The following is a 250,374-nucleotide window of genomic DNA, read 5'->3' on the forward strand; positions in this document are numbered from 1 at the left end:
TAAAAAAAACAAAACAAAACATTTTTATACTGTGCAATTGTGGTAAGAAAAATGTAATGCAAAATATTGAATTTGTGGAAATCCTCCAAATTTTTTTTCAAATATTTTAAGAAGAAACTTGAAATTGCTTTTATGAACTTTTTTTTTTTTTTTTACATTTCTGTTTGAAATGGCTACATACAGTTCCTGAACAAGACATTCTAATAATGCTTGCTCCAAAGCCTTGAGAACCACTATTAATGAGAAAACTGGGTCAGACACATATGTGATGCAAAATTTAAAACAAATTTTAATGTGATTGAAAAGCTGACAGTAGCTGAAATTACATTTAAAGACTGTAACAGCTTTCTTTCCTCTTACTGACAAATGCAATTAACTTTCCAAGTTTTTCAAATAATGGTGAAACCTTAATTTGTAGAATTCACATGAAGTTTTTTTTATTGAGATGAAATTCACATAACACACGATTAACCATTTTAAAGTGTACAATTTGGTGGCATTAGTATATTCACAATTTTGTGCAACAATCTCCCTCTAGTTTCAAAACTTTTCTTCACCCGAGAATAACACCTTGTGCCCATTAAGTACTCACTCTCCACGCCCCTTTCCCTCCATCTCCTGTCATCTGCCGATCCGCTTTCTGTCTCTATGGATTTGCCTATCCGGGATATTTCATAAAAGAAATTGAACAATATGTGACTTTGTATTTGGCTTCTTTCACTGAACATAATGTTTTTGAAGTTCATCCAAGTTGTAACATGTATCAATATTTCCTTTCATTTTATGGCCAAATAATGCTGCATTATCCAGATGTACCACAAGTTGTTTATGCAGTTGTCCATTGTTAGACATGTGGGTTCTTTTCACCTTTGGGCTACTGTGAATGTTATGAACATGCATGAACAAGTTGAGTTTGAGTACCTGCTTTTAGTTCCTTTGCGAATATTCCCAAGAATGGAATTTCCGGGTCATATGGTAATTCTACATTTAACTTTTTTGAGGAACTGCCAAACTGTTTTCCATAGAAACTGCACCATTTTACATTCCCACCAACAGTGTATGAGGGTTCTTATTTTATTTTATTTTTTAAAGATTTTATTTATTTATTTGACAGAGAGAGACACAGCAAGAGAGGGAACGCAAGCAGGAGGAGTGGGAGAGGGAGAAGCAGGCTTTCTGCTGAGCGGAGAGCCCGATGTGGGGCTGGATCCCAGGACTCTGGGACCATGACCTGAGCCGAAGGCAGACGCTTAACGACTGAGCCACCCAGGCGCCCCAGGGTTCTTATTTCTCCATATTCTTGACAACACTTATTTTCTGTTTTCTTTCTTTTTATTGTTAGAGCCATCTTAATGAGTGTTAAATGGTGTGGTTTAAAATATTTTATCTATGTATTTATTCATGTATTTTATTTATTTATTTATTTATTTATTTATTTATTTATTTAGTGGTTAAAAACAGATAGCATGATATCTACCATCCTAACACAATTTTAAGTGTGAAGTGTTGTTAACTATAAGCACAATTTTATAAAGATCTCTAGGACCTACACAGCTTACATAACTGGAACGTTATACCTGTTGAACAGTGATTGTCCCTTTTCCCCTCCCTCATTCTACTTTCTGCCTCAATGAATTTGACTATTTTAGATACTTCATATAAGTGGAATTATGCAGTATTTATCTTTCTGTGACTGGCTTATTTCAGTTAGCATAATGTCTTCAAGGTCATTTATGTTGTCACATACAGCAGGATTTCCCTTTTTTTTTTTATTAAGGCTGAATGATATGCCACTATGTGTATGTATCACATTTTTAAAATCTTTTCATCTCTTGATGGACACTTAGGTCATTTCCACATGTTGGCTATTGTGAATAATACAGCAATAAACATGGGGGTGCAGATATCACATTAAGATCCTGGTTTTGGTTCTCTGGAAAAAGACTCAAAAGTGGGATTTCTGGATCATATGGTAATTATATTTTTAATTTTTTGAGAAACCTCTATACTGGTTTTCATAGTGGCGCACTAGTTTGCATTCCCACCAATAGCATAGAAGGGTTCCAGTTTTTCCACATCCTTGCCTACACTTATCTTTTGGTTTTTTGATAATGGCCAACCTAAAAGGTGTGAGATGGTATCTTGTGATTTCAATTTGTGTTTCCTTGATAATTAGGAATGTTGAGAATCTTTTCATATACCTGTTGGCCATTTGAATGGCTTCTCTGGAGAAAAGTCTATTCAAGTCCTTTCTCCATTTTTTAACCAGGTTATTTGTTTTTTGCTATTGAGTTATAAGGGTTCCTTATATATTTTGGATATTAACCCCTTATCAGATATATGGTTTGTAATTGTTTTTTAAAAAGATTTATTTATTTATTTCAGAGAGAGAAAGGGGGAGAGGAGCAGAAGGAGAGGGAGAGAACGTCTTAAGCAGACTCTGTGCTGAGTGCGGAGCCTGATGTGGGGCTCGATCTCACGACCCTGAGATCATGACCTAAGCTGAAACCAAGAGTCGGATGTTTAGCTGACTGTGCCGCTGGTTTGTAGTTATTTTCTCCCATTCCATAGGTTGTCTTTCACTCCATTAATTGTTTCCTTTGCTGTAGAAGCTTTTTAATTTAATATAATCCCACTTGTTTATTTTTGCTTTTGTTACCCATGCTTTTGGTATCATTTTCAAGAAATCATTGCTAAGACCAATATCATGACACTTTCCCCCTGTTTTCTTCTAGGTTTACAGTTTCTGGCCTTACATTTAAGTCTTTTTTTTTTTTTTTGAGTTAATTTTTGTGTATGGTATAAGATTGAGGGTCCAAATTTCACTCTTTTATGTGAATATTGTATTCCCAGAATCATTTGTTGAAGAGACTATTCTTTCTCCATTGAGTGTTCCTGGCACCCTGTTGAAGATCAGTTGTCCATAAATGCATGGATTTATTTCTGGACTCTTTATTCTCTTCCATTGGTCTATGTGTCTGTCCTTATGCCAATACCATGCTGTTTTGATTACTCTAGCTTTGTAGTAAGTTTTGAAATCAGGAAATATGCATGTTCCAACTTTGTTTTCCTTTTTCAATATTGTGTTGGCTATTCTGGGTCCCTTGCAATTCCATAAGAATTTGAGGGTTACATTTATTTGCCTTTCTATAAAAAAGAACTTTGGAATTTTGATAGGGATTGCATTGAATCTATAGATTGTTTTGAAAAGTATTGCCATCTTAACAATATTTTCTTCTAAAGCATGAAGGTGGGATGTCTTTCCATTTATTTAGGTCTTCTTTAATTTCTTTCAGCAATGTTTTATAGTTTTTAAGTGTACAAGTTTTTCATCTCCTCAATTAATTTTATTTCTAGGTAGTTTATTCTTTTGGATGCTATTGCAAATGGAATTGGTTTTCTTTTTTCTTTTTTTTTACTTTCCTTTTCAGATTATTCATTGCTGTTGTATAGAATTAAACTGTTTTTTATGTGTTGAGCTTGTACCCTGCAATTTTGCTGAGTTTCTTACATCTAGTAGGGTTTTTTTTTTTTTTTTTGGTAGATCTTTAAGATTTTCTCTCTATAATCATGTCATTTACAATAGAGATAATTTTACTTCTTTCTTTCTAATTTGGATTCTTTTATTTCTTTTTTCTTGCCTAATTGTTCTGGCTAGGATCCCAATACAATGTTGAATAACAGTGGTGAAAGCAAGCATCCTTTTCTTGTTCCTGATCTTTGAAGGAAAGCTTTCAGTCTTCCGTTATTAAGTATGGTATTAGTTGTTGATTTTTCATAAATGTTGAAGTTTACATCATGTTGAGGAAGTTCTCTCCTATTCCTAGTTTATTGAGTGTATTTTACTATAAAAGGATGTTGAATTTTGTCATATGCTTTTTTCTGCATCTAATGAGATGATCATGTGTTTTTTACATTTATTAATGTAGTGTATTACATTTAATGTTTTTTTTTTTTTTATGTTGAACTGCCCTTTGCATTCCTAGGTTAAATCTTGTTCAATGATGCCATTCCTCTTAATGCGCCATTGGATCTTTTTTTTTTTTTGCTAGTGTTCTGTAGAGGATTTTCACATTTATGTTCATAAGGGATATTGGTTTGCAGTTTTCTTTTCTTGTGGTATCTTTGTTTGGCTTTGGTAGCAGAGTGAGGCAGGTTTCATCAAATGTGTTAGGAAGTATCCCCTCCTTTTCTATTTTTGTGGAAGAGTTGAGCACAATTGGTATTGATTCTTCTTTAAATATTTGGTAGAATTCATCATTGAAGCTATTTTGTCCTAGAATTTACTTTGTTGGGAGGTTTTTGATTACTGATTCAATGTTTTTACTTATTATAGGTCTGTTGAGATTTTCTGTTTCTTCCTGAGTCAGTTTTGGTAATTTCTGTGTTTGTAGGAATTTGTCCACTTCATTTAGATTATCTAATTTGTTGGTGTACAATTGTTCATAGTGGTCTCTTATAGTTCCTGGCATTTCTATAAGGTTGTAGTAATATCTCTACTTTCATTTCTGATTTTAGTTATTTGCATTTTTTCTCTAGTTAGTCTAGCTTAAAATTTGTCAATTTTGTTGATCTTATCAAAGAACCAACTTTTGATTCTGTTGATTACCTCTGTTGTTTTTCTATTCTCTGTTTTGTTTATCTCTGTTATATAATCTTTACTATTTACTTCCTTCTGCTAGCTTTGGGTTGAATTTGCTCTTATTTTCTAGTTTTTTAAGATGTAAAGTTAGAGTGTTGATTTGTGATCTTTCATACTTTATAATATGGGCATTTACAGCTATACATTTCCTTTTAATCACTGCATTAGCTACATCAATAAGTTTTAGTATTTTTAAAAATTCATCTCAAAGTATTTTGCAATTTGTGTAGTGATTTATTCTTTGATCCACTGGATGTGTAAGAGTGTATTGTTTAATTTTCATGTATTTGTGAATTTTCCAGTTTCCTTTGGTTGTTGACTTCTAGCTTCATTCTGTTGTGGCTGGAGAGCATACTTTGTATGATTTCAATCTTTTAAAAATGTGTTGGAAAAAAATGTGTTGAGAGTTGATTTATGGCCTAACATGTAGTCTGTCTTGGAGAATGTTCCATGTGCACTTGAGAAGACTATGTATTTTGCTATTGTTGGATGGAGTGCTCTATATATCTTTCAGGTCTAGATGGTTTATAGTGTCATTCAAATCCTCTATTTCCTTATTTACCTTATATCTAGATGCTTCAATCATTATTGAAAGTGGGGCATTGAAGTCTCCAACTATTAGTAAAACTGCCTATTTTTCCCTTCAATCTGTCAGTGTTCTTTTCATATATTTTGGGGCTCTTTTGTTTGGTACATATATATTTATAGTTGTTATATCTTCTTGATGAGCTGACCATTTTGCCAATATATAATACCATGTTTTGGTCTCTTATAGCAATTTTTAAAAAAACATTTTATTTATTTATTTATCCAAGGAGGGGAGGGACAGAGGGAGAGAGAGGGAGAGAAGCAGACTCCACACTGAGCGCTGAGCCTGTTGTGGGGCTTGATCCCATGACTCTGAGACCACAACCTGAGTTGAAATTAAGAGTCAGACTCCCAACTGACTGAGCCACCCAGGCACCCCTCTTATAGCAATTTTTGACTTAAGATCTATTTTGTTTGGTATTAGTATAGCTACTACACTTTCTGTTGGTTACTATTTGCATGGAATATCTTTTTCCATTTTTCACTCGCAAGTTATTTGTATCTTTGGATCTAAACTGAGCATATACTTGGATTATTTAAAGAAAATCTATTCTTCCAATGTCTGTCTTTTGATTGATAAATTTAATCCAATTACATTTAATGTGATTACTGATAATAAAGATCTTACATCTGTCATTTGCTATTGTTCTATATATGTCATATTTTTTTTGTTTCTCAGTTCCTCCAATATTGCCTTATGTGTTTGCATTTTTTCTAGTGTGCCATTTTGATACTCTCTTCATTCTCTTCTATATATCTTTGAAAAAGTTATTTACTTAGTGGTTACTGTAGGGATTATGGTTAATATTCTAAATTTATAACAATATAGTTTGAATTGGTGCCAACTTCACTTCAATAGCATACACTAATAACTCTGCTCCTATCTTGTTCTGGTTCCCCCTCTTATGTTGTTATTGTCACAAATTACATCTTTATATATTGTGTATACATTAACATGAATTTATAGTTATTTTAAATGCACTTAGTTTTAAAATACATAGGAACAAAAAAGGAGGTATAAACAAAAATATAAAAAACTAGCTTTTATATTTACCTATATAGTCATCTTTATCACTGATATTAATTTCTATCTATGGTTTTAAGTTACTGTCTAGTATCCTTTTGTTTCAGCCTGAAGGATTTCCTCTAGCATTTCTTATAAGGCAGGTCTCTAAGCTAGCAATAAACTGCCTTAGCTTATGTTTATCTGGAACTGTCTTAATTTTTGCCTTCATTTTTGAAGGATATTTTTGCCAGATAGAGAATTGGTTGACAGACTAGGTTGATAGGGTTTTGTTTTTGTTTTTGTTTTTTTCTGTCAGCACTTTAAATATTTCCTCCCACTGTCTTGTGGTCTCTATGGTTTCTGATGAGAAATCAGTTGTAAATCATATTGAAGATCTCTTATACATGACAAAGCTCTTCTCTCTTGCTGCTTTTAAGATTCTCTCTTTGTCTTTTGAAAGTTTGATTGTAATATGTGTCAGTGTAGATCTCTTTGAGTTCAACCTGTTTAGAGTTTTTTTGAACTTCTTAGAACTTTAGATTCATGTTTTCCATCAAATTTGGGAAGTTTTCAGACATAATCTGTCTGCCCTTTTCTTCCTCTCTCTTCTCCATTTGAGATGTTTATAATATAAACATTAGTCTGCTTTATGGTGTCCTAGAGTTCCCTTATTGTCTGTTTACTTTTCATCATTATTTTTTTCTTTTTGCTCCTCAGATTGGGTAATTTCAATTGCCCTATCTTTAGATTCTTCAATACTTTCTTCTGCTTGCTAAAACCTTCTGTTGAATCCCTCTAGTGAATTTTTTATTTCAGCCATTATAGTTTTTGGCTCTGTTTGGTTTCTATTTGGTTCCTTTTATAATTTCTCTTTATTGATAGTCTTTTCTTACTCATATTGCATTCTTCAGATTTCCTATAGTTCTTAGTCCCTGGTTTACTTCAGTTCTTTGATCATATTTAAGATGATTAATTTAAAATCTTTAAATTTAAAATTAAAACCTAGTAAGTTCATTATCCAGGCTTCCTCAGGGATGGTTTCTGTCGATTCCTTTTTTTCCCCAATGAATGGGCCATATTTTTCTGTTCCTTTATATTTTGTAATTTTTTATTGAACTTTAGACACTTTGGATATTGTAATGTGGTAACTGTGGAAATCAGATTCTTTTTCCCCTCAAGGATTACTGTTATTACTTGTTGAGGGCTGCAGTTATCATTTGTTTAGACACTTCCCCAAACCATTTTTTTCCCAGAAATAATATTCCTTGTTATGTGCGGTCGCTAGATTCTCTATTCCATTATCTCTATGGCCAGTGATCCGGCAGAGATTTCCTTAAATGCCTTGATTCAGTAAGAAAAGAAGAGAAAAAAAAAAAGCTGTCTCTCTCTTTAAATCCTTTGACAAATTCCATCAGGGAAGCTGGCTTCAGCCCAAAAAGATTGTAAAGTAATGGCCACCCTCTGTGATTGTCCCTCAGTGATCCACCAGAGAGATCAAAATGCATAACTCACTGATGTTTGGATGATAAAATCTTTATATCCCACCCTGGTACCCACAAGCCACATTTGGAAAATAGGCCATTGTCCTCATAGCTGCCTGTTGCAAAGCTGCAGTAAGAGATAGTGTTTGCTATGCCAAATGCTAATATTCACTGAAATTTACTAGCTCTTTTTAAAAATTTTTATTTTTTAATTTATTTTTTAATTTTTCCCAATTTTTAATTTAAATTCCAGTTAGTTAACATACAGTGTAATTAGCCTCTTTCTTAACTGGGCCCTCCCTTGGATGCTGTAAATGCTTAACTAGACCTCAGAGTTCCAAAATAGTTGATTTTGATGGTTCTTGCCCATGACTGTTTTGGAGGAGGTACTGATTCCTGAAACTCCCTACTCTGACATTTTCTGTAATGTCACTCTTTACGTGATGTCTTTTAAATAAATCCTCTGCAACTGGGTTGTATAATATTAAAAAGTTAAGATCAGCCTTAAGTGGACAAAGTATCCAAAGTAGGTGAAGACATTTAGGTCTGCTGCTTAGAGATAAGCCTTCCAGGAGCTCCTGTATCTACTAATTTCCCATCCCTGACTCCACCACTGGCCCTACCTTGGACTACCCTTTGCAACTTTGGACTCCAGGTCTCTCAACCATGATGGGTGGTGGCTACTCCAAAGCTGGCTGCTGACACAGATGGCCTGACAGTAGAGGACCCTCCTCACTGTGCTCTGCGTGCAGGAATGCTAGAAACAACTCATCACACTGTCTTTTATGAGAACCAAGGAGCTTGCAGCTGCCCAGGGCCAGAAGCGGCAAGCCTGGAAGACTCTGGTCACCCCAATTACCTCAAGCTCCCCCTGGCTGCCCCAAATGGCAAAGAGACTGATTATGACCAATGCAATCTATTCTTAAGCCATAATGTGCTTGGTATACCGTTTGGGAAGCTCTGGGTAGACAATGATGCTAAAAAGATTTGATTTTGTTTTTAACCTAAATGTGATATGAACAGAACATATAATCTTACCTCATAATACTCATAAACCTGTATACCTGTAAAGAGCAGATTTTGGATGCAGACCTGTATTGTCTGACTAAGACCCTCATTTGTCTCCTCCTGGCTGGCTGCTTCTGTTTTGGTGAGTGGAGAAGTGTTGAAGACCAGAGTGATCAAAGAGGGCTTCCTGGAGTATTGCCCTTACTACCTGCTATTGTGCTTACTCCGAGTAGGCCAAGTAGAATTTGGGGAAGCAGAGAGCAAGCAAGACAGGGTGCATTTTATGTGAAGAGAGCTACAGACAGGTATTAGAATGGCATTTACAAATAAATTTGGGGAAGAGCAGTGATGAAATTGCCTCATCGTGTATAATTCTCCTTGATCTAAGTGGGATATTTTCAGCTAACAATGGTATCTCATAACATTTTTTTCCTCACCAAATTGATGTATCTGTTCTTTAAAGCATGTAGTTCAAAGGTGGAGGAGAAAGGGCCCTGAGTAGTCAGAGGACCACATTCTTGACCTGGCTATGCAATCATGGGCAATTCATTCTTCTCTATGGTGATATCCTTTCGACACTCTCAAATTTGGTTCGTCTCCTTCTCAGAGTTGATTCCCTGCCGGGGGAATCCATTTATTGATCATAGTAATTTAAAGCTTGGATGTGTGAAATAAATTAAGCCAATCAAGGCTATGAATTAGAGCAATAGGCCTTTCCAAAATTTATCCCATTGTTTCAAAGTCCCTACAAATAATCCTCCTCTTTTGATAACCCACTGATTATCAAAAATAATCTTGGCATGGTTGCCAAGTGTCTACAAGTAAAACCATTATTATTTATTTAAAAAGAATCATTCTTAATCATTCAGGATATGGAATTTTCTCTCAAAGTTCTCCTGGTGTCTGACCTTTAAGTAGTCTCTTGGTGGGCTGCCCCTTGCCAAGAGTAGAGGGTTTTCTGTATGGGGCAGTTAGCAAAATGACTGCTCTGAGAGTCCATCCTCTTTGTTGTTTTTGCCCTCCGTCTCCAAGGGCTGTGGCTCCAGGGACCAAGAGGCCTTATTAGCAGTTGTTAAGGCACTAGAGTGAAAGGCATGTCATTGTTGGCAGGCCTAGGCTTTGGGAAAGTTCCTGGCCACAGAAGGAAGCTCTGTTCCTTTTATTGCTTGTTTTAGGCGAATTATTATGTTCAGTGCAATGAATAGTTATGGTTGGAGGAGGAAGCTGGGAAGTGTGTTTAAATTAGAATCAGATGACTAAGGGCAAGTGAGTACACATATTTCACACACTTTTTCCAGTGAGATGGAGCATATCATACATATGGGTTTAGAGACATGAAAATAATTTCTAGAAATTGATCAAAGCTCAATGTTTGAATACAATCCCATGAAGGAATTCATGCTTTGGGAGCAAGAATGTAGTTTGATCCCTGGTTCCTTCAGAAGTGAGTCACTGCCTTCCTGTTTCCTGTGGATTCTCCCTGCCATCCCCTTTGTGCTGGCTTTTGGGTCTTTTACCTGCTTATTACCTCCTCTACTGAAGAGGCCAGTGCTGGGAAGAGGGCAGGAAGAGCAACCCCCCAACTGGAAATTTTGTCTCTCATTTTAAGTCCTGAGACAGGCTTTGCAGTGGAGGAAATTGATGCTCGTAACATAAAGTGTGGTTTGGGGGCAATGGGTAGATTTAATTTACCCATGCTGCCCTTCTCTCTCTCCCGCCATACCCCAGGTGACCAGCACCTGACTGCATAGCAGTTCTTTTATGCTCTGGAAAATGCCCTTTGAGGGTGTGTGTGTAGGGGGGAAAGATGATGCTTTCCTCAGTCTTTCTTGATATGGATCCTGCTCAAGGGATAACTAAGCAGGGCTTAGTTATTATCAGAAGACCAGCAGCTTTCCTCTTTTATAATTACAATGGAAACAGCTGCAGAGAAAACAAATTGCAATTTGGAGAGTTGTTACCGAGTTTCTTTGCGAAGTGGTGGCTACTTTAGGAGCTGAAAATGCTAGCTTCCAGCACTGGCTTGCTGCTGATCTTTGGCTCCCAAGGTATGAGTTATGACTTTGTACCGGTCTGGAGTTACCTATTCTCATTTCTCTCCCTGGGAACTACTTTTAAAAAGTTTTAATTGAAATACATCTTCCTCTCTATTGTTTTCAACAGGTACGTTCTGGTGAGTTGGGGGTCTGTGGGCAGGTTGGTCATTGAGCCACAACTTTGTAGATTCTGTCTTTAAATATCATGAAAATGGTGATGACAAGAATGAAGATGAGATGAAGATAACTGAAATCTACAGCCCAAACTAACTTGTTCTTGCAGTCCGGAAGTTCACTGGAAGTTATTGAGACCGAGGGGAGCAGAGCATTACTGGGGTTAGACAGACTGACTTGGCCACTTGCCATCTCTATGACCTTGGTCCAGTTATTTAACCTTGCTAAGCCTAATGTTCCTGATCCGAAAAATAGGGATTATGATAGGGGAGATATTTAGAGTGGCCATTTGTCATTCTTTCTGGTTGCCCGGCATGCGGACGCTCCTTCCTATGTTTAAGGAATGCTTTCACAACCCAATGCCAGCTACTTGCTCTCTCAGCCTCCCTTGCATCTAGGCTGCAGGCTCCTGCCCCACAATTGCAGGTCAGAAGGAACTTCTCACAGGGATGATGGCAGAAGGATTGAGTTCCCTTGGCGGCAGTAGCGGCAGGGATGGAAGAGCCCGACCCCATAAACATCTATGTCTGGTGGCATTCAGTGTCCAGGGTTAGGAGTGTCGACAGGACAGGCTGCACTAGCCACTTTCCAGAGCAGCAGGGCTGCCTCATCAAATGAGTGCAGCGGGATGATTTTCAGTGGTGTTCCTGCCCATAGAACCTCAAAGGTGGTTCTCTAGCCCTCCTGGAAATCCTGTGAGCTGCCTGATAGCCTTAAATGAGCCCAAATTGGTTTTTATAGCTTGCACGACAAGTTTTGATTGGCATACTACCTACAAGAGGTGAGTATGAAATGAGATAATACAAGAGAAGCACTTGGCACAGGGCATGACGCATAGTAGGTACTCAGTGAATACTATGTTAATAATAGAGGCACTACTAGTAGTGGTGGTAGTGGTAGTAGTAGTAATGGTAGTAAGTAGTGAGTAGTGACTAACTGGAAATTAGATCTGAAGAGAGACCTAAGGTGTTGTGTACTTTTTAGGGAGAGATTTTGAAGGTAATTGCTGGAAGGAATATATAAAGGCAACCTTGATTTTCATAGAATTAACTGGAAGGGACTGACTGGACTTAGTCCAACTTTGGTCATTTTTTAAAAAAGATTTTATTTATTTATTTGACAGAGAGAGAGAACAAGCAGGGAGAGCGGCAGGCAGAGGGAGAGGGAGAAACTGACTTCTCGCTGAGCAGGGAGTCCGACGTGGGGCTCGATCCCAGGACCCTGGGATCATGACCTGAGCCAAAGGCAGATGCTAAACTGACTGAGCCACCCAGGCACCCCCTAACTTTTGTCATTTACAAGTATGGAAGGCTCAAGGATGTTAAATGAATTACTCAGTGTCACCAGCTAGTAAGTGGCAGAGCTGAGCTAGAACCTGAGTTTTGTGACTTCTGAGTCTTTTGTTCTTTACCCCACACACTGTCTGAAGCTATTTCAATTTAAGAATTTAATAAACATCTATGTCTGGTATAGTTTCGGTCCTATGAGAAACTTTAAAAGAGCTATGGGTGGTACTTTGGATTGTTCAGTGCTGTTTCTCATTATCATAGCTGAACCTGGCGAGGCAAAACATACACATAAGGAGAAGAAAAAGAGACCAGAGTAAAAGAGCACAGCACAGGCTGATCCCCGTGGCTATGGAGCTAAAGCCAGGGAAGTTCTCATGGACAGGGTAAGAAGTGAAGTGGGTGTGTGGGGGTGACTTTTACCATTGGATACAGTGTGGGTTATTTTTTAAAAGAAGTGTTAAGGTAAAGCCAAAGTAAGACATTTACTTGAGGGCTTATTTGTTTGTTTTTGAGAGAGCATCAGGGTAGAACTTTTAAAAATACCATGGAAATTATAGGATATGAATTATGATGCCTAAATAAAGCAAAGTTTTAAAATCTCTGTTGTAAACTCTTAGAGGGATGTTCTGTTGATTGTCTTAGCCAGTTTTGGAAATTTAAGTCACATTCATAATAAATTGAAAACATTAATGCAAATATCTTTATGCATTTTTTATGACATTTGGTGTTTTTAAGGAATATTTATGTGCATGGCCTTGGGTCACTATGACAATAGTGAAACATAGGTAGGGTAGACATTTTTTAAATTGAAAGATGAGGAAACGAAGCTCGGCACAGTGAAATGGCTCACCCACATCATGAAGCAAGTCGGCTTATTTAACAAAACTAAGTTCAGGTGTCTTGACTTCTAGTCTCAAAGCCTATCTGCTAAGAATCTCCAAAAAAAATCACATGTCAAAAAGCAACTTTGGAAAAATTGTATATTGTGGTAAAAGCCTCTGTTTTCATTTGCTTGGATACGCTCCTCTTCCTATTTCAAAGCTAACTTACCCCCGAGAGTAGAGGAATTTCTACACACGTCACCAATTCTTGGTTGTCTAAATGATGGTTATGAAATCAAGGCATTGGGTTATTGACTGCTAACTGGCTTAGGAGCTTCAGGCTATAGAGATGTCATGAACTGGATCTTATGGGGAGTGAAGACGCTCACTGAGCCTGACATTTCCTTTTGGACTATATTGGTGTAAGTGGTGAAAGGTTGTATTTTTTTTCTTTTTAAGCTAGGCAATCTCACATCTAGAATTCTTCTCAAGAGACAGCACTGACATAATTCTAATCTGTCAAAAGGTGAAGAAAGTTATTTTCTGCTTGTTAGCCAAAGAAGATAATGAGAAGAGGAATCTGAAACTTGGAATCTCTAATCCATAGATAGCGAGTGCCAAGAATCAATCATGCCTCTATTTTTTTTTCTGTCTTAAGAAATCATCTCCTTTTCTCTCTCTTTTTCTCCCTCCCCTTCCTTCTCTCTTTCCTTCATTCTTTCCTTCTTCCCTCCCCTGCTTCCTCCCTCCCTCTCTCTCTTTCACTAATAAGATTTTCCTTAGCTGGAAACTATATCTTAGTATCAAATAGTTTGCCAATCCAGTTCTTATTTTACTTGACTTTTCAGTGGCATTAAACACTATAGATCACTCTCCCGCCCTCTGCCACCCATCTTCTAGAAACACTCTCCTGGCTTCCATTCTCTACTGGTTTTCCAACTAACTTTCTCTCAATTCTTCCTTAATTCCCTTTGAGGCTCTTGTTCTTCTGCATGGCCATTAAGTGTTAGAATTCCTAAAGACTCAGTTCTGGGCCTTGCTTGTTCTTTTCTTGCTCTTTTTTTTTTTCCTTCAGCAAGCTCTCATGACCAAGCCTGAATTCTCATCTACATGGCTGTGGCTTGAAAGTTTAAATCGCTAGTTTAGGTCTCTCCTTTGACTTCTAGGACACATGTGCCCTTGTATCTCCACTTGATGGTCTCAAAAACACTTTAAATTCAACATGAATAAGACCAATTTATCATGTCACAGTTGCAGTGACCTGGACATCATTCTCTCTCAAACCTCACATCTAAACCATCAGCCACTGTGATATTCCCCACATCCATTCACTGCTCTCCATTTCTGCTGCCACCACCAGTCCTGACTTAAGTTTGCCTGGAAGACGGCAGGAACCTCCTAGCAGCTCTGCCTGCATCTTTTCAGCCTTCTTAAATTCTTACAGGTAAACCATGCAGTTAAGTTGTGACAACATGGACACAAAGAGCCTCCGATATATTCAAGTCCAGGCACCCAATATGCTCATGGTAGATACTTGTTGCCCGTTGTGTTTCCCCTGTAATGTGGGATGCCCTTACCCTTGGCCTGTGATAGGGTGAGATCCTCAGGCTAGCATTACCTCTAACTTCAGTTTCCATCTCCTCTTTCTTCAAACTTCAGGGCAAAGGCCAGATAAATTATGTTTTTGCAACAATATCAGGGACAAAATAAACTGAGAACTGGTTGAAATAATCAGTGATACATAGTTTCTGTCTTAGCTCAAAAAATAACAGGGAGAAGGACAAGAGCAATTATAGTAGTTTTCATTTAAGTTTACATACAGATGCAGATAGACAAATTCATAATTGTAGGTATATTATGCACACCAAGAATACACACACACACACACACACACCCCTCATACCCAGTGCCTAATTCAGGCCTGGTACATAGTAAATATTTATTGAATAATGAATGAAACAAAGCCAGCTCCTTATCAAGTTTGTACAAATTATTAGCTGCTTGCATAACCCATTTGTAGGTCAACAGAAAATGAAATCAAAACAAAACAAATCTACTAGCTAAGATGCATTCTTAAAGAATTCTTTTCCAAAATTATTTTAGGGATACATTTATCCCACACAAATTCTTAGAGTCAAATAGGACTTTACTTCTTGAATTCTTCTCTCCCACACTATCCCTTCAGTTGCAGTCCTCAGAGGTAAGTATCCTTCTTTTCCACTATATAGATTAGGAAACTGAGGCATACCCAAGTTGTGGAGTTTAGACTTGAATCTAAAATTCATAAAACTAAATTGAGAAAATGGCAGATAATTACACAACAGGAAATCTCCTTTAACTTTGATGTTCCATACTAGTAATATCCCCCAAACTCGATGATCTTATAAAGAATATACAACCAAGATGCAAAATTGTTAAGTGTTCAGTTCTCCCTAGACTGATCTATAGATTCAATGCATTTCCAATCAAAATCTCAGGAGCTTATTTTGGTAGAAATTGAGAAGCTGATTCTAAAATGCATATGAAAATGCAAATAACCCGAAATGACCAAAATTATATACTTGAAGGGGGGAAGTTGTATATTTGTAAGGAAAAAATAAACTTGATCCTTACCTCACACCCTATACAAAATGGTTCTTAAGCCTAAGAACAGAAATGATAAAAATTCTAGAAGAAAACATAGGAAAGAAAATCTTTGTGGCCTTGAGGTAGGTCCTTAGATAGACACAAAAATCTTGACTATTATAAAAACCCGATAAATTGGACTATTCAATGAAAAGCCTTTGCTCTTCAAATGACACCCTTAGGAAAATGAAAAGACAAGCCATAGAATGGGAGAACATTTTTTACAATGCATATATGTTGGTTATCTATTGCCACATAACAAATCAACCCCAAACTTAGCAACTTTAAACAACAAACATTTATTATGTCACATTTTCCTAGGGCCAAGAATCTGGTAAGCTGGTGGTTGGGGGTATCGTCATCTCAAGGCTTGTCTGGGGGAAGAATCACTTCCAAGCCCACTTATGTGGCTGTTGGCAGAAGATCCACTAGCATATCTCAGTTCCTAGTCACATGAGCTTCTCCATAGGTTGCCTGCCTGTCTTCATGGTATGGCAGCTAGGTTTTTCTCAAGTGAGTAGCTCAGAAGAAATAGTGAGAGAGTGCACTGGAAACAGCAGTCTTTTTATGACCTATTCTCTGAAGGGATATCTCCTAACTGTCATATTCTATTCACTAGAAGTGAGACCCCAAATACAGCCCACATTCAAGGGGAGTTGAACTAAGTTTCATCTCTTGAGGGAAGGAATATCCAAGAATCTGTGGACATAGCTCGAAAGCTACCATAACATCTATCTTAAAAGAATTCATGTACAGAACATAGAGAGAACATTTAAATGCTATGATAGGCACACAACTCTATTAAAATGAGTAAAAGAATTGGTCAGGTACTTCATAAAAGAAGATATTATGGTATTTAATAAGCACATGAGAGGATGTTCAACATCATTGGTCATCTGGGAAATGCAAATGAAAATCAAGATACACCTACCAAAATGGCTGAAATTAAAAAGACTGGGCATTTTGACTAAGTGTGGGTGAGGATGTGGAGAAACTAGAATAGGACATTGCTCGTGGGAATGTGAAATAGTGTAACTACTTTGGAAGACTGTCAGTTTCTTAGAAAGTTAAACGTACACCTAATATATGGGCTTGCCGCCCTGCTGTGAGGTATGTACTCAGGAAAAATGAAAACAGATGATAGCATGAAGGTTTGTACACATATGTTCACAGCAACTTTACTCATGATAGCTGAAAGAGCTTTATTCATGATAGCTAAAAGAGACATCACCCAAATGTCCATCAACAGGTAATGGAAAAACAAAATGTGGCACATCCATATGATGGAGTACTTACTTACTATCCAGCAATACAAAGGAACAAATTACTAATACCCAAAACAACAAGGATGAATCTCAAAATTGTTATGCTAAGGGAGAGAATTCAGACACAAAAGAGAACATACTGTGTGAATCCAAAGATATAAAAATCCAGGAAGTGGAAACTGATCAAAAGCAACCAAAGCAGATCAGTTTTTGCTTTGGGCTGTGGGTAGAGGAAAGAGTAGAAGAACACAAGGAATCTTTTGGGGCGGGTGGAAACATTTTATATCTTGATTGTCAAGGTGGTTTCAGGAGCGTATACATCTGTCAAAACTCATTGATTTGTATACTTTAAATAGATGAAGTTTTCTGAATATGAATTTTATCTCAGTGAAGTTGCCTTTAAAAAGAGATGGGGAATGTAAAAAGAAATAATTTTACATCTTTAAAATTATTAAATATCGCTTTGCATAAGCACATTCACCATTTGCATAACTTGTGGCTTGGCAGAGCATTTACATGATCTGACTTTCAGTGTTCTGGTCTCTGAAATGTGTGTATTTGGCAGAGTTGTGAGCAAATGCCGGGGGGGCGGCGGCGGCGAGGAGTTGCTGTGCTAGATTAGGCAGTCTCTGAAGCTCCTTCCAGTTGATGCATAGTCCTGTCTCCTGTCCCCACCTGGACAAGAGCCCAGGCCTTGGAATTTGACAGACCTGGATTTGATTCTGGCTCTGCTAATTCTAGCACTGTGACCATGGGCCAGTTACTAAGTCTCAGTTTCCTTGGAGGTAAAATAAGGATATTATACCTACACTGAAATGAGTTGACATATAAAACATCCAACACACAAAAAGACACAGAGAAGCTAGCTGTTCAATAAATACTCATTTTCTCCCTTCTCCTTCCAGAAAAGTCTTAACACTATCAAGTTAGAAATTATGGGCCCAGGACAATGAGTATTTTTCAATATTTGTCCACAAAACCTATACCTGTTGATTGTATAGGCAAAGTGTAATGGCAAACTGATTAATAAAAATATATCGAAGGACAAAAGTAAAAGAAGGGTGAAATCTTTTCTTTATTTTAAATCCTTTCTTTGAAATCAGTACTTCACATTCCAGAGACACAAGTCACTTTTTCAAAATAGGAAGAGGCACTGTAGGTTCTGTACAACATGCCACCACTTTATTGACAAGCCTGACTTTAAAAATGGAAGCTATGGGCCCGTTGATGCTTAGTGCCCTCACCTGTGAAATGATACAGGGAAACCCGGAGTGTAGATTCACAATAAAACAGAAGCTCAGTGACAGTGCTACACTGTCCTTTTTACCTCTACAGATGTTTTCGGGTTTTTTTCCCAAATTGGTGAATACTACCTATGCCTTTCCTGGTCTAAAATCAGTATGAGCTGTGTAATATTTGCATTGGAAAAGCCAATGCTAGATATCAGATATGGAGTGAAAAATGCAAGAAAACTAATTTAAAAAAATAGAAAGTTATTATCTCCCTGCCTGGTTTAAAAGAGGGGGTCGAAAAAAAAAAAAAAGGAGGTCGTATGCTTGTAGGGATTTGAATTATTTTCATTGTGTTTATTACAGTTTGTTGAATATTTCACGGAAGAATTTCAAATGTTAATTAGGGTTGTTTTTTCATCTCATCAATCAAAGCACACATCCAGGAGTATGTTTTTGCTAGTTGGTGCAATAGCTTATTGTCAGTTATGTTAAGACCCATTTCAACCAATTAAGTGGGAGTAAATGTTCCTGAAAAACAAGTTCAGCTTACAGCAGATAATTTAATTTGGCTAGTAGCTATTGAATGCGTACTTTGTGCAGCTTGCGGTTGACTCGAAGCCTCCCTGTTTCTGCTCCATCCTCTACTTCTTTCTCATGTCATTTTGTTTGGTTCACCTTATTATATCGCATGCTCCCTGTTGGGAAGCAGGTAAGGACTTACATTGCCAATGGACATCCGTACCTGTGAATGCCCTGTATACACAAGTGCAGTGTGGAGTGTGGAGTGGAAGCAAGCGACAATCCAATTCCCCTCCATAGAGAAAACTCAATGTTTATCATGTCCCATGTCTTCTTGTACCTTTTCTTCTCATCTGGATGGGTGAGAGGTGTTGGAAATGGATGCAGGTGGAGTTTGGGAGCCTGCCTAGAGCATACCAACAGGTAATGAATACAAGGTCACCCAAGGCTTCAAGTGTTTAACAATTTCTCTGTTGGTAAGCACAACCATAGTGGTAAGTGCCAACGAGCCAGGGGCCCCATGTAGGTTTCAGGAACTTTAGAATGGGAAAAAATTCGTGTTCACACGAAACCACCCTTTCCTTTCCAGTTTTTCCATTAGAGTGAATGGAAGTTATAACCAGGCCCAATCTTCTGAAACATTGAGAGGGAATTCAGTGGCTCAGCTTTGCAAAGACATAAATATCCCCCACTGAGGTTGAAAATGGAACAACCAGGCAGTAAATCTGAGCTCTGTGATGTTTGCTCCAGCCTCTAAGGAATATGCAATGAACCTTGTGTAAATAGAAAGCTGAATAGCTCATTTTGTCTGGGATGACTTATGGGTAGGGCTGCCTAGAAATGACAGAAGTGGACCAGATGACCCCTCAAATTCTCCCAGAAGCCTTTTATTTATGAGTCCTTGGCAGGACATTCCAGGTTCTCCCCAATTGTCTCCAAACCATCTGCCCAAATTCATGAACTTGATTCTTTCATGTAAAATTTCTTTTTGTCAATTTGATATTTTAACAATAGCCCATTCATCAACTACTTTCTCCTCCGTATGACTTATTTATTTATTCAACAAGTATTTACTTAGTACTTACTCTGTGCCAGGCACTGTTCTAGGTGCTGGGAATCAAATTGTAAACAAAGCAGACAAAATTCCCTGCTTTGTAGAGTTTACATTCTAGTGGAAGGAACATCAAATAAGATAAATAATTAAAATAAAGATTGGATAGTGAGAAGTACTAAAGAGAACATCTAAGCAGGAAAAGGCAATATGAAACTTTAGGGGGTGGCAAGGGTTGAAATTTTAGATAAGGTAGGCAGGGAAGCCCCCACTGAGAGGGCGGTTTTTAAGTAAAGACCTGAAGGAAGTGAGGGGGGGGAGCCACTTGCATATCTAAGGGGAAGCATTCCAGGCAGAGGGAACAGCACATGCAAAGTCCCTGAGGTGGGAGCATATGGGGTTGTCCCTGCCATATCTTTGCCCTCCACAGATTTTCCTGTCATGTCCCTCTCTTTTCCACACTGTACTTCTTTTATACTTCTTCCACAGAATCTTCTGCATCAGTATTTGATCTCTTCCTACTCCGGATTCTTGAAGGATTTTTTGGTTTGTACCAATTCTATTATATGTAGGATAAGCTGCCTTCTAAATCTAAGTGTGTGTGTGTGTGTGTGTGTGTGTACGTATATCTCACCAAACAAAGTGCAAGCCCATGAAGGACTGGGGCCATGTGTCCTGAAAAGGACCATGGAGAGCTGGAGTGCAATGTGTTTTTCGATACCATTGCTGCTTTCAAACTGTAAGGATATGGAGTTTTACCTTATATTTAGAATTATGGTTGTGCTACACTTCAATACTTAGCTTCTTTTAGACTTTCCAGCAATGTGCCCAAAGGTCCTAGATCATTCCTTTGGGAATGCTTTTCTCCATTATCATCTGGCACTCTTTAAACAATGATTGAAAACTAAAATCTGGGGAATTTTACCCCAGAAACAGCTTTGAACTGGCTGTTACTTTTCAAAGAGGCCTTTTCAAAGACTGGGGAGCTTTTTCATATTGGAAGGTTTTTATTAAAGGAGTATGCCATGAGGGTTTGTTTTTCCAGTGTAAGTGCCATTTTACTCATTCCTGATATATGTATATATACATACACACATACGTGTTTATATATTTACATATATTGTATATGTGTATATATTTTATATGTGTTATGACATCATATAGATTATGACAAATTCTTTTAGAATATATCAATACTAGTGGCATATTAATATATAAAAATCAGTGATAAGCCGATTGAACAAAGCACTGTTAGATGCACCATTAAACTATGCAAACCACTATAATGAAACTTCAGATATATTTTGGGTAATTTCATTTTATTGTTCACAAAAGGAAAGTTTAGGTTAAAGAGAAAGTCTTCTTTTGGTTTGTTAAGACATGATGTTTGATGGTTAAAGTCTTAACTCCAGATTTTCATGTCTTCAGACAGTTTCAGATCTTTTCTTTGACACCATCCATTGCCCTCATGTGGTCTTTCTGGGTGGCCATCCTCAGCGGGGGTTCTTCTCAGCCATGCAGCTGCGAGCTAAGTCTCCACTAAGAGAACCTGTTTCAAGAGCCACGAGGAGAGAATCCTCTTGGGACTTTCAGAAATCTGTGTCATGGAGAGTACCAAGAAATCTTTGGATAGGTAAAGACATTTTTCAGTAAATGACTCCAGGACTGGATGCCCAGTTGAAGATATCTCAGTGATGTCATGTCAGGAAATGATGCATATCAAGTTCAGCTGTGTGTTTAGGGTGCTGCATTGTTTATATGTTGGATTCCTGGAGCATTATCTCATGCCAAGTATTGTGACTTTGTTGTTACTTCAGTTCTATCTGTAGTAATTTTTGAACCTTGTCTCTTGCCTTCCCTGGAGTGAAGGGCTCACCTGTCCCCCATTTATTCCATCCACTTATTTAACCAATATTTATTTGCATCTATGATATGCACTGGGGCTATGGCAGAGATGAAATGACAGTTTCTGCTCCCCCAAATTCACAGGCTCCAGGAGAGACAGGCAGGCAATTCCAAAGGCCAGGCTAATGGAGATTTTGCCAATGGAAGCAGAAAGAAAAGGATGCCTTAGGCTTGTACAGGGGTTACCCAGGGAAGACTTGCCCAAAGAAAGCAGTGGTTATCCAAACCTGAAAGGAAGTAGGAATTTTCCAAGTGAGGGAAGGGTTGGATGGTAGGAAATTCCAGTCAAGGAAATACAGGCTGGCTTAATCAGGGAGCAGCAGTAAGCTGTTTGGCATGGCCATGGCTCAGTGCACGAGGGAAGAACTGTAGAAGATGTAGCAGGATGAGCACATGGAAACTTCTTTGTGAGTGACATAGTATGCTTAGATTTTATCTTATAGGAAGAGAAAAAAATGGAAGAATTTTAAAGAGGATAGTGATGGAAATATATTTGCATATGAAAGATAATTATTTTAGAATGGATTTCTAGGAGAGGGTGAGACTAGAAGCCAGGAGACCAGTTAATAGGCAATTGCTACTAGTAAGTGGCAGCACCAGATGCAAATCCAGGTGACCTGTCTCCAGATGAGTGCTCTTGGCCACCACCTAAGCTGCCTGTCTTGCACAGAGTTAAGGAGGGAGGTTCAGGAGGCCACATACTTAGGTTTAAAACCTTGCTCTGACCCTTACGAGCAGTGGGATTATTGGCAGGTCACTTCATCTCTCTTTGCCTCAGTTTTCTGGTCTATAAAATGGGAGAATATAAATATAGTACCAACTGTACGATTTGTGTTTGTGAAGATTAAGTAGATAACTATTTACAAAGTTCTAGTAATAGTGCCACGTATATAGTGAACATTATGTAAGTGTTGGCCATAATGATGATGGTGGTGGCTGTGGGGATGATGATGGTGGTGGCTGTGGGGATGATGGAGATGGTGGTGGCTGTGGGGATGATGGTGATGGTGGTGGCTGTGGGGATGATGGTGATGGTGGTGGCTGTGGGGATGATGTGATGGTGGTGGCTGTGGGGATGATGTGATGGTGGTGGCTGTGGGGATGATGGTGATGGTGGTGGCTGTGGGGATGATGTGATGGTGGTGGCTGTGGGGATGATGGTGACGGTGGTGGCTGTGGGGATGATGGTGACGGTGGTGGCTGTGGGGATGATGTGATGGTGGTGGCTGTGGGGATGATGATGATGGTGGTGGCTGTGGGGATGATGTGATGGTGGTGGCTGTGGGGATGATGGTGACGGTGGTGGCTGTGGGGATGATGGTGACGGTGGTGGCTGTGGGGATGATGTGATGGTGGTGGCTGTGGGGATGATGATGATGGTGGTGGCTGTGGGGATGATGATGATGGCAGTTGTGTTTCAGAGCAGTTCCCATCGGTGGCAGCTCAGCTGGAGTTGACACACTTTATCATCAAGTCCCAGTAGGTAATGGATTTCTGGACATTGTTGAAACTGATCAGTTACTCTGGATAGAAATGACTCCACTTTTCTCAAATTCTCCTGGGTATGATCTTGACAGTATATTGGCAGGGCGGTTGCCAGTGAGTTTCCAGAACACTAGGTATACCAATATCCAGAAGCAAGTTGAACTTTTCCAAGAGGCAATACAAATGGTTACCTGATTATCCCCTGTTGCAAGGTTCTCAAACACTGATTGTGCATGAGAATCACCTGGAGGATCTGTTAAGCCAGACTGCAGGATCCCACTTTTAGAACTTGTGATTCAGTAGATCCGGGGTGGGGTCTAAGGCTTTGCTTTTTTAACAAGTTCTAGGGTGTTCTGATGCTGCCTGTCTGGGGTCCAGACTTGGAGAACCTTTGCCCTGTTGGGTGCTCTGCTGTCTTGCATCAGAGAGAGTGAATGAGACACAGCATTCCTGGCTTCCTGCTGCCTCCTAGAGCCTCCTGCTGAGCAAACCCCCTGGATTCCCTCACTATGTCAGATGCACTGGCTTTGCCAACTCCTAGTGTGTGTGCGCATTGCTTGGATCTTTTCTTCACCTATATATCCAAGAGATCAGACCACATCCCTAGGCCTACAGAATCAGAATTCAGAAATTCTGTGAGGGGGGCCCAGGAACTGGCATTTTAGTAGAACTAGATATTGCCAGCACCCCTTTCAGTTCTGACATGCAGGACTCTGGACTCCCTCCACAGGCAGCTCTCCTGCTACCTCTGAACCAGGTACTACCTCCTAAAGATGAGAGGGGGAGCTCCCTGGCAGAGTGCTTCCAATTTTGACCCTGCTTATATCTGTGGCCTAGGCCTTTCCCACCCATGGGGTGGAAAACAATCAGCCAGCTCAGCTGGAGTCTCACTGTTAGGCATCCCCTTTCGGCCCCATGTTCTGACATCACCTTCCTGCTCATGCCCCATCTCTTTGGTGTCTCATAGTATGTTTGACCTGCTCCATCTGCCTCTGCCTTTGGCTATGTACTCTTTCCCAACAGGCAACCCTGGGCTGACCACCTACATGCTGTCAGTAGGCTAGCAAAGCCCCATCACCTGGGGATTCCTGCTCAGCTGCTCAGACTGCAGTTTGGGGCTGGACCAGTACCGATGAGTACGGCTGAGAAGCTAGCTAGCTAGCCAACTAGCAAGCATGTACTGTGCTCATACTATACACCAAATCTGGTCTAGGCCCTGGTGACACAGCACTAAAAAGACACAGACCCCGTCTTCAAGGATAATATTTGCCAGTGGTGTTGAAGACAGAAAATAAATACATAAACAACAAATAAGGATGTGGATTTCAGGTAGTGCTCACCAGGACAGAATCCGTGAGTCCCTGCTCTGTGTATGGCTTCTTTCTTACACACTCTGTAAGCCTGTGAAAGTGGAGTCGTATGATATCCTCATCTTACAAAGAAGAGCCCTGAACTGAAGCCCAGAGGTTAAATAACTTACTGAGGGAATACATAAATACTGGAAATACATACAGTTCCCACAAACAGGGAACTCTAAAGCATGTTGTTGGGGAATTACAGGAAACCACTGAGGAGTATTTACAAAATGATTTGATAGATAGATGATAGGTTTTGCTTATATATATAATGGTTATATAAATGTGTATATGTACACACACAGGAAAAGATCTGGATGGACATGCACCAAAAGTTCCACTGGGAGGGGTGCCTGGGTGGCTCATTCAGTCAAGCACCCGACTCTTGATTTTGGCTCAGGTCATGATCTCAGGGTTGTGAGATCAAGGCCCGCATCAGGCTCCCTGCTGGGTGTGGAGCCTGCTTAAGATTCTCTCTCCTTCGCCCTCTGCCCCTCCCCCCTCCCTCTCTAAAGAAAAATAATGTTCCAGTGGGAATATGTCTCTGGAGAGGAGCATGAGATCGATGGGAATAAAGGTGGACTCACTCTTTTCCTAATATTGTTCTGTGTTGTTTGGGTTGCTTAAAATGAGCATGTATTCATATATTACTCAACTAAAAAAAATAAGTACCAATATCCTTATAGAGTCAGTGTGCTGGAGAGGGATTTGAATGCAGATCTGGTATGCTTTTAACCACACCACATGTCATCTCTGGGCAGACATGGAGGCACCATCACACTCCGTCTTGGGCCGAGGAAGTGTGGATGGAATACCCTGATGGGAGAGGCGAAGACATCGGAAGCTGATGACAGAAGAAGCACGATTCTGCCACTCATTTCTCTGTCACCCTCACTGGAATCACTTGCTGAAGTGCCTACAGCTCTTTGTTTTTGAAGAAACCAGGTAACTCTCTCTGACATTTATCATTTGCTATTTTGGCTTTGCATCTTCTAGCGAACTAACGGATCGCAAACCAAGGTTCGTCAACATCACTAGTTAATCTGGATAATGAATGCAAAATGAACTATTTTGGCAACTCAGTGATTCTGATAACTGCAGTCAGCCTGGGGATGATGGGTTTGTGTGTCATTCTCTAACTCGAATTTCCAGGATCTGGCTCCTGCCGTTTGGCGAGCTTGCTGGCTGCACCTGTCTGCAGAGCTGGGCCAGATGAGTCCCTGGAACAAAAGCCTGATGAAAATGACAGGGCAGTTCTTAGGATGAGAAAGACGGAGAAATTTAAGATACTGATGAGCAGCCTCCATATCATAAAACACTGAATTTTTGAGGTGGGGCAGTTGGATTTCAATGGCATGGTACATAATCACCCTCTAGAAGGACAGCATGTACATTTCAGTGGCAGGGAAAGAAAATCACTCTGTTCTCCCACGGCTAATTGTTACTAATAATTTAAATATTGCCTTATCATATTACGTATTTCTGCCTACATCTAGTGGCCTATGTAAGGAAGTCCTTAAGTGCTAGGTTTTTGGTCTAAATAATCCTTCCTTTAGGAAAAAAAAATGCATAAAAGCTGAAATTGAATCCTAACTCATAATTTTTACACTGGGTTCTATTAGAATATCCCTTTTTGAGGCTTTCAAATATTTTATTTATTTATTTATTTTTAGAGATTTTATTTATTCATTTGGCAGGTAGATAGAGAGAGCACAAGTAGGCAGAGTGGCAGGCAGAGGGAGAGGGAGAAGCAGGCTCTCCGCTGAGCAGGGAGCTGGATGCGGGGCTCGATCCCAGGACCCCAGGATCATGACCTGAGCCAAAGGCAGCCGCTCAACCGACTGAGCCACCCAGGCAGCCCTCAAATATTTTAGAGTGATAGACAGAAACATTAATCTTAGCAACATACCCATGATGGTGGAAGGCCAAGTGTATTGTCTCTGTTCGGTATAACAAATACTTGTTGTGTTCCTATCAGATCAGGGCATAGCACTAGGTGCTGTGGAGGTAAAAAAAAAAAAAAAGGAAAAGAAAAGAAAAAAAACTTCTTTCTTTTTTGCCATTTAATAGGGACATTAAATGATCACACATTTATATAATGTGAATTAAATATTTAAAATATCATGAGCAGTAGGAAATGCAATGGAGGCCAAGCAGAGGGAGCGTTTCATCTGGTTGTGGAGGTCTGGAGGGATGTTAAGGGAAGGAGAGGGAGGATGGAGTTTCGAGTGTGGCTGAGAGCGGGGCCATCTGTTCGGAGTCAGGGAAGGCGATGCTTTGGCTCCGTGCGAAGTCACTGCAGGACAACCACACTGAGGTTGGTCTCGAAACACTTCTCATTCCCACACTGGCTGGCTACCAACTCCCACAGACATGGTGTCTCGGGGGGAGCGCCACACCTCGGAACGTCCCGTATGTGAGAGGACGGAGAGGCCGTCACAATGGCCAGGCTTTAAGATGGCTTTATTTCCTCCATTCTCTTGTACCCTCCTCAAACCATTCCAAAGTTGGAGTTTGGGGATGAACGGATGTGCCAGTTGGTAGTTTAGAGAAGGCACCTTTGGTCCTTTTGACCTACCAGTGCTGCACATTGTTGGGGTTAAAGGGAACCAAGAAAAGCTGGTCTTCTGCCATCTTTGGGAGGGAGTCGGGTGAGGTGGCGGGGGGCCGTGACTGGGAAAGCTTGTAGGGAGGACAGGAGAGGCACTAGTCACTCACTGCGTGGATAATATTAGTCAAGAGACATGGGGTACAGGGTTGTCGGCTAAAGCTGAAATGTTATTGATCTTGCTCTCCAGAAATGAGGTTGGTAAGCATGCTTAAGTGACAAACAGCTTTGGTGTGCAAATTAAAGTTTAGGAGAAGGCTTGCCTCCCCCTTTTGTGAGTGGGAACACTCAGGAAATTCTGTTTCCCATAAAAGTGAGCACCAAGATGGTTGCTGGCCATTGCCCTGATAGGTGTGAGGTGGTTTACATAAGAAATGGTTCCCAGGATAATGTCAGTTCCCTAAAATCTCACTCTTTTCATCCACATCACCAAGAAGACAGTGAGCAGCACATTTCTCCCTTTAAGCCAATTCCCAGTGGAGCCAGGAGGCCGAAAAGCACCTAGTTGTTGGACACGGTGTCGAGAAAGGGGGTTAAAATTTTACTCTTGGGTTGAGATGGCAGAGAAGTTTGCATCGTGCAGAAATGAATCCAGGGAGCATCTGGAGGGAGAAAAGTGATGAGTCATGCCTTACCACCTCAGGTCATGGACGTTTCTCGTGTTTGTGTGATAAAGTCTCTATGTCTGTGTTGGCCTATTTGTTTGCTTTTTAAAACAAACAAGTATAAAATGTATTATAATTTTCTAACCTTGGCTATTAGGAGGTGCTTTAGGTGTCCTTCATGGGAGGGAGTAAGAAAAGAGGGAGGTACCAGAGACCAGGATCTCCCCATTAGTTCCTCCTATACTTTACCTTAAAGCTTAAATGTGTTCTCTGAGCTTTATTTAATTTTCTGCATAAACATCCAGTGTTGACGCTTCTTTTTTTTAAACTACCTTTATTGATTTTAATATTTTTAATAATACTGACAGTGCCTTTAGAAATTATTTTGTATCATTTTGGGGCACCTGGGTGGCTCAGTAGGTTAAGCACCCGACTCTCGATTTTGGCTCAGGTCATGATCTCAGGGTTGTGAGATTGAGCTCCATGTCGGGCTCTGTGCTCAGCAGGGAGTCTGAAGATTCTCTCTCCCTCTACCCCTCCCCCAACTCATGTGCGAGCCCTCCCTCTCTCTCTCTCAAATAAATAAGTAAATCTTAAAAGAGTTTTTTTTTTTAAATTATTTTGTATCATTTTAAGGCGCTAGGTTTTTAGAATAAATTTTTATTTTTTTATTTCAAAAATAGGCTTTTAATTTCAGAAGATAGGTAATTATGTGTAAATATTCTTGAGGAAAATAGGTAACTTTCTCTGACATTTTTTCATTGTGATTTTGATTTCCACTCCATTGTTAGCTAATTTAAAGGACTGCAAACCAAAGTTTACCAACACCACTAGTTAATCTGGATAATGGATGCAAGATTAACTATTTTGGCAATTGAGTGACTCTGATAACTGTGTAACTCCAAAAAGCACTTTAGTCAGGGCGCAAGAGAAACCCAATGTGGAGAGTTTGGTGAAGTGAAAATGTTAAATTAGTTTCTAGCACTGATGTTGTTATTTGATTACCTAGCACTTTCCCTTAGATCAATTCTTTCTTTGTATCTTCAAAATAATAACTTCTGGGTTCTGCAGTTTGTCCTGGGAAAATAACTTAATCTCCCTTCTTTAAAGCCAAATCAGAATGCCATCAGTTACCTTTATTTACCTGAACTTATCAGGTATGTGAAATTTAACCCCAGGGGCTACAAGCGCAGCCTCTGACATTTATTGTCTTGCTGAAAGGTGAGCAGAGAAACAGCTTTGCTGTTGCCTCCATGATTTTAGAGATTATCTCCGGTCGACAACTGACCTGGACCCTAATGCTTTTTTAGGTGGTTGTGTTTGTCTAGACAGAACCAGGCAGAGATAGCATCATTCCCATCGCGCCTGGTTTAACTTGGCCTTGGATGATATCACAGACAGGGTTGGAACCTTTCACAGCAGATTACATCCATTTAACCATTATTTCAAGATTTTATCTTTTTGTTTGAACAGCTTAGCTCCAGAGATAACATTTTATAGACCCATGCTCCTTCTACACAAATGTTACTGCCATTTGGACCTATTCTGATGTCTCTCCGTAGACAATGGGTTTTACTGAGTCATCCTTGGTCTGGTTTTCCCTGATCCTCACTGGGTTATTTGTGATAGAGTCGGGGCCACCAGTGAAATCTCTGATTCCTGGCCACTGATTTTATGTGTGCAAAACACACCAGAATAGATAAGGATGTGGCTGTTTGCAGGAACACTTTACCACCATGCTGGGGGGCACAGGCTTAGACTATTAGGGTGATAAATGTATGAGGGGTGTATGGGGGGGCATTGTTGGTATTTAATTTGATTCTGATTACATGGTTACCTTCAGTGTTATTTGGATAGGATAAAATCTCTAAAGTAATGTCCACAGAAGTAAATAGCTGATTGATAAAACAGCTTTGGCTGGTTCTTTCACCTAGATCTCTGCACAAAATCTAGTGGCAAGGGTTAGGCCATAACACTTGGGTTCATGGTGAGAGGGTGCCAACTTTTCATTCTCGAGATTGTGTTTATTCCCCACCTCTTATTTGGCAGCAGAGAACAACTCCCCTGGGTCAACAGAGCCAGAGCAATTTGGAAAGTCAAAATTTAATATATTTAGAGCTGGAAGAGCCAATTTTGACAATTTAAGCAAAAGATTACTTTTTTTGAGTATAGACTGTCTGTCCAAGAAGACTCAAATTCTGTGCATGGCTGTGCTATTTTGCTTTGGCTGCTAACTTATAGGTTCTGGTTTCAACAGCTCTCCCCCGCCCACAGTAAAAATATTGACACATATGAATTCAATGACATGGTTAAGGAAAGAGGGTGGATGGGATGGTAGGGAGCAGATTCTACGATTCTGTAAACATCCCACTGCTCAGAGAGGTCTTGGGCACGAGCAGTGTCTTCCAGTGGGAAAGAGAAGCATCCTGGGTAGCCAGTGCGACTCTCCACTCTTGGTCTGCTCTGTTGCTTCTCTGCTTCTCTGAAAGCTCTGGGCCGTGTCGCTGCCACCTCACCACAGAGTGTCACCTGCGTGCTTACCTCCCGGCCGGCAGTGTTCTGGTTCTCATGGGGCTCCCGTTCTCAGTGATGGCTTCAGGCTTGCTGGGACTTCTGTGTGTACCCCACCCCTAGGACCCAGAAGATGTGACAGGATGTCCTGGCCTCCATCCAGCCCAATGCAACCCTCAGTAAAAACCTGAGCTTAAAAAGGGGGCATCCCTCTGTGAACAGGTGGACTATACACTTGATACAGGAATTAAGAAACCTGAGTTCTCTCCCTAAATCTGCTCTGGATTTGGACTCTCTGCTTTCCGAGTGCTGATTACTTACATGTCATATTGCGCAGCTTATTATGAAGCTGTTCTTTATCCACAGTACAACCCTCCTGTCTAACCAATTCGAGAACATTGAGTTCCAGGTACTGAGGTTAGGGGAGGCAGTTGGAACCTCCTCAGTCTGGGCTTCCTATTTTTCTGTGGAAAGACTGCCATTAGTCACTCTAGGTGTTCTCCACTTGATAATATCGAGATAAGGGCTATCAGCCAGGTGTGGATAGGCCATTTTCTCTCTCCATATACATTACGGTCTGCTCCTCCAAGTGCTAAATTTAGAGGGAAGCCCATGGTTTTCCCGGGTCTGTCCATGACTGGGGGGATCAGTATGGCTAATTCTGGGGTTTGGCGCTCAGGAAGCCCATGGGTCCTCCTCCAGCCTGGTCTTTCTCAGTAACAAAGCTGATATTTTTATCTATGTCGGCCTTACTCCTTTGTCTTATACCTCATTTAGTTTGGAACTCAAGTGGGAAAAACAGAGGTATACTTTATTGGGACCCTATTACTGTGCCTGATGGGCAAAGATGAATAAAATTTAGTTCCTACTCTCAGGAAGCTCAGAGAGCAGGGGGAGAGGTAGAGGTAGATGGAAATAGAAGCAAAACATTGTGAATTGATGTAATGAGGCAGGGGGCAGTGTAGAGTGGAATTCAAGAGCTCCTGTTGGAGCTCATTCAGTCCTTGAATGAAAGACTCATTCAACCTTGGCTGCATTCCTGGATGTGCCAAAGACTAGTTGAATGGCCCTGGACAAGTTACATTACTTCAATGCCTCATTTTCTCACGGGTAAAATGGGGGTAATAACAATAACCACCTCATGGGTTGTTGTAAAGTTTCAACGAGATGATACATGTAAATTGATAAGCATAGTGTCAAGCATGCAGAAAACGTCTTACTTTTTAGCCACTGTTAGAAGGACGATGCATATGCTGTGGAATCACGCTTTGTGTGAGTACTATTATCCACAAAGAGGTAGAAAAGAAATTTGTCCATATGGTGGAATGATGATAAGCAAAGCAACCCCAGACTGTACTAATATACTTTTTTTTTTTTTTTTTTTGGAGGATTACTCTGTAGGTTCTAGTTTGCTTTTTGTTAATAATAGTTTGTGTTGAGTGGTAGTTATTGTCCTGATTGGCGTCAGGTGACAGAAGGAAGGACCGTCCTTGAGTAAGTATGCCGCCAATCTGTATTGGTTTACTAAAGCAACTATTTCCCAAGTGCAAGAGAAGGAGAGAATATGGAAAAGAAGAGAAAAAGCAAAAGAGAAGAAAAAGGAAGAGAAGGGAAAGAAGGAGAAGAGACAAAAAAAGTATGATTCAGTTCCTTCCCATAAATATGGCTGGTCATAATTTACATTAATATCACCAAAGTAGTGAGATAATAGTAGTATAATAATTCAGAATTGATAAGAGGAAGTCACATCCCAGATTAGCATGGACAGAATACAGGTGGAAGGAAGGTATGCATTAAAGAAGAGGGAAAAAACCTTCATGAAAAAATATGGAATCGAGAACCCTACTCTCCTTTATTTGCTCATTTTTACTAGGATATCTGTAATCTTGCACTTTCATCATATCATTATAAAGTTCATATATATATTTTCTCATCCATACCATTTCAACAACAGACTCAGTCTTACCAGATGACTTTGTCCCTATTCAGGTCTTGCTCCTTATTTCAATGTTCTGGTACTTCCATGACTTTGAAATGGGAACAAGGAGGCCCTGTTATAGTCCTCTTTAATAATGCCAACATCCAACCAACTGCTTATGGCCACACTCCTCCCACCTTCCCCCTGGCTGCTTTATTCCTGCCTCCTTCTAGCTCTTCAACTGTGACAAGCACACTTGCTCCTCACCGTGTGGTTCCCTCTGCCTGGAACGTTCATGCCCAGACTTTCACACTTCTCACATCTCCACTTCCTGTAGGTCTCTGCCAATGTCATCTTATTGGAGAAGGCTTTCACTAACCGTTTTATCTGAAATGGGACTCATCTCTCCCAGTTTACCCCTCCATCTTTCCCTTGCTGCATTATTTTCCAAACCAGTGATCACCATTTGACATGGTGTACACTTACATGTGTACTTGCTTATTACCGTCTTCCCTTCTTGCGTTAGGTTGGGTTTCCTAGAAGCAGAAGCTGAGGGTAGGATTCAAATGCATCCTGAGGGTATGCTGTTCAGGAAAGACCTGCTAGGGAGGGAGGGAAGCAGGAGAGCATGAGGTAGAGCAGTCAGGCAAGGGGGTGGTGTCAGGCAAAGTCTAGTCTCGGGAAAGAATTTTTGGTGCATGAGTGGTACTGGGAGACAAAGAGCTGGCCTTTTGTGCCCTATGAAGTAGTCACTGGCTGTGGACTAGGGAGAGGGCATTGTGACTTCCTGGCTGAGGCAGTGCCCCTCAGCTGAGGACAGTTCTCCTGGGAATGGGAGCAACTGGGAGCTGGGAGCCCGTACATGGAAACAGGGAGAGGATGTGCTGACTGGGTGAAGGGAATCTGAGACAGGCAACTGAATGACATTTGACACACCTCTGCTACAATGTCATCTGCACGAGACCTGAGAACTTGATCTTTTTTGTTTTCGTACTGTATCTCTAACACACAGAACAGAGAGAGCCTGGTATAAAGTAGGTCTCGCAGAGCTGGTTGGAGGGTTGTTAGCCCTGTGCAGGCTGGGCAGTTAACCTGAGCACAGGGGTGGGTCTCTGGCTCTGAATATCCACCTCTGCCTCATTTGTTGAATGAATTCATGTACGTGTTGAACTGTCACGGTGATAGTTCTAAAGATACAATGGCGAATGAGACAACATGTTTCCTGCCCTCACGGGGCTTATGGTCTAATGGGAATTTCAGACATAGGCAATTAAAACACAGTTGGATAAGTTCTGTCATAGGAAGAGCAGAGGGAATTAAGAACACACAGTAGGGGCACTTAGAATCCAGAGTGTGGGAGGAGCAGGTATTAGAAACCTTGTGGTATGGTTAAGGGCTGTGTTTTCCAGGGTAATTGAGGGATTCCCGTGAACATCTGGTAGTTGGCTTTTTTTTTTTTCTCTAAAGGAACCACCAGTGTGGTATTTAGGTTTAATGCTCAGTAGGTAGGTCGGTTTTTAAAAAAGAGAACTCAAGTGCCCTGAGGAATACAGCTATAACAGTGATACCTTGGCCCCGGTTGATGTTCTGTAAACCCTGGTGATGAATTCACAGTCTGATCTACCTGAGTGATTCTACATTCGATGGACACAAACTACTTTCCCCAGTTTTTTTGCAATTGTTTTTTTTTTTTTTCTTTTCAGTTGTTTAAAAAGCTCCCCATATTTTAGGGAATGGTGTATGTGTGTGTCCATGGGTGCAAAAGGCAGTGGGAGTTGGCTTGGCTACGTAGTGTCTTCAATTATAATACGACTTTCAATGTTTGAGTCATGTGCCTTAAGATGCTTTCATAATTCACCTTGGAAAACGGGAAAAATAGGTTTTGGTGAAATATAAAAGGGCTATTGAAATGTCACAGGGTGGTTATGTAAGTGTGAATTATATAATGGCTGAAGATAGGGGCTGGAGCGGGGACATTGTTCAGAAATTTCTAGTAATTTGAATACAGTCAAAACAAAAATGTTCTTGGGCATTATTGTGTTTGTTGCTAGCTTTTGGCAGAGCTGTTTTGAGGGTTGCTAGCCCTGTGCAGGCTGGGCAGTTAACCTGAGCACAGGGGTGGGTCTCTGGCTCTGAATATCCACCTCTGCCCCATTCTTGCACTGCTTCTTTGCCCCTCAATGGGCGCTCTTGATTGGCTGCTCTCTTACCCACCCCTTGGAACAGCTGCCTTGAGGCCTGCCATATTTAGTGGGGCCCACATTGCTAATTTATTTTTCCGGCTTTGTGCTTGAATTTCTTCTAGATTTAGAGCTTTGATTGAAGGGATATAATATATCAGAAAACTAGGTGGTTTGATTTACCAAATACTAATTTTTTTGTAAGATGATAGTTCCCTAAATGCTAGTTAGTTACTAAATATGTTTTATATAAGTTTGTTGAATGTTAGAATACTTGTGAAAATAAAGAGGGGGTACATATTGCCATGGTTCATCAATTGAATACTGACCTAAATAGTGGTGATATGGAGTCATGGGAAGAGTTCTGGACGAGGAGGCAGGAGAGATTGGTTCTTGGTATCGCTTAGTCATGCCCTTTGGCAAGATGTTTGACCTCTCTGGCCTCAGTTTCTCCATAAGATGAGATAAACTTTAAGAATCCTTTTAACTCTATGAGACTAGTTTCTAGGTCTACACAGCTGGAAAGCTTGCAAAATCAGCAAGGATGTGTTTTCATTCAGGTATCTTAATCTCCTAGAACTTTGGGTCAAATATGGACTTGTGAAGAATGAAACCAAGCAGTAGAGGCTCCAGACTATGAGATACCTTAACTTAATTTTGATCAAATGTTGGTTTCTTTTTCTTTTTTATGAAATGGATTACTACAATAATAATATGCTTGGGTGAAGGGCACTGGCTCCAGACAAAGAGATTGTGTTTTGGCTCTCCCAGTTCTTATAAGGGAAAGCTAATATTTTCACCAGAACTGGGATATGATCTCCCTCGGGAAAGCCTTTGCCATGTAAGCCAACACATATATTGTCTTGGGGCTTAAAGGGAAATTCTATACTGGAGACAATCAGAAATGTTCACATATTTCTTTTTTTCTTAAGCAAAAACAGAGCTTCACCCACAAATTTGGGAAGTTGTCATATTTGAATTGTTTTCCTTTTCAGAGGCAGGCTGTGCTGTATTGGATACAGGGAGAAAGATTTTTCCAGAAAGTTTGAATTTCTTTTTGGTGATGGGGAGGAAGAACCCACTTTTGAGGCATAACAGTCAGAAAATGTCATTTATAAAATGCTATCCCTTAGCAGATAGGCATGGCTGTTAAGTGATGGCCAGTTATACTCACTATCTCTTTACAGCCAGAGACACCATTAGGGCCATTAACAGTTAGTTACACTAAGCAGAGTAGAATAAACAGAAAACTGGCTATAGACAGAAAAATGCGATCAAGTAGGATTGTCATTAAAGGGAAGTTCTATAGGGGCTGAGGGCCTTCGTTGGGGTTATTCCATCAGTCCTAGATCAGAATTACCTTCATAGCCTCTTTGTCCTTCCAACGCGCTCAGAGACTCCAGTCAGAGTGGGCGGCCCTCAGCTGACCTACAGGTAAGGACACAACCCAGTCGTATGGACATTTCCATAGGAGGGCTTAAATTTGACAGAAGGACATTTCATACAATTTCAGGTTTGTTTTTTCAACATGACAAGTATGATTTAAAAATTAAAACAAATTAAATTAATTTTAAATATCACAGTTTAATAGCCTAAAGTGAGCCTAGCTATGCTTTCAGCTATTCTTTTTTTTTTTTTTTGCTCAGTTAGCCAACATATAGTACATCGTTAGTTTTTGATGTAGTGTTCAGTGATTCATTAGTTGCATATAACATCCAGTGCTCATCACCACAGGTGCCCTCCTTAATACCCATCACCTTGTTACCCCATCCCCTCCAACCCCCTCCCTTCTGGAACCCTCAGTTTTTTTCCTGGAGTCCAGAGTCCTTCATGGTTTGTCTCCCTCTCTGATTTCTTCCCAGTTTTCCCTCCCTTCCCTGTGGTCCTCCGCGCGATTCCTTATGTTCCACATGTGAATGAAACTATATGATAATTGTCTTTCTCTGCTTGACTTACTTCACTTAGCATAATCTCCTCCAGTTCCATCCATGTCAGTGCAAATGGTGGGTGTTCATCCTTTCTGATGTCAGCCATTCTTTTGGACATGAGTACTGCAAGGTGAGATGACATTGGTGAGTCAAGGGTTAACTACACTACAAGAAAGGGAGCAATTTTCCCCTCACCTCATAAGGAGGCAAAGACTCAGTCCTGGATTTTACTTCCCTCCTTGATTTATTAGATTTTACGGGAAATTTAACATGGTATGTCCTTTGTATCAAATCACTGAATGAGGGTATTTCACTTTGAGGAAATCCTATACACTCCAAAAGGAATTTCGCAATTAGTGGGGTAAAATTTACACGACTAACAAAAGTTTCATTGCTTCACAAAAGGCTCTTTTAGTGAACCACTCCTACCCTTTAAAAAGAACATGCTAAGTGAGGAACATAAGCTTGTTTCCTCAGTAATGACTCCAGGTAAATTGACACAAAATGGCCAAATGTTCTTCGTGCCTGGCAGGACCCAGGAGAAATCAGCTAATTTATAATTATAATGCCTATGTGCACTGACATCAAACCTTCCACCCTGCTTGGATGCAAAATTGTATTTCAGTGCTCAGAGGGCTCTATTTTATTTTATTTTTTCTTGACCACCTCTGTGCCTCTAAACAAGACGCTTTTTTGGGTAACACCTTTTTATTTATGAGAAAAAACATTTGCAAATCTTTTATTTTTTGTTTAACTTTGTTTTTACCAGAAAATAAGGGAACCCGTGTATGGTGTATTCATGGAGACCAAGTTAACTAATAGGGGTTTAACTGTGGGTGGAGTGTTCTGGGGAAGTGTTTGGGAACTGAACTTGTAAACAGAAGTCCAGTGTTCAGGGTCCCTAGAGAAATAATGACGGGTCCTGCTCACTGAACATTTTGTGCTTCAGGGCAGGCCAAGAGGGGTAGAGGAGGGAAAGAGAGACCCAGTGTGTGTATAAGTCACAGTGATGTTCCGACCAAACTGATTGTTAGTTGTTTTTTTTTTTTTTTTTTTAAAGCAATGATATGCAGAAGCTGTTATTGGAATAACTGATGAAATCATGTAATAAATACATTTGTGGGTGATTGGGGTTGGCTGTTAAGGGAAATCTAGAGCTGTTTTTAAAAATGCCTTGCAGACTGTCGGACTCCTCTTGGAATGCTGGTTGTAAACTTCTCACAACCCAGCTACCACCTCATTGAAGCTCTTTTTGTCTCCAAGCTAGTAGCCCTGGAGGAAATTTTTTTTGTTAAGTTGTTGCCCTGTTAGAACCTTCTATTTTGAACAAATGGGTGAGAACAAAAGTAGAAATGCCTCTTGTTCAAAAAAGAAAAGACATAGCCAAGAAAACTTTAAAACACTCTATTTTTTTCGGTCCAGAAAGGTTTTATTTTTAATTTTTTACTTTCCTGTTACACGTCTAGATCACCTCCCACTTGAAGTAATCAGGGAGGAGTTTGAAGAATCAAGACGATTTGTTTGATAACAAACATTCTAATTTTTTAGAATCGTGGGCCCACGAGGCAGAGAGAACAATGAAGTGTGGTGCTTGTCATTGGTCTTCTCTTTGTCCATTACTTCCTTTCTATTTCCTCATTTAGCGTGAATGTTATTGTGTAATGTTCAAGCGCGGCCATAATGCCCATTTCCTTTCAGCGGGACTTTCCAGCAAATATACCCACTCTATTGTTCGTAGGAAATCAGCCGAGTGGAGGTGTGCCCTCCTGTGACTTGACATATATCAACAACCCAGGGCATCTGCTTCTTGTCTCCAGCAGCCAGACCTACTGAGTCAACATGCTATCTCTGTCTCTATTTCTGCATTCCTATTAAAGAAGCAAAATTTTACTTTTTAGGGGGCCATTAATTGAATAATTGATAGGTCGTTTTCATTCTTGTGAAAATGGATTACAGGTGTTGTTTAGAATAGGAAACTTTTTTTTTTTTGAAATGACAGTAACATAGAGGCATTTTAAAGCAATTACAGAGAGAAGGCACGTGTAGTTGTGTAGAGCCTGCCTGGGAGGTCAGAGGAGGAAGTCTAGAAGAATGTAGTCACCAGAGAGGCTCTGCTTGAAGAAATGGCTCACAGGGCTAATAGACAAGGGAGGGAGAGAGAGACACACACACTCCACCCATGTCTAAGGAGGCAGATACCAACTTGTCCTGGGAACCAAGCCAGTCCTGTTTGTATAGAAAAGCACAAATAATTTTTAAGTAAAATAATTTTCTTTTTTTTAAAATGATTTTTATTTATTTATTTGACAGAGAGACACCGCAAGAGAGGGAACACAAGCAGGGGGAGTGGGAGAGGGAGAAGCAGGGAGCCCGATGCGGGGCTCGGTCCCAGGACCCTGGGATCATGACCTGAGCCGAAGACAGGCGCCTAACGACTGAGCCACCCAGGCACCCCTAAGTAAAGAAATTTTCTAAGGAGAGATTTTTTTTAAGGTAAAATGTTAAGATAGTGAATATTTTAGTGGGATGGTTTCTAAGCACAATTAAGCACAAAGTGATCACAGACTCATCAGTTTATGTCTGTTGTTTATCATAATTATTAACACCCCTTCTCACTCTCAAAAATGCCTGTTTGTGTCATAAATTATATGGTCATGCTAATGCCCATCGAGACCAGCCTTTGGAAATGGGACCTTTATTGAATTAAGTGTTAGATCGTTGAATTCCATCTTTGCTGTTAAAGATTTTTCAATCTAAAACAGAAAATTCTAAAAATAGTATTCAGTATGGACAGTAAATACTTCTGTCTTGTGTTAAGGACATACACAGGGGATGGACCTCAAGTTCTCATTTCTGACTTCCTTTCCTGGTAATGCCTGCCCGGATATCTCCAAGAGATTTCACCTTCCTTTAGACAAGTGTCAGGAAAGGAACAGGGGACAAGCCTGTATATGACATATGCGCATAAATATCTTTGGGGTGCCTGGGTGGCACATTCGGTTGAGTGTCCCACTGTTGCTTTCGGCTCAGTTTATGTTCTCTCAGGGTCTCAGAGTCTGCTTGGGATTCTCTCTCCCTTGCTCTCTGCCCCTTCCCCCCTCCCCACTCTCTCTCTCTTTCTCTCTCAAATAAATAAATCTTAAAAAATAAATAAAAATAAATATCCTTTCCATGAGCAAGGCAAATAAAACTTACTCTCCTGCTAAACTTACACAGTGAGGCTGCCGGAAGTTTCCATCTCAGTGGATTAATAAAAACACCGAGAGAGATCTCTGATCGTTGTGATTCAAGCCTAGAACCCAGTGTTGTTGGGAACTCCAGGGGGAGATTGTTGTCTCTCTGTGGCTGGTGCAAGGCTGATGAGATACCCTTGTAAATACTCATGCTGCCGGCCACCTAATCACAGCATTGAGATAGAATTCTTTCCTTGCAGCCTCGGTCCGCTTCGAGATCCCCAGAGGACGGCTGGTCCCTGGGAGGCTGTCGCACAGACCCGCGTGATGATCACACATGCAGTTCAACAAGTCCGCCAGTAGGGGGAGGCCACCGGCTCGGGCTCCGGCCCGGGCTCGGGCTCCGGCAGGCGGCCGGGTTGCGGGCCGTTTCCTGCTAGCTCGGTGGCCTCTAGCGCTAACACGCCTCCTGAGTGAGCCCGGCCGGCACAGCAGATGGGCCGTGAGATCACAGACATCAGGCCTCTTCGTTAGCGTTTTATAATGAATGCAAAACCTGCGGGCCTACTAAGCGCCAGGTAGTATGTCGTGCCCCGGCCCCGGCTCTCAGGAACCCTCCGGGGAAGAGACCGATCACACCATTGTGTAGATAAGAAAACTGACCTTCCGGGAGCCTAAGTGCTGGGTGGTTAAGAGTCAGAGGCAGGATTTGAAACTCGAATTCCGGAGCACTCAGGCTGATGTGCTTTGTCTTGTTTGTTTGTTTGTTTGTTTTTTTAAAACTGTGCTCTCCCATTTCTTGAGTCCAGGCAGATAAACATTTTCTGCCTCCAAATGAGCCCTAGGGGCAATCGATGAAGGAGCCTTCAGACGCCTGGGGCCCTCCTGCCTCACGTGAACTGTCTCTGACCTTCCTGACCAAGTGCGTACTGGGAGGCCACAGGGCAGAGTGAAAAAAAAAAAAAAAGAACCGGCTTTAACCCAGGATCGCACGGCTTTCAACCCTCGCTCTACCACTGCGCAGTAAATACTTTATGTGCTGCTGTGTTCTAGGCCCTGGAATTACAGTTTTGTACACGAGAGAGAGAATTTTCGTGGTCAGATTTTTTATTCTGGCTGCTCCTAGGTTTGTCATCTCTGAGATAGGGGTGGGTGTACCCCTAACCATTTGTGGAAGGCCAATGTTTAAAGTTATTCAACATACTAGGGAAATAAGGGTATGTTGTAATTGAGGGCACATGGTGACAACGGTGACCCAGGGTAAGGAAGGTTTCGCAAGCCGAGGACAATCTGACTGGTCCGACGTTTTGAGAACCCTCTTTTGGCTGGCTGGCTGCAGAAATAAGGTTGTGCATTATCCCATATTTCAAGTAACCAAGTCCTGAATTCTTTTTGTGACATTAAAGGAATGAGCTGCCTCTTGCTCTATTTTGTTGAAACTGAATGTCTGTGTCCCCTCACAATTCATATGTTGAAATCCCTCCCCCTTCCCTCATGTTGTGGCATTAGGAGGCGGGGTCTTGGGAGGTGAGTAGGTCATGAGAGCAGAGCCCTCATGAGTGGGATTAATGCCCTTGTAAGAGAGGTCCTGGAGAGCTCCCTCACCCTCTCTGCCATGTGAGTTACAGCAGAAATATGTCATCTCTGAACTGGGAAGGGGACCTCACTGGACATGGAATCTGCTGGTGCCTTGATCTCGGACTTCCCAGCTTCCAGAACTCTGAGAAGTAAATTTCTGTTGTTTATAAGCCACCCAGTCTTTGCTAAGAACTTTTTCTTTCCTTTTCCTAAAAAATGATTGAGAACACTGGCTTAGGAAACTGAAGAATCATAGGATATTACAGCGTGAGGAGAAGTTAAAGATATTCTAGAAAATTTACAGATTGGAACACAGGTGGGATTATGTGTCTTGTCCAGGGTTATTCTTTAATTAATTCATTCAATGAATATTGATTGTGTGTCCATCATGTGCTAGGTACTGCAAAGAGAAGCAAGTGCAAAGGCCCTGAGGTGGACTCACACTCAAAGGAAATGGATAGAGGGAGGAAAGAGTGGCAGGGAATGTGATCTGACAATAGCAAGGGAAGAGTCACATCACACAGGCCCTGGTGGACATGGTAACAATTCTGGGCTTTTAGGCTCGGCAGGATTTTGAGTAGAAGAGTGACATGATTTATTTATGTTTGAAAAGGGGATGACTCCCAAATCAAGGTCAGCCAGAACCTAGGTGTCTTTAAGGTAGAGCCTACAGGTCCTCCCATTATACCATGCAGCTCTGTATACTTGCAGTTGAACTTAAAGAACTGATCTTGGAAAATTTTAGGAAATCTCTATATTTACATATTGTATTACCAAGATGGCTACTTTCAACCAGAGTTTGGTAAACACAAATAATAAAAATTATGCTCACACCTTCTCTTTTTCTTATTTCCCTGAAAGAAATATAGCAACATTTAGAATTTTTAATTAAAAAGAATTTTTATTCAAGCGTAATTAACATAGTTTTATATTAGTTTTAGGTGTACAACATAAAAATTCAATTCTATACATTAGTGCTCATCATAAGTGTACTCTTAATCCCCTTCCCCTATTTCCTCAGTCCCCCTATCCCCCCACCTCTGGTAGCCGTCGGTTTGTTCTCTGTATTTATGGGTATGTCTTTTTGTTTGTCTCTTTTTTTCTTTGTTTTGTTTCTTAAATTCCACATATGGGTGAAATCATGACATTTGTCTTTCTCTGATTTATTTCACTTAGTATTATACTCTCTAGATCCATCCATGTTGTTGCAAATGGCAAGATTTCATTCTTTTTTATGGCTGAGTAATATTCCTCTGTATATATAGACTACATCTTCTTTATCCATTCATCTATTGATGGACACTTGGGTTGCTTCCATACCTTGACTATTGCAGATAATGCTGCAATAAATATAGGGGTGCATGGATCTTTTAAAATTAGTGTTTTCATTTCCTTTGGGTAAATACCCAGTAGTGGAATTAGTGAAATAGTGGATCATATGGTAATTCTAGATATGTCTCCTTTGGCAAGGGAAACAAAAGCAAAATTAAACTTCTGGGACATTTCGATTTTCTTAAACATTTCTTCACCAGGAACTTCATGATAAAAGGAAAAAAAACTTACAGAAAGTAAAACAATGTACCTCCTGCTGAGAAATCAGTCCTCCCCTTAGTTGAGACTGAAATGAGTGGAAAAAGAAGCTGCCCTCTGAGACCATTTTGTCATTTCTCAGCCCACCCACCCCTTGTGGTTCTGCACACCACTGGTCAAGCTGTGTTAATTTCCAGCTGGAAGATATCAATTTACACTCTCCTCTGTAGGATTTAAACAAACAGGTGTTTAAGCAATTTTGAAAGATGCAAAAGTTAGAAGGAGTCCACACTTGTGAAGAAAGAAGTTTGGTACAGTTCCTTAAAGATGAGGTTATTATTTTAATCCTTTTCATCCCTTACTTGATTTGGTCAGTGGTTTTTTTAATTGAAGGCAGTACATTTTATCAAGTTGTGCTAAATCCGTATTGCATTATTGTAACTGGAGTATCATTTTCAGACTTTCTCTATGGTAATACTGACAATATCTGCTATGGATTGAGAATCTCTTTGGAGCTAGACCCCTTGTGTACACTACCCACAAGGTGCATGTTTTATACCCATTTTACAGGAAACTGAGGCTCCCAGAGAATTAATCCACATCTACTGAGTCAGCAAGTAGTAGAGCCAATATTTGAACCCTGTCTGGCTTCATTGCTGGCTAGCTTTCTGTCTATGCCATGTTATGCCACAATTAATGAAGAATTTACATTAATCAGGGTGATTGAATGGAGTTAAGATATCAGATGTACCTTCAGGTTCTGCTGCTTTTTTTTTTTTTTTTAAGTGGGCTCCAGGCCCAGTGTGGAGCCCAATGTGGGGCTTGAACTCAAGACCCTGAGATCCAGACCTGAGCTAAGATCAAGAGTCAGATGCTTAACCAACTGAGCCATCCAGGCGCCCCTCTGCTGCTTTTAAATACTTGTTTTAGAGTAAAGGAATCACAGAATCTGGGTTGGGAGAGATGATAGAGGTCATTTAGTCCAAATTCCCCATTGATTCCTGTAAAAGGCCTGTGAAGTGATATCTTCCCCCAGCTGTGTTTATGCTTCTCTAGTGATATGAAACTCCTAAGGCCACGTTTCCATCGTTGGGCTATTTTGAAAATGATGAAGTATTTCCTTACACTGAGTCGCCATCAGTCTCCCTGTCAGCCTTTGCAGCATGCAGAACAGAGCCACCATGTGTGGGAGGGCAATGTTCATGTTCCCATTTGGACTTCTCTACTAGATCACTTGTTTACTGGATTTTTCTCAGATGATACAGTTTGAGGTCGGGTTTCCATCCTGCTTCAATTCTTCTGCACACATTTGAGTTGACCTCTATCCCTTATAATGCGGGAGATCCAGGGCCCAAGACCATTTCCTTGCTGGGATCAGACCACGTGTCTGCCCTCTTACAAGGTCATATTGCTGTTGACACATGCTGAGATTACCACTGACTCAAACCCAGCCATCTATTTTCCCCACGTTACCGCTCATAAAACACATCTTCCTTGTCCTACGCTAGTTCAGTTTTTATCCTACTGGCCAGAATTTGTCTTGATTCGGTTTCTTTCATTACTTGGTCCGTGGCCCAACATTGTCAGGGTATTTTGAATTCCAGTTCCAACACAAACAAACCCTACTTAAAAGAAAACCATCTTGTTTCACAAATTTTATACCTTTTGCATGATGTCACTTATTTTCATTATACAAATCATGTTTTGTAGCACAGATGGAAAATTGTGTATGGATTGTTTTTTAAAGTTGAAATGCCTGAGCATCTCCACGTACTTCAGTGAGTGGACTGCACGTAGGGGTCTGGTAGATGCTCTCTATTTCCTGGCAGATCCACCTGAGCAGTTTGGCACCTAGCCTGCAGCGAAACGTTGAGTGGAGAACTGGGATCTCAAAAGAGATGTGAATTTCTTAAAAGCCTTGCCAATGTCCCACCCCATTGTGAGGTTTCTCTTATCTTTTCAACTATTTGGAACAAGGATGGAAATGGAGCTTTGTCAATCTGTGACGCAAAATGGTAAAGTTCTTCTAGTAGCTGAATTTTGACTTTATATCAAGAGAGAAATCCTTAAAAGGTAGAATGAGAATAGATAACAAACATTACCTATAACTGAGGTTTAACCATTGACAAATGTAGCCGTTACCAAGGCCGTAGGGCAGGCAAGTGGTCATGACCTTAGGTCCAATTGATTTTTCCAAAATCTGGAATAGACATTCATAATACCTTTATTTTTTACTCTTGAAGGGAATGTATCACAAAAAAAAATCTCATATAAGGAGATATTTTCTTTTCTGCATGATTTATTATTGTCAGCAACATTTTAGATAGACAAGTCTAGAATAAAAGTGCAAAAAAGGACACAACATTACCATTTTGTTATCTAGACATTGGTTCCAATACTTTCTGAAAATATCATAAAATTGAAAATTTCTCAGGAGAAAAAATAAAAAGGAAATTGGGTGGTGACTATAATTTGAGTTAAGATAAAGATAAAAATTATAGGTTGAAAGGACTGACAACCTGTAGTAACTTAGGTCTAGAAAGGGAAATATTCTTGGCAAAAGTCACAGAATTAAAACAATCCTCAAGCTTATCCATTACATTTGTGGTGGATTTTTGAGCATTCCAAAAGTGACTCTATTGTGAGCTACAAAGAAATATATATTTCTATCATTTTATTTCTACATTATTATTGTTGTTTTTTATTATAGCTTTGTAGTAAATATTCTTGTGAACTAATATTATTTGTTGATGGAAGTCCCTCCACTATTCCTTTTTTTTTGAAATCTAGTTATTTATTCTTGTTTAATTTCCAAATGAAATTTGTAATTATTTTTATGAAATTCCAAAAAATTCCTTAGTAGGAAATTGAGAATATCATTGAACATATACATTTTAATAATTTTAATCTGAAAGACTTGACAACTCTACCATACAATATCTTCCCATCAAATTAAATTGGATTTGTTTACAATTATTTTTAGTTTATTTAATGTGCTTTGGTAAAGTCTTGAAGTTTGCTTCAAAAAAATAACTATACTCTTCTGTTGGGCTCATTGCTTTGTAAGGTCTTGTTTCTATTACAAAAACTATCTTTTGCTTTATGTTTTCTGAGTTTTGTTGGCATATACAAAAGCACTTGATGTCTTTACTAGGTGATCACCTTTATAAGTTCCTATTATAATTTTCTTGTTAATTCTCTGGGGTTTTGTAGGCAGGCAATATACTGGTAATCAAAATTTGATTTCTTTTTTAATCATGGTTCATAATCTCTTATCTGCAATTCACTTTGAAAATGGCAAGCTTGTAAGTTTGGAACTAAAGTCTGACTGACAGGGATGTGAGACAGCTTGTAGTCTCTATGTTTACATTTTCTGTTAATATTCATACATTTTATTATGGAAATATTGTTGATTATAGAAATCTGCATCCGCTTCTGTTATTACATGATAGGTAGTAAATTAACTTTTCTAAAATATGAAAACTTCTAAATTCTGGAACACAACCAACCCCAGAGTCAAAAAAAATGTGGACTATATTTAGATCTCTTTTTCTTTTACTTTTCTTATTGATGTGGCTGGTGTTTTCAGTGTTGAGTAAGGGATAACTTGTATTTTTTATTGTTTTTGACTTTAATGAAAATATAATGATCTAGTATCTTAGAACTGAGTGTGATAATGGCTAAAATCAAGATAGGCTTTCTTTATTGTAATGGGAAAAATATCTTAGTTTGCTAAAAGAGATGGACTTTTTCCTTCAAATGTATATTTTGTATTTATTGAGATGATTATATTAAGACTAGCATATGCCTTTGCTAGTCCACTGGTCCAAAGAAGATAAGGGACATGGGAGCAGAGCTTCTATCGCTGAGGCTAGCCTAGATGAGCCAACTTCCAGCTCTCCCACTGACACACAAACAAAGCTTATTACTGCATGCTGCTGAGATTTTATAATGGTCTGTTATTTAGCATTATTGTAGCAGTGGTTGGCTGATGCAAACATATTATTGGCTAATTATATTGATTGAATTTCTGGGATGAAACTATCTTCCATTCTTGAAATAAACCTGAAATTCCTGAAATAATAAATGTTTATTATTATTTTAACCTAAGTCTGAATTCTATCTGCTTAATTGTTCATTTAGAACTTGTGTCTGCTTTCATTTGTTATATTGGTCTATTTTATTTTTCTCAGATTAGGATATTAAGGTTATCATAAAATGTGTTGGGATATCCCCCCATCCCCAAACCCCAATAAACAATAGTGTATTCCAAATGCTGATCCATAGAAAAGTTCTCAAAGTCCCTGGTATAAGAAAAATAAGAAAAATATAATGGGTTTAAAAATCTAATTTGATTTAATTTAAAGGATAGTCCTTAATCCTGAGATTATGTATTTCTTATGTTCTCAGTGTTAGAGTTTTTTTAATTGAAGTATAGTTGACATACAATGTTATATTATCAATTCTAGAATTTTTATTCTCTTACAAAATGATCGTGATGATAAGTGGTAATAAAAAAGAATGTTTCTGCTACAAAAAATGGAAACCTGGTAATTCCATGTTGGCCTCTCCAACTTTTCCTTTAGCTTTCATGTTTTGTAAAATCCAAAAGTTTGAAAACTATTGTCTAGAACAATTTACACAGCGTGTGGTAACTATGAACTTGTTTGTGTCCTGGGAATTGGATTATTCTGAAGCAGTGTAAAACAGTGTTTGAGGACATGGGTTTTGAGCCGTGTGATGTCTAGCAGTTACTTGTCTATTCCAAGAATCATTTGCCTCACTTGTAGAATAGGGCTAATAAGTGGGTTTCTCATAGGTCTGCTGTGTGGTAAATATGTTGTTACAAGGTGCTTAGCATAATGTTATGCATATAGTAAGTACATTAGCTATTTACATTACTAATATTTTGACATTTTCCTCTTTATTCAATATATTTTGTCCTTAAAAGGTTTTCTGTTCTTGATTACCTTAAAACATGTTTTAATTGAAATATAACACATATATTGAGAAGTATATAAATCAAAGCATATCACTTGATGAATTAAAGCAAACTGAACATACCTATGTAACCACCTAGGCCAAGACATAGAATATCACCAGCATTTCAAGAACCTCCCTATAGAGATACACACAGCAATGAAAGTTCACCGTTCTCCCCAAATGTAACCAGTATTCTGATTACTAACACCACAGATTATTTTGCCTGTTTTTGAGGTTCTTGTATATGGAACCATTTAATATACATTCTTTTTTTTTTTTTTTTTGTCTGGAGTCCTTTGCCTAGCATTGTATTTTTGAGATTCAAGTGTGTTGCTGTATGCAGCTGTAGACTTTTCAGGTTTATTGCTGTCTAGTATCCAATTGTATGCAGAAAACATGATTTATTTATTCATTCTGATGTTGATGGACACTTAGTTTGTTTCCAATTTCATGATCAGTACCATCAAGTTATAATTATTTTATCAGTCTTTCAGAGAACCAACTCTTGGATTTATTAATATACAGTTTAGTTAGTCTGCTGGCTTTAGGCTAACTAATCCAAATCTGCTCTTATCTTTGTTAATTTATTTCTCCCTGCAATTCTTCCCACTGAACTTGAGCTGAATACCTTGTTCACGGACTTTGATTTAGTAGGGATGTTTTTGCTCAAGTGGACTCTTCCATGAAGTGAAGTCTAATCCTGTTAGGAAGAAAACTTGGGTATATATTTCTGAACACAATTAGACTGCTTCTAAATATTAGTTTATGGTGTTGTGAGTTTCCATCTTTTTCTTTCTTTACTCTCGTTTTAGCGGGGAGTTGGGAGAGGCTCCACAACAGCTGTGGCCAAATCCCGTGTGGAGCTGGAGGTCTGCTGGTTGAAACTACCCTCTCTTTCACCTCCCCATCTATCCTCCTGTCCATCCATCCATTCTTCCATCCATCTTCCCATCCCGGCATCCCTCCAACATTATGTGTGAGAAACACCGCAAGGTATTAAAAATTTAGGTGAACAAGGTGGGTATGGACAAGAGGTAGCCACTGAAGGAATTCGACAGGGACTGACAGGACCAAGTTGCATTTTGGAGAGGCAGTTCTGACTGTAATGTGGAGAATGGATTTCCGTGAATTGAATTAGTTTAGGAGCAGGTCTTCAGAGGAATGGGTGACCTTTAGGTGCTTACTGCTCAGAGGGGCTGCTGAGAGATGGCAGTGATGCCCACAAAGGAATACTTTTTATTACATAAAGCCTTTACCATGGACCAGACATGGATTTTCACCATGAGAATAAGAAACTATATCCTCAAAAAAAAAAAAAAAAAAAATGAGGTCTCCATTTTTTTTAAGTTTCTTATTCTAGCCTCTAATAGAAATCATCAGAAATTAATGTCTTTCTAACTAGGTGCAAGTAATAGTTACAAAGTCTTGACATTTTCAGAGTTGCTTTAAGCTGCATCTTAGCATTAAACTGTTTGTTGCCTTTTTCTGGGACATTTTAAATATGAATGTAGCATGCATAGCCCTTTTCTAGAATCCCGATTGTCTTTTATAAGGAACGCTTTAAAGTCTTTGAGCCATCCTGCTCATCCAAAGCATTAAGGGTTTAAACTAGGTAATTTGAGATCAGTCAAAAAAATATATGACTATTAAGTAACAGAGCTAATTCCACTAAAGCCACCTGGGTAGGTTAATCTCATTAATTTAATTCTATATCATATAACCTAATCTTTAAAAAAAAATTTTAGTAATGAAGACACTGTACATACAATGATTAGTCAAAGCCAGAGTACTTGGCAGTGATCTGGAGGTGGGGGGGGGGGGGAATTAGAAGAGGCGTATTTTGTTTTTGTTTTTTTAAATATTTTATTTATTTATTTGATAGAGAGACAGAGAGAGCATGAGCAGGGGGAGCGGCAGGCACAAGGAGAGGGAGAAGCAGACTCCCCACTGAGCAGGGAGCCTGACATGGGGCTCGATCCCAGGACTCTGAGATCTTGACCTGAGCCAAAGGCGGACGTGTTGAGTCACCCAGGCGCCCTGGGGCGTACTTTTGAGTAGACATCCCGCTCGATATGCTGGATAAAGGAGCAACTCATTGTGTAGGCTTCTGAGTCTGCACTGCTGTGGCCTCATGCTCACCCCCCAACTGGTCTGAAGCAGGGAGGCTGGCTGTGTGCGGCACAAGGTCAAGAAGATGCCAAAAGTGCCATAAGAGAGGAGTTGGTGATTGAGCAAAGCTCTACGTTCGTCCTTACTCATAGGTCTGGTATGGCAGTTGTAGGCCATGGACTGTCACAAGGGGCTTGTTTGAAATGAAGTGATAAAAATGGAGGTCTTAGTCCTGGATCACCTTTTCTTTATATAACATCTTCATAGAATTACCCGAAATGCCCTAAGAAGGTTACAATCTGTAAACCCAACTAACCCGTTTACGGTTTGGTGCTGGGGTTTTTTTCTCTACTCTCTGACGCATTTAGTAAAGATGTTAACCTGTGCTTTCCACTTGATTTAGAAGTGATTTAGAGTGGTGGTCCCTGCCTGGAAAGGTGCATAGAAACTGACTTTGGGGGTGGCAGAGGTAGGAGGGTGGGGTGAGGGCAGAATGGGGAAGTGGGAGGCAGAGGGGCCAGAAGGCAGAAGAGAAATGGCGCGCTTAGTTAGATAAATCAACAAAGCTTTTGGAGTTCCTTAGGTGAAGTCTATTAAAACGAATGAATCATAACATGGTATCTTGTTGAGCTACTATAGTAACCAAAGAAAGTAAGTAAATTCTTAGTGTACTCATCTAATCAGAGTTAAAAATTTTTATCTTTTCTTCAGTATGTAGTTTTAATAAGAATTGTAAGCCAGAGATGAATTGTTCAATGCTTTCCCAGAGTTTATGAAGAAATTATTGAATCAAGATAACAAGCATCAGCAAATTACAGTTGGAAGCAAGAGGAGAATATTGGAATTCTCAAAATAATTTATCATGCCTCAGCAACGGGATTTTTTTATCCGTATTTCAGGCCACTGTTGATCTAAAAGTACCAATCGCTTCCAGTAGAGGGGGGCAGAGGGTCAACTCATTTGACTGGGGCTTAAGAAATCCAATTTAAAAACAAAATAAAAAACTCCAGTCGCTTAGGGCCAAATTTCAGAACAGCCCTCCTTTGTATACTTACCATATCTAATTACTGCTTAATTTCTTGGCTAATGGTGTTGGTAGGTTTATTGTAAAATCTGCTATAATACTTTAACCCGCTGAAACACATGGCGATTGACTATCGTTCTAGAACAGTAAACGATATTAAACATAAGGATGGTGCAGGCGGCTTTATGTACACAACTCTGTGAATACTGCTTCAATCTGCCTTCTTCAGCTTTTCATGGTTTCAACACAGTCTACATTCATCTAAGTCATTATGTGCCTCAATTCAAAAACCGTATTTAACTCACGATGTGAATATAAGTATGAGCAACTTCAAAGCCACAGAAATAATAGTGTTTATCCATTGCAAGTCTCTATCATGGAATATTGCCAACAGCAGATATTAATTTCTTTCCCTGAAAAATACGCTTTGCCCAAAATGAGGCAGAAAGCTATATTGTCATAGAATAATCCCCAGATTATCAGAGAAACTGTCCTACTTATAATACTTACTTCTCTGACATTTGTGATACCTTTGACTTCTTAATGCATTTCTAACACGGAATGATGTCTTTGAAGTGCATTTTTGAATATAATAGTCGATAGGAAATCAGCTAGTTGAAATAACCACCTACTGGAAATGCCCTTCTATATGGTGTCTTGACTCACCGAGGGGAGGGATCATAGCTTTGGTATAAACCGTGTCCACTCCTGACTTCTGTCATGCCTGGGCGTGCCTGCCAAACTATGTGATGGCTTACTGAGCGAAGTCTCTTTCTACGGGGGCTGAGGAGCCTTCTGGAGAGGTCAGGCAAAGAAGATAGATCCAGTAAGGAATGGGGTATAACTCTGAATAAGCGCTGACTTTTTTGGTAGAAGAAAAGAAACTACATGCAGGTCCAAACGAGTGGGCTTTTACACAGAAAGCATAAACTTAGAAGGCACGAGCAAAACCCAAGCAAAAGGCTCCCAGTTGCCTTAGCAGGAGCAGCCTAGCCCTGCTGCTCCCCACTGTGCAGCGAAATGGCCTTCCGGTTCTCCATCAGGGGCCAGTTCTGACTCAGCTTGAGTCGACGGACTTTCACAGGCTGGGCCACACCCTGGCACAGGTAACCTGCCAGGCCTCCAAACACATAGAAACACACGTCATTTTTGTACTTCAAGTGAAACACTCAAATTGAAATTGCTAACTTAAAGTGAAGTTGCCCCATCCAGTTGTATATTTAAGGATTACTGCTTCAACTGATTTGTGGGATGACCCGATGGGGTGGAGGCCAGCGTTGGGGGTGGTGAAAGAACTCACCCAAGGCAGAACAAAGGAGATAGAAGTTTACTGAAAATGCTGCAAGGGAGTATTGGGCAAGGCAGCAGAGGAGAGACTGTCTGCCAGGAGGTGGGGGGGGGGGGGGGCGGGGGCAGGGTGCTGTAGTAAGAGGGGAAAGTGAGGAGGTATGGGAATGTATGGAATTTTCCTTTCTTGGTACCTGCGCCCGGTTGTAAGCAGCCCAGTGGTCAGCTAGGGCTTATGGCTCTTTTGAGGTGGGTAGGCTAACGGACCTGTTTGCTCTCAGCCCCGTGGTCACCGTGGGCCCCTTTACCTTACTCAGTTTTCCATGGCTCAAGCCTGTTGCCTAAATGTGGCCTGTACATGACTTAGGTGACGGTTCGGTGATACTAAAGAAAATCTTTGTTAAAAAGTTCCGAAGAGAATTTTTTCCAGGGACCCTATCATGTCCAAAGGGAGAGGCAATTTTCATGACATCTCTGAGTGCATTTTTGGGCTTCGTCTCTAAGGCCAGGACTTGTGAAGGATACCCAGATACTATTGTGAGGGGGGTGGGCAGAGTAAGATTGAAAGGGCTGTTTCTCTAAATTCTGAGACTTTAGTGCCCTGGCCCTTGGCCTGCATAGTTCTTTAACAGAATATGACCGAGATGATCTGCCTTCTTTCCAAGAGAACACTCTGAAACATAGGTTCCCTTCTGTGAGAGGGGACGGAGCACCCAGTGCACATAGTGTTGGCTGGAAGATGCCCCAGGGTAGAAAAAAGGAGAGGCAGTAGTAGTCAGGGAGACTGGATTTGTTACTGAGTGTAGGTGAGTCACCTACTGCAAGTGCCCAGAAACACTGGTGTGGAGGTAGGGGCTTGGTAAGAGACTGGGAGTCCTGTCCTACTACGTGAGCACTTGAGGCCAACAGTCCCTGAACTATGCATTAAAGCTGCGCCTTCGTCCCGGCCATACCTATACGATAAACTGGGAAGGTAAATTTCAGCTAGGTGTTACAGGAATATAATTATGGTGCTTAGGGGGGCGCCTGGGTGGCTCAGTTGTTAAGCGTCTGCCTTCAGCTCAGGTCATGATCCCAGAATCCTGGGATCGAGCCCCGCATCGGGCTCCCTGCTCGGCGGGAAGCCTGCTTCTCCCTCTCCCACTCCCCCTGCTTGTGTTCCCTCTCTCGCTGTGTCTCTCTCTGTCAAATAAATAAATAAAATCTTTAAAAAATAAAAAAAAAATAAAAAAAATAAAAAAAAATAATTATGGTGCTTAGGATCAATGAAGGTGAATTAAAAATAGGAGCTCTTTAGCTTCCTCTTGATATCTTTGGCAAAAACCATTTGGATCGTACTCATTTGAATTTAGAGGTTTTAAGGCAGAAATGTTTCCTTGGGGGTATTTCCTGACTGCCTGTGATATTTTCAGCACTCGCTGGGTGCCATCGAAGATGCAAGAGAAATATGACCATCCCTGTTCACGGTCAGGTAGGGGAGAGAATACAGGTGCACAAATAACTTAGAATCAAAGTACTAGTGGGAGTTAGGAATATACAGATACTTGGTTGATACTTATAACTAGTACTTGCAAGGAGCCCAAATTGGTAGACTTGAGGTGAACAACTCCCCCAGGCCAAACTGGAATGAGAAACTAACAGCAGGTATGCGGCTCTTATTCAGTGCGTCTTCTAAACTCTTATTCTCTCTGCTTGGACTTCATGCTTAACTGTCATTTTCCTTAATCACCGTATAAGTGAAGACGTGCTGGGATTACATTATTTACAGCTAACGTTGACTCAGCTTCACAAGTACGTGGCCTGTGAACTGCTTACACATTTCTTTATGCTTGTGCCAACTCCCTAATTTCACTGTATTCAAATCCTTGTGATTGGACGAATTCAATTTCTAGACAATCACCTTTATAATATATTTTACCCTATCCTAGTAGCCATTGATTGTAAAATGCACCGTTATTTTATGTACCACTAAGGGATAAAAACTGTCAGTTAAACTGTGCCACTCTGCTTTCTTATTACTTAGAATTTTAAATTGATGTTTATTAAAAGAGCTCTTTAAACATTATTTACATAGAGAATTTAATCATATATCCCTCTTGTGCTTATATAAAGAGGAGCATATAAGCCAAATAAATTGCTTGAGATACTCTGAAAACTTCACTTTCAGAGTCCAACTCTTCTGAATCTCTTTCTGACTCAATTGTTGGTATTTTTCACATAATGCCTCCTTTGCACATCAAAAGTACGGGGGATGTATCATTACTTCTTTTAAAACGTTTTATTGAAGAAGCATTGCCTATTACATAAATGAAGAGCTGAATGAATGATCCCAGAGCAAATATCCCTTAAACCACTAGCCAGTCAAGAAAGAGAACATTGTTAAGCACCCAAGAAGCACCAGGTACTTCTTCCCAGACACTGTCCCTGCTCCACCATTGCCCATTTCATTAGTTTATCATGATGGATTCACGGTATTTATGTAAATGGAAACATTCAGTATGTATTCCTTCGTTTCTAACTTCCTTTGCTCAGCATTACGCTGTGATACACGTCCTTGTTTTATGTAACATGGCTTTTTCACTTTTATTGCTAAGATTCATTATATGACTATACCTCATTTTATTAATGCATTCTCCAGTCGATGGATGATTGAATGGTTTCCATTTTATTCCATTACAAATAATGCTGCAGTAAACAGTATGGCACACATCTCTTGGTACCCATGTGTTTGTATATGTTGGCATAGATCTAGGAGTGGAAATGCTGTATATTTTAACACGTAATGCCAACAGTTTACAAAGTGGATGTATCCATTTACGCTCCCACCAGCAGTTTATGAGAATTCAGCATTTCTTAATGTAATAGTCCTTTACAGGCTCCAGAATTTTCTTCCTAGCTGTCGACACCCATTCTGCACGTTTTGCTGCTGGCACCTTCTTGATTTTACCAGGAAGTGTCCAACAGTCAGAATTCCCTTCTTATGTGTGTTTCACCAACTAACAATGTGCTGTGGGAATGTACTTGCTGTTACTACTGTTTGACTCTTGGGATTTCAGTAGACCTGTAAATGCTCATTAAAAGAATCATAAAGTTGTGAAATATGAGCATACTGGTCTAAGTAGTTAGTAGGCGTGCACCAGGCGCGCACACACACACACACACACACACACACACACACACTGGGATGGGGTAAAAAGAATATATTGAAGTTAAAGAGTATAAAAGAGTTAAAAGTGGGACAATCTCAGGCTTTTAGCCATGGGAAGTAAAATCCAAATAGAGGAAAAGCTCTGATGTTTTTTTACTTCTCTGAATTTGTTCATGTTCCTCTTTATATATATATTTTTATACACATAGTATTTTGCCAACTGAATCAGAATCCTGGGTGATTTCATTTTTATTTTAGCTGAAATGATAGCATAACGTGGAGAGACCTCTCTAGCATAGTAAGTCCTCCCGAAGCTGTGTGTTGGCGTACACGTGCTGAGGAGTGGGGGCTGTGGGGGTGCCAAAGGGTGAAGAGATTAAAATAACTGAAGTGGCCCTCTAAGGGACCTCTAAGGTTCTCTAAGGTCACCCTTCTGCATAATGAAAAGTAATTTAAATAAAGACGGCTCAACAGATGGCAACAGCGCCTATCAAAATGTCTTTATTTGGCACTGATGGAATGAATTTGCTTTTGCCAACCGATCGCTAGTGGCCAATGTTTTTATTCCAAACATATCTGCAGGCACTCTCTCCCCCTCTTCCCTTTCTCATAATTTGAAGTGCTTTTGGTCCTATGGGGCAGATGGTTGGGAAAGGTTCACAAGAGATCTGGGACTTTGAAGGAGGAGATGGCTGAACCTGCAGGATGATCCATTAACAGCTGGAAAAATCGCCAGCATCCAGGGCAGCCATCCAGAGAAGATGTTATGGGAAGAATGGGCATCAGAGGTTCGAAGTCATCTGTGGTTAAAGGTATCTGAAGGAAAACTGGGGAAGCCTAGGGGGTTTGGAAGGATCCTCCCTAAAGGGGTGCAATTCTTTTGCTTGCAAATTAGAAGTAGGATGGAGAGAGCAGTTTCTTTAAGATATGGGTCTACTTCCCCTTTCAATTACTCTGTGCCTTGTTTTCCTGAAGCGATCAATCTACATGAGCAGAAAGAGAATGTCTTTAGTTAACCATGAGGATGTAAGGTGGTATGCCGTCGCATGGGCTCCCCGACGGTAAGGACCATATCCAAAGTTTCTTTTTGTCCCCAGTGTTTTCTACAAATCCTGGCTCATGTGAGGTATTCAATAAATGGGTTCAGAATATACTGTTTTCTTTTCTTTTTTTTAAAAAAGATTTTATTTATTTGAGAGAGAGAGCACAAGCAAGGGGAGCTGCAGAGGGAGAGGGAGAAGCAGGCTCCCCACTGAGCAAGGAGCCCGATGTGGGATTTGATCCCAGGACCCTGGGATCACAACCCGAGCCTAAGGCAGATGCTTAACTGACTGAGCCACCCAGGCGCCCCAGAATATACTGTTTTCAATTGACATTTACAGGCCAGACAACAGGTATGTTATAGAAGCCCTCTTGTTTGAAGTTATTGAGATAGTTGGTTAGCTAATTAAAAATTTTTATTAATTCAAGGAATTGTAACATTTGGTGTATGTAGTCCTTGAATCTTTTATTTAGTTTAGAACAGACTAGTGATTGATCTTTCAATGCAGTTCCAGGGCCTTTTCCTAGGTATGGGCCAGTTGGTCTGTTTGTCCCCCTGTGTTGATACTACATTCTCTTGACTACCATAGCTTTATATGAAGTTTAATATCTGGTATGAAAAACCCCTCCCACTTTGTTCTTCAAAATTGACTTGGCTATTTTTGGCTCTTCGACCCTCTACCTAAATTTTAGAATCAGCTTTTCAAGTCCTCTACCACCCCCAACAAGTTTGGAATTTTGATTAGAATTATGCATTAACTATATATAACATTGGAAAAAAGCAACATTCTTATAACATTAACTTTTTGTATGGCACTTTTTTCTCTCCATTTTTCCTGTCATTTTTGAGGTTTTTCAATAAAAATTTATTATTTTCTCCACAAAGGTCTTAACATTTTGGATGATGCACTCCTAGGAAACTTGTAAATGGTACCTTTTAAAATATTACCTTTTCTAACTTTTTGTTGCTGGTGTTTATTAAGGCAATTTAAAAAAATTACATTTTTATTGAAGTATAATGAAGAAAAGTGCACAACTTATAAGTATATGCCCCAGTGAATTTTCACAAACTGTTTAACTAGCACCTGGATAAATAATATGAACATTACCAAAATCCCCAAAGCCCACTTTGTGCTCCTTTATACCTCCTACCATCCTTTTATCCAAAGCATAATGACAAACATAACTTCTAAAAGTATAGAGTAACTTTTGCCTCCTTATGAACTTTATATTAATGGAATTATCCAGCAGGTAGGTATTTGTGCCCAACTTTTCAGTCAACATTATGTTTGTGAGCCTTGTCCCCTTTGTTCTGATTGTTGGATAGCGTTCCACGATATGGATATGCCATAATTTATTTATGCATTCTATTGTTTATGGACTCTTGGACTATTTCCAGTTTGGTCTGATTATGGTGATTGACTCTATGAACCTTCTTGCACGTATCGTTTGGTAACATATGGACACATTTCTGTTGAATATATACCCAGGAGTGGAATTGCTGGATCACAGGATTTGAGTATGTATAACTATAGTAGATATTACCAAGTGGTTTCCCAAAGTGGTTTGGAAATTGGTGGTACTGATTTATACTTCCACAAGCAGTGGATGAAAGCTCTGTGTTCCGCATCCTCACTAATGCTTATCACTTAACTTTCTGGTGGTATTATATTTCGGCTTTAATTTGCATTTTACTGGTGAATAATAAAGTGCCACACCTTTTCATAAATTTGCTGGTCATTTGGCTCTCTTCTTAATGTGAAGCATCTGCTTATATCTTTTCTATTAAGCCCATTTGTCTATGGGTTGCATCATTTTTCTTATTGTGTTGATGGGGATCCTTTACATTATGTTGAATATGACATGGATCATAGAACAGTTTAGTTTTTATTACCTACACCTAGTTATGCTTGTTTTTGTCATCTAGTGTTTTTCTTTAAAGATTTATTTATTTGAGAGAGAGAGAGAGCGAGAGCGAGAGTGAGTGGGTGGAGGGGCAGAGGGAGAGAATCTCCAGCAGATTCCCTGCTGAGCAAGGAGCCAATGCCAGGCTCCATCCCATGACCTTGAGATCCCCACCTGAGCCGAAATCAAGAGTCAGTGGCTTAACTGACTGAGCCACCCAGGCGCCCCTGTCATCTAGTGTTTTAGCTCTCTCTTGTTTATATCCATAAAGTAGTGATCCTGATGTTATAATCATGATTTATATGGCCAGGGTTTTTATATTTTCCCACATGTTTACCAGTTTCTTTGCTCATCTTCCTTTCTTATACTTCATTCCTCCCTTTTGTGTTCAGTCTCTCTTTTCCTGAATTATCTCCTTTAGAAATGAGGGTCTGTTGGTGGAAAGCTCAGATTCATTTATCAAAAAAGGTCTTGTTCTTGATCAATAATTTAGTGGAGTATAAAGATCCATGTTGACAACTTCTTTCAGTTTATGGATAAAATTACTGCCCCCATTCTACTTTCTAATATTTCTTTGAGAAGTCTGTTGTCAGTCTAATTGTTGTTTTATAAATACTCCTTTATTCCCCTCAAATTGGCTTTTTGGTCCTTTGTGAATTTTATGCAATTGCCTAGGTTTGGATTTATTTTGTATTCATGATCCTTCTGAATCTGATGACTTTTGTCTTTATCACTTTCTGAAAACATTTCACAATATTTCCTCTTCTCAGACCTCCCTGCCCTTTCTTCCTGGAACTTTTCCTAGACCTACCTTGTATTTTCTCATGATCACTTTTATATCTCTTAAGTTGTCTTTTCTATTTTCCAACTTTTTTATTTCTCTCCGGTGGCTTCTTTTTTAATGTCCTTAGATTTATATTCTAGGTCATGAATCCTCTTGTCAGCCATGGCTAGTCTATTGTTTAATCCAGCCTCTGAATATTTTATCCATTCCTACATTGCTTATTTCTGTAAGTTCTATTTTAAACGTCTAATATTATTATGGTATCTTGGACCATGCTTTGATTTTGATTCATCTCCTATTTCTTTTAAACATAGATATTTTGTAGTCTTTACCTAACAATTATCTGAACTTTCCTGAGGTCTCCCTCTTCATGATGACTTGTTATGCTTGAGGTTTTTAAATATTGGCTTATGAGTTCATTTTTGACAAGGCTGTATCTGTGGGGCTTTTATGGCCAGGATTGCGAATCGTTCCCTTCAGAGAAGTTTTGCATTTGTCTCTGCTCTCAGTCTCTTGGGTTTTCTAATCCCAGAGCCAGTTTTACCTCCTTATTATTCAGGTTTTCAGATTTCATTTGTTTTCAGTTCCTGTGTCTTTCTCGAATTTTCTTGTGAATTTATTTATGCATTTAAAAGAATGTTGTTAATATTTTATCTAATATTTCAAGGATTTCATTGTTTTTTTTAAAATTTGTTGTCTCCCAAATAGAAGTTCTAGCATAGCTCTTTTCCCTCTAATCTTATGTTTTATAAATAAATACATTTAAAACCTGGGGGTAGTTTCAGTAAAACTTTCAAATAGAGTGTACTAGTTATTCCTGATCCTAATTACCAACTCTACAAATTCTGCCATTTCATTTTACTCAGGTACTATCTTAGTTTAGGTTCCACCAAAAGTAGAGCCTGAGGCAAGCGTTTGGGCACAAGCAGTTTGAGAGGTGATGCCAGGAAGCATAGTGATGCCAGGAGCACCGACCGCATCTTCTAGATCTGCTTGTGTTCCCCATTAAACTCATTTGATTCTATAAGCGGCAGTTTGCCCCCAGGACTGTAATGGTAATCATTATCACCCTCTTCTACCGCCATTTTAGATTTGTTCACCTTCGGCCAGAACTTTTGTTGGCCTAGGGAGCTTGCTCAATGGAGTGATTCAGATCTTCATCCCTGAGGGGTCTGAGTCCTTTGTTACTGGGTCCTTGTCATTCCATCGCTGCTATAGAGATCATCATGCAGGGAAGCACTAAGTGCCTGAGCGAATCCTACCTGCCCTCTCTTTTTTGTAGCAGCAACCTTAGTCTCTCATGATGATTGGAGTCAATTACTCTTTTTAGTCTATTACTCCTTTTTTCCCCACTACTGGTCTACTGGTAGGAGGAACCCAAGTTAACCAAATGGTAAATGTAATTTTAGGTTTGATGGAAACTTTACTGTGTGCTTTGGTTGAGGCTTCTCATTCCAACCTTCTCTAGGAACCAGGACCTCTAATTGGTCAGAGTGTAGTGTTTCAGGGACCAGAAACATATATTTCCCAAGTAGGTCCCTGGAATTGATGGTTAAGGGAAAAAAAAAATTCCCTTTGGTTTCCACACCTATCTTCTAGCTATTGAGGGCAGTACAACATAATGGCCTTTGGCTCAACATACATATTACATTTTCAAATATGAATACCACCCAATCCAGAAAGGTGTTATCTTTAAGCCAGAGGCCATGGCAATGTTCCATTAGGCCAGCAGCTTCTAGGTGAAGGTGCTCTATTACAGAATCAGTGGACACATGCCCATTGTTGAACCTTGCCTTCTTCACCATACAATGGGTTCTTTGACATGAGGAGATATTATATTGGCTCTGCTGTTGGTACCTCAGACATTCTTTTAGCCTTCAGATAATGACACTGGCAGAGGCACTGTGTTCTGGGAAGGCAAACCGATTCCTAGAATAAATGATCAATCTCAAAAAGGAAGAATTGCTGCCCCTTTCAGGTTGGAAGGATTTGACATAATCAGCTTGCAGCCTTGTAGCTTGTTGGTCTCCTTCATGGGGGTCCCTGGCCGGTTTCTGCTGCTGACAGGACGAAGATCAGTTTTGGTGCGAGGAAGTCTGTGCTGTTGGTACTAAATGTAGTCACCATCCCTGCCACCAGAGCTACTCTGTTCATGGGCTTATTCGTTGTGCAAGCACTGGGGTGACCAGGGAAGAAGCTGGCCGATACCCACTGTGTGAGTCATCCTGTCCACCCAATTGTTCTGTACCTCCTCTGAGGCGGACGGGCACTTAGTAGACGCTGACATGAGAAAGAGAAATCTGCACACTTTGTGACTGCTCCTAGTGGTCTATCCACAGGCTTCTTCCCCAGACTTTCTGGTCTCCAGTGTTCTAATCTTGCTTTTTCCAGATCCCTGACCAATCAACCAAGCCATTTGCAAATGCAAATGCATGAGTTTATCCTTTCCTCAGGCCATATCTCCCTTCATCCAAGGTGATGACCCAATGTACCATTAGAAGCTCTGCATGCTGGGAAGATTTCCTCTCACTCCTGTCAAGGCTACCCTGGCATGAGACTTTAAAGCAGCATCAACGTTTTCTGCTCATACCATCATGCATATTGAGCTGACCCGCCTTTGAACCACGCCTGAGTATTTTCCTCTTCCTCTGATCTGGTAATAAGGAATCTCTAACGATGCTGTAGGTGTGAGCTGAGAGAGAAGCATTGATGCAACTGGGTAGGAAACACGTAGGTCAAGGCCACTGATAACTGTTTATGTTTCACACTTCTGCCCTGTGGACTTGATCCCAAATATACCTCTCTCATCTAACAACTGATTTCTTCTGTGCATATCTAAATTTATGACTTTATGAATCTGATAATGCCCAGGTCAATTGATTGGAAAGCTCTGGTTTCGAGTCATCTGATGTCCCATGGCCAGGTACTCATTCTACCCAGCAGCATGCCTAAAGCTGGTTTTTGAATGGAGAGCATTTATCTGCTGCAGACCGCATGGACTTGCTCGAGAACTCTGAGAGGGTCTGTGCTGAGATGTTTCCACTGGGGTTTGGTGGGGGCTCCATATGGCATCCTTATCTTACTTCTGTCTCATGGGGTCTGCTGGGTCATGTGGCCTGAGTGGCAAGAGAGTTTATATTCCAGCCTGAATGTTTTGCAGAGCCCCTTATTGCTCTGGGCACCACTCAAAACTGGCATCCTCTCAAAAGGGTTGGAGCTGTATTTCCAGATATGACTGATGCTGTCTCCAAAATCCAAAGAGGCCTATGAAGGACCATGCCTCTTTCATAGTGGTAGGAAGTACAAGGTGCAATAACTTATCTTTCACCTTAGAAGAGGTTTCCCAAACATGCCCTCAGATTATGGGACCCCTTTCACTGATACAAAAGTCTCCTCGGTGTTTGGGGAGGATTAATAACCCTCTCCCAACCTCTGATATGAATATATCTTTCACAGGCATAAAAAAGAAAATTTGTCATTTCTTGCTCACCATGTCTATTAACCTCATATCATCAGTATAGGGCACCAGCATGATATCATATCCATTTTGATTGTGTTCAGGGACCAGGTAGTCAGAGACCAAGAACAAGATGAGTGTGTGGGTTCATCGGATCCACTGTCAGGTACTTGGGCCTTTGTCACCTGGCCTCCATATGCCTCACTCTAACAGGGTGACATAATGGCATTTTGCCCCTTATTAGTGTCAGTTCAGGTTTTATAGATAATAGCCGTTGAAAAATCTGGGTGTTACCTTCCAAATGTCTCTTTGGGAAATATTGGGGTATAATTATTGTACATACTTAAATGGTGGTGTTGCAGAGTCATTCCTCAAAGAGACAAAGGGCTCTGGACCTGAGCACTGACTCAGGTCTACAAACTAGGTGAGGGTTCATGATTTTCCACTACTACAGGTTGCATAAGCTTTCTGCTCACCCACTTTTGATTACATAAGTCAAGCAATACTCTCAGTGGCTGCCCATCTGTCTCACTTCATGCTTTTTTAGCCATCACCATAGATCTCTGCACATCAAGGCCTCAGTTGACATTCTGATGTTGCTTTCCACTATGGAAATTATGTCTACCTTGCCCCTGATGGTTATATTCTTCCACTAGATCTCTGATATTCCAGAATCTTCTCATCCTGTTGCCACCAGAGAGCCCAGGACATTAACAGCAGCCCTGGCCTACAGATGTTCTGGGTCTCTCAACAATGGTGATGTTTTCTTCCCTGGTACAGTCTACCTTGTTTTGATGAAGGAAGTGCCCTTTAGGTGCTCTCAGGAAATATTTTAAGCTAGTGAGTTCTCTGGTCTTCTAACATCAATCCATTCTTACATGCCCACTCTCTGATTCTTCTGGCAGCTTTCTCAAGCTCTGCCAAGGAAGTTCTGGCATCTCTACCTCATTTTACTTATAAGAAATTCAAGCAGTGTAATTGAGCCTGGCACTAGGTGTCCTTGCCAAAATTTAGATCCTGAGTCATGGGAGAATGCCCCTATACCAGTCAGTTCTCCCCTATTCCACATATACTTCAACCCCTCAGTCCAACACCCTCAAAGTCTATTCCCATGTATGTTATCCTGGTTCATTTGATACATGTCAGCCAGGTCCCTTTTCTCCCATGGCAGGGACTGTACATTCTCATTCAGGTCATGATGAGGCTTGCCACTAGCTATTGTTCTAGAATAATTGAGGAAAGGTGGGGTTTGAATTTTAAAGACAAGTATTATCTTGCAAGGAATCTACCTTATTGCTTTCTCCTGAATTCTGAGAGTCATCTTTGTAGTGAGTTTCCTCTCTCTCCTAGTGTCCTTGATAGGGAGGTAAATCTTATACCCCAAGATAGTACGCTTAAGTCAAATCAGTTTATATTTGACCTCCTAGATCAAGACCATAAGAAACTAATCAGTCGGTACTCCCCTTTCTCCTGCTGGTACATGCTAACTAATTCTTGGAGCTTTGGGGTGGGTAAACTGTTTCCTTCTTTATCAAGCCCATCATGTCCCCAGATGGGTTATGTTGGAATTTAACCCTGTTTATTGGCCTGGAAGCCAGAAAAGGAAGTAGAGGTAGCTTCTGACGGGGGCATCTGTTCCCTTGGATGGGAGAGAGTCCTTCAGTATCTTCTTGCTTGGAAATGCTTCCAACTTTTAATGGGGAAGGGCAGGCTGCCTCTGCAGACTCTGAGGGTTAAGGAGACTTTAAAGAGCCAGTGTTGCTCTTTTCTTTATCCTAGGGATATTCAGTCAAATATCCTATTGTATGTTTAGGGTCCCAGCTTTTCTCAACCAGAGCCCTAACCTTAGTATAACAAACCTGTCTTGGCTGAACAATCTTCTTTGAAGCTCCGCAACATTAACTCTCAGTTCCAGAGTTTGAGCCTAGGCTGTGTTTGCTTTCCTACTGATTACCCTTATTCTTCTATAGGGGATCAAGGCATCCTGATGTAACCAGCCCATCCAATTGTCTTATACGCATTGCTTTCTACATACTTTTCAAATGATGAAAATGTGTAATCACTGAACTAGTGAAGGCTTTCTCCCCAAGTCACCCTCAGTGAAATTTTTAGCAACTGAGCCATCACCTTTTGCCAGCGTCTATATGAGCCTCACATACCATTTGTGATGGTTCATTCCATGGGTCAACCTGACTTGGCTAAGACATATCTAGATAGTTGGTAAAAACACTGTTTTGGGGAGTGTCTGAGAGACTGGTATTTGAATGAGTAGACTGAATAAAGATCTGCCCTCATCAATGTGGAGGTTGGTGAGCATCATCTAATCCACTGAGCTGGAATAAAACAAAGAGGGGGAGGAAGGGTGAATTCTCTCTCTCTTCTTGAGCTAGGACATTTATCTTCTCCTGCCTTTGGACATGTAAAACTCCTGGTTTTCTAGCCTATAGATCCTGGGACTAATGCCGGGTCCCCTGTCCCCCTTCTAGGCCTTCAGTCTCAGACAGAGAGTTATACCATCTGCTCTCCCAGTTCTCAGGCCCTCTGACTGGGACAAATTATAACACTGACTTTCCTGGCTCTTCTGTTTGCAGAGGGCAGATCATGGGAATTCTTGCCTCCATAACTGTGTGAGCCAATTTCTGTAGTAAATCTCCTTATATATATATATATATATATCCTATTTGTTCTATTTCTCTGGGGAACACTAACACATATGTGAATGGGATAGTCTTTATCAGCTGGATAGTCATGTTTTGTTTTGTTTTTTTAATTTTTTAACATATAATGTGTTATTTGTTTCAGGGGTACAGGTCTGTGATTCATCAGTCTTACACAATTCAAAGTGCTCACCATAGTACATACCCTCCCCAATGTCCATCACCCAACCACCCCGTCCCTCCCACCCCCCTCCACTCCAGCAGCCCTCAGTTTGTTTCCTGAGATTAAGAGTCTCTTATGGTTTGTCTCCTTCCCTGGTTTCATGTGTTCTTAAACCCCATCTTACCCCCTGCTGCCACAGACCACTTTTGGCACTGAGACAAGGATTTTGTTGCAGTGGTTTATTTGAAGAATGATCCCAAACTTGACAAGTGAGAGACGGACAGGAGGAAAATGGTGTGTTAATGAGCAGGTTATCACTGGGTGACTGAGGCTGATCCCGCTGATGACTCTGAGAGACTCTGTAGAAGGCACCTTTTCATTGTCCTACGGAAAACAAGGGAGCTAGCATATTTATCCACCAACTCCCATCCCCCATTGGCTGGGGCTTGCCCCTGGGGGTGTTGACTTCCCTGTTTTTCTGGCCTGCCCTGCATGCAGGCACAGAAAGCTCTTACCCAGTGAGACACAGGGTCTTGAGGAGGAAGTCACCAGTGTGTATGGAAATTGTCCCCCAAAGCTGCATGTGACCTCCAGGACAAGGACACTGACAGTGTCTGCCGCAGGTACAAGATTTCTGTTTGTCTTATTTAAAAGTACTTAGCCTTGTTGCTCTCTCTGAGTAGTTTTCATTATTCTTTCATCCATCCAATAAATATTTATATTGAGCTCGTACTGTTAGACTGAGAAGCTAGCTCAATGTTTTGATCTTCTTTTGGCTTCTTTAAAGTATTTTATAGGGCAGGATGATTCTTTTTCTTGTTCTTCTTAGTCCTACGAATTTTCTTTCCGGTCAGTATGTAGTAACAGATGACCTTGAAATCTGGATACTTTGAGTTCATGTAATATTTTCAGTTTCATCTTTCTTCTGCATTAATTATAAAACAATGAAAATTGGATCAATATGTTTAGTCTCCAGGCAACAAAGAAAACACCAATCAGTGTAGCCTTACGCAGAACTTTTTGTAAACCTGATTCTTAAAACCACTGGACTTTAAAAAAATTGATAAATGTAACCAGTTTTTAAACATTTCTTTTGCTTGGTATTGGATTCTACTGTAGATGTGAGGTCTTAGGGATATAAAGCACTTAATAAAGAAGTTGAATCAATCAATGTTAAAAGGTTATTGAGGAGAACTAAACATTTTCGTCTTCCTTGCCCCTTCAAAAAAAAAAAATCTAAAATGTGAACGTCATGAAAGTCAAAGATAGGCTAAGGATTCATTCCACTTTAAAAGAGGCTAAGGAGTTATGAAAACTAAGTGCAGAGTGGATCCTAAAGTAGATCCTGGACCAAGAGAAAAGTGCTAAAGAGGAAATTATTGGGACAATTGGAGAAATATGAATAAAGACTAAAAATTAGAAAAGAGTATTGTGTTATGTTAAATTTCCTCATGTTTTTAGAAAATATACTCTGAAGTATTTAGGGGTAGAGAGAGAGAGAATGATAAAACAAGTGAAATAAATAGTCACACCTAAATAGCAAAATTTGGTAGGGTACCAAGGAGTTCTTTGTCATAGTTCTGTAAGATTATCTGTCAGTTCCACGTTATTTCAAAATTAAAAAGTAAAAACAAAAACATAACAAAGCTATAAGGATGGTACCAGAAAGGAGTCCCTTGGCAAAACACAAAACTCAGCTGTTAAGTAAAACTTGTGTTTCATTTATCTACTCTTCTTATTGTGGATAAATATGTTGCATTATCCTGGACTTAATGTAGCATAAAAACTAATTTAGCTCTTTTATGGTTAATGGTGATTGTAAGTTATAGAAGTTTGAATTTAAATAGGGTAACATGTGGAAGAGGCTGTCACATATCAGGCTTGCACTAAATCCTAGCGGCCTTTCCTTTCTTTTGCAGCAATTCTCAACTGGATGTTGGACACATAAATATGATATTATCACTAGTGATGTCTGCAAGTGATGGAGGAGAATTATGCATAATGTTCAGACTCAACTCAGAAGCAATTACACCAGTGTCTATGCTCATGAAAGTGTCTCATATATGAACCTGAGTTGAGGACAGAAAAATCTTGAGGATAACTTTTCGACAATATTGATAAGCCTACCGTCATATTTCTTTTTCGGGAATAATTTCCTATCTATCATCTTAGAGGTAGGAGTGGAGGAAACAAAATTGTTTCTAGTGACTCTAAATGGCTTTCTTTTGTATTCCGTTATCATTTCCTTTATTTTATTTACATATTTTTAAGCCTTTTCTGAAATATAGGTTAAAAATGAAAGAAAGCAGAATCAATGTTTTCTCTCAAGGTGGAAAATAGGTTGAATAAAGTGATCACTGTTTTCTAAATAGAGGAGCAGAAGAGATGCCCTGACAACCCATTGATTAAGACATGGTCTAGGAGATACAATCAAACTTTAAAATGTTGGGAGCTTGAGGGCATTTCAAAGGTATGGGGAGACAATGGGAAGAATATTTGAAATTGGAATTTGCCTAGAGAATTTGGGCTCTATTTACTTCATTTAACAAGTATGTCCCAAACAGAATTTTCTTTCCTTCTGTGTATTCCCATCATTATTTCTCTGTTTACTAACACAGTAAAGGCAGTGGTGACACACTTACTTTTCAGTTGTGAAAGAAAGAATTTTATGTATTTGTTTAAAACTTTCTTAAGGTCTACATAAATATTTCTTTAATGTTATGATGGTAAGCTTCAGCCCAGAATATTCTACCTTCAGTCTGTGTCAGTGACAAATTTGAATCACATTCTATAGGTTTTACACATTTAACAAATCATTTGGTACAATTTAGAAATAAAAATAACTCCAGATCTTTTAAGGGCAATATTTATGAAAAGGAAAATGTGGTGTTCTTATTGGAAATGGGTAGTTGCTTGATTTGTTGGTGGCATGTGTAGAGGTGAGCTCTAATTCCACAGGTCTGAGGGTGGAGTCACACGAAGTAGACTCCATTAGTATGGTCACAAGTTCAAAAATACTCCCCAGAAGATTCTGATTGTGAGTTAAGTTTGGGTAACATGGGTATATAGTATAGATCTTCATATCTTTCAAAAATATTTTTTGGTTGCCATATTTATATAAGATACTATGTTAGACCTGATATCCTGGGACAAGTTTTTAGTAATTTAGTTCAACAAACATTAAATATCTATGCTGCTAGGAAGTTTAATGTAAGACAACATGATATTCAATATAATGGTGTTCACTAAAGGGAAATAAGTCTGAATAAATTAAATAAATTAAAATCATACAAAGTATGTTCTCTGACCACAGTGCAATGAAATTAGAAATTAATAACAAAATAAATTTAGGAAATTCACAAATAATGTGTAAGTTAGATAATGCACTACTAAACAGCTAATGAGTTAGAGAAGATATTACAAAAAATTTAGAACATAATTTGAGATGAATGAAAATGCAAACAAAGTACTAAAATTTATGGGGGATAGCTAAAGCAGTGAGAAGAGGGAAAAGTATAATTGTAGATGCCATATTATAGAAGAAGAAGAAAAAAAAAAACAATACCTTAACCTGTGACTATAAAAAACTAAAAAGAGAAAACTAAACTAAACCCACAACTAGTTAGAAGGAAAAAATAAAGTTCAGAGCAGAAATAAATGAAAGAGAAAAACAATAGAGAAAAACAACAAAATCAACAAAACTAAAAGTTGCTTCTTTGAAAAGATGAACCAAATGGACAAACCTTTGGCTAGACTTACCAAGATTAAAAACGATAAGACTCTTTATAAACCAGTATCAAAACAGGGACATACCAACCTTTGGAAATAAAAATGATTATAAGGGAATAATTATATGCTTATAAATTAGTTAACAGATGAAATTGACAAATTCCTAGAACACAGACTGATTCAAGAGAAATAGAAAATTTGAATAGACCTTTATTAATTAAAGAAATTGAATTAGTAAGCAAAAACATTCCCACGAAGAAGCACTTAGGCCCAGTGAATTTTACCAAATGTTTAAAGAAAATTAACAGCAAACTTCCACAAATTCTTCCAAAAACTAGACATGGAGGGAAAACTCAACTCATTCTATGAGGCCAATATTATCCTCATGCCAAAACCTGATGAAGATATCCTAAGAAAAGAAAACAATAGACCAATATTTCTTTTGAATATAGGCACAACAATTCTCAACAGAATACTAGCAAATCAAATGTATAAAATGGATTATACACCGTGGCCAAGTGAAATTGATCCCAGGAATGGAGGAATGATTCAACATATGAAAATTGATCAATGTAATACACCATATTAATAGAAAACAGGACAGACAACACATGATCATCTTAATAAGTGCAGAAAAAGCATTCAACAAAATCCAATACTCAGTCATGATAAAAACAGTCAACAAACTAGAAATAGAAAGGAACTTCTTGGGATGCCTGGGTGGCTCAGTCAAGTAAGTGTCTGCCTTCAGCTCAGGTCATGATCCCAAGGTCCTGGGATCAAGTCCTGCATTGGGCTCCTTTCTTAGTGGGGAGCCTGCTTCTCCCTCTGCCTGTGTCTCCCTATGCCTGCTTCCCCCTGCTTGTGTTCTCTCTCTCTGACAAATAAATAAATAAATAAATAAATAAATAAATAAATAAATAAAATCTTAAAAAAAATATAAAGGAACTTCTTTTTTTGTTTGTTTCTTTTTTTAAAGTTTGTATTTAAAATCCAATTATTGAACACACAATGTAATATTAATTTCAGGTGTACAATATAGTGATTCAACAATTCCATACAACACCTGGTGCTCATCATAAGTGCACTCCTTAATACCTATCACCCATCTAATCTATTCCCCCCCTGCCCACCTCCATTTTGGCAACCATCAGTTTGTTCTCTATAATTGAGTCTGTTTCTTGGTTTGCCTCCTTGTCTCTTTTTTTTCCCCTTTGCTCATTTTTTTTGTTTCTTAAATTCCACATATGAGTGAAATCATATGGTATTTGTCTTTCTCTGACTCACTTATTTTGCTTAGTATAATACTCTGTAGTTCCATCCACATGGTTGCAAATGGCAAGATTTCATTCTTTTTTTATGGCTGATTAATATTCCATTGTGTGTGTATACACACACACACACACACACACACATATATACCACATCTTCTTTATCCATTCATCAGTTGATGGACACTTGGTCCATTTCCATAATTTGTCTATTGTTGATAATGCTGCTATAAACATCGGGGTGTATGTTTCCCTTTGAATTAGTATTTTGTATTCTTTGAACAAATACTTAGTAGTGCAATTGCTGGGTCATAGGGTAGCTCTATTTTTAACTTTTTGAGCAACCTCCATACTATTTTCCACAGTGGCTGCCACTATTTACATTCCTACCAACAGTGGAAGAGTGTTCCCCCTTTTCCACATCCTCACCAGCACCTGTTGTTTTTTGCGTTGTTGATTTTAGCCATTCTGACTGGTGTGAGGTGATGTCTCATTGTGGTTTTGATTTGCATTTCCCTGATGATGAGTGATGTTGAGCATCTTTTCACGTGTCTGTTGGCCATCTGTATGTTATCAGAAAGGAACTTTCTTAACATGTAAAAACATGTACAAAAACCCCACAGCTAACATACTTAAGGGGGAAAGACTAAAATCAGGAACAAGGCAAGATATCTGCTCTCATCCTTCTATTCAACATTGTACTGAATGTTCTAGTGAGGGCAATTGTTCAAGAAAAAGAAATAAAGGCATCCAGATTAGAAAGGAAGAAATAAAACTATTTCTATTCACAGATGAAATTTTCTTGTACATATAAAGAGCTAGTAAATCCACAAGATAACTATTGAAGCTAATAAACAATTTCAGTAAGGTTATAGAATACAAGATCAGTGTAAAAAATCAATTGCATTTCTGTACAGTGACAATAGCAATCAAAAAATAAAATTAAGAAGACAATTCTATTTACAATAGTATCAAAAAGAATAAAATATCTAAAATTTAACAAAAGAAGTACAAGACTTATATACTGAAAACTACAAAACAGTGTTGAAAGAAATTAAAGAAGACCTAAATAAATGGAAAGACATTACATCTTCATGGATCAGAATACTTAATATTGTTAAGATAACAATACTCCCCAAACTGATCCACAGATTCAATGTAATTTCTATCTAATCCCAGCCATCCTTTTGTTTTGTTTTGTAGAAAGTGACAAGTTGTTTGCAAAATTCATATGGGAATGCAAAGGACCAAGAATAGTCAAAACAATTTTGAAAAGGAAAAAAGTTTTGAAAGCTCTCAATTTTAAAATTACTGCAAACCCACAATAATAAAGACAGTGTGGTATTTGTATAACGATAGACGTATAGATCAATGGAATAGACTTGAGATTCCACAAATAAACTCCTAAATTTATGGTCAATTAATTTTTGACAGGATATTAAGACAATTCAGTGGCGAAAGGGTGGTAATTTAAACAAATGGTGCTGGGACAATTGAATATGCACATGCAAAAGATTAAAGTTGAACCCCTACCTCATACCATATATAAAAAATAACTCAAAATGCATCATATACTTAAATTTAAGGCATAAAATTATAACACTTTGAAAAGAAAATGTAAGAGTGAATTTTCATGGCTTGGATTAGGCAATGGTTTCTTACATATTTTATATCCAAAATAGGAAGAATGGGAGAAAAATTGATAAACTGGACTTCATTAAAAATAAAAACATTTGTGTTTCAACCAGTCCCTGGAATTGAGCTGGATATCTATCAGACCACTCTGAACACCCACGAAATCAGCCTGAGATGTAAGAAGATAGATCTGGATATCTACAAACAGAATATCGCAGGCAGTTGGTTTCGAGGTACGAAGTAGGGAGCCATGATACTGCGGGCAGATATCGGAGAATAAACGGCAGCGGGAGGGAGCCTGGCCATGGGGATCCTACACCGCCAGTGAGTGATAGCCTCCCGGGCTGGGGATGGGCATAGACTTGCAGACCGGTAGTGGCAGGGAAAGGACTTTAGGGCAGCCCCCCGGGACTGAAACCCTGAGCTGCAGGGCCACATGTGTGAACTGGGGGGCTGGCAGTTTAGAATCACAAAGGGCAGAGATCAACCCTGACCTGGAGGCAGGACTAGGAGGGCTGCTGAGGGGCGCACAGCCCAGGACGCTGCAGTTTATAGCAGCACAGACAGAAACGGAGATAGTGTGGCCTGGAGAGCTCACTGAAGAACAGACTGCGATCTCTCTGCTCTGGGGCAGAGGGTTGGAAACGGTCTCTTCCGCTCTGATTCTTGGAAGAGATGCGGAAAGCCACCAGGGAAAGCTGCCAGAGAAAAAAAGCCCCAAAAAACCGGTTTTCATTGAGCCCATCCCCCACCACAGGGGGCAGGGCAACTCTGCCCAAACAGGGTTGACTGAGTGACAGCGTGGCAGGCCCCTCTCCCAGAAGACAGGCTGGGAGAACAAGAGGCCAGCAACCCTAAGATCCCTAGAAAACAGGTGCATCTGGCTTGGGTTGTGGTCAATAATTTGGACTCTATACATTCCCTCAACCACCCCTCAACAGAATGACTAGGAGGAGGAACCCCCAAAATAGGAAAGACTCAGAGATTATGACTTATGCCACAGATTTACAAATGGATTCAGATATAACCAAGATGTTGGAGATGGAATTCAGGCTAGCAATTGTGAAGACAATGGCTAGAATGGAGAAATCAATTAATGGCAACATAGCATCTCTAAGGGCAGAAATGAAAACTGAATTGGCAGAACTTACAAATGCTATCAGTGAGATCCAATCTAGTCTAGATAATCTAACAGCTAGGATAAGTGAGGCAGAAGAACGAATTAGTGACCTGGCAGACCATTCAATAGCTAAAAAGGGAAAAGAGAAGGCCAGGGAAAACAACTCAGAATCCATGAAAATAGAATCAGAGAAATAAGTGACACCATGAAACGTTCCAATGTCAGAATTATTGGAATCCCAGAGTGGGTGGAGAGAGAGAGAGGACTAGAAGATATATTTGAGCAAATCGTAGCTGAGAACTTCCCTAATCTGGGGAATGAAACAAACATTTGCGTCCTAGAGGGAGAGAGGACCACCCTCCCCCCCCAAGATCAAGGAAAACAGGCCAACACCCTGGCATGTAATAGTAAAATTCACAAATCTTAGAACCGAGGAAACCATCTTAAGGGCAGTTAGGGGGAGGAGATTCCTTATGTACAGAGGGAGGAACATCAGAATAACGTCAGACCTATCCATAGAGACCTGGCAAGCCAGAAAGGCCTGGCAAGACAGATTCAGGGTACTAAACGAGAAGAACATGCAGCCAAGAATACTTTATCCAGCAAGGCTGTCATTTAGAATGGATGGAGAGATGCAGAGCTTCCAAGACCAGCAGAAACTGAAAGAATATGTGACCACTAAGCTGGCCCTGCAAGAACAATTAAGGGAGGGGGGTTCTATAAAAGGAGAAAGACCCCAAGAGTGATATACAACAGAAATTTACAGAGATAATCTATAGAAACAAGGTCCTCATAGGCAACATGATGACAATTAATTCATATCTTTCAATAATCACTCTCAACGTGAACGGCCTAAACGCTCCCATAAAATGGCACAGGGTTGCAGATTGGATAAAAAGACAGGACCCATCCATATGCTGCCTACAAGAGACTCATTTTGAACCTGAAAATACATCCAGACTGAAAGTGAAGGGATGGAGATCCATCTTCCATGCCAGCGGACCTCAAAAGAAAGCTGGGGGAGCAATTCTTACATCAGACAAATTAGATTTTAAACTAAAGACTGTAGTTAGAGACACAGAAGGACACTATATCATTCTTAAAGGGTCTATCCAACAAGAAGATCTAACAGTTCTAAATATCTATGCCCCCAACATGGGAGCAGCCATCTACATAAGCCAACTGTTAACCAAAATAAAGAGTCATATTGATAATAATTCGTTAATTGTAGGATACCTCAATACTCCACTCTCAGCAATAGACAGATCATCTAAGCAGAAAATCAACAAAGAAACAAGAGCTTTGAATGACACACTGGACCAGATGGACCTCATAGATATATACAGAACATTCTACCCTAAAACAACAGAATACTCATTCTTCTCGAGCACACATGGAACTCTCTCCAGAATAGACCACATACTGGATCACAAATCAGGCCTCAACCGATACCAAAAGATGGAGATTATTCCCTGCATATTCTCAGACCATAATGCTTTAAAACTGGAACTCAATCACAAGAAAAAATTTGGCAGAAATTCAAACACTTAGAAGCTAATGTCCACTCTGCTCAAGAATGTTTGGGTCAGGGGCGCCTGGGTGGCTCAGTCGTTAAGTGTCTGCCTTTGGCTCAGGTCATGATCCCAGGGTCCTGGGATCGAGCCCCTCATCGGGCTCCCTGCTAGGCGGGGGGCCTGCTTCTCCCTCTCCCACTCCCCCTGCTTGTGTTCCCTCTCTCGCTGTGTCTCTCTCTGTCAAATAAATAAATGAAATCTTTAAAAAAAAAAAAAAAAAGAATGTTTGGGTCAACCAGGAAATCAAAGAAGAACTTAAACAATTCATGGAAACCAATGAGAATGAAAACACATCGGTCCAAAACCTATGGGATACTGCAAAGGCGGTCCTGAGGGGGAAATACATAGCCATCCAAGCCTCACTCAGAAAAACAGAAAAATCCCGAATTCACCAACTAACTCTACACCTTAAAGAGCTAGAGAAAAAGCAACAAATGATGCCTAAGCCACGCATTAGAGGAGAAATTATTAAAATTAGAGCAGAGATCAGTGAATTAGGAACCAGAAACACAGTAGATCAGATCAACAAAACTAGAAGCTGGTTCTTTGAAAGAATTAATAAGATTGATAAACCACTGGCCAGACTTATCCAAAAGAAAAGAGAAAGGACCCAAATTAATAAAATTATGAATGAAAGGGGAGAGATCACGACCAACACCAAGGAAATAGAAACAATTATTAGAAATTATTATCAACAACTATATGCCAATAAACTGAGCAATCTGGATGAAATGGAGGCCTTCCTGGAAACCTATAAGCTGCCAAGACTGAAACAGGAAGAAATTGACAACCTGAATAGGCCAATAACCAGTAACGAGATTGAAGCAGTGATCAAAAACCTCCCAAAAAACAAGAGTCCAGGGCCTGATGGATTCCCTGGGGAATTCTACCAACCATTCAAAGAAGAAATAATACCTATTCTACTGAAGCTGTTTCAAAAAATAGAAAGAGAAGGAAAGCTTCCAGACTCATTCTATGAGGCCATCCTTACCTTAATCCCCAAACTAGGCAAAGACCCCATCAAAAAGGAGAATTTCAGACCGATATTCCTGATGAATATGGATTCCAAAATTCTAGCTAATAGGATCCAACAATACATTAAAAGGATCATCCACCACGACCAAGTGGGATTTATCCCCAGGATGCAAGGGTGGTTCAACATTCGCAAATCAATCAATATGATAGAACACATTAGTGAGAGGAGAGAGAAGAACCATATGGTCCTCTCAATTGATGCAGAAAAAGCATTTGACAAAATACAGCATCCTTTCCTGATTAAAACTCTTCAGAGTATCGGGATAGAGGGAACATTCCTCAAGTTCATAAAATCCATCTATGAAAAACCCACAGCGAATATCATCCTCAATGGGGAAAAGCTGAGAGCCTTTCCCTTAAGATCAGGAACACATCAAGGATGCCCACTCTCGCCACTATTGTTCAACATAGTACTAGAAGTCCTAGCAACAGCAATCAGACAACAAAAAGAAATAAAATGTATTCAAATTGGCAAAGAAGAAGTCAAACTCTCTCTTTTCACAGATGACATGATACTTTATGTGGAAAACCCAAAAGACTCCACCCCCAAATTGCTAGAACTCATACAGCAATTCAGTAATGTGGCAGGATACAAAATCAATGCACAGAAATCAGTTGCTTTCTTATACACTAACAATGCAACTGTAGAAAGAGAAATTGGAGAAACGATTCCATTTACAATAGCACCAAAAACCATAAGATACCTCGGAATAAACCTAACCAAAGAGGTAAAGGATCTATACTCTAGGAACTACAGAACACTCATGAAAGAAATTGAAGAAGACACAAAAAGATGGAAAAATATTCCATGCTCATGGATTGGAAGAATAAACATTGTTAAAATGTCTATGCTACCCAGAGCAATCTATACCTTCAATGCCATCCCGATCAAAATTCCAGTGACATTTTTCAAAGTGATGGAACAAACAATCCTAAAATTTGTATGGAATCAGAAAAGACCCCAAATCGCCAAGGAAATGTTGAAAAAGAAAAATAAAGCTGGGGGTACCACGTTGCCCAATTGCAAGCTATATTACAAAGCAGTGATCACCAAGACAGCATGGTACTGGCACAAAAACAGACATATAGACCAATGGAACAGAATAGAGAGCCCAGATAGGGACCCTCAACTCTGTGGTCAAATAATCTTCGACAAAGCAGGAAAAAATATGCAATGGAAAAAAGACAGTCTCTTCAATAAATGGTGCTGGGAAAATTGGACAGCCACATGCAGAAGAATGAAACTCGACCATTCTCTAACACCACACACAAAGATAAACTCAAAATGGATGAAAGACCTCAATGTGAGACAAATCAAAATCCTAGAGTCCATCAAATCCATCAAAATCCTAGAGGAGAATATAGGCAATAACCTCTTTGACATCAGCCACAGCAACTTCTTTCAAGATACATCTCCAAAGGCTAGTAAAACAAAAGCAAAATTGACCTTTTGGGACTTCATCAAGATAAGAAGCTTCTGCACAGCAAAGGAAACAATCAACAAAACAAGGAGGCAACCCACAGAATGGGAGAAGATATTTGCAAATGACACTACAGATAAAGGGCTGGTATCCAAGATCTATAAAGAACTTCTCAAACTCAACACCCAAAAAACAAATAATCAAGTCAAAAAATAGGCAGAAGACATGAACAGACACTTCTCTGAAGAAGACATACAAATGACTCCTAGAGTATAGATCCTCCCTTTCCCACTCCCCCTGCAGAAGACATGAACAGACACTTCTCTGAAGAAGACATACAAATGACTAACAGACACATGAAAAAATGTTCATCATCATTAGCCATCAGGGAAATTCAAATTAAAACCACATTGAGATATCACCTTACACCAGTTAGATTGGCAAAAATTGACAAGGCAAGAAACAACAAATGTTGGAGAGGTTGTGGAGAAAGGGGAACCCTCTTACACTGTTGGTGGGAATGCAAGTTGGTACAGCCACTTTGGAAAACAGTGTGGAGATGCCTCAAAAAATTAAAAATAGAGCTACCCTATGACCCAGCATTGCACTCCTGGGTATTTACCCCAAAGACACAAATGTAGTGAAAAGAAGGGCCATATGCACCCCAATGTTCAAAGCAGCAATGTCCACAATAGCCAAACTGTGGAAAGAGCCGAGATGCCCTTCAACAGAAGAATGGATAAAGAAGATGTGGTCCATATATACAATGGAATATTACTCAGCCATCAGAAAGGATGAATACCCAACTTTTACATCAACATGGATGGGACTGGAGGAGATTATGCTAAGTGAAATAAGTCAAGCAGAGAAAGTCAATTATCATATGGTTTCACTTATTTGTGGAACATAAGGAATAGCATGGAGGACATTAGGAGAAGGAAGGGAAAAATGAAGGGGGGGAAATCGGAGGGAGAGATGAACCATGAGAGACTATGGACTCTGAGAAGCAAACTAAGGGTTTTAGAGGTGAGGGGGTTGGGGGGATGGGTTAGCCCAGTGATGGGTATTAAGTAGGGCATGTACTGCATGGAGCACTGGGTGTTATATGAAAGCAATGAATCGTGGATCACCACATCAAAATACAATGATGTATTTTATGGTGACTAACATAACATAGTAAAATTAAATTTTGAAAAAAAGAAAGTAAAAAGACTAGTCATAGAATTGCAAATTACATATCTGATAGGGGACTTGTATCTAGAATATATAAAGAACTTTTACAACTTAATAAAAAGACAACCCAATTTGTAAAAATAGGTAAAGGATTTGAACAGACATTTCCCCAAAGCAGATATACAGTTTGCCAATAAGGACATGAAAAGATGTTCAACATCATTACTCATTAGAGAAATGCATGTCTAAATCCTTTGAGATCCTACTTTATACCCACTGGCATGGCTATAATATTTTTTGAAAAAACAGACTAGAATGGGAAGAAACAAATGTTGATGAGGATTTGGAGAAATTTGAACTCTCATACATTGCTGATGGGATCATAAAATGATGCAGCTGCTTTGTTAAATAGTTGGACAGTTCCTCAAAATGTTAAACATTGTGTTACCATATATCCATGCAATTCCAATCCTATTTACCTTCCCAAGAAAATTGAAAACATATGTCCACACAAAATTTGTACATGAATGTTCATATCAGTACTACTCATAATAGCCAAAAAGTGGAGACAAACTCAATGCCCATTAACTGATGAATGGATAAACAAAATGTGGTATATCCATATGATGAATTATTTCCCATAAATGGAATGAATTATTGATACATGCTAAAATGTGGATGGGCCTTAAAAATATACTAAGAAGTCAGACACAAAAGGCTATATATTATATGATTCCATCTATATGGAATTTCCAAAATAGGCAAAATCTTAGGGTAGAAAGTGGTTGCCAGGATTTGAGGGGGAAGAGGAAATGAGGAATAATTGGCAATGAGAATGAGATTTGGGAGGAGGTAATAAATATGTTCTGAAATTAGATAGTGGTGGTGGTTCCACAACTTGGTGAAGATGCTCAAAACTATTAAATTGTACACTTTAAAAGGGTGAATTTATGGCATTTGAATCACATATCAATTTTTTTAAAAGGTATCTAGATTTTGTTTTATTTGCTAGGTGCCTTGCCTAGCCATATACCTTCTGGGAAGATCATTTCACTTTTGCCCAGAGAAGAGAGTTAGAAACCAAAGTAAACATTACAAGAAGGAATAGTTCATGTCAGTCCCATTCAGTAATTAAAAAAAAAAAACAAAACTTAGTGATGAATTCTCTTGTGCTAGATACTAGGGATGTAGTTTAAACAAGACAGAAATGGGGGCACCTGGGTGGCTCAGTCGTTAAGCGTCTGCCTTCAGCTCAGGTCATGATCCCAGGGTCCTGGGATCAAGCCCCATATTGGGCTCCCTGCTCGGCAGGAAGCCTGCTTCTCCCTTTCCCACTCCCCCTGCTTGTGTTCCCTCTCTCACCATGTCTCTCTCTGTCAAATTAATAAATAAAATCTTAAAAAAACAATAAACAAGACAGAAATGCACCCTGCTCTTAAGGGGCATACAGTCAGAGAACTTCCTACAGTTGGAGTTGCCAAATACAATGGCCTCCCTCTAGAGGAGGTGAGATGTCCTCCAATCACTGAGATGTTCAAGCAGAGGCTGTTGGGATGTTGTAGATGGAATTCAAGTCCTGACTAAGTGTCTAAGACCTTTAAGGCCCCATTAGATCTGAAATTCTAATCCTCTGACAAGTCTCACTAATGTGCCAATGGTTGCTTCTGGATTTTGGCCTCAACATTTAAAAATACTTATTGCAGGATTGGAGGCATTAAAAAGAGAATGCATAGTGTCTACCACAATTACAACAACTTAGTTTTCTCTTTCTCAGACACTGCTTGTTCTCAGCATGCTTCCTCTATGTTTAGGTTTTATTGTTTTGCTTCTGCCTGTATAATTTGCCTACTCTTTAACATTCATTGCAGTAGTATTACATGAGAAGGAGCATGGTCAGCCTTCAAGGATCTCTTCTAAAAGAATGGGACCCTCAGGATGATATTTTTGAAGAAGTTGGAAGTCCAACAAACTGGACTTTAAATCATGGCTCCAACTTTTAATAAATGGATAATCTTCCTCAAGTTATTTTATTTCCAAGTCTCAGTGTCTTAATCTGTAAAAATATTTAACTTGCAAATCTGTTAAAAGTTTTAAAAATTATTCATAATCTGGGCACACAAGAATGACAGCTAATATCATTAACAAGATTATTTTGATAGCACAAAGTTGAATTAAGAACCAAGGATGGTCTCTCTTTTTTTTTCAAGATTTTTATTCAAAATTTGTATCTAATTTTGAATATAAATACCATTCAAATTATTTTTCCTAGAATAGAGAAGTAAACATTCAAGTATAGAAAAGTTATGTGAGACATTAGGAAGAACATTGAACCTGGATTTGGAGATTTAAGTTCCTTCCGTAACTCTCACATAAGTAATCATATGATCTTAAATAAGTATTTACATTTTTGAATATCAACTCTCTCATCTCTGTAATGCGGGGTCACCCTAATCAACATTTTCCAATAGGGTTCCTTGATTAAATCAATTTGGGAAACTCTGAGTTGGACAAAATTAACCTTAAAAAATACTGCAATCCTTCTTAGAGTCTTTTTATGCCAACATATATTGTGATTCCCAAGCAGGGAATATAATAGGCAGTGTTTCTTAAATTTATGGAGCACTGAACCACTTTTTATGGAGCATCTCCCAAGATCAGCGTGGCACAGAACACATACTGGGAAGTACTACCCTACATTGTATCTAAGAAAGACCCTTCAAGCTCTAATGTTCTGAGGTGAGCTGCTTCCTGCGCCTACGAGTTTTCTAACTCAAGGGACTCTTAACCTCCCTGAATTTCAGTTTTATGTCTGTAAAATGGGGACAATTGCCATCTGCTTACCCCACAGCTTAGTGGGAAGATGAAATAATGCACTTGAAAGAGCTTTACAAACTATAAGACACTATACAAATGCAAAGGGTATCTTCATTTCCTGATAAGATTCTTTAAAACATGAAATTTTACTAAGAATATTCAAGAAGATATAAACAACAGATGTGTGCACATGTTTATACCGAATTTGAGACAGAGAAGTGTGCAAAATTTCTTTCTCTCACACCAAGGGAATTTCCTGATTATTGTTTGGGCTTGTGTTTAATTAATATGATGCATTTTGTAAGTATCTATGACTTCCCATACCCTCAAAATGCCTACTTGTATAATTAATTAATGAGTAATTATATTGTGAAGACCCACTGGGCTCTGTAATTGCTGAGGGACAGAAAGCACTCACAGAGATTGTGTTTCTCATGTGCTGTTTTCATAGAATTTGTAGATGGGAAATAGAATGCTTACGGAAGGTTGAAGGGTAAAGATATAATACAGATATGTGACAAAATGGAAAGGGTAAGTTTGGAGCCAGAAGACTGGAGTGTGTTTCTAATGATTCCAGTCACTGGCTGGATGACCATGGGCAAGCAATAACCCTCTGAGAATCAGATCTTTCCTCTATGAAATGGGCTTTTTTGATAAAACATTATGTAGCTATTGTGAAGGAAAAAAATGAGAAAATCCTTTGTAATTCTATCTTGCTATGGTAATATTAGCTTTATGGCTTTGATAAGGTATTTGAAGGTTTTTTTTTTTTTAATTTTTTTATTGTTATGTTAATCCCCATACATTACATCATTAGTTTTAGATATAGTGTTCCATGATTCATTGTTTGTGCATAACACCCAGTGCTCCATGCAGAACGTGCCCTCCTCAATACCCATCACCAGGCTAACCCATCCTCCCACCCCCCTCCCCTCTAGAACCCTCAGTTTGTTTTTCAGAGTCCATCGTCTCTCATGGTTCTTCTCCCCCTCCGATTTCCCCCCCCTTCATTCTTCCCCTCCTGCTACATTCTTCTTTTTTTCTTTCTTAACATGTATTGCATTATTTGTTTCAGAGGTACAGATCTGAGATTCAACAGTCTTGCACAATTCACAGCGCTTACCAGAACACATACCCTCCCCAGTATCCATCACCCAGTCACCCCATCCCTCCCACCCCACCCCCCACTCCAGCAACACTCAGTTTGTTTCCTGAGATTAAGAATTCCTCATATCAGTGAGGTCATATGATATATGTCTTTCTCTGTTTGACTTATTTCGCTCAGCATAATACCCTCCAGTTCCATCCATGTCGTTGCAAATGGCAAGATCTCATTCCTTTTGATGGCTGCATAATATTCCATTGTATATATATACCACATCTTCTTTATCCATTCATCTGTTGATGGACATCTTGGCTCTTTCCACAGTTTGGCTATTGTGGACATTGCTGCTATAAACATTGGGGTGCACGTACCCTTTCGGGTCCCTACTTTTGTATCTTTGGGGTAAATACCCAGTAGTGCAATTGCTGGATCATATGGTAGCTCTATTTTCAACTTTTTGAGGAACCTCCATACTGTTTTCCAGAGTGGCTGCACCAGCTTGCATTCCCACCAACAGTGTAGGAGGGTTCCCCTTTCTCCGCATCCCCGCCAACATCTGTCATTTCCTGACTTGTTAATTTTAGCCATTCTGACTGGTGTGAGGTGGTATCTCATTGAGGTTTTGATTTGGATTTCCCTGATGCCGAGCGATATTGAACACTTTTTCATGTGTCTGTTGGCCGTTTGGATGTCTTCTTTGGAAAAATGTCTGTTCATGTCTTCTGCCCATTTCTTGATTGGATTCTTTGTTCTTTTGGTGTTGAGTTTGATGAGTTCTTTATAGATTTTGGATACTAGCCCTTTATCTGATATGTCATTTGCAAATATCTTCTCCCATTCTGTCGGTTGCCTTTTGGTTTTGTTGACTGTTTCCTTTGCTTTGCAAAAGCTTTTTATCTTGATGAAGTCCCAATAGTTCATTTTTGCCCTTGCTTCCCTTGCCTTTGGCGATGTTTCTAGGAAGAAGTTGCTGCGGCTGAGGTCGAAGAGGTTGCTGCCTGTGTTCTCCTTTAGGATTTTGATGGACTCCTGTCTCACATTGAGGTCTTTCAACCATTTGGAGTCTATTTTTGTGTGTGGTGTAAGGAAATGGTCCAGTTTCATTCTTCTGCATGTGGCTGCCCAATTTTCCCAACACCATTTGTTGAAGAGACTGTCTTTTTTCCATTGGACATTCTTTCCTGCTTTGTCAAAGATTAGGTGACCATAGAGTTGAGGGTCCATTTCTGGGCTCTCTATTCTGTTCCATTGATCTATGTGCCTGTTTTTATGCCAGTACCATACTGTCTTGATGATGACAGCTTTGTAGTAGAGCTGGAAGTCCGGAATTGTGATGCCGCCAGCTTTGCTTTTCTTTTTCAACATTCCTCTGGCTATGCAGGGTCTTTTCTGGTTCCATACAAATTTTAGGATTATTTGTTCCATTTCTTTGAAAAAAGTGGGTGGTATTTTGATGGGGATTGCATTGAATGTGTAGATTGCTCCAGGTAGCATTGACATCTTCCCAATATTTGTTCTTCCAATCCATGAGCATGGAAGGTTTTTCCATTTCTTTGTGTCTTCCTCAATTTCTTTCATGAGTATTTTATAGTTTTCTGAGTACAGATCCTTTGCCTCTTTGGTTAGATTTATTCCTAGGTATCTTATGGTTTTGGGTGCAATTGTAAATGGGATCGACTCCTTAATTTCTCTTTCTTCTGATTTGTTGTTGGTGTATAGGAATGCCACTGACTTCTGTGCATTGATTTTATATCCTGCCACTTGACTGAATTCCTGTATGAGTTCTAGCAGTTTTGGGGTGGAGTCTTTGGGATTTTCCACATAAAGTATCATATCATCTGCAAAGAGTGAGAGTTTGACTTCTTCTTTGCCGATTTGGATGCCTTTTATTTCTTTTTGTTGTCTGATTGCTGTGGCTAGGACTTCCAATACTATGTTGAATGGCAGTGGTGATAGTGGACATCCCTGCTGCGTTCCTGACCTTAGGGGGAAAGCTCTCAGTTTTTCCCCATTGAGAATGATATTCGCTGTAGGTTTTTCATAGATGGCTTTTATGATATTGAGGTATGTACCCTCTATGCCTATACTCTGAAGAGTTTTGATCAAGAAAGGATGCTGTACTTTGTCAAATGCTTTTTCTGCATCTATTGAGAGGATCATATGATTCTTGTTCTTTCTTTTGTTAATGTATTGTATCACGTTGATTGATTTGCGGATGTTGAACCAACCTTGCAGCCCAGGGATAAATCCCACTTGGTCGTGGTGAATAATCCTTTTAATGTACTGTTGGATCCTATTGGCTAGTATTTTGGTGAGAATTTTTGCATCCATGTTCATCAGGGATATTGGTCTGTAATTCTCCTTTTTGATGGGGTCTTTGTCTGGTTTTGGGATCAAGGTAATGCTGGCCTCATAAAATGAGTTTGGAAGTTTTCCTTCCATTTCTATTTTTTGGAACAGTTTCAGAAGGATAGGTATTAATTCTTCTTGAAATGTTTGGTAGAATTCCCCTGGGAAGCCATCTGGCCCTGGGCTTTTGTGTTTTGGGAGATTTTTGATGACTGCTTCTATTTCCTTAGTGGTTATAGGTCTGTTCAGGTTTTCTATTTCTTCCTGGTTCAGTTTTGGTAGTTGATACATCTCTAGGAATGCATCCATTACTTCCAGGTTATCTAATTTGCTGGCATAGAGTTGCTCATAATATGTTCTTATAATTGTTTGTATTTCTTTGGTGTTGGTTGTGATTTCTCCTCTTTCATTCATGATTTTGTTGATTTGGGTCATTTCTCTTTTCTTTTTGATAAGTCTGGCCAGGGGCTTATCAATCTTGTTAATTCTTTCAAAGAACCAGCTCCTAGTTTCGTTGATCTGTTCTACTGTTCTTTTGGTTTCTATTTCATTGATTTCTGCTCTGATCTTTATTATTTCTCTTCTCCTGCTGGCTTTAGGCTTTATTTGCTGTTCTTTCTCCAGCTCCTTTAGGTGTAGGGTTAGGTTGTGTACTTGAGACCTTTCTTGTTTCTTGAGAAAGGCTTGTATTGCTATATACTTTCCTCTTAGGACTGCCTTTGCTGTATCCCAAAGATTTTGAACAGTTGTGTTTTCATTTTCATTGGTTTCCATGAATTTTTTTAATTCTTCTTTAATTTCCTGGTTGACCCATTCATTCTTCAGTAGGATGCTCTTTAGCCTCCATGTATTTGAGTTCTTTCCGACTTTCCTCTTGTGATTGAGTTCTAGTTTCAAAGCATTGTGGTCTGAAAATATGCAGGGGATGATCCCAATCTTCTGGTACCGGTTGAGACCTGATTTATGACCTAGGATGTGATCTATTCTGGAGAATGTTCCATGGACACTAGAGAAGAATGTGTATTCCGTTGCTTTGGGATGGAATGTTCTGAATATGTCTGTGAAGTCCATTTGGTCCAGTGTGTCATTTAAAGTCTTTATTTCCTTGTTGATCTTTTGTTTAGACGATCTGTCCATTTCAGTGAGGGGGGTGTTAAAGTCCCCCACTATTATTGTATTGTTCTCAATGTGTTTCTTTGCTTTTGTTATTAATTGCCTTATATAATTGGCTGCTCCCATGTTAGGGGCATAGATATTTACAATTGTTAGATCTTCTTGTTGGATAGACTCTTTAAGTATGATGTAGTGTCCTTCCTCATCTCTTATTACAGTCTTTGGTTTAAAATCTAATTTGTCTGATATAAGGATTGCCACCCCAGCTTTCTTTTGGTGTCCATTAGCATGGTAAATGGTTTTCCACCCCCTCACTTTAAATCTGGGGGTGTCTTTGGTTCTAAAATGAGTCTCTTGCAGACAGCATATCGATGGGTCTTGTTTTTTAATCCAATCTGATAGCCTGTGTCTTTTGATTGGGGCATTTAGCCCACTTACATTCAGGGTAACTATTGAAAGATAGGAATTTAGTGCCATTGTATTGCCTGTAAAGTGACTGTTACTGTATATTGTTTGTGTTCCTTTCTGGTCTATGTTGCTTTTAGGCTCTCTCTTTGCTTAGAGGACCCCTTTCAAGATTTCTTGTAGGGCTGGTTTCGTGTTTGCAAATTCCTTTAGTTTTTGTTTGTCCTGGAAGCTTTTTATCTCTCCTTCAATTTTCAATGACAGCCTAGCTGGATATAGTATTCTTGGCTGCATATTTTTCTCATTTAGTGCTCTGAATATGTCCTGCCAGTCCTTTCTGGCCTGCCAGGTCTCTGTGGATAAGTCTGTTGCCAATCTAATGTTTCTACCATTGTAGGTTACATATCTCTTCTCCCGAGCTGCTTTCAGGATTTTCTCTTTGTCTCTGAGACTCGTAAGTTTTACTATTAGATGTCGGGGTGTTGACCTATTTTTATTGATTTTGAGAGGGGTTCTCTGTGCTTCCTGGATTTTGATGCCTGTTTCCTTCCCCAAATTAGGGAAGTTCTCTGCTATAATTTGCTCCATTATACCTTCTGCCCCTCTCTCTCTTTCTTCTTCTTCTGGGATCCCAATTATTCTAATGTTGTTTCATCTTATGGTATCGTTTATCTCTCGAATTCTGCCCTCGTGATCCAGTAGTTGTTTATCTCTCTTTTTCTCAGCTTCTTTATTTTCCATCATTTGGTCTTCTATCTCACTGATTCTTTCTTCTGCCTCATTTATCCTAGCAGTTAGCGCCCCCATATTTGATTGCACCTCATTAATAGCCTTTTTGATTTCTACTTGGTTAGATTTTAGTTCTTTTACTTCTCCAGAAAGGGTTTCTCTAATAACTTCCATGCTTTTTTCAAGCCCAGCTATGATCTTTAAAGTGATGATTCTGAACTCTAGATCTGACATCGTACTAATGTCCGTATTGAGTAGGTCCCTGGCAGTCGGTACTACCTCTTGTTCTTTTTGTTGAGGTGATTTTTTCCCGTCTTGTCATTTTGTGCAGAGGAGAATAGATTAATGAGAGAACAAAATGCTAGCAGGGTAACAACGTCCCCAGAAAATATACTCTAAACAAATCAGAAAAGACCTGAAGCAGTGGGAAAAGAAAGGGAAAGAGAGAAAAAAGAAAAAGAAAGAAAAAAAGAAAAAAGAAAAAGATAAAGATAAAAACAAACAAAAGCAGAACAAAACAAAACAAAACAAAAACAGAATGTGATCAAATATGATCAGGCTGGTTTATAGATCAGTGCCACACACTAGATTTTGGGTGTATTTTGGTCTGTTAAAAGAAAGTCCCTCCCAAAATTTTAAAGAAAGAAAAACTTATATATGTACAAAAATAAGGGTTGATATGATGAAGGGATGGAATATGATTATAAAAAATTTTATAAAAGGGTTTGATAAGTTGTTTGAAAAAAGAAAGAAGAGGATTAAAAAAAAAAAGAAAGAAAGAAAAAAGGGAGAGAATGTGATCAGGCAGGGGAGTAGAAAAAAACCATACACTAGAGATTTAGAGTATATTTTGATCTGTTAGAAGAAACTATCTCAAGATTTTAAAGAGAGAACAACTTATATATATATGCCAAAAATACGGGTAACTACTATGAAGGGATAGAATATGACTTTAAAAATGAAAAATAAAAATGTTTTTTTTTTTTTTTTTTTTTAAAAAGGGATTGATAAGATGTTGGTTGAAAAAGGGAAAAAGAAAAATTCAAAAAAAAAGAAAAAAAGAAAAAAGAAAAAAAGACAGTTAAAAAAAATAATTTACTTTGAAAGACTAAAGAATCATGGTAAAAAAGCCATGAATTCTATGTGCAGTATTCCCCTAGCGCTGGAGTTTTGCCGTTCTCATTGATCGGTAAACTTGGTCTTGGCTGGCTGTTCTCGCTGATCTTCTGGGGGAGGGGCCTGTTGCCGTGGTTCCCAAATGTCTTTGCCGGAGGCAAAATTGCCCCGCCCTTGCCGGTCCGGGCTAAGTAATCTGCTCAGGTTTGCTCTCCGGAGCTTTTGTTCCCTGCAAGCTTTCCGTACAGCTTTGGAGGCGGAGAGTGAAAATGGCGGCCTCCCAGTCTCTGCCCCGGAGGAGCCGAGAACTCGGGGTCCCGCTCCTCAGCGAGCCCCCAGAGAAAAGCAGTCAGTCACTCCCGTCTCCCCGGTCTCCGGCCGCACTCCGCGCTCACCCGGCCTGTGACCGCGCGTTTCTATCTGGCACCCGACCCCGGGTGGAGTCTCCAAACCCAGCAGATCCCCGCGGTGCGCTCCCGCACCTCTTCTCCCCGGGGGAAGAAGGTGAGTCTCCCCGGATCTGCCGCTTGTTGGGTCCCTGCTGGAGGAGCAGTGGCCCGACTGTGCTGCGGATCACGGTTTATGACAACCCCGAGCTGAGAGCCTGCACCTGGGCTCCGTCTCTGCAGCCGGCTTCCCTGCTCCGATACCTGGGAGCTCTGCCGCACTCAGGCACCCCCGGACTTTCTGTGACCCCGAGGGTCCTGAGACCACACTGTCCCGCGAGGGTTCCACCCCCCACTTCGCCACCAGAGTGACATCCCTCAGCGGAGCAGACTTCTAAAAGTTCCGATTTTGTGCTCCGCGGCTCTATCACTTGCCAGAAGCGGCCGACGGAGGCCCCTCCCCCGCCGTCTATCCTCCCGAATAACGCCTCGGATTCACTTCTCCGCACGTCCTACCTTCCAGAAAGTGGTCGCTTTTCTGTTCAGAGAGTTGTTGCTATTCTTTTCTTCGATCTCCTGTTGAGTTCGTAGGTGTTCAGAATGGTTTGATCCCTATCCAGCTGAATTCCTGAGAGGAGACGAAATCCAGGTCTCCTACTCCTCCACCATCTTGCTCTGCCCCGGTATTTGAAGGTTTTGATAAAGCACTTCAAATATGCTGAACTGATCAACAAGAAACCACCAGAAAATTCTGATTACATAAGCCTCTACCAGCTTCTTTGGCCCTTGTTAGCATTAAAAAGCACATGAAAATATAATACACCGTAAGTACATAAAATATATAATATCCCATGTAGAAAATATAACTATTATTATGTGAAATTCAACTCCATTTAGTCTATGGTGGACTTTATATAAATCTGCTTTTTTATATTCTTGATCTTATAATATGGGTTATCCTTTAAGAATGATTCCACTATAACACAGATATAAAAAGAACATTTAAAAACCCCTAAAATTCCTAAGTAATAGTCACTGCACCTCTTCCTTCTCTACTTTTAAGACACTCTCTATAACCACAGACAAAATAAATACTAACTTAAAAGTTATAAAGTATCACTATTCATACCTCAATATGCTATATTCTGGAAAAGATTTTCTCAGAAGCAGTTTAATCTGATTGTTGTCCCATAGAACTAGGATTGGACTTAGTTTTCTGAAAAGGAATTGGTCATCCAGCTTTTTACAGAATAAACCACAAACTCCATTTTTACTTATCAGTTACATTTCTTTATGCTATGAAATGATCAATGGATATTTCTTTAGAAAATATTATGACGGAGGCATTATAATAACCAGTTATATAAAACTGCATTCAATAATTCAGCCTCATAGTAAACCATATAACATTTTTAATTTTGAACAACTTTTTAGTACAATAAACATGAAGGTAGAGAACTGCTTTTATGAGGTAGGGGCAGTGGATCCAATATTATATATTTTGTTCTTTTTTCTTATAGTGAATTTCAGGATCAGTTGTTGGACTTTGAAGGGGTTGGAATCCATTTTCTCTGCAATGATGAGTACAATACATGTGAAAAAGCCATTGTGTTAGAGTAGAAGCTGATGTGGTCAAATGGATATGGTTGACATGGTTTGTTAAGAACTGGTATGAGCTGCTGATTGGACACAAACCTAGAAAACAAAAACAGATAAGCCTCTAAAACATGTGACAGCCTCAGTGGCAACTTGAGAAAATAGATATGACTCAGATTATAATTTACAATGGGCGTGTGCACCTGGATCCCTGGGCAGTGTTCTTTGTGCGATTACAGTGTCACTGAAATTATGTGATCAACTAGGGGGAAAACCTAAAGACACCAATAGATTAGATAAATATCCTAAAGGGTCATATACTGGAATCCTTTCTACATCTTACTTCTGTAATAACCGGGACAAATCCCTTTGGAAGATGGGTTTCTTGATGTTCAGGTGAGATTTACCTTTGTGATTTCAGGATCATGTTTGTATATGCTTTCTTATTTTTGTGAACAGTATATGTTTAGACACTTATAGGAACTCTATTTAGTTTCTTATCCAAATGACATATTTTTGCTCATCTAATCTTCATTTTTAGAACAGCCCTATAATTCTTTAACTTTCTCTTCTGTGAACTCTTTCCAGTTTATTTATAAATACTTAACAATGCTTGGGCTGTTCACTGCTTTTCTTCTTTGGGAAGTAGAAGAAAAAAGAGGAAATGCCATTTTATCATTATTTTTGTCATGTTTTTAATTAAAATAGCCACAAATTCTTCCCTTCACTGCAGCCACATCCTTGTAATGTGACATTACAGATCCTCCCTTTAAAGGGCTAGTCTCTATCCTCACTCTTTGAATATGGGTTAGTCATAATGCATATGAGGCTTGCCTCCTTGCTGGGTTTAGAACCCTGAGACAGAACCCCTTTGAATAATCAGAGCTAACCTGCTAGAAGATGGAAGAGAGCTAGAGAGTCCTACACAGTAGCCTGCCAACCATCAGATGTGAGTAAGGCCCTCCAAGATGATCCAGTCACGGTCAAATGTACCAGCTTACCCCAGTTACATTAGAAAGCCCAGTAAAGATCAGAAACTTGCCCAGTTCTAAAGAACTATCCTGCTGACTCGCAGATCATAAACAAAATAGTGAGGATTAAAAAAAGTTCCCACAGCGTATGACTTTTCTATTGCTATGTAATAAACAATCCCCCAATTTAGCAGCTTAAAACAACAAACATCTATTATCTCACAGTTTCTGTAGGTCAGGAGTCCAGGCACAGCTTATCTGGGTGCCTCTGACTTGAGACTGAGGTCAAGGTGTTGCCTGAGACTATAGTCATCCCAAAACTCTGCTTGGGAAGAATCTACTTCCAAGCTCACTCACGTGTCTTTTGGCAAACCGCAGGTCCTCACTGGCTGTTAATAGGAGATATCAGTTTCTTGTCACATTGGGCCTCTCAACAAAGCTGCTCACAAGATGGCAACTTATTTCTCCCAGAGTGAGAGATCTAAGTGAAAGCAAGTGAAAGAAGACTCCTAAGGCAGAAGATACAGTCTTTTTATAACCTAATCTCAGAAGTGACATTGTATTACTTCTACCACATTCTATTTGTTTGAAGTGAGTTATTAAATTCAGCCCCCATTCCAGGAGAGGGAATTACACAAGGGTATGATAGCAGGAGGCAGGGATCATTTGAGGTTTCCTACTTCATATGCTCTTATAAAAAGATGAATTTTTCTGTAACCATGGAAACAAATAGCCACCATAACAATTTTAAATCCATTTAATAGATCAACTACAACTTGCTTCATTAAACATGCATTTGTAAGCCCAGCCAATCAGTATGAGCCTCTCACTTGTGTAGATCAATCAGTCAGGAATGAATTCACTCAAATAAGCACACCTCTGAGTGTGCCAACCAATCAACTGGAGTCTTGCCCAAGTGGCCATGATTCAACAAATGATGTCAACTCACTTATGACCCTGAAAATCCACCCATCTTTGTTCTCCATGTATCCTCCAAGCCCTGTATAAGATCAGCAGTCTGCTTGGAGTGACTGTGCCTAATCAGCATAGCTCTCCCAGATCATGCTAGCAGAAAGTTCAGCTTTATCTTTTTATTGTTTGAGATATTGAGTGATGGTTTATCATCCTCTGACAACCTAGTAGATGTTTTTAGTCACTAAATTTGGGTAGTGAGTCGTTAAGCAGCAAAAAGCTAATTTACATGCTTTGGCAAATAACAGATCCATCGCAAGTCATTCTGTTTTTCATCCTCAAAGGAGTAGGACCCTGGCTCATTTGACATGGAAGTTGGAGAGGGTATAGATTGTCAATCATTAATGGAAATGCTGGCTTGTAAAAGTGCTTGAGAGTCAAAGTTATCATGGTCATGAATTCAGATTAATTTGTGATTCAGTACACTTTATTATGTCACTCCTATTGAAGTCCAGAATTACAGATGTCTTAAATGTTTCTGGAGGAGTCTTTTCTACTTGGCTTTTAAATGCATTCAGGGGGCTTGATCTTTTCTCTTAAAATACTAAAGATGCTGGTGTTGATCTTGTGAAGGCACATACTGTCACATAATTGCAGGATGAATTCTGAGAAACTGGTATCTGGAAGGCACATTTTAAAAGCTCTGATTTATTTTTATGGTGAAAGAGGAATTATTAAGAAATTCTTGGAAATGGGCTGTGACTAGGGTTTTTTTTTTTTTTTTCTGCCACATTTTACAGGCTTTCATGTGAGGCTCCCTTAGTGCAACATTGGTCAAAACAAGTTCCATGGTATCTTGTGCTAATTTTCCTGAAAAACAGCATGTATAAAAAAATTCTGAGTTTTATCACATGCTGGTCAACAACCAGATGATCAGTAAACCCTACAAAGGAGGCATATGGCAAGAAATAGTTTGAGAAATAAAACTGTTTTCTCCAAAGCCAATTGTATTCAATTACACATTTTTTTTAATGCTAGGTTTGATGAAGAATGGAAAGATATGGAAAAAAAAAAAAAAAGAATGGAAAGCTATGATAAACCCAAGAGTATGAGCTGAGGGTAGTCAACTGGGGGAAGCTTAGCAAGGCCTGTTTGGATTCTTCTTAGTGTCCCTGTCTTGGACATAAGGCTGCTCCTTTCCTTTAGGTATAGAGAGGGCACCTCTCACATGAAGATCTTATGACCTGCTTCAGGGGAGAAAGGAGGGGAGGAAGGTAAGAGAGACATACATGTTTCTACCTTTTACTCAAACTCCTTCAGCTTAAAATATTCAATGTGCCAGAATGCCATATTTTGGGGTAGCATGTTCTGAACCCTGTTACTACCTACTAAGTCTAACTTAGAAATGGCTATAACATCCCAGAGGTAAACAATACCTCTAAAAGTTGTCTCATCTCTTCCCTTCGCCAGTCAGTTGCCTCAGAAGCTATGCTAAATGATAGGAAACTTGTGTTCTAAAAACTTTAAAGTTTTTAACTAGTTGAAGTTTAACTAGCTGCTGTCCTTAAGTGTTTTATTTTTATTTTTAATTGAAGTGTGGTTGACATGCAATATTTTATTAGTTTCAGGCATACAGCATAATGACTCAACATTTCTATATGCCCTGAAATGTTCACCATGATAAGTGGAATTACCATCAATATACATTTAACATCTTAGTGTATATAAAGAACTGGGTTGAGGAGTTGGAATTAGAGATAAAACCAAGAAGGTGGAATCTTAAAATGCCATGATAAAGAATTCTAAGTATATTTTTAAAGAGCACAGGAGCTTTGGAAGTGGTATAATACAGCCATGACATAATCAGAGCTGTACTTTAGAAATATCAATCTGGCATATGTGTGGGACAAATAGTATTAGGGAGATAATAGATGGAAGGAGACCAGTTAGGAAACCACTGTAGTACTCCAGGGCATAGGTTCATATCCCTATTCTACCACTTACCAACTGTGTAACCTTAGATAACACCTAGCAATTGCACTTCAGGCTCTCCATCAGTAAAATGAGGGTTGAATCATATGATCTCTAAGGTCCTTTGTAGAACTTGAAGAACCAAAGCAAAACTCTTTAACTCTGGGGTTCTATGAAGCAAAATTAAAGCAAAGTAAGGGTTTGGGTCATTGAAAGAGCAAAAACAACCTTGGTGAGTGTTGGTCAAGGATAAGCCTCCTTTTTTACTTCAACCATCTCCTAGTGCAGAGATCCCACCTACACGGTAACTGACAGATGGCCCCCAGTCTTGGCTTCAATACCTCCAGTGATAGGGAGCTCCCTCTTCTGAAGGCTTTATCCACTGCTGGGCAGCTCTCATTATGTTTTCCTTTGCTTTTATGTGAAGTCAAATTTACTCATTATTATCAGGTCTGTTATCTGGAATTATACTAAATAAATCCACTTTTCTTCTGTGTGTCCATTAAACTTAAACTTAGTCCCTTTTGGCCAAACATTCTAAAGTATATTTAACTGTTTTCTGAAGATGTGGACTCTTCACCATCTTGAATATCCAGAGCAAAGTGGGTGTAGCTTATATGAATGTCTAAATGCTGCTGTGACAGTCATAGCTTCTCCTCCTCAATCTCCCCTTCCATTGCCGTTGGAATGAGAGCACAGCTCAGATGCTCCCTTCCTGGTAAAAACTTGTGGTTCCCCAGTGTGCGGGCTCCAGGGATGGGGCTTGTGGAATGGCCCAGGAACCCCCTGTGGATTGTTACCAATGAGTTTGCTGGGACTGAAAGCCCCTGTTTCCCAGAAAACCCATTAAATGAAAAATTCAATCCACATGGCTTTGAGAAGAGAAATTATATTCAAAATTCAGGGCAGGGCTGTACCTGGACCTGACTTGGGAAGGACATGGTAGCCTCTGGACTAGTGGCTTCTTTTCCACAGCAAGAGGGGCTGTGAATTCCCACGGACCCTCAAGGTTTCCGGGTCCTGGGCACCTAGCATTTCTTGGTACTCCCCCAATCAGCCAGCACTTAAGTTCAGGTGGCTCAGCACCAGAGTCCAAAAGTGTGTGTTCCCCTCACTAATAAGTCCACTTTCAAGCTTGTACCGTAAAGAGGGCAAGGGTCCCAAACTTCCTTGGATTACACATTTCCCCTGTAAGTCTTGTACTTGATGCCTATTCTGAACTTTTGGAATTCACTCAGCCACGTCACCTGAGTTATAGTGTACGCACACACACACACACACACACACACACACACACAGAGGTGTGCACACGTGATTCCCCTCCTAATTTCTTCCCTTTGCTGAGGGATTAGGTCCTGGTTTTTGGATATAACTTCTCTTCTCATAGCCATGTGGATTGAATTTTTCACTTAATGGGTTTTCTGAAAGCAAAAGTATTAATTCTAACCACCTGTCTCTTACTCAAGAGGCAATACATGATCTTAGCCCAAAGGACACAATGTTACCCTACAAACATGCCTGCCAGCTAAAGATAAGGTCTGGGGAAAGGAGGTGCAAGGGCCTCCCAGGCCTCCAGAACATCCCTCTCTGGGTGGCTCCTCCATTCAGCGTCTGGAGCACAGCCACACAGGGAGGAGCTGATGTTTGTCCAGGCTGGTCTCTACTCCCTGAACCCAGGGTTCCCATAGTTTCTTTGTGAAGGTGAGGCTCTTATTTCCCTGAAACCTGATCAATTACTACTCAAGCTGGCCCCTGGCCACTTAGTCATCTTTCTGTTCAACATGGTATGATTGACCCTCCATCACCCACAAACAAGAAGGAGCAATGTCTTCTATTGGCAGGACGTTCCAGGGTAGCAGCTGTCCATCTCCCTACTGGGGCAGAATTAGGAAACCTCATGGAGTTAAGGGACCTACAGGCATCAGATAAAGAATAGGAAGTCCTAGGGAACAGTTCATACCTGTTCTTCATGATCTGTTAAGAAACCTCCATATCATCTCAATCAGGTAAAAAAGGCAGAGCCATTTCTCAGATCAGAAAGCCCATTTATCTTATAAAAACAGATTAAATTTCCTCTGCATGGTTGGCACTTGTAGCATGCCTTCTAGCTATGACACTTCATGATGAATATTTCAGCCTACTAATAGTAAGAACTAGTTACTGCTTATTTGGTATTTACTATGTGCCAGGCACATTTCTAATTATTTCACAAATTTTAACCCTTTTAATCCACAGAACAGGAATATGGAAAAGGCACTCATATTAACTTCATTTTATTGATGAAGGAATAGAGGCACTGAGAGCTGGTAGCCTGCTCCAGGTCGCACAGTGAATATGTACGGCAGAGCTAGGACTGGGACCTAAACAATCTGGCTCCAAAGGCCAGACCTAACTACTGCACCACCCTGGCTCTCCAGATAGTACCACCCCTTCAGTATGGCCCTAGCTTACCTCTCCAAGGCCATCTCTTTACTTTCCACTAATAAAACTGGAGAGCATTCATCCTTTTCTTTACAATATTCGTTTTCCCCACCTCTGTGTCCTCTCATGATCTTTTCTTTGCCTAAAATGCCTGTCTCCATGCCCCAATCTCTGCCTGTAAGTCTCACACCCATTTAGGGGAGAATCCATCTCAAAGATACCATCAAAGCAAAAGAAACCAACATTCACTAAGTTCCTACTATCTTTTGGGTACTGTACTACAGAAATTCACATAAAATATGTTTAGTCCTCAATCTGACTTTTGGACATAGGATAACAAGAAGAGGCTTTGAGTTGTGTTCCTTGCTCAGCTAGTAAAGGGCAGAGCTGCACTGTCCACAGCACCGTGCACATGCTGTGGGCACTAGGGTGTCCTCTCCTTTCCTGTCCCTCCCACATAGCACATCTCTCTGGACACTTTGCCATACCTTATAGTACAGGTATTTAGGTACTGCCTTTACAGTGAAACTTCTGGTAGCAGAAATTGTGTCTATGCTCTTTTTCCTCCTTGGGGTGCCCAGCCTGGTCCTTTGTACCAAAGTCAATTAATAAAAGTTTGTGTAATTAAGTGACACTGAATTAAGGATCAGGGAAGCATTATTCACAGGGAAGACAGGCTCATGCATGCCAACCCCAGTGTTTCTTCCAAGCTCTGAAATAATGAGCTGTCAGTTTCCTTGAGTTGCTAAGCCTTTTGGGAAGGAAGAAGTGAACTGAAACAAGCAAGTACCTGCCTCAGTCCACCAGAAGGAGGGAGCTCCTGCTTTCAGACATGACAGATTCCAAAAATATGTGGTGGTAACTCCAATAGCGTGCAGCTAGCACAACTTGAGACTACATAGGCATGTGCAAACTGGCTTGGGAACAAAGAGACATCCTAACCCCAAAGGTGCCAGAAAATATGACACCACCACAAAAGCAATATTAACTTGAATATTGCATGGTGTCTGCAAAAGAAAATAATTTGTTAATTTTCTTTTATCCTATGCCATGTTTTTCCTTAAGTGTGTCTAATTAGCCTGTGTTTGTTGTGTGCCAGCTGTGTGAGTAATTAGATAAGGAGCCTAAGGCACCATGTCTATTCCACCATGGCTGGATCCTGATTTCCAAGAAATAAAAAAAAAAAAATACTTTTCAATTCCTGTGGCCTTTTCCTGTCTCATTCTGAAGCAGAGGGCTGAGAGCCATTCAGGGGCTGCAAAAGAGCTTCAAGTTGCCAGCCCTCTTTATCTTGTCTTGATTCCAGATGGCTGAAAACAGGAGTGGCTTTAAAATGCATAAACCTGATGATACAATTGCCAATTAAATATTGGAGGGAGAAAAGAAGGAGGTTAGCTTACATTTCATCCTATGCATAAGAACACAGGGAGGTCAACAGTATGATGTGGTAGAAGTTGGATTTGAGATCAATCAAAAAGGCTGTATGTGGGAGTGATCAATTTCAAGGGGGAAAAGAAATGGGTGCAGTGAGACCAAGAGAAAACTATTGCTATCATTTTCTAAAAGATGATAAGGACACCGTTGGTCCATGTTAGAAGGAATGATGAGGCAATAACAAATCTGAGAAGTATTGGGGATGTATTGGGAAAAGGTGGGTAATTGATTGGCTGAGGATTGGTGAGGGAGCAAGGATGATTCCCTTTTCTGCAGACTGGCTGGGTGGATAGTTTGTCAGCACCTGAAATGTGGAACAGAGGAGCAGCAGGAGGTGTGAGGAGAAGATGATGTAGAAGTTGTAGTGGCTTAAGCCTGCTTGCTCCAGTGTTCTGGGTGAGGTAGGAAGCACTGCCACCTGCTAATAATGAGAGCAATAGGAGTGTGTTGGGGCATTGAGAATGGTGAAGGTTTACAGTGGTAACTGAATATAGGGAAGATGCTGACCAAAGGTTAAAAAAAAAGTGAAGGGCAGAAGTGAGGACTCAGTAGAGCCTGGAGAACACAGAATGACGGAGTAGTATGATTTTATTTAGCAGGGTCAACTGCCTAGCTATTGGAAGAGAAAGAGAAAATGTGGCACCAATGGATGCAGAAATAAGCTTCAAAAAGGTGACATTCTGTAAGGCATGCTCTGGTCTTGCATACTCCGATTGCCAAAGTCTTGGCTGAGATAGATAGTATCTATTCAGGCCAGATACTGATCTGCAGAATTTTTGTTTTAAATAAATTGCTGTGTGAAGAAATATACTTTGAATAATCAGTGGGAGTAAGATTTGAGGGAGCTAGGGAAGGAGGAAGGGAGACCAGCCAGGGGGTGGTCTGTGCAAACGAGAAGGTTCTGTTCTAAGACATTATTAGTTGAGATATAACTCAGGACCTTAAAAAGCCAACAGAAAGGTGGATTTTTCATTTCTCTATTTGTCTGCATTAATGTATGAATGAATATTTAAAAGAAAAAAAATACAGGTGTGTCATTTATAAGAGATATATGATAGAGTTGAGGGTCCATATCTGGGTTCTCTATTCTGTTCCATTGGTCTATATGTCTGTTTTTGTGCCAGTACCATGCTGTCTTGGTGATCACTGCTTTGTAATAGAGCTTGAAATCGGGCAACGTGATGCCCCCAGCTTTATTTTTCTTTTTAAACATTTCCTTGGCGATTCGGGGTCTTTTCTGATTCCACACAAATTTTAGGATTGTTTGTACCAGCACTTTGAAAAATGTCATTGGAATTTTGATCGGGATGGCATTGAAGGTATAGATTGCTCTGGGTAGCATAGACATTTTAACAATGTTTATTCTTCCAATCCATGAGCATGGAATATTTTTCCATCTTTTTGTGTCTTCTTCAATTTCTTTCATGAGTGTTCTGTAGTTCCTGGAGTATAGATCCTTTACATCTTTGGTTAGGTTTCTTCCGAGGTATCTTATGGTTTTTGGTGCTATAGTAAATGGAATCGTTTCTCCAATTTCTCTTTCTACAGTTGCATTGTTAGTGTATAAGAAAGCAACTGATTTCTGTGCATTGATTTTGTATCCTGCCACATTACTGAATTGCTGTATGAGATCTAGTAATTTGGGGGTGGAGTCTTTTGGATTTTCCACGTAAAGTATCATGTCATCTGCGAAGAGAGAGAGTTTGACTTCTTCTTTGCCAATTTGATTACCTTTTATTTCTTTTTGTTATCTGATTGCTGTTGCCAGGACTTCTAGTACTATGTTGAACAATAGTGGTGAGAGTGGGCATCCTTGACGTGTTCCTGATCTTAAGGGAAAGGCTCTCAGCTTTTCCCCATTGAGGATGATATTCGCTGTGGGTTTTTCATAGATGGATTTTATGAACTTGAGGAATGTTCCCTCTATCCCTATACTCTGAAGAGTTTTAATCAGGAAAGGATGCTGTATTTTGTCAAATGTTTTTTCTGCATCAATTGAGAGGACCCATGGTTCTTCTCTCTCCTCTTATTAATGTGTTCTATCACACTGATTTGCGAATGTTGAGCCACCCTTGCATCCTGGGGATAAATCCCACTTGGTCGTGGTGGATGATCCTTTTAATGTATTGTTGAATCCTATTAGCTAGAATTTTGTTGAGGATTTTGGAATCCATATTCATCAGGGACATCGGTCTGAAATTCTCCTTTTTGATGGGGTCTTTGCTTGGTTTGGGCATTAAGGTAATGCTGGCCTCATGGAATGAGTCTGGAAGCTTTCCTTCTCTTTCTATTTTTTGAAACAGCTTCAGGAGAATAGGTATTATTTCTTCTTTGAATGTTTGGTAGAATTCCCCAGGGAATCCATCAGGCCCTGGACTCTTGTTTTTTGGGAGGTTTTTGATCACTGCTTCAATCTTGTTACCGGTTATTGGCCTATTCAGGTTGTCAATTTCTTCCTGTTTCAGTCTTGGCAGCTTATAGGTTTCCAGGAAGGCCTCCATTTCATCCAGATTGCCCAGTTTATTGGCATATAGTTGTTGATAATAATTTCTAGTAATTGTTTCTATTTCCTTGGTGTTAGTTGTGATCTCTCCCCTTTCATTCATAATTTTATTAATTTGGGTCCTTTCTCTTTTCTTTTGGATAAGTCTGGCCAGTGGTTTATCAATCTTATTAATTCTTTCAAAGAACCAGCTTCTAGTTTTGTTGATCTGATCTACTGTGTTTCTGGTTTCTAATTCATTGATCTCTGCTCTAATCTTAATTATTTCTCCTCTAATGCGTGACTTAGGCATCATTTGTTGCTTTTTCTCCAGTTCTTTAAGGTGTAGAGTTAGTTGGTGAATTCGGGATTTTTCTGTTATTTTGAGTGAGGCTTGGATGGCTATGTATTTCCCCCTCAGGACCACCTTTGCAGTATCCCATAGGTTTTGGACTGATGTGTTTTCATTCTCATTGGTTTTCATGAATTAAAGTTTAAGTTCTTCTTTGATTTCCTGGTTGACCCAAACATTCTTGAGCAGAGTGGACATTAGCTTCTAAGTGTTTGAATTTCTGCCAAATTTTTTCTTGTGATTGAGTTCCAGTTTTAAAGCATTATGGTCTGAGAATATGCAGGGAATAATCTCAATCTTTTGGTATCAGTTGAGGCCTGATTTGTGACCCAGTATGTGGTCTATTCTGGAGAAAGTTCCATGTGTGCTCAAGAAGAATGGGTATTCTGTTGTTTTAGGGTGGAATGTTCTGTATATATCTATGAGGTCCATCTGGTCCAGTGTGTCATTCAAAGCTCTTGTTTCTTTGTTGATTTTCTGCTTAGATGATCTGTCTATTGCTGAGAGTGGAATATTGAGGTATCCTACAATTAACGTATTGTTATTAATATGACTCTTTATTTTGGTTAACAGTTGGCTTATGTAGATGGCTGCTCCCATGTTGGGGGTGTAGATATTTACAATTGTTAGATCTTCTTGTTGGATAGACCCTTTAAGAATGATATAGTGTCCTTCTGTGTCTCTAACTACAGTCTTTAGTTTAAAATCTAATTTGTCTGATGTAAGAATTGCTCCCCCAGCTTTCTTTTGAGGTCCGCTGGCATGGAAGATGGCTCTCCATCCCTTCACTTTCAGTCTGGATGTATCTTTGGTTTCAAAATGAGTCTCTTGTAGGCAGCATATGGATGGGTCCTGTCTTTTTATCCAATCTGCAACCGTGTGCCATTTTATGGGAGCATTTAGGCCGTTCACGTTGAGAGTGATTATTGAAAGATATGAATTTATTGTCATCATGTTGCCTGTGAAGACCTTGTTTTTATAGATTGTCCCTGTAAATTTCTGTTGTATATCACTCTTGGGGTCTTTCTCCTTTTATAGAACCCCCCCCCCTTAATATTTCTTGCAGGGCCGGCTTAATGGTCACATGTTCTTTCAGTTTCTGCTGGTCTTGGAAGCTCTGCATCTCTCCATCCATTCTAAATGACAACCTTGCTGGATAAAGTATTCTTGGCTGCATGTTCTTCTCTTTTAGTACCCTGAATCTGTCTTGCCAGGCCTTTCTGGTTTGCCAGGTCTCTGTGGATAGGTCTGATGTTATTCTGATGTTCCTCCCTCTGTACATAAGGAATCTCTTCCCCCTAACTGCCCTTAAGATGGCTTCCTCGGTTCTAAGATTTGCGAGTTTTACTTTTACATGCCAGGGTGTGGGCCTGTTTTCCTTGATCTTGGGAGGGGTCCTCTTTGCCTCTAGGACACAAATGTTTGTTTCATTCCCCAGATTAGGGAAGTTCTCAGCTACGATTTGCTCAAATATATCTTCTAATCCCCTCTCTCTCTCCACCCCTTCTGGGATTCCAATAATTCTGACACTGGAACGTTTCATGGTGTCACTTATTTCTTTGATTCTATTTTCATGGATTCTGAGTTGTTTTTCCCTGGCCTCCTCTTTTCCCTTTTTAGCTATTAAATGGTCTTCCAGATCACTCATTCATTCTTCTGCCTCACTTACCCTACCTGTTAGATTATCTAGATTGGATTGGATCTCATTGATAGCATTTTTAAATTCTGCCAATTCAGCTTTCATTTCTGCCCTTAGAGACACTATGTTGCCATTAATTGATTTCTCCATTCTAGCCATTGTCTTCACAATTGCTAGCCTGAATTCCATCTCCAACATCTTGGTTATATCTGAATCCATTTGTAAATCTGTGGCATAAGTCATAATCTCTGAGTCTTTCCTATTTTGGGGGTTCCTCCTCCTAGTCATTCTGTTGAAGGGTGGTTGAGGGAATGTATAGAGTCCAAATTATTGACCACAACCCAAGCCAGATGCACCTGTTTTCTAGGGACCTTAGGGTTGCTGGTCTCTTGTTCTCCCAGCCTGTCTTCTGGGGGAGGGGCCTGCTGTGCTATCACTCAGTCAACCCTGTTTGGGCAGAGTTGCCCTGCCCCCTGTGGCGGGAGATGGGCTCAGTGGGAACCGGTTTTTTGGGGCTTTTGTTTTCTGGCGGCTTTCCCTGGCAGCTTTCCACGTCTCTTCTGTGAGTCAGAGCAGAAGAGACCGTTTCCAACCCTCTGCCTCAGAGCAGAGAGATCGAAGTGTGTTCTTCAGTGAGCTCTCCAGGCCACACTATCTCCGTTTCTGTCTGTGCTGCTATAAACTGCAGCATCCTGGGCTGTGCGCCCCTCAGCAGTGCTCCCAGTCCTGCCTCCAGGTCCGGGCTCGTCTGTGCCCTTTGTGCTTCTAAAACCACCAGCCACCCCCAGTTCGCACATGTGGCCCCGCTGCTAAGGGTTTCAGTCTTGGGGCCTGCCCTAAAGTCCTTTCCCCGCCGCTACAGGTCTGCGAGTCTGTGCCTGTCCCCAGCGTGGGAGGCTGTCGCTCACTGGCAGTGTAGGATCCCCACGGCTGGGCTCCCTCCCACTGCCGTTTATCCTCCAATATCTGCCCACGGAATCAAGGCTCCCCGCTTCTTACCTCGAAACCAACCGCCTGTGATATTCTGTTTGTAGAGATCCAGATCTATCTTCTTACATCTCAGGCTGATTTCATGGATATTCAGAGTGGTCTGGTAGATATCCAGCTCAATTCCTGGGAGTAGTTGGAATAGGGTCCCCTACTCCTCCGCCATCCTCAGTTAAAGCATTTTTAACTTTGGCCTGATTAGATTTTATTTCTGCACTAAGGAATTCTCTAGTGTCTTTATGCTTTTTTCAAGCCTAGCTAGTAACTTTATAATCATTATTCTGAATTCTAGGTATGACATTTTACTTATATCCATATCCTTTTCTGGTTCCCTTTTTTCTACCTATTGGTCCAAAGATAGAACAGAGCCTCTTGTCCTAGATTTCCCCAAAGTATCTCCATCACAAAGTGAGTTAGAAGAATTTTCTCTGAGGCCTTGAGGGTAGTAGAGTGGCAGCTTGTAGCCCAGGGCTGCAACTTACCATGGACTATCACACACCTCTGCTTTCAGCAGTCCATTGGACATTCTCATCACCAGGAATGTGTCCCTGCTGTGTCTCACATGTCCCGTTCCTAAGCTCTTCCTCTCTTTCAGCTTCACCTTCTTCATCTACCTTCCTTTTTAGTCTAGACTCTTCATGTTCTCTTTCCTGAGCTGCCAAAGGAACCCCATCTATTTTTCTTTATTTTTCACAGCAACTAGCTTTCTCTTTGTGTCACACCTCCACCTTCCAGAACCATGTCCTATCAGGGTGTTTTGTCAAATAAAAAAGGACATGTTCACTAGAAAAATGCTGCTGTTGACTTTTAAAATAAATTTCTTTCTCATTAAAAGTACTTATGTTAATAATAAATGCTGTATAGTGCTGTTCTACTATTAATGTCTCATTCTTCTATATATCAATGATTCTCAAACTCCAGTGAAAAGTCTCTTTTTATGAAGAAGTTTTCCATATTTGTTCATGAGAGAGATTGATGTGCAGTTTTTTATTGCAATATTCTGGACAGTCTTTGGTGTCAAGATTATTCTGGCCTCAGAAAATGAGTTGGGATGCATACTCTCTCTTCTACCCTGGAAAAGTTTGTATAAAAGCGTTGTTATTTCTTCTTTAATGTTTGGAAGAGTTTGCAGGTAGGAATATTGGACGTGGACTCTGTGTGTGTGTGTGTTTATGATGATTTATTGATGGGAACTCAAATTGTTTTTGTTTTCATGTTTCTTATATGTGGGGAAAAAAAGAACTAGTTATAAACTCCATATGGTCCATAATTCCTATACAAATGTAAGGACAAAATTTATATGCTAAAAATCAACAAAGGTATAAAATCATAATAATCAAAATTAACAATATTATTTCAGTGTGATGGATAAGTGTTTTATTTGGCTGAGTTGCAATTTGAAATGTGGATGCAGAGTTGTTTGGTCTTCTAAGTTTGCTGTACCTAAGCTCTCTTGTGCCAAGGGATGACTCAAATCTCCCTTCCCTTTTCTTCATATGAAGTATGAGAAACTTTTCTCATGAGGTACACAGTGACATCATTTGGCCTTCATTTAGCAGAAATGCCTCATCTGTGCATTAAATCCTCAACCGGTAGTTTTTACACTGGTCTTACTCATTAGAATAGTCCATTATATTACTTGGTGGCAGGAGGTCGTTTCAAGTTATCCAATCAATCTCATTTATTAACTAATATGTGAAATCGAAATTGCATGCTATGGGAAAATCTTTTAATTGAAAACTACCATTCAAGAGAGAACTTGCATGTTCATAACTGGTAAAATAATTCAACTTGAGTGTAACTGAGAATAAGTGGCAGTCATTTCTGTTTTGATATTAGGACTCCTAAGGTCTGGCTGCTGATCTAACATTAGGCAAACATGCTTCCAATGCCTTTAAACTTAAATATGGTCACTTAAAGTGACTCCTCTGGACTACTACAAATGCAGGTGCTGGAGCTAAAATTGCATGATAGTATTACTTGAGGGTAAAGTGATTACTAATTTGTTCATAGTATTTTTAAGGATTATCATCAAAAAGAATTTATAGACTTAAATAATTTCTGTAGGGAATGTGTGGGCCATTGAAAATGTACTTACAAACCCCCGTGAGTCTAGGGACCTTAGTTGAGAAACACTATTCCATATTAAGGAATCAATTTTTTAAAATTCTTCTTCTGTCTGATGGCCTATTCATCATCCAGTTCTGTTTTTCTTTCCTGTGTGTGCTCTGCTATTCTTGTCCCAAAGCCAATGCTTCCTTTTAACAGGGCTCTTACTGTTGGGCAGAAAGATTTCAGGCTTTGCATGTGCACATGCAAAGTTATACCAAGTATTGAGCTAAGAAGACTTTGCTGTCCTGTAACAGGTACTGTAAAGAGAATGGCTGCCTACCAGGGCAGGATCATATTCATCCATGTGGTTTTTATTATTTAGGTTATTTGTTTATCCTGTGACTGCCCCTCTTGGGGCTAGACCAGAGGCTCGTGTCATCCCGAGAAGAAATCAGCCCAGCAGAACCAGAGGATAAATGCCTTAAATCCTTGGTTTTTAAGTGTCGAATAGCTAATCCTATTGAAATGCTGAGTCTGTTCATTAGCCCTTCTGCTCCCTGCAGGGGTGGGGTGTTAGACAGAGTTCGGGGAAAACTTCGAGTAGAAGCAGAGAGCAGGATGATGGTGAAGATCTCTAAACAGGTGAGATGTGCCCTGCTTCCTTGCCTTGTGGTTAGCTCCAAGGTGGGGGGAAGGGGTAGATGGTAGAACAATTCTTCAAAATGTAAGAAGCCTTGAATGAAGGGGACAGGTGCTCTGCTTCCTCTCTAGAACCTGGGAAGTGTTCATTCAGCAGCAGCATCCCATGCCCAGAGACTTAGAGACAGAAACATGGGGAGCAGGGCTGGAGGGGTCTGAGGCAGCCCCGGCAGGTTTCCTGCAACCCATTTTAGAAGATAAAGGAGTTGGAAGGAGAGCAGAATTTTTCCATACCCCAAGAAAGCACAAAAAATAGCTATGAGCAAACTGGCAGATCTGAAGTTGTTAGATCAGTGGCAAGGGGATATCATTAAAGGTCATCAAACATTTGCATGTCTAAAAAGTCACTAAGAATGTGACTGTTTAGAAGCTGCCAGCAAGGAGAGGTGGGACCATGGCCATGGCTATGACTGGGCAGATGGCTGTGGACAGATGACTAAGGACTAGATGTCTCCCCTGATGCCATGATGGTACATGAACCCCAACTTAGATGCCACCTCAGGGAGAAGGAGGGGCAGGGGTCAATCCCCAATGACTGAACCTAGGAGAACTACAATGATCTGAGATTGACTAATCAGATTTTACAAATTACTTTTCAGTATCTGAATCTGGCAAAACATTCAAAAGAATCATAAACTTAATTAATAAGTTCTGTCCTGTAAACATATTTATCAAAGAATTATATCCTGAAGGGAGGCAAAAAGATATTTTCTGAGAAGATATCTGGGTTTCCATATTTTGCATACTTCAGTATAAAACTATTGAATTAAGAGTATCCTCAATTTAGGCGCATTTGCTCTGAGCTTTCACAATAGAGAGAGATCTTCTCAGGTAGACAAAATCTATAAAACAGGATTATTTAAAAGCAGCAATAATTTAAAACCTAATAACCATAAAATGTAAATTTGAGAAAAATTATAGGTATTACGTTTTTTGAAACACCATCTTTAAAAAGATAAATTCTAGAAAAGATAGCTAGGCATGATGTTGAAGGTAAGTAATGTTAAGAAACTTATTAAAGTTTGTGAATATGGATAAATCAATAATTTTAATGTATTTTTACAAGGAAACACACTTAATTTTAAATTTTATTTATGAATAACATAGATATATAAAAGAGCAATAATAAGTGTCGAGTTCAATGAATTTTCATAAATCAGAATCAGCAATCAGATAAAAAACCAGAACACTCCCAGGACCCCAGAAGCTCTCCTCCAAGGCCTGCCTACCCCTCTCAAGACAACAACTATCCCGGTATATATCATCATAGATTAGTTTTGCCTCTTCTTGAATTGTATTTATACCTTCTTTTGCATCTGGCTTCTTATGCTCAGTATTAAATTTGTGCAATTCTTCCGTGATTTTGTATGTAGTGGTAGGTTGTTTATTCTCATTGTTATGTTCTTCCACTGTACAAATGTACCACAATTTTTTCATCAATTCTTCTGTTGGTGGACATTTGTGATATTTTTGGTTTGGGGCTTTTGTAAATAGTGCTAAAAATGGCAAAAGTGTATTCTTGTATAAGACTTTTGATAAACATATGTACGCTTTTCTGTTGGGTCTTATGAGTGGAATTCTTGGACCATACAGCATACATAGATTCAGCATTAAAAGATGCTGCTAGACAGTTTGACAAAGCAGTAATACCAATGTACATGCCCATCTGCAGTACCAGTTCCAGATGCTGATGGCATCCTTAGTAACATTTGCATTTCTTCTTCTCCTATTTCTTTCTCCTTTTTCTCCTCTTCTCCCTCCTTCTCTTCTTCCTTTCCCCCTCCTTATCCTTTTTCTTCTATTTCTCCTCCCTCCTGTCTCCTTTTCCTCTTCCTCCTCCTTCTCTTCCTCCTTCTTTAGCTCTTTCTTTCTGGTGGATATCTACTGGTAACATATTGTGGATTTAATTTGCATTTCCTTGATGTCTAATGAACTTGAGCATCTTTTCACATGTACTGGCCATTTGAATATTCCCTATTGTGAAATGCCTGTTCAATTGTCTATATCCTTACAGATTTTTAATCTGACTATTATATCAGTTACTTAGAGATATATGCTAAAATCTTCCATTATGTTTGTGGATTATATAAATTTCCTTTCAGTCCTGTAAGTTTTTGCTGTATATGTTTTGAAGCTAAATTATTAGATGACTACAGATTTAGTATTTAATGTTATAGTCAATTAACCCCTTTCCCATTAATAAATGACCTTTTTTATCTTTTGTAATGCTTCCTGACTTAAATATTATCCTTCTGATACTAGTTAAGACTTACCAGTTTTGGGGGCACCTGGGTGGCTCAGTCAGTTAAGCATCTGCCTTCAGCTCAGGTCATGATCCCAGGGTCTGGGATTGAGCCCCGCTTTGGACTCCCTGCTCAGTGGGGAGTCTGCTTCTCCCTCTCCCTCTGCCTCTCTATCTCTCACTCTCTCTCAAATAAATAAAATCGTAAAAGAAAAAAGACTAGTTTTGTTTTGGTTAGTGTTTGTATGGTATATAATTTTCCATTCTTTTTACTCTTATTCTTTGTTCTTATATATCTCTTATAACCAGCATGTATTTGTGGGTTTTTTAAATTGGGTCTGACAATTTTTGTCTTTTATTTAAATTATTTGTTCTATATATATTTACTATAACTACTAATATATTTAAGTTTATACCACCATCTTACTACTTATGTTCTGTTTGACCCACCTGTTCTATTTTTCTCTAGTTTTAACTTCCTTTGGATTAATGAAATATTTTATTATTCCACTTTTCTGCTTGATTAGTTTGTTAAATACATACTCTAATACTATTCTTATAGCTTGCCCTAGAAATTATACCATGCATTCTTGACGGATTGCAGACTAATATAAATTGTCACTGTTACTACTTTTTGGATAGTGCAAGAACCAGAGAACACTTTATTTACCCTTCCTATCCTTACGTTATTCTTGTATTCTAATTCTACACATATGCTAACCACCCCCTTAAGACATTATTATCAGTGTTTTGTAGAAATAACATTCACTTAGATTTACTCCTACTCTTCATTCTTCATTTTTATGCTTCCATCTTGGATCATTTTTCTACTGCTTAAAAAGTCTCTTAGTGTTTCTTTTAGTAAAGGGTTCAGTTTTTCCTCTTAAAAATGTCTCTATTTTACTTTCATTTAAAAAAAAATTTCTTCAGGTTGTGTGGCAGTTACTTATTATCAATACTTTGAAAATGTTATATCTATGCTTCTGGATTCCATTATTTCTGTTGGTAAGTCAGCTCTCAGAATTATTGTTGTTCCCTTGAAGGTAATGTCTCTTATCCTGGCTGCTTTAAATTTGTTTTGTTTTGTTTTCAGTGATTTGATTATGCTGTGCCTAGGTGTGATTTTCTTTGTATTTGTACTGGCTTCATAGGATTTTAAATTATGTGATTTGATATCGGTCAGTTTTAGAAAATTTTCAAATATTGCTTCTGCCCCATTCTTTTTCTGGGTTCCAATTATACGTATGGTAGGCCCTTCCATCATATCCCATCTCTCTTATATATATATATATTTGTTTTGTTTTGTTTGTTTTCTGTTTGTTTAAACTTTTCTCTCTCCATGTTTTAAATGCTGTGCTGCATCACTCACATTGCCCAGTTAGGATTGAGAGGCTCATTTTCCCAGCTGCTGGGTGCATTGGTGCTGACAACTCCCAAGTGTTGGTCCTATCCAGGAATTTAATTCAGCTGAAGCTAGCCACCTTCCTGAAGTTCATGCCCTCTTCCTGGGAATGGCCTGCATCAAATGGCTAATCAATGCAGAGGTATAAAAGCTGGGCCCTGTTGCCCCCCTCCCCGCCCCCCTCCCCCCGCCCTTGGTAAAAGTCTAAAGGGCTCTCGCAGCTTGAGTATTTCCTGATGTTGGCTGAATGTATTGAGACCTGATTTTTCCTTCTGCCCAATTCTACTTCCTTCACTTTCTTTACTTCCCTCCAGATGTTTAACCCAAGAGCTCTCCTGCCCCAAATTCCTGAATTTTAATCTCTATCTTAGAGTCTTCTTCCCAAGGAATCTGACCTGCAATACTATCCTTCACTTTGTAATTTTTCTATTAATCTAGCTTGCAGTTCAGTAATCCTGTCTATGGCTATGACTGGCTGTGGTTAACAAATTCTTGAGTTTTTAAATTTAGTTATCTAATTTATAGTTCTATTTCCTTTAGGTTTTTGTCTAAAAATAAATTTCACTTATTTGGAGAAACTCTTCATCTTGTTAAAATTTAACTTGATAACCATAACATCTAGATCATCTGTGGGTTTGTTTCTGGATTTTTTTTTCTTGTTCCTTTCTGCTAACATTCTTGATAATTTTTTAAATTGAATCTTGAACAATATAAAAAACCATGAAGATTTGGGATGAGGTCTTTTTTCTCCCAAGAGAATTTAATTTTTTTCTGGCAGACAGAATGTAGATTACCTCAGTGCAGTTAAGCATAGATCTAACTTGAAGGTGGATTTAAGCATTTGTAGAAACCTGTTTATTTCTGGCTCACCCTTGCTCCTATGCTTAGCCCTGTAGGAGTCCTACCTAGAAACATGAGGTTTGTAACAGGCTCCTCTTACTTTTGTGGATCCTGAATTCTGTTGTTGTTTTTTCCCAGCAAGTAAGACTCTGAAAGCTCTGTTTATCTTCTGAGGCTGTTATCTGATGCTTTCTGCTCAGTTCATGCTGCTTATGTGAAACAAATGCTCCAAAGGAAAAAGTATAGACCTACTGGGCTCACATCAATGATGTTGTCTTTTCTCTGATATCTTGGTCTTCAAGCCTCAGCCTCCTACATAGTTCTGCAATGTTTCAAAAGAAATCTAAAAAAGCTTTCAATTCTACTTTGCTTGTTTTTCTTGGTGAGATGATTGGTCTCCAACAACCTGCTTGCATTTTTTTTTAAAGATTTTATTTATTTATTTGACAGAGAGAGAGGCACAGCAAGAGAGGGAACATAAGCAGGGGGAGTGGGAGAGGGAGAAGCAGGCTTCCCGCTGAGCAGAGAGCCCGATGTGGGGCTCGATCCCAGGACCCTGGGATCATGACCTGAGCCGAAGGCAGACGCTTAACGACTGAGCCACCCAGGCGCCCCTTGCATTAATTTTTAATGTTTAGGTAATTAAGATAAGTTTCTTTCAGCTTTTGTTCTAATGTACAAAGGTAAATTTTTAAGGGAGAATTTTTTTAAAGAGTTTTTGAGTAGAACTCTTGTACATATATACCAATATAATAAGCCAACTTATTGATAGTGTTTATATATGCATTTATTTCCAGTGCCTAGTTTCCTTCCCAAAACTGACCTCAGTTGGAAATATACCATTGTATAACAAAGAATTTTAAATCTTGAATGCAGAGGCCTAATTTGACTCACTTCAGTAGAAAGTCATAACCTCTCCTGAAATTTCCAGACCTAGCTTTATGGTAGGGAAGGTCAAGTAAAATCTCCTGGAGCTCTTTGACCATAACAAATAGTAAAAATTAAGCCATTTAACTCACCTGTGTGACTATGAAGACCTAGATGTTGGAGAGTGACAGTAGAGTATCATAAGCTTAATCAAATGGTCGCTTTAATTGCAGTTGCTATTCCTGGCCCCTGGGTTGTGATTCTTGATCTGGTTTTCATCCCTTTTCCATTACTTTATGCTCTGTGCTATACTGATTCATTTTCACATCTCGAAGTATAGCCAGTAATTCACATTTAAGATAATCAACCAAGCAAAAAATTAAAATCACTTCTAGCTGCTCTAGCTAGTATATCAAACCTCAAATCTCTAAGTGCGCCCATATCCTTACATTCAGCTGACATAATGATATCCCCACCCCCACCCCAAGTTGGTCTACTCTAGTACCATCAGAATCCATTTCCTTATTTTTTTTGCCAGCTTAGTTTTGTTTATCATTACAAATATGTGGTAGATTGAAAAAAGGGCTACAAATTATTTGCTCCATTTCCATTAAAAAGTGGAATCTATTTCTCCACTTCTTGAAAATGAGCAACCAACAGAACGTGGAGAAAGCGATGTTGCTCAAGTTCTGAATTTAGGCTTCAAGAGGTTTTGCAGCTTCTGCTCTCACAGTGGGAACCATTCCACTACCTTGTGAACAAACCCAAGCTAGCCTGTTGGTGAATTCGAGATCCTATGAATAGTCTGCTGCCATCCACTTAAGATCCTAGACGTGTGAGTGAACTCAGATGTGAATAATTGATCCTGACCCAGACCAGAAGGACCACCCAGGCTTTCTCAGCCCAAGTTGACAACCAGACTCATGAACTAGATAAAACGGTTATTGCTTTAAGCTGCTAAGTTTTGAGTTGGTGTGTTATGTAGCAATATGGAAAATTAATTAGCAAAGTTTTGTAATTTTTTTGGCATGTGAGCATTTTCCTCCTGGATTTGACTTTCTAATTGGTCTCCTGGGGAGTGCTGGGATATAATTAAAAGTCTGAAGGCAATGAGAGGTGGGATGTGTGGAATCTGAGAACATTTTGCGTAAGAACAGTGTCAGGCAGGCTGATTTGGCTCTCAAAGGATGATTAGTAGAGTTTGGGGAATTCAGAATCCTCTTATTCCTCCCAAATGTTACCTTTCTAATTCTCATGGTTCCACTCTTTCTCAGTCAGTGCTGTTTCACATAAAATACATTGTAAGACTTAATGCCCCAACCCACATGATGAAACTTTGCATCTGATTTTTATCTATTTTATCTATCTATCCATTTTATCTATATCTGTTTTATCTCTCTGGCTAGCTATATCATTCTTAAGAGATTTTTTTTTTAGGGTAACCTGAGAAACTCCTATGTCTTTGTCTAAACATTTACAACACTAAGCCTGAAATTTTCTTTAAGTTCTGAAGTGTAGTTAAAAGCCTTTAACACTCAGCACTCACATTTCATACTGTGCTATGGAAGAGGCCCCCATATGCCCAAATCATTTCTTCAACAGGAACTTTCCCTACATGGCTGTAAATGATAGTTTAAGTAGCTCTTTTGCCACTGCTAGTTGTGAATTATAAGTATTCCATTCTTCAATGGCAAACGGATCCTCACTCTCTTGCCTCCCAACCAAGTCAGATAACCAGTCCCAGTTAGTCAAGGTACCTCAGTGCAAGTTCAGGGGTAAATAACAGAATCCATTCAAGCTAGTTCAAGGAGAGATTGAGTTAGGGAAGTAGGTGCTTATAAAACTTTGAAAGGTGAAGACAGTCTCTCAGGTGAGCTTCTAGGAATGACTCACAAAATGTTACTGGACAACTGGTCTACCAAGTGAGGAAGCTTGTGCCTCTGCCACTACTAGGAAGCTGGGGAAATAGGAAGCTGCCTCCATAATTGCTCATTCTAGAAACCCTCTCATCCCCCGACCTCTGCCGTGATAGGGACCAGGTCAACGGATCTGCTCCTTACCTCTCAACACGCATAAACCTAGGGGTGGTGCAGAGAACCAGCTTCTTCTATGTCTGACACAGAAATACCCTTATGGTACTGTTTCCCAGAGGAATAGAGTTGTGCTCTATTTTTCTAGATACCCTGGAATTTGAATCTTCCAAATTTCATGCAGGTGTATCTGCTTAGCCTAAGCTATGTGACTGGCTGAACTATAAAGGAATCTGGGAAATACAGTTTTTCACTTTTCATCCTGTCTCCTGACTATGCAAAGGGTATCTGTTGCCTGATGACATCAGCATCTTCTGGAAAGAAATAGAGATGAGTGGGCTTATCTGTAGCCTGTGACACAAGGACTAAAATGCACACGATATGCTTTGTGTGAGTGCCAGTAACATGGGTAATGCTCAATTCATGCTGTTTTTTTCTTTTTTTTCTTTTTAAGATTTCATTTATTTATTAGAGAGCATGAGCTGGGGAGGGGAGCAGAGAGAGTGGGAGAAGCAAGCTCCCCACCAACCAGGCAGCCCAACACAGGGCTTGATCCCCAGGATCCTGAGATCATGACCTAAACATCAGGATCAGATGCTTAGGATTAAGCAGATTAAGGCAGTTGCTTAACTGCCTGAGCCATGCAGGTGCCCCCATGCTGTTTTTGTTGTTGCTGGCCTGGCATTGCTCAACAAGAGGGGAAAGACAGACTCCAAGGTAGGGGCAATCTGAAGAATCAGGCCAGAGTAGAAACATGCCTTTTATATTTTCTTTTTGCCACCAGTGTTGTGCTCTTATGAAAGGCTTTCCCAAAATACCAATGCTGGAAGGGGATTCATTTTCAATGAGCAGCTTTTCACACTCTCTCTCTCATCATTAACTCCCTTCAGCAATTACCTCAATTTCCCACTGAAAACAGTTCCACTTTCAGTCCTCATCTTTGTTTCTCCATTCCCTGGTTTCCTCTCTTGCTTTTCTCTTCCCTCTATCTGCATTCCTGCCTTAAAAATAAGGTTTTTACATTATTAGAAACACTTTGTATTCTTTTTTTTTAGAGTCTTTGACTTCACTATTAATGAGTTAATATTTGTGAAGCATTTAAAAACAATTCCAGTCACATAGTAAGCATTATTTGAAATATTCACTTTAATTTATTGACTAACTTAATTTACTAAGAAAGGACCTACCTTAGGCATACTCCAGGGCCCACCATGCTTTATAGTGACATTCTTTTAAAACTTCAGTAATTAGGGGCACCTGGGTGGCTCAGATGGTTAAGCATCTGCCTTTGGCTCAGGTCATGGTCCCGGGGTCCTGGGATCGAGCCCCACATCGGGCTCCCTGCTGGGCAGGAAGCCTGCTTCTCCCTCTCCCTCTCCTCCTGCTTGTGTTCCCTCTCTCACTGTGTATCTCTCTGTCAAATAAGTAAATAAAATCTTTAAAAAAAAAAAAAAACTTCAGTAATTAAACCACTTTGGCTGTGATCCAAGATGGGCCAATTGAAACCAAACCTTGCTCTTGAGAGAGGAACACTGGAGGGTGATTCAGTGTTAGTACAGCAAAGATCCTATCCCCCATAAATGTTGTTGATAATAAGCTGATGCTGAACATCAGGTCCAACTGCATGTGGCTAAGCCAAAATATTATAAATAAAAACAATCCAGTTGTTGTAGATGCTCAATTTTGCATTTCTTTTAACACCTAACTTGTACTTCTGCTTAACTAGAGTGGATACCGGTTTTTCAGAAGAACCCAGGAATAATTGAAAGGGAACTACACGCCTATTCATCACACACATGTTTATATTTGGGACAATTTTAATTATATCCTAAATTTTTTAAATTAAAACATGCATTTATTTAGCTAATGAAAGATATGGTTGTATTCACCTGGGCAGCAATGTGAAAGGAGGGATGTTCTACATGAGTTTCAGAAGGAGGCACATTCTGCTGTTAGATGAAATACTCTATAGATGTCAATTAGATCTAGTTGACTGACAATGTTGTTGAGTTCAATTATATCCTTACAGATCTTCCATCTGCTATATCTGTTCATTCCTGGTAGATGGAGGTTCAAGTCTCCACCTATAATAGTGCATCCATCTATTTCTCCTTGCAGATCTATCAGTTTTTGCCTTAGGTATATTAATGCTCTTTTGTTAGGTGCATGCAGATTAAGGATTGTTATGTATTCTTGGAGAATTAACCCCTTTACCATTATATACTGCCCCTCTTTATCCCTGATAACTTTCCTTGCATTCAAGTTTGCTGTCTGAAATTAATATAGTAATTCCAGCTTTCTTTCAATTAGTGTTAATGTGGTATATCTTTCTCCATTCCTTTACTTTTAATCTATATATGTCTTTACATTTATTTTTTAATTTAATTTTATTTTATTATGTTATGTTAGTCACCATACAATGTATCATTAGTTTTTGATGTAGTGTTTCATGATTGATTGTTTTCGTATAACACCCAGTGTTCCATGCAGTATGTGCCCTCCTTAATACCCATCACCAGGCTAACCCATCCCCCCCACCCCTCCCCCCTCTAAAACCCTCAGTTTGTTTCTTGGAGCCCATAGTCTCTCATGGTTCGTCTCCCTCTCCGGTTTCCGCCCCCCTTCATTTTTGCCTTCTCCTAATGTCTTCCATGCTATTCCTTATGTTCCACAAATAAGTGAAACCATATAATTGACTTTCTCTGCTTGACTTATTTCATTTAGCATAATCTCCTCCAGTCCCATCCATGTTGATGTAAAAGTTGGGTATTCATCCTTTCTGATGGCTGAGTAATATTCCACATCTTCTTTATCCATTCATCTGTGGAAGGGCATCTTGGCTCTTTCCAGAATTTGGCTATTGCAGACATTGCTGCTATGAACAATGGGGTGCATATGGCCCTTTTCACTACATCTGTGTCTTTGGGGTAAATACCCAGTAGTGCAATTGCTGGGAACCTCCACACTGTTTTCCAAAGTGGCTGTACCAACTTGCATTCCCACCAACAGTGTAAGAGAGTTCCCCTTTCTCCACAACCTCTCCAACACTTATTGTTTCTTGCCTTGTCAATTTTTGCCATTCTAACTGGTGTAAGGTGGTATCTCAATGTGGTTTTGATTTGAATTTCCCTGATGGCTAATGATGATGAATATTTTTTCATGTGTCTGTTAGCCATTTGTATGTCTTCTTCAGAGAAGTATCTGTTCATGTCTTCTGCCCATTTTTTGACTTGATTATTTGTTTTTTGGGTGTTGAATTTGAGAAGTTCTTTATAGATCTTGGAAATCAGCGCTTTGTCTGTAGTGTCATTTGCAAATATCTTCTCCCATTCTGTGGGTTGTCTCTTTGTTTTGTTGATTGTTTCCTTTGCTGTGCGAAGCTTTTTATCTTGACAAACTCCCAAAAGTTCATTTTCGCTTTTTTTCCCCTTGCCTTTGGAGACCTGTCTTGAAAGAAGTTGCTGTGGCCGATGTCGAAGAGGTTACTGCCTATGTTCTCCTCTAGGATTTGGATGGATTCTTGTCTCACATTGAGGTCTTTCACCCATTTTGAATTTATCTTTGTATATGGTGTTAGAGAATGGTCAAGTTTCATTCTTCTGTATATAGCTGTCCAATTTTCCCAGCACCATTTATTGAAGAGACTGTCTTTTTTCCATTGCATGTTTTTTCCTGCTTTGTCAAAGATTATTTGACCACAGAGTTGAGGGTCCCTATCTGGGCTCTCTATTCTGTTCCATTGGTCTATATGTCTGTTTTTGTGCCAGTACCATGCTGTCTTGGTGATCACTGCTTTGTAATATAGCTTGAAATCGGGCAACGTGATGCCCCCAGCTTTATTTTTCTTTCTCAACATTTCCTTGGCAATTCGGGGTCTTTTCTGATTCCATACAAATTTTAGGATTGTTTGTTCCATCACTTTGAAAAATGTCATTGGAATTTTGATCGGGATGGCATTGAAGGTATAGATTGCTCTGAGTAGCATAGACATTTTAACAATGTTTGTTCTTCCAATCCATGAACATGGAATGTTTTTCCATCTTTTTGTGTCTTCTTCAATTTCTTTCATGAGTGTTCTGTAGTTCCTAGAGTATAGATCCTTTACCTCTTTGGTTAGGTTTCTTCCGAGGTATCTTATGGTTTTTGGTGCTATAGTAAATGGAATCGTTTCTCCAATTTCTCTTTGTACAGTTGCATTGTTAGTGTATAAGAAAGCAACTGATTTCTGTGCATTGATTTTGTATCCTGCCACATTACTGAATTGCTGTATGAGTTCTAGCAATTTGGGGGTGGAGTCTTTTGGGTTTTCCACATAAAGTATCATGTCATCTGCGAAGAGAGAGAGTTTGACTTCTTTACCAATTTGAATACCTTTTATCTCTTTTTGTTGTCTGATTGCTGTTGCTAGGACTTCTAGTACTATGTTGAACAATAGTGGTGAGAGTGGGCATCCTTGACGTGTTCCTGATCTTAAGGGAAAGGCTCTCAGCTTTTCCCCATTGAGGATGATATTCACTGTGGGTTTTTCATAGATGGATTTTATGAACTTGAGGAATGTTCCCTCTATCCCTATACTCTGAAGAGTTTTAATCAGGAAAGGATGCTGTATTTTGTCAAATGTTTTTTCTGCATCAATTGAGAGGACCCATGGTTCTTCTCTCTCCTCTTATTAATGTGTTCTATCACACTGATTTGCGAATGTTGAGCCACCCTTGCATCCTGGGGATAAATCCCACTTGGTCGTGGTGGATGATCCTTTTAATGTATTGTTGAATCCTATTAGCTAGAATTTTGTTGAGGATTTTGGAATCCATATTCATCAGGGACATCGGTCTGAAATTCTCCTTTTTGATGGGGTCTTTGCTTGGTTTGGGCATTAAGGTAATGCTGGCCTCATGGAATGAGTCTGGAAGCTTTCCTTCTCTTTCTATTTTTTGAAACAGCTTCAGTAGAATAGGTATTATTTCTTATTTGAATGTGTGGTAGAATTCCCCGGGGAATCCATCAGGCCCTGGACTCTTGTTTTTTGGGAGGTTTTTGATCACTGCTTCAATCTCGTTACTGGTTATTGGCCTATTCAGGTTGTCAATTTCTTCCTGTATCAGTCTTGGTAGTTCATAGGTTTCCAGGAAGGCACCCGTTTCTTCCAGGTTGCTTAATTTATTGGCATATAGTTGTTGATAATAATTTCTAATAATTGTTTCTATTTCCTTGGTGTTAGTGTGATCTCTCCCCTTTCATTCATAATTTTATTAATTTGGGTCCTTTCTCTTTTCTTTTGGGTAAATCTGGGCAGTGGTATATCAATCTTATTAATTCTTTCAAAGAACCAGCCAGTTTCTAGTTTTGTTGATCTGATCTACTGTGTTTCTGGTTCCTAATTCATTGATCTCTGCTCTAATCTTAATTATTTCTCTTCTAATGCATGGCTTAGGCATCGTTTCTTGCTTTTTCTCTAGTTATTTAAGGTGTGGAGTTAGTTGATGAATTCAGGATTTTTCTGTTATTTTGAGTGAGGCTTGGATGGCTATGTATTTCCCCCTTAGGACCACCTTTGCAGTATCCCATAGGTTTTGGACTGATGTATTTTAATTCTCACTGGTTTCCATTAATTGTTTAAGTTGTTCTTTGATTTCCTGGTTGACCCAAACATTCTTGAGCAGAGTGGTCTTTAGCTTCCAAGTGTTTGAATTTCTGCCAAATTTTTTCCTGTGATTGAGTTCCAGTTTTAAAGCATTATGGTCTGAGAATATGCAGGGAATAATCTCAATCTTTTGGTATCGGTTGAGACCTGATTTGTGACCCAGTATGTGGTCTATTCTGGAGAAAGTTCCATGTGTGCTCAAGAAGAATGGGTATTCTGTTGTTTTAGGGTGGCATATTCTGTATATATCTATGAGGTCCATCTGGTCCAGTGTGTCATTCAAAGCTCTTGTTTCTTTGTTGATTTTCTGCTTGGATGATCTGTCCATTGCTGAGAGTGGAGTATTGTGGTCTCCTACAGTTAATGTATTATTATCAATATGACTCTTTATTTTGGTTAACAGTGGCTTATGTGGATGGCTGCTCCCATGTTGGGGGTGTAGATATTTACAATTGTTAGATCTTCTTGTTGGATAGACCCTTTAAGAATGATATAGTGTCCTTCTGTGTCTCTAACTGCAGTCTTTAGTTTAAAATCTAATTGGTATGATGTAAGAATTGCCACCCCAGCTTTCTTTTGAGGTCCGTTGGCATGGAAGATGGCTCTCCATCCCTTCACTTTCAGTCTGGATGTATTTTCAGGTTTAAAATGAGTCTCTTGTAGACAGCATATGGATGGGTCCTGTCTTTTTATCCAATCTACAACCCTGTGCCTTTTTATGGGAGCATTTAGGCTGTTCACTTTGAGAGTGATTCTTGAAAGATATGAGTTGTCATGTTGCCTGTGAAGACCTGTTTCTATCGATTATCTCTGTAAATTTCTGTTGTATATCACTCTTGGGGTCTTTCTCCTTTTATAGAACCCCCCCCCCCTTAATATTTCTTGTAGGGCCAGCTTAGTGGTCACATGTTCTTTCAGTTTCTGCTGGTCTTGGAAGCTCTGCATCTCTCCATCCATTCTAAATGAGAGCCTTGCCAGAGAAAGTATTCTTGGCTGCATGTTCTTCTCTTTTAGTACCCTGAATATGTCTTGCCAGGCCTTTCTGGCTTGCCAGGTCTCTGTGGATAGGTCTGACGTTATTCTGATGTTCCTCCCTCTGTACATAAGGAATCTCCTCCCCCTAACTGCCCTTAAGATGGTTTCCTCAGTTCTAAGATTTGTGAGTTTTACTTTTATATGCCAGGGTGTTGGCCTGTTTTCCTTGATCTTGGGAGGGGTTCTCTCTGCCTCTAGGACACAAATATTTGTTTCATTCCCCAGATTAGGGAAGTTCTCAGCTATGATTTGCTCAAATATATCTTCTAGTCCTCTCTCTCTCTCCACCCACTCTGGGATTCCAATAATTCTGACACTGGAACGTTTCATGGTGTCACTTATTTCTCTGATTCTATTTTCATGGATTCTGAGTTGTTTTTCCCTGGCCTCCTCTTTTCCCCTTTTAGCTATTAAATGGTCTTCCAGGTCACTCATTCATTCTTCTGCCTCACTTACCCTACCTGTTAGATTATCTAGATTAGATTGGATCTCACTGAAAGCATTTTTAAGTTCTGCCAATTCAGCTTTCATCTCTGCCCTTAGAGACTCCATGTTGCCATTAATCGATTTCTCCATCCTAGCTATTGTCTTCACAATTGCTAGCCTGAATTCCATCTCCGACATCTTGGTTATATCTGAATCCATTTGTAAATCTGTGGCATAAGTCATAATCTCTGAGTCTTTCCTATTTTGGGGGTTCCTCCTCCTAGTCATTCTGTTGAGGGGTGGTTGAGGGAATGTATAGAGTCCAAATTATTGACCACAACCCAAGCCAGATGCACCCATTTTCTAGGGACCTTAGGGTTGCTGGCCTCTTGTTCTCCCAGCCTGTCTTCTGGGGGAGGGGCCTGCTGCACTGTTACTCAGTCAACCCTGTTTGGGCAGAGTTGCCCTGCTCCCTGTGGCAGGGGATAGGCTCAATGAAAACTGTTTTTTGGGGGCTTTTGTTTTCTGGCGGCTTTCCGCGTCTCTTCTGAGAGAGCAAAAGAGACAGTTTCCAACCCTCAGAGCAGAGAGATCGCAGTCTGTGCTTCAGTGAGCTCTCCAGGCCACACTGTCTCAATTTCTGTCTGTGCTGCTATAAACTGCAGCATCCTGGGTTGTGGGCCCCTCCACAGTGCTTCCAGTCCTCGCCTCCAGGTTGGGGCACATCTCTGCCCTTTGTGCTTCTAAAACCACCAGCCGCCCCCAGTTCACATTCACAGCCCCGCTGCTCCATGTTTCCATCTGGGGGGCTGCCCTAAAGTCCTTTCCCCACCGCTACTGGTCTGTGAGTCTGTGCCCCGTCCCTAGCGCAGGAGGCTATCACTTACCAGCAGTGCAGAATCCCCATGGTCAGGCTCCATCCCACTGCTGTTTATCCTGATATCTGCCTGTGGAATCATGGCTCCCCACTTCGTACCTCAAAAACAACTGCCTGTGATATTCTGTTTGTTGAGATCCAGATCTACCTTCTTCCATCTCAGGCTGATATCATGGGTGTTCAGAGTGGTCTGGTAGATATCCAGCTCAATTCTGGGGACTGGTTGGAATAGGGTCCCCTACTCCTCCACCACCTTTCCTCCCAATCATATATCCTACATTTTTTTTAAAGGCCTTGAAGACAGTAAATAAATAGGAATATACTGACACACAATAAACACTTTAAAGTCTGAGAGGATGTACTAGAACCTACATTCAGAGCCTGCATCCTGGGAAGCCCATATCTGGGAAAACCTTGCTGGTAAGGATATCATTTAAGACCTGCAGGATGCAGAGACAGGGGTTGTGGGTGGGAAAGCCAGACTCTGGCTCACCTGGGGCCCTTACAGCTATTAGCAGCTTTGTTTTTCTGCACTTCAAGCACAGTTGGATTTAATAAGGCTGTTCGATGGTCTTTTTGTCTACACCTGCTTCCTTATGTTTTCCTTCGCTGTGATCAGTGCATATGGAGACAGCTTGTGGAGCTCTCCACTTCTGAGATAGCAATATTATCTCTTAAGTCCCTTCAAAGGAGCGTTTTACAGTCTCTGCCTCTCAGCTTTTGAATGTGAGGAAATGATCATTTTAAACAAGGGTTGCAAGAGACCACAAATTTGGCACCTTCTTTGTTAGAGTGGGAGGCTCTCAACCAGAATAGCCATTAGCAGAGCTTGATTCAAGAACAGATCCTGATGTTTGCAAACTGTCCCTTACATGGAAGTATGCACGTTGGAATGAAAGTTCTTCAACAATGCTGATGAAAACCCATAAATGATTTACAGCTGAGCAAGGATCCAGCTGTTTTCTCCAACTCAAGTGTACAGTACCCAGCATAGTCAGTGTAACTGACTAATGACTACTTTATAGGCAGGATGACCACATATCTCCATTTTCCAGGACAGTCCTAGGTTTATGTATATTGTCCTGAATTCACCCAGTGAATCGTCCCTTTAGTCTCAAGCATGTCTAGATTTGGATGATAAACTTTATGGACAACTTATTTTTAAACAAGAGGTCAGGAAAAAGTTACACAGGATAAGGCAGCATCTGCTCTTGCCCTCTAGAGTTTCTGGGGTCCTGATAAATTGTTGGGATTCATGCTAGTTGAATTGGGTCTTTAATGGAAACTTCAATGACAATGGGGGCCCCTCCTTCCCACTGATCCATACCCTTCTGACTGCTGTGCCCTCCCTCTGCCTTTCCCTTAAAACTGTACAAGAGCCTTGGCATCCATTAGCTCCTCTCCACCCTCCCCACTTCCTCTCCATCTCCTAGCTGCTGCAACAATTGTTCCAGATTGTTTTTAAATTACATTTTCTATTTTGGGGCTCTTTGCTCAACAACTTCAATACATATTACAGTTGTCTTAGAGGAAATTATTTGTCTTAATTATATGCTCTATTGGTGACTTGTTCATTTCTTCTATTCTTGTTCTATTTCTTGTGCCCTCTTCCCTTTCTTGGATTACATTTTTATTTTGAGTAATATTTTCAGAAGGTTATATGGGTGGCAAAATTTCTAAATTGCTTGCATGTTCAAAATTATCTTCATTTTGCCTTCATACTTGAATGCTAATTTGGCTGGAAAAAGTTTCCAGATCCTTTTTCCTCGGAATATTTTGGCTATTCCTTTATGACTTCCTAGCTTCTCCACTTGTTAGTCAGAAGTTTGGCAGCAGGTTCATTCTAACTCTTGGTAACTTTTCCTTTCCTTCCACCCTCTTTCTGTTTTTGAAAGTTTGTAACACTTTTTTTTTTAATCCTTTGAATTCATAAAAATCACAAAGGTGTTGTTTTTTAATATTTGCATAAAGCACATAGTGGGCCATTTCCAACTGAACACACAGGTCCTTCTTTAGCATATGGAAATTTCTTCCATTATTTGATTTTTATTTTTCCCTCCATGCTCTATTTGCACATCTTATTGGGTAAATATTAGATCTCTGGATATAGCTCCATGTTTATTAACTCCTTTCATAGTTTCATTCTTTCTTTTTGAATTGTGTTCTTGGAAAAGTCCTTAGCTCAAGCTTCAGTTGCCCAGAATGGCTCTCATCCTCTCTTGTCTTTTTTCAGTCTTCTACTGAGTTCTCATTTCAGTAACCAGAATTTTAGCTTCCAAGAGTTATTTAGTATTCTCATGCTTAAATTTCATACTATTCCTTTCTCATTTAATGACTATGATTTTTCTTGAATTGTCAGACCTTTCTGTAAGTTTTTTTAAGATTTTAGTTTTCTTGCATTAATTGTGCTTTCCTTGAGCTTTCCTCTACTTATTCCATTTGTTGCCTTTTTTCTCCTCAAATATTGGGGCCCAGCTCTCTGTTGGGTGGGTTTGTGTGATGGGTGGGCTTCTTCTGAAGGCCAGAGAAGCCCATCTTCGGGGTTCAGGGCTCCATGTCCACAGTGAGGCTGGAAGTGACCTGAAACCTTACCCTACTCCTCTCTCCACCTCCAGGGCTTGTGCTGGGCATTCCCTAGAAGTAAACTCAATTATTTTAAGAAGTATTCTTAGGACTGTAGAGTGGGGGTAAATGCTACTGGCAATGGCTTAGAAAGTGGATTCTTGCACTCTGTTAGGTTTTGCCAATATCCAAGTCCATTTGCTTTATACCATTCATACAGAGATTCCTTAATATTTTGGTATGCTGGCAACTTAGCCTTTGGTATTCTAGTGCTTCTATGGATTTTTGTTGCTGTTATTCCAGTGTTTTAGAGCATTAAGTAGTCCATCCATTTTGAGCTTTAAGGAATACCAACTCACCAACTATTCTAATCCCATGGAAGGTTTGCCCAGTCTGAACTGTATGGACTTTATGGTTGGTAAATTGGCCATAAAGCACCTCTTATGTGCTTCCATGTATCACTTTCTAATGCTGTCTCTGATTTTATAATTTTTCTAATTTCTGATTCATATTGAAGGAAACCCTATCATATGCATGAATGAACCTTGAGGACCTTATAAGTGAAATAAGCCAGTCATAAAAAGACACATACTGCATAATTCCTCTTATATCTAAAGTAGCATCTTAAGTATGAAATGTTTAAAAACAAAGTAGAATGGTGGTTGCCAGGGACTGTGGGAAGAGAGGAAATAATTGTTCAATGGGTCCATCAGTTTTGCAAGATGAAGTTCTAGAGATCTATTTTACAACAGTGTTTATAGTTAAGGCTATCATTTTAAAAACTGGTTAAGATGGTAAATTTTATGTTACGTGTTTTTTACCATAATAAAAAAAAAAAAAATCAGAGCTTTAAGTCTGTTTGAGAGAAGAGTTACATATAACTACTCCAGGAAGAAGGAAGCAATTGGCTGAAATTTGGCCACAGCTGCAAGTGACTGGTATCAGACCTGCTCTAACAGCAGCTTTTACAGTGGCAAGGAGGATGGAGACCTTGGATCTTTGGGGCTTCTGGAGGGGCAGGGTGGACATGCGTGATGCCAAAAGGGCAGACAAATGCCAACTGTTACACAGTAAAGCCCATGTTCTGATGGGGAGGGGGCACATTTAGAGATGCAGCAATACAAGTCTAATTGGTAGATCATAGGTGTCCCAAACTCTGGGGGAGTCAAAGAACACTGGGAAGATAAATTTCTTATGGAATCCTATATGTAGTTCATGAAGTGATGAGCGTGTTTTGAAGGTTATGTTGTATATGTGAATGTGCTGTGAAAAGCTAAAAATATACAAGGTAGGTATTAATCATAATGAAATCAGCAACAAGAAATTGTTTTGAATAGGTGTTGGTGAGAATGTGGAGAAAACAGAACCCTCCTGCACTGTTGGTGGGAATGCAAACTGGTACAGCTACTGTGGAAAACAGTATGGAGGTTCCTCAAGAAGTTAAAAATAGAACTACCCTACGATCCAGCAATTGCACTACTAGGTATCTACCCAAAGGATACAAAAATACTAATTCAAAGGGATACATGCACCCCTATGTTTATCGCATCATTATTTACAATAACTAAATTATGGAAGCAGCCCAAGTGTCTGTCGATTGATGAATGGATAATGACAAGGTGGTGTATATATACACAATGGAATATTCAGCCATAAAAATGAAATCTTGTCATTTGCAACAACATGGATGGAGCTAGAGAGAATAATGCTAAGTGAAATAAGTCAGAGAAAGACAAATACCATAGGGTTTCACTCATATGTGGAATTTAAGAAATAAATGAGCCAAGGAAAAGAGAGACAAACCAAGGAACAGACTCTTAACCATAGAGAACAAACAGACGGTTACCAGAGAGGAGGAGGGCGGGGGGAGGGGGGCTGGCTGAAATGGGTGATGGGGATGAAGGAGTGCACTTGTTGTGATGAGTGCTGGGTGATGTATGAAAGTGTTGAATTACTATACTGTATGCCTGAAACTAATGCAACCCTGTATATTAACTAGTGCAACCCTGTATATTAACTAACTGGAATTAAAATAAAAACTTAAGCATAATAAAAATGAGTAGATGATTTGATCTTGCTATTTTTATACCTCCATTTTGACTGCTATCTTGACTCAGATACTTTACCTTGGAGAACTTGGATCACACACACAAAAAATTGTTTTGATTCTGTGCTTAATAAACACTGAAATCAGGAAAAACAAAAAGAAATTGTTTTGACCTGCTTTTCTTTATATCCCCAGTTGCCTAATTTGCTAAAAGCTAAACTTAGAAAAGCTCCATATTGCAGGGTAACTCTTCATGCTGCTGTTCTCTGTGCGTACTTCCCATTTCATAGTAATAACACCACACTAAGCATTAAGGAGAAATTATAAAATATCAAAATTCCAAATGAACTACTAATGGAGAAAAATTAGGAGATACTAAGTTATCACTTGATGGAAGATCATGAAAACAAAAATAATACACACATTTTTAAACTGTAACTTTATTTGGAGTGGGAGATTTTCCTTACATGATGGTTATTAAAACCTGTGGACAAACTATTTAAAAAGTAACCTTTTATTTCAGAAGGGTGTTGCTTACATGGTTTTCTGCCCTCCTATCTTCTCATGATTAATATTTTCTTTATAAATTATCCCCTGTAATCAAATCAGGTGACTAAATTACTACCTGTACTAAGATATCCGAGACTTTGTTCAGGTCATTTCTTTTAATTGTCAAAAAACACTTATTTTAGTTACAACAAAGAAAATAAAGATAGACTTGATGAAGCATTTTTAAATTAACAAAATCCTAGACTATATACATCATAATACAGATTCATTGCTCTGGGCTTCAAGAAATGTTTGTTATGCAGGTCTTTTTTTTTTTTTTTTTTCTTTTCTTCCCATCATCCCTTTCCCCCATCTTCCTACCCACCTCCCCTTTGTAACCATCAGTTTGTTCTCTACAGTTAAGAATCTGTTTCTCGGTTTGTCTCTTTCCCTTTGCTTGTTTTGTTTCTTAAATCCCACATATGAGTGAAATCATATGGTATTTGTCTTTCTCTGACTTATTTCACTTAGCATAATACTCTCTAGCTATACCCATGTCATTGCAAATGGCAAGATTTCATTCTTTTTTTATGGCTGAATGACATTCCACTGTATATAAACACCACCTCTTCTTTATCCATTCATCAGCCGATGGACATTTGGGCTGTTTCCACAGTTTAGCAATTGTAGATAATGCTGCTATAAACATAGGGGTGTATGTAGCCCTTCGAATTAGTGTTTTTATATTCTTTGGGTAAATACCCAGTAGTGCGAATACTGGATTGTAGGGTACTTCTATTTTTGTTTTTTTGAGGAAACTCCATACTGTTGTCCAGAGTGGCTGCATCAGTTTGCTTCCCCCACCAACAGTGCAAGAGGGTTCCTTTTCTCCATATCCTTATCAACACTTATTGCTTGTGTTTTTTATCTTATCATTTCACACCTGTCAGAATGGCTATCTCATTGTGGCTTTGATTTACATTTCTCTGATGAATGATGTTGAGCATCTTTTGATATGTCTGTTGCCCATCTGTATGTCTTCTTCGGGTACATGCCTATTCATGTCTTCTGCCCAGTTTTTACTTGGATTATTAGTTTTTTGGGTATTGAAATGATTCAGTTCATTATATATTTTGGATACCAACCCTTTATCAGATAGAGCATTTGCAAATACCTATTCCCATTCAGTAGGTTGCCTTTTAGTTTTGTTGATTGTTTCCTTTGCTGTGCAGAAGCTTTTTATTTTGATGTAGTCCCAATATTTTATTTTTGCTTTTATTTCTCTTGACTCAGACGTATCTAGAAAAATGTTGCTAAAGTGGATGTCAGATTACTGCCTGTGCTCTCTTCAAAGATTTTTATGGTTTCAGGTCTCACATTTAGGTCTTTAATCCATTTTGAGCTTATTTTTGTGTATGGTGTAAGAAAGTGTCCAGTTTCATTCTTTTACATGTAGCTGTCCAGTTTTCCCAACACCACTTGTTGAGGAAACTGTCTTTTTTCCACTGGATATTTATTCCTCCTTTGTCAAAGATTAATTGACCATATAATTGTGGGTTTATTTCTGGGTTTTCTGTTCTATTCCATTGATCTATGTGGTTTTATTTTTATGCCAGTCCCACATTGTTTTAAGTACTACCACTTTGTAATAAACTTGAAATCTGGAATTGTGACACATCCAGTTTTTTCCCTTTCAAGTTTGCTTTGGCTATTTGAGGTCTTTGGGGGTTCCCTACAAATTTTAGGATTGTTTGTTCTAGTTCTGTATTGGTATCTTGATAGGGATTGCACTAAATCTGTAGATTGCTTTGGGTAGTATGGATATTTTAACAATATTTGTTCTTCATGAGCATGGAATGTCTTTCCATTTCTTTGTTTTCTTCAATTTCTTTCATCAGTGTTTTATAGTTTTCAAAATACAAGTCTTTCACTTCTTTGGTTAAATTTATTCCTAGGTATTTTATTCTTGGTGCATTTGTAAATGGGATTATTTTCTTAACTTCACTTTCTTCTGCTTCATTATTAGTGTATAGAAATCCAACAGATTTCTGTACATTCGTTTTGTATCCGGTGACCATACTGAATTCATTGATCAGTTCTAGTTTTTCGGTGGAGTCTTTTAGGTCTTCTGTATATAGTATCATGTCATCTGAAAATACTGAGAATTTTACTACTTCCTTGCCAATCTGGTTGCCTTTTATTTCTTTATTTTGTCCAACTGCTGTACCTAGGACTTCCTGTAATATGTTGAATAAAAGTGGTGAGAATGGACATCCTTTTCTTGTTCTGACCTTAGGGGATGAGTTCTCAGTTTTTCTCCATTGATAGGATGTTGGCTGTAGGTTTTTCATATAAGGCCTTTACTATGCTGAGGTATGTTCCCTCTAGAACTACTTTGCAGAGGGTTTTCATCATGAATGGATGTTGTACTTTGTCAAATGCTTTTGCTGCATCTATTGAAATGATCGTATGATTTTTATCCTTTCTCATAGTGATGTAACTTATTATGTTTATTGTTTTGCAAATACTGAACCATCCTTGCATCCTGGGAATAAATCCCACTTGATCATATGTCTGATTTATAATGAATTGTTGGATTTGGTTTGCTAATATTTTGTTGCAGATTTTTGCATCTACGTTCATCAGAGAGATTGGCCTGTAGTTTTCCTTTATTGTGATGTCTTTATCTGGTTTTGGTATCAGGGTGATACTGGCTTCGTAGAATGAATTTGGAAGTTTTCCTTCCTCTTGTATTTTTTGGAATAGTTTGAGAAGAATAGGTATTAACTCTTTAAATGTTTGGTAGAATCGCCTGTGAAGCCGTCTGGTCCTGAACTTTTGTTTTTAGGGAGTTTTTTTATTACTGATTTAATTTCATTGCTGGTAATTAGTCTGTTCAAATTTTCTATTCCTGTCTCAGTTTTGGTAGGTTATGTTCAAGTCATTTTAAACTCACATTAGCACAGTGTGTATAAAAAACTGTTAACAGAAATTAATAGAAAAAAAACAATTCTAATAGGAAAAAAAATGGGTAAAGGATATAAACAAGCAACTTTCCAGTGATGGAACAGTGGTTATAAACATATTTCTAAAATGTATAAAATTTATGTAAATTAAAACAAAATGCTGTATTTCCCCCATCATAAAGGCAACTATTAAATAATGACAATATTAAGGAGTTATCAAATTATAAGGAGATGAGTACTGTCCAATTATTACTACCATTGGGAGAATAAATTGATAGTTATTTTGGAGAATATTTGACAGTTTCTATTAAAGTTGCATGTGCTACTTGGCTCAGTTAGAAAAATACCTGCTTATGTATATAGGTAGATATGAATTATGATCTGCAGGATTTTTGTAATAATGAATAAATGACAAACAACAAATGACTGTGACTTGAGCAATAGTTAAAATGTGCTCTATTAAACAATGGAGTTATCAGAGTTAAGGCAATAGACTCAACCTACATGAATCAACAAAAATTTCAAAAAATTATACTTATAAAACATTATAGAATAAGTATAGCATATAAACTTATGTTTAAAAATGATACAAAACAATTTCATGTTTTTATCTATGATAAAGGTCTGGAAAGATACACGGTAAACTCTTAATACCAACTCCCCCTGCGAGTGTGAAAGTAGAAGCTTCCAGAACTCTTAAAGAACTGGCATAGGATTATTTCAGCTACATGCTCTTGGTCAGAGCAAGTCTCAGGACCAGCTCAGATTCAAGGGCACTTCATCTCTTGATGGGACAAATGACAAGCATATGGGCAGAGCTGGTGGTTATGGGATTGATGGCCACCATCTTTGTAGACTGAACGCCATTTTCCTTCCCTTATTTCAGACAATTAACATCATCCAGCTTTTGGCTTCTTTGCCTGCTTCTCTATCAAAGCTTGCTTTTAAGGGAAGATTTTATAGGATTCTTTCACTTTAATTGAGAATTTAAAACAGATACACCATTTTAACAGGACATTTATATTTTATATCTCTCTCTGATCATGGCAAGAAGTAATTTATCTCTTAGGGCAAGTTCAGGCATTAATAAGTGGGAGAAGTGTTTTTCAGAGCCTTGCTTTTGAGTCACACTTTATAGTTTTCTAAGTGCTTCACCTCTTCCACCCTCTTAAAAGCTGGCTGGGAATAAAAGGATAATGTCACCCTGGAGGGACTGAGGTCTCCATTCACAGATACTGCCCAGAGCTTGGCTCGGAGCCTCTGAAGAGGTGTTCATTGCCCATAACAGAGGTGTCTTTAGCCATGTTTTTCCTGAGCCACAGTTAGTTATTGGCCATGTCAGATACCAAATAGGAGGAGGGGGACAACAAGAAGCTATCCATTCAAAAATACTTGGTGAGGACAGTGTAGCTGGATACGATGCAAGGTACTAGATGTACCAGTAGTGAACAAGATGGGCTGAGTCTGCCCTTACAGAGCCTCTAGGCTAGTGGGTTATATAGACAAGGAACCAGCAAATATAATATGTGTTAAGTATGATAGAGGGAAATGCTACCGGAAGACTGCAGAGGGATCTAAAAAGTGGGGTGCTCCTAAGTTTTCAACAACTGGCTTTACCAACAAAACAAAACTAAACCAAAAGGAAACCCCCTGATTCACAGTATTTGTCAATTTTTATGGTGTAAAGATTCCCCATTAATTTCATGCCACCAACATGATCTCACCGAATGGAGTTATAAAGAGATGCAGCTTTTGCAAGCCGGTACAAGCCCACCGTAGCACACCACTGGATCTAAACAAGTCGCCAAAATACGGTCATAAAGCTCTACTAAACAGTACTTCATTTCATAAGAGGATTTAAATAGAAAATAAACCATGTGATGAACATCCTTCACAGGTAAATTATTTGATGAAATAGTCCATTTTCTTTTCATTTTCCTGTACAACAAGATACTGCCATCTTAGTAGTAGCTATACCCTCCCAGCAATGGCTGGCCCTCTGCGGCTGGCCAAGATGTACACCTTTAGGGAAAGAGCTAAATGCAAAATGGCAACTGGTTTTAGTCCTCCTTAAATTGCCGAGTTTGCATAGATTGAAGGAAATGCTGATTACCCACCTGGGAAAAAAAGTTTGGGCTGCAGACCAGGTTTAGACAATCTCTTACCTAGTAAAACTTGGTGGTTTTCCAAAATTTTAAGTTCCAAAGCTGGCAGTAATACAACAAGTATGTCCATCACTTTCTGGAGAACAGACAACTTTTCCTTTGAGAAGAGAATACCAAGGACTGGATCATAAAATAGTCATTCTTGAGTAGCTTATTCACAAATGACCCTGGTAAAATGTTCTGTGACCCAGTGCCAGGGAGGCTGCACCATGATGAACAGGGAAGAATTGGGTTTCTGTCCTGCTCCCTGTGCCTCCCAGGGCTGGTGGAAAAGCTTCAGCTTAGGGACACTTAAACTGAATATCATACTAAGCGTAAAGATTGTTGTCTAGGAGCTGTAATGCTAGAGCTACACACTGCCTGAGTCAGGCTTAGGACTTAGAGACCAGGAAGGCCAAGTGCAATGTGGAGGCCATTTTACTATTACCCTGTCATTCCTGGAGCCTCAATTTCCCTTTGGCAAAATAGATATATTTTCTTATGAGTCCACTAAGCTAACCAGTTTGACCAAAATTACACTGATTTGGAATAATTCAGATTGCAGCGAGTTCATGTTCTCTTTGGTCATCTTTCATAACCCTCCTTTGGTCTGGCCTGGACCTATCCAGACCACATGCACACATGTGTACATACACAAACAACCATTCTAGAATTCAAGTGGCACACGGAAATGGTACCAATAACATTTTGTACTATGAACAGAAACTCTAAAAACAAAAACAAAATACCCATATCCTTTGCACCAAAGTATGTTAATAAGGTTGTTTTGTTTTTTGGTTTTTGTTTTTTTTTTTTTACAAAAAGTATATTTTATTAAATTTAAGAGTTCTTACATTTTTAAGATGCACCATTATTTCATATATGACTAGAAGAGGAAAACTGCCAATTGAGACATAATGCTTTCTTTTTTTTTAATTTTCATCAGTCTTGCCAGAGGTTTATCAATTTGGAGTTTTCCAAAGAACCAGCTTTTGTTGTACTGATTTTTCTCTATTTTCCTGTTTTTGGTTTCACTGATATATGCTCTTATCTTTATTAACTTCCTTCTGCTTCCTTTTGGTTTATTTTGTTCTTTTTCTAGTTTTTTACTGTAGGAACTTAAATTATTGATTTGAGACCTTTCTTCATTTCTAATGTAATCACTGAGTGCTACAAATTTCTCTCAGCACCATATTAGATGCATCCTTTATATTCTGATATGTTGGTTTTCATTTTTATTCAGTTCTAGGTACTTAATTTTCCTTTGATACTTTTTCTTTGACCCACAGATTATGTAGAAGTGTATTACTTAATTTCCATACCTTTCTGCTCTTGGTTTCTAGTTGATTCCATTATGGCCAGCAAACACACTCTGTTTGATTTCAATTCTCTAATTTGTTGAGGGTCATGCCACCCAAGGCATGATTTATCTTGGTAACTGTTCCCTGCATGCTTGAAAAACAAAACAAAACAAAACAAAACAGTACTGTGCCCCTGGTGGTGGAACATTCTCTATATATTAGTTAGAACCTTTTGGTTGATTGTATTGTTCAGATCTTCTGTATCTTTGCTGATTTCCTATCTAATAATTCTATCAACTTCTGAGAGATGGGTGTAGAAGTCTGCAACTATAATTGTGGATTCATCTTTTTCCGCTTAGTCTTCGTTTCAAAAGACAAAAGGAGTGGAGGAGGTAATGTCTTTTGAGGCTCTGCAATTTGGTGTGTGTGCAAATTTAGGATTAGTATGTCTTCCTGCTGGATCACCCCTGTCAGATACATAATAAAAGGAACAAAGGAACACCTTTAGTCTCTAATAGTTTTCTTTTCTCTGAAGTCTACTTTATCCAATGTGGATATAGCAAAGCCTGCTTTTCTTTCTTTCTTTTTCTTTTTTCTTTTTTTTTTTTTGCATGTATATCTTTTTATATCCTTTTACTTCCAACCTACCTGTGTCAATGAATTTGAAGTGAGTTTCTTATCAGCATATAGTTGGGTCATTTTTATTTATTCTTTTAATCTGTTTTTTTATTGGTGTACTCAGACCATTTGCATTTGAGTAATTATTGATGTTATTGCTAAAGTCTGCCATTTTATGATTGTCTCTTTGTTTTTTCTCGTTCTCATTCCTCTGTTTTTCTTTCTTTGGTTTCCCGTAGTTTACTTAAACATTTTTGAGAAATTCATCCTTAGTTATAGCATTTCTCAGTGTATCTCTTTGTATAGTTTTTGTAGCGGTTGCTCTGGGTATTGTAGGATACATATAAGACTCATCACAGTGTACTGGTATCAACATTTTACCACCTGGAGCAAATTGTGAAAACCTCATTTCTAGAAGTCCCTTTTACCTTCTCCACTTAAAAAAAATCATTGCCTTGAGTATTAGGTGATGATAACTTTTGTTTCAATCAGAAAACATATTTATGAAGCTCATGAAGAAAAGGGTAGTCTATTGTATATACCCATATTTCTGGTCTTTCCTTTGTTCTTTCCTGATTTTTCTAACATTTGTTTTTTTGTTTTTTTATCATTTTCTGTTTGAAGAACATTCTTTAGTGCATCTTTACGGGTAGGCCTGCAACCATTCACTTAGTTTTCCTTTTTCTAAGAATGTTATTTCCCCTTTATTCCTGAAAGATAGTTTTGCTGGATATAGAGTTTACTGTTGAAACTTTTCTCCCAGCATTTGAAAAATGGTGTGCTGGTTCTTTGTGATACCCATGTGTTTTGATAAGAAATCCTTAGACATTCAAATGAGTGTTCCCCTACAGGTAATGTGTTTCTCACAGGATGCTTTCAAGATTTTTTTCTTTATCTTTAGTTTTCAGAAATTTTGATGATTATTTGTGTGTATTTCTTTGGGTTTTCCTTTTGAGAATTCACTGAGCTTTTTAAGTAAGTAGCTTGGTATCTCTCACCAAATTTGGGAAGTTCTCAGCCATTATTTCTTCAAATTGTCTTTTAGCCTTAATCCATCTCTTTTCCTTCTGGGACTCTGATAATACAAATGTTAACTTTGTTTTTGTCACACAGGTCTATAGCCCCGTTCTGTTCTATTTTTTTTTTCCTAGTTTCTTTCCTCTTTTTTGATTAAATTGGATGAATTCTATTGATACTTACTCAGGTATGCTGATTCTAATTCTCCATCTCCATTCTGAGCACAGCCAATGAATTTTTCTTTAAATTTCTGTTATTATATTTTTCAGTTTATAATTTCCGGTTGGTTCTCTTCTTGTAAGCTTCAGTCTCTTTGTGGGATGTTCTATTTTTTCGTTTCAAGAGAATTTATAATTTGATTATTGAAGCAATTTTAGGATGGCTACTTTAAAATTCTTGCTAGGTGATTTCAATATCTGATTTATCCCAGTGTTCACATCAGTTTATCTTATTCAAGTTGTAATTTTCTTGGTTCTTGCTATGGTGGATGATTTTCAATTGTGTATCAGACATTCTATTAAAATCTCTTATTGTAGCAAGCAGTCACTCTGTTTAGATTTGGCACACACGTCTTGGCCTACTTTCTGGCCGTAGTACTAATCAGTTTAATTTTAAGAATCTTTGTTGTTTTACTTGGTCTGCTTGGTTTATATGATTTTGCTGGGGCTTCTAGTGATCCCTGCTGGAGCTGCCTGTAAGATAATAAAATGTGTTCTTTTCAGTTACTAAGTGTGTGGTGATTTGTTACAGCAGCAAAAGGAATCTAATACAGAGTGTGTGGAAGGTGTATGCATATATGTGTCTGTGTATGTATGGAGTGGAGAGTCATGGGAGGAATCATGTTTTTGTGCATGCCGCTCTGCTTCTCCGTCTTCTTGCCTTACAACTTCAGTGTGTCCTTTAGGATTCAACTTAATGGGTATCTGCTGCCTGAAATCTGACTACTCTTCTTTCCCCAAGCTTGATTTGAGCATTCCCCTTAGAGGCTCCATGGAATCCTGGGTATATAGTAGAACATTTACCATTTGATAGTATAAGTATTTGATACATGTGCCCCCTCCTCTATGCTATAAGCTCCTTAAAGACAAGGACTACTCTGTATTCTTGTGCCTAGGACAGTATCTGATGCATGGTTTACACTGAATGTCCTTTAAAATTATTCTGCCTGAGTGGCAAGGCGGAGTATTCCCCAGAAGCATTTGACTTAATCTAACTCACGTTCAGGACCGAGCTGCAGAAGTCATTGCTGCAAGGTGATTTGGAGCTCTCCGGTGATCCTTGACTTATGACTATCAAGCATTTGTACTAGAGATGTGACTATGCTATAAGGGCTTTCTAATTTCCAGTGAATTCCAAGCTAAATCATCTTGGGAATTGCATCACACAGAAATTATACCAACAGAAAGGAAAAAAACTGAAGCTCAATAAAATTAAATGACTTGCCCAAAGGATGGATCTGAAATTCTGGTCTACTGGCTATGCTACCCCATTCTTCTTTAAGTCCTTCACATGCCCCACCTCTGGAGAGGTGCTGCCCCATCCTTTCAGCTTCTGCTTCAGTCATCAATGACTGTTCCCTAATTGTGAATCATACTCTCATCCAATTCTGCCTTTGGACTCAGCTGAAAATATAAAAATGTATAGAAATTGGCAGCATGTTTTAGTTTTTTCCAGAAAATATAAATTGATAGAAAAATATTTCTCTACATTTTTTATAACTATAAAAGAATATATAGTCTCTGTAAAAAATTTAGAAAATAACAGAAATATTGGAAGATGAAGACTGACATCACTTATTATCTTGCTACGTAGGATATCTACTTTTATCATTTATGTCTATTTCCTTTCTTCCTATTTCTATTTTTCTATTCCATGCATTTTTAATATGTAAAACTGGTATAATGAAGCATTTATTCTTGTTTTTTCCACTTTTTTAAAAAGATTTTATTTATTTATTTGACAGAGACACAGCGAGAGAGGGAACATGAGAGGGAACACAAGCAGGGCGAGTGGGAGAAGGAGAAGCAGGCTTCCCGCTGAGCAGGGAGCCTGATGTGGGGCTTGATCCCAGGACCCTGGGATCATGACCTGAGCTGAAGGCAGACGCTTAACTGACTGAGCCACCCAGGCGCCCCGGTTTTTTTCCACTTTAATGTTATACTATAGTTTTTCATTTTATTGGTGATTATTCAAAACCTTTTTTTTTTAAAGATTTTTATTTATTTATCAGAAAGAGAGAGCACAAAAACAGGGGGAGCGGCAGGCAGAGGGAGAAGCAGGCTCCCTGCTGAGCAAGGAGCTCAATGCAGGACTCAACCCCAGGACCCAGAGATCATGACCTGAGTCAAAGGCAAACGTTTAACCGACTGAGCCACCCAGGCATCCCTAGTCAAAAACATTTTTAATGGCTATGTCCTATTCCAGCCTCTGAAGGTCTTAGAATTTATAAAGTCATTCCACAGTTTTGGACATTTGGAATGCTTCAAAAATGTAGCTCATTATATGGTGAAAGAATACATTAGTAGACAGAAGTGAATTCACTTCTCTGATTTCTTCCTAAGAATAGATTCTTAGAAAAGAAGTTAGTGGATCAAAAACCATGAACATTGTATTTCCTAGTTTCCTGTTGCGGTAACAAATTTTCACAAATTTAGGAGCTTAAAACAGCATTCCTTTATTACTTCTCAGATCTGGAGGTCAGAAGTCTGGCTGGCTTAGCAGAGTACTCTGCTTAAGGTCTCTCAAGCTTCAGATCGAAGTGGTAGTGCCCTGGGCTCCTAGCTGGAGGCTCAGGAGGAGAACCATTTTCTTGGCTCATTTAAGTTGTTGGCAGAACTCCTTTCCTTCTGTTTCCACATGGTCTCTTCTATCTTTAAGCCCAGCAGTGGCAGTTTGAGTCCCTCTTATGCTTCGACTCTTTCTGACTTCAGGTGAAGAAAGTTCTCTGATTTTGAGGGCTCATGTGATTAGATCTTTGGGGGGCTGTTCTCCTTACTACAAACATCCTTAGGGATCTTCAAGTGTTGCCAGCATGCTTTCCAGGGACACGGAGCCAAGATTTCTGCCACCAGCATTGAATAAGTGTTCAGCTCTGCACACTCACCAGCACAAAGGATTAACTTTTCTTATTTTAGAAAAAAAATTTTCTTATTTAGTAAGACAAAACCATTGTACTTGTGTTTTTACTTGCATGTCGCTGACTCCTAGTGAGATCAAACAATTTATTTTTCTTCAGTGATCTCATATCCATTGCCCATTCATCTATTAGATTCTTAATAGTTCCCTTCTTGGTTTTTATCTCTTCCTACTTTAAGGATATGTTGGCCTGTATTTTATAGGAGCTGGTGTTTTGTTAATTGCTCTTTAATATACTGCTGTATAGTCCCATGATCCACTGTTGGCCTTGTAATTTCCTCCACCGTGTCTTACTCCCTCAGGCAGCTGTCACGTCGTTCTTCCTAAAATGCTGTTGCTTATGTATTGCCGTTCTTATTTCGTTTTTCCACTTTGCTGTGTGGTGTGAAGAAAGGCTCTAAACTGATTTTTTTTATTCAGTTTCTTCAATATGGTCTATTGAATAATTAGTACCCAATATTTTCTTGGGAAACGATAGTCACGAGAGTACATGCCATAGAAGCAAAGGCCCTGTGAACAGCTTCCCACATGGATGAAAACAGAGTCAAGAGGAAATGATACAACTTCCAAGCTGGTGCATAAGACCCACATGGAGTGATTTCTTCTGTTTCATCTGGATGTGCCTATAACAAGGGCTGAGGAAACTGATGAAGTTGATTACAAGCAGCCACAAAGGGTTTTTGAGGTCCTGGGCCTATCTAAGTAGGACTGGGTCTCCTAACCAAGAGTCAAAGTGACTTAGCAAAAGCTATTTTTAGTCCATTACCTGTAATCTATAAAACAAGAACGATATTCGCATGTATTCAATAAAGCTGACTACAAGGCAAGAACACATACTACCCACCCCCACCCCAAAAAAGAGAAAAAGAAGACTTACTCTCCATATTTGAAAATCTAAACATTAATTATAACAATACCATCCTAATTAATTTTATCTCAGTAAGACAGGAATTACGGAGCTTTAAGCTATAAAGACATGGCCCCAGAAAGATAGAATTAAGATACCATTCAGCAAATGAGTAGGCATGTCCTAGCCTGAGAAAATATATTTGCCATCTGACAAAGGACATGTGTCAGGAATATATAAAGAGCTGACACATCCACAATACAAAGACAAACAACCTCATTCTTAAAATGGGTGAAAGACTGGAAAAGACACTTCACAAAAGGAAACCTGAATGGCCATGAAACACATGGGAAATTTCCAACACTAGTCACCAGGGAAATGGAATGAAAATCACAAAGAGATACCATTTCCCACCCACGGGAAAGGCTATAAAGTACAATGCCCAGTGTTGGCAAAGCTGTGAAACAACTGGAGCCCGTATATATTCTTGGTAAATGAAAATGGTGGAAACACTTTGGAGAACTACTTGGAAGTTTCCTAGAAAGTCAGGCGCATAACTTAGCACAGGTACTGTCAGTCCCACCACCAGTCAGTCTTGACCCAATCCTCTGCACTCCCACGTTGCTTTCCTTCTTCCACATCTTCCATGTCTTTATTTGACTACTTTCATATTTCTTCTATTCTTGTTTCATCCCAAGTGAATTCTCCCTAATTAACCATAAAGAGACACATTTTCCCACATCCATTCTAGGAGGTATGTATGTGATGACATAAATGAAAATGAGGATTAGCTGTGTATTTTGCCAAAAGAAGATGGCAACTATTTTTCTTTAACAGCTATCAAGGTTATTTACATGTCAAGAGTAACAATGAAAATGGAACATATGCCAATAGACGGAAGACCATATTTAGACTTGAGATGTTTTTCATGTACAAATAATTTATAGCCTTCAACAATAGAAAAAAAATCAAATCATAGTCATTTGAAAAGTTCATTTATTATATACCAATATACACTTTCTGTAATAAAAAAAAAAAGCCTCCCAGTACATTGAACCATCTTATAAATGAAATAAGAAAATAAAATTTTTATCTGTTCATAAGTGGGGTTAAATTAACCGGTACAAGATACCATATGTAAGTCTGCCCTGCAGTCTGTGTGAGCTCTAATCCTGAAAATGGCCATGAGAAGAAAAATGGTGCTTCATTATTTGGCACGGTAGTATTGCTCTTGAATATCTGTATAATTACAGAGGTCGATATTTTCAAGTTAGTCATTTCAAAGGTGTAAAGCATTCAAAATACATACAGATTTTATACTTTCCCAATTCTTTTGAATTAATCTTTGATATTTACATTTAAATACATTCAGATTAAACCTTTTTTTCTTTTTGTTTTAATACTCAGAAGGTACCTTTTTCCACTTTCTATTTTGATACACTCTTTAGGTGAACATAAATGGAAACCTATCTTGAAGATGCTCTTTGGCAAGTTATAATAATGACTCAAAAGTTATGATAGTTTCTAGTAATGCTCAATTTCCATAACAAAGTGCACCATTTGACAGTATTATGCCTTTAGAAAATGATACATAAAACAAATGTATATTAAGGCACATTCCAAAGCAACTATTGAAATATGATTTAATATTATACTGATATGATACTTGTATTTCATACTTGGCTTTACTAAAATATAAAAATATACAATAAATGTTCTTGCTACTGACTTGGAGGGGGAAGGTGGCAAACTCCAGAAATTCTAGGCAGTGAGTGCTAGTTTTTAAATCCATTTCATGTAAGTGTGTTGCAGAAGTGAGCAAGAATAATAGTTTTCATCTCTCTGTAGTGTTAGCACTTCTATTTTTATGGAGAGCCATTTAACATTGTGTTAAATGACAAATGAATTTCAGCAAACTCCTGTGCAAACCAAAATGAACTAAATCCTATTGTAGACATGCTAAGTTAAAAGAACAACCTTAGTACTGATAATTATTTGCAAACAAGGAACTTATTTTCCTGTGGATTATTGTGTTATTATTGTAAACATTGGAGAGCATTACTGAACTATATATAACTTAGGTTTCAAATTTAAAATATCCTCAATAGACAGATACATACAAATGGATTTCTGAGTCCATCAACTTAATTCCCTGCCCCCACCCTCAATAGTATAAACATTTTGACTGTGAAGAGAGAAAACTACACATGTAAAAAATAAAAATCAAATGTACCATACATTAAAGTTCAGAGGACTACAGAATAAGATTATATACATAAACATATAGCAATCACAGTTTCCTGCACTGAATGTTTATCAAATAAAAATGTATCAAACAATACTGGGTAATGTAGCTCCACATGAATTGTGGTCTATCTAAAAATTCTGGATGACAATGGAAGACGAGAGGGAGAGCATTGTTCAATGACAAAAGCATGACAAGAGGACTAGGAATAATATTGAAAAGCAAATGCTTCCAGAACAGGCAGTTTAGCAATAAGCATTATTTTTGTTGTTGCTCTATCATTTAAATAAAGCCCCTCTCTCTGTTTAGCAAGATGTTTTAACGTTTATTAAAAAAATATATATATTGAACGAAGAAGGCACTCATTTAATGTCACAAACAGAATGGGCAAGACATTCCTTTACTGTTGACAATAAGGTGCTCTAGCCTGGTGTCTGATCATTCATGTATGTACCTTACAGGGACAGATCCTAAGACATGCAGGCATACCTCGGAGATTGCAGGTTCAGTTCCGGACCACCGCAATAAAGCAAATATTACAAGAAAGCAAGTCAAATGGATTTTTTGGTTTCGCAGTACATACAAAAGTTATGTTTACACTACAGTCTACGAAGTGTGCAATCCTACTATGTCTAAAAAAAAAAGTACATACCTTAATTAAAATACTTTATTGCGAAAAAATGCTAACCAGATCTGAGCTTTCAGCAAGTCTTAATCACTGATCACAGATCACCATCACAAATATAATAATGAAAAAGTTTGAAATACTGTGAGAATTACCAAAATGTGACACAGAGACACACAGGGAGCAGATGCTGTTGGGAAAATGGTGCTCCATGCAAGGTGGCCGCGAAACAATTTGTAAAACAAAACAAAACAAAACAACAACAAAAAACCCTCAGTATCTGCTAAGCACAATAAGACGAGGTATGCCTGTGTTTAGTCAGATGTTTTAACATTTACCAAAAAATCTATTAAATGAAGAAGTCACTAATTCAATGTCACAAACAAAATGGGCAAGATATCCTTTACTGGCGAGAGTAAGATGTTCTAGCCTGCTGTCTGATCATTCATGTACCTTACAGGGACAGTTCGTAAGACCTGCCTTTTGCTTCTGTTATTCAATTAACCCAGAGTATTGGGTGCTGGATTGGGGGAAGGTATTAAGCAGTTAGATAGCTTTGCCACCAGGGCATTTTTGTTTGATGTTCCAAGAATACAAGTATTTGGTAATTTGGGGGTAAGGGGGAAGGGTATTATCTGATGACCATTACCTGCAGCTACCCTTATTCTGTTTGCACAATAGCAAAAATACATCCTCTTATACTGCTCTGGGAAAACATGGGTAGCAATGCGCACCACAGGTTTTAAACATATAAACAGCCGTTCTTGACACAAATGATGCTTTTTCTCTTCCATAGGTGCCTGGTGATGTTACTATAAACATCTTTGGAATCCTCCTGTTATTTCCTATGAATAACATTCCAATCAATAGAACTCAAATGTCTTTTGCAGCATAATTTGCAACCATTTCCAATAGAAAAAGTATTTTTCCTTGGGTTAGTGATGCTTGGAATTTGGGGGATTGTAAATCCAGTCAATTATAATGAGTGCCATGCTTCCAATCATGAAGATGATTCCAACCACAAGGAAAATTAAAGCCTGTCAATCAGAGAGAACTTGTTAGGGCACACAGAAACCATATTTCGCACAGTTTGCTCTTGTAAATTGTTTACCTAAGGTAGCAATCTGATTGACATATTGAATTGTATTATTCTTATAGTTCAGATGTCCGTGCCTAGCAGTTCAGTGAATTTAGAACCCGAGTTGGGAGAAGAGGGTGAATCCAGTGGAGTGATTTAACCCAAATCCTCAAAATAAAGAAACGGTTGATTTGGTACATTGAAATGATAGAATACCCTGTAATCATTAAAAATCAAGTGACAGAAAAAGATTTAATGACATTGGGTGTGCTCACGATCTTTTAGGTGAAAAAAGGCAAGCCCTAGAAGGGAGTATCATAGTGTATACGATAGGATTAAATTTTATAAAATGAAAACAAAAGCCTAATCTATATCATACATTCCTTAAAAAAAAAAAGGCAACGTGTGTGTGTGTGTGTGTGTACACACACACACACACACCACTAGAAGAGGCCTTATATATATATTACCACTCAGATCAACCTCCATTTTTTTTTTTTTTCACTAGAAAGGATGTAGGAGACACTTTTACTCATTTTTACATCTGGTCAAACTCAGAACAGGTCACAAACAGGACAAGTAATCTGCCAAGGTCACACTGCTTAAAAGTCCAAGCAAGATGGACTAAAGAGGGTAGGTATTCAGGGGTGAGATGATGGGAGGAATTTTTGATACCAAACTGTGGTGAAGTCCCTGAACAGTCCTGAGAGGTGAAGGACTCTCAGGCAAATTTCAGTGTAACTCACTAAGGGGCATTGTTTTTCAGTCTTCAATGGAAGACTTTATTAAATAGTCATTGACAATATTTAATTATTGGGAAAACAATTATTTCTGGCATATGTTTCTATAGTATCATTTTGGAAAAGAAACATGCTCTAGTTTAATAAGATTATATTTTATATCTAAAGAGATTAACTGGAAAAGGAATGGTTCTGTTCTGGATCTCTGTCTACACCAAGGTGCTATGGAGGGGGAAACAAAGCAATATCTTTTGGCCTTACAAACCTAACAGATGTGACTAAAGATGTTTAAATTATGTCATAACACTGCCAGGGAGCCCAATTCCTTCCCACATAATTTCCTGTAGATAGCGCTGCAGTCTTGGTAGTGGAAACTGGTAGACGTGTATGCCTGCCGGAAAACTCCATTAGCATTTGACAGGTAGGAAGGACTCAACACAAGATACTTGATAATAAGAAAGGAAGAACTCCTGGAATCATCTCAGTACCAGAAATCCACCCCGCTTTCTCTCCACTAGAGTTCCAGCCCATCTCTGATTTTTGGTTCTCCTTCACCAATTTTTTTGAATCGTGTATTTTCTGTTTTACTCTAAGTAGTCGAAGAGCAACTTAAAATGGCGGAAATTGCAAGCCTTACTTACCCCAATCTTTTGTGGCGACCTAAGTGGTTCTTTCTTGACAAGTTTAAGATAAAACACTGCTGGAAGAATGAAGATCAGCATAGTGGCCGAAGAAGCCCCTGAGGAGAGAAGCAAAGGACAGGTCAATGTCTTACTCAGCAAGGCAGAGACCCAAGGTCATGCACTTTAAAGAAACCAAATCTAACGTTACCCTAATGTTAGCACTAAAAGTACCGTCAACTCGTCTTGGTTGCTTATTCAAATATCTGTTTATCAAGAAAATTTAAAATATACCTAAAGTCATGGTTGCATCCTAAGTGCACATAACTTAAAATTAACAATAAAAGGCCGCCTGTTAAAAATTCAAAGGAAATTGATAATATAAACACCTACTGAGGAAGCTGAGCTCATCACATACCCTTCCTATCCACTTCTAGCTTTTCAAGTGGCTCACACCTAATTTTTAAAAAAAATTTTATACTGTATTTAAAATTTGAGTAGTCCCTCCAATCAGGAGATGAAAACTGAATTAACAGGCTACACCGTTAAAAGAGAATACGCTTTATAAGACCAACCTCCTCCACCTCCAAAGACCACCGTCAATGCTCAGCTGATGCTGACAGAGCTGAGAGAGCATCCTGTAGATAAAAATCTGTCTTCCTTACTGTTTCATGCAGCTTTAAGACCTAAATCCAAAGCCTGGATCTACTCCAAGTCACAGGTATTCCCCAATTTTGAAAGTTCATGTTATGCCACTTCGCTTTTAGGAAAGACCTACGTTAGTACCCATTTTCACTAACTGAAAGAAATCTGAAGAGGATTTTTGCCTTTCAGAAAAAAAGGCAAAGAAGTGAAAAGAGCCTTCAGACTTTGTTCTGCAGTGAATGTGAATAGAGGCAGCGCACCCTGAGCAGCAGGAGTGGTGTCACCAAGTTCTCTCCCTGGGAGCTACACTCCATCTCGGCATTAAGCTCTCATAGCTTTTGAACTATGTCTGAATATCTGTGGTTTTTTTTGTTGTTGTTGTTTTGTTTTGTTTTTTTGGTTTTATCTCAATTTACTTTCTGCATTTGTTACCAATATGTATCCTAAGGTATCAGAAAAGCCCAAGGAGGTTATTTTTTGTGTCTGGGATGCTCAAAAATTTTCCCATATAAATGAATGGTAATTGCTTCTTGCTTTACGCCTTTTAGGCTTACAAAAGATTTCATAGGAATGCTCGACTTTTGGATGGGGGTGGGTGGAGGAGCTGTATATGACTTGACTTCTATGGGGCTCAATTTCCTATCTGTCAGAAAAGGCAGCTGGATTAGATGGCCTCTAAGGTTTTTTGGGTTTTTTTCCTGATCCTATGAATAATTCCAGAGTCACCTGTGAGGGAGGGGAGGTGACAAGCTGGAGCCCGGCTGGGCTAATAGGAATCCCATGAGCCTAAGATGGACGAGGGATCCTTGACCTCTCATCCACCGGCTCCCTGTCTGCCCTTTAGGGAGGTATCAGCCCAAGCTGACTAAATAAAAGCTTTTCTCAAACTTACCTATGAATCCAAAGATGTATTTTATAGTTGGCACAAGGATGACCAAAACATTATTCAGTGCAAGAAGTATGGCTGCAATCAAGAAATGTCTTATCCAACTGAAGGGTCTTTTGGGAAATAAGAGCGTGGTCACTGATGTACGAATCTGCAACAACAAAGTTCAAAGTTGATTTTTATCTACAATTTCAAATATTCTCATCCCTCTAAAGCATCTTCTGCATTTTTCCTTTTTCTCCCAAAAAAGATCTCGATGCTTATTTACCTTTCAAGATTTCATTATTGTGGTAAAATATACATAATATTTACCATCTTACCCATTTTTAAGCATGCAGGTCGATTATTAAGTACATTGATATTATTGTGCAACCTTGATGCTGACATATGTTTGAAAGAGTATTTTCCTTGTGCTCACTTTCTCAGCTTTCAGATTTTTTTCTCAAAGGTCTCAGAAAGAGATAAAATAACAGGTAAGGCATAGAATTTAGGGACACGGTAAAACCCTTGTTGATTTCTAAACATGTGTCGTTAGACTGGATTACGTATTAAGGGCAAGCACTGAATTAATTTATATACTGCTCGTTAACAGAATTTTTAGAAATCTGGGTTTTTTTTTAATTTAGTATTGTATTTAGCATTTTTGCCACATAATGTTTTAAAAATATGATACTCTTTGTATTTGCTCCTTTTTTTTCCCTTTTACCTCCCCCCTTCCTAATTATAGATTATAAATGCACAAAAGTCAAAGAACAGGACCTAATAATTTTAACATTCTTCCAAGTTTCTAGTTTGGTGTCTTGCACACAGCAGGCACTAAATAAATGTTGAATTAAATTGAACAGACAAATCCCTGCCCTCCCTTCAGGAGCCTTGACAGACATCAGCCCTATTTGGGCAGCTACAAGAAGTAGGTGAAGGGTCAAGAGAGGCTCCATTTGTAGCAGCCTTTCAAGTTACTGTGCTGTAACCGGATAAAAAGATCCTTGTGGGCAGAGGGAATGCCCTGCCTGCTTGAACAGCTTAACAAAGTAGAAAATACTCTTATCTTTGGAATCTTTTAGAGGACATTTTTTGACTTATTGAAAAGCCAGTAGGCTAATTCCACTAAGTGAACACTTCAGTTAAGCTAGGATTTCCCATTTTTAGAAATGCTGGGTTGATTTTTCTTCCGAAAATTTTACTTCCGAAGTCTCTTACTGGTGGAGAGATGGGAACTCATTTGAGAGAGAAAATGTAAAATGCATTTAGAAACACATGTATGCATGACAAAAACTTGTAGTGTCTAATGGGACATTCCTTTCATACCACTGCACCAAAAATTAAAGCCATCTGTTTAGGTTTCAAAAGCAATTTCATTTCCAGAATGGCAAGCCAGATAGTCTCTGGAAATGGTTTAAGAGTGACTTTGTAAAGGATTTTAAAAATTGGATTAGTTAAAATTATGAAACTCGCTCTGAAAAGTAGGCTGAAGAAAGCAAATGGTTTGAGAACATTTTCCTCGGCTGCCCATAAATTCTACATTATGATCCACAATTCGTGCTTAATCAATCTTGTCCAAACTGGTCTCATTCGACTTAAAAATGAGCTTTCTACGGTACATCCACATGGCTGAAGGATTTGTCTGAAAGTGCTAAATGTATAGAATGAACAAGTAGCCTGCAGGTTATTTTCAGGCAGAGGTCATATGTATGTTTTTTTTTTTTTTTTTTGTCTTTTGTTAAAATAATATTGTATATTCAAGAGGCTGAGTTAGAGGTAAACCTATATGTACAGGGTCCCTGAATGTGAATGCAGTTTCCTATGGTCTCATCGCTCCTGGAAAGACTAGGGCCTGATGATGGAAGAGTACAGAAGGTTTACAGGAATCATGGTCAGAACAAATGGAGAAAGCTGGCTCCTCATGGCAAAGAAAGAAGAACAAAATCCCCAAGAGAACTGAAGGCATTTGGAGCTGCCAGTGCATTCCTAGTAAGAGGGCAAACTGGGAGACAGCAGGCTGTGGCTGGTGGGAGGTGGTGGTGGAACAGAATAGAAGAAAACCTGCTGGTCATTCTATGCTAAAATGCTGCCTTGAGAGGTGAGCCTGGATCAATAGGTCCTCCGCAGCTCTGTTTACCTATGTCAGGAGCGAGGCAAGTCTGGCCTGTTACCCACAATGCACTGCCTGCTGTTCCACTTATCTAAGCGCCTTTTCTCTACTGACACAAACTGATAAGAACCTGGAAATGTGGGTCAGATGCCATGGGGCGGGGGGGAATGTCCATAGCAACGGCCATGGCCTCTGACCCAGAATGATTCCAGAAAGGTCCTTGGCAGCTCTAGAAAAAAACATCTGCTATTTCCAGAGAGTGTATTCGGAATAGGAGTCTGTGAGGGGGTGCTATGTTCGAATCCGGGGACCCAATGCAAGGCAGAGTAGAAAGTGGGAACCTTCGTTAGGTCTGAACTCTTAAAAAAAAAATCAATCCTATGGTTTAGAAGTGAATCACAGTTTCACTTTGTAACATTGCTTAGGACAAGTGTGTTGGAAATATCTGTGGATCACTACTCTATTCCAGTTCATGGCAATATTTGCAATATTTCTATGCCTGTATCTAATGGAGGATCTGAAGGCAGCATCAATGAAAAGAATGATTTCACTATTGTAAAATATAAATAGCTAGAGAATCTGAGATGTGATTTTTTTTTTTTTTTTTTTTAAGGTATGGCAAACGTAATGTGAGTCTGTGTTCTTAATAAACTCATTATCTGGATTATCTGGCTTTCTGTTTTTCATGGTGATGTGTGAACTTTACTGCATAAAGAGAAGTACAAGCTGAAAATGGTGTTCACAGTCCCTGGGAAGGAAGTGCAGTCCCATAATGGACAACCTTGCCATACCACCACCACCGCAAAACTAGAAACAGAAATGTTGGGACACTAGTGAAAAAGCAGTTCACTTCATTTATTCATTTGCTCGATAATCATTTTTGTACTCAATGTGTGTCTTTCATTAAGAAGGAAAAAACTGACCTAACTGGAGAAAATAAAGATAATAAATGGAATAATCAAAGGAAAATCCATCCAACCACCCAACAACAGCAACACCTTTGTCTCTTCTTGGGTTCCTAAGAAAAAGAGCCCACTTATCATTTGTTGAAAGAAGTAGAATATAAATTTATACCTAAAATTGAGAGGTTTTAATCCTAATAGATTAGGTTTTGTTTGTTTTTATTATTTGTATGTGGGGATATCAAAGCAAAGTAAATAAATTTCTTATTGGTCAAGAGTTTCTTAATAAAAGAAACCCTCAGGAGAACCCTGGCATGCATGACTCAGTGTTTGCCACGTTGAAAGTCGTGGCTGTAAGTCGTAAGGAACAAACACACCACCAACTTCTCACGCTTTAGGGGGAAAGTATCTGAACGTAGCCTTGTGGGTTTGACTGGGACAAGGAGGCTTTTTTTGCCCTCCATCAGACCCATGGAGGCTTGGTTCATTTAGCCCAGATCCTCACCCAAACTGAAGTTCATGGCAAATGTCAGCAAGGGGAACAGCCTCTGCTTTTGCCAGAAAAGGCAGTTTATACATCTCCAGAAAAGGCAAGATTCCTTTGGAGACCGTTTTTCTTGGCAACCACTGCTGAGCTCCTGAGCCAGTCACTGAGCACATCCCTAACCTCCAGGACTTTTGACCCAGGGGAGAAGGTGGGCACTTACACAGATGATCTCAATGTAACAGTGTAAGGTCAGAGACAGAATGAGGTGCAAAATGTTTCATAAATGTCAATGTTGGGTGAAAATTCTTACTTAAGGAGAACAGTTATTTTTCTGAAATTTGGTTCTCCTAGTCAGTCTTGATTCTAAGGTTCATCTCATGGAGAGGTTTCCTACCTACTACTATTCTTGATGGTCTGACTTCTACCAGTGCCTTATCTGTCATGAGAGAAAGAGCTTCTATGGGGAGATCTAGATTTCAAATGTTGAGGTGAAATGACCATCAGTAGATGAAAGGCTGACTTCCACTTCCCATTATCTTGACACCAGCCATCAGGGTCCTGCTAGGAGCACTGCATTAGTCAACTGTGACTGACTAGCTTCATGACCACGGCCAAGTCCATTAATCTCCCAAGACCACAACATGAAAGCACTATATTTGGGGCTTATGAAGAAAACAATACAGAAGCACATAACAGATTTCTTTTGTACATTACTTTGATTCAATAATGATGGGAGTGCCTACCGTGTGCCGAAAATTAGTTGGTGATATCTTTACACACAAAAAGAAGAGCTTCAACATTCTTTCTTCAGAGACAGTGTTTGCTTGGAAATCTTACCCTGTGGTACACATTCTGTCTACAGCTGTCTTCTGCCTTGTACCCATGATGGAGCTGATTTTAGGCTTAAGCTGTGTGCATGTCGTTTGAAATACTTTCAGACATATGAGAGGCAAGATATTATTTAAGAGTAAAATATTGGCCCTCCTGGTAATAAGGATCTGATTTCATGCACTCATGAAAAAGGAATGTGTCAAAAAATATTTCAGCACACAAGCTGCATTTAAAGTGACCACAGTGTCATTATAGGAGTAGTCCTCGTATGCTGGGCCCCGTATGGAACATTCTGTACAGGATGGCGCTGGTTACTAGGTTGCTTATTTTTCCCCCTAAAATGAATGAGTAAATTCAGTATTTATGAAAGGAGAACAGTTGGCAGGAGAATGCAGACTTGTGTTTATCCATAGGTGGTGGTTTTAACTCACGCAGCCCAAATCTCTTCAACCAGCCCTGCCCTGTGATCTCAGAACGAGTGACGCCAAAGGCAAATGCCAAGAAGGGGGGATCCCAGTAGGAGTCTGGCAGAGGATGTGTATCAGTTTTGGGGATTGTAGAAGAGATATACGATGGGTAATATAACTATTTTTCAAGAAATTTAGTTCTAGCATGTAATTTACTTAAAAGGATTCCCCTTCTCATTGGTCTTCAAGGAGTCAGATGAAGGCGACTTTTGAATGTTACTGCAGCACAACACACTGGGGGTGGGAGGGAATTAAATACCTTCAGAACTGGTGAAAACGCAATGAACTGCAAAGTAATGTGGTTTTGGCTTTCAAGTTTCAGAAGTTCTATGAACTCCTACTCATTTCTACTAACCCACAAGATAGAAACTCAGGGTCTGCTTTTTGAATTTGAGCCTAACAATAAATTTTGACTTCAATAAACCTGGACAATAAATATAGAAATACAGTTGGTGATTTTTTTTTCTCCTATATTTTAAAAGTGTTTAACATCTAAAAATATTTGTTATAGCTTACATATTAAATTGTCCATTTTAAATGGCTTCAAAGTGCTATATAAAAATGTCTTCAGGCATTGCAATTGCAAACTCACATCACAATGAAAGCCACATCAAATGGGAACATATGTACTAGCCAAGGTTAAGCAGGATTCTCCCATCAAAATGTCATGTACTTACTGGGAACAGGACAATGGGTACCGTTAACGTCACAGCCACAAGGACCGCCAGGCGTACCATGAGGAGAGGGGTGTCGAATGTGTAGACTTTGCTGTAAGCGTGTAGTAGTTCGTCTTCAACTTCTCCTACAAAGACGAAGAAGAGAATGGGTTCACTTGGTGCTGTCAAGTCCATACCAACAGTAACATTTTACAAAGGGAACACAGTTCAATGGGGAAAAAAACAAACAAAAACCCCCAGGTGTGGGAATCTAGACACCTCTGTTTTAATCCTGTCTCTGAGCTTATTAGTTGTGTGACTTTTCTTCAAATGAACAAGGAAACCCTGAAGCTCATAAAGTTGTAGAAGCTAGAATCAAATTATGCAGGTGCCTCTCTAGCTCATTTACTTCATGATAAGTCTGTCTCTGCTGTACGGGAAGCCTTGCAAAAGAGGTGACAGGCTGAGGTGCTCTGTTGAAGGGGATGAAAGAGTCAAGCCCCACCAGCCTGTCCCTCACATCCTGCCAACCCCCCTCCACTCCCACCTTCCCAGTTAGCTTTGATGCACCTTCTCTGAACCTAGTATTGGAAACCTTAGGACAAATGAACTCTAACATTTTTTTTCAAGTTCAACAATTATGACTTCATTATGACACTGATACAGACTTTTGGGGATTTTTCAAGCTTTTGCTTGTCTTAAGAGACTCATTAGGGTCAGTATAAGGACATGCAAGGATGAATTAGCATGATTTTTACAGGGTCTCTTAATGGATATTGATCTAAGATTAAGATGCCACCCACCTAGAAAACGCATTCATTCAGAAATCCAGACACAAATGACATGGAGATGCTTATAGAATCGGATGTAGTTTGACTTTTTTTTTTTTTTCTCCTTACTCCCCTCCAAACCAGATGGGGGGGGGGGGGCGGTAAAAATACCTTCCATAGTTTTGATCTGATTTTTATTAATTCACAATCCAACAAAGAGTTCATGCCCAATCTAAAGTAAGTGCTTGGTTAATAGCCAAATATTAGTCAAATGGAAAAAAAAACCAAGTAAATGGTGCCTCCTCCCTGGTCTTTTCCTCCACAATTTGTCTTGAATCAATTTAATTTACTGAATCGGGAAAAAGAAAACTAAACGAAAAAGTTAAAGAGGTTTATATAAAAGATAGATTTACGTTGCTAACATTGATTTGTGACAACAGGTCAATGTTAGAATCCCTGAAATATGTCTATAGGGCTGTAACAATCCTACTTCTTTTGTGTCCATTAAGATGCCATAGGCAAATTGTTTTAGGCATAATCTAATGTGTCCATAGTTGCTTTTCTTTGTTTTTGGTAGTACATTCCCAGATTGGAGGGAATTCTGTCATGTCTTCTTTTCTCGGGAAACCATTCACTATAACAGAATAGAATGGGATGAGGCAAAAAACTTGCCTAATGCTCCAAGCCCCCAGATTCCACTTACCTGGTAAACAAAAAGCAGGTTCCAACTCTAGGACTTTGTACTTTTCCTACCACTTGTTTGGTAGTTAGTTATTCTACCAAAAGAGCTTTACAATATACAATTGGACTCACTGTCATTGCTTCTAGCTTGAGATGGCCTAGGGAGTCAAGCCAAAGAAATTTAATCTACCCCTTAGGGAAAATAACTTAAATGAGAGGGCTGGTTTTCATAAAATATGTGTGAATTCACAAATGGTTGTAACTTGTTGGCCAGGCTGGTTCAGGTCCCATTTTCTTAGGTCAAGTGACAAGGCTAACATGGCATGTTAATTGATTATGTGTACTAGAGATCATGCTGCTTAGAGAGGGCGATTAAAAGAATTATACCCAACCAGGTTAATGATCAGTCCAACTAGGATTTGCACAAAGAGAATGACTTTGACAGAGTGACCTACCATAGAAGGTTAGGTAACCAAAGAGGGCAGCAAGCAGGTACATGACGAGCATCCCTGTGATGGAAATATTTGACACTGTTTGCATCTTCCTCCGGGACCGACTGAAAAGAAAACACCAAGCTTTGTGGGTTGTTGTTTTCTTTTTAACTTGTGAAAGTACCACTTTTTATCATTAAAATTTTAAAAAAATAGTGAAAGAATGTATGCCTGTGTTTGCTTTTATAAAACCACATTTCAAGTGCAGAAATATAGCTTATTTAGATTTGTCTTTGAGAGCCATGAAGGATTTGTTTCCGTTTTTCTCTTCTCTTTTTTTTTTTTTAAGATGTATTTATTTGAGAGAGAGAGAGAATGAGAGAGAGAAAGAGAAAAACACGAGCGGGGAAGGGGGAGAGGGAGAGAGAGAATCTCCAGCAGACTCCCCGCTGAGAGCAGAGCCCGATGCGGGGCTCCATCTCATGACCCTGAGATCATGACCTGAGCTGAAATCAAGAGTCAGATACTTAACTGACTGAGCCACCCAGGTGCCCCTGTTTCCATTTTTCTTAAGCACTACTCTTTCAGTCTTAGGGACAACCGTTTTCCTAGAAGACTAATTTATTTTGTGTTGATAAATATACTTGTCTACTGAGTATTCAAGAATATAATTAACATAGAGATCAAACTGGCTCCTAATGTGGAAAGCGTTCATATTTCACAGTGAGAGGGGTTTAATGAGGACACAAACCTACTAGAATCAGCAAAGCACAACTTTCATGAGTCCAGACTACCAGGAAGCCTGGACAGCTTCTGAAAATCATTCTGGAGAGCACCCAGCTGCTTAAGGTCAATTGTCAGGCCTCCGAAGTGACTGCTATCACTTCTCGATCTTTGGCTAAAGTCAAGTGTAGGGTAACTGCTACGTGTGATTTTCCAAGTAAACCAAAGACATCAAAATAATTGAAAGTATTCCAAAAATTTCTTACAAGGTAAATCAGAATTTGTGAAGCAAGTTATTGCTATTTACGGAGAATAAAGAGTGAGGTTATTGATATCTGGATTAAATAAATTTAGAATTATTATAGGACACCCTTCTCTAAAGGTAAAGGGGAAAACTGTGCTAGTGGGCTCAGGCGTACTTCATACCTAAGTAGATAGATGTCAGCAACTTCCAAGGGAAAAGACTACTAATGAACCATAGAATTTCAGCTACAAGAAACAAGATTGGTTAGCCAGTGTCTCCACTGTACACATAAGACAATGAAGGCCAGGTTTTGGCACATCCTCGTGGTGAATGTCTTCTAGACGAGGGTTAGGGACTGATCACAAATGAACTCAATGGCTTAGCGTAATTTAACCATAATTTTTGGTCTTCATGGCTATGGTCATTTCCAGTTGAGGTGACGACATTCCCAGCAAAATTCAAATTCAAATTCCTCATGCCTGCCCAAATTCTCCTAGCCATTGGCTCCTCCTCCCCCTGCCCTAAGCCCCTCTTGTGGATCATAGGATGGAGAAACAGGAGGGAAGGAAGCAAATAAGGTAGTGCAGTGAGGGGGCTGATTCACACCTTTTTTGGTTAAAGTACATCCCTGATGAGTGGAATGTACCACCAACTTTCTCTGGAGAAAAAGTCATTAATCATGTTTCCATATAAAGCACCTTTGAACATATGAAGCACATTTTCAAAACAAATTAGAAGGCTAACATGAAGGCTGCCTTACTCTTTAAGTTCACTGTAGATGGGAAGGACCTCTGGATGGCACACAAAAGCAAATGCTAGGATAGGAATCGTGTAGGCCGTCTGAAAAACAAAGATAACAACACCGGTGTAGCATTCCCAAACAGACGACGACCCCAAACCATCTCCATTTATAAAATAGAGATTCGGCTGTAGTATTAGGCTCATCACTTACCCGGGAGTTGAATACAAAGTATTTGGGTTGACACTTGTCATCACCGTGTGCTTCGTACTCTACTCCACTGCCATGAAGAGAGCCCTTGGCCTGGTTCTCATCTAGCCCTGCAGGATTCTGGTGGGTGTAATCCATCATAAAGTTCACCCCACTACTCTCGGAGTTGTTAGGCAGCAGTACCATGTGCACTGGAAGTGTATTGTTGAATGTCAGATTTCCAACATTGTGATCCAGAACAGGCAGAGGGCAGGGTATTTGGAATTTCTTGTAAATCACCTAGGCCCAGCCATAAAAAAAAAAAAAAAAAAAAAAAAAAATCAGCCTTTTGAGGAAAACAATGAAACAAAAATCCATATATGTGGCTTATGGGGTAGAGGTGAGGAGCGTCTGCTGAGGATTCCTTCTAGGCTAATGGACAACGGAGACTCCCTCTAGCCTCTGCTCTAAGGAAACAGTTGGAACGATGGTTGCCCCTGAGAGTCAACAGGACAGTATTTTGCATGAATCCATCCTAAGCGTCATTCGTATTCTTCTGTGAGAAAGGTGATCATTGCCTTGCTACACTTCATATCTTTTAGTTCTTCAGACTAATATAAATAAATATAAAAAATTCTCCTTTGACTTTTTAGGGAAATGCATATACATTTTGGCATCCATGATATTACAAAAAAAAAAAATCTCTCCCTTTTGGTGGGGAGTGGGGGCAGTGGGGAGAAGAATTTCTTTTTTAATTCCACTGGGGTCGCCCTCGTCTCATGGGTGGTACATACAGGAGAAAATGACAGATTGATGTAGATGTGGATAATTCTATAGCCTACTCATTTCTCTTCTGGGACTCTTCACTTCTTCCTCCACCTTTCTAAATGGAAGGTCATTGTCATATCACTGCTTGAAGGATTCCTTTTGTCCAAATATACATCCTGTGTGCTTTGAACATAGTATTAGCCATGGCCTTGACATTCTAACTCAACTATTTTTAAACTCATGACTGTCCTTTCCTCATTCCAAATTAGAATACAAGAAAATGGTTTGTGATGCAAGAAATATTTCATGCTAGTGAAGTGCTTGAACAAAAATGAGGACACTAATTCAGGGACTAATGTCTCATGCTCACCAACCTACAGGGATCATGTCAATAAATCACTTACCACACTGACAAAAAACACCATGCAGGTAAGAGAAAATCCACTGGTATAACCAAGGTAACCTAAAAGTTAGCAGAGAAATTCTGGAAGGTGAATATGGTATCTACAATTGGCCCACCTATTAGAATATGAAAATAAAAATTAAAAATGACTTTACCTAAATTTTTAAGAAGAGAAAGTGGAAGAATGATTCCAAGAGACACAAATATGACGAGGTAGTTGCCATTGAGGTACCATTCTCTGAAAGAGAAAGAGCGGCAAGAATATTAGGATGGGCCTGGGTGGCTCAGTTGGTTAAATGTGCAACACTTGATTCATGATCTCAGCGTTGTGAGATTGAACCCTGCGCTGGGCTCCATGCTGGCCATAGAGTCTGCTTAAGATTCTCTCTCCTTCTGTCTCTCCCCACCCCACTCTCTCGCTCAAAAAAAAAAAGGAAGAAAGAAAAAATCAGGATCAGAAAAGACCAATTAGAATGAGTCAACGGATGTTACAGAGAGAACATAAGACATACCCAGTATTTTCTTCAAGTCCCATGAATGCTCTGATTACTTCAGGTAGTTCATATTTAATGATAAAGAGGTAGCTGGACATTGCTAAAATGGAAAACGTGACAGCTTAGTGGTGTACATAGCACTAAAGTCACAGGCAAGTTGTGAGAAGTCCCGGCATTTGGGACATTCAGTCTTCTGGTAAGATGAGCATCTAATCCCCCAAACGGAAAGAAAAGCCACCCAGTGTGTTTTGTACGGCTTCCAAGTTCTTTTCAAAAATAGATATTTGGCCCTCTGGCTCTTGCACACGGACCTTTGCTAACAGTATCAATGCTGATTCTGTTTTTAATCCAGCTCTGAGGTTTTCAGTGATGTTGCTCTTTCAAAGTTTCTCCCTAATTCGTTATAAGTCATCATGGCCTGTACGGAGTGCCTGTTTTAGTGTCCATCACTTGGGCAGGGGTCTGGCCACAAAAGGAGAGGGGGCAGTTCCCCAGGTGGGCACTGGTGTTGTCCTCTGTAACCTCCCCAAGGGCACCCAACGCCGCAGAGCATGGGTCGTCGCAACTAGAGGCTGGCTGGATTGATAAAAGAATGTAAGAGATGATAGCTTCTCCCACCTTGGTCAGTGAATTTGTTTTCTCTATATCCCAGTCTCCCTTTGGCCAAATAAGAAATTATACAACATGGCAAAAGTTCTTGAGCATTTACATAAGTGATATGATATGTGATAAGTGATATGTTATCATGTACTCTTCTGAAAAATCTGTTGATGTCATCTATAAACCCTCTCCCTGGAAAAATGTGTATGTATACATATTCATAACGTATAATGTTGCCTAAAGTTGTAGGGATTGATGCAACTTCTCTTTCTCAAGTCCATCCATGCCGTGAAGTATGATGCTAATTTGACACAGGGTCCAGGAAGTTAAAAATAAAATTCATTTTATTAAGTGAAATTAAAAATAAGACTGACAAGTTTTGCATTGCAATGTGTAAGTGTGTGCTACATTTTTCTGGTGAATTTTTGCTCACAGACATGTGAAAGCAGATATCTAAGTTGCAAATTGTACTATTAATAGTTTCAAAGGATTTTTTTAACCTCCAACAAAAGTAATAATGGTGATAATGATTCCCTACATTGTTTTAGTCTTGCAGATTACTCCATTCGATCCGCTAAAAAGCCATGTAAAACAGCAAGGTATAGGTTATTTTCATTCCACAGCTGAGGATAGATATGTTCGAAAGCTTTCTTGACGTGTCCAGGATCTCGCAGATTGAAAACAACAGACCACATCCAAAATATAAGATCCCTGACTTCAGGCCAGTGTTTCTTCTCTATTGTGAAGTGAAATGATTTTTACGATACCTGATGTGTCTTCTGTAAATATTATTTGGTTAATCTTTACAAAGACCTTGGCTAACGCTAAATCTTACAGAGCGCAAACAGAGGAGATATTTCTGATTAACTGGCTCAGTGAGGTACCATTCAATTTTAGAGCTATTAATTGCTGACTTTCAGTGATGTCACCACTGTTAATGTGTTTGGTCTTCGAAAATTTAGAATGATCCAGACCTGTCTGGGTAATGTCAACATTATTCTGCTAATGTTGAAACATCTGTGGTAAATGTTAATTTTTCAGGGGATTGAGAAAATTAAACTTTCTAAATGTGGAGTTGCTAAATACAGAAATACAAGTGATTTCCCTTAGGCTAATATAACTACTAATCACATAGAGTAACCAAAGTGAGAGCACTTTCAGGAATGGTATATGAAATTTTTACTCCCTTAAAGCCACACTTCCTTCATGTGTGTGCGTCTTGATTGAGAGACCATTTTATAGTTTACTCCATTATTTAGAAGCATAATGGTAGTTACACTTTGAGCAAAAGACAGTGCTGTTGCTCCTCAGCTCATTGGGTTTAGGGCTAAATATGTGTATGTCCAGTTATTTCAGTTATCCAAACAAGTAAATTAGATCAACTATGAGGTGATCCTATGAAATGCCTGACAGTTTAAGTCTTGAAAGGGCTGAAAATGTGAACCAAATGTAAAGCAGTCTATTCGGTGGGGGATGGGGACCTTATATGCTTGCGGCCTCAAACCAGTAAAATGTAGGCAACAATCCTGGTATTACTGCCAAATTCTACCCAGGTCTATAGTCTTAATATATACAAATATGAAAAGAAATAAATACAAATCATTAAGATATGCCTGGATTTTATTTATCTGCTTACCAACCATCCATTAGCAGGAGCAGGTATAGTTGGATGAAAGTTATTAGAAGAATTGCTGCATTCCAGAAATCCTAGATAACTCCAATGATTTTATTTAAAAAGAGTTACCTCCTTGCAAGATCTCTGTGCAAATTTATTTATTGCAGCAATTGTTTGTCATAGTGAAAAACTAGAAACAATCCAATATCAATAAGGGATTCAGTAAACCCATTATGGTACATTTGCACAATGGAAAATTCAAAAGCCATTTAAAAGAATAATATGCAAATACATTCAAGGCATATTGTCAAGTAAAAAAAGGAAGCTGCAAATCAGTATTATAAGATGATCCAATTTTATCAGTAACAATATCTTTATTAAATTTTGCATAGAGGAAAACCTTGGAGTAGCTATTTTTAAGGGTGACTTATATAAATATTTCTTTATAATTAATATATTTATGTAATGTTTTAGTTTTTCACAATTAGCATATATTTGTCTTATAATTATAAAAATGCCCATTTAAAAAATAATCAGGAGGGCTCCAGAGACATTGAATCCGAGAACTAGGGAGGAAAGGATGTACTGAACCCTTATTATGTGCCATATGTTATCTGACTTCATCCTCACAATGACCTTGTGAGATGGAATGTAATTCTCATTTTCATAGATGGAAAAATTAGACTCAGACGAATAAAGTCACAGACAATGACAGAAACAGACTCAAATTTAGGTGCATCAGACTCCAAAAGTCTATTCTCTGCTCAAGGGCTTGAAAATATTTTTTAAAAGCAGTAGCATGTCAGATACATACAAACAGGGCCAAGGGAACCCGGAGGGACTAGTACCTACTAGTCTAGAGAAGCGATGGGTCATGGGAGCAAACAGAAAGAATGTGTGTCTTGTGGGGGGGTGTTGGGGGACTCCAAGAGTAGGGGAACTGAGTATGTTTGTTATGGTATGACAGGACATATAAAAGATAGCTAGCTAGCTAGCTAGCTAGGTATGGAGGTAGTAGGAAAGGTATCAGAAAGGTAGATAGAAGAAAGATGAAGATCTTACATGACAAGCCAAGGAGTTTAAGTTTTAACCTGAAAATAATGAGGGCATGCTGAAGAATTTTATGCTTGTGAGAAGCAAGACTAGATTTGCATTTGAGAAAGTGAATTTGGAGGATAAATCGGAGATAGGAGCAGGAGAAACTCAAGGCAGGAAGCCCAGTTAGAAGGCTACTGCAAGAGTCTGAGCAGAAACAGTGACCACCTGAACTGTGATAGAGAGACTAGAAGGAGAGGAGAACTTTTCAAGGCAGGTAAGAAACAGAATGGACAAGAGTAGGTATTTGAATGATCAGGATTAAGGAGGGAGGGAGAAGTTTAGGATGACACCTATCATGTTTGGCTCAAGAAACTGGAGGCTGCTGGTATTGTTCATTGAGAGAAGAAAGAAAGAAGAACAGAATAGCAGGTTTGGGGACTGGAGAGGAGGTGAGGAAGTAGGCACCGCTGTGTGATGATAGATTCCAGGCCGTGCAAGAAGACATAGGCAGTAGGACATAGGAATTAGGGGTCTGGATGCCTTCTGAGGGTCAAGAACTCCATAGGACCTGTGAAACTGGTGGGTAAACATATCACCTGGAACACTATTAAAAATACACATTCCTAGGTTCTACTCTAGAAATTATCATTTAGTAGGAATTATAAGAATCTGTAGAACCAAGGAATTGGTGGTTTTATTATAATGCTCCCAATGTCTACCCAGCCAAATTTTTGCTTTAGCACAACTTCTCAGGACATACTCCAATGGGCTGGCTCTGTGAAGCTGTCTCAAGGAACCACCCCCCGCCCCCATATTTGGCTATGCCTTTCAGGTACTTAATTTTCAGTTTTATGAAATAAACTCAGTCATACATATGAAACATCAACTGTTCTGACAAAGACAGTAATAAGCACTAATGATTTAATTTTTAAAATTTAAATGAAAGCCATAATAGCATTTGAAATCAAGAAAGCTTTTATTTTCTATTTTACTTCTAGAATTCATTTGGTGGGATCCTATATAATATTTTCTTAGATATTGTTATTTTTCATTAAAGGACAGCAAATCTACTTAAGAATCCTTATTTTTAAAATTTCTGAATATAAAGCAGCTGTTTTTCTGTATTTAAAGTGCTTGTTCATTGCTGTAAGAGTTTTCTGGTTTATTGAACATTCTTTAGAAAGTTTAAGTGGTAGTGAATATTATATGCCCTTACCTCCAATGTTCTGCATTGTAATGGAAACAAAAGCTCCAATTTTCCCAGGCCATCCAAATGCCTTTTCCCCTAGTTTTTCATAAATTAAAGACCCTATAATAAGAAGTAAAAACAAAAAAACAAAAGAACAACCTTTTAAAAGGATTGTTTTAATGACTAAAATATTTCTATAATTGTACACTGGAGTCTCAAATGTGTACATAAACACCACATAGAAATTATAAACCCCAAAGATGCAATCTCAGAAGCCAATACAAAATATGTTAAATGTTCTCCAGACAAGAAGCAATGGCTTCATTCATCTTAGCTCTGTGCAGCAAGTCAGAACTGTTATTTCTGTCATCCATCAAGACTCCTTTTTCCTATTTGGCTTGAACCTGAGCCAGTTGCCTTTCACTTCTCTTAGCTACCCTAATTACTAAAAACATTGAGAGGCCATGTCATTGGGGTCAGAAGAAAATGAAATGTGAAATTGACTAAAATCCTCCTATAGTTAGAGAGCAATAGAATGAACTACCCTTTAACAAGAATCAAAATAGAACATCTTGGACTTGAGGGGTAGCATACCTCCTTCCTTGGCGGTCTTTAATAAAAGGTGAACTGAGTAGAGTGATAATATTGCTACAGCAAGCAGCATGATTCTGGGAAGGGAATAGAGAGTAGACAATAAATTTCTATAATAAATAAGACATCCTCACATTAGATATTATCATAAATTATCTCACTGGTCCTTTCAACCATTAACTCTCCGAAAGTATGTGGGTTTTTGGGAAGCTGAGAAATTCTTTTCTGAACTCCACGCATACCCTTTGCTGTCACAGAACTGGAATTTGCTGTATTTTATGTGCTAAAATATACCACCGGAAGTTCCCCACTAGCCGAATTTGGTTCATAACTTAGATGCTAAATGTATGGCAAAATTAGCAAATACTCTATCTACTTATTCAGCATATGGGTATATGTCCATCATATTTGTGTGCTATTCTCAGCAACATTTATAATTGAAGGACTATTTGACAAGCTGGCTAAGCCTTAATGTAAAATCTAGAAATACCGAAGCCAGAGCATGCAGTCTAACCTGCATTACCACTGATCCTGTACATGAGATAACGAGATACTGTGTGAGCGGGAGGGTCAGGCCGTTACCTGTATAATAGAGCAGACAGAGAAAGGGAAGGATAGGGTGCAGAGAAATGCCTTTTTGTGTTGGGGTCAGAAAGAATCAGTTCTGGCTCTGGACCCTCTACAATGTCCAAGGCATGTATGGATTCTTTATGCATAGAGTGATCAGTGTTTCTCCAAAAACAAGAATTGGAAAGCAAAAATAAGAGCATAGATAAAAGCATCTATATAACAAATAAAGGAATAAAACTAAACTTTACCTGACATCTAAAGCAAAAACCAAAACCAAAATAAAACCCTTATTCTTTGTTTTACATGACCAGAACACATTAAACACTTTCCCCACAATTGATCTAATTCTTTGGTAATTCCTGATGAAGTCAATGTTGCGAATGTATATTTGGGCCATGAGTTACAAATTTTTATAACTACTCTAGCTATCTTGTGCTCTTGTTTTCCACAAAATATGTTTATCAGAACTGGCTAATCAATGACTTATTCATATATGTTTCCATATGCCTCGTGAACTTACCTGTTTTTAAAGATGAGATTCAGATTACAGAATTTTATTTCCTGGAAAAATAATGAGCATTCCCTGTATTCTAAACACATACTTTCTTTGGCAGAAAATACTAAAAGTAAAACCAATGAAATCCTGTGTCACTCGCTGTGAGTTAAGGGGGATAGCCGAATTCAATCTGTGCTTCTTGGATACACAGAACATACCTCACGATGTCCAACAATGTAATTGCTCTGGACAGTTTAATCTGTTAAATGTTTAGGTCTGAAATGAAGCCCTTGGTTTTAAAAGTGGCATATTCTACTCCCTTGAAAATGATCTTGTGACCCTAGGCCTAGGATTGGGGGAAGAGTCTCTTATTTCTATTCATCAGTGATTGATGATAACTTCCTAATTGGAGAAGGCAGTCTGTCTTAGAGATAGTGCCTATTACAAAAGTATACAACTGTGTGTATGAATACATCTCTAAGCCATTAAGATTTAGAGAATAAGAAAAAAAACTACTTTGTTTCAAACGTGACGTTGATATAAAAACCCGTTCAGCTAAAAAATATACCCAAAACAGATCAGAGCAGTAACACAATATAAATTTTTATAGTCCTGCCTGATCCTTAGCCCTCAAATAGCTGTGTGATTATCTAATCATAAATGGTGCTCAAAACATAAATAGCATATATTTATAACATAAGCATTACATTCTTAGACAGCTATTTAACGCTCTAGCGTTGCATTAGGGATGGCGATCTGCATTCACGCTGATGCCTGACTAATATTAGACTATTCCTGTGAAGAATTCCACTGCTGCCAACTGTGTCTTAGAAAATCCCAGGCTGTGCGTGATGCACACAAACATCTGTGGCAGTTTGTCACAAGACGATGTGGTGTCCGCCCTCCAGGTCGGCTATGTGACCCTGCTACCCTCAGGCAGCCTTTGACCAAGTACCTAGGTTTAGGAATAAACTCTGGCCACTCTGCAAATATTTCTGTGCCAAGCACTGTACTAGGTCTTGGGGATACAGACATGTAGTGAGTGAAAACAGATGTGGGCTCAATCCCCTGGAGATTATAGTCTAGCAAGGGAGAGAGATACTAACCAAATAAATTGGACAACTGCACTAAAATATTAAAATTATGGGGAGTGTAAAGTAAGGTGTTTGTCCCAGGCATGGAGGCCAACAAAGGCATAACTCAGGGGAGGGTGAGCTGTGCTATGAGGAGTCAACTAGATGAAGAAAAAGGGAAAAGAATTCCAGGACCTTGTGCAAAGGCCCTTTGGTGAGAGGGGAATATGGCACCTTCTGGGTTGGAGAGAAGGCCAATGTGCTCATTGCATCAGGCATCTAGGGGGTGTAGGGGATGGCGCACAAGATGGGACCAGAGCATGCAGGACTCTAGGCCTGGTTTGGGATGGGATTTTTTTCCTCACAGTGTGATGCAGTCGGTTCTGCTTCTGGGAAAGATCTTTTTACGGTGAATCACTTTGTAAAATGCTTTCTTTGAACTGGTAGGGCTGTTCCAGTACTTTGGGTGGTTGAGCACATATAGTTTCTACCAGTTGGTTAGGGGCAGCTGGTTGAACAAACACCATGATTAGTCTGCTCTGGTTCGTCCTCAGGTTGCTGTTTTATCTAGAAGCCCGAGAATATGCTAATACTTTCTCAGATCATTCCTGTTCACAAAGATCAAACTTGAGATTGTTAACTGAAAGAACACGAGGTGTGCATGGGCTTTGAACTAGAGGTACTTACATAAAAAGTATGATCCCCGTGTTGGCCATGGCATAGGACAGGCCCAAGATTCCACTGCCCATGATGGCGTTACTCAAGTTGAATGAAGACATTCCGAAGGAGGTGGTTCCAGGATGCTTCAAGAAAAAAGGGCACATTTTAAGCAAATATTTGCCAAATTATTCTTATTCTCACATTATCTTTTACTGGAGGAGCTTACAGTTCGAAATTGAAGAGTGAGATAAAATCACAGTGAATAAAAGTTATTTCAATAAAAGCATATAATTTTCAAAGGAATGCTTGGTTTCAGCAGGGGTCTCAGGAAAAAAATAGAAAATACAAGTTGGGTAATGTAAAGAAGGGAAAGCATGTCTGATTGCAGATTACATTTGGGTTAGAATGATTTCTCCAAAAAACAAATGAATTTCATAAATGATTTATGTAGCCATATGGCGAACAGGAAAAACAAGTCCTTATTCCAGTAAGGGCCTGAATAAACAGAGAATGTGCTGATCAAGGCTTGGAAAATTTCAGTCACATTGTTTTCCCACAGAGACCTAGGTAGATCAGGCACCCTCGAGTCCTGTTTACTGCCCAAAAGCAGAGATTCACTTACATGTTCATCATCATAATCTGCCAGCTTCTTTTCCCCTAAAAATCCATTTGTCAGGAATTTCTGACTTTCAGCATCTTCATTAGTAAATTGACTGGATGCACATACAAAAAAGAAAATGAAGGAAAAATATCTAAGTAAATGCTCTGAATTATATTTGTGTTTCAGGTGATCTAAGTCACTGAATTGGGGAGGAAAAACAAGGCACTTAAAACTTTTTTTTCTTTCTTTTATTCCTTCATACTAGTGTTCCTTCCAGACCAACAACTGAGCTCCATTCATGAATATACTTTGGGAAGGAGAAAAGTTATGAAGGAAGAAAATAATTTTTTAAGCCATATTTCTTCTTCCCACAAGAATTGTGCCAAAAAATAAGAATAATTACAGCTAATTTTGTTTTCACTTTGAGCCCTCCCAAAGAGAAGGTATAGAGCAGTGACTGAGTTTTCTCTGTTACTACCACACCATAATCAGATGATTGTATTAATTCAATAAATATTAAGTGCCTAGGCATGTGATTTTCATCTCATCCGATGCTCAGATATCCCTATGAGAGGAACTTTCAAGCCCCTGCTCTACAGATGAGGTGACCCTGGCTCAGAAAAGGGAAGTAACATGCCCACACCCACCCAACTCCAAGTCTAGGGTCTTCTTCCATGGTGCCCTGCAGTCCCAGGCAGGACCCCATAGCTGGTGTTTTCCTTTTTTCTTGGCTCCGCCTGTGGATTCACATATCCCTTGCTGGAATGTAGTTCAGTGGTAGCTCTGTGTTGTGTTTGGTTGTTTTTGAGTGTGAGTCTACAGATTTTCATGACTGAAGATATACTCGAACTATTTAGACAATGAGAAACTAAGAAAAACGTTAAGGAAAACCATGAATTGGTAGAAGAGCTGGGAAGGAAGTAGGGCTTTCTGCCTTTGCCATCAGCAAACACTGTGACTGTGGTCTACTTAGGCAGAGGCTGGACACCACCCATGGCTATTCTGTACAGGTCCTGCGGTTATATGCCAGGGGTTTAAGGAAATGGGTCTAGTACAACCAAGTGTCCAAAAGGCTTGACTAGTAATCACAGGAGATCCGTACAAATTATCCTTTATAACAAGCTAATCCTGAAAATATCTTGTGAGAAAGAGATAACAAGGTTACTTTGGGAGACTATAGAACAATGTCAAGTGTAGGTAGAACCAGCAGATGAAGTTACTAAGTTTGATGGGCTTTTCTAGATATTCACTGTGGACAAATTAGGAACATTTCCCGGCATTCTCCTCTCTCTCCTAGGAAGCATAATGCCCGCCAATGCTTTCTTCCATCCCTGCACGAACCCCTGCGCCCCCTGCTCCCTTTCTGTGCTTTATCTTAATAGTCTGTAGTTAATAGACTTGCTATGTGGAGACTGGGACATAATGTTCATAGTTGGAAACAGACAAAATAAGATAAAATGGAGCCTAAAACAGGCCTAAGGGTTAGCAAACAAAAGTGTCATCTGGATTTAAACTCTGGAATGCCAACATTCTATTTCTTTACCTCAATCAATAACTTAGAATCCTTTAGTCCATGAGTAGATTTTAAAATTTAAAATGTGAAAGTAAATAGATTTTTCTCTCTCAAGGCATTCGCATGTTTTTATTTTGGCATGAGATGAATTATAATCATAAAACATGACAAGACTGGATAAACTATATGAGAAATGTTTTGAATGTCTTAAATGTTTTGATACTGAACCCAGCATGTATTGAAAACATAAGTATAATGATTCCAAATAAATGAATTATGTTCAATTTCCCAACACTTTACATTGAAGGGATCAATCCAACCAGATGTAAGCAAAACCCATCTTTTTAAAGTGATTATAAAATTGCAAAATGATGACTGGGTCTGAGTCAGGAGCTAAAAGCTAAGTCACTGTAAGCAGTCCCGAACACATTGTACGAAGCTTAACAGAAGCATTCCCAACTTTCCACTGTGGCTTTTAGAGGACCAAATCGAATGACCCTGTAGGACTGTTCTCAGGATGGTGTCCCCCTCTGCTCAGCCTGCTGAGTTCATATCTATGTGCCTCCTTCTCAGAAACAAGAGCCCTCAGAATTGGTCAATTTACTAAAGGTGACAAGTGAAGGGGAAAGAACCAAAGTTTATTGGGGATCAGCTATCTTTCAGGCATTCATGTAATTAATCCTCAGAAAAGTAGGTGCTAGTTGGTCGTGCTGCATTTTTCACTGAAGCTCATGAGAAGATAAGTATCTTCTCTCAACTCAGGCAACCACTCTGCAGATCCCAAAGCCCTGTGTTCTGCCACACTGTGCCTTGTCAAGAGTTGCTCAACCTAGAAAATGCCACGAGTTACATCTCCATTATCTCCCTAGTCCATCGGCACACAAGCTGACTGCACAGGCTCTGTGGAGGAAGAATAGGGCTTCCTCCTGATGGTCTTTCCTGGATGTTGTGAAATGAAATGAGATGTCCTTGTTTGAGGGTCATATTCTCTACTTCAGGCCTAGATTTGGTCAAACATTTCCTTCTAAGTGTCTGAAGTCATGCATCATTGTGTTCTATACCATTTTGTGAGAAATGAATTTCCTTTATCAAATGTCTATTGTGCAGCTACTATGTTCCAGGCAGTATGCTATGTGCTGGGTCCACAGAAGCCAGTAGCCTGTTGTGGTGGAATGATGGAGGAGAGCGGGCACACAAAGGAGGGGTGGTCACTTTCACCTGAGGGAAGGCTTCATCGGAGTTCTGACTTTGAGCTGTGTCTTGGAGGATGAATGGTATCAGTGGAGGAAGGGGAAGGTGGATGAGTGACACAAAAAGAGGGCATTCCAGGCTGATGGAGCAGAATGAGTGAAGGCACAGGGAGCTGGAAATGGCTCAACAAGGCTTTCCTACAAAAAGGGAGCAGAGCAAGGTATGAACAGGAGAGCCAGATCAGGGACAAATCAAGAAGGGCCTTACATGCCAAACAAGGTATGGCCCAATCTTTGTCTTATAGCTAATGGGAAGCCACTGAAAGGCTTTACCAAGGGATGGAACCTGAGTTACTCTCAATTGTAGAAGATTACTTTTGCAGGGATGTGAAGAGCTAGTTGGAGGAGAGCAAAATGTAAGACAGGGAGACCAAGGGACAGGAAAGGCTGTTCTAATAGTTGACAGATGATGAGGTCCTAGAGTAAGATGGCAGTAGAATGGGTACAGAGAAGAGGGTGGATTTGAAACATTAAAGAGGTAGAACCAATCAGATATAATCAAACACTGGATGTGTGGCTGGGAGAAGGGACGATTCGAGGTTGACAGTCAGGGTCTTTTGACTGAGTTGCTACAAGACAGTGGTGATTTTCACCATGATAGGCAATTACTGGAGGAGGAGGAGATTTTGAAGAGAAATACAGGAGTTCAATATTAGACATCCCAAGTTTGACTTTATAAATGAGGCAATTCAGACACATGAGGCACCCTGTAGAGACGTGTGGTAGATAGTTGGATAGAGTGACCTGAAATGAAGTGAGAAGTCTAACAGACTGAAGACATGGCACACATTTGGTGAGTGGAATTGTGAGAGTTGTCAATGAGCTTGCTCACATGTCACTTTTAGTGACCAAAGAATCGCTACAGAATTCTGGAGATGCGGCAACATCGAAGGGTCAGTCAAAGGAAGAGAAATCTGAGGGGAAAATAGTCCAAAAGGTGAAAGAAGTGATAGGTTATATAACTTTGAATGTTCTATATTAATGGGGACTAGAACACTGTAACCTCAATTCTAAATTAGTCACCCACAGTCTAAATCAGACTGACATATAATGATGATATAATAATGAACTTCAGGATCAGAGTTGATGTGTGAACATCAATGTCATGGTTATCTTGCAAATAGATAATGAGTCCAATTCTTCCTGACAAAAACCTTGTTTTTCACATCCATAAACCTGTCATTTTACCATGGAACCCGGTCATTTTTAATCCCATACCTGCTCATTGCTGCCTTTTCTAAATTACCCATCCCGGTGTAGCTATCTTGAGCACTTTCTCCACTGACGCTCTCGTCATCAGGTTCGATGTTGACATTTCTCAGCTCCATGGGATCCATTTGAGCTGCCAGCACCTCTTGTCCACACACAAGCTCCTTCAGTGTAAACAGTATACTGCACCTTCAGCCTCAGGCTCTTCCACTTTAGGCTGGTGTTCAGAACACTCTTTCCTGCAAGAAGAACATGAAATAAATCATAATTTCCTTTAAATTAGATAAATGAATATGGATCATCTACTTTGTGTATGGTCTCTATAGAAACACGGAAAGAAAGTACACTCCTGAAAACTGTCCTATAAATTTATTTCTGGCAAGTTTCCTTTACCCAATACAAAAACAGAAAATCAAAGAGAAGAAGGAAAGTCCTTTAATAAATCACTAAATCATTGGATATTTATAGAGTGCCTATGTAGATGAACATGGCAGGTGCTCTGCTAGTCACTGTGGGAAGGAAAAAAAAATATGACCTGGCAGCCATCTTCAAGAGGCTTTCCTGTTTGTAAGCAAATTGCCTGATTTTAAAAGAAAGGAAGATGAAAGTAAATTGTTGACAAAGATCTGACAAGGCAGAATCTAACAGTGTCTCTACCAGCAGTAAGATAGGAAAATTACTGCTTGAATTTGCTAATTGGGTATGAAAGAATTCACATCACCAGAATGCCTGATAACATGCAACACAGGGTAGGATCATGCCAAGGGAGATGCTTTCCAGGCACATGGATCATGAAGCCAAAGCTAAGAATGTAACAAAAGGAAGCACAGGTTTAGCTTTGAATCAGCATCTGTCACCATCCATATAAAATTAAAATGCATTTCAACAGCAAAGAGACTGAGCTTTTAGGTTCTGCTTTGCTTTTAATTCATTGGATCCCAGCACAAGTTAACCTTTTTTTAAGATTTTATTTATTTTTGAGAGAGAGCGCGAGAAAGAGTGCATGTGCGCATGAGCAGGAGGAGGAGCAGAGGGAGGGGGAGAAGCAGGCTCCCTGCTGAGCAGGGACCCCGATGTGGGGATTGATCCCAGGACCCTGGGATCATGACCTGAGCTGAAGGCAGATGCTTAACCGACTGAGCCATCCAGGCACCTTTTTTTTTTTAACCTCATTTTCTTCAACTATAACATGAAAAGGGGTGGACTGGCATTGGGTTTAAAAAAAAAAAAAGCTATGAATCCATCATACGCTGTTGATACAATTCTTGTTGAACTGTTATAGTGGTAGAAGTACTCTCACTCTTGGAAGGTGTGGTTCTGAATATGCACTACCCATTTGGTAAGAATATCCCAAGCACAGAAACTAACATAACAATTGCTCCAGAACTCAGGAAATCCAAAAGTCCCCTGACAAATATAAAACCACATGGGAATGCCTTTGCAATCCAGCACCCGGGCAGCACATCTGTGGAAGGCAACTCACACTTGCTGAGTTCACGACCCCAAGTACAAAAGCCACAGAACACATGTGGAAACTCAGGATGAGTGTCAGTAAGCATGAGAAAGAAGATTCATACCTGAGTAACTAGAGCTAGCAAAGCAATCTAAAAGGGACTTTAAAACTATATAATAAAAACTAATAGGAAGATTCAAAATGAGAGCTAACATCCATAAAATAAGAACATTATAAAAGATGATCAGGCTGGTTTGAAAAAGAGCCAAAAAAGGAATTTTAAAAATTAAAAAAAATAGTCATTGAAATAAAGAGAACTCAGCTGAAGGGAGAGTCATGAAACTGAAAGATAGATCCATGGAAATCATTCAATTATATCACAAATAGGTAAAGAAAGACAAATATGAAGTTAAGAGACATGGTGGGGAAGCAAGAATAAGAAGTCTAACATACTCCACTTGCCCTCTTATTATGAGAAAAGTATGAGGCCAGGGAGAAGCAAAACAGAAAAGACATAATGGCAGAGAATTGTCCAGAACCAAAAAAAAGACAGTAGCTCTCAAGATTTTTAAAAAAGCACATAGTATTTCAAGCAGAAGGAATAAAAATGAATATATTCATTAATATGATAAAGATAAAGAGAAAAATTATAAAAGCCAACAGAGAGGATAGAAGATACGCCTACTGTTAAAGAAAAAATAGAAACTTGTATTAAATGAGTAAAAAAGTTTCCTCCATCCATCACACAGACCAGTTTCACCGAAGAGCAGGACCTATGAATGACCGTTTCTATTTTTAGTTCTTGTTAGTTATTCTAAATTTAAATTATTCACTAAAACATCTCTGACATGGTTTATCAATTCTAGACTTAAGATGAATGACAGGTGAGGAAATTAGCATACTTCCTTCTATCCGTCCTTCTCACAAGCTCCTAATTGTTTTAGTTAATGAAATACTTTTACAATGTTGAGATTCATAATACTTCCATACTCTTCTGTAAAACAATGAAGTCTCTCATAATTTTCTGTAGGTTGTTTTTGAACACTAAAAACCAACAATCAGCATTGGCAACATTATGATTGTGTAAATGGTATGCTCTAAAGAACCAAGTGGTAAATTTGACTACATAATAAATGATCTGGAGGTCCTCTGTTAGTAAAACTTTGCAAGTGAATTTTCCATCCTTTTACTTTCCACCCTCTGAATCTCACTCAGCTGCCAATGTCTTCTGAACACCATTCCATCTTCTTTCTTCAATTCATTTTGCATGGTGCTGGAATCCACCTTGGTAACTCTTTTCACACAATGTATCCATGTTTGTAAACAGAATTTCTGAGTTCTTTCATGTTGGAAAAAAAGCTTTATTTTGCCCTTAAACTTTGTTTGAAGAAGTATTGAGTAGAGTAGAAAAACATAGTTTACTTTGTTTTTTAAGTTTTTATTTAAATTCCAGTGAGGTGACATACAGTATATTAGTTTCAGGTGTGCAATATAGTGATTCAGCACTTCCATATGTCACCTGGTACTCATCAGGGCAAGTGCCCTCCTTCATCCCCATCCCCTATTTCACCCATCCTCCCACCCCCCTCCCCTCTGGTAACCACCAGCTTGTTCTCTATAGTTGAGAGTCTGTTTCTTGGTTTGCCTCTCATTCTTTATATCCTCCTTTGCTTGTTTGTTTTGTTTCTTAAATGCCAAACATGAGTGAAATCATATGATATGTGTCTTTCTCAGACTGACCTATTTCATTTAGCAGAATATTCTCTAGCTCCATCCATGTTGCTGCCAATGGCAAGATTTCCTTCTTCTTTAGGGCTGAATAATATTCCATTGTATAACACAGTTTCCTTTTAAGCTATATCTATCTTATTTTCCAACCTGTCCACTAATTATTTTTCACAATCATGTTTTTAATTTGTAATAATTTGGTCTTCATCTTCTCCCTCTTTTTTCATACTACCCTTTTTGTTTGTTTTTATAGAGGCAGTATTTTCTCAAATCTTTCTAAAGACATTGACTGGAAGTTTTCAAAAGCTCCTTTTGTTCCCTAAATTATGTATTTTTCTGGAGTTAATTCTGTTTGTTCATCTTGGTCCCTCTCTCACTTGCTGGTTTTCCTTAAGTTCTTAGTGATCCTAGGTTGTCTGTTCTTCTTTATGAATGAAGAGTATGGTGGTTAACTTAGGTAGTACTCGGGGTTTCTCTTAAATCTTGCAGGCCCATTTCATTAATGGGTTGCTCCCTTATAGGTCCCGTAAGTGGCTTCTCTGCAGATGTCTATGTGGAGCATCCTGGAGAACGCCCCTCCCGGATGCAGCAGGCACTCTCGGAGAGGTTTCTATGGGAGCAAAATGTTCTCATGTGTTTTCCTCTTGGGTGGAGCTTCTGTTTCTGCTTGTAATCCCTCTTTGTCTGCTGTGGAGGCCCCAGTGCCATTTGTAAAGTCGGGCTTTCTTTTTTAAATATATATATATATATATATATACACACACACACACATATATATACACACACACACATATATGTATATGTATATATATATGATTTTGTTTATTTGAGAGAGAGAAAGAGAGAAAATAAGCAGGGGGAGGGGCAGGGGCCGAGAGAGAAGCAGGCTTACGCTGAGCAGGGAGCCCGATGTGGGGCTCGATACCAGGACCCTGAGATCATGACCTGAGCTGAAGGCAGGCGCTTAATGACTGAGCCACCCAGGCACCCCAAGTCAGGCTTTCTTTCCAGACTAGATCACAGGCTTAACCTTTGAGCAAAGGTGGTGGCCCAAACAGATGAACATGTCCAAACTGAGGTTCCTTGGCAAAAACCTGGTCATTGGTTGCCCATAAGACACACCTTCTCTTTGTATACATTCATTTCATTTGGAGTTGTTGCCAGGCTCATTCTGAAAAAAAGCCCACTTACCCTGTGAATTTTTTACCCTCGTTTACCCGGTTCCTTTTCTCTTTCACAGATTTTCCAGTGCTATCTGCTCTCTGGCTTCTAGGAAATCTTCCACACTTGTGTTTATTATGAACACTGCTATTATTTTTTAGAACTTTCGTGGGTTTTTTTCTTTTAAAAGGTATTATTTTGTTTAAAGCTTCATTGCTTGAATTCCTCAACACGAGGTCCCAATCCTCCATTCTTACCATTGACTCCCAAGACTTCATATCCCAAGGTCCATCTTTGGGCCAGGCCTCTCCTCTGAGCTCCAGCCGCCTATGTCCAGCCTCCTAACTGATGCATATACTTGCATATCTCAGAGGCAGTTTAAATTCAATGTGTCCAGAATCTAACTTGCAACAGTTTCCTCTTCTTCCAATGTTTCCTATCCAAAGAATATTGTTACCATTTATCCAGGTACTGAAACCAGAAGCATGAATCTTCTATTATAAATTTTCCTTTCTTACCCCACCCTCCACATCCAGTCCTTTACAAAGTCTGGTTGATTTTACAACTCGTCAACATATATTTTCAAGTTAATCTACTACTTTCCATTTCTCCCACCATCACTCTTGTCCAACTACTACGGTTTCTCTCACTCTGTCAACTACAGCAAACCTAATCCACGTCCTTGAATCCTCTCTTGTCTCCCCTCCCCCAAAATTCACTTTTCGCACAACAGCCAGAATGATCCTTTTTAAATTTTATTTATTTTATTTTTCAGAATGATCCTTTGAAAACTAAACTTAGGTCATATTTATTTGCTTAAAACTCTTTTATGTGTTCCCCTTGTTTTTAGGAGAAAGTCTAAGTTCTCAACAAGCCCACGAGGCTCTGTGTGGCTCACCCTCTTCTCTGGTCTCCTCTCCTCCCCAGCTCGATGTTCTAGCTACAGTAGCCCTCTTGCAATTTCAGGAACTCCCCAGGTTCTCTACTACCTCAGGCCATTTGCACATCTGAGCCATAATTCCTGGAATGCTCTGCGTTCCATGCTTTACTCAGTCAACCCCTCTGGGGGCTACAGGAATATACATGGCAGTAGACCTGGGGGCTTCAAATTCCATTTCACTTTGTACTTATTCAAAGGAACCTCACCGATTTCATTCATATTAAGCCATGCTAACCTGGTATATATCCTGGATATATATAAAAAAATATATCCAACACGGTGGCACTTACTACGTGCCAGACACTGTTATAGAGCTTTACATCTATCAACTCGTTTAATCCTCACAGCAGCCCTCTGAGATAGGTACTATTTTGGTTCTTATTCCCATTTTACAGATGAAGTCATGGAGGCACAGAGAGGTAATGTAGCCTCCCTACTATGCCACCTCTGTTCTGCTCTCTCTACCACAGAGAACTAATGCCAGACACGGAACAGAAACTCTGGCTCTGGTGATACATATAACAGGGTATAAATCTTGGCCAAATTAACTAACTTCTGACTTTTCTGTCTTACCATATGTAAAATGAGGGTCATAACATTTACCATAAAGCAGCATTGTGAGGATTTAAATGATATATTTTAAAAAAAGATTTTATTTATTTATTTGAGAGAGAGAGAGAGCACCAGCAGGGGGAGGAGCAGAGGGAGAAACAGGCTTCCCGCTGAGCAGGGAGCCCAGTGTGGGGCTGGATCCCAGGACCCTGAGATCATGACCTGAGCCAAAGTCAGATGCTTAACTGACTGAGCCACGCAGGCCCCCCCTTCTTTCTTTTAATAATCAGAATTTAATTACTGTCTTTATCTGCCTGCAAACATATACAGTATTTTATATACATATCTACAATTTTTATAAAAGAGGACTTTACAATTCTCAAAACTCACAAAAAATGTAAGCAAGGTATATACGCTTCCCAAATAAGGAAATTGAGACCTAATCTCATGTTATTTATACCAGTTATAAAACATTACATTCTCTTTTGACTATGACATGATATAGCCCATGAAGTATTAAACAGTGATTTAAGATCTCAGCCCCAAATCCTAATTTTGGCCCTGGCCAAGGTAAAGCTGGAACACATTTTCATAGCTTATATCTTTAGCTCTGAAGATTCTATTATTGACCTATTTTGAGGAAACAACAGCTAAAACAAAATTTAAAAAGAATTAGAATATTATGAGCAACTAGATATTCTGCATCATTTGCCTGCAGCACAAAGTACATACCTTGAGACATTCAGACCATATCATAATTATTAAAATTTATTAACATGATTATACGTCAGTGTGGAAGTATTTTACAGATGGTATTTATTCACTCAACAAATACTGAAAATGAAATATGAGCCAGAAACTATGAAAGAGAAAGCATGAATAAGACAGAATCCCATGGGGCACCTGGGTGGCTCAGTCGGCCTAGCATCTGACTCTTGGTTTCGGCTCAGGTCATGATCTCAGGATCGTGAGATTAAGCCCCACGTTGGGCTCCGTGCTCAGCATGGAGTTGCTTGAGATTCTCTCTCTCCCTCTCCCTCCGCCCCTCCCCCTGCTCATTGCTCTCTCTCTGATAAATAAATAATAAAAAATAAATAAATAATAAAATAAAATAAAATAAAATCTTTTAAAAAAGAAAGACAGAATCCCTGTACCTGATGAACTATTTAGTAGAAAAAACAGCTTTTGAACAAACTATTACAACATAATTTACATTTTTATTTTTTTTCTCTAAATAACTACTTAATAATCAGTGAATCTTTGGATGGGTAGGCTAGGAAAGAATGATGTTGGCATACATCTTAATTGAAAAATATATTATGTGTAATATATGTGATATGTGATATGTAACATTATAATAGAATAAAATTTTCATAGGCAGAGATTCTTCTACTGCTCCCCATCTCAGTACACAGCACCTTCATTAACCCAATTGCTCCCAGGGGAATCTGGCTGTAGGTATTCACACCTCTCATTCTCGACCCTGAATCTCCCTACGCACATCCAATCTATCACCAAGTCCTAGCAACCCTTCTTCCAACATTTAAAAAATATTTCATTTACTTCTCTCTCCACGACCAATATGTTATTCCAAATGACTACCTGCTAAAGGCCCTGAAATGATTTTTTTCATCACTTTTTAGAATAAAGTCAAATTTCCTAATATGCTCTAAGGCTCTACATACTTTAACCCACACATAGCTCTTTAGGCCCATATGGAACATACCTCCTCTCACTCACTGGATACACTGGGCTGTTTTCTTTTCTCCTTGCCACCTCGGGACCTTTTAACATGCTGTTCTCTCTGCCTGGAATGTTCTTCTTCACATTCTTAAACCCAGGTGTCTCCCAAAGTAAAAAGAACCTGAAAATCTCTAAATGCCAAGTGGTCAGAGAGGCCCCCCATCTAAACTAGATCCCCTGTTATATACTCTGGTACCATATTCTCCTCTCCTTCACATCCTTATCACACTTTGCGCTTCTGTTTTAAATTATGTGATTATTTGATAAATAACTATCTCTTCTACTAGGCAGAGAGCTTCATGAAGGTGGGAAGAGTGCTGGGTTTGTAGACCCTACATATTCCCAGCAAGTGACACAGTGCCTGGTGGTATATTCTACCAAGACCATTGCATCTCTATATGTTCTCCTTTACAGATACAAGTACGTATTCTTGTTACACCTTTAAAGGTTAATATTTCAAAGTGAAATGGAAGTGTTTCCCTCTGGCTACCAGGAGAAAGAACAGCTTTGCTCCACAAAGAATGTTCAAAATTATTCTAAAAGAAAAAGCAAATTTGGTTTGACAGAACTTTCTGTAGTCTAGCTTCTCTTCAATGCAGTGAAGTTTCTCTGTGATACAAAGAGATCTTCAGTGCACAGGTCATCTGCACTGTTGTTTCAATTCACTTATTCATGAAGATAAAAAAAATCAGAACTTGAAACAAATGTATTTAGAATACTATCATCATCAGAAGGCTTTGTTTCTTCATATTTATTAAGAGCTATCTAAATGTCCTAATGGATAGCCAAATTCTAGTTATTAAACATTATGTCTTGTTCTTCGAATAGGTACTCAAGAAACGTAGGGTGGGGGCTTCTCAGAAAAGCAAACTTCTATTTTACTTAGGTAGTTCAACCTCAAAGAAAGACCTCAAATCTGGAAAGCAAAACTGTCCTTGCGTCAAGAGGCAAAAGTTACGACCTTCCCTAGTGACTGCAAACATTTATTTTACCTGATAAGCAAATGTGAAGAGGAAGCTGACATTGGCAGAGCATTTCCCACCATCCCGTTTCATGCCTACCTATTTCTGACAAATCTACTCTGAAATCTAGGCTTAGTTAGCAGATCGCTTCCCATGTCATTTACGTTTTGGTTGAGCAAGTGGGAAGTAGCTGGTCATACAACTTCTAAAAGCCAAATGATCTTTGCATCCAAGGAACTGACTTAACTCCACATCCCAAATGTACCTTAGGTAAATGAATACAGCTTTAACAATGAAGTCAATCTAATATTACCTTTATATTAAATTCTTTTGAACAATTTCCCCAACAATGGCATTCTAGTCACACATCGAGAATTAGATGGTTGTTAGTCTGTGGCATGATTTTTCACAGAAATTAGCTTCCATAAAAACACTCAGTATCATTCAGTCTGAGGTACGTCTTAGAAAAGAAACTACTAATGACAGCAAAACTGTGTTTACTTGACTACTTCCTATTGCTGGTGCTAATATTCTAGCATTTCCATTCCTTTCCTCTACTCAGACATAGCTTAGAAATAATATCTTGGGAGAACTAGAAGAGTTAAAAGAAATAACCCTATGTTGAGGTCTTTTCCTTTTGCTAAGAATAGTAAATACTTGCTAATATGAGAGTTACAGCACCATTTGATGAGGTATAAAGGCTAAAATATAATATAATAAACTATAATATAAAGGCTAAAATAAAATATAAGCAAAATAACATTTCTTGCTCTGTTCTTAGAAGGCAACCTAGATTCTCTAGTCATCTTAAACACTGAGAAACATCCTAAATTCATGCACAAATTTCAGTTCCTATGTTCCCAAACAGTAGTTTCCAGAAATGCAGAAAGGTATGTACCATGTATGATATTATCATAGTGAACTCTTCATGCTTCATGTATTAAAGCATGATATTTAAGAACCTGAATTGTGGATGCAATAAATTCTAAAATGTCTACATTCTATCTAATAGGTATGGGACTACCTCCAGAGGCACTTTTTTTTTTAAATAAATTATTTTACTTTCTCTAAAGTAACTCCTATATTAAAAATAAGAACTTTAGTAACCTACAAAGCATCCTGTATAACATAGTTATAGAAAACTCGAGAGTCTAGTGCTCAAAACTACACTTCTCAGGACTTGCTGATCTACTTCTTAGGAGTAGGAAAATAAAGACTTCTATGAAAACCCTAAAACATGATCTAAATATAAATCTGGAGGACTTGGCCTGTAGAATAAATGGTAGTCTTTTCTAGAAAACACACCTACATTTCTTTAGTGTGTCAAAAATCAAACTTTCAGCCAACTGTCCATGAATGCGAAATATATCATCAGTCTAGATATTTTTTTCACTGAGTTAGGAAACACTCTTTGCTATCAGCTGGGCATTTAGTTAAACCATGACTAAATGCTCTGTAAGATACCCAAAATATGGGGATACTCAAATTCACTGAGAATTCTCCCCCATCTAATTGATAAATTTGAGGAGTACAGCTCTATTTTTAGATAACTGATTCTAGTCCTTCCAAATCTAAAGCTATGTTTATATTCTATTCAACTTCCCAGTTTCTTCTCATAAATTTACCCTAAAAATACTCCTTCATTAAAATGGACACATAAGAAGACAAAGTAAGTCACAACTCTGTTTTCTTTTTCATGTGATCATGGTGCAGCCCAAACTCTTAGGCGTTCGTATCTGCTGCAGTCATGGGATAGTCTTCCTTTGGTTAATTTTTGTGGGAATTTTTGTTTTCAAGATAAAGAAAATCTTTAATGTTATGGCATTGAGAATGTACTTCTAAAACCTTGTATTTTTTTCTAAGACAAATTATGTCCACTCTTTACTCAGTGATTAACCAGGAGATGTAAATAACTAAACACTTGTTACCTACCAATTTCTTTTTGCTATATTTCCCTTTTCTATTATCCACTGTCCTAATTTTATGCTCAAACCTAAAATTATCTGCAAAAGAAAGAAAGCTGCAATCAAGACCTGGGTAAATAATTTCAATGTCTGACATTATACTGAATTTATCTTTTTTAAAATGAGAAAAAATTTCAAACATTTAACTTGTAATAAATAAACACTCTACACCATAAAAAGAAGAAAGGAAGCATTATTTTAACTCTGCAACTATTCATGTAAAAAGAGCTTTACCTTAATTATTTATCCAGTCCTGTGCAATCTTTCTGGAATTGTTTGGAATGGCAGACCCCTGTAACAGTGTTGACTTATATGAACCTTCGGGGATCTAGACAATGATTTAAAGACCAGTGGGCGTGAATGAGACAAGCCAATCATACCACCACCACCTTGCCCCAATACCTCCCTCTGTCCAACTTGCGTCAGCTCTTAAAAAAAAAAAGAGAGAAGCTAACTCAGTTTACTGTTGTACATTTGGATTAAACATCGGTTACACCAATTTCTATTTGTTTTTAGAATTTTGGCTTTTATACAGCAAAATACTCACTGACAGTTTTATCTTGATTGGTATCATTCTGTATTAAGATGCTATAGGTTGGTTGATAAAGCTTTTAGAAAATTAACATTTCTAGATCTACGAACTGAAGGCAAAGTATAATAATATAATAACAATAATAGTTATAGAGTCATATTATTTAATGAAACATTATAATCAGAATGCATAGAAAATATTAATTATAGAGGAGAAGAGTTATTTTCCTTTGAATTGCTGGCTTATTCAGAGGAAACTTTATGGAATGACAGACTCTTACAAATGGCACCAACTCTTCAAGGCACCACAAGATTGAAAATTGTCAGTTCTATCCGCCACTGTTACCATTTCAAAGGCAATGTGCTGAGTAAGCAAAACACTGTTTGGAGTTTTTAAAGAATTTCTAAATGAACATTTCGTCCTTTTCAAAGCAATCTATGTGGCTTTCCGAACATCAGAGAAGGAGTTAAAATGTGTTAGCATATAATTTATTCTGTTATGAAAATGTATCAGTGAGGTGAGAAAAAGATTAAAAATCAATCCAGAATTAAGGGTTCTTTGCCTTTTAAATATTTATGACATGAGTGAACAATCTAATGACCAATCAGAAGAAATGCTGGATTACAAATTGGGAACTCCCGATTTCCATAAAAACACAAGTAAACATTGTTCTTTGAGTAAGAAATTCTTAAGCTGATGCAAGGCATTAAATATTAAGTAAAAGGTCCAGTTACCTATTTCTTATTTTCTTTTCAAATGTGCCCATTTGGCCTATTAACTTTTATATGGTATATTTGCTTGTATATTTCTCTTGTTCTTTTTCTTTTTTTTTAAGATTTTTTTTTAATTTATTCATCTGAGACGCAGAGATACAGAGAGAGAGAGAGAGAGCATGAGCAGGGGGAGAGGCAGAGGGAGAGGGAGAAGCAGGCTCCCCACTGAGTCAGGAGCCCAACGTGGGGCTCTATCCCAGGACCTTGGGATCATGACCCAAGCCGAAGGCAGACACTTAACCATCTGAGCCACCCAGGTGCCCCAGCTTGTTCTTTATTTTTCAAAATTACTCTGTAGATTTGTCTTTTATTGGATGAAAATTATTATGGTCTAAGAAAAAAATATAATGAATGTATTAATCTTAATTTCAGAAAAATTTAAAGAATATTCCTTTTCAAATTACTTCCATCATTTAATTGTGAGCTTTCCAACTTAAGATTTCTTTCTTTTTGCAAAGTTAACGATGAAGCGAGCAAAAACCTGCACTAATTGTTAGAAGATTAAATACCTGTCTTCTAGTAAAATTCCACTTCATAGTGGGTCAATTGAAAAAAAAAAAAGGATTCTAATATGTGAATTTCATACTATGATATCTTCATAGAAAAAAGAATAGAGCTAAATGTCTAAGTACCTAAAGTTTTACCTCTCTTAAAATTTTAAGTTTAGATTTCATTTATAATTTAGATCTTCTTCAAGTATACTAAATTATAGTAAATTAGCATATTAGATTAAAATAAAGAGCACACTTAAGAGAGTTCTATGAAGGGTCTTATATTTCTTTTGAACCTATTCTAATTGCAAAATTCTTATCACAAACTTTCCTAATATTCACTTAAAAATCAAATACATACCTTGAAAATTAATTTGACAAAAGTAGCTGAATTAAAATAGCTTAGGAATTTTGTTGTCTATTTTCTTCCCTCAGTTTTTGAAATGTTTATCTATGTTAATTAATGAATAAATGTATAGTCTGGTCTTTACAGAACTCATTTTAAGTTTCCATTCATAAGGAAAACAGACTTAACAGTCTAGTTTAATGTTCTGCCTGTTTCTTAAAATCATACATGATGTAATTTCATATACACTTGGTAATAGGTCTATGCTCTTTTGATTTTTAAAGCATGGCAAATGCAACATATTCATTTAGTCTCTGATTTGGTTCCAGGACCACTGTAGAAAGAAGTAATGAACCAGAATATGTACCAACTTACAAAAATGAATAAAACGAAAAATATGTGGGTAGTGAATAATGAAGCAAGTCTGAACAAGAAGATTACAAACACTTTAACTGATCCTTCATATAAGGAATTCATATAAGTACCACCAGGAACAGATGCGTGGGTGGGTAGGCAGGGAGGGAAAGGGGGCCTAAGGGTAAGATATGCCCAAGTAAAGGGATACCTGGCTTCCCAGACTATAACACAGTTAATGTCAGCAGATTTGCCCAATATTCTCCAGGACTCCAGAAGATGAAGAGTCCCCTGGGGAGGCCATCCAAGAAGGCATGAGGGTGCGCATGGACCTTGAGGGGGGCCTTAAAAGTCCACATGAAATCCCAATAGGTAGAGAGAAAAGGGAAAAGCATCCTGGGTGAAAATTGTAGATAGGCTAAAGCATATTCTGGCAAGAGTGAGAACCAGTCTGGCTGCAGCGGAGACTTTCAGGGGAAAAAAAGAATGGAGTAGAATAGAATAATCCAGACTGTAAAAGCCATGAAGTCTAGGGAGCACAGAATTTTAGTGACAAGGATCTCTTGAAAGCTTCTGAAAAAAGAATCATAAAATCAGCAGGGAAGGAAGGGATGCAGGTAGGAAGATGGGATGGAGATCGAGGTAGGGACATGGAGGACAGTGAGGAGGCTGAATGGTAGTATGGCTCTGGTTATTTCTGCTGTTATTCTCAGATAGGCAAATGAAAAGGCAGATGGAAAGGATTTAAATTGAGGTCAGTGGTAGTTTGATTCTTTCTTGTACTGTTTCCATTTATCACTTTCACTGGCTCACAATACAGGCCATGAATTTTATGTGACTATTCTATGAAAAACAAGAAACTTGCAGTAAAATCTTCATTTTCCTTTATGTACTGAAAGAGACTATACGGTGATTACTCATCCTCTTCAGCACCCCTTCCATCCATCTGGGTTATCATTTTCAAATAGTACAGAGAAGGTCTTAAACGAGTGTATATCCCAATATGTTATCTATTGAAAGTACAAAACTGTTGGCTCAAAATGAATTCAGATCACACCTGTGCACTGAATCAATATTTTTCTTGCTCATCTTTAAAATACTTGATCATCTTGTTTAAAATTTCTACCTTTAATGATGTCCTCAAAGAGAAAGTTCCAGCTGGATCAAGGCAAAATGAGTCAACAATTAAAAAAAAATGCCTTAGCCAGACCATCATGGCATTTTGCAATGACCCTGAGAAAGATAACCTCTTGTTTTCATTGGGACTGCACCCAAATTTCTAATATTAGTCATGGGACAAAATAGTACTTGGAAATAGGATCTGGTTATAGTCAAACTGGAAGATGATGGGTAGAAACAATAATGACTAAGAAACCAAATTACCTAATTTTTAATAATTTTGTATTGTGTCTGTATCTGCATTTACTTCCTTTTCTTTACTCCTACTTCAACTTCTCTTTAGGTCCCCTACATTTTTCTTCTCTTTCTCTTTAACTTTTCTATACTACATTCTTTTTGTGATGTCTTATTTTCTAAGAAGAGTTACTTAAAAATTTATTTATTTATTTATTTGAGAGAGAGAGAGAGTGCTCGTGCACGCAGGGTCGGGTGGGGAGGGGGAAGGGAGAGGGAGAGAGAGAATCTCAAGCAGACTCCCCATCTGGCATGGACCCCAATGCGGGGCTCAATCTCACGACCCTGAGATCATGACCTGAGCTGAAATCAAAAGTTGGACGCTTAACTGACTGAGCCACAAAGGTGCCCCAAGAGGAGTTACTTTTTATCATTTTCAGCCTTTAGCTTCAAAAACTCAAAATCTAAGAAAATAGATCAAGTCCCAAGACTAGATGTCTGTCATCCTACAGTCAATATTAGTGCTTCCAAATATGGACACTTACATTAATCCAACTACTTATCACATTGTAGGTAAATGTCTATCGGATCTACCAAGTCATTCCCCCAAGTGAAAGATACCAGCACAACTGCAGTTAGAAACAAGATCTTGATGACTTCTTTTTGACATAGGATTTACCCTCTGGATTTTGATTTTCAAACTTACAGTGTTGAAGAGAATTTGTGATCTTTTTTTGATATCATGCTTTGACACTCCAAATTCTTTACTTTATCTTTTTTAATATGGATACATGCAAAAAAGGAAAAAAAATGCCATTCTGAAATGGTACAACAATCTTCCTAAATTATTCAAATAGCAGGATTTCATGTTATCCTGCAGGTGAGTTGAGTACTTATATCCTTGTGCTACTGCAATCTTTGTGTCGTTTGCAGAGTGATGAAAGCTTAGGTGTTGCTATAGGTATCTCTTTTCATGGTTATATAATTATTAACCTCAACTTACAGACTAAAAAATATGGAATAAAAGAAGATAAAACTGGATATTACTCCAAAGAGCCACCTGCCTAATTAATTGTAGACACAGAAGGAAAGATTAATACTTTTCTAATTCTCCTTCAGCACAGCCTCTCAGATATCCGTGGAATCTTAGGCCACTTCCATTTTTTTGAGTCTCCAAATATATTTAAAAATCTACTTAAATCCAATACAGTGTCACTAAATTGTAGTACATTGTCAACATGTCCATTTAGCAAACTAACACCTAAATGCACATACAATACAAGTGATTTTCAACAGCCTCATTTGAGGATATCTTCAAAAAGTCTAAATTCGGGACACTCTCAAATATGAGGCTCCAAAAGGCTTCCCAGCCCAGGCCCCTGGGAGAGGCCTTGCTTTTCTGCTCTATAAACCTCCCTGGCCAAGAAAAATGCAATGACCCCTGCATTCTGAGGAAATTGCTTAGTCGATGGCAAGCCCCCCTCTTTTTTTTTTTTTTAAGATTTTATTTATTTATTTGAGAGAGAGAATGAGAGAGAGAGAGCATGAGAGGGGGGAGGGTCAGAGGGAGAAGCAGACTCCCTGCCGAGCAGGGAGCCCGATGCGGGACTCGATCCTGGGACTCCAGGATCATGACCTGAGCCGAAGGCAGTCGCTTAACCAACTGAGCCACCCAGGCGCAAGCCCCTCTCTTCACCCCAGCTGAAAGCGCCTTTACAGTTATACAATGGAGCATTTTGGAAATGTTTGAATAGTCAACTACTATGTTGCAAAATTAGCAAACAAGTTTGGTGCAGGTGGACAAACTGACTTTGTCACCGATCTAAAGAGAGAATTCCTTTTAGCTTCAGCTGACGGGAAAAAAAAAAAAAACTAGTTAGAAGACAGCTCATGTCGTTGATATTTTGTTCTCTGCCATTTGCCTTTGAAACAACTCAAATTCTTGTCCAATTTTATGTCTTGATTATGCATGGATATGATGCAGAGAAAAACGTATCAAAAGTTCATTCCAGGCTTCTGCCTAAGCAGGTCTATCAGGGTAAAGAATAACAAGGACTATGAGGCTTATGACTGATTACAACTCAAATAATATACCGAAATTCTAAATGTTAAATTAGAGCTCTTAAAAGTTTGTTCTAAAGAATGATTCCTACCCTTTACAATGCCTGCTTGAATAAACAGCACTGGGAAGGAAGGAGATGTGTAAGTAACTATAATGATAAAAACACTTCCAGTTAATCACCTTGTTAATTTAAGTTCTTTGTACAGAATACAGTATTAACATAATGGTAGCTTGAGTTGATTGCCTTTCTAATGAATAGCAAGTGATGGTTTAAAAATTATATTCTTTGGGGGCCACGACACATTAATTTCCATTGCTCTCTTTCATATTCCCATCGATCCCTTCCCTGTAAAAGCAAATTCTCTAGCAGAACAAATTTTATACATTTTGATTTTGTAATTTCATCAGTAATTGGAGATTGTAAGCCTGGTGCCCTCTTGCTTGCATTTGGACTCCCAGCGGTATCTCGAGCTGTGACTCAGTGACAGTTCTTAGTGGGCTGCTTTTAGGGAACACAGAGGATTTCCTGAGTCAGGTCTGTGCAGTAAATGAGAGGGACAGGTTTCTGCCAGGCATGCTCATCTCTTCTGCAGGCTGTAAGCAACTCTAGGGCAGGGCTATCATGGTCAGAACTCTTCACAGGGCACCTGCAGACTGATGTATCATCCTTTGCTACAGGGGTTAATGGTGCCCAGTGCAGCAAGACGACCTGAGCTTTTTGTACTTTATGGGTCGCTTGAGTGCGGATTTATAAATCCTGGAGGGCTGGGTATAAAGTCGGTAGCATCAATCTTTCCTTAAATATAGGAAAATTGACTCAGTTAAAGTAAATGTCTTGACCTTACTTAGCAGGACAGCAGCAGACTGGAGACACTGGGTCAGGTGGTTTAGGAGGTTTGGGGATGGATTCGAGTACGTCTAGATGGCCAATTTAGATTAGTTGTAAAACAATCTCTTTTGCTTGTTTACCTTGATTAATTTTAGCCTCTGCCTGGGTTATTACAGGTACTGTATAAATGTTGAATTAATGAAAATCTCTACTAAGGACACTGATTCGATCTGTGCATCCAAAACCTTTCTTTGGAACTTATATATGAGGTTGCAACAAGCAACATTGTAATAATTACTTCAACTGACCGATCCTGCAGTAGTTCCTTCTTCTGCTCAGAGCCAATGGCCAGATGGCAAAATGACTGGTCATACTATACGCATTAGTTCCTTTATATCGAGCTGCCTGCCCAGAATATAAAGCAATAACTACCAATCATGTGTTCAAAGAATATTCAAGGAATAAGGGTGTGGGAAAATTATAAAAGTTTTAAAAGCAAGATACAAGATCTAACAGTAATATAAGCCCTATGTTTTTAAAATTATGGACATATAACATATACAAACATATGGGAAGGAAAAAATGCCTGAAAGTACACCTATCAAAATATAAATAAGCAGTTATTTCCCATTGTGGAAATGTGGGTAATCTTTTATTTTTCCCTCATCTATATTTGCAACTAAACTTTAAAAATTATGGATTACTGGGGCGCTTGGGTGGCTCAGTCATTAGCTGAGCATCTGCCTTGGGCTCAGGTCATGATCCCAGGGTCCTGGGATCGAGCCCCACCTCGGGCTCCCTGCTCAGCGGGAAGCCTGCTTCTCCCTCTTCCACTCCCCCTGCTTGTGTTCCCTCTCTCGCTATATCTCTCTCTGTCAAATAAATAAAATCTTTTAAAAAAAATTATGGATTACTTTCCCTATGAGAGAAATGATAAACATTTATTAAAAACAAAGGCAACGAAAACGAAGAGCTCCTCTCCTAGGTTTTACAACAACTGTTAATCAATCCCAGATATTAGCCACTAGCTGAATGTCTATTTTTAGTGAGAATATTTTGGGTGCTTGACCAGCAGCAATCAACTCTCTTAAAAAAGAACCTTTGATTCTGAATGGTCATTTATGAGTTATTTAGAGTCCAGACAAAAATATACATGTCCAGTTTGTTCTGAAAGGAGGGATTGTTTTCTTCTCTACCAGCAGGAGGTACACTAATAGATCTCAAAGTGTTGTTGAGAAAAACAGACATCAATATTTTTTTTTCATAATGCTGCAAGATAGTCAATTTCTATTATAGTGGAAGGAGTCATCTTCATTTATTCACTCAATAAATAGTATTGAACACTTATGTACCAGACTTTGTGGTAGGGGCTAAGGCAATAGAGACAGTAAGAAAAGAAGACCCACTCTCTGAAGCCCTGGTCTCCCCAGGGAATCCATTGCTTACGTAGGTCCTGACACTATAAGGTAGCGGGTGAGATGCTACCGTATAGTGTATACGTAGAGATGCTAGGAATTGCGGGGTAGGAAAAGTGTGGCACCCAACTCTGTTTGAAAGGAATGGACAAGACTTCCTGGAGGGGACAGCTGGGCTCAGACTAAAAGAATAAACAGGAGCTGGCCAGGAGCAGAGGAATGGGGAGCAGACCCCCAGCAGGCGCCAGCAGGTGCAAAGGCAAAGGAAGCAAGAAGGAGCTCCTGGCTGCCCCCCACCCCATTCCTGGAATGCTGAGGCAGGTGATGGGAGAGGTTGGGGGAGGGGTGTGGAGGGTGAGGAGGTGATTACAGGGGTCATTGGGTGCCACATCTATTTGTTGTTGTTCTGTTTCAAATGAGCTCATAAAAAAGAGAAGCCAAGCAGTGTCAAAATTTCAGATGCGTGAAGAAAATGTGTTAGAAATTGTGGTAACAAAGATTACTGCAAACAGGAAAAAACCCCCACCAGAGTAGCCCAGGGTAATTCTGGCCTGCATTACACTCTTGGAGAGAGTGTTCAGGTGGGTTGGGGTCTCCGCTTTGTGATTGGACCATCAGGATTGTTGTAGTATAATTTGGCTAAGAACAGAAAAATTTAGGTTTGTGAGGTGTTTTGCTTCAAATAGTATAAAATACATAAGAAAGGAGCTAATTACACGTCTTAACAGGAATTGAATTTTTACGTATAGAAATTTTGACTCTTTCTATTCTATCCTAGGTATTTGAAAATTATATTTAAAGTTAGAATCTAAGGTTCAATATATTCAAACTTTATTATTTTAAAATACATTTAAGATTGATGCTTAAATAAATTATGACTAATTTATCCAGTAATATTAATACCTTAATTTGTAAGCATCTATAGTCAAATTCCTTTTTTATAGTGTCCAGTGTAGTGTGATAAGTAACAACTTGAAGACTGATACTTTTTAATTACGGGTGATCTGATATTTACATGTGTAAGACAATCACATTAACTCAATTTTGCTTGTGCTCCCAGGTTTAAAAGGCTGATGGCATTTCCTTTGAATCTTGCATAAGACTTTAACATTCGTTTTTTCAGAGGAGGCCTGGAAGGAGCTTCACTTTTTTTTGTCTTGTCCCAGGGTCCTGGGATCGAGTCCCGCATCGGGCTCCCTGCTCAGCGGGGAGCCTGCTTCTCCCTCTCCCTCTGCCTGCCTCTCTGCCTACTTGTGCTCTCTAACTCTCTGGCAAATAAATAAATAAAATCTTTAAAAAAAAAAAAAAGTATATAATTCCTGGGATAATAACAGGACCATTGGCAGGACCAAATGAAATTCACCCATTCACTTACTGGGGACCTACTATGTGCCAAGAACACACTTACAAACACAACTATAGTTCAAACTGGCCAAATATTTATTTCTTCCTGTGGAGCTCCTTTGGCCACTGCTTGGACTACAAAACTTAGAAATGTAAGTAGTTGGTAGCTGCACTTACATAGTAGTCAACCACCAAAATGGTTGTCCAGGAGAGACCTGTTGGACATAAAATTGGTATGTTGACATAAAATCTTCATTCTACATGTTTCAATTTAACTAATTCTCCTCACCAAAATTTTCACCAAAGTTTAAAGGAGAACAACAGAGACTGCCTTGTCTCCAGTCTTTTTTTTTTTTCTTTTTCCTGTTTTCAGTAAGTCAATCAAGCGAGCAGTCATTCAATCAGCCATCTGTTATATGCCCAGAATGATGCTCATTACTGTCTCCATGTCTTTAGGCTTTCCTTTTACTTTTGAGCAGAACGTCGGACTCTGTTTTTTTTCTGACTGACCATGAGCCTTAGAATAATTGGAGCTTTACAGTTGACTTGATATACATAAGAGTTCTGCTGGTATCTACATATATATTATGTGTTATATGGATTATGCATGTATGCATTCTCTGTTATGTAGAAGAGAGGGAGATCTGTATACCCATATCTGGTCTACATTTTTATCTGTTAGGAACCACAGTGCTTTTTTCTTCCTATTCAAAGAAGCCCAGCTTTCATCCTTTGGTTCATAGGCTGTGTTCCTGTAAGTGCATTGTTTTCTCACTGTCGTTCCAAACTCTTATCAAATATGGGCCTGCCCTATGAAATGGAAGAACACATTGACTCGAGTCCAAATTCACAGATTCGAATCTGATTCTCATTCTGCTGCCTCCCAGCTGAGAGCCTTTAGACAAGTTAGAGTTAATCCTTCCTTCTCTGTACTCTCTGCTTCCTAGGAGCTGCACGGACACATTTGTCTACACATCTGCCCTGTTAGACTTTGAAGTCCTTGGGAGCAGATGCAGTGCCTTATTCAGCATAGCACAAGGTCAACTAGTATAGATGGTGGGGCTTGAGTGCCTAGACTTCACTCCGATTCCTGTCCTTTATTAGCTGTCCGACTTGGGGCGAGCTGTTTGCCATTTCTGTGCCTCAGGCTCCTCATCTGTAAAGAGGAGGTAATAATTGTACCCACCTCACACTGCTGTTCTGAGGAATGATGAAGTTAATATTTGTAGAGAATTTAGAAGAGTGGCACGTAGTAAACATTATGTAAATATTTGTGTATTTAAAGGATTGTCTCTAACTTCAAAACCTAGCATGGTACCTGCTTCATATATCTTTGCTGAATAAGTAAAGTCATGTAAATATTCTGGAACTTAATTTTCTCTTTAAAACTGGTCTAACAAAAGCCATTATACCAGGTTACTATGAGGTGTAACTGAGGTAATGGATATTCAATCATTATAAACGTAAAAGGTATATGTGGGGGGGGGGGTTTGTTTTTGTTTTTGCTGTTTATAAGGGTGATATGACATTAGCAAAATTGATCATGAAATAATTTCAGCACAGTTGCTTTAGAAGCGTATTGTCACTGTTTAATTAGACCGTTATTCCATTTGTTAAACTATTGATTAGCACTGTAGAAAAGCTAGAAAATGGCAGGTTTTGACCCTGACCCATGGAATCTCAGAAAACAACCTCGTAAGAAGACACGATTTGCAATGTGTTTGTTTAACATTAACCAACCTGTGAAGCTGAACAGCACCACGGTACATATTTATCCCTGAACCTGTCCTCAGAACCAGTGTTTAAACATGTAAATTTAGTTGTAGATTTCAGGGTTGGTGGTGGGTGGGGGGGAGAGGTTGGTTTGGCTTTGCTTTGGGTTATTTTTTCTTTTTGGTGAGACTGACAAAACATGAAGACCCAAAGATATACCAAGAACACATTTTCCAAATGCCAAAGTAAGTGATCTACATTTTGCTTACACTCTAGGATTTGAGATTGCTGGGCATTTTAGTACTAATTCTCAACTTGGCCAGTCCCAGTTTTTGTCTAATCATCATCACTTAATTCAGTTGCAAGACCCTTTTCATCATTATCAATCTGTGCATGGATGAGAGGGCAACATGAATGGATGACTGGCTCTCTGAGGCAGCTTCTTAATCAAACAAAACCCCATAACTTCCATCTTTACATCTCTTACATCCAAAGAAGTCTTACAAGCATGCATAGGTGCTACTTCTCATTAATTCGAGCTTAACCTGGATACAACTGCTTAGAATTTGAATTGAAGTCTAAAACACTGTGCTGTCAAATCCTTTATTAGTTCCAGTTCAATTCATTCTTTGCGATTTAGACATGAGGAAACATACATGCAGATGTTTTCCAACAGAATGCTTTATAGAAATTAAAAAGAACCTTGATTAAAATCTTCAGACTTCTTATAAGATATTCTTACACTAGCTGGGAAACATGCCAGTTTTTTTAGCCATCAGGTGGAATGGGTATAAATGTGAAAAAGGTTACGCTGATGGAAGCTGGAGATGTGCACTCTCATATTTTCTTTCTACCTCTTCCCCTTTTAAACAGTTGGTCTTCCGGTTGCTGACATATTGAGCTGTTCTCACACAAGTGTGAATATGCTCACGTGCACAAGTCCTTGTTGACCTCCAAAACAGAATAATAGTGAAGTATACTTATTACAGAAATATAGATGTCTTTAGGCTTGGTACCTACCCAGACTACTAAGATTCATGGTCTCAACAGCCCACTTTAAATTTGATAAGGTAAATTTAGTTTAAAAAAAAAAAATCAGTCCTGCTATTTGGTGGTAGGATAACCATAGCTAGTCTGCTGAATTCGTCATTGTCCAATGTATACACTGGTTTTCCTGGGGCAATTGATAAGTAAACAATGTTTCTGTCACTCCTGTGCCCCACTGTCCCTACCAAAGCCAGATTAAGAAAAGAAACGATAGGAACAAGAACTACAGTATGAAAGAGGAGAGAAAATGAGGCCGCAGTGAGTTGCTGTAAGACTCCCTAGGATTTTACTTGGTGCATTCTGGTCATGTTTTGGATCATAAGAAACATTATTTAAATATTTCTTAAATAGCCAATACAGCTTATTTTTATTACACTAATACAAGGATTGAGAAATATGTGGCAAAAAGATGAAACACATTTTCAAATGTCTTAGAGAAATCTCCTTATGATGACCTCAATTAGCTAAATCGTTCCAGCAGGAGTGAAAAACTGGGGGTTCTGTTTATTCTTTCTCCTGGGATTTCAGCAAATAAAAGCACTCAGTTTTTATTATATACATTATCATAAATGTTTGGATATACCCAAGAAGAATATTTAGGTGTATAAATAGATTCATTTTTAGTATGCAGAGATAGATGAGATCACCTGGCTTTGTGGCATGTGTTTTCACCTAAAATGTTTAAGTTAGCTCACCTAACCACAGTTATTCTATGTCGTGGTCACTGAAATCATTTGAGAATTGACACAATTGATAACATAAGATAGTATGCCTGTATGGACCAGATTTGGGCAGAAAATAATTTTTCAAGGGCTCTTAGTAGTTAGAGGGTCTATCTCGCTCTCAATAGCTCTATGAATCCTATGGAAATGGTCCTCACTTTATGTCATAAGTAGATGGGTTAATTAAGACCTCTTTTTACTTTTTAGTTCCTTCCTTCTTTTTGCGCAGACCAGTAACTTATTAAAGAAGGCATGTGTATTCTTTATTTACTTTTCTGCAAGTAAGATAATAACATGTAAAGAGCTTAGAACAGGGCCTGGGATATAGTAAGAGCTAAATAAACATTATTTATTGTTGTTGCTGGTTGTATATTTTTAAATCCGTGAACCACATGAAATAGCCTAGGTACTTAAAATTTAAAAAAAAAATTTTAAAGATTTTATTTATGTATTTGAGAGAGCACAGAGGGAGAATGAGAAGGAGAAGCAGACTCCCCGCTGAGCAGGGAGCCTGATGTGGGACTGGATCCCAGGCCCCTGAGATCATGACCTGAGCTGAAGGTAGATGCTTAACCGACTGAGCCACCCATGTGCTTCTATGAGAACCTACTCTTAAGCAGTAGATTATTTTTGATTTAGAAGAATAATTCTCATATACCAACCAAACCACAATTCAAAAATTCTAGTCAGCATTCTTGGCTGAAAACCAAACGGCAAGTTTAATTTCTAGGCCTACTGATAAACAGTTCGGGGATGGTCTCCAAACTTTTGTTATTTATAATCTTCACAGATCTCCAGAAGAAATGGCTTCCTTTTATTTCCTGTTTTAGGGCCCCTCAAAACATTCAGCCTCTCGGGCATCAGCATTTGTTGTCTTGTGTGAACTTGTTACGGAGTTAACATTTCACGTGTAGGAAACCCTGAAAAAATATATATTTATAACAGAAATGCTGACAAAGTCTTGATCCCACCAGCACTACCAATGTCTGTTTACCCTGGTCTGGTAGTTAATGAAATATGCAGACTTGCCATGGCAACCACGGCAACACAAAGCATATATGTGTTTCTAAGATAAGGAGAACTTTTTTTTTCTTAAAGGAACATTCAAAAATATGTTAGATGTACATAATAGTGACTCTGGCAGAGAAGACACAACCCTAGCAATGTAAGAATTGGGGTTAATGACTATCATTTTATCCAAAACACGATATGTAAATATGCCTTATTTTTATTTGGTCTGATATTTTCTATATATGTTTGAAGATTATTTGTTAAAAGCGAACCCTGAAGAATCCAAAAAGAACCCCAAACGCTCTCTACCAATTTCTAAGGAGCAAATGTAAAACATTTCTTCCTTATTTATTGTGAGAATATTACTTGTACTTTATAGGTCAGATGGGCAGATGACTGGGGCTTCTGTGGCCTCAATTAGTGTATTTGGTGACCGAAATCCCATGGAATTTGAAGCCCATCATCCCTGACTATTTCCTTACTTTTCCTACTGAAAAGTGTACAGCCCTGTTATTTTTCTCAATTAATTTTGGTGGAGAATAAAAGAGTAATAAAAATGTATTCACATGGGCTATTGAATTGTTTTTCTAAAATTTTTGCAAAACTTAAAATGTTTACAAATCTACAAACTCAGAAATATATACAGATACAATAGTTTTACTGAAAGAATTACAAAGGGGCACCAATCGGCTTTTTATTTTAATTCTGATTAATTTTTTTTTTTTTTAAGTGACTATGTAGGAAGTAATAGCTCAGAGGAACTGGGAGATCTGGGTATAGAATAACCTCGCACCAGTTGAGAGGATCAAATTCTTAAGGGAGTTCCAGCTTGGGTAACTTAATAGCTTACAGAGCTTACAAAGAAGATATAGTTTATGGTGTGGCCAAGTCTGTGTGAATCTGTAAAATATTTTTACACTCATAAAAGTAAAAATATTACCAATGACGTTATTACATATTTTAAATTGGTAAAAATAAAGACAATTAAATTTAGATTCCTCACCTTTTGCTCACAAAAATGTCTTTAGAGCCTCTCCCAGAGTTCCAACAATTGCAAACTCATACTGCTTTGTTGTACATAAATACACATCTTCCAGGACACGTTCTTAGTGTATGACCTTATTCCCATAAAATGTCTAATGCCTTTTTGAGCTTATGGATTAGAGACATTGTCTCCTGCTTGCTATCTCCCAGTGTGGGCCCAGAAACAGGATGAACGTAGATGCTTGAGATGGAGAAACTTCTGGAAGTTTTCATTAACCTATTCGGCCTAGATGTGTAGATGTTTCTCAAGCCTATTCCTCTGTCTCTCAAAGCAGGTGTTTCTAACCTGGGACATGAAAACTACATCGAGGGCACAAACTGCTTGGAGCTCCCTCCCTTCGAAGCGAGAACCCAACAGACCTGACCCCAAGCCCTATGTTCCACATAGGTGTTCCAAGCCTTCACACAAAAGCATTTCTTCTTATTGTGTATCCATTTTTCTCTCCTTTCCATTTTCAGCCTCAGTTCTTACTCTTTTCCCTTTAATTATCCTCAACTGGACTGACTGGGACTTTGTATGTACTGCATGGTATCAAATTCATGTGACTTTGGAAAAGATGTCATGAAGCAGGTCCATTTGCGTGATGAGGTTTGCAGTTGCATGGCTGGTTACAGTTAAAAATTACCCTTATAAATCATTTAAATATGATACTAATGAAACAATAGAAAATTATTAATAAAGGCTGTATGTCCGTTAAAAAGCACTCCCTAGTATATATGGCTAATGTAAGCATAAGGTGTTAAATTCTCTTATCTTTTCAAAAGGTGAACAAAACAAAGAGCAATCAGACTAAAGTTAAAAGCTGATAGGTCTCTGAAAAGCTCTGTGTTTGACTTTCACCTTGGGAGTTAGGACCTGCACATTCTTCTGGTATAGTAGCAGGGAGAACTAGTAAGTGTGACCTTCATAATCTATTCTAGCACCTTTTTCTTATGGGATAATCAAGTAGTCTGGGTCACTCCTCTTCTGGGAGTCTTTTGTCAGCAGTAGAGAATAGGGGCATGTCTATGAATTCTGCCATGCCAGCATCTTAAGAAGGGCAGCTTAGATGAATCACAAACCTATGGAGCACCTCTCCCTGAGTCCTATTTTCAGTCATTCCAAACCGTGTCCCCCTTTTATTTAAATATTATTTAATGATTATTTTATTTTACTTTAAAACTGACTAGTTTTTAGGCAAACCAGACTTATGGAATGGGAAAAGTGAGTGCATTGTTCCTTAGGAATGATTTTCTTATGATCTTTAGCAAAGATGTTACAACATAGGTCCCTAAAATGAAATGTTTCATTGTGTAGCTTAGGTGATACACAATATTTCATTTCCATTTCTTATTATGGAAAATTTCAAATGTATACAAATGGAGATAGAATAAAATAGTGAAACCTCACAGATGGATTATCTAGCTTGAACAAATATGGATCATGACCAATCTTATTACTTCCAAACCACCCCTTCCCCTCCCCCGTTATTTTAAAGCAAACCCCAAGTATATAATTTCCTAGTAAATATATTTGTGTATGTCAGTAATCAGAAAGTATTTTTTAAAAAGTAGTCATGTGGCACAATTTTTAAAATCAAAACAACCTACTGTTTATTGGTGATGTCTTGAGACAATTTAGAGAAAGCTGAGTAAGCACCTGGGGGAGGAGGCTGGTACACATTTTGAAACCTGACTGAAGGGCATTTCAGGTTGGCCAGGTTCTATCAGGAAGGAATGTTTGGGGGCGCCTGGGTGGTTCAGTCATTAAGCGTCCGCCTTCAGCTCAGGTCATGATCCCGAGGTCCTGGGATCGAGCCCCGCATCGGGCTCTCTGTTCCGCGGGAGGCCTGCTTCTCCCTCTCCCACTCCCCCTGCTTGTGTTTCTGCTCTCGCTGTCTCTCTCTCTGTCAAATAAATAAACAAAATCTTTAAAAAAAAAAAAAAAAAAGGAAGGAGTGTTAGGTAAGCCATAGGTATTAAAAGGGAGGATATTTGGACAAAATTGAGCAAAATGTAGGCTGGAAAACCCTCAAGTAAACAGGCAAAGGAATGACAAGGTATAATTTTTCTTTAAAAGAGAAGCAATTTCATAAGGGTTAGATTTTAAGAAGGCCGGCTATTGAAGCTTGAGGATGACATTTTAAAAGTCTTGGAAATCAACAAAATTCAGAATATGGAAAATTTTATAGGACAAACGACTTGGTTTCACCATCCAGTAAATTGCAAGAGAGAAAAAGAGAGATGAGGCTTGGTTGAACTTATGTCTCTTAAGTCTCTTTGAATCCATATCAACCAGTGAGTGTGTGAAGCCTGTTTGGATTCTGATTCAAACAAACTAGGGGTAAAATAAAGAGAGACAATCCGACACATTTGAACACTACCTGGATACTTGATAATATTAAGAAAATGGTTCATTTAAGGGCGCCTGGGTGGCTCAGTTGGTTAAGCGACTGCCTTCGGCTCAGGTCATGATCCTGGAGTCCTGGGATCGAGTCCCACATCGGACTCCCTGCTCAGCAGGGAGTCTGCTTCTCCCTCTGATCCTCCCCCATCTCGTGCTCTCTCTCTGTCTCATTCTCTCTCTCAAATAAATAAATAAAATTTAAAAAAAAAAAAAAGAAAAAAAGAAAATGGTTCATTTAAGATGTGATAATTTGGTTATTCTTAAAGACTTATCTTTGTGAGATACATATTGAATCATGTATGGATCAAATTAAATGACTTGGATTTGCTTGGAAATAATGAGGTAATGGTTGGGCTAAGGGTAGCAAGGAGGAAAGTTATGGATATGGATGAAATATAACAGACAGGTATCAATAGTTGCTGAAGTTTTGTGAAGACAGAGTGTCATTGTACTACACGCCACTTTGGAATACTTTAGAAATTTGCCATATTAAGAAGGTTTAAGCTTCCTAGTTTAGAACTTCTACATATATTTTTCTTGATATCTCTCCCAAAAGTTTGAAAGCAGAAGGAAGATACTATAAATTCTTTCAACCAACCAGAAATTTCTATCACCTAGCATTTTTGAGTTTTGCCATGATAGATGAAGTTAACAATAGGGTAAGGCTAAGGCATGCTGAAACATTGTATCATGTTCAATAAAATTCTGATTTTAAAAGGGATCTTTCTGTATTCTAATTCTTTGAAAATTGACAATCCATGGCAGGTATAATTTCCTCTTAACCAGAACACTGCACTCTCTATGTAACAGAGTTTTTCTATATCCTTAGCTAGACAAATGAGACTTTTGAGCAGAATTTTTCTCTTCTGTGTCTATCAAATTTATGAATATCCATGTGTACATGTGTACCTCAGTGAATTTTTGAGGACCTCTTCGAGTTGGGGGGGTGCTATTTTGAAATACTTATATACATAGAGTTCCAATCACTTGACAAATTATTTAAGGTATGGCCCCAGGAATAGGATAAAATCAGAATCTATATGTGACTGCCTGGCTCCCCCAACCCAAATCCAATCTACTTTTTAATTTATTTAAAGCATTGCTGTTCTGTTTGTAATCGCATGGTATGGTCTAAACATATCATTTTTAGATCTGTAATTCAAAACACAAAAAAGGTTTGTTTAGACATCAGTATAAGCAAGAGAGTACTAATGGTTATGCCCTTGATTGGATTGAAGCTATGCTTCAGTGAAATATCAACCAATTTGTAGGGGAATATCAGAAAACCTACTAATTTGGTATTACACAGATCAAACAACCAGTTAATTTATTGAACTTTTCACTTTTCTAAGGCCACAGATTGTATTTGTAATAGCTTCAAGGATAGATGACTCATCATGAGACTATTTTAATTACTCTTTGAAGCCAATATCTAGAATTTTTTCCCTTCTTCATAGAAATTTATTCATCATTTGATTACTTCTTACCAAAAATAAAATATGTGCCAAGCCACACATATTTTTGTTAGATCTAAGAAGGAAAGAAACCTTCTGCTTCAATTTGTTTGTGTCCCATCTTAGTGGGTAGGATTAGAGATTGTCTCCTGGGTTGATAGGCATAGAGGGACCCTGTCCCTTCTTATGACAGCAGTTATGGTTGAGAGACACTGAGAAGCTTGAACAGTCAAGTTTTCTAGTCTACATCCTCCACTCAGATCATAGCCTGTTAATTTTTGTAAAGTCTGAAATCTCATTTTTTATGTTCTCATTAGTAATAATCATATTCATGACAGCCAGCCCTATGCTAAGCACATCACATGTATCAAATCAGTAATTCCCTCACCTTTGGGGTAGGTAATATTATTATCCCCATTTTACAAGTGAGGCAACTGATGCTCAAGAGGATTGAGTAATTTACCCAAAGATCAAAGCTGGTGAACAGGTTAGTGAGCCAGGACTCACAGCCCCACATCTGACTGCAGAGCCCAGCTCCTAACAACATTCCATCACCACTGGGTACCTACTTTTTATTGGACACTATTCATAACAGGATCCCTGTCTTCAAGACATGGAACTGAGCTGGAGAGCTCAGTGTGGGAGCTGGGGCAAACAGAACAGGGTTCATGGAGGAAGAATGGTAGGACTCCAGAGAGGAGGGTGGTTCCAGGCAAGAGAAATGGGATCAGAAGTTGGCCCCAATATTACCAAAACAACTAGAGTCTACTTTAGCTCACACAGGATGTTTGTGTAGAGTCTGGCTAAGGTTGACCTTGACTGCCAGGTTAAGGAGTTTGAACTTTATGGGATTCTGGTATAAAGAATAATGTAAAGCATTATATTTGGTGTCTTTCTTCAAAATACAGACACCGCTACAGTATTACAGAATTGTTTGAAAGTAATTGTACAGCTGTTTGGTTTTTGTCTACATTGATATAGTACACGAAGCATTTCTATTTTATTTTTCTTTCAGAAAAATTCTACTTTTTTCTTTTTTAAAGAAAAAGTTTAAGGGGCGCCTGGATGGCTCAGTTGCTTAAGCATCTGCCTTCAGCTCAGGTCATGATCTCAGGATCCTGGGATCAAGCCTTCATCAGGCTCCCTGCTCAGCAGGGAGTCTGCTTCCCCCTCTCCCTCTGCCTCTACCCATGACTCATGCTCTATCTCTCAAATAAAATAAATAAAATCTTTAAAAAAAAAAGAAAAGAAAAAGTTTAAGAAACAAACAGCTCCCCCCAGTCACCCCTTAAAAAAATACAAAGCCTGTGATGTTGGGAACCTGTGTCTGCATTTCATACCACACCCTTGGAATGACTGTCATCATTAGTAAAATAAGTAAATAACATAATATAAGAGAGGTAAACAGAATTCAACAGGGCTTTTGTTCAGTCTCCCGACCTACAACAAGGTGTTCACTCCCTCAAGATTGCATTATCTGCCCTACCACATGCTGTGGGACCTTAGGGTCCACATACAGGGGATATAATCCGCAAGAACAGCCTGCAAAACTATGTGAGGTATCTAACATTTACACAAAATAAAATAAATTACACAGACAGTACAAAGATTGTCTTCCATTTTGAAAGATTGAGGAAAGCAGATTTGCCTATAAAAAAGAGTTATAAATGATTTCAGTTATGACAGTTCTATATATGTTTAAGCTTTGCAACCAGCATCCCTCCCTACCCTCCATCTACTGGCAGGGTTTGGAAAAAGGAATATTTTTCTGATAACAGAAATCATTAAAATGACTTAAGCGCAATACCTTCAGTTAGTCTTGGATCTAGTCAGGGCTCTTGACTGATAATTCTGTTATTTTGTGAATTGATAATATGTCTCTGAAAGCCCAAAGTGTGGAATTCTAAAAACACAAAGGGGTGTTTATACTTTCAGATAGTAGTGGCTATTTTGTTCTCTCCTCTGTCTGGGGAGGACAGAGTCAAGTCAGGGTAAGAACTCTCCCATAGGTACTGGCTGAAGGGAGGGATTGAGCCAAACTCTTCCAGGTACTATTCAGAAGTGTGGTATTTCCCTTAGCTAGTTACAGCCTTTGGAGAGTCCAGGGTCCCCTTGCTTATGGGTGTACCGGTGAAGAGTCCCATCCTCCTTTTAAAACCTGACTTAAGTGAACTCTGAGAGATGCTCCTCCCACTGGTGTGTGGGGCAAATGGCCAGAAGAGTAGAACATTGACAGTCTCAGGACCCTTGATAGTTGCCCTGAGGCTAAAGATGCCATTTTGACTCTGGTGACCCCTTGTCAAACTGGAGAGCCACTCATGGTCATTTCCAATCATGCCCCTGAGTTATCAGCTATGTGACTGAGCACAGACTGGCAGGGAATTCCCTCTTGCAGAAGCGTTTTTAAAATTAGCTTCAAGAAATCTGAGTTGTCCTAACTAAAGCTAAAAATCACAGAATAGATTATCCTATTGGTGTGGAAATCTTAAAAAATGCCAGGTTTTATATCTTAACTGTCTAACTACATACTTTTCTCTGCCACCTTCCTTTTCTCCTTTTCACTCCTCCAGTGGTCTCTGTTTTAAATTAAAATGTAGTTTATACACCCCTTTTGACCTATCAGACACAAATGCCATTTTGAAGTTGAAAACATTCCAATTTTGTCCTCACACTTTTACCGAGTATCCTTCGTATCCAACTGAAGTTCTAGACAAATATATCAATTGAGAAAAAAATCCTGCCACTAAATAGGGTGAAACAACTGGAATACCATGCAGCAATAAAAAGGACCCAACTCTTGATTCAACAACTTGAATGGATCTCAAGAATGTTATGCCAAATGAAAAAAAAAATCAACCTCAAAAAGATCACAGATAGTATGATTCTGCTTATGTAACATTCACAAAACAATTAAAATATAGAGACGGAAAATATCTTATTGTCTGTGGAAGGGAGAAGGAGGCGAGTGTGGCTCTAAAGGAATCACAGAAGGGGGAACTTCTGGGGGATGGAAGTTCGGTATCTCAGTTATGGTGGTGACCGCACAAATCTATGTGTGTGATAAAAAGACATGGAAACTATACATCCATTTTCTACACACATATTGTACCAACATCAATTTCCTGGTTTTGATGTTGTACGAAAATTACGTCCCATGTAACCATTGGAGGCAACTGGGTCAAATGTGTGGGGCCTCTCTCTGCTACCTTTACAACTTTCTGTGACTGTATAATTACTTCAAAATAAAAAGTTTAAATACATGTAAGTCCACCATAGCATGGACCCCTCTGTGCAACAAGTATAATTAAATAGAGCAGAGTGACACGTGCCAAAAACGTGTCAGGTATTTTTTTTTTTTTTAAGTGTGCTGTTTCTAAAAAATTGCTTCAGAAACCAAAAGGAATAATATAAGGATGAAATGTATTCTCAGGACTATAATAAAATCCCTCCATTTATGTAGTGCTGTGAACCATTTGATTGCTTCTCAGGCATTCACAAAGCCAGGCTGGAAACACAAATGCTTTTAGTTAGATCACTTTAACAATCAAGATCAGCCGGATCATACAGTTTATAAGAACATTCTGCATTTATGGACCACATTCCTTTCCATTTGGAGAAATTCCAGAAAATAAGACCATAGCGTGTGTAGCCCCGCGTCGAATGCAGGAAACCCTTCTTAAAACAGAACGGGCTGCCCTCCCTCTCCCCTCCTTTTTCAGTTCCTCTCTACTTCTCTTTCCGAGTTCATCTCATTCACTCGCCTGGTTTCTCTAGCGAAGTCGCAGCAAAAAGCAGGCAAACTTGGGAGCGGTGCCTGTCCCCAAGGCGGCGGCCGCCCGCGGTCCTCCCTGGCGCGGCGACCCAGCTCCAGTTCCCAGCGGCGGGCGCACACAGGGCGGCGGAGCAGGATGCGCGGGCCCCCCCGGGTGAGGCCCCAGCCACAGCCAGAGATGCTGCTGGAAGGCTGGCGCGGGGAGTACCAACACTGCAAACACAGCCCCGGCCCGACCAGCCGTTGGCCAAAGTTGCCTCTTGGGGTATTACATCTTTTTTTTTTTTTCTTCTTTAACATTTTTATAGTACCGTGAGTGTACCCAATGTTATAAAATTATGCCAAAACAAAGAGCAAAGTCCTTGTCCTGAGGAGTATGCCGTGTAAAAAGGCGCGAATGACGCAAGGCAAAATGACAGGACAAACACAGGGTGGGTAGGGAGGAAGTTACCCTGAAATGCAAGGTAGAATCAATAAGACTTTCAATGGACCAAAAAAATGGAAATGCCAAGTCAGGGCCCCAACTCCTCTGCAGAAAAACAGAAGTAAGGAGTTGGAATAGGAATAGGAACATTTTTGAGGGTTTATTATGTGCCATGCAGTACCATCACACTAATTCTATAAGGTAGGTATTAGTATTACATCCGATTGGAAGGGTTTCTAACACTCACCATGTGCCATACATAATTCTATTTTACCCTCATAAAATCCTTATGAAGTAGGAAATATTTCCCTCATTTTATAGATGAAGAGAAGGAAGCAGTCAGGTTAAGTAACTAGCTCTATCTGGGTCACTCAGGTAGAAAGTGGGAGAACCAGAATAGGAAGTAGCCAAGATCTGAATCCAGGAAGCCCAACTGTATGATGGCACAGGCATTCATATCCACACGCCCGGATTCCCCAGCCTGCATGCTTAATTGTCTGCAATAATGCACACTGAATAAACAATTTAATTAAAAAAATATTTACATTGGCTGTCAGTATTGCATAAATTCACTTTGCAAAGGCCTTTCAGATTTCAGGGAAAACATGCTTCCTTGAAGAATACATACTATTGTAAAAAACACAAGATGTTCTCCTTCCTTCCTTCCTTCAGCAAACATGCATGAGTATCTGTTTGTGCCAGGCACTGTATGGGGCACCATGGAGACAAGAGTGACCAAAAGAGGCAAAAAGGAGAGAAAACAAGGGAACTGGAGATGATGTTCATTTTAATGATAGATACACACTAGATTTATCGGGAGAAATAGGGGCAAATAGCCAACAGGAAATAAGGGAACATTTCAATCTTATTATACAGGGAATGACGTTATTCTGGGCTGGACTGTCCTGCGTGAGTATTATTTATCCCTTTTTTCATTTCCTCTCTTCTGTTTCCTTCATTTTAGTTATGACAGAGGAAAACACACTGTCAAAGAACATCTAGTATAGACATTTGTTAACATTTCAAATAATGCTTTGGGTGGCAGAGTAACACCATTAACAGTAATGGCTGTCTCACATTGAGAGCTCACTATGAATCAGGCATTAGTTTAAGCATTTGACACATGTTAACTCATTTAATCCTCATAACAATCCCATGAAGTAGGTGCTATTATGATCTCAATTTTGTAGCTGAAGAGATGGAGGCTCACAAAGATTAAAAATCTTGCCCAAGGATATAATGCTAAAAAGTGGAGGATTTAATGTATTAACTGAAATTAGGTTTTGGATTATTTGTGGATTCCCTTCACCCTTTGAATTCCCTTCCAAATAACAGTTTGACTGTGAGTATTTCACAAGCGTGGAAATGGTGAAGAGCTAGGCAGACCTCTGAGCCTGGGATGAAAGATTGGTATAAAAGATCCCTAAAGAAACAAGAGACCCTGGGAATTGTGTTTTCCAAGTCTGCTATCAAAAGTCAGAATCTTAACTGGCATAAACATCTCCTTTGGAGCTAGGAGGTTGATATCAGTACTGTCACTCCATGTCCTATCTCACTTTATTTTTTTTAATACATTTTTTACTTCCAGAATCTTCTGTAACACACTAAAATAAATCAAGCCATTAAAAACTAAAATAAAACGAGAAATCCTCCCCAGCCCCCCCTCCCCCACCAGAAAAATACAGAAAAGCATTTTTTTGGTAATATTTTTGTGATTGTGTAAACTGTATCTTTGTTAAAATAGAATATCCCCTTGAGAACCAGAAAAATTATTTGATTTTCCCATACGGAGGACAACAAAGCCTAGTCTTTCCATTTGATGCAGTGTTTAAAACCCTAACATTATAAGGAGTCTAAAAAAACTATAGTTCTCTATTATAGGAGCATAATAGAATGATAAAATAATAAACTGTGTTGCTAATTTCTGTATTCAGTCATTTTGTCCCTTGTTAGCACAGTTCACTTCAGAAATTCAAGGGCGGGGCTGAGCTTTGGGACCCTTGCAAAGAGGATGAGTGAGGACTCACAGACCACACCTCCCTCCCAACCTCCTCCCTGGTGAGTTCCACTTCCCAATACTGAACTCCTAAGTTCCCAGAGTGGCTCCCACTTTCTCCTTTCTCCCTTTAGGCCTGTCTCTGTTGGGAATTTTCTCCCACTTCCTTTTATTTCTACCTCATTACCTAGTCTTGCAATGTTCTCTGACCCTTTTCCTAAGCCAGCTTCAGTGGTGGCATGCTCAAATCTGAATTTTTCCTGGCCCTCAACATGCTGTTAGTGCGACTATTTGCTCGCTTATCCTTTCCTCCCCCTAGACTAATTCATTTATTCAACAAACATTTCTTGAGCACCTAGTATTTGCCCAGGACTGTGGTAGGTGTTAGGGAAACAGGGTTAAAAGAAACTCCCTAACAGTGTTCCTGGAAGATAATGATACTCGGTGATTGTTTGTGGAATGAATGAATGGAATTAGGTCATTACAAAAATAGTAGAAGGAAGACCAGAGGAAGATTAGCAGTCACACTAGAGACATTTGGCAGTTCCATTTCTCCCATCGTGCACATCCTACCCTGTAGGGTAACATCTTTGTAAGCCTCTTTTCTCCTTAAGTTTTTGTTTTCCTAGTCGACTTTCTTTCTGCCGGCTCTATTGGAAGCAGGAACTCTGGCATTGAAGGGACTTTGTGCCGATGCCCAGCACTGTCATTTCCTAGGTGGGTGACCCTTGGTTATTTCCTTAATTTCTACGGCCTTCAATTTCCTCCTCTGTAAATTTGAGATAGCAAACACCTATAACCTGGAGGACTGTGTGAAGATTGAGTGGGATTCACATTTGTAAAAGGGCTTGGCTAAAAGTCTGGCTCTTGGAGAGTTCTCCTTTCCTTTCTTTTGTCTCTCCCCAAACCCCACCCCTTACCTTCCTACCAGATGTCACCAGCGTAGTAGTGGCTTGTAAGGTAACGTCAGGGGATACATGAAGCACATCTTAAAAACCCGTATTATTTTGATAAATATCAAAAATATCTAAGTAGCCATAAATCCTATTAACCTTTGTTTTTTTCATAAAAATCATTGCTTTGGATATGTAAAGATTTAAAAAAAAACACAAAGAAGGGCTTAAGTTTTAAAAAAAATAGTTAGAAAACATCAGCAAGTCAGTACAAAGGAGAAGGGGAAAGAAAGAGGAATTGACACCTGAAAAACACTGAGGAAGTAGACAATGACAATGACATGAAAGAAGAAAAACATTTAACACAGAAGTCCACAGCTGCTATATTTATTATGCTTGGCCTCAGCATTTGATAAACTGAGAGGTAACCATAACCATATTATGCATTTCTCAAATGTCACTCGTTGAAAAATTCTAGTTCTGGGGCTGCAAGGATTCAGTCTATAACTATATGATCATGTCTTGGCTTTCTTAGCCTAGGATTAGTCTGTAACAGGCCAAATGGTCAGCTTTGGGTCCCTAAAAGTCACCTGTCCAGTTCTGTCCCTGATAAAGTACAAAGTGAAAGAGAATTGTTCGTTTAGATTTAAGAATAATTAATGACCACATAGGATTTCCAAAGAGGTTCTATGTTCCCCCTACTGTATATGTCTCTGTCCTGCTCTGTAAAATGAATATAATAATAGAATCTATATCATAAGGTTGTTATGAGGATTTAACATAAAAGAAATACAATAATTGATATATATGTGTGAGCCATTGTTCTCATTAATCTAGAACAGACTAGCCTCCTTGGAGCACCTTGCACTACATACTCTGGCAGAAGAGCTCCTCTATCCTAGCAGCCTTGAAAATTATCTATCCCCTTTTACCAGTCTCCCTGCTTTTTAATGTTTTGTGATAGAATCAGCCCAATAAAAGCTTTCTGTCTCTGAACGTGTGGTATTCAATAATTTGGAAAGTTCACATATCCTCTTCAGTTTCTCCATCCTTACAAACTTCTACCCAGACCATAGATGTTCTGTAGATTCATTTGTTAACATTTGAGAAACTATATTACACACATGTGTGTGCGCACACTTCTTGCGTTCTGTGTGAGAGAGGCCACGGATCTCCATGACTCTTGAGGGACTCGTTTGCAGTAAGGCTAATTTCCCCACCCCACCTCTCCCAAAAGTTAAGTATAAAACGCTATAACCAAACAAACCCAAACTAGAGCCCTAGCTACCAGGCCCTGCCAATCGTGATCAAGGTGTAGCAAGTTCTTTTTACAACGTAAGACAATTCAGTCATAAGGACTCTTGTCTGCGCTGCCTGGAAGCAAATAAATATGAATATAAGAAACCAGGAAATTGGGAGACAGGTCCTCAAGACTACCCCCCCCCACCCCCCACCCAAGGGTGAGAAGCTGCACCAGTTTGAAGTGCATAACAAAGAAAGCAGGTCCCGGAGCCTGGAGGGGAGGCGGGCGGTGATGGGGGGGCGGGGAGCGAAAAGGTGTCTATAGGACCTGCGCCGGGAGAGGGTCCGCTTACACCTCCAGGGCCGCAGCTACGCCTACGCCTCTTTTCTCAAGATCGAAGATGCTCCTGAGACCGGTAGAGATTCACTTTTGTACTGAGAAATTGACATCAAGAGCCACCCCATCCTCCGGTGCAACCGGGCCCAGGTATCTAAACACTTGTGCTTAGAACTGTGGCTCGGGATCTCCAGGTCCCCACCAAGCCTCTCAAGGTCCCAACTACTGCCCCCTCACTGCGGGGCACACACCCTGGCACACCAGTGACCAAGCCTCCCAGGTTGGGCTTCCCAGTTTAATTCATCCCTTTCCTCTAACCAAGTCAGAAGGCGGGTGCGCATCTCCTGGGCTGTCCCGGCGCACACCGCACAGGCGGGGCACTCCCCCACTCTCCCTGCTGGATCGCGAAGAGAGGATGGGAGCCCGCGGGGCGCACTCCGCGCCCCGGCACCACCACCCCAGCCCCAGCGCCTCCACCCCAGCCCGTGGCCAGGGCGCAGCGCCCACCCACCAGTGCCACGGTCTGCGAAGAGCCACTCCCTGTGCAGCTCCCAGCGCCCGGCCGGCTGGTCCCTGCGCTCACCTCTCACCGGACACGGGCGTGCTCCCAGCTCACCCCCCAAGGACTCCCTGTGTCCCGGCTCCCTTCTCTCTTCCCTCATTCATTCTCTTTTCTCCATTTCCCTCCAACCCTCACACTCTCCACTCTCTGGCTCTGGCCTCTTACCCCTTCTCGCCTTCCGCCCTACTCCCTGGGCTTCTCCCCTCTCTCCATGTCCCCTCCCTGCCCCCTCAACTCCACTTGGCTTTCCCGCTCCGCGTTTCTGCACTTCCCCTGCCTTCTCTCCAGCGCGCCCCAGGCTTCCCAGTCCCACGGCGCTGGACGCCTCCTCCCTCGGAGCTTCGGACTCAGTGTTCCAACCGCCCCCCGCCACGGCCCCTAGATCCAGCACAGCTCTCGCCTTCCTACTCTCCCGAAGGAGACTCTCTGGGGACTCCCAGGGCCGCAGCCCCCCACCCGGGGTACCGTGCTGGCCCGGCCCAGGCAGCCCAGCTGTCAGGGACAGCGGGTCTATTTTAGGTCCAGCACCCAATGTCCCTGCCCTGAGGACATGGGCCCGCAACTTGGGTAGCACTTGCCAACCCTGATCCCAAGCTGACTCGAGCTAGGCTGGTGGCGCGGCCACGGCTGTGGAAGGCAGTCCCAGGACACTGAACTGAAAATCCAAGTGCCAAGGGAATCTGGGGCCCGGGGCGGGGGTTGCACTCCCGGGAATGGGCTACCTTGGCATAGCCACCTCTCTTGCAAAGGAAGTCACACGCGAGACTTCCCAGTCAGTCCCCTTAACTCCGTATGCTCTGGTTTACTTAATTTCTAGTCAATCCGGTCATTAGCCTCCAATAACCCACCCAAAGCCTGATCCTTTGGAAAATCATAAGAAGAATTAGGGTCAATCAACAAACAAGTTACAAAGAGCCACAATGCCTAACCTAAGCCCCAGACGGTTGGGAGACCAGACCGCACACGTGTGTGTGTGTCCCTGTGTGCGCACGCACACACGCGCACGAACACCAATCCGGGCTGGGATCCAGCCACAAGTTTGCACACTGACAAGTCTGTAAGCCTAGCAGAAAATAGAAAAGTTTCACTCACCTGTGTCTTTTTCTACCTCTGCCGATTGGGATCCAGGGGAAGTATCGGAAAAGGGTGGATTGAGAGACCCTCCTTTCTTTTCTTTTCGCCTTCCCAAAGAGTGGAAATTTCCATCATGTGATAGGGGGCAGCATCCCCAGTGTCGCGTTTCCTGCGGACCCTCCCTTCCAGCCCAGCCACCAATCATCAGGCGGCAACCTGAGATGTAAACAAAAGCATCCTCCCAGGTGGGCTGAGTTGTCCAGCTGTCCCGCCAGAGTGAAGCCTGGGAGCCACCAGCCCCTGCTCCCTCTTTTCTGGGTCCCCGACAACAGAGAAGATCTTGGTGTGAGTTGGGGTTTTTGTTGTTGTTTGGTTGGTTGGTGGTTTTATAATTAGGTCTCTTCATCAGTCAAGGTTGCATTTGTTGAATCTACCCTATGCGCAGGAATAGGTGTTGATCTTCACTTTGAAGTCAGTAAAAAAGCCTTTCAGGTAGGTGACTCCAAACTGCCTCCAGGTTTAGGGTTATCAAACACGAACTTGACAAAAAGGAAAAAAAAATGAGGAAGGGGTACAAATGAAAAACCTGTCATTCACAGTTAAAGTCACTTTAGGATCAGTGAAGTTGGGAATAACTTGGTAGAATTTAACCATGAGTGGGGGATCTCCGATAATTTTTTTTCTGGGACTTCAATTTAAACATAATTCCCAGTATATATGGAGAAAGAATTAGGATATAATAAATAACACTGTAATTTTAATTCTGTTTATTAAAAGCATTAACCTACCACTTTAGGGAAAACTGTTTACATTAAAACTATTTTCTGATGTTAAGCAAAATTCTTGTTTCAAAGAAGGTCTGTGAAACAAATATGTTCACAACCCTCTGTTTATTTTAGTACTCATTTGTCATTCTTTGGGGAAAAAATAATCTCCAATGGAGAATTGACGCCACAGTTCAGCAAAATTACCAGGCAACACAAATTGCTTTCTGAACTCTGGCATGGCCAGTATCACTGTATTCAGAAGGGTAAGTCTCACTGTTTGATCATACCATGAAAGCCTAGAACCATCTTCTCTTACTTAGAGTTTCCATTGACTAAAACACCAGCAGCACCTTAGCACGTCAAAAAACAGGATAACAACAAAAATTACCCAGATAATGTATAATGATCAGGAACACTTAAAAAACAACATTAATACACACACATGCATGTGCACATACATATGCATCAAGTTGTACTAAAACCAGCCAACAATGCAAATTCAACAGAAGGATGATGCAATAAATACCTTCACTGGGGTTGCCATTTTGGAGCCTAAATATAAATAAAAATCAGTATCTAAAAAGTACTCTAAAGAGCGCCTGGGTGGCTCAGCCAGTTGAGCGGCTGGCCCTTGGTTTCAGCTCAGGTCCTGGGATGAGCCCCACATAGGGCTCCCTGCTCAGCGGGGAATCTGCTTGAGGATTCTCTCTCTGCCACTCCCCCTGCTTGTGCACCTGTGCTCTTGCTCTCTCTCTCTCTCTAAAATACGTAAATCCTTAAAAAACATAAAAATAAAAAAACACTTGTTTTATGAAAGCTGATTATCCCCCTCCTGACCATTTATGGTATACCTCCTTAGTTTATCATAACAAGAAGTTTCCATTCGGAGAAATTAGAATATATCAGAATAATTTTCAAGTCCCTTTAAATTTGCTGAAACTAGATTATGTTTACACTATCACACCTCCCATTGATTCTTATTTAATAAACATAAGCATATTTTATAAAGCTACTAAAGTGTCAAAATTGGTAGGATTGAGGGAGGATTAGTGACACATCAAGACAGCTGTGTATTTCTCTCTGCCTAACCTAACATTAAAGGCAAAACCCAGATTTCTAAAATGAAAAGTCATTCTAGAGAAAACCAAATGAAGATGATATCATGCAATTCAAGACAGATACTCGTTAACTGTGCAACTGCTCAACTTTTTAATGAACTGTTTAATCAATTCTTGGCATCTATATCTTAGTACAGAAAAGATAAAAAACAGTGTTTCATTGCCTAATTTGCTGGAGTCCAATGGGTTACCCATCTATATAAACTGTTAATATCAGGTGTGTGTTGAGGTAAAATGAGATGCATTCATCTGTGAATCAGTGAAGAGCTGGACAAAGTTCAAGTATATCATCTTTTGTAGCCACTGTCCATTAGAGTTTAAGAAGATCTCAAAGCCATGTCTGGATGGTATGAGACAACTGACAGCCCTTTATCTTCCCTGCTACAACCCAAACCTTGAGTCATTGACAGCTCTGTTGAACCTACCCAACAATCTTCAAAGGTCTGTTCTAAACCAGTCTTTGAAACGATGAGAAGCAGCCCTAACCAGCAACATGAATACACCTGCAGGACCACAGTGTAAAACACATTTGATTTATCATCAGATCATTCACTGGCTCTGGAGAAGTTAGCTTATTTGAATCTCAGAGCTACCACCTATGAGCTATGAGACCTTGGCCAAATCACTAAGTTCTTAGTGACTCATTTTCTCCTTCTGAAAAATGGAGCACATTTCTTGATACATTGTTTTCCTGACTTAAGTTATTTTCAGACAGTACTAAAAACTCACCTAGTGATGGAGGAAAATGAAATGTTTGCAACTGAGAAAAAAGCTTACAGAGCAGATAGCATTTACTACCATCTTGACAAAGCTGGCCTGAGCAAAGCTCTCTGCTCCAAAATTATATTAACACATTAACATATATTAACACAAAATTATATTAACACATCAAAGCTCTCTGCACTAAAATCATATTAACCTAGGAATGGCTATTAGTTTTGTCATTAATACTTTTCAAGAAAACTCTATATGGAAAAATGTTCCCCAAATATAGTCTTTTGAACCAAAGCTAATACTTGAAAACAGTGCTGTGCTCCAATAAGTTTGGAAAACACTGTGTTGAAAGTTAGTGTGGGATTCCTCAGAAGTTTTAATCAGTCTCTCTAAGGAGCATGCAGTATTTCTCCATGACTGTGAGCCCTTTTTGGAGGAACATCTCCCAGGGCTGATGATCTAGAGTATACCCATTACCAAATTTTAGCATAAATGAATGCTTGATGAAGGAAATAGAACACAATTATTATTTAATGACGTAGGACAGTGCTATAAAGTTCCTTGGTTTACAGACTATTGTTAAGAAGTTTGATGGCAGTGATTTTAGTAGACTTTGTATAAATATTTTTCTTTGATAGTAGACTTTTTTTTTTTTTATTTGAGAGAGAGAGAATGAGTGAGAGAGAGCACACATGAGAGAGGGGAGGGTCAGAGGGAGAAGCAGACTCCCCGCCAAGCAGGGAGCCCGATGTGGGACTCGATCCCGGGACTCCAGGATCATGACCCGAGCCGAAGGCAGTCGCCCAACCAACTGAGCCACCCAGGCGTCCCTTGATAGTAGACTTTTAACATGGATTATTTTCCCAATTTATAATTATTATAATTAGTAAAATGGCTTTAAGCTACAAAGCAACTTAACATATATTAAGGCACTTGATACTAAAATAAGCTAACCATAATATTATTATTTTCCCCATTCAATGAGAAAGGAAACTGAGGTTCAGAGAGGTTAGATGATTTGTCCAAAGACACAGAACCAATAATTGGCAGCTGGAGCATGAACCACTGGCTTCAAGTTCAGTATCTCCCACAGCTCACCTCCCTTTTCTTCTGAGCATTTTCTTTTCTAAGACTGATAACTGTTTTCCTGCCTACAATGTAGCCAACCCTAAAGGGCATGCTTAGCCTTAAAATTATGATTTTTTAAAATAATTACTATAAAAGCAATTATCTCTTTATCATAATTGCATGAATTCTAATGTCAGTATAATGACTTTATTTTATATGAATTTGAACTTGATTTATGTGAGAAACTGAGTAATACCAGGAACTGTATTTATGGTTGAGTTTTTTGTTTTTTGTTTTTTGTTTTTTTTAAAGATTTATTTATTTATTTATTTGACAGAGAGAGACACAGCGAGAGCAGGAACACAAGCAGGGGGAGTGGGAGAGGGAGAAGCAGGCTTCCTGCGGAGCAGGGAGCCTGATGGTGGGGCTCGATCCCGGGACCCTGGGATCATGACCTGAGCCGAAGGCAGACGCTTAACGACTGAGCCACCCAGGTGCCCCTATGGTTGAGTTTTAATGTTATGTTCTCTACATGGGCTACTATTTCTTACTGGTACTAGGAAAGAGATAGCTGAATAGATCACTCACCATCTCAGTTTCTCACATGATGAAACAACTAGCAACTGGATCACAAAACAAAATATCAAACTAGATCTAGGATCTCAGAAGACCCAAGTCTCATGTCCAATATTGGGACACCAGGAGCCAGACTCTGGGGTCTCCTCCAGGAGGTGAAAAGGGAAAGCAGAGCCCACATGTCGCACACAGATAGCTCAGAGAGGAGAATGTGCATTGTGTGGTCAGCATTCAACACCAGCCCCAAGGATGTCAATTTCTGTCTTTCTGGTCTGGAATGGCATTACATGCAGGCAGAGTACACCCAGTCAGAGTCACCAAACACATCACCTTCCTTTTCCAACTTGACATTCATGACACCAATCAACTATAACCATCTATACAACCCATATTCTAAACTGCTCGCTTCCCCCCAGCTTCCCAACACCATGGTCTTCCGTGCCTTAGTGCTTTTGAATGTATTCTGTCCACTTTCTGGAAGCCCTTGCCTCTGACTCTGCCTGTCACCTTCACTTTTACTCATCTTTCAAGACCCAGCTCACACATCACCACTTAAGTGAATGAAACCTCTCTCAACTCCAGTTATCTTTTTTCTTGGTAGGCTGGGGACATGGGGTGGGGTGGGTGGGGGAAGTTCAAAGAAGGCTGGAAAAAGAGTATCAGCATGTTTTGGACATGGAACTTAGTACTTATAATCACCCCGTGAGGTGGATGCTTTTATCCCCACTTTTCAGATGAGAAAACAGAGACTGAGTTAGGGGGCTTGCAAGAGGCAGAATTTGAATTGGGACTCAGGTGGACAGGATTCCAAAGCTCTCCTCCTTCTGTCCCATGATTGAACTTGCCCTCATTTGGGTTCCCGAAATATATCATACTACACAATTTGGCCCCCATTAGACTTCGGGCCCCTCAGCAGTCAGTCTCTGTTATTCTTATCTGTGTTCCCGGCATTTGCCATAGCATCTGACACTAGGTACTGAGTACATCTATATCCAACGAGTGAGTGAGTGAATGAAGAATGCCCTATGGTTTGCATATTGCAACAAACGCTATCTACTTCTGAGTTATTAAATAAAATTACCTGCGATTTACCCCTAATGATAATTTGTATCTTTTCTCTATTTTTTTCCCTCCTAAGTCAAGAGTCACCATGATTAGGTGTCCAGCTCTAGTTTCGGTGCCCAGAGAGAAAATGATGAAATCTGCCAGGCTACCAGCCACTCTGATGTGCTTTGCACAACTGGTGTTTGAACAGGGACTGACATTGATTTGACACGGCCAGGTAACACAATAGCATGACAGCTTTCGGAAAATGGTATCAAGGTACTCTAAAAGCAAATTTTACCCCTTGTGACATTCCTCCGAGAGTTAGAAACTTATTCATGTCAGTCTTAACTTCATATTTTCTTTATCTGGAAAAATCAAATGAAAGGACTTATCACCCCAAACCAGACATGTTTAATGAGAATTACTACATTAAATACATTTATAGGTACAAATATACATACAAAAATATATGCATGAACTCCAAATGTACAAGAGACAGACATGTGAAGTGAAACACTTGGTTTCTGATTTCTAGAACCAGATATCCTAGGTTTGAATTCCAACTCTGACACTTATTAGTTATACGGTAATTAGGCAAATGATTAGCCTCTCTATCCTTCAGTTTCCTCATCTGTTATTTGGGGATAACAGTTGTACCTATTCATAGAGTTGTTTTAAAAAGTTTAATTAAGTCACTTACACCACATACTCTTTTCAAATGGAAAATGCTGATAACAGTCGCATCATTTGTTAGTGAAAAATTCTTATAATTACCCCAGAACTTTATTCAGGTCCCCCGGGCCTGTTTCCTCATCCCTAGTACAAGAGGGCAGACTATTTGATCCTTGCGTCCTATGTGATCTACACTCTACAAATGAATAGCTTCTGGCTGTTCTTTTATTCCCTTGCTACCGCAACAAAACCCCAGTTTCCTATTTGCCTTCTGAGGAGATGGAAGACAGGAAACGATTATTAATCCACTTCCTAATTTTCAGAAGACTAAATCTGAAATAAAACAAACCAAAACTTGCCAAGTTCCATGAAAGCATTTAACTTTTAGTCTGCAAATGTAGGAGAGAGATGGTGTGAAAGAGGACAGAAGTACATGCTCACTTCTGCACTGTCCTCTAACATCTGGCTGTCCCAATGCTGTAGTATTGCTTCATTCTTTCTCATTGTATAATAGCTTGTTTGCATGGTTCCCCTTGAGACTGTAAGTTCTGTTGCTGTTTTGTCAAGATGTATTTGCTGAATAAATAGATGAATGGTTGGGTAAATCAACTGATGCTTCTCTGTTTTTCAAGAAGTTGAAAAGTTGAGTAATAAAAAATGGACTTTTATCAAACAAAAGCATTTCAGATTAAAATCCTACTGTGAAGATAACTTTGGCACTTATTGGTCTTAAAATTATAACCTGGTGTTACGGGGGGCCTATCTTACTTCATTCTGGAAGGGGGGATATTCCTAACCTATATGGGACACTGGAGAAACTAAGTCTTACTGAGATCATCTTCTGTGTCATTCCATCTACTGATCAAGGCGGAGTCCACCTTCTATCCTTCCCAGTAGGGAAGTATTCTTCCAGCCCCTTCTCTGATGAGACGCTCAGCAAAGTAGGAGGTCTGGGCCCTTCTCTTCTGTAGCAATCCTTCCTGGTCAGCCCTCAACAACCCACAAACACAGGACTATGTAGAGATGTTAAATTCTGAAGAGTGAGGCACATCTCAGAGGGATATTCCAAAGTGGAAGGTTGAAGGTTAAAACTGTGACTAATTTGATTGTGCAAAGGAAGGCTTCGACACAAAACCTCTTGAACTCTGCCTTCACTTGAGACGTTCCTCTGCTCTGGACTCTGCTTACCCATAGGTAGCCCTCCATTCAAATCTGGTGACCCCATCTCCTCCCTCAGAAAAACCCAGTCCTTTCCATAGCTGCTCATCTTATCTAATTGACACTTACTGGGTACCCCCTTAGTGCTAGGTGCTAGGGACAGACCTGTGAGAAACAGACATAATCCCTGTTCTTGCGGAGTTTATAATTTGGTAAGAGAAAATATTTTAATCAAAGTATGACACAAATAAATAGAAAATGACAAAGACTACAGTGAAGGAAGGATGTACTGGGCCCAGGGAAGGACTTCCTTGAGAAAATGACTCTTGAGGATGGGCGTGAGGAAAGTTTTTGTTTCTTAAGACGGTAGTGGCTTTAGCATGTTCATATGCCCACAGGCAGCCCATGCCAGCGTTTGAGCTGGTGCTCCTGAGATAGTGGAAGGGCAGATCCGTCTCAGGTAGCAAGAAGGACTCCTCTCCTGAAGAGGACAAGCTCCTGTGTCCAAAATGAGATAAATGTGGGCTTGTGATTCTAGGTCTGTCTCCCTGCCAGTAAGAGCCATGGGCTGGCTGGTCTGTTACTTGGTCCCCTGTGAATCAACACATCTCACAGAGACGTGCCTTACTCACCTAGAGATAACTGGAGTTACTTTTCCTTTTGCTTGATTCTTTAAGAATAATAGAGCTTCTCATCCCACCCTAATATTGTGCTTTTGACTCATTTTCTGTCCTGCTTTAGACCGGCCACATTGCAGTAAATGTCATAGCATCTTAGTTGTCAACTGCCCCCTTTGCTGTCTGGAAGGAAAGATCCAGCTTGATGGAATCTTTTTGATCCTGGATCCTCTGCTAATGATCGAGGTGGGAGAGGGAAAAATCCTTTAGTTCAACTTGCCATAGAGAGTTCAGGAGCAAAAAAAAAGATTCTGGTTCTTGTAAAAAACCTAACTGCGAACTGGAGGGGGTATCTGAGTAAGGGGGTACCTCAGTAAGGAATTAGCCTCAAATACGGGACATTGAGTACCTCCATTTAGAGAAAGATATGGTACATGAAACAGAGGTCCCTTTAAACCTTAAACAAACAAAAATGGTAAAGTCAGTTTGGAAGTGAGATTTACAGTCAGTCCCTGCATTTTTTTCTTAAACTTATGTTGACATATTGCAGCATGTAGTACGTTAGGAAAGATGTGTTGCAATATTCTGCAATATTTAATGTGTAAAGGACAAAGTCACACCTCAATCCCATGTTCTGAGTTTTGTGGGGCTTGTTTTGTTTTGTTTTGTTTTGTTTTTTTACTCCTTAATCCCCACCACCTATTTAACCCATCCTCTGGTAACCATCAGTTTATTCTCTGTAGTTAAGGGTCTGTTTCTTGACTTGTCTTTCTCTCTCTTATTTTTTTCCCTTTGCTTATTTGCTTTTTCTTTAATTCTACATATTAGTGAAATCATATGGTATTTGTCTTTCTCTGACTTATTTTGCTTAGTATTATACTCTCTAGCTCCATCCATATTATTGAAAATGGCAAGATTTCATTCTTTTTTATGGATGACTAATATTCCATTACACGCATACACACATAAACACACACACCCCACTTCTTTATCCATTCATCAACCGATGGACACCTGGACTGCTTCCATACCTTGGCTATTGTAAACAATGCTGCTATAAACATAGGAGTACATGTATCCCTTTGAATTAGTGTTCTTGTATTCATTGGGCAAATACCCAGTAGTGCAATTACTGGATTGTAGGGTAGTTCTATTTTTAATTTTTTTAGGAACCTCCATACTGTTGTCCAGAGTGACTGCACCAGTTTGCATTCCCACGAATAGTGTAAGAGGGTTCCCATTTCTCTGTATCCTTGCCAACATTTATAACCTTATTTATTTGAATCCTTTTTCTTTTTTTCTTGATTGGTCTGGCTAGAGGTTTATCAATTGTATTGATTCTTTTTTTTTCAAAGAACCACCTCCTGGTTTCATTGATCTGTTCTATTGTTTTTTTAGTTTCTGTATTATTTCTTTCTGCTCTAATCTTTATCATTTCCTTCCTTCTGCTGGTTTTACATTTTGTTTGTTGTTCTTTTTCTAGCTCTTTTAGGTGCAAGGTTAGGTTGTTCATTTTAGATTTTTCTTGCTTCTTGAGGTAGGCCTGCATTTCTGTGAGCTTCCCTCTTAGAACCACTTTTACTGCATCCCAGAGGTTTCAGACCACCGTGTTTTCATTTTCATTTGTTTCCATGTATTTTTTTTTATTTCTTCTTTTATTTCCTGGTTGACTCATTCATTGTTTAGTAGCTTGTTATTTAACCTCCATGTATTTATGGTCTTTCCTGATTTTCTCTTATGATCAACTTCTAGATTCATAAGAGTTTTTTTAATGTAACCACTTTTTATGCTAGCAATTTAACTTATAACATAAAGGGAGAATCCTACCAAAGGAATGAGCTACTATGTAAGTCTGTCATCGTGATACTGACATTTGGTTTCCAAATATAAATCCCAAATATCCTCATCAAACCAAATCTTCTGCTCATAAGCCTGTTCTTATTTAAATATCAGCAACTGAATGTTTAGGGCAAGTAGGCCTTTAGGTACCACCTAAACCAAAACCTACAGAGTAACCCCCTCTGCTTGCTTGCAAAGCAAGCCCTGGAAAGAGCTGTTAGAGTTAGCCTAAGAGGGATCCTGATATGGGAGAGGCATCACCCTTTCTGGAACTGACCTTGGCTCCAAAGATGAATGTTTGGCATCTGTCTAATGTATCTTCCACTTTCTCTTGCCCCTTGGAGTGTGGTGTGTGTCTGTGGGGGGGTGGGGGGATGAGAGGGCAGTGCCCTCACCTTTTCATCCTTCTCCATATCAAAGCCTGCTCAACTACTGGGTATTTACCCCAAAGATACAAATGTAGGGATCCAAAGGGGTACGTGCACCCCGATGTTTATAGCAGCAATGTCCACAATAGCCAAACTGTGGAAAGAGCCAAGATGTCCATCGACAGATGAATGGATAAAGAAGATGTGGTATGTATATACAATGGAATATTATGCAGCCATCAAAAGGAATGAAATCTTGCCATTTGCAACGACGTGGATAGAACTGGAGGGTATTATGCTGAGCGAAATAAGTCAATCAGAGAAAGACATGTATCATATGACCTCACTGATATGAGAAATTCTTAATCTCAGGAAACAAACTGAGGGTTGCTGGAGTGGTGGGGGTGGGAGGGATGGGGTGGCTGGGTGATAGACATTGGGGAGGGTATGTGCTATGGTGAGCACTGTGAATTGTGCAAGACTGTTGAATCACAGATCTGTACCTCTGAAACAAATGATACAATATATGTTAAAAAAAAAAAGAAGAAGAAGATAGCAGGAGGGGAAGAATGAAGGGGGGGAAATCGGAAGGGAGACGAACAATGAGAGATGATGGACTCTGAAAAACAAACTGAAGGTTCTAGAGAGGAGGGGCGTGGGAAGATGGGTTAGCCTGGTGATGGGTATTAAAGAGGGCATGTTCTGCATGGAGCACTGGGTGTTATATGCAAACAATGAATCATGGAACACTACATCAAAAACTAATGATGTAATGTATGGTGATTAACATAACATAAAAAAAAAAAAAAAGCCTGCTCAGAGGACAGGCCTGATAAATCCCCCAGCTTTGAGGTGGGAGGATTTAAAGTACTATCTTCTATGTATTAAGCAACCATTTACTGAACACTTTTATGCTGGATAATGCCTAAGATACAGAGAGACAAATTAGACATTCTCAGTTTTTGGAAATGTGCAATCTAGTGGAGGGGCCATACATGCAAAAATAATTATTGTAAACTAGAGTCATTCTTGCCACAGGGTGGAGAACAGCGCTCAGGAGCACGTCTGGAGGAATGCGGAAGTAAGCAGCCTCATGGTTCCAGTTGGGACATGGTAGGAAACATCTCCGTACCTTCCCAAAAGCAGCAGGATAGTGTTTAATGTTAATTATTTTCTCCAGCACTCGAAGCAGGCTTCTTTCTTAATGATGTTTAATATTAACAGAAGAATAAAACAATCTTTAGGCCAAAGGGCCTAGAACCTCTAAATAGGAATTTCAGATACCAGGAAGGAACATGCTGTATCCCTATAATCCCAAATCAGTGACAGGTCTGTGCAGAGGTTTGTACCAGATTTATCTAGAGCACAGGGTAAAATAGAAACTCTCAGACCCCATTCTGGAGAAGCTGATTCAGTAATGTTGGGCTGTGGCCTTTGCCTCTATAGTTTAATCACATACCCCAGGTCACTTTAATGTATGGCCAAGTTTGAAAATTGCATGATCTCTTGAAATGCCTGAAATTATACCAGGTTGGGGCATGTCTATTTGGAAGGCCAGCTCCTGCCCTTTCCTGGGACCATAGCTTGGTGTCTGAGAGTGACTTAAGCCCCAAACAGATGGGGTTCGTTGTGTTTCAGTGTCCATATGTGTTACATGGATGCTGCTTGCTCCAGAATCCTGGTCCATGAACTTCAGCAGGATGGGGCCTGGGACCAGATCAATAGTTTGCAAAGCAGGGTCCCTGGATGGCTACTCGAATAAGGTAGGGTACTTGTGAAAAATTCCCTAATCCTACCCCAGGCCTGTTGAATCAGAATCTCAGGAATGAGCAGGAATCTAATTTTAACAAGTTCAGTCCATATTTAACATATTCCTCAAGTGGTTCTTGCTCCTACTGAGAACATCTAGACCAGGCTCACCCACTGAGGAGACAGATTGAAGGGCTGTGTCAGGAAGGTGACAGGTCCAGCTGGCCAAATACAGTACCTACAGGGTCTGGTGACAACTCACCATAGTGCAGAGGAGCGGGGGGTCCATGCAAAGGGTAGCTGAGGAGGAAATTCCAGGTGGTGTTGTGGGGAGGGTGGAGGGAGGCCCTGATGTAGGAGATTCAGGAAATACTTTGGTCATGGATTCTCTCAGCAGAAGGACCCTGGTTACAGCACTGGGAATTGGGGGCAGGACACCAGTCTCTCCAAGGAGACCGGGGTCCAAGGCTGATTCCCAAAGAAGAATTAGATGGAAGAAAAATGTAGCAACTTGATATGAACTCTGGGTACAGCAGTGACTCCAGGTGGAGTCTCTGAACAAAAGATTCCTCTGAACTGAGTTGAAATGGCTTCTGCAGGTGGAAGTCAAAGGGCCACCATGAGTAAAGGGAGACGTAAGGCCGAGGAAGGGCAGCACTCGACAGCCTGGCATTGCTGGGAAGGCTGAGATGCAGAGGAGGATGACCACAGCATCCTAACTGCTGGAAGAAAGTCATGTCCCTGAATTCTGGGGTGATCATTCTAGAGTACCATCTTTTCATGGTCCAGTCCTACAGAAAATGATTATAAGAAAACAGAACCCTGAGTAGTTGCAAAAAACCTGTCATTTCTATTTTCACTTATGAAAAGCAGCTACTTTATATAGCCAATAAAATTAACTTGCAAAACTTTTGTCCATTTTAATAACAAAAAGGAATGAACAAAAGAATATAAAGGACCATGCGTAACTAAATACACAAGTAGATTTTAGTTAAAACAATGCCATTCTGGAGGTGCTTTTTTAAAGATTTTTTTTTTTTAAGATTTTATTTATTTATTTGAGAGTGAGTGACAGAGTGAGAGAGAGCATGAGCAGGGGGGAAAGGCAGAGGGAGAGGGAGAAGCAGACTCCCCGCTGAGCAGGGAGCCCGATGCAGGACTTGATCCCTGGACCCTGGGGTCATGACCTGAGCCAAAGGCAGACACTTAACCAACTGAGCCACCCAGGCACCCTGGAGGTGCTTTTTAAAAAAATCATTTTATCAGTAATTTGTGTTATGGGAATTAGAGTAAATAACAAATTTTTTAAATGTGAAATTAAGCAAAAGGATAAACTCATCCACTGTCTCTTTGTGCATATCTAATGTATAAAGGCATTAGACAGAACCTTAGCATCCTAAAAATTATGCTTTTTCATTCATAGATATTTATTGCCTATTTATCTTAAGATACAATGTTGTATGTACCACCATATAAGCCTAAATTTAATAGAGGTTAAATAATACTATATTATATACAATGTACAATATGTAATATATGATATAACATGTTATAACACTTGTTACATGGTATATGTTATGTTAACTGCATGATATATTACATATATACATATGCATACACATATACATTTATACATATATATTATTACATATTAAATGCATGTATACACACATATCATATATACATATATATGAACTCTCCAATCAAATTAGCAGAAGGAACTGGTTCTTCTCCTTTCAAATGCCCCAGTTACTTCCAAGTATGTCCAAAGGGGACCCCTCACACATTTCCACAGACCAATCACTGTGGTCTGCCGTAGTCAACACCCTGTTCCTCCTTTCCTCCTCTGGCACCCATTCTACCACAGCTGTCCAAGGAGCCACTTGGAAAAGCTCAGACGACATCCTGGCTCACACTCACAGTGTGGTCTCCAGAATGCCCATGCATCAGCCCCTCCTCCTCTAGGTCAGCCTCTAGCCCTCCAACCATAATAGCCTTCTCCACACACGTTAATGGCAGGAAATGAGTAGAGGGGCCTGGGGGGTGGGTGGGGAGAAGGACCTGGGACCTGGCAGCTTCTAGAGTGATAGCAACCAAGCTCAAAGTGTGACTTTATCAACTGCTGAACCCACACTTGGAGTATGCTTTAGCACTGGAGAAAATAATCATGTCATGTTTTTAATAAGCTTTTTGGACAACTACCAAGGAGTATTGCCTCTCATTCCTATGGTCTTTGAGGCAAAAATTGCTTGTAGGCAAGTATTATTTTTCCTCTACATGAGATAAGAAAAGAGGGAAGTATATTGGAAGTGCTTATAATGCTAATATTTTGTTCACTAAATTTGTCCTTTTGGCCAATCATCTGTTTTTACTGCTGTGGAAAACACATACAAAGATCCGATATTAAAATTTCATTTAAAGTCATAGGAAATGTGGCTTCCCATTCCTGCATATTACCACCTCACACATAAGTACAGTAACTAATAAATGACAAAGTAATTGGGACACTTGTGGGGCTATGATGTGTTTCAAGTTGAGAGAGAAAGGCCTTCACTTTAGGAAGCTGAGGCCCCCAGGTCCTGTGTCTGGGAGAGAGAGTTGCCCTCCCTTCCTCTCTGGGACCCCAGTATTAGAGACTGGGCCAGGGGTGCCTCAGGTGTAAGACCAAGGAGGGAGGGTGGGAGGAGCTGGTTCCGCTTTCCTGGCCTCACGCTGGGTGTCTTTGGGGTCTCCTTGGTCACCTAGTACCTGAGACCTCACTCTCTGGCTCTGTGCTGATCGGGGACAGACCTCCTGCTGCATCTGCAGGAATGTTCACTGTTCTCCATGCCCAGGAACCTATCCTCCCGCACTAAAGGTTAGGCACGGCTGTGCCCGGAAGTGAAAAAAAGATAAGACTCATGACCACCAGAAAAGAGTGATGTGAATATAGTCCTGTCTGACATTGAAAACAGAGCACTCTAGGCTCTCCTGACAAAACACACCAGAATCCCACGGTTTACAGGATTTCTCCCATTTCTCCATCCTTCTCATGCAGCCTCTGACAAGAAATTTGGAGATCAGCTCTCTCAGTAACATCTTTACCCAAGTGCCTGGCCTTGGGGTGAACGATGCTTCAAAAATGCTGAGATGGAATTTCCAAGCAGTCACCTCAAATTCCTGCATAACTGCGTTCATGGAGATATTAATGATGACACTAACACGTGTGGGGGGAAAGGAAGAATCTGGGCAACTCAAATCAATGAGGTAGTTCCCTTTGACTTCATCTTTTTTTTTTGCAAAGGGAAAAGTTGAAGTTTTTTATTCACGCAATGACTATTCTTTCAACATCTGTCTTCTCTCTACTATGACACAGTACAAACATGAGGAAGAAGCTCACAATTTCATGGGGGTGACAGACAGAAGTGGGTTTTCAAGATGGTAGTGGAGGGACAGAGGTGTGCTAAGCATAAGGTGCCCACCCAGAGCCAGACATGGAACTTGGCACCTGGGGGCGGAGGGAGTCCTAACCTGGGAGAAGAGGTGTCCTAACCTGGTGCCTTAATGCGGGCTTCTCTATGGAAGTGCCACAGAGCGGGTGGCTTGTTAACAACGGAGATTTATTTCTGCAGTTGATAGTCTGAGATCAAGGTGCCAGTGTGGTGGGGTTCTGGGGAGATCCCTCTTCTAGTTGCAGATGCTAACATCTCTTATGGCAGAAAGAGGGCTGGTGAACTCTCTGGGGTTCCCTTTATAAGGGCACTCATCCCATTTATGAAGTCTCCACTATCATGACCTAATCACCTCCCAAAGGTAACTATCTTCACATTGTGGGTTAGGACTTCAACAGATGAATTTTGGGGAGACACATTCAGTCTATAACACCTGAGTCTCAAAGAATCATGAAGGATGGGGGCTAAGAGCAGCATGGTCTTGCTGTCAGATGAAGGTAGACGTGGAATCCAGAGGAAGCACTCCCGTTAGACCAGAGTTCTACAAAATGAATATTTCTTTGCAAAAACATAGAGTTTGGGTTTCAATTCAGAGGAATACTTTTTCCTTACTTCTTGAAGGGCACTTACCAAATGTGTCTTCGTTGGACCAATTTATTTAAAATAGTTCAGGTGTAATTAGTTGGTTTCTTAGTGATTTGGCAATGGAACTACTTCTGAGAAGACTTTGTCACTACAATTAGTGATTGCGAAGTTAGAATGTGAAAGATAATATGATGGCAAAAAAGAGACTTGGGGGTGCCTGGGTGGCTCAATTGGTTAGTGTCCAACTCTTGGTTTTGACTCAGGTCATGGTCACACTTAACATGGAGTGGGCTTGGAATTCTCTCTCTCTCTGCCCCTCCTGACTCATGCTCTCCCACTCTCTGTCTCTCCCTCTCAAAATAAAAAAGAATAAAATCTTTAAAAAAAAAAAGAGAGACTTGGTTCTGTTGATGAATAACGTGAATGAACACCTGTGAAAAACAAGTTTTCTAGTTTGTAAATGCCGCATAATCAGTTGTAGTAAAGAAGCTGTCTCTGGAGAGCACTGTGTCCTTCCCCAAAGTGCTTTTCCTGTACATCCTTTCATTAAATCTGCTGATTTTACTGAGTAGCTTCCTGAAACAAGAACTTATGTATACTTATGGTTGTTTATCGGCTGCTTACTATGAGCTGGGCACCAGGACCAGCACTTCCCATGCTGTTCGCCTTGTTGATGCTGCCCCGTGAGATAAGAACTCTACTGTCCCATATTACGAAACTCACACAGCAGACTCCACCAGGACTCCTCACTGCCTCTTTCATCCCATGACTATGCCTTTGATATTATCCTTGTAATATTATGTATCCTATCACATTCCAACTATTTTTAAATATTTTATATACTGACTCTTCCTTCATTGGTTGGTAGATCAGGTACACCTTACTTGGTTTAAAAAGATTCTTCCAGTACAGTGTCTCACTGGATTCTGAGAATCATAGAATTCTCAGAAGCGTGAGCAGCTGTCTATTTCCGTGGCTCTGGGGAGCTCACCTGGGCTGGTAGCCTGGTTCCACTGCTTACTACCGGAACGAGCCATTTTACTTCTCTGTGCTGCCCTTAGCAAAATTGGGAGAGCAATGCTGTACCTCATGAGGCTGTGTGAGGGTGGAAAGACCATACCTAAAATGGAATAAAATAGTGCCAGATGTAGTAAATACTCAGTAAACACTAGATTTTAATATTATTGTTCTTATTGCTGTCATTGATTACCATTACTTTCTCACATTTGCATTTGTAACTAATACTTTCTAAATCTATTCTCTTACCTGTAATTATATGAGATATGTTCATGTAATATATTCATATTATATAATTTACTCATATAAAAATAACTTGCTCTCTTTCCCACCATCTGCCTCTAAACTTGTTACTCATCTGCAGTCCTCAGTTCACGTGGATTTTCCCCTTTGAAACCCTTCCTGACCCACACATACATCTTCAGTATCACTCATGGCACTTGTTACAGTTAGTTGCTTACATATCTAGCTTCCTAATAACTCTGGGCTCATTAGGATCAGGGAGCATGCCTTTGTTTATCCTTTTGATCTCAGTCCATTGCAGATTTCCAATTTTTTTCAGTTAACGAACAGACGACTGAATTAACAACGCTGGAGGGATGATATTACTCATTTTAAAAATAAAGTCTACACATCAGAGCAGGAAGAGGCTTAGAAATAACTAAGTCGATTCCCTCTATTCCCATTATCCCTTCCTTTAGAGATGAAGAAGCGGAGGTACAAAGGAGTAAGACTTACCTAACATCCCATTGATAGTAAGTGGCCAGCATATGCCCATGGAAGTGCATGGCCCTTGGCAGACAATCAGAAATAGTTGCCAAACAAGAAACCAAAATCCAAATCCTAGGTCTTTTTTACTGTTTTGTCCCTTTTTGTCATGAGTCATTGTATCAGTGAAGATGCTTTTAGCTACAATTAAGAGAAAATGCCACTCAGGTTGGCTTAAATAATACAGACCCCTATTGGCTCATATGATTCAAAAATCTAGAGGGTAGGGTCGACTTCAGGGCTGGTGTGATTCAGCAGCTTAGTGATATCATGGTTTTCTCTCTCTGTCTCCATCTTGCCTCCTGCAGTATGAGTTTTATACTAAAGCTGCCTTCTTCTTAGAGGTGGCTGCCAAGTACTCTCGGGGCTATAGGTGCCTGACATCCACATCCAGGAAAGAGAGAAAGTGAGGGAACAGTTGTGGGTGGGGGTGGGGGTTAAGGATGTGGGGGGGAAGTGTGAGTCACTGCTAATGGGTATGAGGTGTCTTTTTAGGGTGATGAAAACATTCTCCAGTTGTTGTGGTAATTGCTATACAAGTGTGAGTATACTTAAAAACCATTAAATGGTACACTTGAGGTGAATTGCATGGTATGTGAATTATATCTCAATAAACTGCTTTATTGTTATAAGTGAGGAAAACAGCGCTTTACCTGATAGCTCATTCTCTGCCAATACCCAAGAACTTTTGTCTGACCTTAATTGAAATTTAAGCTTGCTTTATCCCAAGTTATGTACCATCTTCAGAACAGCATGAATGTGGACACAGGGGAGATGTATGGTTCTGCTGTGCGTGAAGTCTGAAGGCCATTAGAAGAAGACCGGAAGAGAAGGGGACGTGGACATCGGGGACACTCCTGTACCTGAAGGGGAATTCTAATGGAACTCAAGCATCCGTTTTCCCTTCTTTCTTTGGATTACCTCCTCTAGCATTATTGGGGGAAGTGGGAGGACTAAACTTATGTCAATTTCTTTTGTTTTTAAAAAAATTTTATTTATCTCTTCAAAGAGCAAGAGAGAACGGGCATGGGAGGCGAGGGGCAGAGAGAGAGAGAGAATCCCAAGCAGACTCCCTGCTGAGCCTGGAGCTGGACACGGGGCTTGACCCCACAACCCTGACATCATGACCTGAGTCAAAATCAAGAGTCGGATGCCCAACCAACTGAGCCACCCAGGCGCCCCGACTTATGTGGATTTCTAAGCAGTCTACTTGACTGCTCATGTTCCACTCTGTTCCTCAGCTCTCGGTAGCAGGCCACTGTCTACTATACTGCTCTTTTCAGCCCCAAATTCAAGGATTCCAGTTGCTCTCAAAGAAATGTTGCCAACCTCACAAGGGCGTTTGTGGAGATGTGTTAGTTTGCTGGGGCTGTTGTAACAAATTATCTCAAACTGGGCAGCTTAAAACAACAGAAATTTATTCATTCACAGTTCAGGAGGCTGGAGGTCTGACATCAAGGTTTGGGCAGGGTTGGTTCCTTCTGGAATGAATTCCATGCCCCTCTCCTAGCTTTTGACGACTGCAGGCAGTCCTTAACGCTCCTTGGCCAATGGGTTTCTCTAATCTCTGGCTCTGTCTTCACATGGTCTTTTCATCTCTAGGCTTGCTTCCTTTCTGCATTTTAGAAAGAACACTAGTCACTGGATTTAGGGCACACCCTATCCAGGATAATCTAATCTAGAGATCTTTGCCTTAATTATATCTGCAAAGGTTTATTCCAAATGAGATCACATTCTGAAGTTCCAGGTGGGGCATGAATTATTGGAGGACACTATTCAACCCACTATAAAAAGTGAAGGAATCCTTCCATTGGGCCTACCTATGCTTTTTTCCCTTCTATAATATCATTATACACAGTTATGTGGGTTCATCAGATTTTGCTGAAATTTGGCAAAAACAAAAAGGAACTATTACCCTATAAGGGAAAAACAACTATAACCTAACCATGATTTTTTTGGAACCCAATAAAAGATTCCTCAAGAAATTAAACGTTTCATAGCCATCATGCCATGAATAACAGACCTTCTACCTCAGGCCCATGAACCATGGAGGAGGGCTCCCTTCTTCAAGCCTTCACGGTACAGCTGTCCCTTCAGTCCTCCAGGGATTGCCCTCACCCTAGAGCCCTTCCGTTTCCCCAACACGTAGTCCAAGGGACTCGGTCATCATTAACCATTTCCCTAAGTCTGAGTTATTTACTACTAGAGGAACACCATAGGGATGAGTCCAACAGGATGGTCCAAGGTGGGGCTGGCAACCCTGCAGTTCGGTAGGAAAATCAGGGCTGGGTGTAGCACTCCATACAACACCCTTTTGAGCTACAGCTATGCCCCTTTCTTTTTCTAATTGTCTCCACATCTCTTCAGCATAGTTTCTCAAAACAATGGAGTTTGTTTTCTTCTAGGTACTGTGAGAAAAGGTCCATCATTGGGCCATATATCCCTTAATATAAGGGCCAGAGTAGGTGTTTAGAGGCGATGCTCTTCTACAGTCCTCCCTTACCCATTCTTGGGGGTAGTGGAGAGGAAGGGACAGTGGTGTTTGTGGTAGGAGGTGGTACTGGGGAGACAGACAATGGTTTCATTGTCCTGTTACACTACCAAAGTCATTTCTGAGTAGACATCACTTGTAGATCACTAGTCTTGTTTCAGACATAGTTTGCTTCCAAATTTTAAGTATATTCTTGCATATAGAGGGCTATTCATCTATTCATTAAACCAGACGAATGACTTTTATGCGCAGCCAAAACAAATAATATTGGCCAACTTCTTGCTTCTCATTATCCTGAAATATAAATAGAGCCAAGATTTTATTTGTTATAGTCTCTATAATGTTGGAAATTCCTGTAAACATATCAGCATAATCTTTCAGGGCACATCTTCTTAGGTTGGGCCGTAAACCTTTCCTTTTGGGACCAAGCAACTCCTTGGCCATATCTCTAATCATTTATTTTTCCCTTAACTGCTTCTGGTATTTAATTTTCTGGCCTGAATTTTTATTGACTTAGTCTTTATTTCCTGGAACATTTATTGTTACTGTTTGTTTAATTATGAAATATTTCATTCATACAGAAATTACAGAGACATACAACAAGCACCTATGTATCCACCCCTAGACTTAAACAAATGTCAATACCTTGCACGCTTTGGAATTTTTTTTTAAAAATAAGTAAAACATTACAGATTCATGGGGGGCCAGAGAGGTACACGGTTTTTTGTTTTTTAACCTTCTTACTGATGTTAATATTTCAAAATTTGGTTAAGAGAAATTTCATTTTAAGAAGTTGCTAAATTTCTTCAGAAAATGTTTTTCTTTTAAATGATTGGAAAGTGAGTCCTTTCAATGATGGCGTTCTGGATATCTCTATCCTAGGCCTCCTCTCACTCTCCAGTTCTTCCAGACTTGTCTCATTCATGCCCATGCCTTGATTCCTACTCCGCTGATGACTCCTTAGTTCCTCTCTTCAACACAGGTCTCTCTTTGGAATTCTAGACTGGTACAGCCAGAGATCACCTTGTTGTGCCATGAGCCCTTCCATCTTAACATAACCCACCAAACCTATAATTTCCTCCAACCGCTTTTCCCTATCTTGGCAAATGGCACCATCACTCATGCAGTTAGGCACCTCCGACCCTCTCCTGCACGTCCCCTGTCTGTGCAGGAGAGATGCACAGACATTAAGCAAATAATTACACACTTATTTAGGTCAATGCAGAAGTTGGGACTCTGGGACTATAGCACTTCTTTAAATCTGTCAGCATGTCCTACTAATTCTACCTCCTCAAACAGGTATCAAACTGATTGACTTCTGTCTTCCTCTGGGACCACCACACTAGTCCAAGGCACCATCACCTGCTCCCATGATAGCAATAGCTTCCTGACTCTTCTCTATCATTCCTGGGGCCCTCCAGCAGGTTCTCTACATGTTAGTAGATTTTCAGAACACAAATCTGATAAGACTCCATCCTGCTGGACTCTGATTCATAAGATAAAAAAGAGTGGTGCATGGTCAGCATAGTTGGGTCCAGGCTACTCCTCTTGGACCCTTCTGTTACCCTCACTTTATGCCCCAGCTGCTAGGTTTTGAAAGCAATATGCCTCTTCTTCTACCCAGAGCCTTTGCGTGTGCTGTTCCCTCCTTATGAAGTACACACCCATTTATGGGCTTCACTTCTATTCATCACTTAGATCTCAACTCACGTGTTATTTCTTTGGGGAAGCTTCCCTGACCCCCCAATCTGGGTCGAGTTTCTTTACTATCAGTTTGTATTCAACTGTACCTTTTTTGTCCTGGGACTTTTCTCAGGTGTAATAATATACCCTTTTATTTATTTGATTAAAATTGGTCTTCCCACCTCCTCATCCCTTATGAATATATTGTAAGATCTAGGAGACCATGAATAAATAAGTGAATCTCAAGCTACATGGTTTATAGGTAGCCTCACGTGGATCATGTGGAAACAAGTGGGGTAGTGCCAATAACAAAGTTATGGCATTTGGGATTTCCATTGCTATGATCTCTCCCTCCTCTATTTCAAAAATAACATCAGGCCATAAGCTAATGATACCACTTGTGTAATAAGGTAAAGGAGGGGAAAACTCCTGGCATAAGATGTTTGATGAAAGATAGACTTTAGACTTATTTTTTGGTATCTTAGGGAAATGTAAAGAGCTGTGAATCCAAATTCTTGGTGTACCTCTTAAGTGTTCTTAGAGTGTCAGCCTCAGTTTCAGCCTCTAAAGTGACAATATGCTATCTTCTAAGTGAGTTGTAATAACTAAAACTTATACATCCACAGCACCTGTACCATAGTGAGGGTGGGTAAATATTTGCAGCTTAAAGAAATAACTGAAGACATAAATTAGCGAAAGAGAAACACTCAAATAGCAAATGCTCCATGAATTGTAACCTTAGTAATATTATAAAATGACGGGAAGGAATGCTTTCTTGTAAGGAAAAGGAAGCAGTGAGCTAGTGTGGTAATAAAAGATTGAAAGTCAGTGGAGAGCAATCCTGGACAGTAATCCAGAGCAGGCTTTGTGTCCACGCATGGTGCCTGGGCAGCTTCCCGCTGTTAACTGCTCAAGAATGGGAAGACACCTCCCGCCGGTTGCCTACTGATACGTGAGGTCCATAGGCAGCTGTAGATAACAATGAGTGGAGACATGGGGCCTCACAAAGGAAAGGAAACGATGAGCCACAGACAGAGGGGCAGAACCAGCAGAGGGGTGGGTATGTTGGAGAGGCCAAATGAGGAGGCAGTGGTCAGAGCTCCAAAGAGTCAGCTCAGATGGAAACAAAACCATGTCCTCTGGATCTAATGACCAATACGGAGGTCGAGGATGACTTTGGCAAACGTCATTTTCAGCCAAGTGGTGGGGCGGAAGGCAGAATCAACTGAGCCAGTCAGTGAGTAGCGGGCGAGGAATACAGACAGGGAGCTTGGATTCATCTTTCAAGAAGTGTGTCTGGGATTGGCAGCAGAGAGACTGGGTGGGGTACGCTGAAGGGGAGATGGGGTTGAGAGAGAGGTTTTTTGTTTGGTTTGTTTTTAGGTGAAGAGGCTTAGCATATTTATAGTCTGAGAAAGGAACTGGAATTAGTGTGCTGGGGAAAGAGAGGATAATTAATAGCTTGAAGTTCTGAGGAAGCATCAGAGGGCCAGTCCAGCCCTCATCAGCCCCTGGAACACCCCCAAATTTAAAAAAAATTGCATTCTCGATATCCCTTCTCCATTCGATATGGCCCTGGACCCTCTCTCTTGGTCTGGGCTTGCATGTGTATTCTTGACCTCCTGCTAGATTCCCCGGACCTTTCACTTTGCCTCTTATTTTCTTTAGCCTGCTCTCACCCTGAAGATCTGATGACGGATTTAGCTTGTCTGGCACACAGCCACCGTTCCCCTTGGCTGCTCTGCTGCCTTCACCCTCAGCTGTTGCAACTCTTGGCCATCCTGAGCAAAGGCCCTGCCAAGCGCCCCCTCCCTGACATGTCCACACGGAGAAGTGCTTCCAGGAGGAGCTCCCAGCAAGAGGATGGAATCTGGGTGCAGGGGGAAGGTCAGCTGGGAGGCCGGCAAGAAGGCGAGGAAGAGGGGAGCCAGCGGAATTTCCCGGGGAGGGTGACTTGAACAGTTCCCTTCAATCTGATTCTGTACTATTCTGTGTTGTTTTCTGTTTTTTTTTTTTTTTGCATGACAATATATTGTTAAAAACAGAAAACTTTTGTTTTTAAAGCAAAAACCTATCAATGAGGGGAAGGAAGTGTGTTCATGCATTCATTCAACAGATACTTAGGGAGCCCCGGGGAGACCACGTGCCAGGTGCTGGGGACACTGGTGAACAGGCTACATCCCCCATCTTGGGGAGCTTTCCACTATGCAGGAGAGATGCACAGACATTAAGCAAATAATTACACACTTATTTAGGTCAGTGCAGAAGTTGGGACTCTGGGAGAGTTCTGCTCTCACTGAAAGGTAGGAGGCAAGGTCGTTGCTCAGAAAGGGGCTGGAGCTGGGTAGGGGCCTTGAAAGCCAGGATAATGATTAGGAAGAAGAGCTGCAGGAAAGGAGAGAGCATGTAAACAACAGAGATATGCATACTTTTTGCTTGAAGGTCTCCAAACTCAAGTCCCCCGAGCTTGATTTTGAGCTGGCCACACGTGTCATGTATTTGCTTTAAAAAAGCACATCCCTTTCTTGACACTCTGTTAATCACCATTCTCCTTTTAACATTGCCAGCAAGGATCTCCTTTTGTTGAACTATCTTCAATTCACAGTGCTTGTACTGATAATAGACAATCCGTGTCTTCAGGACTGTTAGCGACAGGACAGATCTTTAGATTAAAAGCAATACAACTGTGTCCTTATTAGGTTCTTATTAGAGTTTCATGTGCTACTCTTAAGAGTCACTCAGCCCTCCTCCCCTGGGCTTTGGCAAGCTCAGAACAATTCCCTTCCCAGGGCATTGGCACCATAGCCCTGGTTAAGCTTCAAGGCTGTATTACCAATAAAATGACTCGAATTTTATCTAGTATATTTGAACAATAACATCTTAGTACACCTTACACCTTAGTGACTAAGGTGTAAATTATAAGTGCCTAGGAACTTTTTCTTAATCTTACATACACATTTCTTAATATCATTTACTATTTTATGAGCATATATTTCTGGAATACTGGAAAAGAGAATTTAAAAAAAGGCAGGCATCTCCTAACACTTTTCCTCTTGCAGAAAGCAGTGCTTTATTTCATTGATCCACAGGTTTGATCTTCTGTGTAGTGAATTTCCAAATGTAGTTAGAGTTTGCTATTTAGTTCTGTACTAAAGTCCGGGTGTCTTCAGATATTAAAGAATAACAAAACAAGAGGCTGTGACAAAGAGAAGTATTTCACTAATATTTTCTAGATAATGGATTCATTTGTTTTGTGCATATCTTGCCTAAATCCCTCCATTCATTTTATTTGTTTTTACAGGAGATATCTATCTGGGGCAGCTCGATCTGTTATGAGCCGTGAGGAGGGAGACAAGGAGAGACAAGATCCATTGCTGAATTTTTAAAAAACATCTGCATATGTTTCACATAATAGGCAAATAATAAATGTTTATTAAATTGACTTAAATGGAGCCGGGATCAAGGACATGTGGCTTAGGGTTGAAATGCATGTTGCTATCGTATGCAGTTGAATCAATAGTACTGGGGTTGGGGCAGGGGGGAGAGAAAGGAAGGTGGTGACATCTGAAACAAAGTGAGGACACAGAAGCAAAGTGAACAGCGCACGATTAGGAAGATGGAGACTGGTACATATATCCGTTATAGGTACGGTTAAGTATGTGTGTATGCGTATATGGGTATGTGCCGCTACACATATGTGCTTATACGTAGCAGTCTCCTCACGTGTGTAGCAACGATAACATGACAGGGTCAAATTTTAATAAAAAAGAAATTGAGTTAAACTTCATCGTACCTATTTCTTTCATTTTAAACGAACACGTTGTTTTCCACGGCTCCTCACATCCAGGGTCCTCCCCGTGAAGGAAAGGCACGTCAGTGGCCCCGAAGCACAGGACAATGGCTGCAAACGGGCTTTCTCCTTTCAATTAAGGGCCTCACTGATCTTATGGTCTTTCAACTTCGCACTGATCTCCAGAGCCTCCTACTGCATTTAGGCACCAGGCCCCTGTGTGTTAGAACACCAGGGTGAAGTCCAAATAAAGGAAACAGTAATAAGCAAGTGCTGGGGCATTCCTCTCCATTGCCCAGTGTCAGACCTCCTTCCAGCTTCTGGGGAAGTCCTCACCTTGGCGTCTTGGTCGGGCGGCTCCGACACTGCTTATTCTTTTTTTTAAATTTTTTTTATTGTTATATTAATCCCCATACATTACATCATTAGTTTTAGATATAGTGTTCCATGATTCATTGTTTGTGCATAACACCCAGTGCTCCATGCAGAACATGCCCTCCTCAATACCCATCACCAGGCTAACCCATCCTCCCACCCCCCTCCCCTCTAGAACCCTCAGTTTGTTTTTCAGAGTCCATCGTCTCTCATGGTTCTTCTCCCCCTCCGATTTCCCCCCCTTCGTTCTTCCCCTCCTGCTACATTCTTCTTCTTCTTTTTTTCTTTCTTAACATGTATTGCATTATTTGTTTCAGAGGTACAGATCTGAGATTCAACAGTCTTGCACAATTCACAGCGCTTACCAGAACACATACCCTCCCCAGTGTCCATCACCCAGTCACCCCATCCCTCCCACCCCACCCCCCACTCCAGCAACCCTCAGTTTGTTTCCTGAGATTAAGAATTCCTCCTATCAGTGAGGTCATATGATACATGTCTTTCTCTGTTTGACTTATTTCGCTCAGCATAATACCCTCCAGTTCTATCCACGTCGTTGCAAATGGCAAGATCTCATTCTTTTTGATGGCTGCATAATATTCCATTGTATATATATACCACATCTTCTTTATCCATTCATCTGTTGATGGACATCTTGGCTCTTTCCACAGTTTGGCTATTGTGGACATTGCTGCTATAAACATCGGGGTGCACGTACCCTTTCGGGTCCCTACTTTTGTATCTTTGGGGTAAATACCCAGGAGTGCAATTGCTGGATCATATGGTAGCTCTATTTTCAACTTTTTGAGGAACCTCCATACTGTTTTCCAGAGTGGCTGCACCAGCTTGCATTCCCACCAACAGTGTAGGAGGGTTCCCCTTTCTCCGCATCCCCGCCAACATCTGTCATTTCCTGACTTGTTAATTTTAGCCATTCTGACTGGTGTGAGGTGGTACCTCATTGAGGTTTTGATTTGGATTTCCCTGATGCCGAGCGATCGACACTGCTTATTCTTAAGCTGAATATATCAGCAACTGGCTTTCCTTACCTCCTTTGGAGTGGGGGCCCGAAAGTAACTCAGGAGTCTCCGACACCCCCCCCCCCGCCCCCACCCGGGGTCCGGGGAGACTCCGAGGACGTGGTCTCCGGCCGCAGCTGCAGGCGGGCCGGTGGTGAGGACAGAGCCCGTGCTTGCCTGGTCACCCCACAGGCTGCAGTGCTCCAGGAGTGGCAGCCCTCTGGTGGAATGGGGGCATTTTCCAGATCTGTCCCCCTACCCCGACTTCTCCACCCAAGGCCTCAGCGAGCTTGTGGGGGCCTTTCTGTGCAGAAGAAAAAGCTGCCCCCTCCTGGCAGGTGCGGGTCTCTGCCAGTCAGTAGAGGGTGGTTCTGCTCCGGTCCTTCAGTGGGTCTCCGAGCTATCTGTGCTCCTTTTCCTAAGTTTCTGTTCTGTCGAAAGCCACCAACGTTTACCTTGTGGCTGACAACGACAAACCCCTGCTGGTATAATAAGGCCACCACACTTGTCCAGTTATGTCCATCAGCCTTTTCATAGTATTATGCGCCTCTGAAAATAGAGAATTCTTTTATGAAGACATACAGTTATATTATCTGGCATCACCACAGGACCTATTATATCCCCCAAAACAACAGCACTAGCAAATGTTTCTACTTAGCTCCGGGCTATTAACCCAGAGTAAATCATTAGCTTATGTATCCTTCTAAATGTTCAGATTCAACATTAAAGGGCTCAACTGTCAATATCTGAATAAGATATTTTAAAAGTTAAGTTTATCTCACCCTGGGAAGGAGGAAAAGGAAAAGACAGTAGTTATCAGCTTGTACATGGGGGACCCTTGAATTACACACAACACAACCTATTCGTGGGAAGAATAAACTGGGTCACCAGTGACCCCCTCCTTCTGCTACTGAGAGACTCCAACTTCACCCTTTGCTGTGCGTCTTTTCCAAGCATCCTTTGGTCACAGTGGCTGCCACCAGTGAGGGCATCCGTGGCTCCCATTACAGTCACTGGGCTTACTTCAAGGACACAGCCAAGTCCTACAAAATCTTGGTGCTCACCTCTTCCTTTACACCTCCTAATTGAGTTTACGTGGGTCGCATGAAAGGTAGGCAGGCATCTCTGGTCACCTACCATCTACTGAGGGCTCCTCCCCATGTTACTGTTTTCTCTGTCCTATCTGTTAAACTGAACCCTGAGCCTCTCCCCATCCTCCTACCCAACTCCTGTGACCTTTGGAATTCCTGCACCATAATCATTAATCTTCCTTACCTTCGACTTCTTTCCTGGACATTGGCTCCACTTCCTTGACATCATTGAAATAACCCCCAGGTGACATTATACCACCTGCAGCCTTTTCACCTGGGGGCTGTTTCTTTTTGTGCTCGCCAGCGTCCTTTCTGCATTAACAGAAAGTGTCGTGGACAAGTGTTGCCATAGTTATCCAAAACATGTATCTCCTTGAGTGCTTACGTCTCATCTTCCCATAGACCTTGAGCTACTAATGATTACATCTCCTTTTATGTAGGTCCTTCTCGAGAGGAAACTCTAACCTCTCCTATCTTATTGATGTGTTATCAATATCATCTCCCAGTGTGTGCATTGTCATCCCACTCTTTACAGTGTCTTTTGATGAACACAAGCTCTTAACTTTAATGTAATTAAATCCATCAGTCTTTTATAGTTAATGAACTTTATATAATATTTACAACATGATTTTTATTTACAATTTACAGTTTACCTTTATTTACTTAGGACTAATATTCATAATTTATGACCTTGAAGTTCTAAAGATAGTCTATTATATTATCTTCATAATGCTTAGTAATTTTTGGCTTTCTCATTTAGATATTTGGTCTACCTGATTATTTTTTATTTATGGCATGAGAAAGACATTCGACCTTGTTTTTGTCGGAAAGGATGGTCAACTTCCCAGGATGATTTATTGAAAAAAATCATTTCCTTATTGACCTGCAGTTCTACCGCAATCTTATTTCAGCAGCCCATTTATTAATGCATCTGTTTGGGAAGTCTGATCTGTTCTACTGGTCTATTTTTCTCTGCCTGCACCAACAACTCATGGCTTTAATTACTTTAGCTTGGTAATACCTTATGTAAACGACGTCTACTTGTCACCTCACCTATTTTTTTCTTCAAAGGTGTCTTAGTTATTCTTGACTCTTTGCATTATGCAAAATTTATAATCAGCTTATTAATTTTCAAAAAAGAAAAACCTGTTGGGTACATAATTGGTATTTCACTGAATCAACTTAGAGTTGACCTTTTTTAAATATTGTGTTTTCCAGTCAATGAACATGGTCTATCTTCCCATTTACTTAGGGCTCCTTAAACATTATTCAGTAAAGTTTTATACATTTATCCAGAAAGTTTTTGCCTATCTTGTCATTTTTATTATTATGTACTTCTTTTTCTATTATTTTAAATAGTATGTTTAATTTTATTTTTCAACTACTGCTAGCACGCCAAGATTTATTTGATTTTATTTCCAGCAACTTTGCTGAATAAATTCTCTTGTTAGTTCTACTAATTTTCTGAAGTGTCTTTTGCAGTGTTTCTGCACAAAATCACATCATTTGCAAGTAATTTCAATTTTTTTTCTTCCTTTCTAAGCTTTGCAGTTTTACTTTCTTCTCCTTGTCTTCTTTACATATAGGCATGCTACATTGAAGGAACCATGTGGTGTTGTAAGCAGATGTGTTACACAAATTCCACCTTTACATGTGTTTATTTGCAATAGTTCATTGTTAGTAAGTGGAGAGGTAAACAAATAATGATGAATGTTCAACAAAACTATTAAATGTCATGTTAATGAAAATTTCTAAGATGTTGCAGATACTACAATGCTATCTCATCTTGATGCCAGTATGTAAACTTTACAGAACTATCAAATTGTGCTTCATTAAAAATGCCATTTAAAGATTGTTCATTGGCAAATGTTGACTACCATGACATCTGATTATCTTGAACTAGCAAGCAAAACTTTGATGTTAGTAACATCATTTTTTACAACAGATTAGAGAGCAGGCATTTGCATTTGTATTGTTGCTAAAAAAAAAAAAAAGGACACAGACTGCATCTTTCAACTATTAAGTCAAGCCCTGGCAATTTAGTTTCTGCAAAACAGTATCTTCCACAATAGTATATTAATGTTCTAAATTTCAGATATATTTTTCTCAGTGTTTAATTTGTAAATTTATTTGGTTTTATAGTGGTATAAGAACAACAATTATACAGTGTTTATGCTTAGTTTTATTATATATTTTAGTAACATTGTAATTAAAATAGTTTAAGTCAATCCTGGTTGCCTGGTTGAAATTGTCTCTCATTTCATTACTTACATTGGAGAAATTCTGTTCTAGTGAGCTAGAAGACTCTCCTTGGTCTCACTGTGGAGGACCCTGGCTTTGCTCGTCTTCCTAAATGTGTAAATTACCTACTTACATTGGGTGGATATACCTGACCACATCTGTTTCTCCACTGTGAGGGCTCCTGAGTGCTCTTTTTAAAATGTAGATCGGATTTAGCCTGTGTCTACTTAAAAGTATTAAAGAGGGCACGTATTGAATGGAGCACTGGGTGTTATATGCAAACAATGAATCACAATCATGGAACACTACATCAAAAACTAATGATGATTAGTTTTTGGTATGGTGATTAACATAACATAATAAAATTTAAAAAAGTATTCAGTAACTTATTTTTAAGATAATGTTAAAATTCTTTTTTTTAGTTTTATTGAAATATAATTGTTTAACTGTATCAGTGTATATACACTGCATAAATGTAAATACACAGCATAATGACTTGACATACATATATTGCAAAATGATTACCGCAGTAAGTTTAGTTAACATCCATCAACTCATACAGTTACAAAATTTTTTTCCCTTGTGATGAGAACTTTGAGATCTACTCTCTTTTCAAAATTCTTAATGTAACTCAGAAAGCTCTGTATAATGTAGTCCTATCCACCTCTCTAAATTCACCTTTACAAACTGCTCCATTCACAGTTGTCTCTAAGTGGAAACTTCAGCCTTCCTCAGCCTTTGCTCAGACAAAACCCCCAGAGTCACCCTTGGCTGTTCCCAATTATACACCACGTCAACATATCACTCAGGTTCCACTTTCAAAATATGTAGAAACTGACCATTTCTTATCACTTTCATACTGTTGTGTGGTCCATGCCACCAACATATAGTTACAATTCTGCAATCATTTCTTGATTAGTGTCCATTCCCTTACTCCTTTATTAGTTTTCTGTTGCTGTAACAAATTATCACAAACTCAGCATCTTAAAACAACACTAATTATTATCTCGTAGTTCCGTAGCAATCCAATAGGTCTGGCTGGTTTTCTGATCTGGGAACTACAAAGGTGTCTGGAAGCTCTGGGGAGGAATCCACTTTCAAGCTCATTCAAGTTTTTGGCAGAATTCAGCTCCATGTGGACGTAGGCAGCCCAGTGTTTCTGCTCAGAAACTCATACAGGCTGAGGGTCTTTACAGCGTGGTGGGGGATGCTCCAATGGCTGAGCTGGCTCTGGTTGAGCGTGGGGGAAATACACGCAGCCACACTGCACTGCTATAGAGTGTTTTATATAAAATGTGCTGTGTGTGTGTACCTTTGAAGGAGAGTGTTTCAGATATAAATGGTGTTACAACAAATAAATGCTGCATACATAGGCTGGCTTTAAAGGATGTATGTGTGTTCTTGTATGACTGTTTAATATTAGGCTCTTCCCTGCTAGACTGTAAGCTTTGAGAGGGCAGAGGCTGTGCTTACGCTACTCTATCCTCAGTGCTAAACACAGTGCCTGGCACAGAGGAAGTCCTCAGTAAGTATATGTGCAGTAAATATGTGAGCAACAGTTTTATATTGGTCAGTAAAACCAGACTACAAAAATGTTTGGAATCTCAGCATCAGTTAATGTTATCTTCATAATCAAGATAAAACCACTGAGTCTATAATACTTCTGAGTATTTCGGAGTATTCTGAGGATTTCGGAGAAAAGATGTCTATCAGAAGTAAATTTCTGCTCCTGATGCAATGGTCCTGGAGCGAATCAACCAGAGAGGAGCAGGTCCTGCTCCAACAGATAGATGTGGGCTGAGACCTGAGTCCACGGCAGGCTGGGGCTGCTGGTATACCTAGCTCACTGGTCGGCTGATACTTTGAGACAGACCTGTTCTTTATGTCTTGTCCCTCTGGCAAAAATGCAGGGGTGGAGATCCAGTGGCAATCAAGCCTTGGTCTGACAAGGAGGCCTAATGCTGCATTCAGCCCAAACACAGCCACCTCAAGGGAGACTATGTAGACTCTCAAAATATATTACTTTAGAACTTACAGAGCAGGCCACATGGGGAATGGGCTCGTCAGCCTTCTTCCTGAATTTTCTTTATTGATTACTATTCCCTTTGAGTAGGCCCTTCTTCCTTTTTGTGAGGACCTGGTATTGAGGGCTCAAGTCCATCTGAGAATGTGGGTGGGTTACAATGGCTATCTTTAAATCCACTCAACTAGTAGAGAAGATATCCAGATTACATTGTGCAAAATAAAGAGAATTAACTCCTGCCATTTGTGAAGATTTTTCTCTACTTCCAATATTATGGAAGCTATAAGGAAGGGTTATACTAATCTATGGAACCTAGTCCATAAGCCAGAAGATATTCAGTAAGCTAGTGATGAGCAGGACTCATAATAATCCTACCTCTTTAAACAGGAATACTAGCTCTACATTTTAAAAAGTAGGCTTGTATTTGTTCAATTCATACATTCAACAGACATTTAAAATAATTATCATTCAATTTTTGTTAATGGTCCAAAAAAGAAAGTTGTATTGGATAACCCCCTCTGGGTGTTCCCTGGGTTCTGTAATTTCCCCAGTACATATCAGGGTCAAAGCCAAGTAGACAAAACCACTTGCAGTGAGGGCTAATGATTTGCCATATGATTTTAGATGCAGTTTTCTGATCTATCTGGGCTCAGTTCCCTGATCTCTGACAGGAGGTGAACATTTCTCCTTCAGGGTTTTGAGAAACAATCAACAAGCTAATTATAAAATACTTTGCCAAAATACCATGCCACACACAAGCGCTCAATAATAAAGGCCGCTTTGTAATTTCAGAATGTTTTGAAAGTTGATCAGAGATGATGAGGGTGATGTTCATTTTGGAGCCGATGTTTTGGTTAGATTTTGTTTTCTTTTCCTGAGGGGTGGTCCTGTGAGCAGCACCGCAGGTCGCGGGGAGTTAGTGACTTAGGTCTGGCCACACAGTGTGGCAAGCATTTCAACAAGCCAAGGAAATACAGCAATGAATAAGTAGTTCTTGTTTTCAAGGAGCTTCGCAAATGGGGAAAGCAGAGAAAGGTACACTATAAGTCTGTGTGACAAGTGCTTTGAGAGCACAGATGCTAGTGCTGTGGAATAGAAGGGGAACCACCGGAGAGCCCCCAGAACCTGAAAGAATTTGTAGAAGAGGAACCACCAGAGAGCAGCTAGACCCTGAAAGAATTTGTAGAAGGGGAATCACCGGAGAGCCCCTAGAACCTGAAAGAATTTGTAAAAGGGAGAAGAAGATAGAAGAATATGGTCCCAGAGGAGTGAAGAAAGAGAAAGCCAGAGATCTTAGAGGAACTAAAAGTAGTTCTTTCTGTCTGGCTGAAATGCAGAGAAGAGTGGCCTCACGGTGGGGTTGTGAGGGCTTTACTCCACATTAGAGATTTTACACCTTATCCTAAGGGCTAGAAGTAATCATTAAAAGGTATTAAATGGGGGAGCGCCTGGGTGGCTCAGTTGGTTAAGCATCTGCCTTCGGCTCAGGTCATGATCCCAGGATCCTGGGATTGAGCCCCGCATCGGGGTCCCTGCTCAGCAGGAAGCCTGCTTCTCCCTCTCCCACTCCTCCTGCTTGTGTTCCCTCTCCCGCTGTTTCTCTCTCTGTCAAATAAATAAATAAAATTTAAAAAAAAAATAAAAGGTATTAAATGGGGAAGCAACATCATCTGATCTGTCTTTTAAAAGGTCATTCTAGAAGGGTGTTCTGAAAGGTCACTATTTTACCAAAATATAAAAAAAAACCTCCTGGGGCACCTGGCTGGCTCAGTCAGAGGAGCATGCAACACTTGATCCCGCGGTGATGAGTTCGAGCCCCTCGTTGGGTGTAGAGATTACTTTTAAAAAAATCTTAAATAAAATAAAATTTAAAAACTCACTATGGACAATTTTTCCGTAAAAGAAAAAAAATTACACTTCATCAAAATTAAACACTTTTGCTCTGTGAAAGTCTATGTGAAGAGGATGAAAAGACAAGTTATAGGTGGGAGGAAAATGTTTGCAAACCACACATCCAACACAGGATTCTCATCTAGAAATAATAAAGAATTCTAGAAAAAATAAAGACTTCTTAAAACTGGACAGTAAAAACAGCAACAACAAAAAATAATGCAATTAGAGAACAGACAAAAGACAAGAGCAGTCATTTTACTGGGGAGGATATAAAGATAGCAAATAAGCACGCGGAAGAGGTTCGATATCATAAGCCATTAGGGAAACGTATATTAAAACTCCAGTGAGCTATTACTACACACCTAACAGCATAGCTAAAGCAAAAGATAGTGAGAACACCAAATGCTAGTGAGGATGCAGAGAAACTGGATCATTCACACTTTGCTGTGGGGAACGTAACTGGTAGAACCACTCTGAAAAATAGTTTGGGAGTTTTTCATAAAACCAAACATGAAACTACATACCACCTAGCAATTATATTCTTGGGTATTTACCCCAAGAGAAATAAAAACTTATGCTCACACAAAAACCTCTACGTGAATGTTCATAGCCACTTTATTGGTCATAGCCAAAAAACGAATCAATCTAGATGTCCTTCAACAGGAATGATTACACAGACTGTGGTACATACCTACTCTAGAAACTACTCAGCAATAAAAAAGAACAAACTATTGATACACACAACTTGGATGAATCTCCAGCTAATTATGTTGAGTGAAAAAAAGCCAATCCCAAAAGGTTACATACTGTATGATTTCGGTTATCTAACATTTTTGAAATGACAAAGGTTTAGGAATAGAGACCAGATTAGAGGTTGCCCAGGGTGAGGGACAAGCAAGGTGTGCTAGAGGGAAGTGGGTGCAGTTAGAAAGGACAAACCGAAGGGTCTTTATGGTGTTGGAACTTGTCTGTGGTGGTTGATGCATGAATAGACACAGGTAATAAAACTGTATGGAGCTTAATATGCACATGTGTGCCCACACACCACACACACACTACTGCAAGTAAAAGTGCTGAAATATGAGTAAAACAGGTGCATTAGATCAATGTTAAAATTCTGGTTATGACATTATCCTATAGTTTTGTAAAATGTTACTATCGAGGGAGCTGGACAAAGCGTACAAAACATCTCCCCATATTATTTCTGACAACTGCATGGGAATCTACAGTTATCACAATAAAAAAATTCAATTAAAAAAAAGTCACTCTGCCTTGTAGAGAATGGATTTGAAGCAGAAGCTGTCCCACTTCAATGTCTGGGGGACTTATCAAACAGATTGCTGGGCTCCACCCCCAGAATTTCTGAGATAGGCGGTCTGGGGTGGGACCTGAGAATTTGCATTCCTCACAAGTTCCCAGGTGGTCCCGACACTTCCAGCTGGGGAACTGCACTTTGAGAACCACCGAATTAGAGGGTCATTGTGGCTTTCCCCCACTTACGGGGAAAAACAGAGTTTGGCTTTTCCTCAGTGTTGCTTTTTACGAAGACTTGAGTCTCATGATTGACTTCTGGATGGAAGGCTAGGTCTTTGTGTTCCAGGGTAGCTGTGAAGTATCTGGTTAGGGCAGTAGTGCTCAAAGGATGGCCCCCAACCTGGTAGCATTAGCATCACCTGGGAACTTACTAGAACTGCACAATTTGGGGATTCCCCCTAGATTTAGTGACTAGGAAGCCCCCAGGGTGGGGCCCAGCGGTCTGTGTCGTAACAAGCCCAGCAGGTGATTCTGATGCGTGCCAAAGTTTGAGGACCCCTGGATTAGAGAGAGGCAAGAGAGGATGCTGGGAAGCTATTTAGGCCCTTTTGAGTTAATATTAACAGGGAGGAAGGGCTTTCCAGGTGTATCTAATTCCAAAACAAGATGTGGCACAGGAAAAATCAAGGTGTGGTCTCTGGAGGGCAGTGGTCATTGACTTCTAGTCTCTTACGAGGAGACACAGAAGGGAACACTAACCTACTGTCTTCACAGCCAATGTTGGGCTAATTAACCAATTAAGGGATCCTAAAGCACACAGAAAGAATAAGCCTAAGATTGACACTAAGTGGCAATTAGTCGTATTAGGCAGTGCCCATTATATGCTCATAAACATATCAACATGTTGATCTTAAAAGGGAATACAACCAGTGTTCACGAGCCGCCAGGCTTTCAAGGGCCTCTTATTTACTGCAAATCACAGGATCAACTGCCCCTTGAACAATTACATTTCAGGTTGGTTAATTCCACCATCCCCCAAAACTTAATCTTTCAGCTACCTATTGAAGACCTACTCTGGTTTTTCCATTATGTGCCGGGAGGGATCTGGAATTAGAGAGCAGTATCTGATTTCTCAGTCCTATTCCTAGCTGTGATTTTAGATGTGGCTGACTGTCAACATTCAGAGACCTGTTAAGTCCCCGGGGACCACAGCTCAGGGTGCGTGTGTGAGCCAGTGGGTTTATTACCGACTCCGTGCACATGAGTCACGCTGCTCTATTTGTGGAATGGGGCAAAGATCGCCGGGTCATCATCCATGCCTGACTTGGCTCAACAGCTATCTAAGCGGATATTAATTTGGAATAAGTTTACTCATTTATTGCTTGGCTTGCAAATTAACCAGTAATATGTCTAAAACCTGTAACACTTTTTCAATACGTTGTTAGCGGAAAACTGACAGCTCTCAAAAACGCTCCTTTGCTGAGAACTTCCCCACGGTCTTCTGAAATTTCTCGCTAACATCTGACTTCCTAAAGAGATAATATGGTGTAGAGGAAAGAACCTGAGTGTTGAAATAAAACAGATTTGTGTTTAAATAGCAGAACCATCACCTAATAGCTGTTTGGTCAAGTGCTTACGTTCTCGAAGCCTCAAGTTTCCATCCATAACATGGGCTGAAACGTCTGCCTTGTGTGGTTGATTTGAGAAAAACAAATGACAACATACAGAGCGTGGCATGCATTTGGCACAATGTTAATTTCTCCTAGTGTTGGAGAGAATCCCTTGGTCTTAGTGTGAGTCTTTCCCCCATAAGCTTAATAATCTACGGAAAAAATTCCAGTGACTGTATGACAGGTCCACTTTTCTTTTCCTTGTTTTCTTTTCTCCACTGTTTCAGTTGGTATAAAGTCAGTCCTTCTGAGGTTCAGTCAGTTCTAGTCCATTTGCCAAGGAGCCTGTCACTCCTTTTACGGTTTGAAAAGCGATATTCAAATCTGGAAGGCATCCAAAACATAATGATACTCCAGTTCATGTTTGTCAGACAGGGCTGCAAAAAGCAGACTATAAAATATTAAAAGGAACAGAATTGTTTTCCTATACCCTCAAAAGAGCTGAATAAAAAAACAGCGGAATGTTTTGACCAGTATGACCCAAATCATACTATGATATAGGATTCTTTTTTTTTTAATTTTTTAATTTTAATTTTAATTTTTTTTTAAGATTTTATTTATTTATTTGAGAGAGAGAGAGAGCACAAGAGGGGGGAGCGGGAGAGGGAGAAGCAGACTCCCTGCTGAGCAGGGAGCCCGATGCGGAACTCGATCCCGGGACTCCAGGATCATGACCTGAGCCGAAGGCAGTCGCTTAACCAACTGAGCCACCCAGGCGCCCTATGATATAGGATTCTAACAAAATGATGTAGTAGGATAGAAGTTGCTAACATTCAGCTCCACAGATAATAGTAAACTCACTCTCTGTGGCATGCATCAGGCCTTTGGTAAATCTAAAAATAAGTTTTCCTTTAGAGTAAATATTTTGGGGGAGTGAAAACCAACAGACATAGAATCTAGCTGAAATCTAGTTTTATTAGATAGCATAATATTCTGTAAAATTTACTGCAAATGCCTTTGGGCTGGGTGTGCATTCTCTAGCTAGCCACAGTGCCTACCCCCCTTGCTGTTCCATGCCCACTAGCCCAGCTGCTTCATATATTACAGGGCTTGCCATGCCCCTGGAGGCATTAAGTTTGCAGACCCCAGTCCCAATCATTTAGATCAGATAACTGGGTTCCTGATCAGGCAGCTGGGCTCCAACAGCAGGACCCTCAGCTGTACATTGGAGCTGGCCTTTGGGTAAAGTTTTGTCTCAGAGATGGTCACAGTTTCCTATACTTATTAATCTTTAAGTAACTTGACTCTATTATCTTTTGTTCCTTCAGAATTTCCAACAATCTTATAAAGAATTTCTGCATTAAATTTGATCTATATTAATGTTTAAAACAGCATTACATTTTAATGTGGTTTTTGTTCTCCTGTTTGGACTCTGACCGATGTGGAACCAAATTGAACACAATTACAAAGGAAACCCAAGCTCAGTATGTGGACTTACCTGTATTCATAAACATAAAAAGGAAATCAGTAGTCACCGAGCATTTAAAGAAAATCAACACCATGAAGGAGAAAAACCAAGAGGAACAGAAGAAATACTAAACCTAGAGAAGAGGAGATGGCTTGGTGAACAGACAAGAACTTACACTTTAAAAAACAATTACTATTAGAATTAAGAAGTTTTGGGGAGGTTGGGGGGGGGAGTGGGTGATGGGGATGAAGGAGGGCACTTGTGATGAGCACCAGGTGTTGTACGCAAGTGTTGAATCACTATATCGTAAACCCGAAACTAATGCTACACTGTATGTTAACTAACTGGAATTTAAAGAAAAACTTTAAAAAAAATAAGTTTTTGCCACCAAAAATGAGAACAGGCTGCTAATGAAAATGGAACAATCAGAAACTGGGAAAGATATTATTGCAATTAAAAATATAATTGCTTGGATGAAAAAAAATAAATGGTCTGAATAATGCATTGGACACCTAGAAAAATTGATGATACAGAAGGTAAATTCAAGGAACTCTTAGAATATATGAACAAAGAGCCAATCAAGTGGGAAATAGTAGTAGTACTTAATATGTGCCAGACTGTTTAAGTGCTTTAGTTGTTACATATTTAATTTTCATAGCAACTCTCTGAGCTGAGAACTATTATGATTTACAGAGAAGTTAAGTAACATGCCCAAAGTCACACAGCTAGTGGGGAAGCAGAGCTGAATATGAAATCCAGGGAATCTGACCCCAGAGACCTGGCTCTTAAACAAATATTCTCCATTGCTTATTTAAAACGTAAGAGAGAAGTTTAGAGATATGGAAGATATATTTATGAAGTCCAATAACCACCTAATCGGAATTCCAAAAGGAGCAAACAGGATGAATAAGAGGAAGGAAATACTTGAGAAACAAGAGTAGAAAATGTACTGAGCTGAAGAAAGACTTGAAAGACCCTAGTAAGTGTCAAGAATAATAACTTAAAAATTAACATATTGAGGTACATACTTGTGAAATTTTAGAACTCCAGGACAAAGAGAAAAACTTAAAAGCCCTCAGAGAAGAAAAAAAAAATCACTAGCTACAGAGTCCTTCGATCATGTTAACATCAGATGTTATGTATATAGCAATTGAATGATGGTTTGTAAATTCTGAAGTTTTGGATTTAGAATTCTGCACCCAGGCAAATATTAATGAAGTGGGCAGGCAAAATAAAGACATTGTTGGATATACAAGAATGAAGAAAGTCTAGCACTCATTGTTATTCAAGCAGACAAACCAAGAAAATATGAAATGTGTCTTAGTCGGTTTGGGTGGCTGTCACAGAATTCCATAGGCTGGGTGGCTTATAAACAACAGACTCTCATTTCTCACAGCTCTGTAGGCTGAGAAGTCCAAGATCAAGGGGCTGGAAGATTTAGTGTCTGGTGAGAGCAGGCTTCCTGGTTCTTAGCAGCTTCTTCCAGCATCCTCATGTGGCAGAAGAGGGGAGGGGGCTCTCTGAGGTCCCTTTATAAGGGCACTTATCCCATGCAAGCAGGCTCCACCCTCATGGCCAAATCACCTTCCAAAGGCCCCAACTCCAAATACCATCACACTGGGGATTAGATTTCAACATATGAATTTGGGGAGGATATAAACATTCAATTTATAGCAAAGTGGTTCTAAGAAACAGGAGGACTTGAGATACAAGAAACATCAGCAGGTGAGTATGAATGCAGAAACGAAAGACTCCAGAACAAAATTAAAAGTGAACTCATTGGCCTGGAGCTTGCAAAAGATTCTCTTTAGAAAAATATAAATGACAATAATATATTTCACTTCTCTGTAAGTATCTCGTTCCACTAGCAAAATATTTACATAGCCCTAGTATAAGTAATGAAAATGCCATTTCAAATTATTATTTGAGATTTTTAAAAGTGATGTTCATGTAATTTTTAAATTTCTAATGAATAATGAAGAAAACCAGTAAGTGTCACTAGTTATGAAGAGATTTAAGCCAAAACAAACAAACAAAAAAGCCAAAACCCCCAAGAATAAAACAGATAGTAATTATCAAGGAGAACTTGATTGAGATCAAACAACTTTCCCCCACTTTGGAAAGGAAAACACCTTGTTTCTACATTTTTTTTTTTTTGTCAAAATAATGGGAACATATCCTCTTCCTGATCATGTCTCAACTATTCTTGAAAGGACAAGCAACAACATCTTCCAGAAATCCTAGAGAAATTGCTAGGCAGCAGTCCGAGACATAGTCAATGGGCTGAGACCAACTTAACAGTTTAGATGTGCTGTTTTTAAAGTTATCTGAAACTTTCTCAGCAAGCTAAGTGCTTTGAGAAGTCAAATCACCAACACCTCCTATTTTGCATTTTCCATTTCCACAGTTTACTAATAGATTAAATTAAGGTGTAGTAAAATATGATGAGTAAAGCCATATAAATTTATAACCACATAGTATTATAGTGTTTTGTTTGTCGATTTTTCTTTTGCTTCCTCAACTTCAAATAACTTACTTTATTTACAACTATCATGGTGTCTTGGTGACCTCATACAAGAAAAGTTAATATATACAAATACTTCTAGGTGGTATGAATCTAAATATCTTAGGGTTTTCACAATAAGACGAAACCAAAGCTCACCCCAAAGAAACAGTCATTTCATCTCATGTATTTCAGTAGGCTTAAAAAGATACATAATTTCAAAACAGCAAGGTAATATACTAATATCCTGTTATAAATTTGATTATCTTTTATAAGCACCAAAATGGATTGAATTTATTCATTCAATTTGAGTCATATTGGTGAACAATGACACTTTGTCTTCCGGAGTTGGTGGGAGGAAGAATGTGGGAAGATTGATTTAAGAGTATGTTTAACTTGCTTTGAAGTCAGATTTCTTTGAACTAGGAGTAAATTCTTATGCCTCATCAGTCTGTGTTGACTCGCATATGACTATAATACAGCTTTGCTTTGGAGCTATATTTGAGAAATTACTGTACTTCATCTACCTCCCCCAAGTCAGGATGTAAAAATTGATCAAAATCGGTGTTGTAAGTGCAGAAAAAATTACCATATAACAGGAGGCTATTCATGGTAATGGGAAACCTTGATCAGTGTCCCATGGCTGCTCATTAATCCTTTCATTCATTTACAAAACATTTATTGAGAGTTCCCTGTGTATTGAACACTGTGCTAGCCTCTGAGAACTTAATGGGGAAACAGAGACAAGGTGCCTGCCATCAAGGGAGGTTAAATTTGTCAATGGAATGACATCTAATAGGGATGATAGACTCTAATTTCCAAAGATTATTCTCTCTCTCTCTTTAACTGTAAATTTACATTTACAAAATCAGATACTCCTATTGAAATTAGCTCTATTCTGATTTGAAATGAAGTTCTTTCAAAAGCTGTGCACAGTTGGAACTGAAGAGAAATTTCCTGTTAAACATGGCATAGTTATCACATGGTTATCTTCTTTTGCTCCTGAACACCATTAAAATGATAAATGATCAAAACAAGAAAGGAAGATGAGTCATCAGCAGACAAAGTCTTTCAATAGATTTTCAGAGGATGCCATTAAAAAGAGGCATGGTAAGTGACTTAGAGTGGAAGAAGCTGAAATTCACATGCCCGCTGAATGGGCCACTGATGAGGAATGAGTCAATTTGCTCCACTGAAACTCATAAAAAGTCTCAAGACTTGAAGGCAGCAAGGTGTGGATATAGCAAAAGGTTAAAATCCAGGGAATAAGTTGGAAATCTGCCTTTGAAGTGGTTGAACACTGGCAGATCTTCTCCTCTAGGTCACACTGGACAGGTGTCAACCTTCTGCTACCCACCCACCCATCACCTCTTCCCAAGGGACCATAAGCTAATTTTTTTGTAGAAATTAAGCAAGAGAGGTTCTGGACCTGAAAGCAGCAGGTGCAATTGGGGAAAGTATTGGGTTGAGAACAGAGTGACACATCTTTGAATACCACCTTTTTAAGGAACTCCAGGAAAAGGCCAGCTCACTGCCCAGTAACCTAGAAGAAAGCCTTCCAGTTGATTAGCTCCTCTGAGGCACAGCA

At 39.5% G+C, this 250,374-nt stretch overlaps 1 protein-coding gene and 1 long non-coding RNA gene across 7 annotated transcripts; one reads left to right on the plus strand and one right to left on the minus strand.

Moving 5' to 3' along the window:
- Positions 1-139,009: 139,009 nt before the first annotated feature.
- On the minus strand, positions 139,010-207,965 carry SLC38A4 (solute carrier family 38 member 4). 5 transcript variants are annotated; one of them, XM_078075921.1, is made up of 16 exons: positions 207,870-207,956; positions 168,182-168,411; positions 164,222-164,312; positions 163,627-163,742; positions 160,804-160,877; positions 160,237-160,329; positions 155,786-155,867; positions 155,429-155,511; positions 155,275-155,333; positions 154,127-154,402; positions 153,935-154,014; positions 152,232-152,332; positions 150,347-150,471; positions 144,897-145,041; positions 143,381-143,478; positions 139,010-139,290 (listed from the first exon to the last, which is right to left on the minus strand). In XM_078075921.1, the coding sequence occupies exons 2-16, from the start codon at positions 168,298-168,300 to the stop codon at positions 139,141-139,143; spliced, it is 1,692 nt and encodes a 563-aa protein (XP_077932047.1). In that variant the 5' UTR covers positions 168,301-168,411; positions 207,870-207,956; the 3' UTR covers positions 139,010-139,140. The 5 variants fall into 5 exon arrangements, with proteins under 5 accessions (XP_077932047.1, XP_077932048.1, XP_077932049.1 ...); XM_078075922.1 differs by lacking the exon at positions 207,870-207,956 and adding an exon at positions 178,910-178,943; XM_036110337.2 differs by having other exon boundaries at positions 139,219-141,958; positions 207,870-207,965.
- Positions 207,966-207,994: 29 nt separating this feature from the next.
- On the plus strand, positions 207,995-233,452 carry LOC144382363 (uncharacterized). Of its 2 annotated transcripts, XR_013449164.1 has the most exons (5): positions 207,995-208,196; positions 218,834-218,908; positions 222,582-222,790; positions 231,188-231,406; positions 232,821-233,452. It is a non-coding gene; the product is annotated as an uncharacterized LOC144382363 (long non-coding RNA). The 2 variants fall into 2 exon arrangements; XR_013449163.1 differs by lacking the exon at positions 231,188-231,406 and having other exon boundaries at positions 208,013-208,196.
- The last annotated feature ends 16,922 nt before the right edge of the window (positions 233,453-250,374 follow it).

This window comes from Halichoerus grypus, chromosome 6 (assembly GCF_964656455.1).
Source record: "Halichoerus grypus chromosome 6, mHalGry1.hap1.1, whole genome shotgun sequence".
NCBI lineage: Eukaryota > Metazoa > Chordata > Mammalia > Carnivora > Phocidae > Halichoerus > Halichoerus grypus.

What these genes read in the sequence shown, in the direction of transcription:
- SLC38A4 (XM_078075921.1), bottom strand. Translation starts at nt 168,300, where the DNA reads ATGGATCCCATGGAGCTGAGAAATGTCAACATCGAACCTGATGACGAG. An exon ending in ACTTTGTATTCAACTCCCGG is followed by an intron (nt 154,015 to 154,126) that starts GTAAGTGATGAG and finishes TTTGTTTTTCAG; the next exon opens with ACGGCCTACACGATTCCTAT. An exon ending in GGTCGCCACAAAAGATTGGG is followed by an intron (nt 139,291 to 143,380) that starts GTAAGTAAGGCT and finishes GTAATTATACAG; the next exon opens with ATATTCAAGAGCAATACTAC.